Source organism: Ixodes scapularis, unplaced genomic scaffold (genome assembly GCF_016920785.2).
Source record: "Ixodes scapularis isolate PalLabHiFi unplaced genomic scaffold, ASM1692078v2 PGA_scaffold10__122_contigs__length_95168666, whole genome shotgun sequence".
Taxonomy (NCBI): Eukaryota; Metazoa; Arthropoda; class Arachnida; order Ixodida; family Ixodidae; genus Ixodes; species Ixodes scapularis.
The window spans coordinates 90575302-90862876 of record NW_024609836.1 but is presented as its reverse complement, the minus strand read 5'-3'; the positions used below and the strand labels follow the sequence as shown (position 1 = coordinate 90862876).

Sequence of the window (287575 nt, the reverse complement as noted above, 5' to 3'; positions counted from 1 at the left end):
CCAACTGAGTGTTTTAGAAACGTTGGTCAGTGCCTAAGAGGCAAACACGACCGGTCGTCCATCTCCTTAGGACTGGCCCTAGAGAAGCGCAGCGCCCAACCCAAAGGAACTGGCATCCGCCGAGACTGTGGTTGAGTATAGGCAGGGCTGTACCTTGCGAGGTAAACGTCAGAGGACAGCACGTTGCTGAGCTTATCGAAGGCAGCAGATTTCGTTGGGCCCAACGCCCGAATCGCGTCCTTTTTCTGAAGACTTTTGAGGGCTATGGTCGTCTGCGACAGGTCGGGCAGGAAACGACCCACGCCTTGTTCGAATCGGGGGCGATGCCGTTAGCAGGCGCGATGACGCCTAGGAACCGTACACTTGAGACACCCTAACTGCACTTCGTAGAGTCTAGGTGACGCCGGCTGGCCCGGGCCCGGCCCGTGCCCGGCAGAATTTTTAGACAGAAGCCTGACCCCGGCCCGAGCCTGACAAATGTTTTTAAGTATAAGCCTGAGTCCTGCTCTAGCCCGGCAGATTATAGGCATGAGCCTGAAAATGTTTGCAGGCTTTAACGTAAAAACCTTCTAAAAAATAAAGCGAGCCTCTTTGATTTAAATTTCTTTTAAGCATAAACCAAGGTTTTTTTTTTTTTTTTTCACTCGATAAAGATGTTGATTTAGACGATGCATTTTCGAGAATATGGGCGAAATATACACTTCATAGGTGATTTTAATGGGAAAAAAAGCGGACTCTCAGGCCGTGTCAGCCTGGCCACCCCTGCTATAGACTAACACACGGTTAACAAGTTACCTTAAGTGCCCTGGCAATAATCAAAGCGCGTAATTTTTTTTTTTTGTTTTTTGTTTTTTAGCTTGCGGCGGCGGTTTTTTTATTCTGACCCTTGGCGCGATTGCTAAATTCACACGTCGAGTCTGACGCGTTAAAACTGTGACGTATGGACTCACGAGAATTTCCTCGAAACTTTCTCATCTGCATCCGGAACGTCAAGCGTTTCGCAGCAAAGGATGCCAAGTATGCACAGTGTCAAGATACAGTTTGCTTGATCAATATCAGACGATAAACTTCGTGGGATTTTACCCACTGAGTTTACTGTATAGACCTGCCAAACCGGGGAAAGACCGCGAGCGTCAAAGAACTGGCGGAGGGTATCGAATTATTTCGAAAATGTTCCACCCACTAAAAGATATGTTATCCTAAGTTATCATGTATATTTATGTGCGATGCTTGCACTGGTCCCGACTGTTAATGAATTTGTACCGCGCCGCCAACTCGTACTGCCAACCTGTACCACGCCCGTTCGCTCCACTCTAAAGCACCGCTTCTCTGCTCATGGCTTACCGCCATGTTTGTTTCCTTTTATTTCTTTTTTGGCTTTGGCTCGATTACGTAATTGGCCCGAACTCAGGCTCCTCCCAACAATCACACCGCCTCTAATATGCGACGTCACAGAAATGTGGAGCGGCCGTTGGCCGAGTAGGCGTTCGTCCTTCGGGTGATCGACAGGCCTCGGTCAAGTTTCAGCGAAATCTCACTCCAAGAGCGAGGAATCCGCGCATTCTTTTTCGGATGCGCACGTCGTTTCAAGTCTCGTTCAAACCGCGCGTCTCTTACCCGCAACTTAGGCTCGCGACGCTAGACTCGCCAGAAAGATGCACCTTGTGAATAGACTTTAAGTCTACTTTTTCGCAACGACGTTCCGGCCGTTGATAGGGGTACTTCGGGGCTCTGAATTTTTTGGTAGATGTCCGTGTCTAGGGTCTAGCTACGCTCGAGCCAGCGGAAAGGGTTGTGGCGACGACGTCCACCGTGCGAAAGGCGCATCTACGCATATGTTTCGAAAAATAAAATTCGGGAGGTACGGGCAATCAGGCAGTACACCAGACCAAGCAGCACACCAACAGATTACAAAACAAAACAAAAATCTAAAACACAATGCCGCTTTGTGGCGCCCGAGAACTGCGACCACATCTGCAGGCAGCATCACAGATCATTCGCTCTTACTATGCAACCGGCCGCCATACGCGCGTAAAAACCGTTGAACAAAGACATTTTCATACGCGTGTAAAGCTTGTTTTAAATAATATTTAATGTTTCTTGACAGCTACTGACAGGAAACGAAGCTGTGAACTTTCATTATTGATGGCCCGTTTTTAGAACCGAGTTCTGTTTTATGACATGTGGCTCCAGAACTGTATTCATTTATTTCTTTCAGCACGAGCCGTTCCTCCCTTTCAAATGCAGCTGGAAACACCCTGCAATACAGGCGCACTACATGTACCACCCACAAGCACAGAAATGTGCCACCGTCGGTGCAGCGTGCACATGGACATCCTTTCGAAAATAAATGCATATCGTCAAAGCACATGTTTCCCAAAAGCGTTGGGTATATCATTCTGCGCATATTTTTGTGTCAAGACCAAACAATACACAGTTGGACAACACGCTCGAAAATACAAGAAAAAAACACGAAACGCAACCCTTTGATCCGGCAGTAGCCGGTGCCTCCGCATGGCCCGTCCGTCAGATTATTCGGGACGAAAACATTCGGAAAACAAAGGACCGACGCGGGCGGCCGTTAATTGGCAAGCGCTGGGGGTGTCAAACAGCTAAGGCTTTCGGAAGAGCGACAAAACGAAACCGCGACAGCATATAAACAAAAATATTTCTCGTTTCGTCGACCGCAGCCATTCTTTATCGTTGTCGATCAGCTTGTCCGGACACCGCTAACAAGCCCCGACGAAATATAAAGGAGAAGTTGGCGCGCTTCTATAAGTTTAGTTTCCCCAAGAGCGACGAAATAGGCTCTACGACGTTCTACCCAATCGAACGAGGTGACATGGGGACAGCTTTGGACGTCGCCGCTTTGCTCATCCTGGCATTCGCTAGCGGTACGTTTCCTGGATGGCTCACTTGAATCCCGCGGTCACGCTGAGAGTACACCCCACAAAAGACAATCTGCTCACACTGTCTGTCTCTTCCTTGAATGACTGTTACATATTGGTCATATATAAGAAAACTGCCTGCAGATGTGTTCGAAGTATACATATATGTATGAAGCAAACATGCTACAGCATCCTTGAGGCTTGTTCGCAGACAATTATGCCATCATATCTGCAGAGAAACTCCACGTCTTTTGTATGGTGTATGGGCAGTGTGACTATACGGCTTGAGAGAAAACTTTTTGGCTTGTGACTTCTTTTGAGTGTAGCCGCTGTGTAGCTAAGATAATCTTTGGATCGCAGAGGCGTGTCCCGCGTCCTATACAAACTTGAAAAGTCTTAAGTTTGGAATTTGTGCCGGGCTTGAGACCCTATACTTGCCCAAGCACCTAGATGATTACATCCGGACAATAGAGTGGCCAAAGGACAGAAGAAAACAGAAAATCAAAAAGGAAAGAAAATCGGTGTGTGATTGGCGTTCTATGTTGTTTTTCTTGCGCTCAGTAGGGAATTTTAGAATAGGGAAGCCCAACGCTTCGGGTTCCCCGAGCAGGCTGGGGCGTTGGACGCCGCATGGGCAGTGCGATGCCTGCTCGAGCGACTCAAAGCGTTGGGGCCCCCTATTCCAAATGGGTAAGCGAAACGGGGGCCTGTGATAGGGCTTCGGGTCCTCGATTCATCCTCGTACCCTCTTCAGTCCCAACATCAGAAAATCTGCGCGATTTGCGTAAACTTGTTTATTTGGCACTTGAGCACACAAAAAATCATTGGAAAAAATAGTTCTTTCAAACAAAGAAGGAAAGTTGTGAAACTTGGCTGTCCCCAATTGGGTCCTGCGGGACTGAGTGCGTATGAAAGGCAACAAAACAGTTTCGGTTCTAGAGGCAAAGAAATACGCCACACTTCAGGCATTCCACCCTGGATTTGCCCGCGCAACCTGGATTCCTACACCTCATATGTGGTCCAAGCCTTTGGTGCTCTGGGAAGTGTCCCGTCATGTCGTATCTGACATCATCTGGAGGAAGCGGAATGATTTTTCTCCTCTGCCGCCCAGTGTGTGTAGTCTCTTCTTCATTGTCCTCCTCTTCCGGCTCTCGCAGTCTCTTGGATCCCAGCATTTCTGCTTGAATGACTGAAATTGCAATGTTCATTTTGAAGTCATGAAGATCTAGTCTCTGCTGTTTTGGAACATCAGCCCGTTCACAGTCTCTCTTGTACTCGATCCAGCCGTTACAACAGGCCATGTCTAAAAAGTGGGCGAAGACGCGGACAGTCCATTTATTTGTTTGCCAAGAGATCCGATAGTAGGAGAGAAACCTGTCAATTAAATCAACCCCGCCCATATACCTGTTGTACCTTGCAAGAGCATCGGCTTGCTTCACTTTTATTTTCTTCTTTTCATGTTTCGGCCACCTCTCGCAACTTCCTTCGGGCTCTGTGCCAAATGCAGTGGGTAAGACCAAGACAGATTTGTTGTCTTTCCACTTCACAATGTACATTTTGACGTCATTTCGCACTTTATAAATTGTGACTCACCGCGCTGCATTGACCGGCCCTGCGGCATTGCCCCCGCAATGCCACGAGTACGGTTGACCATCACTGTGCCGGTCATAAAAACATAAAAACGCGCAGCTGGCCAAGTAGACAGCGCGCGCGTGGCAATATGTACAGACGACAGCGGCATGGGCAAAAAGCCAACACATGTTGGCTTGACTGGGCCCCACCCCCGTTTTCTTGACAGAGGCGGATCAGCAAATTGTAAGACAATGTAAACAAAATCGATAATTATATAGCAGGAATACGTTTAAAAAAAAACATGTAGACACTTGTAGCCGGGAAGTAGAACACTGATATTATGAGGCACAATACAAAAATATGTGAGCTACAGAAACATATTTTTGATGGCACGAGGTGTTATAGTATTTCTATGGTGAAGTTGTTGCTCCTTAGATTGTTCAATAATGATGGGAGGTGGTGTCTCAACATCTGCGTTCTATAGTTAGTTCTGCTGTGTGGTACCTTCGAGACATCCTCATTACGAGTAGAATAAAAATTTATACTTCGTGCTAGACCAGCGACCTTTTGAAATAAAGGATTGTTCAGTTTAATGCCAGCTGTGTAACTTAAAATTATTGTGTAGTCATACAGGTTGGTAACTGGAATGATATGCAGAGTCTTAAAAAGGGGCTGTGTATGAGAATCATATGGGGCATTGACGATACTCTTTTCGCGAAACGTTTCTGTATTTTGTAGATTTCTTAGTTACATTAAAAAATATATTTAAGTGATAGTTAAAGTTACTTCAGAAAAATGTATCCAGTTACAGTATCGCGATACTACCCAAGAGTAACTGCCCCCTCCCCTTCCACAGCACCCCCAAGCCAGTCTTGGATAGTATCGCGATGCCGTAACTCGTTACTTTTTTTGCTAATTTTTAACTGCAACTCGGGGGGCGGGGGGGGGGGGGGGGGGGGGGGGGGGGGAGAGAGGAGGGAGGGAGGGAAGGGGGAGGGGAGGAAGTCTGCTGAGATATGACGTTACGCGGGCGACGAAACGTTGAACAGATCTCTTTTCTTCACCCAACTTTTGCTGTCACTAAAAACTAAACTTCCGGCTAATGTATATCAATTTTTTCATTAAAAAAAGTTGACAATGGGAGGTTTAGGAACGCCGTGCCCCCCCCCCCCCCCCCCTCCTTAAATCCGCCCCTGAACCCAACCGAACGCTGACAAAACACTCCCTCATGTGCCCCGCTTAGCCTCCTTTGAGTGGCGTAGAAAATCCCGCAGGACGGAGTTGTTGTCTATACTTCGTTTCAGCTTAAAGCGCGAAACACATGTACGACGAAACCGTCCGATCCGACGTCCGACCGCGCAATACGACGGTCGGAGGCGAGGGTTTTCAACGCTCTCCGATGCTACGAACACCCTCTCCCCCCAAGGTCATTCCGGCAGTCCGCACGTCGGATCGGACGGTTTCGTCGTACATGTGTTTCGCGCTTAAAGGGGCACTCAAGTGGATTCTGCGATCGTCTATTTATTGTAATAACTCAATCTGCGGGCTCTAAGCATCCTAGAAATCCCAAAATTACATTCAAGGGCGGCCGATTTCCCTATTAAAAATCCAATCAAAGATCGCTGTTCTGCGCCTAGGCGCACGCCGTCAGGGGCGCTGTCGGACGGGAAGGCAGCAGGGAAGGGCGTGCGCCATCCAATCACGAGGGACGGCTTCCCGGCGGATTGATCCTTCGAACCGGCGGAGTGATCTTCCGAATGTGCGCGTATTTGATGGATTCTCGTTGGGACTCATTTTGTTTACTTCGGGTCTTGCGTCGTGCGGAGATGGACCTGCCAAATCTAACACCGTTGGAGGTGGAAATTCTTCGGCGGACGGCAGATATCAGCTCAATCTCCTACGACGCCACTCCTGCGCGACGCCGATGCCCCGAACGCGACGGACTCGGACGACAGTTCGCGATGCTCAATGTCGACACCGGAGGAAGACGACGAAACCGACGACGCAACCCAGCGGCTTGGGAACACCAACTGGTAGGTGATGAGCTGTTTATTATACCTCTCATATGTATAGCTGATGCTGGTTTTCTGTTTTAAGGTGCCAATGCAGTTGCTGCGTGCCGATGGAAACCGTCGCAGAGTGTGTCTGCTGCCGTGCCTACCCGGCCGCCGTTCGCAAGCAGCAGGGCCGGCAGAGCTGCGTGACAAGCCACCCGGATTTCGAGGGGCTGTGCCTCGATCCGGGTGTGCTACAGCTGGCCTGTAGCACACCCGGGAGTGATGTGCGTGGGCACATCACTCCCGCGTAACAAGGCGAGGAGAAAACGTAGTTCGCTCTTTTTCAAACAATAATAGCTGTATTACGTCACCTACAGCCAAAGATTTGACGTTGTTGTCAAAATATAATGTGCATGTGCCTAAAAAGAGCAATAATAATAACTTTAGCAATCTTTTCGCAGTTCGCTATTTCTATTGGTCGAATTCTATGGAGGTGGTGGAGACACGGGATGGACCCCGCAAGAGGATATAGTGCCTGTGTATTTCTATTGCTGTGAGTCTACTAGGGCGCCTTGCCATTTAGAACTGGTCATTTTTATTGACTGAAGCCCAACAAACTATAGACCTTTTCCACAAGGGCGCCGCCATCTTGAATTGTCGTCACTTCCAGTATGGGCGACGACAAAATAATAAAACGTTTCAACCTATAACTAGCAAAAAAAATAGAGGGGAGCCGAGACGAGAATGTGTGACGGTTAGGCTTATATCCTAAATGTCTTCTATTGGCCTGGCGACGGCAAAACAATGTTTTCGCCCATACTGGAAGTGACGACAATTCAAGATGGCGGCGCCCTTGTGGAAAAGGTCTATATGCTTCCAAAAACAAGCTTCTCCAAAAAGCACTTGAGTGCCCCTTTAAGTGCAGACGCAGCCGACGCTACGAGGGAATAGGGAGTTTTCGTAGATCGTTTTCGCCGTCCCGCAAGGGCCCTCCGCAACCCGCTACGATAGCGGGAACTCCACAGTCAAGGCTATCGGCGCGCAGGCGCAGTAGCAACTTCTTCGTTGCGGAACGCTTAGCGGAGGGGGCAGACCGGTCTACGAAAATTCCCTAATGAGACCAATCAAGCAAGCGTCAATAGCGTAAATCGCTAGGCCTTTTCTCTTTATGATAGAACACGCACAGAAACATGACGAACTCCGTGATGATTCGCTTTTGACGAATTGTCTGGTTGGTGCCATCAGCTCCTCGCGTCGTCTGCTTTGAGATGAAACGATGTATTAGAAGATGTTGGCTAGTTGCTTCCCATTTCCTCTCTTTCTTTTATTTTACAGCGGAGCTGTTATAGGCTGGTTTCCCCAGCATCGTGTCCGGTATCAAACAAATTGTTTTAAATTATGTTTTTGTCAAAGCGTTTTCGTGCCCTGTTACCTCCAACTTTACCGCAGCTCCAGTTTGTAACTTTTTGCCAATGTATCCTGTCATTATAGAATCTGAAGGGATTGCTAACGTAATCGAAAATCTTAAAACCTCTTCGGCAGCCGGCATCGACAATGTAACTGTTAAGTTTCTAAAGAACACTAAAACGTATTCAAGCATTATTCTATCTTATCTTTTTTCCCAGTCTCTCGAACAAGGAATATTACCCAGTGACTGGAAGGTGGGGAAGGTGATTCCAATTCATAAAGGCGGCGATAAACATAATCCTATTAATTTCCGCCCGATCTCTCTAACGAGCATCCCTTGCAAAATTCTTGAACACGTAATATATTCACATCTTGTTAATTTTCTTGACTCTAACTCTTTTTTCAACACAGCTCAACACGGTTTTCGAAAGTTTTATTCCTGTGATACCCAACTGCTAACATTAACTCATCATCTTCACCTCACTCTAGACCGGGGTTCTACGACTGACTGCATATTCCTGGATTTCTCAAAAGCTTTTGACAAGGTTTCTCACCAGCTACTTCTTCATAAACTTCAACCTTAATATAGATCCCAATGTCCTCACATGGATAAAATCATTCCTAACGAATCGCTTCCAATTTGTTCGAACTAATGACACTAATTCTTCGCCCTCACCTGTTAACTCCGGTGTCCCTCAGGGCTCCGTACTCGGACCACTCTTATTTCTTATTTATATCAATGACCTTCCTGTGCATGTTTCTTCCTCTATTAGTTTGTTCGCTGACGATTGTGTAATTTATAAAGAGATAGTTAACGACTCTGACATTTCCGCCCTTCAGGTTGATATTAACAACATCTGCAAATGGTGCAAGGAATCGCTCATGGAGCTTAACATCACTAAATGTACATCTATGAGAGTATCTCGTCATAACAACACTTGTCCTTCCTACTCTATTAACAATTCTACTTTAGTTTCTGTGTCCTCCTATAAATATCTCGGCATTCACATAACCAACGACCTCTCCTGGAATATCCACGTCCAATATGTCACTAACAACGCAAATAGGCTTTTGGGCTATCTCAAACGTAACTTTTCGCTTGCTCCTCTTTCGTTAAAACTTCTCCTCTATAAAACCCTAGTTCGTCCTAAACTGGAATATGCAGCTTCTATCTGGAGCCCCGGTATCACCCTTGCATCAGCTGTCGAATCTATTCAGAATCGTTCTGCCCGTTTCATACTCTCGAACTATCATCGTACAGCCAGTGTAACTTCCATGAAATCGTCCCTCTCCTTACCTGATCTCTCTCTCCGAAGAAAAATATCTCGTCTATGTTTATTTCACAAGATTTATTACTCTAACCCCGCTCTCCGTCAAGCATTGTTTTTAGAACCATCGTACATATCATCACGTGTAGACCATGACCTAAAGGTAGGGATTCCCCATTGTAGCACATCCACTTTTAATGCTTCTTTTCTACCCCAAACCTCCATTGGTTGGAATCGCCTTCCCGCACATATAGTCTCAATAACTAACACTGTTTATTTTAAAAATGCTATTACCAACTTTTTAACAGATGATGCGTAGCGCGTGTTTTTGCTGTGTGTGTGTGTGTGTTTTTTGTTTTTTTTCTATTTTTGCCTCGTTCAACTATGTTATTTTTATCTGTCGACCGCCCACTCCCCTCTGTAATGCCTTCGGGCCCTGAGAGAATAATAAATGAAAAAAAAATGAAATGAAAAAATGTCGACACAACACTCTGGTTGCCGCCGTCGCTCACAGATGGCGGTAGCTGTCCAGAAATTGTGTTTGCCGGTTGTCTGCTTTCCGCCGTCACTCATAGATCGCGGTAACCTCTGCAGCCATTCCACTGCGGCTTGCCGAATTGCGGCCGGCCATTACTTCTTTCCCACCACAGTACAGCTTCGCTGGTCTTCCTTCTTCACCATAATAAAAAGGCTGAAAGTTGTTTTTTTTTTTTCTGTCACGCTTTTTTTTTTGGGGGGGGAGGGGGGGGGGGGGGGATTCCCAGTGCAAGTGTTATTTCCGAGCATTATTTTCTTAATTTTTATGTGCTGTTTTTTTTTAAGAAATGTACTTGGCTAAAAAGCCTAGGGGAGATGCTAAATAAAATAAAGTGTGTCGCAAAAAAAAAATCACGCGACAAAATGCCCCGTAAAATGATGCGACTTAGCGTATCAAGGCGTCACTTTTCTCGAATACGTATTTTACTGGTACAATTAACATACTAAAAAAAAAAAAAAAAAAATTCAATTCTCTACTCCAAATATAACTAAAAAAAAATAATTCAAAAATGGAATTTTACAACGGTGGAGCGGCAACTGTTGGAAGGAGATCGGACTAAAGCCCCTTGATGTGTTTGCGTGGGTCTTTCAAGTAGCATCGAACGCGCCAGTGCACGAGGCCCGTGTTTCGAGCGGATCTTGAAAGTAAAAGGCGGCGCAGCACTGAAATGAGCGGCCCTTAGAAGCGAATGGCGGCGGTGCTTGTAAACAACAGTGGTTGGCGGTACTTGTAAAAAAAGAAGGGGCTTTAGATCGAACGTCGACCATGTTTGCCCAGCGTATTCAGAGGTAGAGCCACTGATCCCCGGAAGCCAAGCAGTGCCAGCAGGGTGGCAACAAATACTGGGTGGTGGCAGGGTGCCCGACTTCGCAAAGAACTCTCTTTCAAGCGCGGGTTTCGCTTTGTGTTTCCGATAGCCGCAGGAACGCAAGCTGAATTCAATTTTCTGCTCGCGTTTTCAGCACACCTGCGCTCACCCGCATTCCTGGCATTGGTGGCGCCATCTCTGAATAAGCTGGGCAAACATGGCCGTCGTTCGATCTCCCTCCGGCAGCTGCCGCTCCGCCATCGAAAATATCCGGGTTTTTTTTTTTAGTTCGATTGGTAGCAGAGAACTGAAATTTTAGTACGCATTTATAAATTTTAGGATGAACAAAAAAGTTAGTGATCGATACATGAAGTCTGATTTTTACGGACCATTTTAATGTGTAATTTTACGCATCCGAGGCATCTCATAGCGGGTTCGTTTCACGGCACTCGTGCCCACGCGTGCCCACTCGCAGCGTGGAACGGGTTCGTTTCGGCCGGCGCTCCACGAGTGGTTGCACTCTCCGAGTTCGTTTCAGCGCTGACACCCCACGCGTGCATGCACTCGCTGCACCGAGAAAATCGGGAGTGCGCCAAAATGCAATCCCGTCATGCCTCGCTCCGGCGGGGTCGGCGAGGAGCGGAAGCAGACGACGAGGGTTCGTCTGCTACGATGTGTCGCGGAACCGAACGGGAAAAAAAAAGTAGATTTTCTGATAGAAATCGCGTCCCGCGGGCAACGGAATCAAACGCGAGCTTGAATTGTGAGCGTCTGCTATTTCACGAAAGAAGCAATTGAGAACCCGTGATTTATTTGCAGGTTTTAAATCGCTCTGTTGCCGTTCAAACGCTGAAATATACCTGTGTGTAAAGAAATGCTCAGAACAAACGCAACAGCGGCCCCCGAGATGTCTATCACCATCCGTGTGCGGGTGAAAAATTTAACATTTGCCGATAAAACTCCCCCAGCAGAAACCTCTGACTTCCCAACAAGCATCAGAGAAAGCTAAAGATGGTGACTTTACCCGAGGATTGGGCAACATCATCATGTTTAACATTTACCTACGCAGCTAACTTGCCCCGTCGTATTTTGTTCGAGAAAGCTCCCGTTCTCGACGCCCTCACCAAGGCTAATACCTAATTCACCTATAATGACGATCCAAATCGAAAGTCCCAGTTTTGCTGGATATTCCAACAGGCTAGTTTTAAGCCGTAGCTTTTCGGTGGTTCACGCATAATACCATGCTCAAACGGATCAAGCTTCTGCTCGGACAGCATCATCAGTTTTCTTCAGTGTAAACGGTGTTTTGAAAGATCGCAACCAGCTGCTTTGTAGACAGCTGGTTGCGGAAATTTACGCCGTCTGTAACTATCTCTTCGGCAGCCGAGCTGCTTGAAGACATCGGAAGTATAAACTACAGGTTGCAGTTGCCAACGTTTGTAGATAAACGCTGGTAGCGACTGCAGTCTCGCATTACCACGCATCACTCGGAACAGAAAGGCGCTAGTTTCGGTTTGAAGTCGGTACCTTTTCTACAACATAGATGGCGGCAGCATCAGTCTTCTGCACTCGGTGCATTTGGCGAGTTCGTTTGAGTCCAGTTTTCCGTGCAACACTCTGTGAGTGCGATGCATTCTGGGAGAGAACTCGAACGGTGCCAGTGCGTGTGAAACGAACTCACTATCAAATATCGCACAAGAGAGCTACTGCGCATGCTCAGAACGCGTTCCACAGCTCACCACACAAAGATGGCAGCGCCCAGAACGCGACCATTCGAATGGTCCTAGAGATAGAAGCTAAGTGAGAGGACTAGTTGAGAGCGCGCGGGGATGTCAGAGCACCCAGCTCTGATTGGTATAACGAGTGGGCAGACGCAACCCACTGTTCGAACACTTTCGAAAGCCGAACGGCAGCGTCCGGCGTTTAGCGTCAGCTATAGTTCGTTTCACCTTATGGGCGAGCGAAGCCAACGCTACAAGTGCGAGCATGCTGCTTGTAACAGCGCCTGTGGTGCACGAGCGCACGTGCGAAGCCGTCACGCTCAGAGCCTTGGGCTCGCGCTTCTAGCTTTGACTTCGCTCGCACATGACGTGAAACGAAGTATAGAGCCACTAGATGAGCTGCGCTTAGAGTACCGGCACTCCGTTCCCCGACATTGTTGTGGGCGTCGTCATCTTGGTGCTTTTGCAGAGCAGACGCAACTGCCGATCGTCATGATTCAAAAGTGAAACTTTCTCAGCTTTAGATTCGGTGTTAAGAAGCTCATGTGATATTGCTTTGCTTTGTCGCGAACTGTTCAAACATTTGTGGAGGACGGAAAAGCGTTTAAGACACAATATGGCTAAGTATCGTTACTCCCAAGGGCAGCTTATTAAGTGGCACTATATAGTGTTAGCTAAGCAGCAAGGCCCACATAATGGCCACAGATGTGACGTCAGTGCAAGCTATGTCAAGAAGGATGACTTTTTTTTTCTTTCTTTTTTTCTGAGGATCCTAAATTATATTAGTGTTCCTAGATAAGCTACACTTTAATGTAACGACACTTCCCCATCTTCTGGCTTTAATCATGGTTGTCAATCATCTGAAGCTTTATCTGAGATCACAGAATACGCTTTTCCGTCCTACACAAATGTTTAAACAGTTCGCGACAGAGCAAAGCAATATTACCTGAGCTTCCTACAACCGAATCTAATGCTGAGAAAGTCGCACTTTTGAATCACGACGATCGGCACTTTTGTTCGCTTTGCACAAGCACCAAGATGGCAACGCCCACAACAATATCGGGGAACAGAGTGCCGATACTCTAAGTGTAGCTAGTTTAGTGGCTCTAATTTATACATCCGTGATTGGTTATGAACGGTTAAACACGACTAATATTTCATTGCGCGTTTTGCATCGAGCACAATATTAGATATATCATATACCTCTTTTTTTTTTCTCTTTTTTTTACAGGTGCGCGGTCGGATTGCCCGGAGTTGGATTGCGAGAAAGAGGGCCCTGGATGTTTCCCGGTTCGAGGCGACGATGAAGAATGTTCAAAATGCTCCTGCGATGGGAAGCCAGCGGGCCCCAGCGTGTTCGATCGAGTCGGGCGTGCCGTGGCTCCTGCGAAACCCCACGCGACAGCCAAGGACGATCCTGACTCTCGTAACAAAGAATGTCCAGCTTGCCCCGAAGGTTGCATCACCAGCATGTTCCAGGGAAAATGTACCGGATGCCTTTCGCCCGAAGACGCCGACGTGAAGTGCGAGTAGCTGTCAAAGTTTATCTGGAAGAGCGTCGCAGTTGGCTCAGATTACCCATGAGCCCAGAAGTGGTGCACTCCTAAGGGCTTTCATCTACGAGAGCGACAAGCACCGATGTTTGTCTTATGTCACCGACAACCTGAGAAACGCAGGGTTGTGGCGAGTCCCTGTCATCTTATGATCGCTCCTCAGCCAATAAGATCGCCGCATCAGCCGATAAGAACACCGAACAGCCAATCACCAAGTCAGAGACGTGATCTTAACGGGACACACCTTGCGTTTGTTTAGCTGTAACGGGGCATAGTAAAAAAAAAGATCAAAGTTGCTTCTTTTGTCATTCCCATTAATCTTTCGCTGTGCTGGATGTCCACGGACAAGTTATTTTAGCGGTAATTTTGTGAATTTGAAATGTAAAGCCTTTTGCTAACAATGTATATTTTGCGAGTAGTGTTTGGGCTTTTGGTGTTCGAGTGGGGTGATGCCCGATCAGTGGGTATTATGAATATGCAAATAAAATTCGGCAATTATTACCGCATACTAAACGACATAAGCACCGATTTGGAAAGGTAAGAAAAGAAAAACCGCCGATGAAGTGAGCAGCAAAATACTCATATTATGCTGCGTTTCAAAGCATAGCCTCTGATCTATATAGTGATCCATGTAAGGATAATTCGACCTTTTGGTGACGTAAAATCATTCATGATAATAACATTCCCTGGCCTTCCTCGGGTCTTTTGAAAGTTTATTACGAAAACATTTGTCAGTTTGAAGGTAACTGGAATGTCTAGTCTCCACAAACGTTTTTGTATAGCACATTCTTTACGTTTATTCTTCCGAGAAAGTCTGTCATTATTCACGGCTTTCGAATACATTCCTTAAGGATTAATTTACGGGGGAACTTACACCTAGAAATATCCTTAAACTGCATTAAAAAATTGTACGACTCACTTGGGCAATATGTTTTTTGTTTTTTTGTTTTTAAATATTGTTTCAATTTGCGTGGGCTACATTTTGTGTAAATTTCTGAAAACTTCCTGGTTTAATACTTCGAGCTAACACAAAGGAGGCTAATGCTTTTTCTTCTGCGGAATTAATTGTGACACACATAAAAATGGAACGATGATCACTAAGGTCATAACTTAGTATTTAAGACCTTACACGGCTTTCCTCGTAATTATTAATAAACAAATCAACGATGGTTTCTGAAATAATGTTTACCCTGGTCGGCTAATGGATCAAACCACGACAACCATACACGGCTAATAATTTTTTTTTATTTTTCTCTTCGAAGCAGTATCGCTTAACATGCTGATGTTAAAATCATAACCACAAATTATATTTAGTCAATGGTCGCGAGTTTGTTGATGTTCAAAGCGCACAATTATTCCAAAAATCCGTTTGTTTGTTTGTTTGTTTTTTTTTTTCTTTTTTTTTTGTCTAGAGAGGAGCCTTTGCAACCATGCTGCCTGGCTCGACTTCAACGCCGGAACATTTTCGTCGTTCACCCGTGAAACAAAGCTTCTTTCGTTTTCAGTTTGTGCAACACCGTCCACATATTACTGTGCCATTCATGTTCCTTCAGTTCTTGTTGTATTGTCCATTTGTTCCCGCTTTTTCAATTTGTTCCACGCGCATCGCTAGACTTTATAAGTCTTTATCATGCTGACGAAGATATTCCAACGATTCGTAGTACTTGTCTGACATGTTTCGAACTGAAACTTCAATGTTCTCTCTTCGATGGTCAACCGCTTGCTCAGTTTCCGGTTCATGCATATCGGCATGCTGGCCACATCGATTTCAGCGTTTTTCTTTGTTTCCGCGCTCCGACATTGCCCGCTCTGCATTTTGAAAGTGCTACACGTTACGCACTTCGAAGACGGAACTTTTTTCACTTTTTGACTCGTTATTAAGCTTCTTGACCGCGACATCATTGACTACACAAGAATCTCATCGACCACGTTCGAGTATGTCGACACGTGAGTCCCAAAAATCAATGCACCCCCGAAATCTGATTTGCCAATATCAGTGAGCTGAAGTCACTTTTGCCAAGGCATACAAACCAACGTGGAGGTAGGACGTCACGTTGCTGCGGCGGCGCTGCTGTCGGCCCTTGGTGCACGCGAAGCCGTTTTATTTGACGCGTTTCATCCGAAGACGAGTCTCCGTCGAACGTTGACGCGACGTGACCTCTATAGAGGTCACGCAGAAAATTCAGCACTACTGCATCGCCAGCTATAGGAGGCGATGAACCCGCAATACCAGCTAGAAGACAAGGCCTGCTCATGACGTCATCGACAGTAGATCCCCGACCCGCCACCAAGCGACAAACACGAGAATCTTCGCAAAGCGGCAGGCGCATCCCCCTTTGCTCCGCCGCGTGCTAACACCGTGTTTGTTCCGAGACGCTTCATGTTCCGAGACGCTGCATGACCCTGACGCAAGGCAGGCAGCGCTGCTTGTATCCAATCAATGATGACGTTTGGGGGCAAAAGGCCTTGTCTTCTAAGTGGTTTTGGTTTAAGCGTTGGGCTGATGTCCCTCGATCCGACCACATCTCTTGTGCGGATGCGCGATACACGTGACACGAGCGAATGCATGCTGCGACACCATTTGCTTCCAAAGGCTGCACCTTTCGGTGCAGTGCCGTTATTTGCTTCCGAGCTGCGTGTCGCTATATTTGTAAGACGAACGCAGCAAACCTAGGGGGTTCAGCCACCGCCGCTACTCACAGCAGCGCCACCAGGTTCATTACCTCTCACTGCGGCAGCTGTGATAACTCCGGGTTCTCTCTAACAAAAAATGTGCTTCTCAGCAGAGTTGGAACCGGAATCGAGAGGCCCCGCGGCAAAAGCTCCGAATGTGACCGCTAGGTGATTCCGACTTACGAAAAAAAGGGGTCTGAGTTGCGAGAAGTTTAGGGCGATGTGCACCGCCTTCGGACCAACGTCGTATCGAGCTTGACGTTTACTACTCTGTTTCACCATGCGTCCGAGCGTAGTCAAGGCTAGACCACACACAAGTGAACACACACAGACTAAAAACGAAAGATCACGGTGCCTGAACTCCGGCTGATTGGTTTCGTCAATGATAGCACGCACACGGTTAGATTATGAATGCTGCCTTGCTGGAGTTTTGTCGTGGCTTGACCGACCAGCTGGTAGCTGGGTAGCTTTCACTGCGCTCGGACTTAATTAAGGTAAAGAAAATTACGGAAAGGGGGGGGGGGAGAATATTGTACTGAATCGAGTATCCCAGTGTTATCCCTAAATTAAACAATGTCAAGAGAGTCCTTATATGGCGACTTCCTCTTCCAGAATAAAAGTTCGAAATGACGCAACACTATTTGCTTCCAACCATTCTTTGCCCCCCCCCCCTCAAATGTACACGCTTTTGAAGCGTACTTGAACTATACTTCGTTTCAGCTTCGGTCCAGACGCAGCCGATGCTACAAGCGCGAGCATGTGGCCCAGAACAGTGCTTGCACTGCACCAGCGCGCGTGCTTGGCAGGGATGCTGAAAGCCCGGAGCTCGCGCTTGTAGCTTTGGCGGCGTCTGGACCGAAGCTGAAACGAAGTATAGTCAGACTCTGGTGGACGCGGTGTCAATGTTGGGCTCATTGAATGGAAAGCGCCGAATGAACAAGGACGAAGAAGGGGACAGAGACGAAGCGCACTCACAACTGAAGGTTTATTGAAAACAACATTGACTATTAATACCGTCTATCAGGGTGTTGGCTCAAAAAGAAAAACTCTTTATCAGTTAAGTGCAGTGACGGCGCACTAATACACAGACTCACCCCTTGCTCTCTTATGCGGAATGCCTCGTGTATTTCTCGCGCTGTTTTGTTTTCGTATCTGCCCAGAACTGTTGTTTTTTCCAATTCCGGGCCACATGGGCACCTATCACAATGCACCGCAAGATTGCCCGACGGGGACTGTTTGACTGACCAGGCATGTTCTCTGGCCCTTTCATTTATGCAACGCCCCGTTTGGCCGACATACGATTTCCCGCAACTCAATGGTATGTTATACACCACTGACGTTGCATACTCCACGTATTGATTAGCGTGTTTCTTTTTACACACCTTACCCTCTCCCTTTTTGTTGTTTATTTTTGAACACTAGTGAGACAGCTTGTGCGGCGCTGAAAACACCACCGGCACTTCAAAATGAGCGGCCACTTTTTTTAGATTGTGCGATAGGTTATGAATATAAGGAATCACCGCCGGTCTTGTTAGTTGTCTGGAAGGAATATGATCGTCATCTTTTCTCTTCATCTTGGAAACAAGGTTATCCGCTACTTCCACCAAGAAGGGATCGGGGTACCCTCCGCGTTTTAGACGATTCACCTGCGTGAGGAAGCTTTCATCCGCGACATGGTGGCATGATTTTGCAAGGGAGGCTCTCATTAGGCACGATGCTGTTCCCCTTTTAACGAGTTTGGATTGCGCAGAATTGAAGGGCAGAACCCCTTTCTTAGTTCGCGGCTCATGTTTCCAACAAACATGGTCACCTTCGAAGTTGAGGCTCAAATCCAAAAACTGAAGCCTTCCCCTCGTCATAGTTTCATGGGTATGTATGTCACGGTATGTCGATGATTTCTTGGTGCTTGCCCCTAAGTCCGTTACTGTTACCATGGACTTAATCAGCGATGTGTTGGATTGTTTTAACTTGAATTCACACGGATTGACGTTCACCCATGAAACTATGACGAGGGGAAGGCTTCAGTTTTTGGATTTGAGCCTCAACTTCGAAGGTGAGCATGTTTGTTGGAAATATGAGCCGCGAACTAAGAAAGGGGTTCTGCCCTTCAATTCTGCGCAATCCAAACTCGTTAAAAGGGGAACAGCATCGTGCCTAATGAGAGCCTCCCTTGCACAACCACCATGTCGCGGATGAAAGCTTCCTCACGCAGGTGAATCGTCTAAAACGCGGAGGGTACCCCGATCGCTTCTTGGTGGAAGTAGCGGATAACCTTGTTTCTAAGATGAAGAGAAAAGATGACGATCATATTCCTTCCAGACAACTAACAAGACCGGCGGTGATTCCTTATATTCATAACCTATCGCACAATCTAAAAAAAGTGGCGGCTCATTTTGAAGTGCCGGTGGTGTTTTCAGCGCCGCACAAGCTGTCTCACTTGTGTTCAAAAATAAACAACAAAAAGGGAGAGGGTAAGGTGTGTCAAAAGAAACACGCTAATCAATACGTGGAGTGTGCAACGTCAGTGGTGTATAACATACCATTGAGTTGCGGGAAATCGTATGTCGGCCAAACGGGGCGTTGCATAAATGAAAGGGCCAGAGAACATGCCTGGTCAGTCAAACAGTCCCCGTCGGGCAATCTTGCGGTGCATTGTGATAGGTGCCCATGTGGCCCGGAATTGGAAAAAACAACAGTTCTGGGCAGATACGAAAACAAAACAGCGCGAGAAATACACGAGGCATTCCGCATAAGAGAGCAAGGGGTGAGTCTGTGTATTAGTGCGCCGTCACTGCACTTAACTGATAAAGAGTTTTTCTTTTTGAGCCAACACCCTGATAGACGGTATTAATAGTCAATGTTGTTTTCAATAAACCTTCAGTTGTGAGTGCGCTTCGTCTCTGTCCCCTTCTTCGTCCTTGTTCATTCGGCGCTTTCCATTCAATGATGTACCAACTAGCCCATTTATCTATTTTACTATTGGGCTCATCGCGAACAACACATGGTGAAAACCCCACGCTCTCCTTGTCACAACTCTATTGCAAGCGGAACCATTAGCACGCCAAGATTATTCTTTTTGAAACGTCTTGTTTATTTATTTATATGAAGATTTCAGGCGCCTTGTTCTTCCCAGAAGTGGGGCGCGGCACGTGTCTCCAGCACTTTCTGAACAATGAATGGCGCCACTTTTCCCAGGATAGAGGGGGGCTTTATTCACGCGCATGTGATCGCGCCTCGCAGTCTGCGCCGCGCGCTGATTGGCTCACTCGGGAGGGGGGCGTTACGGCTGCAAGACCATAGACTGGCCGAACTCTCCCAATATACGGCTCTGGCCTCGAGCGCCTCGAGGGTGCTCGAGTGATTCCACCAGTTCGTTTCTCTCGGACAACATATTTTCGTGCTTCCTCCTGTTTTCATGGATTGAAGCCAGGCCGCAATTTCTAGTTGTAAGTAAAATCATTCGAGAATCTATACTTCGTTTCTCTTCAAGCCCAGGCGCAGCCGACGCTACCAGCCGATGAGACTAATCAGGCATCGTGACCCGAAGCACCATCGTGGTGTTCGTCATGTGTTCTACCATCGCTGGCCGAACCCGTCATAAACGGAAAAGGTCTGGTGACTTATTGCGCTTTTGACGCCTTTTGATTGGTCCAATTACCTCGCAGCGCCGGCAAATCGGTAGATTATTCTTGAAATGGAATGCTCGTAGGTTACTTAGTATAATACACCAAGTTTCGCGGTTTTCAGAGCCCTAGTATTTGCAATAATCAATTTACGAATGCGGATCATTTTCGTCTCGACCAGGCAACACCGCTCAAGTCAGTCACACCATGGTGCCCATCAAACATGTGGTCATCATATTTAGTTGAACGCTCTCTTATTCAAGGCGCCGCCTTGCTCGCCCAATCTCGCCTCGTCACGGTACGATATCGCACGCTCTAACGATGCTCGGCCCTTGAACTTGGCCTCCGGCCCACCCTGATTGCATGTGCGCGATGTTACGAAGGGCCTTGGTCCAGGTCACGTTCCTTCCTCCGTCCCTCTTCTTACCCCACGGCGGGGGTGTGCAACACCTCCTAGAAACAAGGCCGTAGAGCTCTTCTCGTGACGTCGCAAAAGAAGGCCATCGGGGGCGAGCGTCGAAGCGAAGGCAACGCGCGTGGATCGACCGTCGTAACGCGCTTTTAGTCACATACGGGTGTCTTATTCGCTAACATGAAAGCTGCACATAGCAACGGGTCTAGAAAACATTTTATTGCACGGGCAAAACATTACACCGCTAAATAATCGATGAGAAATGGCACGAGGTATGCGTATAAGACGTCTAGAGAAAAATGGGATTGCTTTAAGTCAAAAACATTAAGTTACGCAACTATCGCTGTATATTTTATACAGAAATACGTACAGAAATTTAATACAGAAATGGCGAGACACGCAGTGATTGCATAGAGCAAAACAGATTACAGTTAAAAATCAGGTAAACGTAGTCAACGCGGATACGGCTCACAAGTGTTACTTACGATCATGTAAGCGTGCAGTCACTGAATTATTTCATTATACGCCAGCCAAATGGCAAAATTAATGTAAGTTCGACAGAATTATATTATGGGGTCGACAAGCCAGCTTGCGACAATCGTATAATCACTCAAGACCGCGAGCTGATTAAATGCCATATCATTTAATGAAAATATATTAACTTTTTCGTGCGGCAGCTAGAGGTACTCAGCTTACTATTTAGTCAACTAATTTGCTCCTCCCTATGGGCTCGAGCTGCCCTAGAACAAGATATAACTTATTTTGTATAAAATAGTATTGTTACCCTAATACAGTTAAGATTCTAGTATAAACGCAGTAAAGGCAATAAAATAACATTAGCATAAATAAACACGTAAGCACAAACCAACGCACTTTCAATAATTACACAAACTTGTTATTCACCTTCCACTAAAAACTAGAATATTACAGCGGATATTTACAAATGTCAACGCAATAGCACATGGATAACGGCGAAGAACAAGATTCCATTCTAACACGCAAATTAAAAAAAAAAAAAGAAAAATCGACCGCAGCGCTTTATTTGCATCCTACATGACAAAGAAAGCCCGTAAATAAGTTGTTTCTCACCTCTCGATCGTATCCATACGTCCCGCAGTATCCGCCACGAAAACATTTGAACACAAACTCCGGACTTGTTCCGCGAATCCACGTAAATGCCGTAGTATCAAGCCAAAAAAAAAAAAAAAAAACTACCTGAGACTGCGGTGACGGCAGAAAAACGACGGGAAGAAGGAAAGGGGCCTCAAAAGACCCATAAACGAGAGCAGTGGCAGCGAAACGATCGCTTCCTCGTGCGCGCTCCCTACGGCGATGACTAGATTTTTGTTTTTTTCGGTTCCCTTCCCTTCTGAAATGTTTCAGAGTTGCTTTTCAGACAGTCAGCAGCTCACACACAACGTAAATTTACCAGAATCGGAACCCGTATGAGGGAAGAAAATGTCGCATCGGAGCCGGTTCATTCGAAAAGTGTGGGGAACTGCAGGACTGCACGCAGCCCCGCGGTTACGGGGATAATTATAAATATAAATTTGGTACTTTCAACCTTGGTAACGCGCTGTATATTACGTTTATATTATATAAATACTATCGAAATACATATAAAGCTCGAGAGGACGCCACTAAAGCATGTTCTGGATAGGCGATATGAAGCCGGCAGCCAGGGTGGCTAAACTTGCATTTGCTGCGCGATTAAACACTAATTCGGCCTGACACTTCATTGGCCACAGACGACAGCAAACGTGGGGTAAATATCAGTTCAGATCGGGAGCCACTTCGCGCTGCCGTATACCTCCAAGCGGCCAAACCGCCAGTCAAACCTTCTCGCCGAAGGCCTTCGGAACGCCCGGAACCGGTCAGATCCTCGAGCCCGTATACGACCGCAGCGCCGCCGCGGAGTGCGGAACCTGCATTTGTTTCTTTTCTGATCTAGAACACTGAACAAGAACTACTTTTATAAATAATTGAAACAGTTTGCACCATTTATATTTTGTATTTCGACTAAAAAGAAGCTTTTAGCGGCTCTGACCAGTAGTAAGCCCAGGACCAAATACGTCGCATATTGCGCGCTTTCGGTACCGCGGGTTGCCCCCGTCGGTGGAGGAGGTTTCTGTGTCGTCCGGTTAATATGATGCACAGATATTTAGTTACTCTCTCCGTGCCCGCTGGCTTGCCCGAACCTCAAGAGATGTGGAACCGCAAAAAAAGGTAGGCGCTTAAATATTGCCGCGCGCAGGGTCACGGACTTCTAGAATTTTCTCGTTTATTCTTGCTCCGGACATAGCTTCTGTCGTTTATCCCTGCTTATGTTGTTCTAGAAAGTGCGTGTTCATTCTCGCCCCGAGCGCGCTACGCTCGAACCTTCTCCGCCGAATCTTCGAGATAGTGCCTCATTCTAGATAAGAGGCCACCCGCAACCTTGTCGAGTTAGTTTTCGCCTCAGCGTTCGACCGTGCTGCTTCGCCGCCTTCGACGCCCGCGACGCTCTGTTGTTATTTTTCTATTTCCTTTTATTTTTGGCACAAGTTCGCCACATTAAACGTTTATTTCTTTCTGTGTATTTCTTGTTTTTTTTGGTCACCACCCGTGACATTTTGGTGGAGGTGCTGGGTAACGCATGCCCCTGCCGCGTACCATCCGAGGGCCCGCAGTCCAAGTCCAACGCCTAGCCCACGAAGAACCAACGAAAGCACTTCCGAGATCCGGTTCAGTCGTCGCACCCAAGGCCTACACCTGGAATTCGGACCTCTGCCGCCCAAGACTAAGCAGCCAACGAGACCAACGATGGACAGCCAGTCGTCGCAGAACCCGTCCACCGCCAGCGTCGTCGTCCTGCCAGTCGCACCCCGGACTCCGACGCCTTTCCACGGGGAGATCCACGAAGACATCGAAGACTGGCTGCGACACTACGAACGTGTAGCCCGCCACAACGGATGGACGACTGAGCAGTGCCTCCACAACCTTTACTTCTCGCTTGAAGGCACTGCGAGGCACTGGTTTGAAAACGACGAAGCCTCCTTCCCCACATGGGAGTCCTGCGTCGCCGAACTTAAACGAACATTCATTAACCACCATCGTTGCCAGCGAGCAGAGGACCTGCTTCAAACAAGGGTGCAGGGCCCCAATGAAAGCCTGACCACCTTTGCAGAGGATGTTCTGCGTCTAAGTGCCCGAGCAGACCCGGAGGCCGCTGAGGAAAAGAAACTCCGAATCCTCATGCGAGGCGTCAAGGCAGAAATTTTTGGAGGCCTGGTTCGCAATCCCCCGACGACCGTCGATGCATTTGTGAGTGAAGCCACGAACATCGAGCGCGCACTGACGGCCCGAGCAAGCCACTACCACCGACTCGCCGGCGCGCCTACTTCTCCAACCGTCGCAGCTACCCTTCCGGACCTGAGCACCACCGGTGTCGACAGCCTTCGGGATATCGTCCGGGATATCGTCCGGGAAGAGCTCCGGAAGATTCTACCTGCTGCAGATCGCCCAGCCTCACTCTCACTCGCCGACGTCGTCCGAGAGGAAGTTCACCGAGCTTTCCATCCCGAGGTTGCCGTCACCGCAGCAGCACAGCAGGAGCCAGCCGTAAGCTACGCCGAAATGCTCCGCCGAGCACCATCAGCACCGCCTCCGTACATGGCCCCTCCCCGACGTGTGCTTCCAGAGCCGCAGCATTCCCGACGCCAGGAAGATCGGGCGCACGTTCGTCCAGAACAAGTTGCGCCAAGGAAGACCGACGTGTGGAGGACGGCTGATCGACGCCCGTTGTGCTACCACTGCGGGGAAGCCGACCATATCTACCGACGATGCCCCTACCGCCAGCTCGGCCTACGAGGGTTCGCGCCCAACGACCCTCGACCACGTCTTGGAGAGCGACCTCGGGACATCGAGGACTACCTCCGCCGCTCTTCAACTCCGGAGTCGTCTCCCCGCCGAGTATTCCGTTCGCCATCTCCCCGACGCTCGCCATCCCCCTTCCGCCGGTCTCGCCGAGACAGCCTGTCACCCATTGCGTCCCGTCGGGAAAACTAGGCGCGGCAATGCCGGGAGGTGGTGTTGCCGAAGACGAACGATGCCAAGATCCTCCAAGATCGTCGGAGCTCTCCCACTCTAACGCCGCAACGCCCCGAAATGACGTTTCTGTAACAGTGTCGAATAACCTCAACGTTATCATCGACGGCCACGACGCGACAGCACTCGTCGACACCGGAGCGGATTACTCCGTTTTGAGTGGGAGACTCTCTCGTCGCCTTCGGAAAGTTACGACGTCGTGGGATGGACCACAGATACGAACTGCCGGCGGACACCTCATCACGCCTGTCGGCAGGTGCACTGCTCGCGTTGAGATCCACGGTGAAACCTGCCCTGTCAAGTTCGTCGTTCTGCAAGACTGTTCGAGAGACGTCATTCTCGGAATGGACTTTTTGCGTGAATACGGCGCCATCATCGACCTTGGGGAGAACAAGCTGACGCTTCGGAAACCTGTTCCCTCGGCGGAAGATCCCAAAGCGACGTTAGCTGCAGTGCGAGTCCTTACCAGCCACGTAAACCTGCCGCCGCTGTCCAGTGTCTTTGTCCCCGTCGGGACCGACGAAGCCACCTGCGGGATAGCACTGTTGGAAGGAAGCGTCCAACTTCTCCTTGGACGAGGGATTGGTATTGCAAGAGGCGTAACCGAGCTCCAGGACGGGCGTACCGTAGCCCTTGTCACCAACTTCCGGCAAGAGTCGCAGCACCTTACAAAGGGTACAGCTGTGGGCTACGTCGAGGAAATTCAGGACTCGGCCGCCATCGCCGTGATCTCAGAAGACGCCTCTCCGACGCACCACAAGGGAACCACGCCGTCAAAGCTCGACATCGACCCATCCCTCCCAGGCCCACAACGACGACAGCTGAATGACGTTCTCGCTGAGTTCAGTGAGTGCTTCGCCACATCGTCAAGGCTACGCCAAACAGTGGTTGCGAAGCATCGAATTGTTACTGACGATGACGTGCCCCCTATTCATCAGTCGCCGTACCGAGTTTCGGTGAAGGAGAGGGAAACCATCCAGAAACAAGTTCAAGAAATGCTTGACGACGATATTATTCAGCCTTCAAGCAGTCCGTGGGCCTCTCCAGTCGTGCTGGTGAAGAAGACGGAACCCTTAGGTTCTGCGCGGACTACAGGCGGCTGAACGCTGTTACAAAAAAAGATGTCTATCCGCTTCCCCGCATAGATGACACCCTCGACCGTTTACGCCACACCCGGTACTTTTCGTCGATGGACTTGAAGAGTGGCTACTGGCAGATTGAGGTCGATGAACGGGACCGCGAGAAGACTGCCTTTGTCACGCCCGATGGACTTTACGAGTTCAAGGTGATGCCCTTCGGACTCTGTACGGCGCCGGCGACTTTCCAGCGGGTCATGGATACTGTACTAACGGGACTGAAGTGGCAGAGCTGCCTCGTTTACCTGGATGACGTCGTCGTTTTTTCGCACGACTTCGACGAGCACTTGAAACGGCTTAGGGCCGTGCTCCAAGCCATCAAGACCGCAGGGCGCACACTCAAGCCAACGAAGTGCCGCTTCGCCTACGCCGAACTTAAGTTCCTTGGTCATGTCGTTAGTAGCGAAGGAGTACGCCCTGACCCCGCGAAGACATCCGCCGTAGCCGAATTCCCTCGACCATCGGACAAGAAGGCCATCCGCAGATTCCTGGGGCTGTGCGCGTACTACAGGCGCTTCGTTCAAGATTTCGCAAAAATTTCGGCGCCCCTCACACATCTTACGAAAGACGCCGTGAAGTTTCACTGGGCAGAAGAACAAGAACGGGCGTTCGACGAACTGAAACAAAGACTTCAGACACCTCCGATCCTCGGACATTTCGACCAGCACGCCGAAACCGAAATTCACACGGACGCAAGTAACTCCGGACTTGGTGCGGTATTGGTACAGCTACAGGAAGGCACGGGGCGAGTTATTGCCTACGCAAGTCGGACACTGTCAAAAGCGGAGAAAAATTACTCCACGACGGAAAAAGAATGTCTCGCGGTTGTATGGGCGATCACAAAGTTTCGTCCGTACATATACGGGAACCCGTTCCGGGTGGTCACAGACCACCACTCGCTCTGTTGGCTTGCAAACCTCAAAGACCCTTCAGGACGCCTGGCTCGATGGAGTCTTCGACTGCAAGAATTTGACAGGACCGTAGTCTACAAGTCAGGACGGAAACATAGCGACGCCGACTGCTTGTCCAGAGCCCCCGTCGAAACGCCAGACTGTACCGACGTGGATGATGACGAGTGTTTCCTAGGTGCCGTGGACACCAACGACATGGCAGGACTTCAACGAGACGATCCGGAGCTCCGCGCCCTGATTGAGCATCTAGAAGGACGAGGAAGTACCGTTTCTCGTGTCTTTTCACGAGTCCTGCCGACCTTCGCTATTCGAAGAGGTGTACTTTATAAGAAAAATTTTGGAACCAGTAATTCGTCGTGGCTTCTGGTAGTCCCCACCAGCCTTCGAAAAGAGATTTTTCAAGCCTGCCACGACGACCCAACTTCAGGACACCTCGGTTACAGCCGAACACTAGCCCGAATACGTGAAAAATACTACTGGCCCAAGCTGCCGAAGACCGTCCATCTCTACACGCGATCGTGCCATGAGTGCCAGCGACGCAAGAAACCGCCGTCAAAGCCAGCAGGTCGCCTTCAGCCGATTCCCCCTCCAACCAAACCGTTCCAGCAAATTGGAATGGATTTGCTGGGCCCTTTTCCACCGTCGACCCTGGGAAACCGCTGGATAATCGTCGCGACAGATTATCTTACGCGTTACGCCGAGGCGAAAGCCCTTCCTTCGGGGACTGCTGTCGAAGTCGCGAAGTTCTTCATCGAGTCCATCGTCCTCCGGCACGGCGCCCCCGAAGTCCTGATCACAGACCGAGGGTCATCGTTCATGGCGCAGTTAACCCAGGAGATCGTTCGTCTAAGCCAGACGGACCACCGTCGGACAACTGCATACCATCCGCAGACAAACGGGTTGACGGAGCGGCTCAACAAGACCATCGCCGACATGATCTCCATGTACGTCGACGTGGAGCACAAGACATGGGACGAGGTATTGCCATACGTCACATTTGCCTACAATACGGCCGTACAAGAGACCACAAGAGTGACGCCCTTCCAGCTAGTGTATGGCCGGAAGGTGACGACTATGCTAGACTCTATGTTGCCGCACGATCCAGTCGACGACGGAAGCGATGACGCCCAGGTGGTTGCTCAACGGGCAGAAGAGGTCCGCCAACTGGCAAGACTACGAATTCAAGACCAGCAACATGTCGACGCCGGCCGATACAATCTTCGCCGGCGTGACGCCCACTATCAACCCGGAGACCGGGTATGGGTGTGGACACCAATACGGCGCTGCGGTCTCAGCGAGAAGCTTCTCAAGCGCTACTTTGGACCCTACAAGGTGCTTCGCCGTCTCGGGGACTTAAACTGCGAAGTCCTTCCCGACGGAACGCGCCCATCTGCAAGACGTCAGCCGCGACCCGAGGTGGTGCACGTCGTCCGGCTGAAGCCGTATTACGAACCATAAAACTTTTTACTCTTGTCGACGAGTGAACTGTGAACTGTGGCTCGCGATTCTGCTGTCGTTTTGTTTTGGATTCTTTTTTTTTTTTGTTTTTTTTTTTTTTTTGTTTTTTGTTTTTTGTTTTGTGCTGCTTTTAAAGGGGGGGATAATGCCGCGCGCAGGGTCACGGACTTCTAGAACTTTCTCGTTTATTCCTGCTCCGGACATAGCTTCTGTCGTTTATCCCTGCTTATGTTGTTCTAGAAAGTGCGTGTTCATTCTCGCCCCGAGCGCGCTACGCTCGAACCTTCTCCGCCGAATCTTCGAGATAGTGCCTCATTCTAGATAAGAGGCCACCCGCAACCTTGTCGAGTCAGTTTTCGCCTCAGCGTTCGACCTTGCTGCTTCGCCGCCTTCGACGCCCGCGACGCTCTGTTGTTATTTTTCTATTTCCTTTTATTTTTGGCACAAGTTCGCCACATTAAACGTTTATTTCTTTCTGTGTATTTCTTGTTTTATTTTGCTGACGTCCCGTGACAATATGATTGCTGGGCCCCTTTAACGATCACGATATTTTGTTTTAATATCAGCATGAATACCGTAAATGTCTTTCCAGAACGACCCTACACATCAAAACCGTGCACGATCTCTCCCAAACAATAAATAATCGTTGCCAAACGAATGCATATTTTTAGGTTTTGCAAGAGTATTCGATAAGGTGTCTTATCCTAATTTATTGCTTAAAATTAAAGCCCTGTTAAAGAACCCCGGAATTACAAACTGGTTTTGCTCGTATCTTTCTTCGAGAGCTCAATTCGTTCACTCGGGAGGTTGTGTGTCTAGACCCGCTCCAGTTGCTTCTGGAGTGCCACAAGGTATAGTGTGCTAGGACCGCTTCTATTTTTAATATTTATAGACATCACACGCTGCAGAATATCAGTTCCATGCAGTTAAGCTGTTTGCTGATGATTCTATTTTGTACAATAAAATCGAAACTGAACAAGATCAACTAAAACTGCAAAATGAACTCAAATTCAAACATTGGAGCGGCCAGTTGCAAATGGAGTTAGACCCTCGAAAATCGGTCGTTATGTCAATTAACAAAAAAAAACCATTTTCTAAAGTAAGTACTTTAGAAAGTAAGTACTTAGGAGTAACCTTCCCAAGCGACTTACGATGGAACGCCCACGCGGAAAAAGTATCCAGAAAGGCTAACCAGGCACTCTGGTACCTCGGAAGAAATCTTGCCAGCGCTTCGCCAGAAACAAAAACATTAGCTTACAAAACACTGGTTAGACCTGTTCTTGAGTACGCAAAAATAGCGTGGCATCCACACGCAGTAGCTAACTCGTCGAAACTTGATAAATTCCATCTGCTTGCTTCCAGGTTTCTCTCTAATAAATATAATCGTAGCCATTCTCCCACCGAACTCTGTAGATTTGCTGAACATCTTTCTCTTGAATTGAAAACAGAGTGTGACCGCCTGAAATTAATCTTTTTTTTAATTATTCACGGTCTAGTTAAGGCAGACAAAATAAATACATAGACGTACGCGTCAGTGAATGTTCGACACATCGTCATAGCATGCGCATCAGGGAATTTCTCAAAAATATTGTTTTAAACTTAGTTTCCTTCCAAGGGCGATAAAGGAATGGAAAAAACTCCCTAACTCCGCCGTCGATATGACAAATGTCTGTATTTTTGTTAAAAGTATAAAGAGTATAGTGCTTGACAATGTGGCATGACTTTGTGCTTTGAATTTATGTCTTTTGGTTTGTTATATTTCCGGGCGAATCACTTTTTTGAAGGGTCTGATCATGATTGTTCTTTTTCATCTTGTATGTATTACCATTTCCTGTAAAGACCCTGTAAAGGGCCCACCGAATAAATAAATAAATAAATATAACGTGACTCATATCGTAACTGCGAAAAGTGTCGATGCTTCCAACGAAGCGAGTGATGCCGTAGACATCACCTTCTAAAAATTGCGCGCTCGAAACGCGGAAGCCGACGTTATTTGATTAGCTCAGTTACGGAAATGCTCATAGACGCTGCTTGCACAAGCGGTTCCCCCCCCCCCCCCCCCCCCCTCACTCACCACGACTCACCTCCCGTCGCTCGACGCGCCGGACGGCTGCTTTGGCAACTGCAGTGTATTCTATGGGATACCTACGTTTCGAAGCGCAGCGTCTAGATGGCGCTCCACTGTACTCTATTGAACACACAGTTTCGAAACAAAAATCTAGATGGCGCTTCGAACGACGGGAGGCGAACTGGAGTGAGTGAGGGGGGTACCCCTTCCGCGGGAGTTACACAACTGAGGTAATCTTGTAACGTCGGTGGAAGCTGAAGTGCTGGACGCCGAGAGAGCCAGGTCTGCGAGGGAGTATAGGTGGTATTCACTGAGCCTGCAGGTTCAATTTTGCCAGGGAGCGCCACCGTCGATTCGCCATCTTCGAGGTCGCGGTTTGACTGGCTTGGCTACGCGGTCATACAATTTTATATCGTTGAAGGAGCTTTCGTTGAACAAGAAAGAAAGAGGTTTATCTCGGGGGCGGGCCGTTTTAGTTTTCTTGTTGCCGCCGAGTACCGCGTGTGTAAAGGCTGAACCGCATGTAAGCGAGCGATGAGACGAGACGAGCGACAGCCACGACTGAAGCGACGACGACCCGCTTCGCTGTCGCTCGGTCACTTGCGCGACGAGACAAGCCGCGTGAAAACGACGGGAGCAAGCGACCAAGGCGATCAGCGGCGTTTTATAGAAATCCAAAAACCGAGCGACAACCGACCGTGAGAAATCTCCGTCACTCGTCGCCGCTCGCTAAATCGCATACATGCGGTTCACGCCTCACTGTCGCTCGTCGCGTAGCTCTGTTTTGGGATTTTTAGAAAACTTAGTGCTCATCGCCTTGGTCGTTTGCTCCCGTCGCTTTCATGCGGTTTGCCTCGCGGCAGCGAAGCGGGTCACCGTCGCTTGTCTCGCCGCTCGCCAAATCGCTTACATGCGGTTTTTAAATCGCTAGGGCTAATGAAAAATGCGCCGCATCTTTCATAAGCTGCGCACTCTGTGAGCCGCACGGTATGTCTTTGCACAGGAACGAACACCGAAGGCAGGACGTATGTACGACACAGAGGCGATGGAGCAACGCGGTTACACGGCCGTAGTGCAGCAAATCCGCTAGAGAAAAACAATAAAGAAACTAGCAAAACAAAACAGAGTAATCACACCGTGCTACAAAATCACCAAAGTAGAAAAATCAGTTCTTGCAAGAGCTACCGCCGTGGGCACGGCGCGCGACACGGAGCGCTTCATGGAGCCGAGGGGGCAACGCGGCCGCGGTGAACGAGTCCGATAGCGACAAAAACGAACTAAAACACACAAAAAATACTGCTACGGCGCTTCAAAAACATCAAAGTATAAGAATAACCCCTAGTTTCGGTTAAAAAGGCTCTTTAAAGTTGTAAAATGCTGCTAAACCACGCTCAAAAGGTCCGGCCATACGACACCCGCGATAGAAAGAGACCTCGAAGATGGCGACCGTGGTGGGCGATGCCAGCGAACCTAGCGAGTGACGTCAAGTGAATGTCACCTATAGAAGGGGACGCCGCGCCGCCGCGCGTTGAGCGGATGACTTCACCGACCCAACAAACACGCCAACATGTTCGATGGGGTGGATCCGACGGTCCCGCATATAAATCGATCAATTCACGGAACTATCGCGCCATTTTCAAAATACATTCAGCAGGATTGTAGGAACACCTCGTGGATTTTGTGCCATTCAGTTAAACCACCGAGAGTCTTCGTCCTACGCACACGTCTTTGACAGAATCATGATCACTAAAATGTTTTCTCATTAAAACAAAACGAAGAAAATAATTTAGTTTTTTTACCCGCGTAATTAAACCCCTAATAGCGGGAAGCTGAACTCCCTGAGAATGTGACTGGTCGGAATATAACGCAAAAGTTTGAGAACATGAGGTTACCTAACTTGTTCAAAATATAAAAAAAGACCAAATATTTCTTTGGGCCGACGTCCACCTAAGCCGAATATAGTTAAAACAAGAAGAGGCATTGCGGGCGCATATGGCATTAGTGAAAAAATACTTTGCAGCAACAAAGACAATATTGATTTGTTTCTGACGGTAAATAAATCCTAGAGGGGCCCACAACGCCATTTCTTGTTTTGACAATATCAGGCTTAGGTGGGCATCGACTGGAAAAAAAAAAAAAAAAAAAAAATTGGTATTTTTTCATGTTTTGATTAAGGTAACGTAAGTTCTATCTTAACCGCTAGTGTCACAAACTAACACCACTTAAAGAACAAGGCCGCAGTGCTGACATTTTTGTGTCACCAGCGTAAGCCGATGCTGGACGCTGATTGGATACGAGTGATGCGTCGCCGCTGGGCTTCGAGTCGTGTTTAAACCGAACGTTTGACGCAATCGTCCTGTCCAATCTGTGACCAGCGTTGGCGCCTTACCACGGAATGCGAAAAGTACCAAGCGCACTCCTCTAGCGGAAGTTGCTCTGAAAAGTCATAAAATTTATCTTGATCATTCAGATCAAAGGTCGTTCAACCATGGCCTGCAGAGACATGTCATCTAAGAGCGCCAAGAACATCGTCCTCTACAGCATCGTGGTGATTGGGAACGCGGCTTGGTGCTCTGCTTTCAAGGATTGGTATTTCGGCATCGACAAGGTATTCACCAAACTATTCCCAGTAGGCAGAACACGTTATGATCACAACGAATACGCTTCTTGGAGATGTTGACTTTTTTATGTGTCTTTCTTTATCGACGCAGCAAGGTATGGTAAAATTATCGGAAACTAAGCAGATCGTATGAGTTTTTCCTGTTCTTCTTTTTTTGTCAGTACTGAGGATGCCACATGACTGGCGACACGTCTGTCTTTTTGTTAGCTTTTTTATGTTAACCCAGAGTAAGCAATATTTGAGTGCGTTGTTCACTCGGGCTCAGAACGAGCTCATACTTATTAACGATATATGTTCACACAGCCCCGTGTTCTTTCGTTATGTTACGAAAGTAAGGCCGACCCAGATGGGACGTATTCTCAACATATTTACGCGCGTTTCAGCCGGTGTAATCACGGTATTTGGCGGGCGCTTTTTGCACAGAATGAAAGAGGGGAAGATTGCCAAACCACACAACGGCGCTTTTCGTCGACGTCTCTTCGGCGTTTGGTGCAGTGTAGCCCGACTCGCGCTTTTCATGAAAGGAGGCAAAATGTAGATAGGATATGTCATTGCGTTCCGCCAAAGGACAGAAATATCTAAATGTTAATCAACCACGAAAGCCTAAGTTGCTAACGCCTGCCGCTACTGCACCTGCGCGCCGCGATGGCCTTGACTGCAGAGTTCCCGATCTCGTAGCGGGTTACGGAGGGCGTTGCAGGACCGAAGAAACGATCTACGAAATGTCCCTCAGTGACTTATTGTAACGGAAGAAAACGGTGCTGTTGTGCGCTGTCTGAACCTGCAGCCTAGGCATTCCACGACCAGCAATCCAGAGTGTGTAATGCACGTTTCATCATGGTCACCTGACGTCACAGTCTCGTGATATGACGTCGTGGTGTCGCATGACGTGACAGTATACCCGCAGGGGCTTTCGAGATACACATCCGTGATCCAGATGGACAGCCGGCTGCGGCGCAAGCCGTATATACTCTAGAGACGCTGGACGTCCATGTCTGGAACGTCCTCTTTGCTCTTGCAGGTCCCCGACTTCCGGATGATGGCCGTGAAGCCCGTGGCCACCATCAGCGACTCGGTGATATATACTTGCTCGGCGGCGGTGAACCGGGCCCGGTTGTCCATCAGTTTTCTCATCAACTTCAACGACCTGGCCAGCTTTTGCGGGCCCAAACCTCTGGGTACCACCTGCCAGTTCCGCCCGCACGTTGTCACGCGGAGAAACCTCATCCTACCGCCGCTCACCATCTACGAGGCGCAGGTCCGTCCGGTCCTCGGGTGCCGGGTGCTGACAACTTGGTGATACTCGGCGCTCAATAAACAAGGACAGTAACAATTAGTGGCATCGGAACAGCGGTGAACCCCCCCCCCCCCCCCTCCCCCGTTTAAGTGATGCAATGTAAACAACAGGAGGAAGAAAACAAGAAATTTTCCCCCTGTCGCCCGATCTCCCAAGTAATTCTGACGCCTCTGCAAGGACAGGTCACTAGACAAGACGAGCGATCGTTTTGTCTATACTGTCTATTTCTGACCTTGTTTATTTCTTTGTAGCGCGCTGTATGACCATTCCATTTAGCGCTCTCAGGGAGGCGCCATTTTGTTCGATCGGAGCGCCCTCTCCGCACACCCGGGAAGTTCAGCAGGTTCGGCGGGGTAAAACGAGAGAGAGGAAACGCGCCCGACTCCGCTAGCAGACGACAAACCGGGAGGTTGCCGTTCTCCATCTTTAGGCCGTACCGGCGGGCTGTACGGTACAGCCCGCCGGTAATGACAATGGCAGCCACAAGCGAGAGTTCGATATTCGGTACAGCCTGTACCGAATATCGAACTTTCGCTCGTGGCTGCCACTGTCAAGTGTTTTGCGTTTTTACAATATTCATATGGCTACTCCAAGATCATCCTATAGGGCTCTGTTGTTTTATTTCAGTAAATGATCAACTAGCGTATACTTGTTCCGTTACTTCACGAGCAGTGGAGTCAGCCGGCAGTACTACCCTCAACCGCTGTGTCTATTGCGTCGGGAAAGCACGTTTTTATTTATTATTCCAGACTTCCACTCATTGTTGCTAAAGACCTACACCAGTGCGAACTACAGCAACCGGATTTACTTCTCGCCAGAGAGACCGGCCACTCTGACAAACCTTTCCCAGTTATTTATTTATTTATTTTGCACACAGGTAACAGCACAATTGGACCCGGTTAGTCTTTTTATCGAGCACAGCATTACACAATAACTTGCATATGAAAATCTGCGCATCTGTGCTTTAAATTTCCAAGATGACGCGATTTTAAACCGAGTTTGAACGTCAGCCGGATGCTATAAGTACAGCCCACTTGGCGGAGCAGACGACGCACTGGGTAAGAGGGGGAGGGCATTGTTTCGCCCTCAGCTCTTCCTAGTGGAACGGTCCAACGGTCCCGCGCCGCCTCCCCCTTCCCCTCTTTTCCGCACACGTCAGTGCCAGAGGTGCTGGTGCCACCTCTCGCTTGCGCCAGCCTCGCCGCGTGTCATCACAACGAGCGCAGTCACAGACGAACGTGCACTGCGCATGCGCAGCCCTTGTCTGCGTTCACGCTTCTGCCGCTTGGGGCGGGTCGGAGATCCTGTAACGATGACGTCACGGGCGGGCCACTCGTCTCCTCTGATACTGTATGCCGCATTCGGTCTCTCTCGCAGCTGGAGTTCAACTCCCGGGAACAGATCAACGGCACGGTGTCGTGCTCCTTCGAGGACCCGGACGACCCGTTGGGCGTCCTGGCGCAGCTGTACGGCTTCTTCGACATCGACGTCCGCTCGACCAACATGAGTGCGAACGACTTCGGGAAACTGTGCGCGGTGCAGCAGGGATGCCGCCACGAAGCAATCCACTGCGAGGACTACAACCACATCACGTATGCCTCGAGCCAGCCTCGAGTAAATGTCCCCCATTTAAGAGACGAAACGAGCGAGGGAAAATGTTAACTTTGGTTTTGGCATAACCTTTCATCGGCCATTTTCTCGATACCTATTTTGAATTTAGAGATCAGCGTGCTGGGAAGAGTAAAGCCTGGGTATTTCGAGAATCTTTCTGCGCCGAGAAAACCATGCTCCGACTATTAATGCGACAGCATTACCGTTACTAGGGAGTTTTAGTAGACCGTGTTTCCCCCTCCGCTAGCCCTCCGCTACGAAGAAATCGCCACTGCGCCTGCGCGCCGATGGCCTTGGCTGTAGAGTTCCGGGTAGCGGAGGGGCTTAGCGGAGCGGGAAACACGGTCTACTAAAACTCGCTATTGTCCCACGGAGCGAAGCCGTCGTGGTCTGTGACCAGGCTGAAGCAGAAAAAGGCGCCCGATTCCCGTTCCCAATAAAACACAAAGAAAAGCGCAGCAACGCAGATGCCTCGTCCCGGAAGCCAGCGAGTGCGCTCAAGGTCAAAGGGGACGCGCCTCAGAAATAAAACACAAAGAAAAGCGCGGCAACGCAATGCTTCGTCAGGGAAGCCGTCATGCAGGCCGGCAGGGTTCGCCGCGCATGCGCAGTAAGGGAGCGTGATGCCGCCGCCGGAGCGCCGTGTGCGAAAGGAAGACGTTGCGTGCTGCTTGTAGGAATGCCCTGCCCGTGTAGGAAGTCTTTCCCATTCCTACACGTAAGGAGTCTTAAGTGTCCCTGCCAAATTTTAGTTGGTGAACGTAAAGCTAGCTTCCTTTGTCTTCACTCGCCGTTCGAACGCAGAACGCTGGACGCCGGCGTTTGGCAACGGAACGCGATAGCAATAGACAAAGGTGAAGCGCAAAACACGTGCCACGAGCATGTATTCCGCCGCCATTCGATTCTAAGGGCCGCTCATCTCCGTGCTGCGCCACCATTTGCTTCCAAGGTCCCGTTCACTGCCGCATATGCTGGCAAGACGAATACAAACACATAGAGGAGCTTTTTCTACAGACCACTTCAACAATCACCTTCTGAACGCTGTCACCTTTGTATATTGAGCTGATAGAACGAGCTTTGCGCATGCCGTTTGCAGAATATCATATAACTTGCCCCCCCCCCCCCCCCCCCCCCCCCCCGCCCCGTTCTTATCCACGCTCCGCGGCCAACGAGATTGTGACATAAGCCGATAAGAAATCCGAAGCTGAAAAGCGCCGAGAACGACATATGCCGCCATCTTGAATGTCTCCCAGTGTGGGCGAAAACAGTGCTTTGCCGACGACTGACGAAGATAATCCCCGGATAAGGGGGACAACAGGGTCAAAGGACAAACACAATTCTCCAAACGTTCGCATTCACTGCGTTATCATCGTTGTTTTGCCGTCGCCACGCCGATTGTAGGCACTCCGGGTATGCACCAGCCCAGTGTTTACAAAACAAGCCCGCTTTGCCCACACAGAGACCAAATCAAGGAGAAGTGAAGCGTTCGCACATGCGCAGTACGGACAGCAGCGTCACCGCAGTGCGTGACGTCAGTGAGTTGAGAAACCGTCACCCATTCTCGTTTTGCGTCACCTCTATTTTTTTTATTTTTTTATTGTCAGGTTGAAGCGTTTTGTGCTTTTCTTCGTCGCCCATACCGGATACGATGGCTTGGGACGAGAGTAAACAAACAGGGAGGAGGCCCTCTTGGCAATTTATGCCCCCGCGAACTTCCGGTCAAATGAGCAGACTAAGCATCCCCACCGTCACTGGTTTTTGTAACGTTCATGACATATTTTACGACGTTCTCCAGGTGGTTCGCTAAAGGACCAATGAGCGAGAGATTTAATGATTTTTTTTTTTTATTTCTCCCGTAAGACAACCATTCCCCTCTTATATGTTCAATGGCGCAACATAACAAAGGACCTTGCTAAATCCCCACCTTCGTGATTATCCCGAAATTTTGACACCAACAGGCTCGGAAGGCCATGCCGAAGCGGAGCAACCGGAAGTTTCTTGGGAGACAAGAGACCGCTTCTGTTTGTAAGCAGGCTGAAGGGTCTATATAGCGGGAGTATCAAGGAGTGGCCAGGCTTTTTAAATCGACCGCAAGATTCGGTTTCTTAACCTATCGTGCTACGACTTTGTGCAGCGTTGCCCACAGATGGTGCTTTTTTTTTTTTTTTTTGTAAAATTTGCAGAGAACGATTTTACATAAGGAAAACGCAAAGAAAGAAAAAGGCTTAGCTCCTACGGAAATGCGGCGAAGCCAAAGATCTTCAAACAATACGGCCCCGTTTCCCACGGCAGACAAGAGATGACGCAAGCGGTCGCGATGCCAGCTGCTCAAACAAACGAGCATACGACGCCGAAAGCAGGCGTCTTTGGCAGACGATCTTTTCGACTCAAAAGCGGCGCGAGCTTTTCTGATATCAGTTGCCAATGCATTATTTTATCATCCTTACTGATGAAACATATTGAATGGACATATAATCGATTAGAAAAATGGATTGTCACGATATTTTGACTTTTTCTTTTTGGGGTACCGTTGTCGTCTGCTTTGCAGTTCCTTGTTGTTACCGCGCCTGTTTTTGTTTCTGCGACTGTCGCCGCCTGCGGAACGCGCTCCACTTTTGAGTCGAAAAGATCGTCTGCTAAAGACGCCGGCTTTCGGCGCCGTATGCTCATCGCGGTTGGCGCAGTTGGCATAGCGACTGCTTGCGCCATCTCTTTTCTCCCGTGCGAAACGGCTCCGTATTGTTCGAAGACCTTTGGCTTCGCCGCATTTCCATATGAGCTAAGCCTTTGTCTTTCTTTACTTTTTGCTCAGGTAAGTTCGCTCCTTGCAAATTTTACAAAAAAAAATGCACCATCTTTGGGCAACGCTGCACATAGTCGTAGCGTGATAGGTTAAGAAACCGAATTTTGCGGTCGATTTAAAGAGCCTGGCCACTCCTTGATACACCCAGTATGATCGATTTGACCAATGTGGAGCGCGAGTTCGCCTGCTTCTTACGCGGTGACGTCAGAACGGCAAGCTCTGATTGGTTCCGACTTGAATGATAGTGGGTAGACGTCAAGGCAGCTGGCATTGAAATCTACCCACTATCCTTTCAATCAGAGCCAATCAAAGCATGGCGTTTTGATGTCAATGCAACCCCTGAGCAAGAAGCAGAAGAAGTTGCGCTCGGCATTGCAGAAAACCCCTACCTCAGATAATCTCCTTCCTCAGTGGTTGAACTGGTTAAAGGAAAGCAAATGGCTGGAGTTGGACACAGTGCTTCGCAGCTGCTTCCGAGAGAGAGAGAGAGAGAAGGCTTCCAAAGGGCATGACCTATTATGTTCTCGCTTTGTGATTGGTTGTCCGGCATTCTTATCGGCAAATACCGCAATCTGGTTGGCTGCGGTGTGATAATAACATCCTCTGGACTCGCCACGCCCGGCGTCACCCATTTTACTCCGTTCATCTGCACTATGGACAGCGCGCCTACAGCGCCAAAGTCCTTCCCTAGCCGTGGGGACAGACCGCTTCCGGGACAACGCATGCGCACTGCACCGTCCACACTTCCGCGCTGCGTCGAGGGAAACGGCGCTGCCGCCGAGATACCGGATTCGCAGAGACATTAGAGTCGGCTGTCTCCGCTCTCTTGAAGGCTGTCCACGACGATAGATGGCGGCAGTCACCCAGGGCTCCCAATTCGGGGGGAAACCTCGAGGCTTTCGCGCGTCCAGCAGCGTTCCTACCACGCAGAAGCTGCAGCCGCCAAGGCCACTGGGCATTTGAGGATCAAAATGAATCAAACGAAACAATCACACGGAGAAGAACGGTATAGGGTTGTCAGTGCTCGATCCCTTGGCGTATATAATTTTTTCAGAGGTTTTTACCCAGCGCGCTGACTTAACAGTAAAATGCATCCATTTGATATACGACACCTCTGCGGCAGCGCAGCTGTCCGGCGTGCCAGGAGGGCATGGGCTTCGACAGCTTCTACCACCTGTGCTACGATCCGCGGCAGATCGACCAGTCGTGCGTCTACAAGCACCAGTGCCAGCGGGCAGACCCGCGCTCGCTGTGCAAGCAACGCCGCTGCCAGTGCCGGCCCCGGCACTCGGACATGGGCGACGGCTGCAAGGCCATCATCGAGCTGGGCTACCTGTGCGGCGGGGGCACGCAGTGCAGGGACGAGATGGCGCTGTGCGTCGAGCACGCCTGCAAATGCCAGGCGGTGGGTATACTATGCGGAGGGCAAGTTCGTCTACTTCTTGCGCAGGGGGTAGCGGTGACGTCAGAACGCCGAGCCCTGATTGACTGATCGCGACCCCCTATCTGAGCGTCGTCTGCTCCCTTGCAACGTCGTCTGCTCGCAACGTCGTCTGCGTCTATCTTACCTTTCCTGCGACTTTCGAAAGTGCAGAGGCCAGATTCACGAAACGATCTTGCGCCAAAAATGTGCGTAAGACATAACTTAAGAACAAATTCGTATTCACGAAACAAAATTTTCGCAAGTTTTGCGCAGGTTACGACGAAATCCTACGACAGCTCCGAAGCTGCTTACGCACTTCTTGCGATCAAATCAGCATGGCTGACAGCGCCGCGGTCGCGACGACCCACGGACGTTTATTTTTCTACGTGCGCTTCTCACGCGTCCCGACTTCAAGCAGCAAGAACAAAGTAAAAAGTACTTGAAACAGACCACGACGAACAAGAACGCTGCATTCACAAACGCCCGGGAAAAGCTCCAACGGCCACGATTCCACCGAACGCGACCAAGCGAGCACGGCAGTTAGGCCTAGCAGCCACTCCGCGACTCAGCGAGTCATGCCCATGACCGGCTGGTGTGCTGAATGGAATATGCCCGCGCAACCCTTGTGAACCCTTCCCGTATTATACTTTGATCGCTGACCTCCGTTTTAGATTAAGAGGTCAATTTCTTTCTCTTGTTATCTCCTTGTTTCCCGAGGCACGGTGACTCTCGCCGGTGAAAAAGCGGCGAATCTCCGACAGACGCAGGAAAGGTAAAGCAGCCATCGCTTTGACTAGCAGACGTAAAGCAGACGACGTTAACTGCGCCAACTCGCCGACGCCGTTAAAGAATGAGGGGTCTCGCCGCACACGAAAGGAGGGAAAAAGTATTTGGGAGGAAGCTTGCGGACACTAACACGCTCACCCCCTCTCGGTTCTTAGCAAACAAACCTCAGCGCCTCGGGACACCTCGCCAGTGAGTCCTTTGACTTCTCTTCTTGATGCGCGTCTGCTAGTTGTTAGACAAAAACAACGTTCCGCTCGACTCGAGTTATTTCGTCTGCCCCCTCTGAAAGGCGAAGTCGAGCTCGCTCGTAAAGACCTGAACTTCCGAAAGTCGCAAAAAAGGTAAGACAGACGCAGACCATGTAGCGAGCAGATGACGTTGCAAAGGAGCAGATGACGCTGAGATAGGGGCCCGGTCACGATCAGCCAATCAGGGCTCGGCATTCTGACGTCACCGCTACTTCCTTTCTTATGCGCAGAAGACAAAAATGAGCCCGCTTGCGAGGCGTATAGGCTCATAACGCATGAGGCGATTCGGAGGACTTGGTGCATAGTCCGGCATTGCATATCCCTCACAGTCGAACTATAAGTTGATCAGGGAGCCAGACTTGATGATGAATACGCGAGGGAATGACAAACGTGCACGCTCAGTAAAAACATCGGCTAAAAGACAGCAGGCCCTGTCGCCGATCAACAACCAAGAACGAGTCTTTTGTTTCCCCAGCCAAGGATGAGGAGGAGCGCCTGTACATTCAAACTGCCGAAAAATATTAGGAAGGTCAAGAGGGTAACACGAGAGAGTGTCCACAAAACCGCTTTCAATCCCTGACTCCACCTGGCGCTCCACCTGGCAGAAAACTAGGTTGGAGGATTCTGAGAATGAAACAATTTGTGCATTCGGAAGGAGATAAAAAGAGGAAGAAAAAATAACGCGTTTGTACGAGCTTGGGAGCCAAAGTCAAAAAGGTACAGACGGGGCATTGTGAAAGCCGTTCCCTGCAGCTCAAAAAAGTCAGCAGGATCTAGCTTCCTTGGCGCAAGGAGCGTTCGCGCTCACTTGAAAACGTGCTCGCGCATTTTCATACCAGAACCCCTAAACCAGCGATTTCTGAAAATGGCCCATTGTGACCGTTTCAAGCGTTGGCGTCACAACCTTACGCTGACGAAACCACTCTAGCTTTAAACAAAAAGTGTAAAATGCCGACGACGTTACTAGCACTTTGCTAGCACCAAGCGTAACGTACCAGTCAAAAACAACTTAAAAAAAGCAGACAGGAGGACACGTAAAGGCGGGCGTCCTTGGGGTTATCCATTTGGTCTTTGTTGGCATTCGAAGATTCGGTTTGGCTCGTGCCTTGTTTCCCGTCCTGGGATCGGTCGCTCGCCTCCAAGTCTGCAATCGGTTCAGCTTTGCCCTGGAGTCTGACGATGCATAGTTCCGTAGATTGTTTCCGGCGACAAATATTTTCGCAAGTTAAAAAATGTATTTGAGATACCGAGTACAAGATAGTGAGAAATGTAGTTAAGATAGTGTAGTAAATACTCTATACGAAAAGTCTTTGCAAGCTACCGAAATACCACCAAAAGTATTCGAAATACAGTATCTTGAGTGTAGCATTTAAGATAGGCACAAGTCTAACTTAGTCCATCTTCTCCCCTTGTTTCAATAACGAGTGCTTGCAAAAAGTGCGATCACCATTGTACAAAAATGGACGCGTTTGACCACAGGCACAACATGGACATCGGTGTCCGACACGCTCCACTCCGAAGACACTGCGATGGTAGCTCTATAGGCGCGCCAATCACGTAGTTGGGGCCGAAGTTTATATGGAGCGCGCCCATTGGGCGATGACACCACGCTTTTATCGCCAAAGTCCAATCGACACGCTCCGCCAACTTTAATTCGGTTCCAACTTTCTTCTGGACGAGTCGAGAACCCCAGACTCGTAAAATCCCAGTTCCGCGCTCAAGAGACAGAGGGTGAAAAAACTCGGGTGGGCGATATTCGATTGTGCCATGGCCCCATTTCTGGTTCTCGGTCGCAGGGCTTCCAGCCGTCGAACGGCAGGTGCGTGCCCATGACGAGCATCGACGTGAAGGACGTCCTGGTGATGGCCACGTCCACCATGATCGTCTTCACGGCCTTGGCGTCCATGCTGTGCGTCCTGCTCAGGGAGCACCGACCCGACGACGAAGAGGGCAACCGGTCCCGCTACTCGCTCACGTCCATACGTTGACCGCGCCCCACCAGGACTCTCATATAGACCTGGTCAATTGCTAATCATTTCATTGTTCCACTAGCTCAGATGATGATACAGGGTGTCCCCCCCCCCCCCCCCCCCAAACCTTTATGTTTTTGTGTTGTTATTTTTTTCACCGGAAAAATAAACTATGTATCGCCTAATGCTCAATCTTCGCACAGAAGTAGCGCTAGGGGTCAGAACCAGATGGTAAAGTTTGAGAACCAACCTTTATCTCATTAAAAAGCTTTCAATTATGTTTTGAAATTTTCAAAGGGGAATTATTTGCACACTACACAAATGAAGCAAGTGTGGCTGTTGTTCTTTTATATATTATGTTGATATCGACCCTGATTCCCGCACTCCACAGTTAGGCCGTGCCACGCGAAATCTCTGGACGTATATCCCATTGTTCTTGATCATGCGGTTGAAATACCTGCTACAGAAGTATGAATTCCTCAGTCCGTTTGCATCGCCTGTCAATAAATATTTTTCTCCTTTCTTTGTGTTATGGAATCTATCATGAGCATGCATTACGATATATGCTCCTTTGCCAAAGATAGTGATCAACGTCTCAGTTTTCTCTTAAAAACACACACACACACACACGCACGCACGAGTCCATAAAATTATTTTTTCAACTTCTTCTTTAGCTTTAATCCTCAACTTTAAAGCGAAATTAGAAATCAGGTGGCCGTGACGGGCTTGGGCACCGGCTACGATGACTCTAGAGCCACTAAATGAGCTGCGCTTAGAGTATCGGCACTCCGTTCCCCGACATTGTTGTGGCCGCCGCCATTTTGGCTTGTATGCAGAGCAGATGCAACTGCCGACCGTCATGATTCAAAAGTGCGACTTCCTCAGCATAAGATTCAGTGTTAGGAAAATATTGTAATATTGCTTTGCTCTGTCGCGAAGTGTTTAAACATTTGTGGAAGGCAGAAAAGCGTTTCCTGTGATTTCAGATAAAGCTTCAGACAACTGGCAACCATGATTTTAAGACCCAATATGGCCAAGTGTCGTTACTCTGAAGCGTAGCTTATTTAGTGGCAATAGATTACTCCACGCTTCCACCGTGTATTTAAGGACACCATGGAACTTGTCAATCGCAAGTGATGATGAGCGCCTCCACGGCACTCATTGGCCGGCGGATTGATCGTTGACGAGCACATACGTCCGAGTGACGCAGTGCTCGTGTCCAATGGGTGAGCTGGGTTCGGCTAAAGTCCCTCGATGTGTTAGAGAAAAGTCGCTTGTTGAAGGCAGACTAAAGGTCGACGAACGCAACGCGCGCCGGCGCAGACCGACGTCCGTCGGTCACTACGCCACATTACGCCGCGCCGAGAAGCGCCCGAACGATGGTCAGTCCAGCGTAGACCAGCGCGGACCAGCGCGCCCCGACGAACTGCCCCACTTTGCGCATGCGCGTCTGTGTGGAAACCGCGTCGTCTCTACGAGTGAAGCCCCTTCGTGTTTCAAAAGTAGCGCAAGGTGCGTCGATGTACGAGGCACGTGCAAGGTGCAGTGCTTGGGAAGATCATGGCGGCACAGCGCAGCACTGAGCTGCATGGATTTAAGACGTCATGAATTTGCGAGGCACGTGCCTCGAGCATTTCTTCAACAATGAATGGCGCCACTTTTCCCAGAATGGAGAGCTTTAATGAGCGGCCCTCGGAAGTGAATGGCGGCGGAGCACCCGCTCGTGGCACGTGTGTTGCGCGTTTCCACAACAATGATTGGCGGTATTTGTAAAAATAAAAAAAAAATTAAAAAAAAACACTTTTATCAAGGGGTTTTAGGATCGGCTGACGTGTAGCTCCACTTGAACCGTCATCACCATTTCTCTGTCATCTAATACCATTGCATCATCATCATCATACGGGACGCCGCGGGCCGTTATGGTACGGGGTCAAATTTGGGGGTTTTACGCGCCAAACCTACGACGGGCATCTGGCACGCCCCAGCGGAGGACTGAGGATTAATTTGGACCACCTGGGGATCTTTTGACGTGCAACCGAAAGCTCGGTTACACACGGCGCCTTCTCCGCAATAAGCCTCCGTCATATTGCGGGCACCTCGGTCGGGATTCGAACCCGCCACCTGGGGATCCGTAGGCCGGCGCTCTCGCCTCGGAGCCACCGAGTTATGGTACGGGGGACCTGCCTTTCTGCTGTGCCGCGGCTCTCCTGAGCTAAGATTAATATCAATATCAAAGTCACCAAAACGGCAGCCGTTGTGACATCAACACGAGTCTGCCTCGCGTGCCAGCACGCATAGGTGTCTCGATGCTCGATGACGCGCTGACGCGCGTGACCTCGCACAAGGGCCACGCGAAGTCCGGCAGGCGGTCTTGAGAACACCGGCTGCAGAGGCGGTCGAAGCAAGCGCGGGCACCGCAGTCAGCAGGCCCTGGTTCCGGATCAAGAGCCCGGCCGACGTCCCTCGTTGAGGACACGCTGCGGGCGCCATGTCTGGTTCCGAGGGACGCTCCACTGACCGTGAGTCTCCGGCCGTCTGTCGGAATCGCTTTTCTACACTAGTAACTGAGTGCCCCTCTCCTGCAAAAAACGGGGGTGTTCGAACGCAAAACCCCACGTGATCGCGGGGAGAGAGGGAGTTCGCCACGTCATCTGTGGCACTCCCTATCTCACATCTCCTAAAGCACATCCCCAACAACTATAGGTGGTATTCACTGAGCCTGCAGGTTCGACTTTGCCAGGGAGCGCCACCGTCGATCCGCCATCTTCGAGGTCTCGGTTTGACTGGCTTGGGTACGCTACGCGGTCGTCCGCTGCTAGTGTGTGCTAATTTAATATCGTTGAAGCTTCGTTGAACAGAAGAGAGAAGAAAAGTTGGTCTCGGGGGCGGGCCGTTTTCCTTGTTGCCGCCGAGTACCGTGTGTAAAGGCTGAACCGCATGTAGGCAATTTGGTGAGCGACGGGACGAGACGAGCGACAGCGACGAGACAAGCGACGACGACCCGCTTCGCTGTCGCTCGGTCCCTTGCGCGACGTGGCAAACCGCATGAAAGCGACGGGAGCATGCGACCAAGGCGATAAGCGACCCTTTCTAGAAATCCAAAAACCGAGCGACGCGACGACCGATCGCGAGAAATCTTTGTCGCTCGTCGCCGACTCCCGTCGCTGTCGCCATCGCTCGCGAAATCGCTTACATGCGGTTCACCCTTCACTGTCACTCGTCGCGAAGCTCGGCTTTGGGATTTCTAGAAAACTTAGCGCTCATCGCCTTGGTCGTGTGCTCCCGTGGCTTTCATGCGGTTTGCCTCGTCGCGCGAGTGACCGAGCGGCAGCGAAGCGGGTCGTCGTCGCTTGTCTTCCCGCTCGCCAAATCGCTTACATGCGGTTTTTAAATCGCTTGGGCTAATGAAAAATGCGCCGCATTTTTCATAAGCTGCGCACTCTGTGAGCCGCACGGTATGTTTCTGCACAGGAACGAACACCGAAGGCACGACGTATGTACGACAGACAGAGCGGCGATGGAGCAACACGGTTACACGGCCGTAGTACAGAAAATCTGCTAGAGAAAAACAATAAAGAAACTAGCAAAACAAAACAAACAGTAATCACACCGTGCTACAAAAGCACCAAAGTAGAAAAATTAGTTCTTGCAACAGCTACCGCCGTCGGCACGGCGGGCGACACGGAGCGCTTCATGAAGCCGAGGGAGCTACGCGGCCGCGGTAAACGAGTCCGATAGCGACAAAAACGAACTAAAACACACAAAAAACACTCCCACGGCGATTCAAAAGCACCGAAGTATAAGAATAGCCCCTAGTTTCGATCAAAAAGACCCTTTAAAGTTGTAAAATACTGCTAAACCACGCTCAAAAGGTCCGGCCAGATGGCATTCGCGATAGCAAGAGACCTCGAAGATGGCGACCGTGGTGGGCGATGGCAGCGAACCTAGCGAGTGACGTCAAGTGAATGTCACCTATTATACCGCAAGCATAGCTTCTGAAGCAAATAACCTCAGAGCAGATCTCCTAAAGCACATCTTTCAGCATCGTAACAGCCGCCGCTGTCAATCGCAGCACACTTTGCGCGGCCGTTAGCAATTTTTTTTTTTTTTTTTTTCATTAGCAGCGAGGTTGTGCGAGCTGAGGATATCACCCGGACAGAATTCTCAGCAAGGAATTCCTTGGGACGCAGGAGAGAATCCCTCGACATTTTGCGTAAGATACATTATATGAAAGGCTGATCAAATCACAAGTTATCAACGTTCTGTCGGCGTGTCTGTGCTGCCTGGGTAAAAAGCAAAATCTCCTCTTTCCACGACCACGGGGGAGCTCCACCCTTTCTACTTTAGCAGAGTGAACGCTGAAGAGAAGGGGGGAAGAAGGGGGGGGGGGGGGGGGGGTCGAGTCCCTCCTCGCTTCCGTCTCGCCCTCCTCTCCCGCGGTCGCTCTGCTACGTTGAAAGGGATGGAGGGCTTTGTTGGGGACGTGCAACAGAGATATAACTTCGACCTTGCCCGTTTCCTGGTGTGTAGAGGCAGCGGCCCTGGTATAGCTGAGCTAGTGATGTTGGAAGATAATGATAGGTTTTGTAATGTATCCCGGGCGAAGCTCAAGCCACGACACCGAGGACCTCCTACACAACCTACAGGACCTTCATGTTCCACCCAGCCGATCATACGCACCAGCACTCGCGTGCGACGGCCGCCAGAAAGGTTCGGGTTCTCAGCCAAGTGAGGGGGAAGTGTCATGTATCCGCTGGTGGCCAAGAGATGGCGTCACCGGGCACACGCGCTTATCCCGCGTTTTTCAAGAGCACGGACCTGGGGCACGGGACGGGTGCTCGGGCATTGCAATTCCAGGCGCCATTAAAAGCACATCTGGACGCTCCTCGGTGTCGTGGCTTGAGCTTCGCCCGGGATACATTACAAGTTTCAAATCAAACAGGTCCAGCCCTGAATATTGGAAGGTCATATGGGGGGAAACAACTGATAGCTGGTTGGCTGCCGTAATAGCGCAGTGCTATTGCCAGTCTGCAGAGTTCACGTATGGAGCTTTCGCTACGTCGTGCTGTCGTGGACAGGGGATCCGGGTTTTGGAAAGCCGTCTTGGCCCATACGACCAATGCACTCCTCTACACCGTAACATCCATCCGACTTGAAGTTAACGTCATACTAAGTGGGTGCACTGGCTGGACGACAGCACGTCCAGTCAGCTAGCTGGTGCTGGTTCAATAGACCATTCGCAAAAATCCCAAAAGGCCACGCGCGAGAGGTTCCTTCTCTTGCTCCCTCTCCCGCCTTGTTATTAGGAAATGTTGGTTGGTTCAATACCTGTTGGCTCCTCATCTATCACGTTGCACTGAAGAGAGGGAGAAACCATGGTAACCCAGGCAACTGGTAGCGCAGTTACTCTCCTGCCGTCGCCCGGTCGCCTCGATCCGTCGTCTCCCAGTCGTTTCCCAGAATACCTTTCGCTGTCGGTGAAGGGCGCTGCGCGTTTTGCAAAACGTTTCAAATCGCAGAACACTGCAACCTGGAGGCCGGTTTAGACAAATCGGAATTTATACGAACTTTCTACCGTCGCTTTTCACGAAAGCTCCTACGCAGACAGCTCTTCAAAAAGAGCACGAGGCCCAATATTTCAACGGCGCAAAGAGGATCACTTGCTGTCACGTCATTTGCGTGTTTTTCTTCCCGTATTCTTTCATTGGCAATCGTGTCTTCTTTTTTTTTTTTTTTTTTTTTGCAACTGTATCTATAGTATCGAAGATATATACGAACTCATGATAATACATTTCAAAGAACTGCACCCAAAACACTTTTTTTTATTCGCAGATGGCGTTACACCTGTCCCACGGATATTTATCGATGCCAAAGCCACGCCGTCTGCTCCTCGAGTAGGCAACGAGAACGACGTCACGGTGCGGGACTCTGGTTCGTGGGTTGCTCCTGAGGGTCGCGAGCCGGGAGGGCCTGGGCCACAAGCCCAGGAAGACGATGCTCGTCGCCCGCAAGCACAAGCAGCCGACGACTCTCTTCGAAGGGGTAAACTATCGCGAACATTTCCTGTTTTCGCAAGACGAACCACACTTCTGCGCTTTAAGACAACCTAAGCAGATATATGCAATAGGCCGTTTCCAGAAGTGCATCCGGTAACAATGGCGGCCGCCGTATTTCGGGCTTCGTTTCTTGCTCGAAGCGTGTGATAGGAGCCGAGTTGCACCCAAGCAACCGTGCCCAAAAGATGGGGTTTTCGGTGCAGTCAGTAAGGAGCGTGCGCTTGGGAGATATGCGCTTTACAGCAGAACCAGACCAGACGTTTTCGTGTACTAAGCCAAACAAAGCACTTCCCCCAAAACGTAGTTCTCGCAAACTTAGCGACTGATCGCTAAGTCTGCGAGACCATTCCAATATTCACCGTCACCGCTCTGCCATCTCTGTCTATACCGTGGTCTAAAGAACGTGCTCTGAGCATGCCTGCACGGTGTCTGAAAAGTGAAAATTATAAATCCTGAGGCTGGGTCTGAAATCGGCCGGAAAAATCGGCGCATGCACTAGCGATCACCATTTTTTTATGAAAGGTGTATTCTACTGGTGTATTTAAATTTCAAGGCGTAGCTTCCTTGCTGTGAGAAACGAGACAAACAGATTCGCCAGTTCGCCAGGGCCAACGGCAGTTGTGGACGCAGACGACCCAATAAGCGACGGTTGTACCCTGTGGCGCCATCTCCCGATCGGCGCAGCGAACAGTCAGCGCACTCAAGCAGGGGACAGATGAGCGATGAAAACGGGCGCCGCGCGCAGTATCATAGCAACCGGTGCCTGCGTTCCTACGTCACCTCCGTGCGGCGTGGCATCGCTCGGATCTGGTCAATACAAATAAAGCCTTTTCGCGCTTAAAAAAAAAATATTTATTCCATCGGAACAAAAATGGCGCCTATGGAAAACCGTTATTTTATTCTTCGCGTAAAATATTCAAGCATCTCCAGTGCTCTTTATACCCGGAGTTACGTTGAAAAACCACCCCCAGCTCCGTCTGCAAGCGTTCCCGCCTTACCCCCTGCTTTTGTCCTCGCAGTGCGACCAGGCAGCGCATGCGCATTTGCGACAAATCTCCGCAGGAGGTGTCCGCCACTAAAATGTCATGCTTTTGAGTTGGGCCCTCTCAATCTAGGCGCTCTATGTCTACGCCTGCACCATGCGCAGACGCTCCAAGCGAATCTCATTTCTGCGCATGTGTAGTGTTTACATCTGGTGTAGGCAAACGTGGACTTGCTTCTAAACAGCGTGTTTGCTTAATATATAGTAAATTTGATGCGAGCGTTTAAATGTGGAGCAATAAAGTGTAAAAGATTGTTGCTATAGGCGCCCTTTGATCTCTAAGTTGACTGCGGAGTGGAAGCTCAGTACTGATTTGTCTAGTTCGACCTCGTCACCAAAGCTCAAATCTAACTTCAACGGCATGCTTGATTCCTAAACACTTTACAGCACCACTCACTCAAGACCCCCAGAGTCCGTTTTATTTTTTCCTTCACAATCACCTATTGCAGCCTAAGATTTAACGCTAACGAGACAAGTACAATCAACGTATGACGTGCGATTCGTCAGTGCAGAAAAGGTAATCCCAAACAACACCTTTCGTTTCTTTTTTGCTCTTCAGGTGATTCTGCAGCAGCCACCGCCCAAGCTACGGACGACGCGAGCGCGTGAGTGAACCTTCCCTGACACCGACATCTAAAAAAGTCAAGCGATAACAAAAAGAAAAAAAAAATCCGAAATTGTATTTTTTTCGGCCTACTTCAAATCAGCGGGAGGGAGGATATTTGCCAGACTGCTTGGGAATCCGCTAATATCGTCGGATTTCGCGAGTGTATATCAACTCTCTAAACGACTCTCAGATTGGAATTGGAGGAGAGCATTCGCTTCCGACACTGCCCTTTATCGGACTAATTTAATGAACGTGGGTGGGAGGATGTTGACAGACTGCTTGGCGCGCAAGTGTGAAGGCTCGTTTACACCGTTGCGACCGAGTAAGACCGAGAGAGACCAGACCGGCTTTTAAGCCTCTTGCGATCTCTTAGGACCAGCTCCGCTGCACCGCATCCGGTTCTAAGAAGTCGCAAAAGGCTTAAAAACCAGTCTGGTCTCTCTCGGTCTTACTCGGTCGCAAGAGTGTGAACGGCGCTTAAGCGAACCGTCTAACACGAATTTCTCCCCAGTTGCTGCATATTCAGTGTTGCCCGACTGGTAGAGATCCCGTCGAATTTACTGGCAACATTTTACAGGGAGCGCATTAAAGCGCAGGGGAGAGAGACAGAAGGTTTCCAACACTTACTGACCACACGGGAGGGGAGAAGAGTAGAGGGGGAAGAGGCACAGGAATATATTAGGCAGACAATCGAAGAGGCTTTCTCCCGGCTTGAGCAGAAGTGGACGGTGGATAGCACTGACAGCAGCAGTGTAGGGAGAAGCATAATTGCGTCACAATGGAGACGACTACAAAAGAATGGGACAAGGCAGAAAGTACGGTTCCAGCAGGTACAGCGGCAGGCCCAGACAACGTACCCATACAACTCATCAAGGCACAAAAAAAAAAAAAAAAGCAAATTGAAGTTACGGCATGCGATTAACCAAGTAATTATGGGAGGAGAGGCACCCAATGATTGGAAACGAAGTAAAATGAGACTAATATATAAAGGCAAAGGAAACAAAGACAGCATTAAGTCATTTCGCCCGATAACGGTAACTTCAGTTCAATACAGATTAGCTATGCAGATAGTAAAGCGTAGAATGAAACAATGGGCAGAAGATATGCAAATACTGGCTGAGCTCCGAAATGGATTCCGAAGAAATGAAAGACTGGAAGACAACTTATTCGTCACCACTCAATGTATAGAAATAGCACTGACGAACCAAACTCCTTTATGGTTAGCTCATTTGGACCTCAAGGGAGCGTATGATTATGTGAGCCAGGAAAAACTCTGGGGTCACCTGAAGGAGTATAATTTAGATACATATTTGGTTAGGTCTCTTCGGCAGGTGTACGCAGAAAATAAGGTAGTTATAACATAGGAAGCAGAAACTACACAACCCGCAGCAATAAAAGACTCAGGCAAAGCTGTTCCCTGTCACCTCTCCTATTCATGATATATATCAATGAAATGGAAAAGAAATTAAAGCAGAGCAACTTAGGTTTTGATGTGAGCCATATGGAAGCAGAGAGAAATGTAATGCAAGTAATACCAGTACTGATGTATGCGGATGACATAGTACTCATGGCACCAGGATACCTTACAGGAACTAGCTGGATTATGTGGAGAGGACGGGGACACTTTGGGCATGACTTTTAGTACCACACCGCCTGTTGATAGTTACCAAACTGCAGAGGGGAAGTAAATCGGATTAGAAGGTCGAAGGGAGGAGTCATGCTTTTAGTTTTTAGTTTCTAGACTAGATGGCGCAAGCTCCCACCCGATATAAAAAGTACAGTCGTTGGCATTCATTCATCCAGATTCAGTGTTGCGAGACAGGTAGACGATTCTGCCAAAATCAGAGAAATCCCCATCAGTAAGTGAAATGGAGTCTGGTTTGCGTTACGGCAGGCCCGAGCCGCAGTTCGGTGGGCCCGGCCCTTACCGGAAGTGCGTGCTGGGTGCCATTCTCGTCGGCCTGGTGATGCTGCTGGTGCTTCTCGTCGCCCTGGGCCTCATGTGGGCCGGTGTCCTGGACAAGCATCGCTCAACCGCCCAGCACTACAAGCTTCAATCGGGCAACACCACAGGCACGGCCGCACCGGCGCCTCTCCTAGATTCGCATAAATACACCAGACTGTTATATACAAAGAGTATCCAGCGCTCCATCCATTCCTCAATTTTCTTGTGGGCGCCGCCATTTTGATGCTTAGTGTACTACAATTCGCAAATCGCCATCTTTAATTATGAAACGTCCAAGATGGGGGAACTGCATCATTCTGCCCTTTCTACGCAACTTAAAGGGATACTACAACGAAATTTCGGCGCTCATTTATTGGTCTATATGTGTTCAAAAGAGCAGTATCACATGGAACATACCAATATCTTGTTAAAAAAGTCACGAAAAGGAATTTTAAAACGAATTAAACGATTAGCAAAGAGCACCTGGTGGATATCGCTAACGCCTCGTTTGTAATGCTCGTCTAGGAACCTTGGCAGCTAGTGACGGAAGTTGTTCCGCCTCCGGCCAGACAACCTCCGACGAGAGACGAGAGAAGGGGGGAAGGAGGAACTCCCCTCTTCCCGAGAATCCCTTTTGTGTGTCGCAGAAGTCGCTATTGTCCCCCTAGAAGATTATAAAAGATTAACCCGTCACTCCAAATTCGTACAAAAGCAGCCGCTTTGGTGGCTGGAACGACTAGGCCATTTTCTCGACGTCAGCCTCGCCGTAGCTTTGCTCGTTTTGAGGCGACCTACGTCACGATTGCGTTGGATGTCACGTGCTCTAAGCTGGGCCTTCTCCGAGGGCTTGCCAGAGTGGGCCGTTTATAACGAAAAATACAGCCACCAGGCTCAAAATACAAACGTGCGATTGTCATTTACGGATATTGTGGATCATAGTCAACCTATTTTGGACACGACGGGAATATTTCAAATTTTGTTGAAGTATCCCTTTAAAGGTGTTCACGATTTTATTGCCACTGCCAATAGTCCTTGTTTCTTCTATATATATTTTTTTTTTTACTTCATCAAAGTTGCAATATCTCGCCTTTTTTTTTCGTCGCCCATACCGGATGTGTGAACTAGGCGGCTGGGATCGAGAATAACTTACAAAAGGTCTATTCGCGACTCCAGCGACCTATAGGGGGCGCCACCACCAAACAAACATGGCGGCTGAGTCCAGGTCGCGGCGGCTCGGCCGGGCCGCCTGAACAGGTGGCGCGTTCAATTTAACAGATTTTCTTTTGTTTCATGCCCAATTTTATAGGTATTTGAACTGAGACGGTTAAGTGTAGCCGGCGCAGATAAACTTCCAAAGCATAGTTTTGTTTTGCCGGTGTTTTTCTGTTCTTTTCGTGTCAAACTTTCGTTTCGGAGATTTCGTTCAAAACCGAAACTATGGGCTCCGGAGAAACGGTAATATACTAATCAGTTTTGATCGTCTAAGGAAAGCTGCGATGACCATAGAATTGTTCCACAAAGAGTAACTTTTCAGCTAACTCGCATGCCTCGACCATGCGACTTATCTGTCCGCGGAATCGAGCTTTTGTGCGTATCCGCGTTTACGAAACAGCTCCAGTCGTCTGCTCGGCCATCAACACAGGCTGCAGGAAAATTACGAAAATTAAGCAACCACTTCTTGAGCCAAGGACCATGTTAACCCGCTGGCGCCCCACTAAGCAGCTGATACTCGTATTTCAATTCAGGTTTTAGTAGCAATCGAGAAGTCATTTTGACGAGCGGGTTATGTATTATATTATACGTACTATGGTCCCACTAAAGCGATATTAGTATATCCTTCGGGTTGAAATATGAGCTTAGTTGACTAGCTATTAGGTGAGCTGCTGAAAAAAAGTATATTTGACAGACGAAGACATACTACTTAAATTTAGCGAAATGGTTCTATAGCCGGCAGCACGGAGACAAACAGAAGAGAGTCTTCATTGAAGATCCACGCAGAACCTTTCTGCATTGAACTTTGCTTCGAATCCTGAACGGAGAAAATTGGTATCTTTTTTTTTTTTTTTTGTGGCCGGTCCACCTGATCAATGTAGACGTATATTGCTGCTGGCTTCGACGTCCTGGTAATATAAATATTGGAGGTGCGATAGGTCAAAATGTCGTGGCAGCATCTAACGTTGCGAGACTTGTCTCCCACCTTTTGAAAACGGACAATTTCCCTCATTCATCATTTGCAGCGAGCAAGTTTTCCTGAATCAAGTAATTGCGAAATCAGCCAAACTCCTTCAGTGTGGTGCAGAGGCTTTTTCGGCGAAAAGCAGCCAAAATGAATAGCCAACGCACCGACCGGCGTGGGTGGCTCAAACTTGAAGCTAACCGAACACAACCAAACTCAAGAAAAGCAGCTATCGAACCTTCCCATTCACTTGACTGAAACATTGATGTTCTCTCCAGTATCGGTTACCAAGCAGTCGTCACTTTGAATGTGATTCGAGACAGAACAAGAAATCAAAAAGTTTTTCCGTGATTCCTTTCCATCCAAGAAATCGAAAGCACGCGACCGTCTGCTGTGGAGTAAACGGGCTTTCAAACACGTAATAAAAGAAAACAATTTACTGAGGCTTCGCCACACTAATGATTACTCAGGCAAACTTAAGAAATATTCGTACCTTCGTCAAATTACATTGTTTGCCACCGCGCCGACAACACGGCTCCGCGAAAGCCGCCAGAGACGCGGAGGGGCGCGGAGCGACCTGGACCGGCTGGTTCCCGGTTTTCCCGCTTGGCGGCGTCCGTTTTGCTGGAGTCGCGAATACTGCGTCAGAAAGCTCAGGCGATATCGTTTCTCTCTGTCCCGGACTGTCTGCGCATTTCTGGAGGGTTTCCTGCGATTTTAGATGGAGCTTCAGATTACTGGCAACAATGATTTTAAGCACCAAAATGGCTCACGTGCCGCTACCCTGAAGCGTGGCATATTTAGTGGCTCCAAACGCTCACAGAACATCCTTTGGAATGATGACACATGATCAGGTCCCGGTTCTCCACTGCTGCGTGCGAACCGTACTGCCGCATGTGTTTACGCTACAAAATTAGTTTCGGAAATATTTTGATCGCACCTCGTACACATATGCTTGAAAAACGGCGCGCGCGTGTGCTTTTTTAGTTGAAGTGCACTCCAAGGTCGGGCAGAACCACTTTATAGCCTAATTCGCGTCTCATGCATCAAAACCTAACCGATGCACGCGGATGTATTGCCTAGGTTTTAGTCAATTCTGAACCGAACTGGTACGCTTCATTGGAACACCAAAATATCTTACCGTGTATACTGTGCAAAACAGTTTAATACCCGTGCCGCACGGGACACTCGAATGCCATTTACACCGAATGACATTTGAGCGGACGGCCAGTCAGCTCGCAAATTGTCGCGCGTGGAACGTGCTACGCGGCCTACGCCCAAAGTGTCGCGCGCTGATTGGCCGTCCGCTCAAATGCCATTCGTTGTAAATGGCATTCGAGCTGCCCGTGTGGCACGGGTATAAAACTACTGCCGTGCCGGTTCGCTCGTGATACGGGTGCTGAGAAAAATGTAGACGCTTGCATACTATTTGATTTTCATCCCCCCTCTCTCTGTCCCGCTTTGACAGAGTGACTGTACCACTGTCTTTCTTGTCTCTCCACAGGAGCCAACAATACCGACTTGGACATCAACGGTAACGGACCGTATGGCGAAAAAGGAGTCATCCGAAAGAAACCTTTCCCACACTAGCGCCCAGGGGCCAGCGGAATGCACAACCGCTCCGAGGGAATCTTTTATTGTTTTTACTGGGAAGCCGAACTGGCGTTCCATGAGAGAGTGCCACTAGAGATGTTTATATGCTCGCAAGTTTGACCGCATTGTATAGAAAGCACCAAACTATCTCGTGTATTAGGAAGTTGTGTACGATGTTTGTATTGTCCGGTATACGTATTATTGCCTACGATTCATGATCGTTGCCTTTTGAAGACCGATGCCTTTGTTTGCTAAATGTTACGTTTTTTTTCTCCCGGCGAGTAAGTACGCCGGTTTCTTGTCAATACGCGGATATGGTTTCGTTCTCCAGCCTGACGTGTCTTCGACTCTTGCAGATTCCTGCAATGGTAAGTAGGTTAAGCTCGTGAAGCTGATTGGCTTTCTTTCTTTTGTGGGACCTCATACATGACGGTAAATCATAATACTCGAAGTTGACCTGTCAACGAAAAGATATGTAAGCAACGATTACAAATAAAGTCGCCTCTTCATGAAATCCTCAGATTAATACCTTAAAGAAAAATGTATGGCAAATTGCTGGAAAATTGTGGTGCATACGTTAAACGTCCTAGCATCATGTGACATTAGGTCACGTGACGTCAATTTCTTCGCTAAATTTAGCCGAGCAACTGTATTGATATGTAGATCACGTGACGTTAATTTTCCCACTAAAGTTAGGGAAACTAAATTGCCGTATAGCTCACGTGACGTCACTTTCCCCGCTAAATTTAACGAGGAAACTGAATATGTATGTAGGTTACGGGACTTTAATCTTTTCTCTAAATTAAGCGGAGAAATTGACGTCATCCTCTGACCTGATGTCTTGTGACCTATAAACCAATTCAACTTCCCCGCTAAATTTAGCGGAGAAACTGAATTTGTGTGTAGGTCTGTGACGTCCCATAGTGCAACGCTGCGCGTTGCATTATGGGATGTCTCGGGCCACGGCTTCATGCAATGCGAACTCACGAAATCCGGAGCAACTAGCCAAAGAACGTTTCACGTTGCAAGAGAAAGTGTAGATCACTCGACTCGTCCAGTGGTGATACCAATCAGTACTCATGATCTTCAAACGGCATCAGACCCACGAAATATCAAAGGTCATCGCAGGTTCCTAGAAAAAGTGCCTGAGATAAAGGTCAAGCTGTTGAAAGATATAAGGTTTTTACCTTAACACAGATAACTGATTGACAAATAGAGCAGCTCGGAGCCGGCGACTACCTCTATAATCCGTTCACCCCTAAGCTGAGAGTATGGTAGAAGCTAGGGACTCCTTGAACTTTAGCGCTCTCTGGGCGGCACCATTTTGTTTGACCGCAGCTTCCTCTCCACACATCCGGGAAGTTCAGCGGGTTCGGCGGGCTAAAACGAGAGAGAGGGCACGCGCCCGACTCCGCTATAGTCAGTTACAGGTTAAAGGACCCATGAAACGAATTTTAGGCTGGAGTAAATCAATTTATATTGGGATTTTACTAATAGCACATCGTTCAGTGGGCCAAACGAACAAAGGTAGAAAGTCAGAAGCCTGACTTTCGCTACGAAAATTTGCAAAACATAGCGGACTATTTCGTACCTCCTTCCCTTCGTAAACTCTCCGCCTTTTCACTGTGATACATCCGCGGACCCCGCAGCGCGTCACCGGGCTACTAGCCACCATAACCGGGCCCCCGCAGCGCGTCACCAGAGCCCAAGCGCACGTCACACGACACCGGACCTCACTTAATCCCTTTACTCCTAGCTGACATTGCGGTCAGGGACGCCGGAAGTATATCGTGAGTGGGGGGGCTAAAGCCATGTTCCTTTTTGTCGTTTTTTGTATGATGTACTATTTTTTTTTTTTTTTTTCACTAAAAAGAATTAAAATATTACGATCTGAGTTTCGTTTGAGAGAAAACACTATCCTAGCGGGTTCGTTTTTGTTCCTTTCACTAGGTCCTGTGCGGTTTCTATTTTCTGCATGAGAAAACAATTTTCTTACGCAGTGCTCCTAATTGCTAAATACTGTATATCATCAAGAAGGTACTGTACATAATAAGTTTTCAGAGATCACTTCTTTATTGATGGTCTACAAATTCATATTATGGCAAGATGGTATTTTCTCTGTCTATATATACAGGGGCGCAAAAAAGGATTGCATGTAGGTAACGATAGGAAAGCGAGGAAACAAGCAGTGTGATTGAATTGACGCATTTACACAAACGGAACTCATGATGAGCTAAGAAGAACTGCGGAATCTCTTACCTTGAGAATCTCCGCTTCCTAGGCATGTACGCTTTGGGGCTGGTAGGAAGAAGCTGGTGATCTTCTTTGGATGGCCAGACATTGCATGTAATGCTGGAGTCGAAGAGACACTGACTGACGGTGACTGCATACGCCTCTGACGGGTTGCCGTTGGACCCTCCCGATGTCGTTGGGAGGGTAGGATCAGCCCCGATGATCTTGGAGCTTGGTGGCGGGCACGTTGTTGAATGATGCTCTGACTCGCTGCTTCTCGTAAACTTCAACGTTTATCTAAACGCATTCAACTTGGACGACCACCTCTCTGGTTCCGAGTCTAAGACGAACTCCGCTAATTTCATTTCTCGCTTTTCGCATCACAACTCTAACTTTCCCTCGCTCCTGAAGGAAGAGCCAATAATTTCAAACCTGAAGATCATCACGTGCTCTCGACCGGTCCAGTCGCCGGCAAGGACATCTTGAGACCTTCCTAAACGAAAACAACCGTCAAAGCTCGTCAAATATGACAGAAAGCGTCCGGTCCGAGGCGACAATCTGGCGCCACACATGTCTCGTCGCAGTATCCCCCACGCTACGACAACAGCAACACCAACAAAACTATAATCCCCGGGCTCTAGAGGCCCCCATACTAAGCCCCAGTTGGCCCCCGCGCGCCACTTCCCGGCCTTGCCACGGGCAGATCGGGTCCAGCTTGCTCTAAACCCTCGTAGCCGCCGTGCTGATGGACGACAAACATTGGACTAAAAAAAAAAAAAGAAAAGCGCGCTCCCGAAACTAATTGTTCTTGTCTAAAATCTCTACGTGCGACAAGACTGTGCCTTGCTGCTCCGTGGCTTGCACCTAACATGGACGCACGTGATGCCTTCGTGGCGAGCGCCTGGCTGGCGTTATATCCCCGAACTATTCTTATGAGGGCAAGGGGGCTGAGCCCCCCCATAAGAATACTTGGGGGGGCTCTGGCCCCCCCTGCCCCCCCTCTTCCGGCGTCCCTGATTGCGGTGGAAGCTACGCGCTTGCCGGACCAATCAGCCGTCTCCCTTTCATCACCTGGCCTCATTCTCTGCCGGTCGGTATGCGCGAGAGAGCATGATCACGTGGAAAATGTGTGGCTGGCCCAACGAGCACGTAGCTTCCACAGCACTGTCAGCTTCGGGGTGAACGGGGTGGGGAAAGCAACTAGTCGGAATTTTGAGCGACGGGCTAATCTTCTAGGGGGACAATGGCTGTATCCGGCTAGTCAAGTGAGATTCCGAGCAAGAGGGGACTCCCCCCTTTCCGACTTCTTGAACTGTTTGGTACAATGCGCGATTTATGAGTTGAGGAGGAAAGCGAAACAGGAAAAAGTTGGAAAAGCGTTTCATGACTCCTTTAAAGGGCCCATGAAACGATTTTTGGGATGGGATAAATCATTTTCGATTGGGGTTTTACTAATAGCACATCGTTCAGTGCGCCAAAAGAAAAAAGGTAGAAAGACAAAAGCCTGACTTTCAGTGCGAAAATTTGAAAACAGAGCGGACTATTTCGTACCTCCTCCCCTTCGCAACCTCTCTGCCTTTTCACGGTGATACATCCGCGGTCCCAAAAGCGCATCATCGGGTCCAAACTGACGTCACACGCAACCGGACCTCACTTATTCCCTTTACCCCTAAGCTGACATTGTGGTGGAAGCTACGCGCTTGCCGGACCAATCAGCCGCCTCCCTTTCATCACCAGACTTCATTCTCTGCAGCCACATTTGCCACGCCCACGTGGCAAGTGTGGCTGGCCCAACGAGCACGTAGCTTCAACAGCACTGTCAGCTTCGGAATGAACGGGGTGGGGAAAGCAACTTTTGTCTGAATTTTGAGCGACGGGCTAATCTTCTAGGGGGACAATGGATGTGTCCGGGATTACACCAACGAGAGTGCGAGCAAGAGGGGACTCCCCCTTTTCGTCTTCTTTAACTGTTTGGTGGAATGCGCGATTTATGAGTTGAGGAGGAAAGCTAAACAGGAAAAAGTTGGAAAAGCGTTTCATGACCCTTTAAGAAGGTAGCGGCAAATGCCCCTCAAAGGGAATCAGATATCCCTCCGCCACCTCCGCATCCAATAGCGTCCCACCGTTTCCGTGACGTCGCGGCCAACGCGCGAGGAGGGTCTTGCCTTTCTGTACATATTTGCTTTATCTTTCGACTTTGACTTAGCATTGTGGAAACCACGAGAGGGAGATTAGTGTTTTCCCCCTCCGACGGAAACAAATACGACTTTCGGGGATTAGCTTCCCCCCTCCGGTGGATACAAAGGCTGCTTTCAGGGGCTCGGTTCCCCCTCCAATGAATACAAAGGTCGCTTTCTGGAAAAGTGAGATCGGAGACAAGTTGGAATCCATTGAAGCGGAACAAGGGCGTTTCCAGTGAACTCTTCTTTCGACTGCGGAGAGATTTAAAACGGGCGCATCACCGCTTATGGGAGGAGCTTCTCCTACCTTCTTGACCTGTAACCGACTACACCTTTTCCGTCTAACCTCGACCAAGCGCGTAATGTGCGTAGCCTCGACTCGGCGACTCGGCGCACAGCGCGAATAGTTCTTCCGGTTCTAACACTTCCGGTATGCGGGAGCAGGCCTAGCCGGCTGGCAAGATGCTGAAGTGGTGCGCGTTAAATGGGTTTTGAAGCCCTTGACAGCGAAGTGAGTTGTAATAAGGTGGGTTAATACGTCGATGTATCATGTCCGCGCATATTTGGTCATCGGGCTGCCACTGCCCAGTCGTTGGCTGCAGCAGCAATTTCCGAAAACGGAAGATAGCGCGCGACAAATTGTGCACCGAACACAAGAAGTCGCAAAGCGAATGCGGCTGTAACGAATACACTTTGCATCGCTTCCCCGCTGATATCAGCGGGGAAGCGATGCAATATCAGCACATAAATTAAAGCAAATAGGCAGTATAGAAACGAACATCTACAAGTGCAGTAATAGGCCTCGACTAGTCAAATGTAGAACGAACTTTGCAGCTTGTGGTGCAAATGTAAGACCCTGGGTGTAATGATTGTTATTGGCTACTCAAGTTTTGTTTTTTATTCCGTTCATTCCTACGAGGATGTGCACTATAATTTTGTGTGTTGCTCGGTAGCGACGCCCGTTAAAATACGTTAATGGAAACAATACGAAAAGAAAGCGCAAAATCGTCGTCCCCCCCCCCCCCCCCCCCCCCCTTTTCAGCCGCATCTCCTGAATAGTTCCGACGCATCTGGGCGTCATACGAAGTAGAGATATCCCGGTAACTATACTCCGTTTCACCTTCAGTCCGAGCGCAGCGGATGCTAGGAACCATCCCAGCCAATCCAGCGTGGAGAGAGTGTCATGTGACCTTGAGGTCCCTGTGTCCCTCTGCCCAACCGGCAGGTCACGCGATTTTCTCCCGGAGCTGGATCGGCTGGGATAGCTCATGGAGTCCACTGCGCTCGGACTGAAGGTGGAACGGAGTATAGCGATCGTACCTCGACGGTGCACCATAACAATAAACCGTTCGGCCCGCGTCGCCAACTCCCATTGTGAGTATTTCTACGATTAAACGATGATACTTCTATGCCCAGGGTCGCCCTCGCTCGCGCATAGAAACCCTCCGTTAGTCATTCGCAGAAGGCTGTCATTCTTCACAGACAACAACACGCGAAGAGTAAACACTGCTAAACGTCCTCAGGAAAAGTGAACATGCCTCCGATTTCGATTACCGGCGACGCTGGCGACGAACCTCTCGGCGCTGTTGGCGCAACAACGGGCGCCATGAAGGCGAATAAACACGCCAGAACACAAGAATAATTCACACTTTCAATAACAAACAAATTAAGAACTCACTAAAGGGAAAACGACGAAGATACGATGCACGGGGTCAATGGGGACAACGCGGGAGCTAGGAACAACGCTGCTCTCCGCATACCAAAATGGGCGCACAACCGTACGCCAGACGGCGCGGCTGTCGCTGCAACACGCAAGATGGCTACGACTACGCGGAAAAGGTGTTGCCGTTCTCCATCTTTGGGCTGTATCGGCGGGCAGTACGGAACATCAAACTCGCGCTCGTGGCTGCCGTTGTGAAGTGGTTCGCGTTCTTAAAATAGTTGTGGCTACTCCCAAAATCAGCCTATCTCTGTTGTTCTATTTCGCTAAATGATCAACTAGCATATCTTTTTTCTGTTACTTAAATAGCAGTTGAGTCAGCCGGCAGTACTACACTCAACTACTGGGTGTATTGCGGCAGGAGAGCGCGTTTTATTTATTATTTCAGACGTCCACTCATGGTCACTAAAGGCCGACACCAGTATTAACTTTGTATAGTAAAAAAGGTACAGCAACCGGATTTACTTTTCGCCAAAGAAACCGGCCAATCTGACACAGTTTTCCCTATTCTTTTTTTTATTTGCATGCAGGTAACAGCGCAATTGGACCCTGTGAGTCGTTTTATCTAGCATAGTATTACACGACAACTGGCATAGCAAAATCTGCGCATCTCCGCTTGAAAGTTCCAAATTGACGCGATTTTAAACAGAGTTTGCACGCCAGCCGGACGCTAGCTACAGCCCACTCGGCGGAGCGGACGACCTGCGAGGTGAAAGGGGGAGTGCATTTTATTCTATTTTACCCTCTCTGCTATGACCCTAATGGACGTCTATCCTTCGGCACGTGGTCCCGCTCAAAGAAACGGTTGACTGGTCCGGCGAGTGCGTAGCTCCCATCCCACTCTCAGCTTACCATAGCAAGGAGACACACTATCGATGACCCTGATATATACCTTGCTCTCTGAATACCGCAGGTTTTTCAGCAATGGGTTGGAGCTCTGATCCATCCTGGCTTGCAGCCTATCCACCTGCAGGACACTGGAATCCCGCTTTTTTCTGCTTATAGAATAAACACTGTACATATTCTACTCTAGTCTTTACAGCAACCCGAAGAGTAATAGACATTTTCGTGATGATTATGTCTCCGCAAGTGCTTGTTCGCGCAGGCTGAAGTTTTCCTTGTTTGAAATGAGTCGTGAGGCGACAAACTTATTCTAAAACTCGAAGCGCCTCATCACGGCGTATATGCCACGTCATGCATTGTGGGAATCACTGGGAAGCAAAATCCGTACGCGCTCTGCTCCTGGCCCACAGGCTGCAGAATGCAACGAGCGCAGTGACGAATTTATGGAAGCATAGCGTATTGTGAGAGGCCATAATATGCGTCCTCGCAGGCACATATGTGGTCGAGGATCAGGCAGTTTTCGTAGATGTTCGCAAGAGCTTTGCGTTGCTGGTGAAGCTTGTGCAGTCACGTTGAGTGCGAATTGAACACGCGCCCGTAGGCTCGCTATTTGCAGTGCACGATCTACGACTAATTAAGTGCAGTAAACAAAAGTATTTTTCGCCCACAATGTGCGAAGAAATGAAGGCGATAGCTGTAGGTCGGTCGCGCAATGCAGGTGGAATAGTGCCGTCACATACCTGAGGACGGAGGTGCGACGTGGTTCATTCTCATGGCCGTCGTACACTGTTAGCGAAAATGTAATATTTCGCCCGTTTACACCCCATTTTCACTCGTTAGCATATTTTTACACGCTCTGCTAGTGATAAATCGTCAAAAAATTACTTGGGGTAGTAAAAATTGGTGTTTCGGTTTCGGTTTACACGACTAGGCGTGTAAGCAACACTGAAAACACCCCAGCCCAACACCCCAAAACGTCGAGCGCCATGTTGCTTCTGCCTTGAAGCGGTACGGCGGACGTAGCAGCCGAAGGTGAGTGTTTGATTTTTTTTATCAAGTTTGTATAGAATGTAGCACGTCTCAGATTTTTATTACATGACATTCAAGAACGTTAGATTTGCTTTGAGCAAGCCGGCTCAGGCGTTAAGCCCGATTCACACAACCGGCGTTTAGCCACCCCGTCGATTGGAAACGACTCGACTGCTCGCCGGTTCTTTTGCGCGAGCTTTCGCTCGGGCGCTGTGAACCCTATGAACTGTGGTGCTCAAAGCTAGCCAATTAGGCACGGCTAGCGTCCCGGTGGAAGCTGCAGAGAGCGGAAACCGAAGACACCGTCGCATAAGAGTGGCGAAGCCGCGATCCTGCGCTGATCGTTGTCCCGCCCCTCTCCGGCAATATCGACACTTCGCTGCTGGGTGTCTCGTATTTCGACGTTTTAGAGAAACTTGGCATTGGCAAGCGCGAGGAGTCTCTATATCGTTTTCTCCGTCGCCTGCGTGGAGGAAACACGGTGGCGATAGAAACATATGCTCATGCAGTCAGTCAACTTGGACAATCCCCCTGTTCCCTCAATCCTATCGCATTCTTTGACTGCGTTTGTGACAACAACGTTTCCCCAGTGTGAAAGCTTTCAGTCACAACGGGCTACAAACTGGGTTGTGCATTGCATGTAGCCCTGAGGGAATTCTTCGCCGGAGACACCAGCACATTAGTTTCATTGGTAAGGTGACCGGCCACTAACGTGTTTGGCAAATGAAGCTATCACGGGTAAGTAGAAATGCAAACAATGTTGAATGAATATTAAGGTGGTTGTAGCCAGAGCCTGCCAGTTGAAATCAACCTTTAACAATATAGTCTGCGGTAACTTCTTTTTGCACTTAGGATTGCAATTTTAAACACAAAGCCACTCCACATAGCTGTCGAAAATCGTGTAAACAACAGCAGTCATCGACCCCGGTTCGGATGAGCGAAGCCTTAGCTTGATGAAAAGAATGGCGATCTATACTTCTTGGTTGTTTCAATCACAACCTCGCACAGCTGAACAGACAAACAAATCAAGGAAATATATCCCGCGCTGGCTTGCAAATCACAGCACACAAGCAGGGTACATAGCAGAGCAGAAAACACTGGCAATGAGCACACGGAGGCATGCAGCTTCCTTTCTTTTTCCCTCGGCGAATGATTGGTTTGCTGCAGCATTCCGTAAGCACGTCGACATTCAAAAGTTGAGCCTGATCTGTCTTGCAGTGCCTTGCGGAACGGCAAGTATCGCCCACCATTCCACAAGGCACTGCAGGACTCGCAAATGTGTGAACAGTGCTTTGCAATAAAGGCCATGATCGGGCAGCAGGTGCCCATCTAAAGACATTTAATATTGATTGGCATTGAACTAACCTTTGGGCTTCATCACGTAGCAAGCATGGGTCAGGTATAATTCAAGAACATTTAATGTTCGACGAGTTTAATACGTTGTGGTGCTTTCCTATCTGTTTCGGTGTCACGGAGTGGAGTTCAAATTAATAAAAATAATTCAATGATCCACTCTGAGAATAAACGAGAAATGACGGGAAAAGAACAAGAGAGCTAAGTTCGACCATTGACTAGCGCTAGGTCCACGCCTGGTGTATAATCAGTAGAGAAAGATGATGACACAGGGAGGATAAGCAAACAAAAGATTAGATTTAATAAAGTGAAAAACTAAGCTGTACACGGCAATAGAGCACTCGACACAAACCACACTCCAGCTCAAAGCTATGGAGCCCTGCGAGCCAGAAACTAATACTAAAAAGACTCGACGCTCATAAAACCGGAATAAGCCAACAAAACAGTGACGAAAACCCGACACTAACAACGAGAGCAAACCGAGATGGAGCTCGAACGTTACCGCTACACACATGGGATAATCCCCCAAAACAGTCGCGACAGAAAGTAGCACTGTGTAAAAATCTTCGCAACATTCAACAATTCGTACTTCAGAGCCAGAGAATGCAGTAGACAAGTCCTAGAAAACCAGGCTTAGCTTTCCGGTAGGTGCCGAGTCCAGAGCAGTCCGTAGTCTGGAGTTGTCGGCCGAAGAACGGCGTCTCGAAGTCCAGCGGTCCAATTAGAGGCTTGATGAGGTCGACACCGCGCACCACACAGCCACACACGCTTCAGCACAACAAACTCAAACACTTGTCCAACAGGCAGGGCAGAAGCCAAAAATTACACGTTCCAAGACTCATCTGCAGGGAGTAACCGCGTTGAGTAGCGACCCGGCCAGCTCTGGGGTTGGACTACCTTCTTTGTTCCCGAACCCCCTTTTATAGGCTCGTCTACCGACCAACCTCCCGTTTCCCCGCCTTTCGGGTCAGTCAACTTTCAAGAAAAACAAAGCTACACAGCAACGACCCAAATGGCAAAACCTATTACATTTTTCAGACAACCAAACATATGTGCCCGTCCATTCCCCCGTACGAGTCCAAAAACATCAATTATCGCCGATACATAGAACACGACAGGCGGCAGAATGAGCAAAGCCGCCGCCTTCAAAAAGCGCGCTAGCCAGCGTAAACATCTTTGTATCTCGGCGGCGCCCCTGCATGTCAAATCGGCACCATACGCGAGCCAGCATACGCACCCCTCCGTCCGCGAGGTCAAAGCCACAAACTGTGACCTGGGATGATCTACGTCGCCCATTAACAAAAACCCATTCCGCAAACGAGCAAATTCGTTGGGGACTTAGAAAGGAACTACGACGGGACGAACAGAGATTAAAAGTGGCACCACACTCCCCCTTTTTGACCGTACCAACACTTAAAGTGGTCCAAAAAAAAGATCATAAAAGTATTTAAAAAAATGAAGAGAAGCCTGAATTTGTGACACCCGGTTTCTCCATCCTGTGTTTTTTTGGTGCTTTTTCTATTACGAAGAGAGACATTATTCCAGCCGTAGGCACCAGATGTAATTCCCGTCTGCGATCATGAGATTATAGGATCCTAACTGCCGACAGCTAAGTGTCAATTACATCCGGCTTGTGCATACAGTGCAACATCTTTTGCTATTCAGCCGATCATCACTTTACAGCCTGGGTATCTGTTCTTGTAAACGACAGTATTGCTACATGTTAAACGGCTCTAAAGTGATAGAGCAAACTCACATCTCATTATCTTTTAGCTGAATAAACTGTTTGTTTGGTTATGCTTGTTATCCAATTTTTGTTTTAAATTTAATTTTCTCATTTAAACACCTTATATTATAGAAAAAAAATCTTTTTATAGTACGGAGGTGTCCATATTAAGGAGACATGACTTTATCATCTTTGAAACTAGTTTGCCACAGCCAGTGTTATAATATGTATTGATTTTTTATGCAGTGCCTGCCTTTCCTTGCCCCTTGTGAGGACGACTGAGAGAGCGACTTTGCGCCACAACGACGGATGGCAAGTGTCCCAAGTGTCGTCACCTATAGTGGTCATGTGCTATGTGTTCGCAGCATTGTAAGCCGACCGTGGAGCACTTTCAAAAGGGAACTTTCGCCATGTGCACAGTATGGCCGTGTACAATAAGGGGCACGTACAGTCAGAAGAATTATGAGAGGGAACATGCGGGCGCGTGTCACTTGGTACAGGCAGAGCAGCCTAGCAAGTGTCATGCTTGTGCACTGAGGGGCCCTGGTATGAAGAGCCGAGGCAGAAGTTTCAGCGGCGGTGTCACCGCCCTGGCGGCTTGTCGCCGAAGCAGAAACGGGGTTAGCTAGCTTTGCTCGTGGCTGGCTTTGTGTAGTGTGTGTAGACCGGGAACGTAGGCTTATGAACTTCGGCAACAAGAATACTACACGGCTTTGGTGTTTTGGTACGAGCAACAAACGTGACACTATCTGCTACGACTAGCTACGACCACCCACCGCAGCGGTGAAGGCATCCAAGAAGCAGAACCTGTGTATTACGCCATTGCCGTAACCCAACAGTGCTCATTTGTCATGGAGGGCTTTCCGCCCAGAGACTTTGCTCGTCACTGAGCGTTATTTCCCCGTGTTTCTCTTTGTGTGCGCAGTGGCTGGACGGGCCTCATACAGCAGTTCTTCAGTCTCAAAGGTGACTAAAAGTTGAGGGTGGATGGACTTGCAGCAATCCCCTCGGTTGGTGCGTGTGACAGAACCTTTGTACGGCATCATCGGGAGGATGCTGTTGTGAGTTAGCAGGTTGTCCAATTGTATGTTCGTTATGCTAATATTTGAAAAAGCTTGTTTAAAAGGATGCTGGACCAAAATTTGGATTTCATAAAATAAGGCTGCGGAAGCTTTGAATGGGAGCTCTACAAACTCCGAAACATCACTCATACATTAATATCTCAAACGAATGGCCGTATTCTTGGAAAGGAAAGGGCACAATCAAACAAGAAATGTGACATCATACTTCTCCTGGTACACTTTAGAATGAGGGGAAGCGGCCTCGCTTCTCTCATTCCCGCTTCGGTTCACCTGCTTAAGGGGATGAAGCCTAGAGGAGAGGGAATGAGGATCGCGACATCACATGTCTCGTCAGCCTTGTTGAATCCCACATGTTTCCAAAAATACGGCCATCCGTTAGAAATAATGCTGTATGTGTGATGTTTTGGGGGTTTTGCAGCGTCCCGCCTACCGCCCCAGTGTTGTTTTGCAAGCTTCGAATTTCGGTTAAGCATACCTTTTAATATGAATAATTGTGTCATCAGAATGTTAGAACATGTCAGTTCTACACAGCTACTCTCAAACATTTTTGAGTGGTCTCGCCTGCCAGATTCAAAGGGGGGGGGCAACATGTACATGTTTTTATGTCTACAGTACAAATAGTTCCTATCATGCACTCTAAATAGCTGTCAATCGACAGTCTGGGTAAAAGAGTGAGCACAAACAAGTCCAACTACCAACAATGCTGTCCATGGCGAATCTTGGACACCATGTCTTACGTTATGTGGCCTCAGCGGTCTTTCTATAGTTCTTTTCATTGTTGCCGGTAGAGCAGCTACCGATAGGGGGGGTTGCGAGGACGTCAACTTTGAAATGCAGTTTCTTCACATAATGTTTGCACTTCGGGAAGTTTCTACAGATATACCTTGAAGTCGCTATTGTACGGATGAAACAACTTTGTAAGAGTGTCTATGAAAACTTGGGCAGGGTTCTCTTTAACGTGCCTGACTTACAACAAGGCTGTCCAACTTGAGAAATTTCACTGGTGGGAAGCTTATTTTCATATAAGAATGGTGTACTTCTTCACAGCGCTGTATGTATCCAACAGAAACTCCAGATGTGTTCAATAAAAGTAGCATTTGCTAATATTGTGTTTTCTGTGTATCTGATGCACTAGGTTGTGTTTGTTTTGAACGCTTGCTACGTTTAGGCTATAAAAAATAGTCTAAATTTTATGCCGACAAGCTTATTGAAAAAGAAGTGTTCGGTCTGAATAAAAGATTCCAGAAATTACACTAAAATAAATTGCTACTTGGGGTAGCAAAAATGGTGTTTTACAGTCGACTCTCATTATTTCAAACTCCAGGGCCCGTTTGCTCGAAGCGCTAACCGCGGCTGAAGTTAGCCGCAGTACCTAGGAGAGGGATTTTCAAATCACGTGACTGGCTCGGTAGGGATGCGGGGAAGCGTGGCGGTGCCCCGGTGAGTGAGCGCCGCACGCTTTGGAACTAATATGTCGTTGTAGCTGCAATACCGGGCGCGTTAGTCAGCAACGAATGGTGCAGGAGGCTTTCGCTTTGCCTTACCTCACTTCATCACAAAGCATGAGCAAGGCTCTTGCCGCATTTTTTAGATAGTCTTTCGACTCTGGCCATTCCTAAGCCTAAATGAATGTGGTAATTGTCGGCTTAGCAACATCTTTGGAAAGCGGATTGTCTTGACTCTATCGGTCGGGTATTGATTGCACACAAAAGCAAACAGCATCCCTATAGACCTTTTTCTAAATTACCCAAGCATCGAGAAGAACGCTGGAAGTATAATTCTGCGGTCCGCGCGCACTGGCCTTCCTCTTATAAAAGATTCGAAGTAAATAATCATAATAAATATTTGACCAACGCACGTGCAAGACAAAATTTGTTTTAGACTTTTTGCTTTAGAACAGTTACTACAGACGCCAGCACGTGCAACGCGTGTAACTACACTTGTAGCATGCACCTCGGTGCTTGGGAAATTTAGAGAAAGGTCTAATATGGTCTATTGGGACGCTGTCTGCTTTTGTGTGCTAGTAATACCCGGCCGATTGAGTCAAGGCAATCCACTTTCCAAAGACATTGCCATGCTAACATTTATCGCGTTCATTTAGGCTTAGGAATGGCCAGAATCGAAAGACTATCTAAAAAATGTGGCGAGGTCATATGCTCATGCTTTGCGATTTAAATGAGGTAAGGCAAAGCGAAAGCCTCTGGCACCATTCATTGCTGACTAACGCGCCCAATATTGCAGCTACAACGACATATTAGTTTCAAAGCGAGCGGCGCTCACTCACCGGGGCACCGCCATGTTTCCCTGCACTCCTGCCGAGCCAGTCACGTGATTTCAAAATCCCTCTCTTAGGTACTGCGGTTAACTTTAGCCGCGGTTAGCGCTTGAGCAAACGGGCCCTGGAAGCCACACACTTTAGTTTGAAATATCAGAAGATTGAATTATCAAAATTCATCTAAATATTGTCACGAATAAAAACATACTTCTTTATTAAACTTAAAATCGGTGTGTAATGCGCCGAACTTCTGCTGAGAAACATAAATTAACAAAGACTTTTGATGGTGTCGAAAGGACAACTGCCTCAAGCAGCCAAGCGAAGGTACTTTTGTAAGCGCGTGGGTATCTAGAAGTTTCTGAGCTCGAACAAAAAAAATTTAGAGTCGTCTCATCATTCCAGTCACGCAAACAAAAGGAAGAAGGACATGCGCTGGCGAGGTCAGCGGCATGTGAGTCGATCACGCTGCTGACTCGGCTATTTGCACGTGGCATTACTCCCCTCTTGTGAAAGACTCATAGTCTTTATGCAACACAAAATTAAATTAACAGCTTAAACAAGACTAGGTCAAAATACAGAGTCTCGTAAATAGCAGATTTTCACAGTCCTACCGAGCATACCTAGTTCAGTTGAGTCGGAAGACGTGAATCGCCTACGGGTCGCAGAGGGCAGCGTGACAATGTTGATGTGCCATTGGCCAACGACTTACAACTTGGGTCTCATGTAGCGAATAACCTTGAGGTCGAAGCACCACTTTAACAGTTCCTTGCTGCGACGATGAATTGGTGTTTAGATTCACAGTGGGTAGCCAGGCTGAAACTGGGCGTCGTGGTGACAAAGATTGTAGCAGTCATCGTCAGGAAGTTGTGGCTTGCATCAAAATGCGACCAAGCTGGCAAACTTCCTCCGTTCGTTGAGTGACATACCAGGCGTCGTCGTCCTGTTCGTCTTCGTGACAGATACCACACTTTCCATAGGTATTGTCATCGGGTTCATCATCAAGGTCGCCGTCAAGTTTGTAGTCGTGGTTGTCGTTAAAGGGCAACTCCGGACCATACTTTCAATTTTGGGATTATGACTGTTTTTAGTGCAGTCAGCGTCCCTGAATTGCAAGGTGTAATTTTTTCCTCGTTATTGTGCATAGTTTTAAAGATATGGACGCCTCAAAGTTTTGTTTGGAGCACGGCCAACAAAACCGAAACTAGCCGCTCGAGGCCCTGGTGGCCCTGGCAGCACTAGAAATCAGCCGCTATGTGAACATGACGTCAGGATCGTTCTCGTTCAACGAGTACGCAGGTTCATCAGCAGCTACTTCTGTTGCGCTAGCCGTCTAAAGGTAGGAGGTAAGCTGATTTTATTTTAATTCTGTATATGTGGTAGTTATCCAGCAGATGTAGGAAGAGTTAGTGCGTATACCCAAAAGCTAGTGACTGGAAAACCCGTAAACTCGTACAGTGCCGTACTCGGCGGCCGCTGCCGCCGTGCGTGTGCCATGCCGTACTTGTCGCTAGTATACCCAAAAGGTAGCAACTGGAAAACGAGTGAACTCGTTCAGTACCGTACTCAGCGGCTGTCGCCGTGTGTGCAGTCTTCCGTACTCTGTCGCTAGGCCTAAATTGTCATCGGGGCTCCGTGGATGGAGCGGCGTTGCTCTACGACGCGCTGCCAGTGAAGTACAGTACTGGGGGCCCTCTCGCTTTCGCGCTGCGGGTCAGTAACAGACACGAAGCTTTGAGGCTTTCCGGCACGGGCTGCTGCGTTAAGGCTGTACATGTCTGTTTTTGCATTCTTTTTTCCTTGGGCGCGTAAAAGCCAAAGTCCACTCGTCGAACAGCGTTTACCCACACCTTCTTCAATTTCTGGTACGTTGGAAACTTGTGAAAAAGCACCTCCGGGTTGTGCAGCGGGTTGTTTGAGCAGCCCACAGCACTACAAGTTCTACTCGGCATCCTTCGAGGAACAGCTGGGCAGTCTTGGGCGCTACGAGTTGCTCGCTAAAACCAGTCTTTGAGTCCTTACAAGCAAATAAACAAAAGGCTATACCGAAGCTACACGGGCTACAGATAAAAGCAATGGCTAAACATGACAATCACAAGTCCAAGTAGCGGTGGTAGCGGCTCAAAGAAGCGCACTCCGCGTAACGCTTGGAGGAAAAAAAGAACGATACTGACGTCACGGCCCAATCTTGCTTTAGTGACCGGCAACCCGCTAGCCGACCGCTAAGGTGCAGCGGCTCGTGGCGGGTCACATTTTTATTATCGGCATTAGTTGAGAATGCGGCATCCCACGGACGTAATATTTTGGCTGGGGTCGTATTTTGTGTCACTACAGCGATACCAGTAATTTCTTTAATTTCGAGTTTTGGCCGGAGTTGCCCTTTAAAGTCATCGTCCGGATTGTCCTTGGATAACTGTCAAAGCCGTAGTCGGGATCGTCTTCCATGAAATTGTTTGAGTCTTCGCCTGGGTCATCATCAGTGTCGTCATCAGTCTCGTCACCACGGTTGAAGACTGTTTGTCATCGAGGCCGTTGTCAGGTTGGTTGTTGACATTGTAGCCGGGTTTGGTCTTTGGAGTTGTCGTCCGTTTCATCATCAGCGTAGAAGTCGTCATGATGTTTTCATCTAAGTGTGGTGGCCAGGGGCTTTGTCAAGTTCATTGTCCGGGTCGCTTCCGAGGCCATAGTTGAGGTCGTCGTTGGTGTCAGAGTTGGAGTCGTCCTCGGATGATTTCAAGGACGTCGCCTTTACGATCGTCGTCTTCAGAGTTATCGTGTTCACAGATGGTACGCTTTATGGGCATAGACTGCGTTACCCTGCACATCCACCAATATGTCATGAACAAAAACAAACTTGATTAATAAAACTTCAGATCAATGTTAAATGCAGCGAACTTGTGCCGAGAAACATAAAGTAACAAAGACCGCACATACTTTGACAGCGACAAAAGGACGACTGACTCGAGCAGCCATGCGAAGCTCTTTTTGTAAGCCCGTAGGTATCTAGAAGGTTCCAAGCTCGAACAAACAAGATTCTCGAGTCATCTCAAACATTCTAGGCGTGCAAACAAACAAAAGATTCCCCATTCCACCCAACTCCATTGCAGAGAATTGGAATTTTCTAATACTAATTCCATTCCTTTGAACTCCTGGAAAGGAAAAACTGGGCCCATTCCCACTCCTGGAATGGCTGAACTGCTGCATTCCATACCTCTCAATCACTCCCAATTGTGAAAATGGCACTTGACAGCTAGTACTAAGTTACCGGAAAATAACGTCGGCGTAAAGCTGGCGTTGTGAAATGCGTAGACAACTGCAAAATTCAAAACCCTACCCGCAATCATTGATTTTACTAAGTTGAGCTTTGGTCGCACATAGCACTAGTGGCAATTGGTATGGGGGCACTGCAGATATTGATCGCACCACCAGGTGTAAAAGCCTCGTAACAGAGAGGAAAACTAAGTCGCCCATCTTTTCCACAAAAGAACCGTATATGTCCTCCACTTTTACGAGATACATAATAAGTGAGGAGTCACGTGTATTAACAAAGTGCGGGCGGTGTGACATTGTCCCTGCCTGGTGGCCTGCAACTGGTGCTGTAATCACACATGGTCCCAACAGCCTTATGGTTGCATCTCGCAGCACCAGGAACGACACTTTGGCTGTGTTCCAAATCTTACCCAAATAGATTCGAGTTACTCCGGTGGGTCGTGTCACGTGACAACACAGATTGAAAAGTGCTGGGCACGGGTAGTTTTTGGAACGCTGAGGTACAAAACCCTTACCCTGAATTAAGATCGAGTAAATTGCCCTTGTCAGCCTACAACTCTACAGTTTGGGTTGCTTCACTGGGGTTGCCACTTTCATCCTCGAAGGAACATAAGCAGTCAGATAACCAAACCGTCAGCTACCTAAGTGCAATAATGCCGTTTCGAAAGCCCCTTTGACGGCATCTAAGCAGCTCGCATTAGAACAAAGCCTATTCCATTCCTACTCTATTCTGGGCAAAATGTAACTACTAATTTCATTCCCATTCCATTCCAGTGCTGCCACCATTTTATTTGCATTCGATTCCAGGGTTGTGGAAGTGCGGAATCGTTCCAACCCTGGAGTGGCAACTCCTCAACACTGGTGATAGTCACCAAGGCACCCAGTTCAGTGTGAATGCTGTCCTCACAGCCCATCCAAAGCTGTTATTATTGTAACAAACTCCAGTACGACGAAGTAGTTGAATTCGGAAGCCTGTTGTGCAGATTTGTACCTTGCATTGTTTCCGGTATTTTTTATTTCTTTTGTATTTTATAATGGACAACAACCGTTGTAATCTCGGTATTGTTGCCGAACCTGAAGGTTTTATCATCGGTGCACTTTTAAATAAATACATATATGCCACAGCCGCAGCTCAGCGATGAGCACTTACACTGCGACTTAGGTGTTTCGTAAGTATTCATTTTGATTGCGCGATAATGATGTTTGTCTTCTGTTAGAATTAAAAAAACCAGAACAATATTCAACATGATGGATAATTTTGGACACCCGCGGCATGTGTGATCTGAGCATTTGTTCTTTTCATCTGAAGTGCGTCTCTTGCTTACTACCTATAGAGTATACGATGTTGTGGACGGAAAAGATGCTGCGACCGACTCCGAGCAATAAAAACATTCTGTTTATTCTCATGTCGTTGAGCTCGTGGTGACGAGTATGAGTAGCACTGTCATCTTTGGCGATGCCAAGGCTGAACCGATAGACTGCCGCAGAGCTATCGCCCTCAGCTCTGCATTGTGAGGAATGGCACGATTTTGTTGAAGTGATTGCGGCTCCAGAGAGGTGTCGTTGCTGTTGACGTGTACCGCAAGCAGGATGACATATTAGAGAGCAGGAAAGAGAGCGTTTGGAAGCCGTGCATGGTAGTTGATGCCGAGGTCAGGAAATGAGGCAGCAGACGGGGGAAATTGACCCTGTCGTGCTTTCAGTCCGGCTCGATCAGTTTGGAGTGTACAGCCTCGGACTGAAAGGGGGATGCCGGCCGACTGCGGGGCCAATGCAACATCCCCTAAGATGAGGAACCGAACTGAGAGCGAATGCCTGACATGGCAACGATGAGGAGACCCTGGTCGGCTAGCAACATGCCTTGTGAACAGTGTGAAGATGTCAATGAATATTCACTTGCCAAGCCGGTGGGGCAAGCAAGGTGGTCGCAGCCCATTGCTGGGAGATGCCGGTGCTAGATGCGACAGAGCAGAGGTAGTTGTGGAGGCGCTGCAGATGTGGAGGCTGAGAAAGTTGAATATGTGCCTACTGCTTTTTCGTCCGAAAAGGCAGAGCCATTGCCGTGCCCTTGGCCACGAAGAACATTCCCCTGGATAGCAGGTGCTCGGAGTCAATCATCATGTCCAGGTCACCAATCTGTAGCACTTTCGATCTTGAGGACGGAAGAGACGGTGCAACAGACTCTGAGTTTAACTGTGAAAACATTCTCTTTATTCTCGTACCGTCAAGCTCGTTCCGACGAGTAGCTTGCTTTTATACACTGCAGTCATTAGCATTATAGTTGATCTAAGTATTTTGCAACACTATTAATACGGCAGATTGGGCCAGTTGGTACGGCATAATTACGAACCAGCGCACAGGTAGACCAGTTACTCAAGATCCAAATACACAAAAATATACACTCGCACAGCGCTGATGTGAGTTTTTTGTGTTTGGATTTTTGGTAACTGTCTACCTGTGCGCTGGTTCGTAATATTGCAACACTGCCGTCTTTAGGCGGTGTGGAGGCTGAACCGATGGACCGCCAGAGGCCCATATCTGTATCTGTTTCATATACTGAATGCCTTTTTGCACGGCTCTGTGTTTACTTTTGTCTTCCAGATTTTTACTGCTCACTTGTTTTTTTAATTTTATTTAGAGGATACTACTGGCCATTGAAGGCCCAGGTAGCAGTGGGGTACAACATATGCATTCACACACCTACAACAACAAACAAATAACACGACATTAAGAGGAACAACTAACCAGCAAATATACAGGATATATATATTTAAAAGGGGGGGGGGGGGGGGGGGGCGGCACAGCATGCATCAAGCAGCATGTAATTCAATCATTTGTAATAATAGATGTGAAATTTAAAACTCATATTTAAGATTGAACATTATCAAACAAATGTGAATTTAATTAAGCTATAAATTTTATATAGACTGTTACTTTTTATACAATTTTGTCTAGATTTGTCAGGATACAATCTGCAAGTACGCATAAAGTAACTGGAGTGTTGAAAGAAGCAAATTAGAGATTGCAAAACCTACTTCTCAATAGATATTTTTTTCCCAAAGTATTTACGCGAAAGTGCAGCTGAAATAAGGCTCCTTTTTCAGTTTTTTTTATTTGAAACGCCTTAAAAATACATTGTTTTCTAAGGTTTTTTTATTATTATTATGCTTGGAAAATTAAGTTACCGATTGTGTTCAGTTTATTCTAAACTATTTATATGAAATTCCAGAGTGCTTTTGTGCATAACAGTGGCTAGATAAGGTTTTTATAATTTCTGATAAAACAAACTGACTAGTTTCTCTTTAGTGACCGTTTCGCCAAGGTGACAGCAGAACAAGTAACGGATCCCGACGTCAAACTGCAGGAATTTGAGATATATGTTTTCTTAGCGAATGCACGCCACTGTTGTGACATATTTGAATATCCTTATCGCTTGCTTGGGCTCAGCGGGTAATGCAGGTCGGCACTAGCGTGAGTATAAAGGCTGAACTGCATAAAGCGATTTAGCGAGCGACGGCGACAGCGACGAGTCAGCGACGTATTACGAAGATTTCTTACTATCGCTCGTCGCGTCACTCGGTTTTTGGATTTCTAGAAAACATCGTTCCGCTTTCATGCGGCTTGCGTCGTCGCGCGAGTGATCGAGCGTGAGCGAAGCGGGTCGCCGTCGCTGTTCTCGTCGCTCGCAAAATCGTTTACATTCGGTTTATACTTCACGCTGTCAATAATATCGACTCGAGCGCGCATAATTTCATTTCCACGGGAGCGGGTGTAAATCAAACCCTAAGCCAAGACGGGGGCTGCAGCCAGCAGCTTTGAGAGCGTCATACAATGGATTATAGTTTGACAGAAGCAAGCACACACTTCGCTAGCGCATTACAGCCTTGAGCGCTCGAACTTCCGAAAACGAAACCAGATTTTGCTACCATTTTGGCTAGCTCGAAACATTTTTTTTTAAATATGGGGTGTCTTTTAGCTATAATCTAGACTAAGAGAAATGTGTACCTTCCCAAATTATATTTATGTCGCCGTACTATATAAGTAATAATTGTGTAGTATCGTTACGTTCATATAAAATACGGGGGGTGTCACCGGACCTTCGTCTGAAACAAAAAGTCTGCTATATATACCGAGCGGGTTCTGATTACAACAGAGTAGTCCTTCATTTTTGTAGTTTTCCGCATACTCACTAGGTGGCGCAAGCAGCCGCCCAATTTTATTTTAGCTTTGTTTGTACGTAGTCCATTTATGTGTGAGGAACCACACCACATAGCTACAGTCTAGTAGAAAAGTAACCGCGTGTTTAAATGGCGCATAGCGCCGGCGTTCAGTTCGTCTTCGTTCGCTGGCCGTTTCGGTAGCCGATTCGTACCCGGAAAGCCGCAAAATTTGCGTACACACGAGATATGAGTGGATACGTCGAAACGTCGCGTACAACTTTGCTCGCGGTAAAGAGGTGAGCGGGACGTCGGTAACGCCGGTCGGGTAGGGTCGGGTCGGGTCGGGTCGGTGTCGGAGCTATTCGTCGTCGCTCGCGGCAAACGGGCTTTTTCAATAAAGTTCATGTCTGTGGTCGCGAAAAGATAACTGCTGTGGAAATTACCTGGCGTCGGTGACAATGCAACCGGCTTGAGGCCTCGGCGATCGGCTGAACCGCCACGCGAACGAGACCTGCTCGATGGGGGAGCACGCTGCTGGATGCAGTCGATGGTCGCTCCCACTGTCGCGTAATCGCCGTAATGGATACGGCGTCCGCGCTTGGGGGTGAATGCTTGCGGTAGTTCAGCACGTATGGACGATTACGAACGAACACGTGCAAACTACGCTTTCGCTGCGGCGAAAAGCCATGTAAAGCGCTGGGCCTCGCTCGTCGAACCCGTCTTGCGTCAAACGGCCGCCATTGTAAAAAAACACCCCCAGACGTGTGATCGCAGAACGAAGTACACGTTCAAAGATGTTCATTTTACACGAGACCTCGGGTGCAAACGAAATACACCGAGCCTCGCGTGTAAAACGAACACCATTTGGGGAGTCCGCCCTGGGACAACGGTTTACTCGTCCAGGGGTGTACTTTTTCGCTGTGTGTGTAGTTGGTGTCGTGGATTCCACCGACGACTGCCACCAGTAATCTGTAAAGTAAGTGGGTGAGCGCGGTGGAAGTTTTTAAAACCATCCAAAACATTTCGCGTAGCAACTGCATACTGCGAAAGTGGAATTTCGCAGAACGCGAGTAATGTTTGAAAACAAGTCTTTCAAGCAGACGACACAATAGAATTGTAAGCAGTGAGAGAGTGCAGGCGAGCTGGTAATCAATCGTCATCTTGTAAACCCTGTGATGGGGAACGATAAAAAAACGGACGAACACAACAAAATCTCAAACGCAGCTGAAGTTTTATTGATAGAAGCATACCAATAAATAGACTTTTACACAAAAGGAAAAGAGAAAGGGCAACAAAAACTCAAAAGCAAAAACAAGACGGCCACCGCGTTCACCCCAGACGGCCTAAGCCACTCCCCGGCTCCAACAAACCCCGGAAAGGGCGCCGACCACTCGTTTTGCCTGGATGTGAAACCGTCACGGTTTGATTTGTGCTCGAATGTGCATGCTATTAGTACCAAAATTCCTACGCCAGAGGATAGAACGACTTTTGTAAATCATTCCTTGAGCAAGCTGAGCGTTCTGGTAGATTCGTCCTTCCCGGTTGAGCAAAGAAATTTCAGGAGAGTGTCGGCTTTGAAAAGGGAGTTGAAAGATAACTCTTTTACCCTGCTCCAGACTGACAAGAGTGGCTTGTTTGCAGTGCTCTCGGATGGTAATTTTAATGAGAAAGCTTTGGTGGCTGTTTCCGAGTTATTTGTAAAGAGTGATGAAAATGTTGCGGTTCTAAAACGGGATGTGTGTAAGATTTTGGCAGAGGAGGACATCACGGCTACGCTAAACAGAGTGAGGGGCGCTTCACGCTCTTCTTTTGGTTTAAAGTTTTTAGTAAAAGATCATAAAGTAGATTTCCCCTTCCGTGTGGTAATTAACGAAAATGGTTCTTGGCAGAAGTCGCTTGCGGTTTTCCTTCAGGGATGTTTGGGCCATGTCACTCTGGAGGGCAGTATTGCCCTTAGGAACTCGGAAGAATTAATCGAGGGCATTTCTCCCCTGCATCGCAGCTCGTGCACGTTGATGTCCCTGGACATCAAAGATTTGTATTATTCTTTAGATAGCGTGTTGTTGCTGGAAAGGGTTAGGGAGCTTTTAGAAAATAATTTGGTCTCTTTTCAGGCCAAAGCGGGTATTTCTGTAGATGCGGTACTGGAGCTTCTGACGTGCTATCTGAGGGCAACTGTGCTTAACTTTAATTGTGACAGTTATATACAGCGGAAAGGTGTATGCATCGGTTCGGCGGTGGCTCCCGTGTTGACTGAGTTTTATCTTAACACTCTTGACAAGAAAATAACAGATTTTATTGGCTGTTTGGATGGAGAAAGGTTTCTGGTTCGGAGGTTTATTGATGATATCTTGGTTTGTGCTCCGAATCAGCTTTTTGCTACTCAGATCCATGATTTTATTTTGACCGCTGCACCGGAATTAAAATTCACCTCTGAATCAGCGAAAGATGGGAAGTTACAGTTTTTGGACTTGCAACTATTTAATAAAGGGGGGCTTTGTTGGTCTTATGGTAGGGAAACCGTAAAGAAGGTTCTTTCTAGATGGAGTGCTCATTCTAAACTGGTAAAAGGGGGGGTGGTGAGATCATTGATTGGCAGTGCACTAAAAAAATCTTGTTCTCACTGTGTTGGTAACGCTTTCGACGTACAAACCCAACGTCTACTGTCAGCGGGTTATAGTTTCGATTTTATCGTTTCTAGTGCACGTAGACTGCTTGTACGCGCGTCGGTGACCGCTGAGAGGGTTCAAGGTAGAGCTTTTGCTGTAATTCCTTATTTTCATGGTTTTTCTCATAGCCTAAAGGCCTTGGGTGCGAAGTTTAACGTTAATGTAGTTTTTAGGACGGACTTCCGTTTAGACAGGCTTACTCCGTTTTCCTTCAGACGTGAGCGATGTTGCGGGAAAAAACACAGAGATCCCTCAGTCTCCTGTGTCACAGAGGTAGTCTACAAGATCCCCTTTGACTGTGGATTGTGTTACGTTGGTCAGACGGGCCGTTGTTTGAATGACCGACTTGGGGAGCATAAAAGGTGTGTAAAAAATTTGGCGCAGAATTCTGAATCGGTTAATCATGTTAGTTCTTGTAATTTTTGTTCCCCTCTTTGGGAAAAGACTTCTGTGTTGTGTAACGAAAAAGAATTGTTCAGAAGGCTAATTAAGGAGACTTTATGCATTCGCGAGCGGGGGAATTGTGTCAGCCAGCCGTCCTTGGTGATCACTGATCGAATGAAAGAGTTTTTGCTTGTTTGAAGGGAGCTTTGTAAACCTTGAAAAAGGCGGGGGGGGGGGGGGGGGGGGGGGGGGGCGCGTTTGCTTCGAGTGAGAAATTTGGGGATTAGGCTTTAGCGGTTTGGAGGTCACCATGTGTGGTGACCGTGGGGTTGTTGTTGTTCGAGTGGTCGGCGCCCTTTCCGGGGTTTGTTGGAGCCGGGGAGTGGCTCTTAGGCCGTCTGGGGTGAACGCGGTGGCCGTCTTGTTTTTGCTTTTGAGTTTTTGTTGCCCTTTCTCTTTTCCTTTTGTGTAAAAGTCTATTTATTGGTATGCTTCTATCAATAAAACTTCAGCTGCGTTTGAGATTTTGTTGTGTTCGTCCGTTTTTTTATCGTTCCCCATCTCAGGGTTTACAAGATGACACAATAGACCGATCTCATCAAGCGTGCAGAAAGACTACAGCTCCCACGATGCATATCGGCAGCGGTGGCGTACTCAAACTAGCTGGTGAGATCGGTCTATTCTTCTCGTCACGAATCGTCGTGTCGTCTGCTTCAAGCAGACGACATGATTCGAGCGCGTATGCCTTCGTCGCGCAATTTTTGGCGGGACAGGGCTGCCCTCTTCGATTGCCATCGCTCGCATCGCTCGGCACGGTGGACGGAGTACGGAGTCCCGACTGGTCCCGACTTCCCACTCCTCACGGGAAGAGGAGTGAGAAAAAAAGCCCCCTGCAATGTTTCGAGCGCGCACTCGTTCGTGTAATCACTACTGCGTGGTGCACGTAACGGCCCAAGGTTAGCGGTTGTACTGCAATGGCTCAATTTCTCATCAACCGCTAAGAGACAGGTTACCCGTTGAGGTGTAACTCGGCCGGGAGTCTGAACACTGTCACCATCGGGCCTCTGGTGTAACTACCTCGGCTCCGAGGGACGCAACATTTCAACTGTGCCGGTACGCCGTTGAAGACGACGAAGGAAATCAAGCGCGTACGCTTGCACGACGCAGTCAAGACACACACCTAGACGACTCATTAAAAAAAAACAAAGGAGAAACAAAACAAAAAATAAAGTGCGCTGCTTTTTGTTGGCTGTTGAGCGCTGATGCATGCTCTATCGGCCTCCTATCGGCATCCCGACGGTGCCCAGACGCGAACATGGCGTGACCGCGTGACTCTCGGGGGGGAAAGGGTTAGTGCGTTGCGTTGAAGTCGACGTTTCAGGCAATGTGAGCCCCCGGCCGTAAGCTCTGACGTAGTTTGACGTCATCCCTCTGAGCGTTCCGGCTTTATATTCTTGGAGGTGTTGCCTATGGTGGAGCCGTGGTGGAGCCCGTTAGCAGAGGGAACTTAGTAGAGCGAATTAGGGGCGAACCCTGGAAAGGGAGGCGAATGGGGAGGAGGAAACCATCCTAATCCGCTCATTTGCATTAGACGGCGCGCGTACTGCGCCAATTCCTCCACTGGCTATTTAAACGTCTCGCCGCACCGACAAAAAAAAAATCTTTTGCTCTACAAATGTTTAGAGAACAAGCTACGACAGAAATTGAGCAAACACATGCATCGACCGAGCGACTTGCGGCGCGCCCTTCGCCACCGCCGGTGAATGCCCGACAACCGCGACTTTCGTGGCAATACGTGACGCCCCCCACCACTCCCAAATATCAAGGAGGTTAGAAGTACTAGGAGGGGGCACGTTGCAATATTGGTGAAGCCTAGTCATAAAAAGTTTAAACGATGTTGTGGCCAACGTGACCGCAGGTGCGCGTGACATGTCACGTGCGAGATGGATTGTTGATTGTAGGAGGACTCCTTGCAGGCTTGCGCGTGCTCCGTCCGGTAGGTTTTATCAGATCGAAGGCTAGACGAAGGCTAGCTACGGTCACGTGATGTGGTGAGAGTAAGAAGGAAAATGAGAACGAGGCGAGGCGTCAAGGGAGCATGGCTTGTGGAGGCTACGCGGCTGACGTCATGCCCTCTCCTACCCTTCTATTCTCCATGCCCAATAGACTACTTCCATAAAGCCCTGCATGCAACACGGCGCGCGTTGCACTCTGGGAACTAGTTGGCCAGGGAGAAGGGCGGCATGGTTTCGGTTTCGATCGACACGTCGACAAGAAACTATACACAGAGCGTGGACTATTACGGCCGTTATCTCATGTTTTCTGGTCCCGAGAGCGTCATTTGTGGTCTCTAAACTAACCTAAATGGCCAGACCTCGAAGCTTTAGCACAAGCCTGAGACGTATAGCTTGTCTTAACGTTGTATTTTTGTACTTGAGCCTTCCTGTTAGCGTTCCAATCGAGGTATGGTGGACGAGCCAGTGCTGGGAATCTCGACGCTGCGAAGCTCGGGGATCTTGATTGTTTACGAATCAACAAGCTGTAGCAACCAATAAGTATGCATACATCGAGCTTGCGCCTTTACATTAGTGTTGTTGATCAGGAAGTTTGTTTGTTTCGTGCGTCTATTGACGAAATATTACTTCTTGCAATTACTGTTTTTCTTAATATGCTTGAGTATGCGAGGTAAAACTCGAAGGCGCCATTGAAAAGCTCAATTTTAACACACTTCTTATCGCTTATCTGTACCGGCCCGCAGCACTGCACGGAGTGAAGTCCCCGCCCGCTTGCATTCCACTAATATTGAACATCGAGTATGCGCATAAAGTTCTCCTGCAATCATATTGGCAAATTCGCACGTACAAGCCGCTTTAAGAAGGCAAAAGTCGAGACCTTGTGTGAAGAATGTCGCACCGTGCGCCGCAAGTGCGCCGGACGGGCACGAACCCCTATGCGGTGCGCAAAACGAACGAATTCAAAGCGCGTTTGACGGTTGCTAATGGCCTTAATATTTGTTATGTGTTTGCTTTCTTCCTGCCTGAGTATGCCGTGATAATTTCAGTCAAACCGTTAAGGCACAGATTTTGGGCGTAAGTAAAAGCTCGTCCAAAAAGGCTTAGCGAGGAGTAGGGGACGCTTGTTAGGGCCTCCGTCGCAGCTAGCCGATCTCAGCGTTTGCGAAATGTTAATCTTTTATCAGCATAAAATTTGAGTGGGAGATATATGATGACACGGAGGAAGACATCATAGTAACTTTTGTGCAGTGGTGAGGTCGAATTTATTGCGTTTAAAAGTTCATGCGTAAACGCTGAACGCAACTTTGATGCCCTGTGAGGATGCGGCTTGCTTTTCGCCCAATGAACTAACAAGAAGCGGCCGTTGGGCAAACAAAATACGTGTAAGGCCCAGATTAACAAATTTCAGTTTTAGTTCACTGGTACTATACTTCGTTTCAGCTTCCGTCCGAGCGCAGCCAAAGCTACGTGTGGCCGGAGCCAATCACACGCCGGCAGTAGGTCACGCGATCTCGCCTGCACTTTTGTATCACTCCGCTGCGCCGCCGGTCGGCCGCGCCGTCCGCGCTCGCCGAGTATTTCGTCTGCTACGGGTGTATCAACGATATCGTCTGCTACAGGTTTAAAAAGTGCCCTTTCACTTTCTGAAACTTAGCCACAGTTGATGTCAGTACGTAGGCTGGCCGCTGGCATCTGTGTCCGAGCTTTCCACTTGTTCGGCATAGTTTCGAGTTGTAAGTACACGTTGCAATTTCCCCGATGACCCGGCCGTTGATGTTTCCTTGTATTGTTTGGATATACCAGGGCTCGAGGCGCAGTCCTTTCCACCAGCTTCTCGGCGTTCAATGTGATCGGCAGGTAAAGGGGTGCCCTGATTTCGCCGCGTATCTGAATTGCAGTGGCCTGGACGCTTTGCTTGTTTGCAATGCATTCGCGGTACGACGCGTCCGGATCGAGTCTCCTGCCGAATTTGAAAGTAGACATTCATCACGACCTCTCGCGCCTGACGCCCAAACGTGCCTTTGCTAAAGGGCGTTTTGAAGCGACTCGGTGAGGAAAGCAGCGAAGAACATGATTCGGCGATTACGGGAACGAAATCACACAGAAAAACCGAGCGCTGCAGCCGTGTTGCCAGCGGATATACATGTTTTCGCCAAACCACATGCATTTACATATATTAATAGAAACATAAACTTGAGAGATTTGATTCCTTTAGTTTCAAATCATTCTCAGCAGTACACATCTGGAAGATTGTGCAGTTTCTATGCACAAAGCAGTTATTTTAAAAGAAATTACTTTTGTGAACTACTTTGTGGTGCGTAGGAATGCTCTTCTCGAAGTTGCGAACCGTCCCTCAGCCTTTGGCTGCGCTCGGACGGAAGCTGAAACGAAGTATAGACGGGATTATTGAAATTGAGCTCAAACATGCACTCGTGGGGTGAGGTGACTAAGCCACGACTTACTGCGTTTGCATACGCACGCACAATATGCGGTGTTTCGGGAACCAAGGAAAGTGCCCCGGTCTTTAGAGAGTTTTAGTAGATCGTTCCCATGACTCCGATAACGATATCCCGATACTCCGCCACCGCCTCCCTTGCGCATGCATAGTATCGTTATCGGGGCTATCGGAGGTATCGGAACGATCTACTAAAACTCTCTTTTGTTTTGTATCGCTCGAGCGTGAAAAGTCAAATAATCTAAAACGCAAGCAGCGCGTTCGGTCGCGAAGTGATAGCATGAGATGCAGCTGCTCCGTCGAAACCGAAACTGAGTGGCCAACTAGTTCCCAGAGTGCACTGCGTGATATTTCGCCGCGATGGGGCGCGTCGGTTTTGGAAGAAGTCCATTTGGACGAATGGATGGATGGGTGCTAACAGCTGTACCCTTCATAACGGGCGGTAGCTTGCGCAACCTAGCCTAGAAATTAAGAACCAAAAGTATGATTTCTTCTCCCTCTGCAATCTGAGAAAGGCTTTGTTTTTTGTTCCGTAGCTCAAAAGGAGGATAGAGGGGAAGGGTGTGGTCGGTCCAAGGCCATCGCAAAGGAGGTCCTTTGTCCCATTCTGACCGGATTAGGAAGGGAAAGACGGGGTTAGAGAACGCCTCATTTCGCCACCAGATTCTACTTCGGATAAACATTTGGCTCCGTTCTTCGGCTATTTCGCGTTCCGAGATTTTTCGTGCGATACGATTTCCAGATTGCATGTAAATTGTTGACATCGTCATTAAAAAAAAAAAAAAAAAAAACGAAGTATGCCACACATTTCTTTTATGGAGTTGTGTCATACTGTTGCGAAATAATCTACCACAAGTCGAAATGGCGTTGCGTGCTTTGAAGAATAAAGGTACTCACTTTAAAAAATGTCTCATCTTTTTGTGCGAAAAAAAAAAAAAAAAACACGAAATTAACCAGTTCGCGGTACAATCAGCAGCCATTTAAAGTGCCAAGTTTTTTTGTTTTTTTTAGAGCATAGGATTTTGTTTTATTTCAACGGTCACCCTGATTTCCAAATCTGTGTACGATTTCTAAATGTCACGGAAGCAGAACTATATGTTCTACTGCCGAAATGCAAAAAAAAAAAAAAAGAAAAGAATCAATAACCACAAGTTTAAGTAGTGATGCGTCTTATATATACGTACTGCTCAGAGTGTATAGTTCTATTGTCACAAACGGAGAGCGCCGGTGGTGCAAGCCGCGATTGGAAACCTCGGTTTAGAGGCACCCAGCCAGAACTTATTCCTCGATCAAGATCTCCTATCTTTTTCTAGTCCCGATACCCCCCTTCCCATTCCTTTCCTGAAATAAAATATGTTTTCAACAACAACAACAAAGCTATGCTTTAAAAAAGAAAAGAAAAAGGAACACAGTTAACAATAACTTCCATAATTACGTGAGAGGTTGCAGTTCCACTCGGCCGGACTCGACGCAAGTGTGTGAATCACCCTTTAATGATAATAATAATTTAATGATAATTTTATTTGCACTTCCAAAGGCGCAGGTGGTGGTGTGCGGGGCTGAACAGATAGGTGAGAACCTTTACGCGGATAAAAGTTCGACGCTAATCAACCCCTTCTCTTAATAAAATGCGAAAAAGTGCTCTTGATAGCACTGCCGCTATAAAATAAGAAGGACCACTTTACGTAATCATTTAATTTGAGGTGAGCTTTTCTCCTGACCCGCACAAAAGACTTTTCTCCGCTGAGCTTTTCTCCTGAACCGCACAAAAGTGGGTGAGCTCTTCTCCGGGATTCAAGTTCATGTAGTCAGATTTGCAATAAATTACTGCTTTATTCTCTCTGCTCGTGCATGCACATGTCTGAAGATATGCTTGTTCTGCACTCAAAACATCACCCGCACGCTCGAAATCTTTAAAAATAAAAAAAAGCCCCCTCCCCCCCCCCCCCCCCCCACACACACACACAAAAAAAGGTGCCTAATAAAAGTTGTTTGTCACAAAAGAAAATCAGATTTTTTTTGTGACGAACGGTTTATATATATATATATATATATATATTATTTAATATTATAATTTTTTTGTGACAAACAGTTTTTATTGGGCACATTTTTTTTGGCTTTTCCCTATTTTCAAAGATTTCGAGCGTATGTATATATATATATATATATATATATATATATATATATATATATATATATATATATATATATATGCAGTTTGCATAGCCCACATACTTTATTCTTCACGTTTTGAATGTTCTTAACTGCTCACCCCAGTGCTTGCGAAGCTTGAACCCACTCTACGTTCCTTTCCATTGTTATTTTACTTATGATTCGTCGCCCGTGTTTACACACCTCCCGTGGAACGCAGGTTTGTGCCTGAAATATAGCAAAGTTAAACGTCTCTTCTACCGACGCTATACCGATGACATCCACGGATTCGGTCCGCTGCAAGCGATCAATTCTTTCCTTCGACAACTGGAAAACTCCCATGCCTCTCTGAAATTTACCTCTTTCCAGTCGAAAATTTCAGTCGGGATCTCAACTGGTCTCAGCTGAAACTAGCTGGTCCCAACCGGGAATCAGCTGGGACCAATAAGGGTTCAGCTGGGACCAGCTGAGGGGTCAGCTGGCTTGCACCATTCCCAATTGGGGGTCAACGGGTTTACCATGCCCACTTGGGGAACGAGGAGTAAACTGCAACTTCCCAAAATAAAGAAAAAAAAAGACTTTTTATAAGGAGTTTTAGTTGCACACATGTATATATAGCCTTAATCAGAAGCTTTTTTTTTCGCTAGAGATGCGACCTTTCAACAGCTGTCTGCAGTTGTTGGTACAAGTTCTGTTCCCGTGATAGAAGAGGCAACGGTTGCCGCAAGTGTAGTGCACCTGTGGCCAGAGAATCATGCTTGCGGGATTCAACGTCATGTGGTACACATTGCGCATGAAACATGTCGCACTTTGTAGAAGTACCGTGAACAAATTGCACTATGTGCAGTGTGCACTCCACAGCGCGCACTTGCCTGCAAAGAAGCAAAAGAAACGTCCAAATAATTCCAATATCTGCCACGAAGGTTGCTTCAAGTGGTACATAACTCGAACCAATGGTGAACTTACAACCCAGCAGTGTAAAGGGTTCTGGGTTACTGGTTTCCTTGTTTAGGCCGAACCACCGAAAAGAATTCTGCCTTGTAGAAAACTGCTTCCCAGTATCCTCACTCCTTCTTTCCCAAAGCGAGCAGGTTTAATTGCCTTTAGTTTTTGTTGCATAGTACATGAGCTACTTCCTGTGTTGTGATTTAAAATGAAGAAACGTAACGTTTGCTCTCATGTTGCTTATTCCTCACATTTCGGTGACATGTAACAGAATGTAATGGGGCTAGTACTTTGACACAGGTATCTAGTCAGTTATCACTAAGGGTATGTGGTACTTTTCAAACACCCTAAAGTAGACATTTGTCTCACATGAAACTTTCATTAGGTTTATTATCTACATGGAAGCTTCTTTATTTTACATGAATACAATTGATGCAATAATGTAACCTCCCTCCCCTTCACAAACTAACCAAGAATGTCCTCATTGAAAGATGCTAGGCTCCAAAAGACACCGGCAGCCCTCAGTGCTTCTCAAGCAAAGAGGCAAGGAGGTCGTTAAGTTCCGAAGTCACCTTCCTTGGATCGTCCACAAGCCCGGCCGCCACCATCGCGTTCCCAAACACCTGCCTAGCCAACTTCTTAGCCAAAGCTGGATCCGAACTCCTCAGCGTCTTTAGCTTGGCCATGATCGGGTGGTCCGGATTGATTTCCAGCGTCGGCTCAAGCAAACGGTAACGTTCCTCTTCCGAGAAGGACTGCAGCGACGTCTTGACAAAGTGCCTCGCCGCCGCCATCTCCTCCACGGACACGAGGCACGGATGACTCTGGAGCCTCTGCGTCACCTTGACCTTGTGGACCATCGGAGCGAGCTCGCTCCGGAGCCACTCCGACAGCGCCTTGACGTCCTCGGACTCCTCGGAGGCGGCCTCTGCATCCCTCCGCATTTCCTTCTCGACGGACGTGATGTTCCGACGGTTGAACTGCCGCAGCTGTACCAAGACCAGTTCGTCGTATGGCTCGGTGCAGAAGAGGACCTCGACGTCGCGGGACCGGACAGCCTCGAAGTAGGGCGAGCTCTCGGCGAGTTGGCGGCTAGGAGCCGCCAGGTAGTAGATGTCCCGCTGACCTTCCCTCATCCCTGCGCAGTACTGCGCCAGCGTGACCGTCTCCCCCGCCGGACGCGCTGAAGACTCGAACCGCAGAAGCTGCGCAATCTCCTCCTTCTCGGCCTGCTCGTGGGATGCCAGGATGCCCTCCTTGAGGAAGACTCCGTAGTCGCGGTAGAAGCGGGCGTAACTCTCGGGCTCCTTTTCGGCGCTCTTCGACAGGTGCTTGACGAGCCGGCTCGTGATGACCGACCGGATCTTGCGGATGAGCGCGCTGTCCTGGAGGAGCTCGCGGCTCAGGTTGAGGGGGATGTCCTCGCTCTCGACAACGCCCTTGACGAAGCGCAGCCACTTGGGGAGAATTTCGGCGCGGGGCTTGATGAGGACACGGCGTGAGTAGAGGGCCACGCCGGCCACCTCTGACTCGCGGCTCATCTCGAAGAGCCCCGGCTTGCCCTCGGGGATGTAGAGGAGGCAGCGGATGCCCAGCGGTACATCCGTACGGAAGTGGAGAGTGAAGCGGGGGACGTCGTATGCGCCCGAGAGGTAGCGGTAAAACTCGTCGTGCTGCTGCGCCGTTACCTCCTTTGGGTCCGACAGCCACAGGGCCTGCAAGTGCGAGGGGTCGTGAACTATTGGCCAGAAGTTGGTCGCAGATGAGTGACCCTACCTAGCCACCTTTCCTTTTTGCATACATTTACTAAGTTTGAGGGAATGGACACATGGTGTGCAGTATGCCGAAATTAGAAGGAAACAGAGGAAGAGAAAATAAAGGACAGTGCAAAAGACCTGGGGGGAGTGCCAGGACTTGTTGAAAGTACAAAGGACAGAAAGGATTACAATCCCAAGAGGATAAGGAACTGATGGAAAAAGTCTAGGGAAGTGCGAAATAACCCAAAAAATTGATGTGTTAGACTAGACTTAATGGCAGACGAAATTCGGGCTAAACTTGGCAGGAGTGTGTACTATGATTCCGGGTTAAGTTTTCTGCTCACTACAAAGCACGAAGCCACAGCCATCCTTCCAACCACACATCTTTTCGTCACTGAGCAGAGCGCAGCCCGCAAAACATTAGTGGGGCAAAAAGCCTTACTGTGTGGAACATTCGGAGGCCAAAAACCTAAACAGCAACAAGGTGTTGGTAATGCAGCAACCTAATCTTACCTGGAGCGTGTTGGCTCGGCGTCCGTTCAAGAAGACCGGACTGCCTACGAAGTTGCTGTACTTCTGGACCACCTTGGACACAGCCTCCTCGTCAGCAAAGTCGGCACAGTCGGGCTTCAAGTGCAGCACAATCTTGGTGCCGTGCTCCACCCCCTCCGCCTCGGACACCTCATACACTCCGGACCCGTCCGAGGACCAGCGCACCGCCCGGGCATCCGGCAGTCGCGACCGCGTGAACACCTCCACCCGGTCGGCGACCATGAAGCAGGAGTAGAAGCCGACACCGAACTGGCCGATGATGCTGGACGCCGGCGTGTCGCCAGCCTCGGTCAGCTTGCGCAGAAACTCCTTGGACCCCGAGCGCGCAATGGTGCCCAGGCTCTCGACGACTTCGTCGTGCGTCATGCCTATGCCAGTGTCCTGCGTGCGCGCGGGCAGAACCCGTATTTTGGGGCTCCTTCTCCAGATGCATTGCATGTTCCAGACGGTATTTCAGCTTTGTACAGAGAGCGTTGTCCTCTTTGCATGTTACCAGGTGAAGTGAAAAGAAGAGTTGGAGAGAAAGAGGCATGCCCACTGAGCTTGGATGAGTTATTCTGCAGATTTGACTATTTAAGAATGTCCCCAAATTGGCTTCAGTGCAAAAATGAAGAGCATTCAAACGAGGCATTCCCCAACACTATTCGTACAGATACCCATTTCCTTTTGAACACGTAGTTCATTCATTCTTTCCACCTCAAAATTTTGTGATAAGGAGCGCCCGGCACAAGGGTACACCTGCCCTCGTATCCTGCTGTCGGCTGTGTCTTGCAACGCTCATGCGTTGCGAGACTGAAACAACTGAATAAACCAAATTCAAGTTCCTCCTAGACTATCAACAACAACAGCCAACCCTTCCTTTATGAAAAGGGGTCTAGAGGGGAAGACATGGCAACTTACCACCTGCAATGTAAATAGAAGTTTCCTCAGAAGTTATACTACATTCTCATTTCGTAGACACAAGTTCTTCACCTTCAAACAACAACAATAGTGTTATCTGGAAGGCACAGCTTGAACACAGCCTGAAGAACCGCGGACCAACCAAAAGTCCGCAACGAGCAAAGACTGCGACCTACCTGGATGGTAAACGTGTTGGCCAACTTGTCGGTGGCGATGTGGATCTCCAGCGGCGAAGCGGCGGCATCGGGCGCCTCGTGCTCGAGCTGGGCGCTCAGCCTCAGGTAGCGCAGCTTCTCCAGCGCGTCGCTGGCGTTCGAGACGAGTTCACGGACGAACACCTCTTTCTCGGAGTACAGCGACTTCGCCACGATGTCGAGCAGCATCCGCGTCTCGGCCTGGAACTCTCGCTTCTCGCTCGGACCGCTGCCCTTCTCCGTGTTCTTGATGATGTTGTGGAGCTCGTCCTTGGAGTCCGGTTCGGACTGCGGCGTCGAGTAGGGCCTCCAGAGGCCGGCGGGACGGAACAGCACGCTTGTCGGCTTCCATTGGGTCAGGGTGCGGCGGGAGTCACCGACTACGAGTGTCGGGGAGCGCTGGGGAACGGTCCACAGCGGCCTGCTGCAGCCGCCGTAGCGCGAGCACAGGGAGAGCAAGCGCGAGCTGACGAGCTTGGAGGCCATGCTGGTTCAGACCCGATTGCTCGCCGGTTGGTGGTACGCCGGAACGACTGACTTGCCTCGGCGAGCGTTGCCGCGTTCCAGAGACGGTAGTTAGCGCGGAAAGTTCGCAAAGGTCCTTTTTCTAGTCTGATCGAAAGAAATAAGGAAGTACTACCACCTTTCGGACGAAAACGGGACGCGATTCACGCAAAAAACAGACCTCACGAACACGGCGTGCAGACGTGCACGTGAGTTTGGATTGAATTGGATTGGATTTGACTAAGCTTTTAAAAAGGCTTTGATAACGTCTTTTACAGGAACAATAAAGATTAGAAGTAACCACACTCCTTTAATCTTCCGCAAATATCTTTCAGCAGGTAGATATAAAATTACGTGGAATAAAAACACTTTATTCCTATAAAACGAAAAATAAAAGACCTGTTTGATGCGGATTCGGCGGGCTCGGGCAGGGCTTGGGAGGATTGAGAAACGCTTTGTAATGAGAAGGCAGCTTGCGCCACCTAGCCATCTCCGTGATCAATCTCGTGAACGCTTCTATGGTCGTCTAGAGTTATTTAGTGACTCTATGGTCGTCCCATTCGTGCACGGGGGGTCCACTGATCTCTATGTCTATTTGTCATAGAGATCAGTGGGGGGGTCTAATCTCAAAAAGAAAAGGAGGCGGCGTGTCTCCGCGGGGAGGCGCTCTCAACCTAGGTATCGAATTTGCCGTTTCAGTGGCTTCAGCGAGGGAGTAGAGTCCAAGAAAAAGTTGTTACGTCGAGCTGCTACAGCTTCTACTTAATTATTTTTGTCTCTTATGGTAGAACGGTGAACAGCTGCTGTGGGGATGTGGATTGACAAGTTGTGATGCTTATTTATTTTATATATTTATCTGGACATGTTGCTGGCTAGCGCTACAAGCGCGGCTTTTGATATATTTTCCTGTATTCTGTGGCGCGTATAAATCTCCAGAAAAAAAAAATAGCTCCTTTCATAAAAAAAAAGAAAAAGAAAAAATTAAATACATTTCAATAAAAAAGGTATCATGCTGCACTTTTTTTCTTCTTTTTATCTCCACACGTTGTTTTACGCAGCTTTTTGAGCCTGAGCACGAGTTTTTACGGTACATTTTAGAGTCGCTAGGCTCGCTCTAAAATGTACCGTAAAAATCGACGCCTGCACGTTGCAATCCAAACTTTTCGTCAAAAATATATTTAGCCTCCCTAGCCCCACCACTCGACTTGGCTGTCTGCGTCGCCGCCCGCCTTAGACCTTGAAAAATTTCTTAACTCGTTTTTTTTTTTTTTTTGTTGTTGTTGTTTTTTTACCGGACGGGAGCTACGTTTTTTTAATTTTACAAGAAAACCAGACCTGGTGAATTACACCTGTGACGAAAAGTTTAGATTTTTACATGCAGGCGTCGATTTTTACGGTTCATTTTAGATCCAGCCTGGTGACTTGGGACCAGTGGCGTCACAAAGGGGAGGGGGGGGGGGGGGGGGGGGGGGGCGAGTCGCGGAGTACCATTGCTCCGGGTGCCACTGAACCCATTGATGCCACTGATTGGGACACCACCCTTTATATAGAGCAGTCCGTGTTGTCCTCTTTTATGTTTTTATTATTTATTATTACGCAATTACGCAAAAAAATATAGCATCTGTTGTTTCTTTTTCGGGAATATATATATATATATATATATATATAATTTTTCTGTACGAAGCTAAATCCTCTCTGGAGTTTTATTTGCGCCACAAGAGATGACCACGAGACAAAACAATCTTGGATTGTAATCGAAAAGTTTGTACGGCCATCCCTGGTCAACATGGACATGACTATGACAGACAGGCTAGCGTATCGAAAGAAGCTGCTCGAGGCCACTGCATCGCAAAGTAGTTCGCGTCTAATCTAAACATTCAAGGCTTGGAATCTGTAAATAAACCAGGCTGGAAGTTAGAATACCGAATAAAGCAGGTTGGAACAAGGTTCGAATTTATAAATAAACCAGAAGTATTTTTTCTTGAGATCCCATTGTCTGTTTGCGTATCAATTAAGTTAGATCACAAGCTGCATAACGGGATACGGTGGTCTACGCTGCATGTGCCCAAAAAGAGTCATTTACAACATAACGCCTCACCCTTTGAATCCGTGCCTACAATTATCAAGAAGTTTAAAAAAAAAATATGGCGAAATCATTGCGAGGTGGTCGTATCTCACCACTATAATTCTTTCCCCTAAAGCTTGGGTGACATTGCTTATACATTATACAAAAGACAGTCTGCAAACAGATTCCAACGCGAGTCACCACGAGGTATGAGCTTCGAATGTCGCATGGCATTCAAACCATGAATATCGTGGTGACTGATACCTGCACTGCGACCCCGTCTTAAAAGTACTTCTAGTAGAAGCAAGCACCGCAATATGACCCGCAAAAATATTTTAAAAAAAAAGGACAACATTGACTGCACTGTATAGTATATTAAACTTTGTGTTCAGGCTCAAAAAGCTACGTCAAATAACGCGTGAAAAAATAAAAAAAGTGCAGCGTGGTTATTTTATTTAGGGAAATCCAGCTTTTTTGTGTACTGAGCTAAAAGTTTTTTCTGGAGTTTTATACGCGCTACAGATTCCAGTCAGATATATCAAAAGGCGCGCTTGCAGCGCTAGCCGCCACATGCCCGGATGAATATCTCAAATTGAATAAGCATCACAACTTGTCTATCTACTTCCCCAGAGCAGCTGTCCACCGTTCTACCACAATACACTACAATCTGTAAAAAAAAAAGCTGTGGTAACTCGACTTAACAAGTCTTTTTCTTAGACCCTCGTCCGTTTTCGACATGCCATAATAAAGCATCAATTGTATAAGCATGTAACGAAAATTAGTGATATGGTTAAGTTGGTTCTTGCCTGCACGAAAAGCCTGGACTGCTGTGTTTGTACTGCTACAAATACAGCAAAGTCAAAAAAGTCAAATTGGACGTTTAGTGTTTACAGCGTAAGGTCGGTCTGCTTGGATGGGGCGACACTGGTTTACACTGTAGATGAGCAATTTTGCCAGTGCATGCAGTACGACTGCTAACCTAGGTGTTTTTTTTTTTTTTTTTTAACGTATACGTGCTCACGCAGTAGTGATAAACGACCGCACGCCGGTATACGATGCTCATCCAGATGGAAATAGGCAGGGGTGGGGCTCGAACCTATACTTCGTTTCAGCTTCGGTCCAGACGCAGCCAAAGCTACAAGCGCGAGCTCCGGTGTAGGACGCCGATCTCACTACCCCTCCGCTCCGACTACGGTAGTGGTTTTGGCGTACGCCAAAATCAATACCGTAGTCATTTCGGCGTACGCCATAGTCAATACCGTAGTCTTTTTCGCATACCCCAAACACACTACCCTTACGCCAAATTCAATACCTTGAATAACGTCGGCTGAGCAGGAGTTGAGCTCCGCATTTCGCTAAAACTGGCGGAAGTAACTTTCTGCAGCATAACGGCATAACACCCTGATTGTTTGTTGTTGTTTGTATGAGCGGCGGAACGCGCGCGGCAGGCGTTAATTAATTGTGATTAGCGTTGATACGGCTGACGGCGCGCAGAGCTGAAAGGCACAAGCAAGGAAGCTTGGAGTGATTCTGTGTCGATGTGATTTGACATCGCTTCTTTCTGGTTCTTCGATCATGGTGCAAATGCAGGTGCCCGACTCCCGAGCGATTCGAAGGCAAGAGTGGTAGCCTGTCCGCTGGTCTTTCAATCGCATGCACTGTCGTCATTTTGGGCACAGCGGAAGAAAATAAGACGTTCGCTATTTTAAGTAGCGTGCGATCGGCCTGTCTAGGTTCTGGCGACACCGTTTCAGGCTGTAGATGAGAAAATTTAGCCACTACAGTACGACTGCTAGCCTGAGGTCTGTGCCCCACAACAGATCGAAACGGGTAGGGGTGGGGATCCCTGGCAGGGGGACCTTTCGCCGTACGAGCTGCGGTGCGCCAACACACTCGACCTCCGATACCCCCTTGGGTCACAGCGCTTGCTGAAAGAAGTTCGGATCGCGCAGATTTTGCAGTGCGTACGAGACGCGCAACAGCTACGTACTACGTCCTAGATGCCCAAACTGAGGCTCGCTACTTGTGCGCGGCTGTCGTGATCTGCAGCTGGGAACAGTATGCTCGCCATGAAAACGTTGCAGTGAGAAGTACGGAAAAGTAATACTATGTCACTGAACATATGGAAATAAAACTGATTAGGAATGCCGATCAGATGGGTGGGAATGTTATATAATGTGCTCAAGTTATGTGTGGCGTCACGTCGGCACAGGAATTCAAACTGGTTGCCCCCACCCCCGCTCCTAAATTCTTCCAATGCTGCTGGCAGCTTTTATATATATACATATATATATATATATATATATATATATATATATATATATATTTATTTATTTATTGTAACTTTAAAGGCCCCAACAGGAGCATTACATAAGGAGTGTGTGTGTGTGTGGGGGGGGGGGGGGGGGGGGGGAAGTACATGAAAAATACAAAAAATCAACACATGAACAGACAGGTGGCTGACACCTACAGTGCTGGTAAGTAATATAAACAGTGAGAACAATTGTGTGTGAAATAAAACTGGTACATAAATACACTAGCAAAAAGAGTAATCGAAGCATTGCGGAACAAGACGGGGTCACCTATGGCCAGGCACAACCAGGGTAATCACCGACTCACACCAAGCATACCGGAGCTTCCAGTCGAGCTTGGTGTCCTGAAAAGCGCTGCAGGTGCTCAAAAACAAAAGACCCCCAAAGGAGCCCATAGAATTTGAATGGGTACCTGCCCCCTCCGTGGTAGAGGGCAACAAACTTCCTCACCAGCAGGCCCGTGCACTGACTTACCGGGCCACAGCCGTGGAAGAGGTGCAGGACCAACCCATGGTCACCTAATAGGAAATACTAGTCGCATTCTACTGCAAAGAAAGGCGAAGACTGCCAGCCCCGCATCCTAAGTTAACGCTGGAGGAACTGGTAGCGTATAGGAAAATTCAGTTCGGGTCCTTACCCCACCCCCTTTTACTCAGTCGCATATGTTCCCCACTCAATACAGTGGGAACTGCCCAGTGTGCCAAGAGATAGGAGCCCTCCGCCACAACATACGTGAGTGTAAATTCAATCAAGACCACCCACCACCCACACCCTTTCCCCTGTAAAGCGATGGGAGAACTTGCTGTCCAGCCCCGCCCTGGAGGATCAGCTTCAATTGGTCAACAGGGGCCAGGCAGATAAGGCAGCATATAGGATCTCGTGAAAAGGGAAGCCCTTTCTTCCGGCACAGACCACCGTGCTGAAATGCTCAGAATAAAAGTTTATTCTCTCTCTCTCTTTGGTTGAAGTAGTTTGCAATCCGAGATACGTGACATGGGTGATTTAGTCGAGACGATGCTCTTCAAGGAGGAAGTACGAGTGAGTTATGAAGCATTGGATTATAATGGAAAACTTTATGAAATGGGGTTAAGCATGATATATCTTGTGGCGCGACTTATACAGCGGGCATTTCAGTGCAGAGACACTAGTTCTTCGGTAATGGTCATTAAGAATCGACCTGGCCGTGCGATTTTGAACTGACTCAAGATGGTTAATGGGATAAATTTGATGAGCATTCCGAATTGCTGCTGCATACTCCAACTTTGGTCCAACGTAAGTCTCGTATGCCATTTTCCGGAGATGAGATGGTGGCGCCTTCAGATTTCTTTTGATGTACCCAAGAGTGCGCAAAGCCTCTGCTGAGTCTGTTTCAATGTGGTTATTCCAGGTTAAGCCATTAGGTAGTGTTGCACCAAAATATTTATAGATGGAGGCAGGCAGAGATGATTAGTCCAGAGCCAATGGAATACGAAAAATATGATGTTACATGTTTCCAAGTAAAGCGAAGTAATTTACATTTTGACATGTTTAATGACATTAGCCATTTGGAGCACCAGGCATGAATCGGGTCAAGGTCACTCGGAAGATTCAAATGGTCATCAGACAAAGTAATTTTGCAATATAGGACACATTCGTAAGCGAAGAGACAGACTACAATTGATAAGTCGTTAATAAAAATAAGAAACAGTAGTGGACCTAGTAATGCCCCCTGTGGAACCCCAGATATAACGTTAGTAATATCTGACATATAGTTGTTAGCCACAGTGAACTGAGTGGAGAAAAGAGAAAGTCACGAATCCAAGAAAGGACCAAAGGGTCGATACCCAGGATAGAAAGTTTTGAAATTAGATGACGATGGGCAACTCTTTCGAATGCCTTCGAGAAGTCAAGGAATACGGCATCGGTTTGGCCCTGCGAGTCAAGGTTAGTGATTAACTTGTGTTTGAGTTCAAAGAGTTGCGTCTCGCATGAAAAACCTCTACGAAATCCATGTTGATGATTGTAAAAAATATGATTGGCTTCTAAATATGATATGAGATGGTAGTTTGAGTCCAGCACACAATCACCGCTTTTAAAGACCGGAATGACCTTCCCCAGCTTCCAGTCCAATGGTATACTCCGTTCCACCTTCAGTCCGACTGGACGTCGGGGAAAAAATCGCGTGACCTTTCGGTTGGCCAGAGCGACGCAGGGAGCTCAAGGTCACATGACACTCTCTCAACGCTGAATTGGCTGGGATAGCTCCTAGCGTTTGCTGCGCTCGGACTGAAGGTGAAACGGAGTATAGGCAATCCTGCTGTGATGACTAAGAAAATATGAATCTGAGGAATTCACAGATATTACTTTGGTGTTGCTAAGAACTTTGGGGCTAATATTGTCTGGACCAGAAGATGATGAGAGTTTTAACCCTTCTATAAGTCAAAACATTCTGGAAGCAGAAATGTTAGTGTCAATGGGGGCCATGGGCTCAAAACCAGAGCAAGGCAAACTTGGTATATGCTCAATGCTTTCGTTTGATAGTATGGAAGAGAAATACTTATTTAAAACGGTAGTGCAATGTGGCTCACACAACGTTTACATTTTCATTCTTTAGTCGGATAGAGTCAGTATTATCTCTGGGTGAAAATACCTTCCAGAACTTCTGGGGGTTACTTAGCAGAATTCTTGCAGGTCCAAGGAAAATAACTTCTTTTTCGTCAACTTTACGCTCTGTACAAGATTTGAGACATGAAAAATAATCGTCCCAGACTTTGTTATTATTTACTCTTTTAGCTCTTTTATACATGCGCTTCTTTTTGTTATTTATAATGATCGTAAAGTTTTATTGTACCAGGGGTTATGCCCGTCGCTGTTTACAATAACATTCGGAACAAATTAACTGCTGAGTTAGATTATTAAGTTTGTTCTTAAATAGTAACCAGTTTTCTTCCACCGATCTTGAACAAAGGTTTTCGACATACGACTGATAGAACGATGACACGTTCCAATTTATGGTGACGTAGTGATCACCTTTGTTATAGCTCACGAATTGTTTGAACAGTTGGGCTCAGCATCGGCACAGGGATAAATAACTCGATGATCAAGATGCCGTGGTCACTTAAGCCAGCAACACAGTTGACAGTTTTTATTATTTCTGGTGTGCTTGTAAGGGTACGGTCAGGAATATTGTCGCCACAGGTGGGTTGTTAAACAACTGGGGTGTGGTTAAAATTCAAACATGAAAAACTCTCGCGCAGCATTCGAGCTGCTCGTGGTAAGATGAACCCAGTCAATGTTTGGAAAATTTAAGTCGTCAAAGATAGCAAAGTCTCCTTTTGGGTAAAGACTCTAAATGTCGAGCAGTATGGTGTGCAAAGTGTCGCAGTGCTCAGAACCATTGTTCGGTGCCCGATAATACGATGGGCAGGAGATCAAACTATAAGGGGTACTTTATTTGAACTTGTCCCCACAGCCCGGTGTTTACTACCAGAGCATAACAAAGAAATTGAACCTAGTCATCAGTCGTGGGCACGTTAACAGCAGAAAGTAACAGTGTTACAGTTACAGTTACCTAGGGGGGAAAAGTAACACTGTTACAGTGACAGTCACCGGCTTCAAAAAGTAAAATGTTACAGTTACTGCAAAAAGAGTAACGCCGTTACTTTCTCGTCACAGTACAAAAATTGGACTTAAGAAATCACAAACCAAAACAATATTATTTTATTTGTTACACTCTACAGTAAGAAGAAAGGTAAACTGAGAAATTAGAAAAATTTAAACCCAAAGGGTGTTTCTTTTTTTGTGTGATTCGCCATTTCAGCATTTTGATGTGCATAATTTATTTGCAATAATTGCAATGCTTTTGATGAGCGACATCGAAGATGACGCTCCAAAGGCCGCTTTTTATACGACCAAAGTGCTGGTAAGAGCGAAGCACTGGTATCCAGACCGGGCATGACAAGCAGTCTTGGGCAGTAACTAGCTACTAGTAATGCGTTACTGGTAACTAGTTACTTTTTGGTAACGAGTTATTCTTTACTGCTGGTAACTTGTAACTGTAAGACTGTTTCTTTTGTATTGGGTAACTGTAACTGTAACTCCACGCATTAAACAAACAAAAAATTGTCTGGTTTAGCACACGACTGAGAATCGAGTCAGCACGAAACCGGGAGATAAAGGAAGCAGCACCCACAGTGGTAGGGGCGGCGAACAATGTCCGTTTCACTGACTTTGTCTCACTCTTCTCATGTGGGGACCATCTGCAGGTGTCGGTGCTCGTGCAATATGTCTCCGAGTGTTCCGACTGGGCTGTGTCTGCACCCCCCTCTCTCTTCGCCTTTGTAGGATGTGCGCTGTCATTTTTACACCCAGTGGGTCACCGTCTCCTCTTCCCTATTAGTTTTCAAAAAAGCCGTCCCCACATTGTGCAGAAAGCCGGCGCTTGTTTCACTTATTTGTTCTCTTCAGAGCTGCTCGACTAAACACGAAGGCAGGTTCAAATGAAATTGCCTTTTTCGTTGATAACCTCAAGAAACACCTCAATGGTTGGACACTTTGTTGTGGAACCACACATGGCTTTTTGGACAGAGACCCCACAGTGGTCGTCGTACATTCTCGTTGAGCACCAGAAGGCCTCACTTTGTCTCCTTTCCTCTATATTCTTTCGAAACTGTTTGACCCGCTACGTTCAGGCCTGCTTCCGAGTATATCCCGTGAGGTAATTATGCGATCATCCGTGTCCTCAGTCGTTTCGGAGTCAAAAATAAACAAAAACATTAACTGATGTGGGCCAATGACAATTTTGAAAAACAGTTTATTAAGTTATAGTCATATGCAAATAGTGGATTTTGAGTTCGAAGCGAAAAATTTTGGCCAAATATTTTCAATTTGAATATTGAAAAGTTTTCCCATGCCTTTCACTGCATTATATGCTTAGACGAAAACCCAGCTAAAATCGTGAAGGTTGTTCTACTTGTTCATTTATAAGGTAAGTTTAACTATCAAATATTTATGAACTGTGACCTCAGAAGGTCTGATGTCATGAAATGGCAGGTAAACGACGGATCTGATATAAAACGAATCTTATAGAGACAGCAAATCATACCCAATTGAGTGAATTTACAAATCTTGCCATATAAAATATTCTTTCTTTAATCTCGAGTTAAAAAGTGAAAGACGTTTACAACTCCCTATAATGCCGAATTAGAGCGCAGCACTTGAGGAGGAGGAGGGAAGTAGTGAGGGGAAGGTATACCCCTCCTCCCCCCTCAACTCCTTATCCTCCTCCTCCCCTCATTCTTGGATCTCCTCTGGGGGGGGGTGGGGTGGGGGGGGGGTTCATGTGACCTCAGGGGGGGGGGGTCTCGGAGGGGGTCACGTGACCTCGGGAAGGGGGGGGGGGTCAGGTGACCTGGGGGGGGGGGGGGGGTCACATGCAGCCCTAGTGGTTAGTCCATGCTAAGGTGTGAGGAAATCTAACATGCTGAGCTTGTATCCATTTAGCCAAAAAACCAATTACTTTTATCTAATTGGAGACGTTTGGCTAACAGCTAGGAGGGAGAGAGAGACAAATTTTATTTACAATGATGCTTCGTCCGCATTATCTGCATCTCATTAGCGGTCAAAAAGATGCTGGTAGTGAGGGCGGCAGCATGGTCCCTGCGACGTTGAGAATGCGTGACACTAATTGGGGCCATAGTGTCAGTTGTGCTTCCCGGCCGGTGGGGTGATCCAGCTCTTCCAGCTGACAGATGTGGAAGGCATGAGGAGGAAGGGGGTGAGGTATTATGAAGATGATTGTGCACGGGTACAGATCGGTAAGGGTAGGCATGCACTAGTTATTAGGCACATATTCCAAAAGCGCCGCAAAGCAATATTTAGTTGACATTTAAGCCATTGCACGGTGCAGGCACATAGCCAGGATTTTGTTTCGGGTGGCGCCCGCCCATGACTAAATTCTGTATAAGGGGGAGGGGTGAGAGGTGGTCCCAGCAAAATGGAAGATTTCGGGGGGAGCCTGGGCACCATGGGTCTCTCTCCTGGCTACGTGCCACGGTGTATACATGAGTAAATCCTAGTGCTGCAGGGGGGAGGGGGTATTATTGTGTTGTGAGACTTGAAAAGTTTAAATTTGGTATACAAATCACTCCTTTTTATTATTCCGTGTACACTGTGAAAACATTTCCTTGCCATTTGCATACTGTTTGGTATACACATCTAATACATTTGGTTAGAATATTTCTTAGTATAGTAGATCCCCAGCTAAAACTCCCATTGATCCAATTGGAATTTTAACTGGTTTTAACCAGAATCGATTGGTTTTAGTGGGTTCCAATCAGCACATTGGCCAATGGGTCTCATCAATTGGAATTTAATAATTCGGAGGCATCCGGTTTAGAGAAGCTCGTTTTAGCGAACGCCGTTTTACCGACCCCGGTTTATCGAATCCCTTGAGAACCCAGTTTAGAGAAGATGGCGATGAGCTTCCCCTTAGCAAATTCGGCTGCCATTTGGCACGGATAAATTGGTTGTCTGAAAACCCAGCTGGTACCAATTTTAAATTCCAATTGGAATCTAATGGGAATTGGGATGTCATATGCAAATTAACCTTCAGCACCAGCATCTTCTTTGCCAAGCATATTTTGTCCCTTCATCAGGGAAAGCAACCTACTGGTGCGATAGTTTTGTTTAACCGTGTCTTTCATCTATTCTAGGTTCGGGGCGGCCGAAGTGAAAACAACCTGGGTCCGGACATTTCGTTGAACGCCGTTTCATCGAACGCCGTTTCATCGAAGCCGTTTCATCGAACACCGTTTCATTGAACGCCGTTTCATCGAACACCGTTTCATCGAAGCCGTTTCATTGAACGCCCTTTCATCGAACGCCGTTAAAGCCTGTAATATTTTTGTAATTTATTTTAATTTTTATACACAACGTCATCTAATTCTCCCTTTTTTAAATCACAGGGTGCAGTGACGAGATAAGTTCCATCGTAAACATATCCTGCTTCGAGAAGAAAGCCTCCATAAAACAATGACCCCACTCCATGTCACATAAAACAATTAAAAATGAGACAAAAAAAAACAACAACAGTGTTGTAAATAAAACTCGTCGCCAAAAATGTAAATGCGGACACCCGTGAAATAAAAAGGAACGCAGGGCCGAGGCGGCCTGCTAAAAAGGGATGCAGTCTCACATGCCGAAGAGAGGCGATGCGGCGGGCGCCGGCGGGACCCAAGGGCGGGAACGCCCGGAGGAAGGAGGACACGTCTACTAGCTTCGGGGTCCAACAACGTACTCCTTATTTAGAAGGGAAACAATCCGGGGGCATGGGCCCGATGGGTGTATACTAGCGCCGCCTGGCCACGAGTATCGGTGTGGCGGTTAGTGGCGCCATCTAGTTAGTGTGGCGAGAAATATTAAAATGGAAAAATTTAAATACTACAAACAGAAAGCACGATGTGCTTTCTGGGAAGCGGGTAGTGTTTTATTGTCTGACAGCGTGTACGTGTAACCTTGGGTTATGTGAGGATCCGAAAGGGTTCTTGTCTTCTTTGGTGACAGAGTACAACCAGGGCTTTACTATTGTCTGGTGCGGGTTGGCCTTCCTAAGAAGGGTTCTTGTCTTCGGTGACAGAGTACAACCAGGGCTTTACTATTGTCTGGTGCAGGTTGGCCTTCCTGAGAAAGCGCCCTGAATATCATAGGCCAAAGGGCCGGTGATAAAGTTAACAGTGAAGGGGAGGTGATTCCAGTCCAGGTGTAGCCTGGAACAATGTTAACTGAAACTTTGTGCAGCTTTTGTCTCTGTATAGTTTGAAAACTAAAAAAAAAAAAAAAAAGCAGAAACGTTCAATTTGAGCATAAAGCTGATAATCAGAGTATCGTTATGTTTTATTTTGTGTGCTCTCCTGGCAGAGTATCGTTATGTTATAAGCATGCTGCCCTGGCAGTTAAATGATTTCCGTGAATAAACCTTCAACTATAAACGTAAATGTGCAAACGAGCTGGTGTGAATTGCACATTACTGAAACCCCCAGACTGCCGGTAAAAAAATGACACAGAAACCTAAAAGTGTTTTAAGTGTCGGTCCTTTACCTCCAGTGCCATGTTTTCTGTCGTGTACACGAGTAAAACTTTTCAGTAAGTCGCATACCCATTTGTTTTTATTTCTTTTTATACCAATGGTTTTTATTTCTAGTAGTTTGACTCCACCTTAAACACAGTTTCACAAGTGACTACTTTAGTCTTAACAAATGTAAGGTAAACCCTCTATAAAGCACTGTTCTGCCCCAAAAATCGACACAGAGAAATTCGATGAAACGGCCCTTGGCGATTCGATGAAACGGCGTTCGATGAAATGGCGTTCGATGAAATGTCCATTCATTCTATGAAACGGCGTTCGATGAAATGTCCGTTACCGAAAACAACCGCATCTCCACGTGGTGAATGATGTTGATTGGGGCGAAGCTCTGGTGGTGCTTGTCTGCGTAGACGCTGAGCCGCAGCATGCCGAGCCTTTCGTTAGTCTTCATCCATGTCACGCTGCGGTCAAATGCTCAAATGATATAACCGATATAACCACGTTCCATACCACACATTCTCTTTCTGACACAGATGAAAACGAACGAAAGGCTCGGCATGCTGCGGCTCAGCGTCTACGCAGACAAGCACCACCAGAGCTTCGCCCCATCAACATCATTCACCACGTGGAGATGCGGTTGTTTTTTGCCCTACACGAGCACGGGAGCATGTGCTCACGTGCTCGTGAGCACGAGCACCCCACGCCGGACATCGGATGGACATACGGACATGGCTAGCCCCTAAGGAGCTTCGCCCCCCAAAAAAAGAAAAAGTGCGCTGTCCCACAAGCCCGCTGGCGGGACAGCGACCTTGGTCCGAAAAGCGTTATCTGTCCCCGCCTAAATGGAGACATCTGGTCACTTTATTGAAGGCTAAACACAAAACAGCGCAAAACAACGAGGACTAGCTCCACAGGACTAGTGCAGCGTTCGTCCTGTGGTGTTTGTTCCTTTCCTTAGTCCTCTTTGTTTTGCGCTGTTGTACCTACATGACGTTTAACCAATCATAAACCTGAAATTTTTTGATCTACTGTAGTTGCCCTTGCAACTGCTTGAGCTCCTGTACCATCTGCTCAGCCTGTGAGTTGCCGGTGATGAGGTGCGCTGCTGACTCAGATGATATTCATGCAATAAATCATGGTAACCTAAAGCAGCTCCGTTGCCCAAACAAACCTTTATTAACACTTCAATTGTGTCTAACAAAGACCATAAATCCTTGATTACTACGCTCGACGACATGCTGCTATCCCAGCCTTTAGGTGTATAACAACCTGAAATGCTTTTCATTGCTGAACCAGTAAAGCCTATGCGAATTTCATTCCAGGATGTTGGCCATTCTCACTTTCAGTGTTTTTAGCTTGGCTTTCTGGTTGTTTGGCATTGAGTATGGGATCCAGACATAATGGTCCTGGACCTTATGATCCCAGACAATATGGTCCCGGACAAAATGGTTCCCAAGTGCCGCACAAAATGGTCCCATGTTGTTTTCACTGCATTTTTCTTTTTTTTTCCTTGCTTTTCACAGGTTTGTAGATTGCATGTATTTATTTTTGGTAAACACTTGTGACATGAGCCATTGGTTATTTTAAAGTTACTTTTTAATTGCTTGGTCTTCACAGGTTTATGTTATTAAATGTATTCGCAAAATACTTATATTGCGAGCCGTTTGTCAATCTAGAGTTTATATTTTTCACGCATAATTTTCGCCATTTGTTCTACTTTTCGTGTGTTCAACTTGAGTTTCAACCAGTCTACCGAGAAATGCAACAGCAACTTCAAACAATCTGCATACAGTACAAACAATTGAGCCGTATCATGAAAGGCGTGGGCCAAGTGCCGTTTCAAGATCGTAGACCTTTTGGACTGGATTGGGCTTTTATGGCGCAAGGGCTGCTGAGGCCAAACAGCATCAAAGAAGGGTAGACCTTTTGTGGGAACGTAATAAAACATGTCATGTGTTCAAAAGCATGTTTATTATTTTCCATTCATATTTTCTAACATTGCATCAAAACATGCGGTATCTGCACGGTAGATTGCCTTTATTCCCCCTATGACAAATCGACATGTGACGAATAGACCGTTAAAAGTAATCGCTGCAGATATCAGTGACATTTTAGACAGTGCGTCAAATGTGTCGGAAATTTTACTCGGGACCATTTTGTCCAGGTTTGCACTTGGGACCATATTGTTTGGGATCATATTGTCCAGGATGATATTGTCCGGGACCATTTTGTCTGGGACCATATTGTCCGGGACCATTTTGCCCGGGACCATATTGTCTGGGACCATATTGTCCGGGACCATTTTGCCCGGGACCATATTGTCTGACCCCATTTGTCCTACACCCATATATGATATATTTTCCCCAATTCCTGGCCTTTAGATATATAGCTTCTGGCACAGGTTTTCATGGCGATGATTCTGAGGTATACGGAGTGCACCAGAGTCAGCGACCCAGACCGTGGATTCATTGGTATCACAACACATGATCCCTGCATTAAACAACATCATGTCACCAACACACTGATCTCACCAGCTATTGTGCACATGCTTGGTGACGCCATAACTGCTCACAGGGGACAGACGGCCGTGCACAAGACAGGTGGTGTCGTTTCGTGTACTGCACGCACAGGCCCACAGCGGGGTTATCGCGCGTGCAGGGGACTGCAGTTCTCAGAATGAATAGCGGCAGCAGCAGCGTAACAAAACTCTTGAATAGGTCAAAAATATCCTCTCTGGGGCCTCCGACATTTCTACTCTGAACTGCTTCAGACACGTGCGAAAGGGTGAAATTCTATGTGGTCTTTTCTGCCAGCTTCTGGAACATAATTAGAGTCTCCTGCAGGTCAAGAATAGCAAGAGATTTCTCTGTCCCTCTCTCTCGACATTGGCGGAGCGAACACTGGAGAGAAGCAAACAACCTATCATGACAAGTAGAGGTGGTTTCCTCTTCTCCACTCTCGTGCTATTCTTGACCTGCAACAGACTATAGCGCCCTTGTCAACGCTTGCAACATGAGCAGGACTGTGGGAGGGTTGGGCTCATCCTTGCCCGCAGGAAAGGCAGTCTGCTCAAAATGTCTGCGTTCAGATTCTTCAACGCACAGCTACAGGCAACACTGAATTTGCCTGCTGGCACCTGTCAGCATCATGGATCGTCTTGATCAGCTCGAGGCAAGGATGCCGAAAACCTCGTCCTCGAAGTTTTCGTGCAGCATGGACTCTGACAAACACTGTTTCAAGAGTCCGCAAAGAAAAAAAGGTCCAAAGCACCTAGGAAGACGGTTCCTGTTCAAGCTGAGTCAGCCGCAGACACTGCAGTCGCTGACCAACGTGACTGTCAGCTCGGTTTCTCGGCTGTGCACGGACATCATCGCCTGGTTTCACCAGATAGATTTCAGGTTCCAGACGTTTAAAGTTGCACCAGGTGAGGCCATCCCATTGATTGTATCCAAGCTACCATCTAAGGACTCCATGTAGATTATGTACCACCTCAAGACCGGCCAAGCTAACAATGTAGGAGCAAATGAAGAAAGCTTTCCGTCGTCGTTACAACCTGGACAACGAAGCTGAGGCAAAACAAAAGATGTTCAGCACAAGTCAGCACTCGGGAGAGTCCTGCACCGACTCCGCCTTCCATTTACTGGAGCTCATCTACGAGTGCAGCTACCCAGAGACGAAGGTGGAGAAATGCAAGGTTATCCACACTCTTCCACAAAGCACGAAAGCATGCTTCGACAGGCGCTTCGCTTCGTTGAATGAGTTGCTGGACTCTTTCCTTTGCTTTGACCAGGTTGTCTTCAGCCAACCAAAGACACCGGTTTTGGCTCACGCTGCAGAGCGAGTGCAAGCTGCGCAGGGACAAAGAAAGCGCACTCCGTCCTGCTCTTGAAGCAGGGCCGGCCACCGCCTCATCGGAACGCTGACGACAGAAATCGTCGCCAGCATCCTTCTGCAACAGAGAAGCAAAAGAAGCAGATGCGTCGCTTCGGCATGTGTCAAAAACTTCGCGGGACTTTCAATGTTCTTCGTCCCAATACCCTGAAGTTTGTCCGCTCCGTCTCATTTGTAAGAGACGTGGCCACTTTGTCACGTGATGCCGGCAAGAGCTAACCCAAGAATTTCTGGAATGGCAACGGCACTTTGAGTCTGTTGCATTGTTGACGGAGAAAAGTGAAAACCTGATGCCCCTACCGCCTGGAAGGTGTCATTAGTAGTTTGTTACATCACCTCTGGTGCTGCAGTGGGCATCAAGACAATTAAGCTCAGCAATGCTGACACTGACCCCATTTTCCGTTGATCAAGCCTTTTTTTGTCAGGGGACTTCTGTCTCAGAACCTTGGAAAGTTGTCAACCCTCAGCACCAACGTTGGTGTCACATTTGACAGCGGTACGCAGCTCGGAAGTTGACCTCCAGACAAATCAAGCTCGCTCAAGAAAAGCAAGAAAGCGACTTTGACAGTGGCACATGTACGTTCTTTTTAAGGACTAGCTCGTGTTGTAGAAGAGCCCACTCACCAGAGTCAAGGCAACACTATGATTTACTGGCCCTCGCCAAATCGTGAGCCGGCTCTCTCCCGTGAACTACGAGCTTGAAATCGTGGACGGTACTGGCCGCAATGTAGTGCATGTGGAGAAACTTAAGCCGGTCGTCAAATTTGTGCAGCCTCTACCTGTGGACTGAACTTTGTAAACTTTATAAGTTTTTTTTCTCATTTATCACGTCGTATGTATATCATTATTTAATCATGAGCATATTGCTCAATGCAGTATTTGTTTAATGTTCGTTGCATGGCAGCGTGATATCAGGTCGACACTTAAAACCCTTGGCACGTGACGAGCTGCAAGAGACATCGCTCTGAAGCGGCTCGTGCGAGCGCTCATGATCGAAATAAAAGAAGTAGTTTTGGCATGGTAGTTGATGACATTGACATGTCTTTCCTGAGCATGGTGCCCATTTATCTTGATGACCGATCCAGATCGTCACAACAGCATTACCCAGGCAGAATTCCATGATGGGTTTTCCTGCTAGGACTGTCTCCTTGCAGAGCTGAAAAATTGCCGCGGCAGCCGAAATTTTTAAGAGCATCCTTTTCACTCTGTGACGTCCTTTGATGGTGATTATGGTGAGCATATCTGCTGTCTCCACTGTCACACACAGCTAGTGGAATGCCTTGTGGCTGGGGCCTCTGCCGTGGTCTGCGTGGGGGTGGGTTGGGGCACAGCGAGTTTTCTTATCTTCCCCTCTGATTATTCATTGTTTCCATACGTGTATATGTGTTATCTTGTACTTACGACTACAGCTTGTTTATGTTTATACCTACTCAGCGGCGGGCTAGCAGGCGCACATGCGTAAGGGTATTAACCTTTCTGTCTAGCCTCGCACGCCGCTGAGTGGGCAAACTTTCTCGTGCAAATAAAAATTATTATTATTATTATTATTAGTGAGGTCCACTGTTGAAAAAATAGTGCCTCCAAGCACGCTCACCACAAAATTTGTTACAGCCCGCATCAGATTTACCGCCAGTTTTTCAACAGTGTTCAGTGTTGTGTCGGCTCGATTATGCCTTAGCTTTGGAGCATCGGGAGTTCTGCCTCCACTGCGGTACACATTGCAAATGGAACAGGGCTAGCCTTCAAAAAATGCAGTGCTGCATCTTTTTTCAGATCCAGGTTCACCGAGAGTTCTTTATGCCTGCTCATCCCTGGGTCAAGAACTTCCTCATGTGTCAGCAACGCGTCATCTAGGGTCTTGCAGTAGAGTGCGACTAGTATTTCCTTTTAGGTCACCATGGGTTGGTCCTGCACCTCTTCCATGGCTGTGGCCCGGTAAGTCAGCGCGCAGGCCTGCTGGTGAGCAAGTTTGTTGCCCTCTACCACGGAGTGGGCAGGTACCCATTTAAATTCTATGGGCTCCTTTGGGGGTCTTTTGTTTTTGAGCACCTGCAGCGCTTTTCAGGGCACCGAGCCCGACTGGAAGCTCCGGTATGCTTGGTGTGAGTCGGTGATTACCCTGGTTCTGCCCGGCAATAGGTAACCCCGTCTTGTTCCGCAATGCTTCGATTACTCTTTTAGCAAGTGTATATATGTACCAGTTTTATTTCACACACACTTGTTCTCACTGTTTATATTACTCACCAGCCCTGTAGGTATCAGCCACCTGTCTGTTCATATGTTGATCTTGTATTTTTCATGTACTCCTCCTCCTCCTCCTCCTCCCTCCCTCCCTCCCCCCCCCCCCCCCCCCCCCCCCCCCGCTCCTTATGTAATGCCCCTGTTGGGACCTTTGAAATTACAATAATAATAATAATAATAAAAAAAAAAAAAAAAAACTGCCAGTAACATTGGAAGAATTTAGGAGCGGGGGTGGGGCCAACAAGTTTGAATTCCTGTGCCGATGCAACTTCACACATAACTTGAGCACATTATATAACATTCCCACCCATCTAATCGGCATTCCTAATAAGTTTTATTTCCATATGCTCAGTGACAATGTAAGCCAGTTTTAGATACTATACTTTTATAGTATTACTTTTCCGTACTTCTCAATGCAACGTTTTCATGGCGAGCATACTGCTTCCCAGATCACGAGAGCCGCGCACAAGTAGCGAGCCTCAGCTTGGGCATCTAGGACATAGTACGTAGCTGTTGTGCGTCTCGTACGCACTGCAAAATCTGCGTAAAACGATCCAAACTTCTTTCAGCAAGCGCTGTGACCCAAGGGGGTATCGGAGGTCGAGTGTGTTAGCGCACCGCAGGTCGTACGGCGAAAGGTCCCGCTGCCAGGGATCCCCACCCCTACCCGTTTCGATCTGTTGTGAGGCGCAGACCCCAGGCTAGCAGTCGTACTGTAGTGGCTGAATTTTCTCATCTACAGCCTGAAACGGTGTCGCCAAAACCTAGACAGGCCGATCGCACGCTATTTAAAATAGTGAGCGTCTTATTTTCTTCCGCTGTGCCCAAAATGACGACAGTGCATGCGATTGAAAGACCAGCGGATAGGCGGGCTACCACTCTTCGAATCGTTCGGGAGTCGGGCACCTGCATTTGCACCATGATCGAAGAACCAGAAAGAAGCGATGTCAAATCACAACGACACAGAATCACTCCAAGCTTCCTTGCTTGTGGCCTTTAGCTTTGTGCGCCGTCAGCCGTATCAACGCTAATCAAAATTAACAACGCCTGCCGCGCGCGTTCCGCTGCTCATACTATGGTGGCTGGCTCATACGAACAACAACAAACAATCAGGGTACTTTGCTGCAGAAAGTTGCTTCCGCCAGTTTTAGCGAAATGCGGAGCTCAACTCCTGCTCAGCCGACGTTATTCAAGGTATTGAATTTGGCGTAAGGGTAGTGTGTTTGGGGTATGCGAAAAAGACTACGGTATTGGCTATGGCGTACGCCGAAACGACTACGGTATTGATTTTGGCGTACGCCATAACCACTACCGTAGTCGAAGCGGAGGGGTAGTGAGATCGGCGTCCTACACCGGGCTTTCAGCATCCCTGCCAAGCACGCGCGCTCGTGCAGTGCAAGCACTGCTCTGGGCCACATGCTCGCGCTTGTAGCATCGGCTGCGTCTGGACCGAAGCTGAAACGAAGTATAGGATCCCTGGGTTCTGCAGAGCGAGCTTTCGCTCCACGTGCGTCGAGCTGGGTGTGCGCTTTAGCCCACTGAATTAACTTAATTAAAGATATATATATATTCTCATAAGAAACTGTTAGTGTTGCGAGTTATTTGAAGCAAAAACGTGACATTTTTAAGCATGACGACGGTTCGAACAGTCAAGCAGACGAATACCATCGATGGTAGCAGACGGCAGAGATTGGCTTGCTATTTGCGTAATTTAATAACCTTCTCAGCAATTGCTGACGACTGCAAATTCTTAGTATTACATCGAAACCTCATAAAAGTTTCTTTAGAAGACACTTCACACTATAAAGCTTCAAAAAGTTTATTTTTATTCGTACCTTCCATGGACTTGCGTGTGTTGCCTCGTGTTAAGCAATGGCCGCCGGTGGAGCCACCGTCGGGCTCCCGAGCCACGATCCAGCCTACTATACACTCCGTGCGGGAACTATAGGGGGCGCTTTGAAAAACGCGCGCAGCGCCGCTAGCGGAGGAGCTGGCGTTCGACTGTGTGGCGCGTTCAGCAGCCTGCGGCGCCTTTTCGCATGCCAAGCTGTGTCGCCGGAAGCGCGCACGGACGAAACTTTTGCTTTTTGAGCCGATAAGTCGAGGGTGACGTTGCATGAGTACTGGGGTAGACCTAAGAAGGGCATCTAGCTGTTCTCCACTTCTTATATATTGAGTTTGAGTCGTTATTAGGGGTAATTTCTCTAGTTGCGGCCGAAAAAGGAGTTGGAGCAATTTTCCGAAAAACAAGACGGCCGCCACCTGATTGCTCTGGGTGGGAAATTTATTTCGCTCGTCGCTGTAAACCTAGGACTGCTGGAACGATGATATTTGGAGGCGAGTGAGATGTTCACTAAGTTTGTGCACAAAGAGTGCCAAGTTTCTTTAAGACAGCAGGTGTGAAAGTTAGGTTTCTAATGAATAAAGAAATAAAGCTGTACGGGATATCCAATATTCGACCCAAAATGTTGTGTTATAGCGGGCTGTGTAAAGCGCAGATTTGGGCACACAGGTGCTTGGTCTTGACAGTAACATGACACAGTACTTATTATACAAAAAAAAAAAAAGGTGGCATAGGGAAACCAGGTGAAAATTTGGTTTGAGCGGCGTAACTCAATGGGAACCGGTTTTGACCATGAAAAGGCTGTCAAGAGAATACCACTGGTCGGGGGAGGTGGAGACTTTAGAGGTAGGAAGGGACTAGGGTGGACTGTACTTCCAATTGAAACAACTTTACGAAAGGTGGTTCCAAAGCCGAGAAAACAAAGTTGTCGGCCAAAACACGGTTTGCTGTTGTGTAATAACCTGTTGTGCGAGGTGCTGATTTTCGGCGCACGGGTACTTTGACATGACCGTCACTTGGCACAACACTTATTATAACAAAAAGAGTTGGCATAGCGAAACCAGGTGTAAGTTTAGTTTGGGCGGCGTAACTAAATGGGAACTGGCTTTGACCGTCAAAGGCTGTCAGATAATACCACTCATCGTGGGAGGTGCACATTTTACAGGTAGGTAGGGACCAGTGGGGTAATTCCAGTTCGAACCACTTTGCAATAGGTGGCTCTAAAGCCGAGAAAAAAAAAATGTTGTCTACAGAACTCTTGGTGTCAGCGTTTCCACATCCGAAAGGAGGCTGATCAAGAAAGAAAGCACACCACATAAACTTCCATACTCAAACGTCGATTCTCCAGTGATTCCGAGTTTTATTGTTGTTTTCTTTAGATTTATATTTGTCACTTTTTTACCGTTCGAATCTTTCTTCATAAAGTACAGATTGCGTGCCATACTTGTCCGGAATAATCATCGACACGTACGATGGGGACGAAACTTCATTGGAGGGCATTCCTCCAACGAGATTGGCACTGCATACCCGCGAGTGTGGGATGGCGTTTCAGTTCGTCCCATCGGCGCCAACAGATGTAGGCGTTACTGGTACGAAAACAAACGCAAGGCGCAAAGCGGCAGTGTAGCTAGAATATGTCAGCCGTGCCGACACAGTGGCAGACATGATCGGGAGACCAAATTTCTCGTGTCGTACGGCACGGCTCCATCGTTGTCGCTTTTCCACAAAACATCGGCGAGGTGAAAAACTGTGAAACTTTGTCTCCACGAGATACGACGCATAACTATTGAAGCACTTAATGACGCAGCACAGGCAGCAAGCACTTCATGCTGTGAACCCAGCGCAACCGCACCACTGCGACTTGAATGCGTACCAACGTACGCGGCCTTGCCTTTTTGTTTTTTGCCTTTTTGCAGAAAGAAAGAAAGACGCAAGCAACGCGCTAAACAACGTGCCAATGTATACGTGCATGAAATAGCGCAAATTTGAATATCACATCGGTAGGGCACGCGTACATCGCAGGCAGGCAACTATTACCAGATTTTAATATGGCTCAGTTTTTATTCAAGGCGGTGTGTCATTCTATTTGCCCTTCTTGCGTCCCGTTAACCGCACCGTCGACGCGATGATCAGCAAATGCGCAGCGGCGGTTGGTTTTTTCGTCCCATTGAATGCCGCTAATGTGTGTCTCCTCTCTGACTTTGAAGACTACCTTGTGTCCTTGTGCTTCGAGCACTTCCTTAATTTTCTGCCAAAGAAATAGAAAAAGCATAGAAGAAGAAAGATTACAAATGTAAAAATGACACACACCCAAATGAACCCAATCAGTGCCAGGTTCAGACTCATGACCCTTAAGTGATGCTGAACCGAAAAAATCAGCTACTGAAAGCGTGGCTCTATAGAATGCACATTACTTTCGTGAGTCTCTGGCAAACAGAGCAATTTTTGCACACACTAAACCAGCTTGTCTCAGGGCCAACGCCCCAGGTGTGTTAAACACCTTTAAGATGCTGGTGAATGTCCGAAAAATTGGGTGCAGCCTCAGGGGATCTTAACTGCAGAGAGATACTTTTTCAAGTAGCACGTTTACTGACGGTAAGTAAAAATACAGTAAAACTACACAGAAACAGCAAATACAGTCAACGTAATGGATCACGCACAATGGAGGAATCACGAGTCTGCAAAGACTGCTCCACTGCCTTAGATATTCGACAATTCAAAGATACTCATTCGCAGGGGCAGCTGCCTCCGCAATTACGAAGATCACGCACGTTTTTTTTCTTGTACATATTTTGCTTAATGCATATGTGATATCTAAGGTCAAGGAATGTATCTCAAAGTAAAATGCATTCGTAGAAGTAAGAATTACTCTATATTGCCGCTAAGACAATCTCGACTAAAGTAAATATCAGTGCGGGGAACCTCTCTCAAGAATTATGTTTTTCTCACTTCAAGTGGGTACTCTTTCACACCCTTTTTGAACCCTTATAAAGTGAAGGGTGATCGACGCAACAGCACTCTGTCTTGCAATTGATAAGGGTGTATTCGGTCGAAATAAGGGTGTAGTCATGAGGTAAGCGTCGGGAACAGTATTTAGCATAACATTTCTCAGTGTGAGAATTTAATTAATCTCACACCAGCGCCTATGTTAGCACTATACACCCAACATTACTTTTCGTCGGTAAATGAAAATAACACCAATAATTTGCTATGATAGGCTGGCGAATCAGCCGATAAAGGCAAATGGAACATTCTAATCAGTGCGAGAATCGTGCGCAGGCCAGTCGGATGACTTGTCTGTCCTCTACAACTAAAAAGAAAAGAAAAAAGAAAGACCAGAAAACAATATTTGGAACAGTCTATTTTCGCAAAACCATAATGCAAAACGAGGCAGCATGTTTTCGTTTTTCTTCTTCTTCTCACTGTTGTGTTGTTCAAATAAAGGTCATTTGCTTGGTCACTAAGCCTGACACCAGTCTCAAGTCTTATCAGGGACTAGATAAGACATCAGCTGGTGTAAACCCCTGTCTCAGAACTTACCAGAGACTGATGTAAGACTTCAGCTTGCGATAGACCCTATCTCACGTCTTATCAGAGACTGTTGTAAGACCTGAGATGGTGTAAGACCTTGGTCTCACGTCTAGTCAAATACTAGTGTAACACCTGCCACCACTCTCAAGGCAAGACATCGGCTTGTGTAAGCCCCTGTCTCAGATTTTACGAGACTGCGCTGAGGCCTGAGCTGGTGTAAGACCCTGTCTCAGCTCTTATCAGAGACTGGGGTAAGACCTCAGCTGGTGTAAGACCCCAGTCTCGCGTCTTGTCAGAGTCTATATCGGTAAGACCTGACACCCTGTCTCAACCCTAATCAGGGACTAAGAAAGACATCAACTGGTGAGTCCCTGTCTCAGGTCTCACCAGTGACACCTAAAGCCGGGGTCACACTGCTCATACATCCTACAAAAGACAGTCTTCAAGCACGAGTCACCGCAGTATCCGTGGTTCGAATGCCGCATGCAAAGTTTTCTCCTTGAACTCATTGCCATGCGGCATGCGGTGACTCGCCTTCAAATCTGTATGCAGACGGTCGTTTGTACGATGTGTAAACTGTATGACTCTGGCTTTAAGACCTGAGCTGCTGAGTGAGACCCCCGTCTCGGGTTTTACACCAGCTCGCCTGCATGCACGTTGACTGGTTTTTCGTACATACCGAGCCTGACACAGTCAACCCCTAAATTCTGCCCTCAATCGCCCAGGGATACTTACCGGACTCTGTTTAGCAGTGTCCTGAAAGAATAAATTACATGTGAATTTGACAAGAGCGAAGATCCTGAACTTAGCTAACGAGCGGTGGTGTCGTACCTTCTCTGGTTCGACCTCCACCTCGTAGGGAACGAGCTTCGGGTGGAAGCGAACGGAGTTCACCTCGGAGGCCAGAAACTTGGCTCCGAGGATATTTTTATCGCCGGTGAGGCTGATCTGAGGCACAGAGGGTGAAAGAGAAATGGCGGGAGAAAACGAAATCGAGAAATTGGTTTGATAGCTTTCGTTCATATTCATATATTTGTTAAAAAAAGTTTTTCCCTTTAAACAACAAATATAAAAACTTGGGGGACGCTTAAACACGATAGTGTTACGGGCCCCGTTCTGAAAGCCTTCTCATATAAACCCGCATCGGTTCCTAACCAGTGCACGCGTGTGTGCATGGTCTAGTCGCTAGCGTTACGCGTCAAGTGACGTAATGTGTTGAACCTATCGGCCCTCTAAATTTAGCGGAAAAATTTCCGCTAAATTTGGCGGGTTAATTAGGTTATGATGTCGCAATCACGTGTGGCGTCACACGTGGCTGCGAACGTAGCATTATGGGAATTTTCGGTCCTACCGACGCTAGATTTTCTGCGGCACAAGCTTTTAAACGCTATCGCGTTAAAAAATAACGCCGAAGACTTTTAAGTGGACGCTGAGATCAGTTTCAAGTCCCACCTCTGACGTCATATGGCAGCAGTGGCGCTGCTTGCGGCAGGCACGGCACATGCGCAGAGGAGTCGCCTCTCGCAAAGCTTAGGCCTTTTTTGTTCACTCTCGTATCCAGCCACGTAGTAGTGAACAAATCCGATATCCGAGATTAAACAAAGCAAACCATATACAACCTCAAACAAGTGAAAAAATACTGAAAAGGAAAAACAAGAATAATAGACAGTCACGATTAAAACGTGAGCTTCTTCCTGTGGCGTGGCGAGAGTAAAACAGTGTTTTCCCGCATACCTGAAGTTCCGCGGTTCAAGATGGCGGCGCCCGCGTACCACACGTGCCGGTGTGGGCAAAGCGTGAATATTCGGAAACAGTGCATTGGTATTATGTACCCGCCCCCGCACTGCAATTAAGGGCACCAGACATCTGATGCCGGGTGTATAATAGATTTGTCTGTAATGCAAAGTTTGATTTCTGTTTTCCAGGGTCATGTGCTATTTATTATGTTCATTCCTTTCCGAATATCTTTTTTTCCCAGGTGAACGAAAACCGCACGCAAATTAATGCTATCATGGGCATCTGGTTAACTGGTAAAGGCGAGAGTGTTGTGATTATGAATGCTTAAAAAAAAAGAATAGTAATAGCAGCCACTCAACTAACAGAAGCATCCAAACCGAACCTTCTGCCGAAAATCTAAGAAAAACAGTATGACGCCACAACCAAGCTTAAACCCGCTTTGCGTTCTTGTAGTTGAAGAGGAAAAAAGTCCTAAATGTGTGTTGTTGTTCTTTTCACAAAAACAAGCGCGTTAAAAACAAATATAGCCATGTCAAGCCTTATCAAGGTAAAGTTCTTATTCAAAACGTTCACAAGCAAAAGTAAAAAAAAAAAAAAAAAGCGTTCCATGGTTCTCTTTGGAACTTCATTATCACAATCGCTTCTTTGCACTCATCGTCAGTCCTTTTTTCTTTTCCACAAATCCCATTGCAGACTATCAGGCTTGGGTGACAAACTTCTAACCTTCCTGTCAGCAAACCCAATCAATCAATAAGTCATTCATTTAGTTATTCAATCAATACATTGATATATCAGTCTTTCAACCAATCAATCAATCAGTTTTCCGAGTGTCACATAAGCGGGCTTCAAATAATATAATGCACAGGCGTGAACTTAAAGCAGTTTGCCAAGAAAGGTATATACACACTCACGGCAGAGAGCAAGGCCGAGATTGCTGCTGACCCTCCTCCCCCTCCAATGGCCGTGATGGCTCTGCCCTTGTTTGTAACTATGGACGGCGCCATGGACGACATGGGCATCTTGCCCGGAAGAGGCAGGTTCGCAGCCGAAGGTTCCAGGCGCAGGGCGTTCTTGGTGCCTTTCACCGAGAAGGCGTGCATCGCGTTGTTGAGCAGCAGACCCTTGTCCACCATCACCATGCTGCCGAACCTGCCGAGGGGACAACACGAAAGAAAATCCTACGTAGGCCGCTGGGTCTCGAGATACATTAGTGAGTCTTGACGTTAAGAGGGAGCGCTCCTCCAAGCCCCATAGAGAATACACGCGATTTTCTGCCATTTTACGAAAATTCTCATTTAATAACCGTTACTCCGATTTTTTCAAACTTTTTTGCTATAAAAAGAATGATTCTTCGTCCAACTATCCCTCAGAGCGTATTTTTCATAAAAACATCTGTTATATTTTATATTAAATCGTGAAATCGGTCGGAATCGGCTGTTTTGACATGTTTACGTTAGAACGCGTTTCTAAAAACCTGTGAATTTTGAACTACAAATGTGTCTTGTGGGATATCTGCGGAATTTAACACGGAATTCAATTATCTTAAAATTATAGCTGTAAGTACATCCGTTCTCTAACTACATCGAAAAAACTGAACCAAGGTGTTGTGGCTTGTTTTCCTCGTTTGGACGGTCAAGACTAGTTCGACGAGCGCCGCGTGAGGGCGCCACCATTTCGCCACGCACACTGCTCTGATTTTGTATTACTCCGCGCGCATGCGCTCTTCAGTAACGCGCTTGTGGTGGTCCAGGGACGGCAAGACCCGTCCAGACAGAGTGGTTTTGTTTCTTGGGGTGAGGTGTCAGGCGGATAGCTGTGCGTGTTTTCATAACTAGAAAGGCCGTTCTCGCGGCTATGGGTCCAAGGAGGTATAAATATGGCAAGCGAAAGGTCTCGAAGTCGCAAATAGTTTGCACGTAAGCGACCCTCTGCTGAAACTACGGATGGTGAGGTTTCAGGTGAGATTGAGTCATTGTGTCGTAGCGCTGCGAGAACTAATTGACTCGGGGTGTTGAAGATGCCGCTTGGGAAGCCATGCAACAGGCCGGAGTGGAAGAAGCGAGGCGCGCGAAGGAATCTTCGCGCGCCTCGCTTAGTTTAGTGAGAGAATATTGTTTTCTTTTTTGCTGGTAAGTTGTTGTTGTTGTTGTTTTCCACTGATATAAATGCCAGATTCCGTCCACAATAGGAGTTCTTGTTTTGACGATATTAGGCTTAGCTGGACGTCGGCTCATAAAGACATTTCGTCTTTCTCCCTTACCTTTTTGATCAAGATGAGGTCATGTTCTCCAACTTTCGCGTTCTATCCCAACAGCTAGCGTCATACTCTCACGAAATTTAACCTTTTTTGCGGTACGTATAGTTAATGTGTGACGCGGGCCGAAAAGCGCGGTTCTATTTTCTCATAGACGTACGAGAAAAACAAAAACGATGATAGTTTGCTTACGTTAACTGTGTAGCGATCCGTACACCAAAAAGACCACTTACTGTCTGTTGATGGTTGAGGTAACGACCAGCACGTCGCCGTCTGGGGCCCACACGCTCAAGGTGGCGGCGTCGCCGTCTTCCATGAAGGAGTGCCGCAACCCATACTCCGAGGCGCTTTTGAGCGGGCCCGTATCAGATATCAGCTTTTGAATGGTTTTCGCGTGGTCCGCGCTGGTTAGGTTTTTTAGAACCTACACGTTTTGTCAAAGATAACAGAACGCACCAATGAGCTCGCACTTCAAAAAATCAAAAACGAAAAAGAACAATAGGGATTCTGCCTTCTCTGAAATGTGAACAAAAGCAAGTTTAACATTGCCCGTACGGTGTAATCTACCGAGCCTCAATATAGCGAGATATTGCCATAGCGAAATCCTCGCTATTGCGAAGTCATCGCTATTGCGAAACCCTCGCTATAGCGAAACCTCGCTATATCGAAATAACTCGCTATAACAAAATCGGCTGCTCCTCGAAAAAAACAAAAACAACCTTCGCTGCCTTAGTATCTTAGCTGTCTTTGCCACCATAGCCTCTTGGTCTTAGGTCGATAGTCGCATGAGAGCTGGCCCAGCGTTCACAATCGCAAAAGAAACATTTTTTCCCTTAAAATTTGTAAGTTACGCGAACGTATCGCGTGACTATATGCGGCCCGCGCGTCGCTGTTTCCCTCCCTAAGGTCACGTGACATCCAGACGGCAATGGATTGGCTCCGATGGCTCATATAGAGTCCGCTGCGGTGTAATGTGAAACAGCAGATCATTTGTTTCATCATATCTCGAACAAAGCTCGCAGCAGTTATCTAACATAAACCATACCAGATGTCCAAACATGGAGCAGACAACAGGGGACCCCGCGGGTACTGTCACTTATGAAATTATGAAGAACTGGAATCGCTCTCGAGGAGTTCGAGCTTCGGCGAACTCACCTTGTCCATAGCAGGGGTATCACCAAGCTCAGGGAGCTGTGCCAAAGCGTGCTTCAACGCTTCTACTAAACTGCAACAGAAAAAAAAAATAATAACGCACGATTATATTGCTTTCAATGGCCGATTTCTTTTCTTTTTTTACGATGGATGAATATGCCGAAACACGTTAAAGCACACGAAATCGGCACCGTTTTGACGCCAGTTCAATGCTCGAATCATTGTGTGCAAGAAGGGAGGTCTGTTAACTTCCGTTGCACGCGCTGTAAATCTGCCATATCACGTTATCCCATTGAGAAAACCATCTAATAAAACTCACACTCATAAGCTCCTGGGCGTTTGCTTCCCCATCGATGTACTCCGAACACCATTCATCGATATTAATTTAATCAGTACAACCAATGAGAAAATGGAAAGACGATAGATAAAGCCAAACCATCTTAGTGAAAATATCGAGGACACCTAAGCACTTTTTATGAGTTGAGAATGCCAAAGCAGGAATGTCGTTCTTACACTCCCTTAGTTGGTGTGTGGCGTAATGGCGTGAACGGCCACCTTTCGGCACTGCCGAGGTAGTGGCCGACGGTCGAGCGCGCGCTCTCGTGAAGTGGCCACGCCGCGCTGAGCTCGGCCGTACAACCCCTGCGGAGTTTGCCCGGGCGGGCTCTGGGGCCAGGCCCGCAACGCCGCGCATCGCCGGGCCGCTGCGTGCAGTGCGCCGCCATGGAGAGGGCTTTCCTGATAGCGGTTTTTGGAACTACTCTGCACGACAGCCAATGGGAGCCTCGTTCCTTGATGACGCGCCCAGCGAATGAAAGCCTATCCATCAGAAATCGGCTTCACTTCGCTCTTTTTGGAGAGGTGAATTTAGCCGCCGTTTTGCGTGGCTTTTTGCGCGGCTTCACAGCTGGGGAGGCTTCAGATCACGGCTTCAGCTGGCTCCATTGGGACGGGAATTTAGCTGCCGTTCGGCGCGGCTTAAAAGCTGATGAGGTCGGCTCGCTCCGTGGGACAGTTCATGCTTTTGCATTAAAATGGCATTCACTCCTTTTCTGACAGAAATGGAATACCCATTGGAGCATAATACCGATTGTGCTCTCAGTGGTTTGTAGTCACTCGGAACTTAAGATGCAGCATGGCAGTTATGATCTTCTCGCTTCGTGATTCGGTTATCGGCATTTTTATCGGCCAACATAGCAATCTCATTGGCTGAATTATCATTAGATGCTCCAGAAACCAAAATTTGCGTGAAATGAAGCGTCTGCGCATGCTCAGTTCCGACAGCAGCGCCACCACAGCGGAGTCGACGTCAGAGCCGCGTGTTAGTCTATATATATATATATATATATAGCGCTGGGAAGGTGTAGGTATGCGGGACCTTCATGAGTGTGTGAAATGCTCGTTGGAAGAACAGATGCCTACCGATGGCAGGTAACGTTGCGAGGGTCCTTCGGATCGTATCCCTTAATAATTTGCAAAGCTCGAGCAACAATGGCGCCGCTGCCGGGTGGCGGCGCGGTGTGAAGTTGCAGGTCTCCGCCGCCAAGGGGCGCCGTCAGCGATGGTTTCCATTCTGCCTTGTAGCTCTTCAGATCGTCCGCGTTTATGACTGTTGGAAAAGCCAGTAAAGGTATGTCTGTATAGACGACACGACTCTGCCAACTATACTACACAAGTGTAGAACTCGGAAATTAACTATACAGAAAAGTGTCTTCCGATAGAGTTCTTTTTCCGCATCGCATGTATGCATAGGTATACTTATAAAATCGTCCTTTGGAGCATACAAAAGATTGTAAAACAGAAAAAAAAAAAAACGCGTGTAACGGTTTTCTAACGGCAAAGGTGAGAACACTCGGCCAGCACTGCGATCCGATGGAGCCACAATCAGGCGGCACCAAAAGTGCATCGTCACGGCGTTCGCTTTCTTTGCGGGATTTGCAATAATCGGCTACCCGCTAAACCCCATCACGAGCAGAAAATACGCGGAAACGCGGCGCATTCAACGCGTGTGATTGGCTAAGTGGTAGCAGACGCGCAGAAGCGATGGGCATCGATGCACTTTTGGTTTGGCGGCTTGGTGGTTAGGTGACAAGTGGCGCCATCTCGTCGCAGCAACACACACCATGAACTTCTAGCGCCATCTGGAGTACTGATGGCACACTACCGGAAGTATATCCACCAACACAAACTGTTTACAAAAATAAGCCCGCCTTTGCCCACGCCGGCTGTGGGCACGTGCGCCTGCGCAGAAACCAGAATTGCGCCGAGTGAAGCGCATGCGCAGTGCCGACAGCAGGCAGCGCTTCCTCTCTGGCGTGCACGTCAGAGCCGTCAGAGGGTTGAGTCGGTCCAGAGCCGTTTATTTTGAGAGAGTTTGGCCAATGGGCGGAGCTTGTTGCCCGCTAGAACCAGCGGATTTCGCGAAAACACAAAATGGCGTTACTTCTTTGTTTTGTTTATTCCTGAGATATCGCATAGAGTTCCTATGAGTCAGAGCCAGAAAATGGCGGACGGAAGTAGTCATCCCAAGGGCTGTCAGACTACGCTGCTGTGGTTGCCAGGCAAGCTCTGAGTCGGTCCCTATCACTGATCTCTATGTCTATTTCCTGGATCGCGTTTGACCAGCTCCTCCTATGGAGCGGAATGCGGTCACTGGCGGCCATCTTTAGGTAGAGTTATCCCTAGTAAAAAAAATCATTTGTATGAGAAATTTCTTGTGTCCAATAAACACATATGAATCATACAAGATATATAAGAACATACAAGAACATATAAGAATTATATGAGAACTATATAAGAATTATATAAGATATATAAGAACCCCATAAGAAACTTATAAGAAAGTTCCCACTAGTTTCTCATATGGTGCTTGTGTGTTCTCATATATCTTATATAGTTCTTATATGGTTCTTATACGGTTCTTATATGTTCTTATATATCGTGTATGATTCATATGTGTTTATTGGACACAAGAAATTTCTCATACAAATGAGAATTTTCAGTAGGGATATCATCTCTAGCCATCATAGTAATATGGCGGACAGCGCAATGGCGGCAGGCTGCCATAAAAATAGCCATAGATCTAGTACACTGTACCGTGGGTGACATTTCGTGCTTGATTGAAGTTGTTCGACGAAGCAGATTCTTGAAACCCGGCGTGAACGGTAGCCTCATCTTTGAGGACCCGACAAAAGTTCTACGAAAGCGCAGCACCGGGGGAAAGCAGCGCAGCTCGCATCAAAAGCAGACTCCGTACCGTCGTCTGCTTTCGATGCTTCTTTCGATGCGACTTTCGATACGTGCTGTGCTGCTTTTCTTCCGGTGCTGCGATTTCGTGAAACTTTTACCAGGTCCTCAAAAACCGAACTGCTGTTCACGCCGGGTTTCAAAAACATGTTTCGTCAAATAATTTTAATCAAGCACGCAATATCACCCACGCTATTTTGATCGCAGCCTGCCAACCCACCTGCCAAAACGCTATCTGCCATGGATGGATGATAGCGGCTGCAGCAGCTTACATTGGCTAGAGGTGATATAACTCTACCTAAAGATGGCCGCCAGTGACCGCATTCGCGGAGCGGGCAAACGCGATCCAGCAATTGTCATAGAGATCAGTGGTCCCTATAGACCTTTGTCCGGAAGTGCTCTTTTTAGCCTCCACCACAAGGAGCAAAAGCGAACAATAATCTCGAACCCAGACGCTCACGGGGAGGGGGGGCTGCGTCGGCCTGCGCCGCCGCTTCCCGTTGAAGGCTTCTTCGCTGGTGTGCCGACTGCCATTTCGCCGGCATCGGTCCTGTCTACCGCGGTATGTGAGTATAGTGCCCGTAATGTGAGAGCCGTGTGTCCATACGCCACTTTGCCGCTGTTGGTTTTCATCTAGCCGAGCCAGAAAACATCTCGCGACGAGTTGACCGCGCCGCGAGTGACGAAGAAGAAGCAAACATGGCGACGGTTTGTGCGATTGCTTTGGTGGCTCCGGTGTTGAGTGTCTTCAACGTCCTCGTGAGAAGGTTCCCCTGCCCTTCGAAGTTATTGCAAGCACCACGAAAGATGTGGAATCATCGTCTCAACTACAAATAAGCAGGCCTTCACGAGCAACAACGGCGCCGAGCAGGCGCTCGGCACAGTTGTGTCAGGCTCACGCAGCCAGCGGCACAGTTGTGTTGGTTGTGTCGTCAGATGTTCAACAACGCCGAGGTATTTTCATTTATCATTTGGAATGGCTTCAAGAGTGGGAAATTAATCTATTTCGCGGATTTTTAACGCCGAGGCGAGTGCCCTCCGGTGCAGTGCCGTCGTCGTGCAAAGTGCAGAGAAAACCGGGTGGCGATGGCGGCGGTGCTCTTTGATCTTGCGCCGTCGGGTTCATGAAGTCCGGAGTAAACGTACGTACGTGCGTCTGCTGGATCGGTGTTTTGGACTTCCTCAAAACTCTTCTCACGCGCATTCTCCTTGTGAAGCTTAGTAGCTCATTACACCTCATCGTCGACTGCGCTCATTTGACTACGACGGACGAGCCTGCGTGATGTGAATTTCACTGCCTAAGATCCTCTGCGTGCTGTAACGAGGGCTAATAAAATATCACCGCGAACTTCTGAACAAACGAGTCGAAGTTTCGTCTGCTATCATGACTGATCGCCTGTCACAATATTAATCAGTAGCGTTCCTAGACTCCGCCCCCACAGGCACCGTGCTTCGTTGCCCGACAGTAAGTGTCTCCTGGTACCTCGTAGAATTCCAGCTCCCACTTCAAGTAAGTACCATCCTTTAGAACTGGCAATTAATAGTTTCGAACCCAGACGCTTGCAGTGTGTGTTTGCGTGTGTGTGTGTGGGGGGACGCGTGCTCACATACTCGGAGCCCTCGTTTACGCCGCTTCGCAGCGGCAGACAAGGCGCCACATCACAAAAGAAAGCTAATCCGAGCTGTCTATGTAACTAGACCCATTCGCTAGTCATTCGATGAAACGTCGTCGTCTCGTTTTCATTCGCTAAAACGGCGTTCGATCAAGTGAACGCCTCCCACTTATTTCGGCTCGGCAGAGCCGCGCTGCCGCAGAAAGGCAAGCAGATCGCGAAAATCGGTCTCAAACGTGCCACGAATGTAATGTCGTATACAAGAAGCCAACAATCAAGCATTTGAAAGCTACAAGAAAGCGGTAGCGAAATATTTACTACGCAATGAACCCGGACTGAAACGCGGATGTCAAGGGTCAGCAGACACCGAGAACATCTAAGACAAAAAAGGTTTTCCCTTATTTTCCTTGATCGAGATGGGTTCTCGAATGTTCACGACATCTTGCCTGTTGAAGAACGGGCCGCAGAGGCTTCTGGTGAAGACATCTTTCACGATGTGTCGGTGCATTCGGACAGCCTGCCGCATCCAGCTACCCAAAGCAACGCCGCCAACGCAGCCCCCCCCCCCTCCCTGCCTGCCAGTTCTTTCCGCGTGGTGGCGCGAGCGTAGATAAACATGACCTCGTAGACCTCGTAGACATAGACCTCGTACTGAGTTGCGGTGAGCGGACGTGTTTCCTGGTTCTCCTCGAGCATCCGAAGCTAAGTGCCAGTTTTTCTTCTTTTCTCTCTCTTTTTTTGAGAGTTGATTGGAAGCGACTATGCGGTAGCAGTATTAGGTTTGAACAGCAGCAGTTAACGTTAGTTTCGCAAAGTAGGCTCTGTTTGAATTTTTGGCGGGAAGGGACGGTTTGTTCCCGGTCTAGACATGGGTCTAGATTTGGGTCGGCATGACAAGGGTGGGGACGAGTTGGTGCAGTGCGAGGGGTGTGGGATGTGGTGTTACCTGGAGGAGACGGGTTTCGGGAGCCTGGAGGTGGCGGCGGAGGTGAGTTTCGAGTGTCGGCTTTGTGTGAAGCTTCAGCAGGTAACTGGGGAATGGGAGGGTAGAGTTCGGGAGATTGAGGCCCAGCTTAGGGCAGAAGGAGAGAAGCGGGTGGGTCTCGAGGCCCAGGTAGAGGAGCTGACTAGGCAGCTTAATCATGAGAGGGAGCAGCGGGTCGGCCTCGAGAAGCAGGCGGAAGAGCTGGGGGAAGTATGGAAGGCGGGTTTAGAGGAGCGTAAGAGGGAGTGTGACAGTAGGGTAGAGCGCCTGGAAGGGGTAATTCGAGCGAGTGAGAGTAGCGAGGGAAGAAAGGAGGAAGTGTCAGTTCTAGCGGGACGAACCACCAGTCTGCAGGCTGGGGTCCCTGGTGGTCGGGAGTCCGGCCTGTTGGCAGGCGGGCTCGACGACGCTGGAGAGCTGATTGAACCTCAGCTCAATGGCGCCTTCGAGCAGCAGGCGTCGGGCAGTCAGGTGACAGGAGATAAGTCGCAGGACAAAGGCGCGCAGGCACCAGGGGGATCTAGGGTACTGGTAGTGGGGAGCTCTAACGTAGCACGGGTTAGGAGGGGTGTACATAACAGGGTGAAGGGAGACCAGAGGGTAACCGTAGAGGTCCAGCCAGGGAAGTGTATGGTGGATGCTATGACCGCAGCACGTGAGGGGGTGTGGGATAACCGGGAGGGAAGGAACCTAGTAATAGTTCATGCGGGGCTTAATGATGTGCTGAAGGGTAGGAGCCAGAACCTCGGAAAGCAGCTAAACGTGGGAATACGTAAGCTGAGGGACGTGTCTGAGAATGTGCATGTGGTTGTGTGCACCATTCCAGAAGTTCGGGGGCAGTCCGGGTTAACGGAGAGGAGGGTTGTCGAAGCCAACGGAGTAATTAAGGGTATGAGTCGACAGCTTCGGTACGACGTAATGGAAGTAAACAGAGAGGTGTACGAGGCTGGCTCCCGCCCTTTTGCAGATGGCATTCACTACAGTGAGGCCACGGGTTACAGGGTGGGGGATAGGATGGGCCGCACGGTGACTGCTTTTTTGGGGGGACCGAGGGCCCTGGGAGCACTGAAGTAATTGAAAACCCAACGAAGTCAGGAGAGGCACCCAGGGTTAAAAAGAGGAGAAAACGTAAGAACAGGTATAAAAAAAACAGCACAATCAGGCATTGGATATATTAACATGCAGGGTGGTAGAAATAGGTTAAAATGGGAAGAGGTAGAGGAGCAACTAAGAAAGGAGGATTTAATGGCGTATGGGTTTGTGGAAACACATCTCAGAGACATGGAGCAGCCACCTTGCAACCCTGACTATGTGTGGGAAGAATGCAACAGAATGGAGGGAACGAGGAAGGGACGTGGAATTGGAGCATTTATTAAGAAGAATATGAACTTTCAAAGGATCAGAAAGGAGTGCGCCGAACATTTGTGGCTGAAAGGAAAAGTCGCTGGGGAATCAACAGTCCTTGGAGTGGTTTACTTATGGACAGGGACAGGTGCTAAAGAGGAAAACAGAAAAATGATTGATTGCATATCAAGAGACATTAGTGAACTAGGGGAAGGCTCCGAAATAATTATTATGGGAGACATGACAGCCCATATTGAGTGTCTGGATGGGTATACGGACTCAACTGGAAGCATATTACTAGAACTGGTGGAAAAACATGACTTAGTTTTATGTAATACCAGTCAGAAGTGTGACGGGCACATAACTTGGGAAACTGGCAATCTACATTCAACTATAGATTACGTACTCATGTCACACAAAATATATGGTAAGTTACAAGTAATGAAAATAGATGAAGAAGGTTCCAAAAGTCTTGGTAGTGATCACAAACGTATTAAGCTGAATTTTGCCAGAGAAGTAAATGCTGAAACTAGACAACATAATTCAAAGCAAACTTTCTGCAGCGACAAAGAGTTGGAAATTTGGAAATAGTTGTTGAAAGAATAGAGGCAGCAGTTTCAGGGCAACGGCATACAGATTGGACCTATGAGAGCCTAACTAGGCTTTTTGCTCTAGAACTAGACAAAGTTAAGAGTAAACGAAAGGGGAAGCAAGGACATAGACCAAAAAGCTGGTGGGACAAAGAAGTGAAGCAAGCGATACAAAAACGTCAGGAAGCCTCTAGAGAACACAGGTATTCCAAGCGTAGTGGGGAGTCCGAAACGGAAGTAAAAAGAAAATGGGACAATTTTATAACATGTCGCCGAGAGGCATCCAGTTTGATCAATGCGAAAATTCAGAGAAAGGGTGAGGAATGGATGAGTAATGTAAGTAAGAAAGATAGAAACGCTGCCAAGAAGTTTTGGGAGCACTTGAACTCACTCGGTGAAACAACGCAAGCTAGACAGAGGTTCATACTCTCGCATCAGGGAGATCAATTAGAGGGAGATGATGCGATACAATATATAGGAGCAGTGATGGAGGAGAAATTTCGGGAACGGTTACATGTGGAAGATAGGAGAACCGAAGGAAGTAGCAGTCCACTTTGTGACATCGCGGATTTTGGACAAAGAGAATGGGAAAAGGCGGAATGAAGAGTCCCTAGTGGCACGTCGACAGGCACAGATGGTATCCCTATCAAGCTGGTGAAGAATTTGGGTCCTAAATCTAAGGCAAAACTAAGGGAGGTAGTGAGTACCATGATAACAAAAGGAAATATTCCAGATGAATGGAGGCTTAGTAGGATGAGTATGATATATAAGGGAAAGGGAGATAAGTCTGATATTAGGAATTATCGTCCTATAACTGTGACACCGGTTATTTACAGGTTGGTAATGCAGATTATAAAGAACAGACTGGAGGAATGGGTAGATTGCGAGGGCATACTGGGTGAATTACAGAACGGGTTTTGAAAACAAAGAAGGTTGGAGGACAATTTATTTTCTCTAACACAGTGTATAGAAATAGCGCAAAAAGAAAACAGACAGCTCTGGCTGGCATTTCTGGATATCAAGGGTGCCTAGGACAATGTGAACCAAAGAAACCTGTGGGACATAATGGAGAACTTAAACCTAGATGAACGACTAACAGCACTATTAAGGAACATTTACAAAGATAACAAGGTGATTATAACATGGGAAGGAAAGGCGACAGGGAAAATAGAGGTAAGACGAGGCCTTAGGCAGGGGTGCCCGTTATCGCCTTTGCTGTTTATGTTGTATCTGAGAGGATTGGAGGATAGACTAGAGAAGAGTGGGCTTGGGTTCAACCTTTCTTACAGTAAGCTAGGCCAAAAAATTCAGCAATCCTTACCGGGATTGATGTATGCGGATGATATTGTACTAATGGCTAACAACAGGACAGAGTTGCAGGAATTAATGAGCATCTGTGGTAGGGAAGGAGAGGAATTAGGTTTAGAATTCAGTAGCGAAAAATCGGCAGTCATGATTTTTAACGAGGATGAAGTTGAGAGCCTGAAGATACAGAATATTACAGTTGAGAGAGCTAGTAAATACAAGTATCTAGGAGTATGGATATGTGATGGTGCAGAATATCTCAGAGACCATGAAAAGTATATAATAGGTAAGGGCAACAGAAATGCAGCTGTAATAAAAAATAGAGCACTTTGGAATTACAACAGGTATGAGGTGGTGAGAGAGATTTGGAAAGGGGTCATGGTGCCTGGCTTGACTTTTGGAAACGCAGTGCTATGCATGAAATCCGAAGTGCATGCGAGACTAGAAATAAAACAGCGCGGAGTAGGTAGACTGGCTTTGGGGGCACATTGCAAAACGCCAAACCAGGGAGTACAAGGAGACATGGGATGGGCATCATTTGAGAGCAGGGAAGCGGTGAGCAAGGTAGAATTTGAGGATAGGTTGAGGCAAATGGACGGGGAGCAATGGGCACGAAAGGTTTTCAGCTATTTATACATGAGGAGTGTAGACACAAAGTGGAGACAGCGCACTAGGAAATTAAGAGGAAAGTTTTTGGGCTATAGCGAAGATACGGAAGAGCAAGTCTCAGTTAAGAAGAAAGTTAAGGCCACAGAAAGAGATTGGTGGCTAGAGGGAATGCAGACAAAGACGGCTCTGGAAAGCTATAGATTAAACAAAAGAGTTATTGCCAAAGAAAGCATTTATGACAATTCTAGGGGAAGCTCATTGCTGTTTGAGGCAAGAACGGGTGTTTTGCGAACCAGAACATATAGAGTGAAGTACCAGGAAATTGATACAGTGTGCACTGCTTGTGGAGAGGAGGACGAGACGGCTGAGCACTTGATACTCTACTGTAAAGGGCTTCACCCTATGCCTACCGAAGACAACATAGATTTAATAAAGTCATTGGGTTTTAGAGACAGCGAAGGGAGAGTGGATTTCAAGACTGTAGAGATTACCAAGCAAAGATTAAGTGAATGGTGGCAGAAATCGAGAGAAAACTAGGTATTTTCTTATCCACTGATGGCAAGGGGGTTTCATAGCCTCACTTTCTTTGCACTGCGGAGTGAATATAGATTTCACATTTAAATATTCTAAGCTTAAATGGTAAAACAAAATGGCTAGGTGGCGTAAGCTACCGCCCGATCCAAAGGGCTCAGCCGTATTCATCCATCCATCCATCCATCCATGGCGGCGCCCTGGAATTGGCGCGGACACTGGTCTATAGACGGACTGGCTCACACACATTTGCGTTCGAGGTATGTTCGGGTGCACCGTGCTGGCTTAGGACCGCTTACGACGAGAACACGAAAAGGTATACACACTGGCGCCATCTAAGTTCTAAGCGATTGTCGTGGAACGTACATTACGATCCACGGACATCCATTTTTTTACCAACTTTTTACGCGTCGTGATTTTACCGTAGACTCAAAAAAATTTCGATAGTGTTATAAGTATAGGATCCTGCGTTTTCGGAGTTTACGGCTCGCGAAATTCGGAGAGTATAATTTTCGGAGTTTATTTTGTTTTTGCCGAAAATTCCGAGTTCATCGAAGTTTGTTTATGATAGATTCCCGATTATTTAATATTGCTATTGCTGTTGTTGTTGCTTTTTTTATATATTTGCATCAAGTACAACATGCAGGATACTGGAAGCTGGTCGAAAAAGCTGTCACAGGGCCAGCTTCACAAAGCCACAGGCCCCCTCATTGGCATCTTTGCAGTACAAACAAAAAATCAATATAACATACAACTAAAGCAAGGGTGCAGGCGAGCTGGTTCAATACTGACATGGTAACCCTGGAGTCGGGAAAAAAAAGGGACGTAGGACACAAAAGGTTTGACAGCAAAGAACCTACGTACGGCCAAGCGACGCAGACACGAAAGGTTTGACAACAAAGCACCTCAGAACGAGGACACATGTTAGAAGTATGTTAGACACATCTTAGACATGTTAGACACATGTTAGAAGTATGTCTGGTGATACTTCTTGTCGTCGTTCTGAGGTTCTTTGTTGTCAAACCTTTCGTGTCTGCGCCACTCGGCCGTACGTAGGTTTTTGTTGTCAAACCTTTTGTGTCTGCGTCGCTTGGTCGTAGGTTTAGTTAAGGACGTGACAGTGAAATAAAATTTTCGCTGTGTTTGGAGTTTTGTGTCTGTCCTACGTCCCTTCTTTTCCCCGGCTCCAGGATTACCATGTCAATACCATAAAGTTTACAGCATTAACAGAAAAAAAGCAAAAATAAAGATAATAAAGAGAAGCAACAATGGACAGAGTCAAGTTACGTCACAACCACGCAAGTGAACGATATCTAAAAAAATATTAACAAGCAAAAAAAAAAATAAAAACAAGATCGCGTACATGCACAACTCTCAAGGTTATATTAATATTACATAGGGCATTTTTTACATAAGAAATGTCGACTTGGGGCTGGAATAACAGCGCAATGCTTTAAACGTGATATCTAAAAGCTCGACATTTAATCTATTTAGTAATCTTGGTAGTTTGTTCTTCAACGTATCTTGCCCGTACATTGTTCTATGAGTGCTAACTTTCCAAGGCTCACATGGCGCGTTGTGTTGGCTGTAGTGCCCTAGGTTTCAAAATTCGATATAAAAATAAATATTCTACGAACAGTTCATAAGAAATCGCCCGAGTCCAACGATATTTTTTTATTTTTTTTTCAATTATAGATTGGGGCATTGCGCCCTTGCCATTGATAATACCAACTGTTCGGCGACAAAACTTATCAACAAGTGTTACTTTAATAAACGCCGATACTTTAAAATCACTAAAACCCTCGATGCAGACTCTGCAAAGCTGCTTTTTGTCTTATCTTATTCCGCGCCTAAGAATCCCAGCCTGAAAAGTAGGACAGTGACTTTTGTCGTGACCCAACATTACGATTACCCTTTGTCCTGAACAAAACTTGACGAAAGCCTAACGGTGATCAACATTTTGTCAATAGTCTGAGATTGGGAAGAAAGGTGAAGAGGTCTTTCCGCAAAACCACTGACCCTGCTTATCTGTAGAATAACGTGTTTTTTTTTTTTTTTTTTTCTTGTTTGTTTTTTCTTGTTGTTGTTTTTCGCCATCGTAACATCGGTCTTCGAATAAATCTGATCTGAGAATAATTTTTACCGGCGAGTGTTTTTCAGATTTTATCGGATTTATCCGAAAACATGGAACTCTGTAGTTATAAGCGACCATTTCTCACAGATAGTGAGTCTAGGGGGCTTTAGCAGACGTACGGTTCCGGTAACTCCCATAACGACACCAGATAACCCTCCGACACCTTTACGCATGCTTCGTTTGGGAGGTTTCAGAACGACCTACAAAAAAAATATTCATGGAATGACCACTAACCGTCCGGGCCGACTTTCGCAACAATGGCCTTGGCGAGGTTTCCTGTGTAGAAGTAGTCCGTGCCTTGTTTCGCAAGCTCTATCAAAATGGCGGCGAGTCCTTCTTGAAGAAGCTTTTCGCCTTCCTTAAACACCCGGTTGAATTCCTTCCGCCAGAAAACCTCCCTGAAACGAGCAAGTCAACGTGAAAGGGTCACCCTTTCTCGATGGCAGTACCGGCCTCAGGGGTGGGCGACCTGGGAAATCACGCAGGTCGCAGCGTCGCGTCAACCTAGTAATCTGTTTAGCTTTTTTTTTTTTTTGACACAGCTTTTTAGTATGTTGGGCCACTACTCTAATGTTTAGTAACAACGTGATGTCGTACCTATAATCGTTTTCACCTCAGGGGCCGTAGTAAAAAAAAAAAAAAAAAAAGGACGGCTCCTCGCGAAGGATTACTAAATTCGCTCTTTAAGTAGATAATTGGGATATATGGTAGGTGCTTTTTATATTAGACATATGTTACCTTATCAAGACATATACGTTTCGAACGCTAAAAGCCTCGCTTCTTCCCCTGACTACCAAATACTGTAAGATGTACTTTGCGCAGCGTAAAAAAATCAATGCGCAAAACATTTTTTTTACGTGAAAACGAATATAGCAGATATGGGTGCATAAAAAGGGAAAGGGGGGGAGGGGGACGCCACTGTTTGAGTTTGCCCAGGGCGGCCGCTTGGTGGTGAAAGACCGGCCCTGCTCAATGACATTGAGACAACACGACGAGGAACATAAGCTGCCCAATAGAAACTGGCATTGTATGTTCGGTTAATAATCGCAACATCTACCCAGATGGGGTGACGAACCTCCTGACGTAATGTCAACTCGACGCCGAAACAATTATTGTGCGTATAGAAAGTCGCGTCTGTAAATAAGATATTACGTAGAACTGCAGGGGGAAAAAAACACGCACTCCTTTTCTTTCCTTTTTATTTTTTTTTTACACCTTTAAACAAAATTTTAGCTAGTATTTTACTGTCTAAATGTCAACTATGTCGGGGCAACGCATCTTTTTTATTGTTCGAAAATACACCGAGAGTTTGTTTGAAACGAATGAAAGGATTAGTATCATGACTACACCTGATGCATCTTCCCAAACTATACTTAACCCACAAAAAAAACAAAAAAAAAACATTTTTTTACGTGAAAAAGAATATAGCAGATATGGGTGCATAAAAAGGGAAAGGGGGGGGGACGCCACTGTTTGAGTTTGCCCAGGGCGGCCGCTTGGTGGTGAAAGACCGGCCCTGCTCAATGACATTGAGACAACAGGACGAGGAACATAAGCTGCCCAATAGAAACTGGCATTGTATGTTCGGTTAATAATCGCAACATCTACCCAGATGACGTGACGAACCTCCTGACGTAATGTCAACTCGACGCCGAAACAATTATTGTGCGTATAGAAAGTCGCGTCTGTAAATCAGATATTACGTAGAACTGCAGGGGGAAAAAAACACGCACTCCTTTTCTTTCTTTTTTTTTTTTTTACACCTTTAAACGAAATTTTAGCTAGTATTTTACTGTCTAAATGTCAACTATGTCGGGGCAACGCATCTTTTTTATTGTTCGAAAATACACCGAGAGTTTGCTTGAAACGAATGAAAGGATTTGTATCATGACTACACCTGATGCATCTTCCCAAACTATACTTAACCCACAAAAAAAAAAAAAAAAAACATTTTTTTACGTGAAAAAGAATATAGCAGATATGGGTGCATAAAAAGAGAAAGGGGGGGGGACGCCACTGTTTGAGTTTGCCCAGGGCGGCCGCTTGGTGGTGAAAGACCGGCCCTGCTCAATGACAATGAGACAACAGGACGAGGAACATAAGCTGCCCAATAGAAACTGGCATTGTATGTTCTTTAATAATCGCAACATCTACCCAGATGACGTGACGAACCTCCTGACGTAATGTCAACTCGACGCCGAAACAATTATTGTGCGTATAGAAAGTCGCGTCTGTAAATCAGATATTACGTAGAACTGCAGGGGGAAAAAACACGCACTCCTTTTCTTTCCTTTTTATTTTTTTTTTTACCCCTTTAAACGAAATTTTAGCTAGTATTTTACTGTCTAAATGTCAACTATGTCGGGGCAACGCATCTTTTTTATTGTTCGAAAATACACCGAGAGTTTGCTTGAAACGAATGAAAGGATTTGTATCATGACTACACCTGATGCATCTTCCCAAACTATACTTAACCCACAAAAAAAAAAAAAAAACATTTTTTTACGTGGAAAAGAATATAGCAGGTATGGGTGCATAAAAAGAGAAAGGGGGGGGGACGCCACTGTTTGAGTTTGCCCAGGGCGGCCGCTTGGTGGTGAAAGACCGGCCCTGCTCAATGACAATGAGACAACAGGACGAGGAACATAAGCTGCCCAATAGAAACTGGCATTGTATGTTCTTTAATAATCGCAACATCTACCCAGATGACGTGACGAACCTCCTGACGTAATGTCAACTCGACGCCGAAACAATTATTGTGCGTATAGAAAGTCGCGTCTGTAAATCAGATATTACGTAGAACTGCAGGGGGGGAAAAACACGCACTCCTTTTCTTTCCTTTTTTTTTTTTTTACCCCTTTAAACGAAATTTTAGCTAGTATTTTACTGTCTAAATGTCAACTATGTCGGGGCAACGCATCTTTTTTATCGTTCGAAAATACACCGAGAGTTTGCTTGAAACGAATGAAAGGATTAGTATCATGACTACACCTGATGCATCTTCCCAAACTATACTTAACCCACAAAAAAAAAAAAAAAAAAAAAAAAACATTTTTTTTACGTGAAAACGAATATAGCAGATATGGGTGCATAAAAAGGGAAAGGGGGGGGGACGCCACTGTTTGAGTTTGCCCAGGGCGGCCGCTTGGTGGTGAAAGACCGGCCCTGCTCAATGACAATGAGACAACAGGACGAGGAACATAAGCTGCCCAATAGAAACTGGCATTGTATGTTCTTTAATAATCGCAACATCTACCCAGATGACGTGACGAACCTCCTGACGTAATGTCAACTCGACGCCGAAACAATTATTGTGCGTATAGAAAGTCGCGTCTGTAAATCAGATATTACGTAGAACTGCAGGGGGGGAAAAACACGCACTCCTTTTCTTTCCTTTTTTTTTTTTTTTACCCCTTTAAACGAAATTTTAGCTAGTATTTTACTGTCTAAATGTCAACTATGTCGGGGCAACGCATCTTTTTTATCGTTCGAAAATACACCGAGAGTTTGCTTGAAACGAATGAAAGGATTAGTATCATGACTACACCTGATGCATCTTCCCAAACTATACTTAACCCACAAAAAAAAAAAAAAAAAAAAAAAACATTTTTTTTACGTGAAAACGAATATAGCAGATATGGGTGCATAAAAAGGGAAAGGGGGGGGGACGCCACTGTTTGAGTTTGCCCAGGGCGGCCGCTTGGTGGTGAAAGACCGGCCCTGCTCAATGACAATGAGACAACAGGACGAGGAACATAAGCTGCCCAATAGAAACTGGCATTGTATGTTCTTTAATAATCGCAACATCTACCCAGATGACGTGACGAACCTCCTGACGTAATGTCAACTCGACGCCGAAACAATTATTGTGCGTATAGAAAGTCGCGTCTGTAAATCAGATATTACGTAGAACTGCAGGGGGGGAAAAACACGCACTCCTTTTCTTTCCTTTTTTTTTTTTTTACCCCTTTAAACGAAATTTTAGCTAGTATTTTACTGTCTAAATGTCAACTATGTCGGGGCAACGCATCTTTTTTATCGTTCGAAAATACACCGAGAGTTTGCTTGAAACGAATGAAAGGATTAGTATCATGACTACACCTGATGCATCTTCCCAAACTATACTTAACCCACAAAAAAAAAAAAAAAAAAAAAAAAACATTTTTTTTACGTGAAAACGAATATAGCAGATATGGGTGCATAAAAAGGGAAAGGGGGGGGGACGCCACTGTTTGAGTTTGCCCAGGGCGGCCGCTTGGTGGTGAAAGACCGGCCCTGCTCAATGACAATGAGACAACAGGACGAGGAACATAAGCTGCCCAATAGAAACTGGCATTGTATGTTCGGTTAATAATCGCAACATCTACCCAGATGACGTGACGAACCTCCTGACGTAATGTCAACTCGACGCCGAAACAATTATTGTGCGTATAGAAAGTCGCGTCTGTAAATCAGATATTACGTAGAACTGCAGGGGGAAAAAACACGCACTCCTTTTCTTTCCTTTTTATTTTTTTTTTTACCCCTTTAAACGAAATTTTAGCTAGTATTTTACTGTCTAAATGTCAACTATGTCGGGGCAACGCATCTTTTTTATTGTTCGAAAATACACCGAGAGTTTGCTTGAAACGAATGAAAGGATTTGTATCATGACTACACCTGATGCATCTTCCCAAACTATACTTAACCCACAAAAAAAAAAAAAAAACATTTTTTTACGTGGAAAAGAATATAGCAGGTATGGGTGCATAAAAAGAGAAAGGGGGGGGGACGCCACTGTTTGAGTTTGCCCAGGGCGGCCGCTTGGTGGTGAAAGACCGGCCCTGCTCAATGACAATGAGACAACAGGACGAGGAACATAAGCTGCCCAATAGAAACTGGCATTGTATGTTCTTTAATAATCGCAACATCTACCCAGATGACGTGACGAACCTCCTGACGTAATGTCAACTCGACGCCGAAACAATTATTGTGCGTATAGAAAGTCGCGTCTGTAAATCAGATATTACGTAGAACTGCAGGGGGGGAAAAACACGCACTCCTTTTCTTTCCTTTTTTTTTTTTTTACCCCTTTAAACGAAATTTTAGCTAGTATTTTACTGTCTAAATGTCAACTATGTCGGGGCAACGCATCTTTTTTATCGTTCGAAAATACACCGAGAGTTTGCTTGAAACGAATGAAAGGATTAGTATCATGACTACACCTGATGCATCTTCCCAAACTATACTTAACCCACAAAAAAAAAAAAAAAAAAAAAAAAACATTTTTTTTACGTGAAAACGAATATAGCAGATATGGGTGCATAAAAAGGGAAAGGGGGGGGGACGCCACTGTTTGAGTTTGCCCAGGGCGGCCGCTTGGTGGTGAAAGACCGGCCCTGCTCAATGACAATGAGACAACAGGACGAGGAACATAAGCTGCCCAATAGAAACTGGCATTGTATGTTCGGTTAATAATCGCAACATCTACCCAGATGACGTGACGAACCTCCTGACGTAATGTCAACTCGACGCCGAAACAATTATTGTGCGTATAGAAAGTCGCGTCTGTAAATCAGATATTACGTAGAACTGCAGGGGGAAAAAACACGCACTCCTTTTCTTTCCTTTTTATTTTTTTTTTTTTTACACCTTTAAACGAAATTTTAGCTAGTATTTTACTGTCTAAATGTCAACTATGTCGGGGCAACGCATCTTTTTTATTGTTCGAAAATACACCGAGAGTTTGTTTGAAACGAATGAAAGGATTAGTATCATGACTACACCTGATGCATCTTCCCAAACTATACTTAACCCACAAAAAAAAAAACAAAAAAAAAACATTTTTTTACGTGAAAAAGAATATAGCAGGTATGGGTGCATAAAAAGGGAAAGGGGGGGGGGGGACGCCACTGTTTGAGTTTGCCCAGGGCGGCCGCTTGGTGGTGAAAGCCCGGCCCTGCTCAATGACAATGAGACAACAGGACGAGGAACATAAGCTGCCCAATAGAAACTGGCATTGTATGTTCGGTTAATAATCGCAACATCTACCCAGATGACGTGACGAACCTCCTGACGTAATGTCAACTCGACGCCGAAACAATTATTGTGCGTATAGAAAGTCGCGTCTGTAAATCAGATATTACGTAGAACTGCAGGGGGAAAAAACACGCACTCCTTTTCTTTCCTTTTTATTTTTTTTTTTTTTACACCTTTAAACGAAATTTTAGCTAGTATTTTACTGTCTAAATGTCAACTATGTCGGGGCAACGCATCTTTTTTATTGTTCGAAAATACACCGAGAGTTTGTTTGAAACGAATGAAAGGATTAGTATCATGACTACACCTGATGCATCTTCCCAAACTATACTTAACCCACAAAAAAAAAAACAAAAAAAAAACATTTTTTTACGTGAAAAAGAATATAGCAGGTATGGGTGCATAAAAAGGGAAAGGGGGGGGGGGGACGCCACTGTTTGAGTTTGCCCAGGGCGGCCGCTTGGTGGTGAAAGCCCGGCCCTGCTCAATGACAATGAGACAACAGGACGAGGAACATAAGCTGCCCAATAGAAACTGGCATTGTATGTTCGGTTAATAATCGCAACATCTACCCAGATGACGTGACGAACCTCCTGACGTAATGTCAACTCGACGCCGAAACAATTATTGTGCGTATAGAAAGTCGCGTCTGTAAATCAGATATTACGTAGAACTGCAGGGGGAAAAAACACGCACTCCTTTTCTTTCCTTTTTATTTTTTTTTTTTTTACACCTTTAAACGAAATTTTAGCTAGTATTTTACTGTCTAAATGTCAACTATGTCGGGGCAACGCATCTTTTTTATTGTTCGAAAATACACCGAGAGTTTGTTTGAAACGAATGAAAGGATTAGTATCATGACTACACCTGATGCATCTTCCCAAACTATACTTAACCCACAAAAAAAAAAACAAAAAAAAAACATTTTTTTACGTGAAAAAGAATATAGCAGGTATGGGTGCATAAAAAGAGAAAGGGGGGGGGACGCCACTGTTTGAGTTTGCCCAGGGCGGCCGCTTGGTGGTGAAAGACCGGCCCTGCTCAATGACAATGAGACAACAGGACGAGGAACATAAGCTGCCCAATAGAAACTGGCATTGTATGTTCGGTTAATAATCGCAACATCTACCCAGATGACGTGACGAACCTCCTGACGTAATGTCAACTCGACGCCGAAACAATTATTGTGCGTATAGAAAGTCGCGTCTGTAAATCAGATATTACGTAGAACTGCAGGGGGAAAAAACACGCACTCCTTTTCTTTCCTTTTTATTTTTTTTTTTTTTACACCTTTAAACGAAATTTTAGCTAGTATTTTACTGTCTAAATGTCAACTATGTCGGGGCAACGCATCTTTTTTATTGTTCGAAAATACACCGAGAGTTTGTTTGAAACGAATGAAAGGATTAGTATCATGACTACACCTGATGCATCTTCCCAAACTATACTTAACCCACAAAAAAAAAAACAAAAAAAAAACATTTTTTTACGTGAAAAAGAATATAGCAGGTATGGGTGCATAAAAAGAGAAAGGGGGGGGGACGCCACTGTTTGAGTTTGCCCAGGGCGGCCGCTTGGTGGTGAAAGACCGGCCCTGCTCAATGACAATGAGACAACAGGACGAGGAACATAAGCTGCCCAATAGAAACTGGCATTGTATGTTCGGTTAATAATCGCAACATCTACCCAGATGACGTGACGAACCTCCTGACGTAATGTCAACTCGACGCCGAAACAATTATTGTGCGTATAGAAAGTCGCGTCTGTAAATCAGATATTACGTAGAACTGCAGGGGGAAAAAACACGCACTCCTTTTCTTTCCTTTTTATTTTTTTTTTTTTTACACCTTTAAACGAAATTTTAGCTAGTATTTTACTGTCTAAATGTCAACTATGTCGGGGCAACGCATCTTTTTTATTGTTCGAAAATACACCGAGAGTTTGCTTGAAACGAATGAAAGGATTAGTATCATGACTACACCTGATGCATCTTCCCAAACTATACTTAACCCACAAAAAAAAAAACAAAAAAAAAACATTTTTTTACGTGAAAAAGAATATAGCAGGTATGGGTGCATAAAAAGGGAAAGGGGGGGGGGGGACGCCACTGTTTGAGTTTGCCCAGGGCGGCCGCTTGGTGGTGAAAGCCCGGCCCTGCTCAATGACAATGAGACAACAGGACGAGGAACATAAGCTGCCCTATAGAAACTGGCATTGTATGTTCGGTTAATAATCGCAACATCTACCCAGATGACGTGACGAACCTCCTGACGTAATGTCAACTCGACGCCGAAACAATTATTGTGCGTATAGAAAGTCGCGTCTGTAAATCAGATATTACGTAGAACTGCAGGGGGAAAAAACACGCACTCCTTTTCTTTCCTTTTTTTTTTTTTTTTACACCTTTAAACGAAATTTTAGCTAGTATTTTACTGTCTAAATGTCAACTATGTCGGGGCAACGCACCTTTTTTATTGTTCGAAAATACACCGAGAGTTTGTTTGAAACGAATGAAAGGATTAGTATCATGACTACACCTGATGCATCTTCCCAAGCTATACTTAACCCACAAAAAAAAAAAAAAAAAAAAAAAACATTTTTTTTACGTGAAAAAGAATATAGCAGGTATGGGTGCATAAAAAGGGAAGGGGGGGGGGGGGACGCCACTGTTTGAGTTTGCCCAGGGCGGCCGCTTGATGGTGAAAGCCCGGCCCTGCTCAATGACAATGAGACAACAGGACGAGGAACATAAGCTGCCCTATAGAAACTGGCATTGTATGTTCGGTTAATAATCGCAACATCTACCCAGATGACGTGACGAACCTCCTGACGTAATGTCAACTCGACGCCGAAACAATTATTGTGCGTATAGAAAGTCGCGTCTGTAAATCAGATATTACGTAGAACTGCAGGGGGAAAAAACACGCACTCCTTTTCTTTCCTTTTTATTTTTTTTTTTTTACACCTTTAAACGAAATTTTAGCTAGTATTTTACTGTCTAAATGTCAACTATGTCGGGGCAACGCACCTTTTTTATTGTTCGAAAATACACCGAGAGTTTGTTTGAAACGAATGAAAGGATTAGTATCATGACTACACCTGATGCATCTTCCCAAACTATACTTAACCCACAAAAAAAAAAAAAAAAAAAAAAACATTTTTTTTACGTGAAAAAGAATATAGCAGGTATGGGTGCATAAAAAGGGAAAGGGGGGGGGGGACGCCACTGTTTGAGTTTGCCCAGGGCGGCCGCTTGATGGTGAAAGCCCGGCCCTGCTCAATGACAATGAGACAACAGGACGAGGAACATAAGCTGCCCTATAGAAACTGGCATTGTATGTTCGGTTAATAATCGCAACATCTACCCAGATGACGTGACGAACCTCCTGACGTAATGTCAACTCGACGCCGAAACAATTATTGTGCGTATAGAAAGTCGCGTCTGTAAATCAGATATTACGTAGAACTGCAGGGGGAAAAAACACGCACTCCTTTTCTTTCCTTTTTTTTTTTTTTTTACACCTTTAAACGAAATTTTAGCTAGTATTTTACTGTCTAAATGTCAACTATGTCGGGGCAACGCACCTTTTTTATTGTTCGAAAATACACCGAGAGTTTGTTTGAAACGAATGAAAGGATTAGTATCATGACTACACCTGATGCATCTTCCCAAGCTATACTTAACCCACAAAAAAAAAAAAAAAAAAAAAAAACATTTTTTTTACGTGAAAAAGAATATAGCAGGTATGGGTGCATAAAAAGGGAAAGGGGGGGGGGGGACGCCACTGTTTGAGTTTGCCCAGGGCGGCCGCTTGATGGTGAAAGACCGGTCCTGCTCAATGACATTGAGACAACAGGACGAGGAACATAAGCTGCCCTATAGAAACTGGCATTGTATGTTCGGTTAATAATCGCAACATCTACCCAGATGACGTGACGAACCTCCTGACGTAATGTCAACTCGACGCCGAAACAATTATTGTGCGTATAGAAAGTCGCGTCTGTAAATCAGATATTACGTAGAACTGCAGGGGGAAAAAACACGCACTCCTTTTCTTTCCTTTTTATTTTTTTTTTTTTACACCTTTAAACGAAATTTTAGCTAGTATTTTACTGTCTAAATGTCAACTATGTCGGGGCAACGCACCTTTTTTATTGTTCGAAAATACACCGAGAGTTTGTTTGAAACGAATGAAAGGATTAGTATCATGACTACACCTGATGCATCTTCCCAAACTATACTTAACCCACAAAAAAAAAAAAAAAAAAAAAACATTTTTTTTACGTGAAAAAGAATATAGCAGGTATGGGTGCATAAAAAGGGAAAGGGGGGGGGGGACGCCACTGTTTGAGTTTGCCCAGGGCGGCCGCTTGATGGTGAAAGCCCGGCCCTGCTCAATGACAATGAGACAACAGGACGAGGAACATAAGCTGCCCTATAGAAACTGGCATTGTATGTTCGGTTAATAATCGCAACATCTACCCAGATGACGTGACGAACCTCCTGACGTAATGTCAACTCGACGCCGAAACAATTATTGTGCGTATAGAAAGTCGCGTCTGTAAATCAGATATTACGTAGAACTGCAGGGGGAAAAAACACGCACTCCTTTTCTTTCCTTTTTTTTTTTTTTTTACACCTTTAAACGAAATTTTAGCTAGTATTTTACTGTCTAAATGTCAACTATGTCGGGGCAACGCACCTTTTTTATTGTTCGAAAATACACCGAGAGTTTGTTTGAAACGAATGAAAGGATTAGTATCATGACTACACCTGATGCATCTTCCCAAGCTATACTTAACCCACAAAAAAAAAAAAAAAAAAAAAAACATTTTTTTTACGTGAAAAAGAATATAGCAGGTATGGGTGCATAAAAAGGGAAGGGGGGGGGGGGGACGCCACTGTTTGAGTTTGCCCAGGGCGGCCGCTTGATGGTGAAAGACCGGTCCTGCTCAATGACATTGAGACAACAGGACGAGGAACATAAGCTGCCCTATAGAAACTGGCATTGTATGTTCGGTTAATAATCGCAACATCTACCCAGATGACGTGACGAACCTCCTGACGTAATGTCAACTCGACGCCGAAACAATTATTGTGCGTATAGAAAGTCGCGTCTGTAAATCAGATATTACGTAGAACTGCAGGGGGAAAAAACACGCACTCCTTTTCTTTCCTTTTTATTTTTTTTTTTTTACACCTTTAAACGAAATTTTAGCTAGTATTTTACTGTCTAAATGTCAACTATGTCGGGGCAACGCACCTTTTTTATTGTTCGAAAATACACCGAGAGTTTGTTTGAAACGAATGAAAGGATTAGTATCATGACTACACCTGATGCATCTTCCCAAGCTATACTTAACCCACAAAAAAAAAAAAAAAAAAAAAAAACATTTTTTTTACGTGAAAAAGAATATAGCAGGTATGGGTGCATAAAAAGGGAAGGGGGGGGGGGGGACGCCACTGTTTGAGTTTGCCCAGGGCGGCCGCTTGATGGTGAAAGACCGGTCCTGCTCAATGACATTGAGACAACAGGACGAGGAACATAAGCTGCCCTATAGAAACTGGCATTGTATGTTCGGTTAATAATCGCAACATCTACCCAGATGACGTGACGAACCTCCTGACGTAATGTCAACTCGACGCCGAAACAATTATTGTGCGTATAGAAAGTCGCGTCTGTAAATCAGATATTACGTAGAACTGCAGGGGGAAAAAACACGCACTCCTTTTCTTTCCTTTTTATTTTTTTTTTTTTACACCTTTAAACGAAATTTTAGCTAGTATTTTACTGTCTAAATGTCAACTATGTCGGGGCAACGCACCTTTTTTATTGTTCGAAAATACACCGAGAGTTTGTTTGAAACGAATGAAAGGATTAGTATCATGACTACACCTGATGCATCTTCCCAAGCTATACTTAACCCACAAAAAAAAAAAAAAAAAAAAAAACATTTTTTTTACGTGAAAAAGAATATAGCAGGTATGGGTGCATAAAAAGGGAAGGGGGGGGGGGGGGACGCCACTGTTTGAGTTTGCCCAGGGCGGCCGCTTGATGGTGAAAGACCGGTCCTGCTCAATGACATTGAGACAACAGGACGAGGAACATAAGCTGCCCTATAGAAACTGGCATTGTATGTTCGGTTAATAATCGCAACATCTACCCAGATGACGTGACGAACCTCCTGACGTAATGTCAACTCGACGCCGAAACAATTATTGTGCGTATAGAAAGTCGCGTCTGTAAATCAGATATTACGTAGAACTGCAGGGGGAAAAAACACGCACTCCTTTTCTTTCCTTTTTATTTTTTTTTTTTTACACCTTTAAACGAAATTTTAGCTAGTATTTTACTGTCTAAATGTCAACTATGTCGGGGCAACGCATCTTTTTTATTGTTCGAAAATACACCGAGAGTTTGTTTGAAACGAATGAAAGGATTAGTATCATGACTACACCTGATGCATCTTCCCAAACTATACTTAACCCACAAAAAAAAACAAAAAAAAAAACATTTTTTTTACGTGAAAAAGAATATAGCAGATATGGGTGCATAAAAAGGGAAAGGGGGGGGGGGGGGGGGACGCCACTGTTTGAGTTTGCCCAGGGCGGCCGCTTGGTGGTGAAAGACCGGCCCTGCTCAATGACATTGAGACAACAGGACGAGGAACATAAGCTGCCCAATAGAAACTGGCATTGTATGTTCGGTTAATAATCGCAACATCTACCCAGATGACGTGACGAACCTCCTGACGTAATGTCAACTCGACGCCGAAACAATTATTGTGCGTATAGAAAGTCGCGTCTGTAAATAAGATATTACGTAGAACTGCAGGGGGGAAAAAACACGCACTCCTTTTCTTTCCTTTTTTTTTTTTTTTTTACACCTTTAAACGAAATTTTAGCTAGTATTTTACTGTCTAAATGTCAACTATGTCGGGGCAACGCATCTTTTTTATTGTTCGAAAATACACCGAGAGTTTGTTTGAAACGAATGAAAGGATTAGTATCATGACTACACCTGATGCATCTTCCCAAACTATACTTAACCCACAAAAAAAAAAAAAAAAAAAAAAAAACATTTTTTTTACGTGAAAAAGAATATAGCAGATATGGGTGCATAAAAAGGGAAAGGGGGGGGGGACGCCACTGTTTGAGTTTGCCCAGGGCGGCCGCTTGGTGGCGAAAGACCGGCCCTGCTCAATGACATTGAGACAACACGACGAGGAACATAAGCTGCCCAATAGAAACTGGCATTGCATGTTCGGTTAATAATCGCAACATCTACCCAGATGACGTGACGAACCTCCTGACGTAATGTCAACTCGACGCCGAAACAATTATTGTGCGTATAGAAAGTCGCGTCTGTAAATAAGATATTACGTAGAACTGCAGGGGGAAAAAAACACGCACTCCTTTTCTTTCCTTTTTCTTTTTTTTACACCTTTAAACGAAATTTTAGCTAGTATTTTACTGTCTAAATGTCAACTATGTCGGGGCAACGCATCTTTTTTATTGTTCGAAAATACACCGAGAGTTTGTTTGAAACGAATGAAAGGATTAGTATCATGACTACACCACCAGTATAAAAGGCTCTGGACTACACCTGATGCATCTTCCCAAGCTATACTTAACCCACAAAAAAAAACAAAAAAACAGCGTTGCACTGCGGAATTACGGCGCCGAGCTCTGGATCGCGCGTAGCCTGTCAAACTTGGTCGAACCGGATTTCCATTATCTCCCGGAGAGGTGTCGACTCCAAGCGCAGCTCATCTAGTAGCTCTAGGTGTTGTCATGCCTCAGAGAGGCTTGAAGACAGCGACCGCATCCTCAGATCAAGCTCTTACCTATGGTCTGCTAAGAACGGCGATCGTGATGGTGTGGAATGCACGTTGCAGAAGCACTGTGGATTTCTTCACCAAGCTTCGCGATTTCGTTCAAGCCCCAGTTGTCTCTACATTTGCGCTGTATAGTTCCGTGAGTGGCGCTGGGGCGGGAGGCATTCGACGTCATCATAACTACATCGGCCTCCCAACTACCAGGTGGTATTGAGAAATCGTTTTATTCATTTTAAACTTAGTTTTTTGTGCGTTTACGAGCGGAAGACTAGTGTTTCTAAGGTACTGAAACAACGTACACTGTAAAAAATGACCGTGAAATAAACAGTCACCTGACCGTGAACGTCACGGGGCGCCCACCGTAAAAAAAAAACACGGTATGTGTTTTTTTTTTACGGTGGGAGGGCCTTGCGGACGGCGAAAACGATCTACGAAAAGTCACTTTTCGTAGATCGTTTTCGCCGTCCCGCAAGGCCCTCCGCAATCCGCTACGATAGCGGGAACTCCACAGTCAAGGCTATCGGCGCGCAGGCGCAGAGTTTTCGTAGACCGCGCTGCCCCCTCCGCTAAGCGTTCCGCAACGAAGAAGTCGCTACTGCGCCTGCGCGCCGATAGCGGGGCAGCGCGGTCTACGAAAACTCCCTGAGTTTTCGTAGACCGCGCTGCCCCCTCCGCTAAGCGTTCCGCAACGAAGAAGTCGCTACTGCGCCTGCGCGCCGATAGCCTCGACTGTGGAGCTCCCGCTATTGTAGCGCGTTGCGGAGGGCCTTGCGGGACGCCGAAAACGATCTACGAAAACGATCTACGGCGACGGGAGGAAAGAAGTGGAACGAGAGAAGGCACGGCGACGGAAGGAAAGAAGCGGACGCCCCAAGCGAGGCGCGCTACACACTCCGCACCACGCTCCAGACACACGCACGGCACGCACGTGATGTGTTGGGGGCCTTCTGCGCCTGCGTCCCTGCGTCGTCGGGCTGCTCTCCAGTTCGCGGCTCGCGCCTTGACTGCCTTGACCCTCGCCCACAGCCCTCGCCATCGCGCTGCCTTGCTTTCGCACCTTCGCCACCTTCGCCGCCTTGTCTGCTTTCGCGCCGTTAGCGCCGTTCCCCCCGTCGGGTCGCCATCTTTTGTTTCCCGAAGGAAGAAAACAAAGCGAGGAAAGTTAGCGGTAGGGAGCACGACCGTGGCTACCAAGACGGCTGACGGCGCAGTACCCGAGGCATTTGGCGGGCCCGATAGTAAACGAACATAACGTGAGTATCATTTTGAATATGAATGTGGCAAGCTCGATCTGATTCTGAGAAAATTAATGGCCGTTGCCGGCAAGATCGAGAATGAGCCGACACCGACAAACCGGCAGCACGTGCGTTGACGGAGTGCATCGCTGGCCGGCTGTCGATCGTCGTTCGCGCTCCTTTTCGGGAAGGGAGCACAAGCGATTGAGAGCCAGCCAAAGATAGCTTCAGATTAATACTGCACATTCTCGCGATTTGTCGGTCTTAGCTCTTTTCTCGCTTTAGTGAGGCGACGGCTTGAACAACCATGTTTGTTTGCCGTGTTTGTTCAAAGGGGTCAACCACGTTGGTCGAATATGTGCGTCATTATGACAGCCACGAGTTCGGAGCGCGGCAGATTCCATCTATGCACGCAACTTGTTGTTTGCAGTTCACTACTTATGTAGGGCTCAGATGTCACATCTTACGGTTTCATAAAGGTCAACTGCGCGCGAGTGGACCTCGGCTCGATTTAACGGGTGACGCATTCACGCTCCAAAAGAACAAGCAATACTAAAGCAATTGCACCCTACCAGTACAGAAATGATGTATTTAAATACTCTTCCTTTAGTCGGACTATTATTGAGTGGAACACCCTGCCTGAGCAAGTTGTCAATTGTTGTAGTCCTCAAAAAAAAAAAAAAAATTGGGTTGTGTTTATGTTTATACAGCCTAGAACTTGGTCTGCCTCACAGGGGCGACGAGTCTCCCAGCTGTAGATGAGAATTGTAGTCCTCAATTATTTGAAGCACAGCTGAATGAATTGTTTGGTTAAATTTTTCATGTGGAAATGTTTATTTTTTGAGCATGCGTGGGTTGCTGCAACCTACCTGCGCTCGCCTCACACGGTCAGTGCATGATTGAGTTATTTCTGTGTGTTGTTTTTTCCCCTCCTGTGTAGAACGACAGGGCCACAGTATTTCAAACGAATAAATAAATAAATTTCCAAATAAAAGCCAAAAGAAGTATGTCAAATCCTAGAACAATAAAAACCTAAAAACACTGATATCTAAATATAAAGCAGGTCTCAGAGTTTAAATCAAATACAAATCATTTGATGTGTTTCACATGTCTGTCAGACAATTCATAAAATCTACAATGGCTACCTATAGCTAGGGTTCCGCGTTTTCGGTTTCTATTTTTTTCAAAATTCGGCGTACTTTTTTCGGTGTTTATTTTAAAATTCAATTTTCGGTTTTTTTCGGCGTATATTTATGCCCTCAAAATTTTATCGGCGTTTTTCTGTGAATATACAATAAACACCAACGGTCACCGGATCAGATGATTCTTGTAGCTCTGATATTTTTGATCATTCAAAGAATAACGGCACAGATACATTGAAAAAGAAATGGACACTTTATTTGGCGAATCTGTGCAACTGTAAAAGAAACAAGAAGAAAACAGAAGTACAGACAAGTAAGATATAAAGCCTATTTCCAAAAAAAAAATTGGAACTTTACCGTCTGTACGTCACGATTACGTGATCTTATTATAGTACACACACATGTACATTCAAAAGTTCTCCTCGTTGATCCGCACTCTTTCTTCCCTGTTAATATAACCCTGAGCTTCGAGAATGCCCTCACAACGCTAACACTGGACACTGGCAGTCTGAGGATATGAAGAGCTGCCTGAGCCAAAATTGGCCCATCAACCAATTGTGACCACCAAAAGAGACACGGTGCGACGTATTGTAGCACAAGATAACATACAGAGCTTGAATCAAGTCAGTCTTCTTTACAACGAGTTAAAAAACACGCTTGTATATGGGGAGTCGGGGGTAATTCAGACTTCACGTTCGGATCGATGATGCGGCACATTCAAACCAAAACGTCGTGATGGCATCCGTGTATCCCATAAATTCGGGCACATTTCGATAGACACTGTCGTTTAATTTTTTCGCCACAGCTCTGCGGTACGACTGGAAGGTCAAAGTGAGCTTTTCCGGTTAAAACTGAATTTTAGAAAATGAATGCCACGTATTTTTATCGGTTTCAATCGAAAATGCCGAGCCTAAAAACTGACCTTTTTCGGTTGAAACCGAATTTCCGAAAATAGATTCGGCGTACTTTTATCGGTTTTTATCGGTTTAAACCGAAAACGCCGAACCCTACCTATAGCCCATAGCGACAACACACATTTCCGAAGTTGCTAGAAGTCACAAATCATTTGATTTCTTTGCAGCCAATAGAAGTATGTGCTAGATGTAACGATACAGCGTGTATCCATGCAAATGCGGTGGTCCTGTGCAACTGGGGAGAGAGAGGGTCTTCGAGGTTCCTGTTCAGTTTTGGTGGCACATGTCTCCTCTCCACTAACCAGGGAACATTTGCCTAGGTGCCTTCACGGCCCATCCTCTCCCTTTCTGGAGTAGAATTCTGACTGGCCTACACTCAAACAAGCTCACTCATAGTGGAGGGAAGGCAAATTGAGCCAAGGATCTCATCTCCTGTCGGCAACAAGTAATGTTAGAAGTGTTTGAAATGTGGGGGGGAGACTGGCAGTGAGGGTGGGAGGGACGAAGCTGGGCCCCTTCCCTTTTCCCTTTTTGTTTTTACAATTAATTGAAATGTCCACGATCTGGAGGTGCAGCCCAGCCCCATTGTTTCAATGCCTTGTCAGCAACTCTACTTATCTGAATGTTTACTATTTTCTCATTTTTTAAACTTTTGTAGGGGATGATCTGTGGACTGTTCACGAGTACGCACTCAGCATTGATGGCAGGCTCATGGTTCAGAAGATACCAGACGTCCCTACGGCATAGGCTGCGCACTCTTTGCGAGTCACTATTGCTTTAACATCTGCTACGCTGAAGGCCTGTCATCGACCCTTGAGTTCCTTCAGAGGTAATTTCCTGTTCTGTGATTTTGGTATATGTATGTGGATGCCTAGTAGGACTCCATACTTTTTATCTATATCATTTCCAGGCTTATTGTTCCTATTGAAATAAAGCAAACACCTTGCACATTTAGTGTCATAAAAGACATGGACCCACAGTTGGTACCAAGGCCGTACCCAGAAAGAAATTTCGGGGAAGGGGGGGTTTCGGGGACAACGGCAGCCATTTTGAAAATGTCTATTGTCCTATTTTCGCCTATGAATCATGTACATCGGTGGCATATAATGGAGAGTTATAGCAAACCGGAGAACCGGTCCCGGTTTGGTACCCAGTAACCGACCGGCGCCACTGCACGTGCGCAGAGGTGGAGATTAAAATCGGATGGCTGCAAGTGCACCGACCATGTACCAGCACTGTACCGGGGCTGGTCCTCCGCTTTGCTAAAAAGGTAATAAAAGGATACTTTCAAATCGCTTGTAACCTTAAGAAAAAAAACTGTCGGGAATTTAATTCCTGGTAATGGAAAGGAATAGAAGTTGGTGCATAACTTTTGCCGATTCACCTGGACGACCCTGTGTTTTATGAGAAGTCGCTAGTTGCCTTCGCCATGCCGCTACCACCAAGCCTAGAGGACCTCCGACCTACCACCGACTGCCAGCGAAATAATTTTTCACGTTCAGAGCAATCGCTCTCGTGAAGTTTTAAACCCCAGTTGCAATTCGTATCCATTCTATTCATACTTAGGTTGAGGGCACAAACAAGAAATCTGCGCATATCTTGAGTGCTTTGCGGGGTTTGGTACATCAGGGCCGTACCCAGAAAAAAAATGTCGGGGGGGGGGGGGGGGTCAGAACACCCTAACCCCCCCCCCCCTTAGTTACGGCCCTGGTTGGTACCTTCCTTCTCATTTGTTAAATAGAAGAGCACATATCTCGCTGATTCGAGAGCTGTTCCAATTGTTTCCGCCAGCTCCAAACAACTATAGCTCCCACATCCTGCACCAATGCTGTACTTTTTATTGAAATTGCACCCGAGCAGAGTCCACAGATCGAGTGCATGCGTTTCGCCGCAAGGCACTGCACATGCAAGATGGAGGCAGGTGAATAAAAACCCTTATCTGCTCTCGCAGTCAATCAAACAGCTTCAATTGCATGTATGCATAGGCCAGTGGTCTTGGTGTTTCATCTTTCAGCTGGACTGGATTGTAATAACAAAGCTCAGAAATCAATTTTAGGGAAACATTTAAGCACAAAGCTAACACTGCCTCAACCTGGCTTGTAAAGGTGAAATAAACAAGAAAATAAAAAAAATAGAGCTTATCTTTCAAACTGATTTGCCCCTTCTGACCATTACATGTCATTTTATTGTGCCCATATACAACGAAACAACTCCAGCAATATTGCATATTTTGATATGCTCCCGCTTCTCACTGTAACGTTTTTGTATACAAGCTTAGTGTTTGGTCCCACCTGTTATAACTTGTGGGTCCTCAGGTTAGGAGAGCTGCAATAGGGAGGCATGAAGAGATGCATGCGGCTCACAAGCCGCAGTTTGGCCCCTCCTGATATTCTCTTTACTAAATATTTGACTTTCTTCTAGTCTCTCCCTTCGGTCATGTATACATATGTGACACATATGACCAAATTGACTAACTTTTCAGGTTACCAACTTGGATGGAATGTTTCTTTTATGGCACTGATGCTTATTGCAGAGGTTTCCTGAGCATGAACCCTGACCGTGGCACCAGAGCCAAGCGCTCCAAGTCAGAAGTGAGCAAGAAAGTACTTAACCTGGTCAAGAAAATAGCAGAGCTGGAGTGGAATGTGTGAGGCTGTAAGTATGATTCACTACAGTGTTCACTTAATAAATGGGAAGTGGACATGAGACTCATTTTGAAGAGAAGCAGAAGAAGGTGAAACAATTCAATGAGCGTCAGAGTCCACTGTCACTAGAGAGGAAGGATAATTCTCAGAGATAGATAGATGCAGGGATACATTTACCACTAACGAAGGGTATCTGAAGGTTTTGTAACAGACCACTGTCTTAGAAACTACAAGCCTTACTCACTGGTATAGTGTGTTTGTCTGCCAGTGATGGATTTACAAAAAAAATGTCTTCACTTTGTTTTTTGCAAAAAAAGAAAAATTGAATTCGGCGCTTGATTAGTACTTCTCGTGAGTCGGCACCTTTATCAAATTATCTCTGCTGGATAGCAAAACAATGATATCACACAGCTTATTTTAGAGCAAAATTTCCGGCTGTAGACGGGTACCTTAAAAGGTTAGTTCGTGAAATATTGAAAGCAATTTTGCAGCTGTTACCCGTCTGGGAGGGGATGTGATGAGGTAGTTTACAATAATGGTTCTTCATTGATTCTGGCGAATGAGTGTATAATTTATGAAACGTTGGGGTAAAGTTGCATGAATTCTTTAATGCTGTGAAAAGGGGATGTCAGGTTTCAACAAATAATGTGTTTTGCCAGTCGAGTTTCATGGCAAAGGCCAGTGACTTACACTCTGGACAGACTGACATGTCACACTGACAGATGCAAATAGTGAATAAATGGTGGTCACTTAGCCATGATCCATGGCATCTAGTCGCCATTGTTCCAAAATAATTTGATGGCCTAGTTAATAAACATATAACACCAAACTAGTGAAAAGACTCCTTAATTTTTAATTTTATTTTTATTTTTATTAGTTTATCACCTAAGACTTTTTCTTATTATTTTTTATTATCTTTTTGTGATATATTTTTTTGTGATTTTACTTTTTTCTTTATTGTATTTTTTTTCTCTTCCTGTTATATTAGCGTCAATGTTGTCTTTGTCTTCCTCTTTCCTCTCATAAAATGTCAGTTGTAAGTAGTGCTCTGTCCTGTCTCATTCTTTCTGTGTTCGTCTTTTGCGCTGATTTTGTGCATAATTGTTCGCAGAGTCCCACCCAGCTTGTCACCATTCTGGGAATAATGGGATCACATAACCATCATTTGTGTGTGGTCACCTGTCCATACTGCAAATAGCGAATCGTTCATAGTCAGACGGTCACATAACCACACACAGCATGCATCTGAATGAGCCCAACACATTCTGACCTTTCATAGCTTTTGTGAGCATCATCAAGCTTGCCTAAATTTTTTCTTACATTGTTGTCATACTGCTCATGCCTACATTTCAGCACACATTACTTCAGCGCATTATTATAGAAAGCAGTGAATAAGACCCTGCTTCATGGCTGGACCATCAGAGTGGGCTTGAGCAAATAATCAAAATTTATTGCTGCTCTGGGCAATATACTATTCAATTTTACTTTTGTAAAATTGATACTGTGCTTTCCAGTTTGGGAATTTTCGGCATTATGTGTGGTCTGTCCAATCTAGTTAGCCGCCACCGTTGGGCGCACTCTTAACCATACACTTGTGCACCACAAAGAGGTGGTACCCACAGGTTTCACACTGATTCTGCATATCTCGTCTCGCTGTAGCAGAGGCTCATGCTTGGGAAGGAAAGTTGTCATTTAAACATATGGTCCACATGTCTTTGAATAGACAGGGAAGTTGAGAAATGATAATCTGAAAATTCTAAGTTGGTGAAGATTTCAAAAACCAAGTTGTTTGCTAGTGCAGGGTCTCCTAAAAAGTTCACGCACTGAAGCGCCGTTCACACTCTTGCAACCGAGTACGACCGAGAGAGACGAGACCGGTTTTTAATCCTTTTGCGACTTCTTAGGACCAGCTCCGCAGCAGCGCGAACGGTCCTAAGAAGTCGCAAGAGGATTAAAAACCGGTCTGGTCTCTCTCGGTCGTACTCGGTCGCAAGAGTGTGAACGGGCCTTAACATGGCCCACAAATTTGAACATGTATATTGTTTAGTGCATGGATTAAATGATGGAGATGTTAGTATTGTTGATCACAGTGTGGACATATCAAGTAGTAATATTTCTTGAACGGATATATTACTAGTTAAATTTACATGTTAGAATAAACATAAAAATCTTTGTTAAATGCAATTGTTGTGAATAACTATATTACAGAATTTTTGTCCCTAAACTTGACACTAGTGGTAACACAGGGGTGGGAAAGGAAAGCAGGCATTGTCTTCTAGTTTTGACAGGCAAACAGATGTATCTTAATGTAGTATTCACAACAGAATGAATAGGAAGTGTGCTTTCGAAATCCAAAACTTCCTTTTGTTGCTTGAAAATATATTTTTGGCTGGCCCAGAAGGTGCTCCGAAATTACTCTGACCGTTTACATCACATCAGCACTAGCTTGGAGTTACTTTCCTTAATTTTTTCAGTCTGTGGTTTTCTACTCATTCTGTTCTGTTTGAATATGTCTGTTGAAGGTCGGTCATCCTATGTGGGAACGAGGCATGCAACATGGAGCTCGAGCTCATTCAACACAAGGTCTTGGCACCAGGAAGATTTCAGCAGCCATAAGCAATGGCACTTGGGTCTAAATTTGGTGAGTATGATAATGATCGAGCACCCAGCTGCTTGTGTGAAAAAACAAATGGGGGGACACTTATGCTCGGCCTTAATGTATGACACGATAGCGGGAGGGCAGAGGGTGGAGGAGGAGAGGGGAGGTGGGGGTAAGGGCAGGGAGGGCAGCAGTGGGGAGGGGGAATCCTATGATCCCTTGCATGCACAAGGGATCGTGGCGCAAAACATCGAGGGGTTTTCTCGACATGCCGACGCTGGACGCTGGTTCTTTTGCTGCATTAACACTATTGGGTTGAAACATAACTTACCTAGAACTCAAGCATAGCTTTACTACGCTGCCTATAATTACATGAAAAAATGTCTATGTGATGCTAGAAATGAGACATGATTAGCATGCAGTCATATATTTTAAGAGAAATGATGCCATTGCTGTGCATCATTTCATGCATCTTATAGTGCATCTTATACATGGCAAATATAGGTCGATAAAATGAGAAGCATGTAAGTGGCAGCTGCATCACAAGCTGTCCATGTTTATTTTGGATATCATCTCAAATTGAAGTGCTGAGCACACTGCTTTAACCATTTGTTTATCTGAAGTGACACTAGGCACAGTGCACAGAGATTCTACACAGCTAAGCCTGACGTTCGCAGCTCGCCCTGATGCAACCGGCCACGACTATTCATATCTCTTATGGTGTGAACATGTCAGAGAAAGATTAATGGTGCCTTTTCATTAGTGCACGGTGGCAAGAGAATTGCAGTCTCTGGGGGTGGGGAAAGACTAGTTCTACGTTAGTGCCAACAACAGTCAACCAGCTTAACTAGATGAAGAGGAGGAGTAAATTTCTATGTGTGCTGCTTAATTAGTGTCAACCCCTGATTTTGAAAACAAACTCACTCAGCTCTTAAGTTGACAAATGTCTGTCTAGTAAGTGAATAGTAGGCTTTCCCATAAAATAGCTGTATTTTTGTGCAGCATTCTCTGCCAAACTTTGTGCATATCCTCTCATTCATTTGCCCAGGTATATAGGGGCTGTGCTGGGATACTGATATGGTATTCCAGAAAACCAGAATACATGTACTACATGGCTAATATATAGCTACTGAGATATAATGAAGTTTGACTTGATTAGGAGAAGGTAAGCTAGAGGGGGGGGGGGGGGGGTTCAGTTGTCACATAAAGCTTCTTTCAAACATTGTAAGCAATATCAGCATCATTAGTTTCTTTGCACAGTGAATAAAGCGTGGCTAACATTATACAACATATCTGTTAAACTGCTTCTATTTTGGCACATTTATATATGTTATATTGATGACTGGTTTCTTTCTTTTCCAGATCAGAGGGTATATGGACCTGGGTCCTCATCATCCAAGTAAATAAATGTTCTGTTTTTATTTCTATCCTACACATAATTTATGCTGTGTTCTGGCTTAATTGCTTTTGCATGTACATACACAACGATTGCATTGCAGACATGAAGACCACGCTACAATTACAATAAACAGCATGCCACATATATTACAGGCACAAAATGGCTAACCTAAGGAGACTTCATGGCCCATTGTTTGATTCATTGTCTGTTGACCAGTAGTAGGAAGTAAATCGAAGCAGCAAAACATGTGCGGTGAAATGCCAAGCATGTCGCACAATGCGGTGGGAAGATGATAGAATTCGACAATGCTTACTTATGTCGAATTTCGCATACTTTCTGACGTGTTGTACGAAGTGCTAGCGCTTCATTGTGCCAGCATTTTGCACCTTCAATTTACTTCTTACGATGGCCAACTGGCAGTGAATTAAACGGTCAACATTTTTACGGTGACCATTAAATTAGCAGTCAGTTGACCGGCAAATAAACTGCCACCATGCCGTGATCTTAGCGGCAGTCAGTAAATCTCGTTTACGGTCTGTTCAGCATCGCCCCGTAAAATTAACGGTATCTTTTTTTACTGCGACCGTTTAATTTACTGGGAGATTACGGTCAGGCAGTAAATTTGAATTTACGGTCTGCCGTATAAATTACGAGAAGTTGCTGGCAGCCAGAATGCCAGTCAACTTACCGTAATTTTGACGGCCCATTTTTTACAATAGTTTCTGGCTAAACCAAGAAACACGAGCTAAATTTCTTCTCGTATCCCATTGATTCAGTCGTAAGCAGGTCTCTGGAGTCGGCCTTTCGGCCGCACTGAACCCACCTCATGTCGGGTCTGTCCTGGATCATCTGCGACGCCTCGCTCAGAGCACGTCCCAAGACGGAACTGACAGGGAACCCGCTGAGAGCCAAGTCAATGGCCGGGTCGAAGAGTTCCTTCCACTGCAGTTTTCCCGCCAGCTTCGTGTGTAGCTCGCTGTACCCGGACACTGCCCCTGGAACCGCCACGGCGCCTGCGCCTAAAAACGCCATATTCTCGCACATTTTTGTCCCCCACGGTTCAGATGGCCGATTCACGTTGAACTTACCCAGCCCGTCTGTTGGAATGACATATGGTATATTTGAGGGGGCCATTTCTCGAGAAATTAAGACACCTGACTTCTTCCCCGATCTGAAATTTTACAGAAATCCGTTTGATTATGGCCTCTTATTCGTCATAAAACATGCCAGCGTAACCCGCCAAAAATAAGCTGTAGTGCCCTCATATTGCCCTATATTACAACACCTGACGTCACGTTTTCAATGCTGCCCGAAGAGCCTCTGGGCCCATCAAACCAAATTTAAAACATAAAAAAAAGAAAAAAAAAAGTTTTGTGTGTTGGGTTATTGGTTTAGATGTGACTTTTAATGTGCTCAACCAATTTCGACGCAAATCAGTGATTATGACTATTTTGCCGGAGCTCCCCTTTAAGCGCATGGCATGGCTCGTTGTGTACGACATGCTTGCTCCATGATTGGTTCTTCGTCGTGGTTATCGGCTAAAGCCTCAACCTGATTGTCTGCGGGGCGGTGGGAACTTGCTCGAGATTTGCCATGCCCTGCCTTTCCTAAGCTGTCAGCGACTGTCGTCTGCTTCGATCTTGCGGGGACGTCAAAATGACTTCGACCTCTGATTGGCTTTGACTGAAAGGAAAGTGGGTAGACCTCGATCCTAGATACCTGGAGGTCTACCCACAATTGCTTTTCAATCAGCCAATAAGAGCTCGGCATTCCGACATCATCGCAACCCCTGTGCAAGAAGCAGACGAATTTTCGCTCCGTATATTTGTATCCCGTGACACGAAAGATGCCTTACTGGTTGTAATGCACGGCCAAGAATCCCCCGCCGATGCCCATGACGTGAGGCCACACGACGCCCATGCATAGCAGGCTGGCGACCGCGACGTCGGCGATGTTTCCTCCCAGGCTGATGATTTTTCTGGAAAACCGGATAGATGCCTCTGCGCATGCGTACACCCTCTCCCGCGACCTTGCTTCACGTTGTCGCCATTTTCGGAGGGTATACACCGCCCCGCGCACGGCCAACCGTCCTTCTTGACGATTCTATTTTCCGGCGTCGGTAATATGGGGTATAAAAAGCAGCAATGAAAACTGACACACAACTGCACGGTGCCGCACTGCTTTCTGACGGGCTGAGGGATGCTGGGTCGCCTTTCATTTGCTAGTCGAAGAGGGCAAGGGTACGGCAGGGGAGGATTTATGGATCAGCCCTAGTGGGGGGGGGGGGGGGGGGGGGAGAGGGAGAGGGAGATGAGAGATGACATTCCGGGATAAACGTTCCCCATTTCTATTTTGTTGACCTAATATCTGCTGTCACCCGGGAACGTAACCATTTCTACAAAAAAAAAACAAAAAAAACTGGTGCATGTAAATTTTTAGTTAAAAAAAGTTGCTTGGCGGGGTTTAGGGGAAGCGTGACACGAAGTATAAGGAGTTGGTACTTCTTAATGCGCTCGTCTCTTTCGATCACCAGGTGGAGCACACCGAGAAATCTGGAGCGTCGACTTTCTCGCAAAGCACTTGGCAGAGCCGATCGCTGCAATAGACCCGTTTCAAAAGTCCATCGGGCAACACTGGTGCTCGCCATTTCTTGGGAACAAAGCGCGTGATTCGATCCGAGTCCTCGTCGAACGCTGACGTCACACTCGTGTCCAATACATGAGAGTACGTGACTCGATCGAACAGTGGCGGGTAGGCGATGTCGCGGACTTTTGAAAAGGGTTCATTTATGGTAGGAGCTCGGCAAATGACAGGGCTGAAAGTAGGTTTAGGCCCGAAAAACAGCCTGTGCTGTGGCACTGAGTACGGTGAAACGTCGTGCATTTAGATTTGTTTGGTCAGTACACACGACGGAATGTCTGAACTATTTATACCCCTGATTTTGAGAATATCCCAGTTAGGAGCCGTGCATTTCCTCCAAGACATCTCATTGTATGACACAAAAAAAAATATTCCACATACAAACAAACAGATCTTCCTACAAGAGCTGTGGCCCGTGAGTTGCGGACATGCGCAGGAACCCGTTTCCGAAATGCGCCAAAGCATCTGCGCGCGCGATGGACTAAGTATTGATGGGCAGAGCCGTAAATGTAGAGAGTTTGGCCATTCGTTGGGAAGTATAGGAGACGAATGAGGAGGCGCCATTGGCCAAAGCGGGCTGGGCGTGTTCCAGGGCGTCTTCAGAAATTCGAATGTGACCAACCAGAAGCCGGAAATAATACCCTGGCGGTGGTCGCAAGAAACAAACCTGATAACTGCATTGGAGTAACTCTCAATGGCTGAAAATATGGTACACGTGATGTTTCAATCACGTTAATCCAAAATGATGGTGGAAGGGTGCGACTAGCGAAACGATCGACATGATCCGTACGCCAAGCGCCCAGGGCCGGGAATTTGCCGTCCGAACGGTCACACTCTATCCGCGCAAAACAGAGTTGCGCGGCGCATTCGTTTCTTACATCTTTCTGCATGATCATAATCAAAACAACACGTGCACCCTATTTTCAACCACAAAGAGTTACTACACTTCACTCTTATGCGTTTATTAAAACCATATACGAACATAGACTTTTGATCAGAACTGTTTGCCGCTACCACCGCTAGGGGATTCTTTTCGGCTTCTGGTTGGTCAAGAGAGCACGCCAAGCCCTCTTTCCGACTCTGCCGTACGCCCTGACTCTGCCCGCACCTCCCATTGACCAAACTCTCTCAATACACGGCTCTGTTGATGGGTATACAGCGGCTAAACTCTTTGAATTGGGCAGTGGCTCGCGCCACCTAGTGTCCTTCGAATTGGGCGTTGTTTCAAGTCGTTCGCGCGAAGCGATAAACATGAGTTGACGTGAACGAAAAGTTGAAAACAGGCATCGAAGAGCAGGAAAAATCTTCTACATTAAATTTGTAGAAAAACAACTACAGAAAGAAGAAACAAACAGAAAAAGATAAAAAAAAGTGCGGCTGCCCACCTGGCCACCGGACTGCACTCTTTGGCGTCGACAGCAACGGCCCATTGGTTGTAACACTCGAAATTGGACTGTGGACGTTTCGCCAGTATGAATGCAGCCGTAATCAGCATCAACCCAAGTATCCCGATGAGGCTGCAGCAGACGGTACAGCACACAGCTAGCTTGTCGTCACCCATGGCAAGATATGTGAGGCCTGAAACAAGGTAATGGGGGGGATGACATATACAGCGAAGTGCAGACAGCCTAGAAATGTGGTGAGATGCTGCACTGCCTGAGTAGGACTACCTTAGAGTCTAACGAATAGTGGCAAGATTGGGAACTGTATATACAATGACTGGAAGAAGCTAGGGTTCGATGGAAACCACCTTGTACCGTTGAACGACAAAAAGAAGATCTAAATATCGGACAAAGGGAGAAAAGCGGGCTTCACTTGCTCAACCGTGCCTGGCTTTCCTTCTTTTCTTCTTTTTCTTCAACCTTTACGTCGCTTTCAGTTCTGATAAAAATATCGACGCAAAAACTCGGGGAGGAAAAGAATTCTTCCGCGTGAATGCAGGTTGCCGGGAAAAGTGGGAGACTTAAAGGGACACTGACACCCCCCAAAACTTTTTTTTCATTTTTTGCCAGGGGCTTTATTATGGTGTCGGAGGACTACCCAATTAATATTTTGCAACAGAGTAGCGTATTTTTTTAATAAAGCCGAAAGACGCAACTGCTCGAAACCGAAACCGAAACCCGACGGAGGTCGGAGAAGTGGAGAGAAGAGAGTGAGTGGCGGAAGTCACGTGGCTACACCCGACCGTGCGTTTTTTTTTTTTTGTTTGTTTTTTCTCCTCCCCGTAGCAGACGACACGACATGCGGCGTGCGATGCGGCGTGCGGGAACTGCTCGCCGGGCGATTCTTTTGCAGTTATGTTTGTTCCGCTCGTTGTTCTGTACTCCAAGATGAGTTGTTTTGTACATTGAGGAGTCGGAGATGAGTAGTGAGTGCCCGTGGTGAATTTCCATGACCGGCTCCGAAAAGAATACACCCAAGATGTTGCGTGAAGAGCTGGCTCACATGTCCTGCGTCCGAAAAAAAAGTGGCATTGTGCTACAGAGTTTCCGAAAGATCAACGGGATCGGGACCATTGGCTGGCTGCAGTTCCTGTAGAACATATACGGGCACCTCGGAAAGCGGACGCTACCTGATTTATATGCTCCTTGCAGTTTGTGGAAAGTGATTACATTGAGTTCGCAGGTGTCAAAAAGGAAATCCCATACCATTTAATTCAGCAAAGTATCGTCCGCAACATTTGTTTGTTATTTTTTGTTTGTTTCTTCAGTGATGATTGTAAAAAAAGAAAAAAAGGTATGTAAACATTGGGAAATGTTTGAAAAAAAAAAAAAGTTTCACGGGGGATCGAACTCTGTCCTACCGCGTGTGAACCGGACGTCTTTCCCACCGAGCTACTGGGGGATCTCTTTCCTCTGGGACCTCTTTCCTTTGTAATAATTCAGCCGGTAAACTGTAAGTTGGAAAGTTTGCTGTCGATTTTTCTCTAGCAAAAGCACTCCTGAGTCGAAGTCGGGAAGCACCACGCTTTGGGGACATTCGCACCTAGTAAAGAAATCGTACGCGTGCATATTCAACTCGAAGTAGACACGTCGTGCTTGACGTTTGCGCGAGCGATGTCTTCAGCCACGAGAAGGGAGCGACGGCTCGGCGACGACTTCGTGCAAATCGGCTTGGTGGCCGGGCGTGTCGTACGGGATGAATACAAATTCTTTTGATCTGTCCCAAATTTCTCTTTTAAAGGCAGACAAAATTCGCCGGTACCGCGAACGACAGTTCTGAAATAGAGGTCCCACGCCCGTCGTCCGCTGCCATCGCCATCCCCGCGAGTCCCACGATACGCGAAACGACGAACGCACAGAATGCTTCCGGTTGTCTGTGGAACTTTTTTTTTTCAATCAACGTATTTACAGCTTTTTAGAAGCCACAAAAAATGGGTTTCATATTTTTTTCTATTTTTAATATTGAGTGTGTGCCTTCAGTGACCCACGACTTTGATTAAATTTGGTGGTCGCATCGATACCTTAGAAAACGGCCCGTGACCTCGAAAAAGAGAGTGAGCGAGACTCGAACCGGCTAGTTCTTGATCGGCTGTTTTCGGGCGGAAAGAAACCGAATTTCGAGCCGCAAATTCTGTTCTGGGTAGTTGAGCTCTCATATGACACGTACAACTAAAAACCTCAGCGAGCATAAATACCCTGTCAGTGTCCCTTTAATCACTGGACATCGAAACAATAAATTTTACTCTCTGAATTATTATTTTAATTATATGTGTATACAATGTATTTTATATATTTTTCTTTTCCTTCAGCGTCATAGTTGACCCCGTAAGTGTGACGTCACCGCTCCAAACAAACCGTTGCTAGGGGCTTTGTAGCTCCGAAAGAACGATTGGTCAAAAATCAGACGTGGAACTGAAACTTCCAAAGATAATAAATAAAGGAAGCCTAGATTTCACACGTAGGACGGCAGAAGTTTGCCGAGAATCGGCTGTTTCTGAAATATTTGCGACGGCAACTTCTGGCCCTCGGGACGCCTTGAAATGCGCCTGTTGCAGACAGGTTGCAGACGACAAACGCATGACGAACGCACACGGAGTATGCCGTCTGCAAGATTCCATAAACCCCTGCATGCAACATGGCGCGCGTTGCACACTGGGAACTAGTTGGCCAGGCAGGAGAGTGGCATGGTTTCGGTTTCGATCGACACGTCGACAAGAGATTATACACAGAGCGTGGACTATAAACCTCCGTTATCTCATGTTTTCTGTTCCCGAGAGCGTCATTTGAACAAAAAGTAAGGGCGCAAACGAACTGGTGTACATTGCACATGGTTGAAAAAAACCCCGAGACTGCGGGTAAACGACACAACACTAAAAAGTCTCTAACACAGCTGAAATTTTTATTTTCCAAACTTGGTTATATGCCCCGCCCCGCCTATATAACCAAGTTTGGAAAATAAAAATTTCAGCTGTGTTAGAGACTTTTTAGTGTTGTGTCGTTTACCCGCAGTCTCGGGGTTTTTTTCAACCAGCGTCATTTGTTGTCTCTAAACTAACCTAAATGGCCAGACCTCGAAGCTTTAAAACAAGTTATACGTCTCGGGCTCGAAGCCCGAGACGTATAACTTGTTTTAACGCATGCTTGTTGTATTTTTGTACTTCAGCCTCTCTGTTAGTGTTTCGAGGTATGGTGGACGAGCCAGTGCTGAAAATCTTGACGCTGCGAAGCTCGGGGATCTTGCTTGTGTACGAATCAACAAGCTGTACCAAGCAATAAGTATGCATACATCGAGCTCGCGCCTTTACATTAGCGTTGTTGATCAGGAAGTATGTTTGTTTCGTGTGTCCATAGACGAAATATACCTTTTTGTAATTACTGTTTTTTTTTTCTTTTTAATACGCCTGAGTACGCAAGGTAAAACTCGGAGTCGCCATTGAAAAGCTGCATTTGAACACACTTCTCATCTCTTATCTGTACTGCCCCGCAGCACTGCACGAAGTCAAGTCCCCACCCACTTGGATTCCACTAATATTCAACATCGCTTATGCGCATAAAGTTATCCTGCAATTATACAGACACATTCGCTCATACAAACCGTCTTAAGAAAGCAAAAGTTGAGCACTTGTGTGAAGAACGTCGCACCGTTCGCCGGAAGTGCGAACGAAATTATTCAAAGCGCATATGACGGTTGTTAATGGCCATAATATTTGTTATCTGTTTGCTTTCTTCCTGACTGTAGTATGCTGAGATAATTTCAGACACACTGTTAAGGCACAGATCTTGGGCGTCAGTAAAAGCTCGTCCAAAAAGGCTTAGCGAGGAGTAGAGGACGCTTGTTAAGGGTTTCCGTCGTCGCTAGCAGGCCTCAGTGTTTGCGAAAACTTAGTCTTCTATCAGCATAAAATTTGAGTGTGAAATATGTGATGACATTAGGAAGACATCATAGTAACTTTTGTGCAGTAGTGAGGTCGAATTTATTGCGTTTTCTTAAAAGTTCTTGCGCCAACGCTGGGCTCAACTTTAAAACACCTGTGACGATGCGGCTTGCTTTTCGCCCACTGCGGTAACAAGAAGCAGACGTTTGGCAAACAAAATACGTGTAGGGCTCAAGGTGACCAAATTTCAGTTGTAGTTCACTGGTACTAGACGGGATTACTGACATTGAGCTCAAAGATGCACTCGTGGGGTGAGGTGACCAAGCCACGTCTTACTACGTTTGCATAGGCACGCACAATATCCGGTGTTTCGGGAACCAAGGAAAGTGCCCCAGTCTTCGTTTTGTATCGCTCGAAAATGAGTGTATTATACATTCGTAAAAAATCAGATAATCCAAAACGCAAGCAGCGTGTTCGGTCGCGGCGTGATAGCATGAGATGAAGCTGCTCAATGGAAAACGAAACTGAGTGGCCAACTAGTTCCCAGAGTGCACTGCGTGGTATTTCGTCGTGATGGGGCGCGTCGGTTTTGGAAGAAGTCTATTATACGATTTCGATTTTGTATTTCTTTGGAAAATGGCAGGCCTGACTGTATTTCCGTGCGATACGGGGTACTGTCTGACGCATGGAGATCTGCTAAAAACACAGCGAGAAAAGACTGCTTAAAATATAATAAGGGTCAACGTTTTTTGTGTTTTTTTTTGTTCTGCGTTTTCTTTGCTTATTTTTTTAATGAATACATATTTTCGGTTTTTATCGGCGAATAAATGTACAGCTAAACGTGACTTCCGCCACTCACTTTCTCCTCTCCACTTCTCCGACCTCCGTGTGGAGGTTTCAGTTTCGGTTCCCAGCAGTTGCGTTTTTTGGCGTTATTAAAAATATAGTTGACTCTGTAGCAGAATATTAATTAGGTAGTCTTCGGACACCATGATGAATCGCCTGAAAAAAAAATGAAAACATTTTTGGGGGGACGCTTGAACAGCACGAGAACTTGATAGCTGGTGTCCAATGACCGCCCACCAGCTACAACGAAAAGTTGTCCCCACCCTAAATAATATTCTTGAGCTAGCGCCACCTGAGCCCCTAGCGTCGTTTAGAAAGACTACGTCGACTACGTCTTCCGTTTATCAAACGAGGAAGTGACAGGGCAGTGACGTTGTAGGCGGGTATCTGTCGGCTATCGTTTTATCGTTCTATCGTAGGCGGTACGTTTTGTTGTCGAAGCGCCGAAGGCCGGCGCGAAGGCAAGTGAGAATCAGAGCGATATCGGCCTGCATTGTTTTACGACCTGCGATACTTGCATCCCCTTCCCCATCTTTCAGTTCGCGCAAAGCCAAAGCGTCGCCGCACTGTCCGTTCACGGTAAGTCGATCGGCTTGTTTCATTTATCGCCGCTTTAAAAGAAGTATTTCCCGGAAGCATCGATAACCGCAAACATCTGGGCGTGCTGCTGCCACTTTAGGCTTACTTTTATTTCATGCCTGCGGGTCAATTTAGTCGAGCACTTCCTGACAGCCGTTGTACCAAACGTAGCGGACGTAATCTGCGTTTTATTTTATTTCGAAAATATATCTTTTCATGCGGTGTAAACATTACGTTTTCGTTTATGACCGATGACTCACGAGCGTGACACGGATTATGCCAAGCGCACTCCCGTTCAGGTTGATTTGTCATCGCGAAATTAATTCGTTGTAGCTGCGCTGCGACTGCGTGATGGTTCACGGAGTCCGCGAGACCACGTCGACAATTTTTTTTAATTTTTATTTTGTTATGGAGGTCTCGGCGGACTCGTTGAAACGTAAAAAAGAGAACCGGTACCCGTTATCGAGTGCTCTGCGAGTCGTTACGCGAGCAGGGCATTGCAATCAACGCGACCGGCGATTACTTCTCATTTCTCGCTTCAGCCCTCTTTTCTGCCTAAAACGTGAAACGGGGCTGCGAGCTGGCCGTCGTTTTTAGGTCAGGATGGGATTTTTGTACTGCAGTTTGCTTTCAAGTTGACAGATCAAGAGCTTTAGTCGCCAAGGACGCGTTTTGCAACGTGACTGGAAAAATATTTGACTTAACGGTAGCACTTCAAAGTTCACAGTTGGTATTCATATTCGTATGTCACCGGAAGGTAAAAAGAGAAATGTGGCTGCCCTCTTTAAGTTGAGCATGACCTTGGACCTGTTGTTAAACGGCAAAGAACGGAGGGTGCTGGTTTTTCAGCATACAGAAGCATTATATAGGCAGAAAGCAAAGAAAAAGGCATTCATTCTCTTAAATCGTGAGCCACATGACGACGTTGCCACAATCTGAGCTGTCAAACATGGTATGTTCCACTTCCCTTCGAAGGTAAATTCTGAAATGGCCTGTTCTTGCGTGTTGTACTATGGTGCCTTGAACACCTATCTGACTGGTGTGTTTACCACATCTTCATCTTTTGTCACTTGATTTCCGCCTTCATACCTGCGTCATTCTTTTGCCTGCTCCGATATTGGCAGACACCTTGTTCTGCTAGGGGTCGCTCTCTGGCTTGACAGTTCACGGAAGGTTGAGCGGCCACGAGTTCAAATGCTGGAACAGCCATAACACTTGCGTTTGCTTGTCTTTTTTTTTTTCCTCAACTTTTGCACTTGATGGGCAGGGTTCCTGCATTTGACGGCGGGGCGTGCCAGCTACTGCGAAATCGGCTGTTGCCGCTTTGGGCGGTACATGACACTAAACACACCGGTCGAAGAATCGTTGCAGACGCTGTAGGGGCATTGCAGCCACCTGCAGGTTGTCTGCGCGAAAAAGGCTACGCTTCGTCTCGCTGTAACTTGGCAGACGGCGAAGGCCACGGTTTCAGCGAGCCAATCGGCGCGTCGGAGGGAAACACATGACCATACTCCATCTCGCTAGTTGCTTGCAGTGCCGTCGAAGCCACGGGCGGGAGAGAAAAGCCGCTTTTGTATGAACCTGTGAGTGACTGGCTAATCTCGCAAAGGAGAGAAAAAGCAATGTCTGGGATATAGAAAGGAGAGTTCCTCCTTTGCCTCTTCTCCGACTGCTCGGGTTGCGCTCTCGCCGCAGCAACTTTGGTACGGGCTGTCACGTGCTTTGCCTCCGTTGCTCTGACTGCCTCAAAGGGGCCGTAGCGTTGGTTCTTGGCCGAGTTACGGCGAACCGGAGTATGGACCGTGTGGCGGCGTCTACCTCCCAGTTCCGATGAGCGTGAGCCCCTTGAGCCAGCTGGAGGTGCGCTGCGTGCTGCACTGGTTCTCCCTGTGGGGTCCGCCCGAGAAAGAAGCCTTCCTGTCCACGCTGCTGGCACGGGTGGCGCCCTCCAGGGACCCGCAAGGCAAGCCCCTCCTTGCCTGCCCCCTCCGGTGCAGCATGCAGCGTGCACGCTTAGGTCATAAGGGAGACGTGACTTAGACATACCCCACAGTTGAGAAACAAATACTTGCTACTAGAAATCTGGCTTTTTACCAGACAAAAATAGCCATTCGAGAACCAATTGTTCGAGGGTTTGCCCACTTTTTTTTCACTTCAGTTGCGTTTTTATAACAATGCAAAACTGAATATTTTAGAACTAAGCTGTCTGTGGTGTATCTTCATTAGTAAAAGTACTAGCATCCATGAAACACTTTTTGTGAATTCCGGTATGCCAAAAAAAAAAAAAAAAAGCATTAAAGAAACTGGGAGCACAATCTTGGGCTCTTGGAGAGTGCAAACCCTCAAGTGACTTTCCGGAGTCTCACATCACGGTCCTTTGTGATGCTTTCTTTGTGAAAAATTTAGTTCTCCTCTTGGGATGTAGGGGGGGGGGGGAAGAGAGAGAGAGAGGAGGGGGGGGTGGAAGAGGGAGGAGAGGAGTTTATAGCTCGTAACTTTGGTTTGCTGACTATCAGAACAGGTGTTTCGCATATGTGATGGGTTTATGACTTCCGGCATTTATTTCTTGTATGATTCAGCATCCCTCAGTGTATCAGTGGCATAGCCAGGGTAGAAGCTTATAAGGCTTCAGCCCCCCTCCCCCTTCCTCGTGAAATCCAACAAACCCTATAATACACACATGCATACCCCTCAACCACAAAAAAAAAAAAAAAAAAAAAAATTGTGAACATTTTAGGCATCTTGTTACCCTGAAAAAAATTCCTGCTGTGCCACTGGTCTGTTTCATCTGTTTCACTTCAGCACATTGAGTGAACCGGCATTGTGTGAATCGGCAAACGGAGATTTTTAGAATTGCCGTAAACACGAAAAATATATCTTGATTGCCCATGCATGAGAAACATAAACATTCCTGGTGTTCACATTCCCTTCAGTACTGGAGTGCTACTTTTTAAGATGTCAGATCAAGATTCACCAAATCTTCTGGGTTTTTATTTTCTGATACGGTCGAACAATTATTTGGTATGCATTCAGTGGTGTTTTCTTTTTTGCTAAATACTAGAAACCGGTAGGGAATTTTTTAAGACATAAACAGCAATCGACTAGCAAACAAAATATAAGGGTGCAAGCAAGACATTGTACTTCACCAGATCTTGTTTTCTATGTGTTTTCCTTTAGTGTCTGCAATCTGTGAATTCTGGTCACTATTAAAGTTTAGTTTTCGCTTACAAAACCAAGTTAATGTAAAAAAAAAAAATTGGTGACCTTAGTTGCTTTTTTTACTCTGTTTTTTTTTTGCCCAAGGTGAAAAATCCTGTGTATGCGAGGTCATTGTGGTTCGCATGGGAAAGCCTACTTGGCAGATCTATCGGGAGGAGGGTTATCTCTTTGCGGTGTATCAGAAGTTTATTCAGGCTCCTAGCAACAAGAATGACTGTCGCTAGGTGCCCGAGTCCTAGCTCCTAGCAACAGTCCCTGCTGTTGCTAGGAGCTGGGTTGTGTAGAGCTAGAAGCCTATGTGGGGCACAGGTTCGTTTGCTTCTTGCACAGGTGTATGCGGGGCACAGGTTCGTTTGCTTCTTGCACAGGTGTTGCGCTGATGTCAGAACGCTAAACTTGTATTAACTGGTAAAAAAAAATAGTGGGTAGTCTTTAAGGCATCTAGCACTGAGGTCTGTCCACTATCCTTTCAATCAGAGCACGGCATCATTTGGACATCATCGCAACTTGTGCTCAAGAAGCAGACGACTTGCTCTCCACATAGCTAGAGTTGGTCCGGGGCAACCAGTCGCTGGGCTGTGGACGCACGAGCTATGCCCTCTGCATTGGGTGGTAACTTAGGCCACCTGGCGAAGGGGCGGCCACGTAGTGACCCCGCTGTCTCTACGCTCCGATGCAGGAGACCTCTCCCTCGAGCTGAGCCTGCTGTCGCTTCAGGGGTCCCTGTCCAGCCCGGGCAGTCCCCAGGTGCTGCGCTGCCAGCTGTCACTGTTTGAGGTGTACTTCTCGTCGTGGGACGCCGAGGGACAGCGCACTTTCGTGCGGCTGCTGGCCCAGAAGGACCCGAGCTTCGTGCGGCGCTTCCTGATTTCCCTCGAGCAGCGAGAGCCACTGCTGGCCGCTACGCTGGCGCCCCTCTGAGACGGCGCAGACGAGAACCGTACACGCGGCCGAGGTGGGTGGGGGTGCGTCAAGCCGTCTCCTTCTGCAAGGCAGGGCTGCACTTGGAGAGAGTTTGGTCAGTGGGAGCAGCGAGGGCATGGTCACAGCAGCTACGGCGCTGCCACTAGAGCTTGCTCGTGGTCGTAGTGTGAACTGAATGTAATCTTGGCCTTTCATTATTTGCACCTGCAACCGGATTGAGGAAACGTGGAGTCGGACGTTACAAAACTGCACAAAAGAGGATGCCTTAAGCTGACTCGTTTCGGAGGTTGGCAGCCTCAAGCTGTAGTCCGTCCCCTCGTTGAATGTACGCCCACGAATCTCCTTTTCTCGGTCATCGAGGGTTTTCACCTTTGACTCCTGCGACATTTGAACTAAGTAAACTAACGTAATTACCGATTTTTGCACACTGCCAAAGCTTTTAGTTGGCCAGAAGACATTCCTGTTGAAGGCGGCCACTCTCCATCTGACCAATGGACCTTTTTCACATACCGACGGCACCAGGCGGTGGCTGCACAAACTAAAAATCGAGGAAGTGACCTACCTGCGCTACCAATCGATAATGGGAGCTACGCTACCAGTTTCTTCACTCTCTGAGCAGCAGCGCCTGCCCAACGCGACTTTAAAGAGGAGCATCTGTGGCGTCCACCAAAACGTTGTGTTTTCCTTTCCGTCGGCATTCTTTTTTTGTGTAACACAATTATATATATGCTGCAGTTACGTGTTCTACTCACTGATATACAGCCTCCTTCCGAATTTCCTTGATTTTTCGTTCCGACTTCCGCCGCTTGGCATCAGGCGCTCGCGCGTGCGCAGAACGCTTCTCGGAAAAGGTCCATTTCTTTCCTTCCTTCCTTTTCATGTCAGTCACCCGAGTTAGCGTGCAAACCCACTCTCGGTATACGGCTGTGCTGTGAGCCATCCAACTTTAGAGAAGCTTCTATCATATTCATGTCATTGTCACCATAGCCTGTTGCAGGTTAAGCATAGCAAGACAAGCCCCTTCCACAAAGCTTTCTGCTTACCACAATTGCTAGTTTTCTCCTCTCCACTTGCCTTCTCTCCGTCATTTGCTCTGCTAAAGCAGAAGGGGTGGAGGTGTTTGTGGGAAGAGCTTGTCCCGCTATTCTGAAGCTGCAACGCACTAGATTAATCGCCAGACTATCTTTCGTACTACTCTGCCTCAAAACGTCCGAGTTCAAAGATGGCGTTATTGTATCATCGTCCAGCCCAATTCGGACATACAGCGCAGCACTAAATCGCCACTAGAAACGGCGCTGACTTGAAAGTAACTCGGCACTGATGCCGCGCTGTACGACCCCGGAGTGCGAGTTTCGTCTGCTCCTGGCGCAGGGATTGCGGAGACGTCAGAACATCGAGCTCTAATTGACTCTGATCGCAGAATAGCGGGTAGACCTCGATACAAACTGCCTTGAGGTGTACCCACTATCCGTCCAATCGGAGCTCGGCATTCCGACGTCACCTCCACCCCTGCACAAAAAGCAGACGAAATCGCGCTCTGCATAGTGCAAAGTCAGTGCTGCATGAGCAAGATCGGCGCTATTTTCAGAACTGACTAATAGCGCCGGTGGCACTGTGCTGTATATGTAAACAGCTCTTCATCGTCACCAATGTAGGGAGTTTTCAGTTGCGACGTGACCGTTGTCGCTGCAGATGCTGAGCCAGAAGGGACCCGCGTGCAGTGCGGCGGAGCAGGCCGCCTACCTCGTGAGCTGGTTTGGCGAGTACAGCGAGCTCCAGCGCGACGACTTCCTGCGCGTCCTGGCGCGCAAGTACGTCCACAACGCGGGCCTCTCGGGGCTGCTGGACGAGCTCTCTCTGGGGCAGCAGAGGGCGCCCTCACTCTTCCAGTGCCGCATGACCCTCTTCGAGGAGTGGTTCCAGGGCTGGAGCGACGAGGACAAGGCTGCCTTCCTGGAGCGCCTGCGTGCCATGGACCCAGAGTTCGTGGAGCGCATAGCGGACGCGTCGTTGTCTGCTCCCTCGAACGGCGTCGCTTACGAGAACCACCACGCGTCGGTCGTGAGGGTCAACGGCGACATTTTAGGGGATGAGGAAGAAGAAGAAGAGGAGGAAGAAGTTGAAGAAGAGAAGGAGGTTCCGCTTCGCGAGGATGCGCGTGAGCTGGAAGAGAAGGAGGAAGGATCGTTCGAGGATTCTGAAGAGGACAAGCTGAACGGAGTGGTCGCCGAAGAGGTCGGGAACGGCGAGGAGCTCGTGCTTTGATGACGTGTCTGTCGATCCACGAGGACGCGCGGCCGAGGTTGAGCGAACACTTCGTCGATCTGTGAAAGTGAAAGGGACGCCGTTATGCGAGTGGAGACTCTTGCCGGGATGTGTGCTGGCGGACTTTTTCTCTCCTATCCTATGTTGAAGCGTTCAGTTTTGAGTATTATTGATTGGGGCGAGTTGTGGCAAAAGAGCTGGTGTATCAAGGCGGGTAGATCCACGAAAAAAAGCCTTTAAAAAAACAAGCTCTTTAGTTACTGATGGGGTGAGAATGGCGGGGAGGTCTTTCAAGCTTCGATGGCACTCTGCCGTCTCGTAAGTTACAAGTGTGCATGCACCTGTCAGACCACGATGGAAGGCAGCAAGCGTGTGCCAAAGGCCAGGTATCCAACAGAGACGCCTCGCCATCGTCGTGCCGTCAGTGGCTCTGGTGGTTAACCTGGGGCTACCTCTATCTTTTGACGTTTGTTTGGTCCACCGTTACCCCTCTACTCGCAAATACTAGCTTACAGAGTTGGGACTTTCAAAAGTTGATAGCCGTTATTCATGGACACTTGCTAGCGATGGTTTCGAGACTCCCAACACAATGCCCGTGAGAGCAAGAACGGAGGCGACATTCTTTGGCCGAAGAACGGCAAGCGCGACTTTGTCGTCTGCTTTTCATTCCACGAGCGGAGGCGTCAATCCGAGGCAGCCAGCAACCTTCGACAAATTTCGAGGTACACATGCTAGTCCCGACAAGGGGTATCATTCTTCGAGCCATGTGGTGCGCGTCTCCCAGGGAAGTGAGCTAGGTAAAAGGTGTTGTCTCAGGGGTGGAACAAACTATGGACCTGTCGAGAGCAGCTGGTTTGAGGGCCTCTAAAAGTCCCAGAGGATCTTTTATTCTGTAGCGGTGAGCTCGAGCAAGGCGCGTCATTTCGATGCCCCCTTTTGCTGGGCGTACGAAGCACGGGAGCTGGCTTCCAGCATGGGCTCGGGTCCTCGTCTTGCCATTTCTAGACAGACTTCTCTGTCGTGGTAGTAGTTGCCCTTTCCATTACGGATTTGAAATTCTTTTATTTCAGTAAGCAGAGTGCTTGCTTGGCCGAATGTCTTGGAATCTTTGCCGTGACATTTGCACCGCCGCTTCGATCATTCCTTTGCTAAGACATCGCAGAAGGTTTTTTTTGTCTGCACTCTTGCATTTTTCAACAGCATTACGTTTTGCGGTTTTTTGACCACTGGGCTCGCTTTCTGTATTTGCCCAAGTTTTTCAAGGGGAACTTGCGGACAGTATTATACCCTGTTTGGCACATTTCACAGGAAGAATTGGTGACAATTAACCGCCTACTGATTATAAGAGTAACTGCAAACATTGCACTTGCGAAGTGGTTACTCCCATGTTTAAGCATGTTTAATCATGAAATACCAACTAGCCCAAACTTCTACTTTAGTCTGCACCACAGTGGCAACAGCTGAGAGGGAATGGACCTCCAAACGGCTGCTGACCTTTACAAAAGGTTGTGCATATTAGTTGTGCCCGAGCGATCCTATTCTTACGTGAAAATTTCAAAATGGCAGCCTTTCAAAACATGTTTGTACACGACGGGAAACTTTCAGTTGAGTGACTAACCTCCACGGGTTTTTTGTGAAGGCTGTTGCCTGCAATACTGTCATTGTTCCCGGGCGTGCATGCCCGGCGAGACATTGACACATCATTGAGCATTCTTTCATGAGCATTCCAAGCTTGGCAGTTCAGTAACATTATCGGGGAAGGAGGGGCTTTTGTTTGCTTGCATCAATGAAGTTGCGTGCTTGCTATTCTTGCAGTCTGCTTTTTTGCAGCCTCTATTTCTGATCAAAATGATGCGTTGCACTTCTGTGTTATTGCCTATGGCCAAGCTTAAAAAGATTAATATTTTCTTTCTGAAAATTTATGGAAGTGATTGTATTTACCGTATCACTGTCATGGAGCCGCATCAGCATGTGGTGGCCTGTTTGTGTGGCGGTCATTTTATATGGTGTTCATTAAGTTTTTGACAGCACAGCCTAGAAAGAAAAATGCTTCCAGTGGCGTAGTTGGCTACAAGAGGGACTGTACCACCGTGCTGCTAAGCAGGCAACGAATATAACGGGCAGCTATGGTATTTCTGCAAAGATTATGAGTATTCCACTCGGAACTGGGGGCTGACATCAGTATTGTAAGTGGACTTTCTTTTAGCCCAAGCATCTCAAGGAAGCCACGAGCAGCTTTGCTAATACTTTACCATTTTAGCATTTTATAAAGAACACAATGAGTGCACGGTTAACTTGGCACCTTGGGGTAGCCTTAAGTTGTGGCAAGATCTTTTTTTTTTTTTTTTTTCGTATGGTTGACATTTGCATGTTTGCCATTTTTGCTGCTCACTTTTACTCTGGAGTACAAACCTATTCCTGAGCGGAACTTTTTTGCATGTGAGTGTATGGTGTTCGTCTAATGGCAATATCTGCCTCAATAATGGTACTATTGGTATGATTGTCAGTTTTATTCTGAAATAAAAGGTATCCTGTACGACTTTTATTTTGTTTCAGCCCCTCCTACTACACTGCCCCAATACTCGCAAGCTGGCGGCTTTTATTAGATGGCTTGTTGCATTTGTTAGTAGTACATACTTAGTTGTTGCCCAAGGAAAAGTCTGCGTATTGCAAGTCTGACTGCTGTATATTCGGTATGGGTATCGACTTGGTTCAAGAGTTGAAACTTTTTATATTGATATATTATTTCAGCACAGGAAAGCCGCGGCGCCACAGAAAGGCCTTTCTAAAGGCACACCAGTTCATTGCCCTGTTTCCAGGGTTGAACTAGCTGAAACTGGACAAGATGCTTGGCAGCTGTATGGCTGTATTTTGATCTATCGATCGTTTTTAGTTGTCCATTTTTAACGGCGTGGTGCAAACAAAGGGGTCTGTAACTAAATTAGATTATGCCTAACTAATTTCTGAAAACTTTTTTTTTATTAGTTTATTTAATTGTGTTAAGAATCGCTGAACCACGCTGAAAGCGCAAAGCCGAAACCATTCTGAAACCTATCAAGGTTCAGTTTAGGTGAAGGCGTTGTGTTTGCAAGCTGGCGTTGTGTTTTATTTTCTTAATTAAGGTATTACATTCGTGTGATATAACGTGGGCGAAACAGTTAAAACAAAGATGCATAAAAAACATTGAACTGAAATATAGAGCCGGGGTGGCCGCCGTGTTTAGCACCGTTCCTTGAAAAACCGGTATCGTTCAACAACATTGGCGCATGGCCGGCTTATTTTTCTCATTTTTTTTTTTCTTCTCGTTTTGTGTGCTTGACATTAACGTGTCTGTGCGTGGTTCGGAGTTTTGACTGTATATCTCAAAGTTCTAGCGGCATGAAGATTTGATACATCGTGTCCCTTCCGTACAATGGTGTACGGAACTGAATAACTTCGCCGCACTGTCAACGCGTCAGCAATGGCCACCACAGATCAAATGAGTAAGTTAGGAGCAAGGAACAAAGTGACCCCAAAAATAGGCTTCCTTTGCTTGGGGCACACACCGTTGAACGGCGTATTAAGAGCAACGTGGTGTCCCATTCCCTACCTTTGCACAGTTCTGAATTCTGAACTGCGATCAGGCGTCTGAATTCGCGTCTCATGCTCGCGAGCTTTAGAGATCGTCGACGACGTCAGCGCATGACGACAAATTGAAACTCGATCTGTCTTTTAAATCAGCGAGGATGTTGAAAGCTGCACAAACCGTTTCAGTCATGCAGATGCGAGTCTTGTGGTGCGTTGAAACATACGTGTTCACTGTTCCACCGAAATCGCTACGTGTGTTAGCTAACGCGCTGAAAAACTTCACGTGTCCTGTTGCACTTCTCACAAGCTTTTTTTTTCTTTTTTGTTTTTTTGTTTGTTGTTAGTACCTCGACCCGTGCTACAGCAAAACCGCTCTGTTGCTGTTGTGTACAACGTCTTCTGACCATCCAAGTGGATCACTAGATATTCTAAAGTTCGTAGCGCTGTACTGTTTCAGTTATTACTCGTAAGACTTCAAACATCAACTCGCTCTCGTATCAAAAATATAAAATAAAAATGTAAAAAAAATCTTAGCAAGGTAACAGCAGGTAAAAACAGGTCGATCATCAGTCATTTTCTCATGGGACCATAGTTCGTGTCAATCTATGTGCGAGCAAAGCCAAAACTACAAGCATTAGTATGTTGCCCTAGACAGTGCTTGCACTGAAGCGGCGCGCATGCTCGGCAAGAATGCTAAAAGCCCAAAGCTCACTCTTGTAGTTCCTGCTACATTTTCGCTTAAAGTTAAAGGGAGTGCACATGTTTGCAAGTACGACCTCAAAGCGCCACCATCTTGCCCAGTGGGGTGCGCTTTAGCGCGTCATAATCCAATTACGACGACTTAGCAAGGCATAATAATCGGATTATGACGTGCCTAAGTGCACCCCAATTGGGCAAGATGGCGGCTCCCTTAGGCCATACTCGCAAACTTGTAATCACTAGCTCATCTTTACAAACAAACCCAAACACCCCCAGCAGCCGCGTCCGGTACCGCGCTTGCGTGATTGAGTGTGGGCAAGAAGTGCTGTGTCCTACGTGAGCAAACCATTGGAATGTCACGTCAGCGTCAGTGTGTCTCTCAGCACTTTTTCACATTCAAATTGTTGATTCTATGTCTTCCTAGCAATGTCTTACCACTTTAGTGGTAAGACATTCCGCGTGGACGCCGCAGTATGTACGCTAAAACCTGATTCGCATGATAAGATTTCGCTCGCAATTTTCAGTCGCGACGCCGCTCGGGCTGCAAAAGCGTGAACCGTAGCCGAGATGGTTGACGTCGATACTGAAAATCGCGAGCAGAATCGGACCAAGTGAATTAGGCATGACAAGTTGGTGATGGCCACTGGTAACAATGATCAACATCTCCTTGTATCTACTGTTTACACGGAGTTTATGCTTAACCCAAACAACCTTTAAACTTACAATATTTTGAGACCTGCACTTACTTATCGCTATTCCCCGGTTAATGTTTGGTCCACAGACCGCTAGATTTGAACGAGCATACGACAACAAAGAGGCAAGTTCGAAAGAGCAGAGGACAGTTTGAACGATCAGGCGACTGTTTGTACTTGAAGACGCTCTAAACATCATGGGTGGTCCGGGCAACTTGGCGTTTTTTCCGCATTCATGTTGGAACAAAACAAATAAATCTGACTACCAGAAGTATCCGTGAAACCAACCAAAAGTGCAACCAGATGCCGCATGCATTCCTCTGTTGTTTTGGAAGAAAGCAGACAAAAACCTGCCCCCTCATCAAATTGCCGCAACTGGGACTGTACCAAAAGAGTCAGGAAACGTTTGAAGGTCAGTTTTCATGTGTTCTCTGCCTGCTCGGTTCGTCCAAAAACATGGATATTGGTCATGAAAAAGAAAAAGCAGACGCTTTCGGACCATGATTGCTTGTGCGGGAAGCACTTTGGGTGGAATTCACGAATACGTGTGGTCTTCAGATTTATTTTTGTTCCAACGTGAACGTGGGGAAAACCGCCAAGTTGTATGGACCACCTGCGGACTATGTTCAGTGCATCATCAGGTTCAAACGGCTGCCTGCTCATTTGAGCTGTCATCTGCTCGCTCAAACAGTGGCCCGTAGACCAAACATTGACCCTGTAATTGCTATAAGAAGTAGGTGCAGGCCTCAAAAGACGTGTAACTTGGAAGGTTTGGTTGGGGTAAGTAGGCTCGGTGTAAACAGAAGATATGGGATGTTGATCATCATTACCAGTGGCCAACACTGACTTGTTACGCCTGATTCACTTGGTCTGATCCTGTTTGCGATTTTCAGTATCGACGTCAACATCTCAGGTACGGTTCACGCTTTTGCAGAATAACGAGCAGAACCTCATCATGCGAATCAGGCTTCAGCGTGCATTCTGCAGCGTCCACGCGGAATGAATCGCCGCATGTCACATCATTCACGCTAAGTTTTGTGGTGTGACGAGCCTCGTTCATTTCGCTGAGGCCGCCAAAGTAATCAGACGTTTTCAGGAAGATGTAAAATCAACAACTGCAACACGAAAAAGAGCACGGGGACTCACACCGACGCCAACAACATTGTATTCCAATGGTTTGTTTATGGACGACGGCGAGCTTCTTGTCCAATTTCCATAGTGCATGCGCGGCGCCGGCGGCGTCTGCTAGTGGCGCTCCGGTTGTTTGTAAACATGAGTTGGTCTATAAGCAATTTTTGGAAATTTTGATTGAGAAGATGGGGCCTATTTTTGGTAGCAGATGTCATTCGTCTCCTTGTATTTGCGGGAGCTGTCAACCGCCATTTCCTATTTGAAAATTTTTGAAAATTGCCTGGAACTTTTGAGCGAATTATGGTAAGCTCCGAAACTTAGGCACCTGCTTGCAACCACTAGTTTGGACAAAAACTGAGTGTTGGACGACAGATGTTTATTTTTGTGAGCAGGAAAACATGTTTCACTTTTTTCCCATACACCCAGTATAACAATAACAATTAACCAATCAAACAAATCTTTAAAAAAAATGACAAAAAAAATTGCTTGAGGTGGTACTTTTTTTTTTCTGAGTAAGCGAAAATATGCTTTGTTCTGAAGAGGATTCTCTGTGACCAACGAACCTTCTGTTGAACGTTCCCCAGCAGATTCCCACTTTCCGACATCTTGTATTTTAGTTTCGACTTAGGCTTGGCTTGGCTTGTGAGGCATCTCTCTGGAACAATGTGTGACGACGCTTGGCAATGGTGCCTCCACCAGGCACGTCCCAGTGGGTGCAGTTCTTCACGGGGTCGGGCCTCCCCTCGGACGTGTGCGTTCGCTACGCGGTCATCTTCTCCGAGAACCGCATCCAACGCGGCATGCTGCTGGACCTCACCAAGGAGTACCTGTTCGACATGGGCATCCACGCCATGGGGGACGTCATCGCCATCCTCAAGCACGCCAAACACGTGCACACACAGGTGACCCTGCCAGTTCTTTTTACCTTCTCCCGGCGATTCTGGGCAAAGGCGTACATACTGTCGCAGACAATAGGAGCTGAAAGAGTCCTTTGTACTTCTTTGGCGTTCCTGCTAGTTGAGGTCCCGTATTTCGGACCGTTCGACAAATTGAGAGATAGTAGAGCTCGTGGGGACCGCAGATGCAAAAAAGGGCCGGGTGTTTCGGCGCGTTATGTCCGTGAAGGTACTTGAGGAGAAGACTCCCGGTTGTGCCCGAATGAAGCCGTTTTTTGAGGCACTTGTGTACCAGTCTGGAGGCTACACAGTGGCAGTTGACTTATTGCTAAGAGGTTTAGCTTCTCAAGTCCTGCCAGGAGCTGTTTTCTTTTTTTTAGGGCATAGGGTTTCTAACTTGGTTCTTGGAACACGGAGACTCCCTTGTGTACCCTCAAAAGGTTCTTTGAGCTTCTGCTTTCCTTGGTCGTCCCTGCACGTATGAAAGCGTTTTTCGACTTTAGGCACTATTTTACGAGGTCTGAGCCACTCATCAATGTATTACTCTGCGTCAGACACCCTCTATTATGTGCATTATTGCTTAGGATGTACATAGATTTATTTATGTACTGCTCTATTACATCAATGCCTGGACCCAAAGGGGTTCTTTGGGAGTTAGATTGTCTTGGATTGTCTTGGAGAAAGGTTGGCTGCCACTTGGAGGCACTTTAAGAGGTTTGCTTTTCCTAATTCTTCATACCAGCTTCCGGTGCCTCTGTGTTTTGAGGGTACATATTGCTTGTCTGGTGTCACCGAACCAGTGCCTCAGAAATGGTGTTGATGATGATGATGATGATGATGTCCCTCCATGTCTTGTGTGCTTCTTAACTCAGTTGCCTTGTTTCTGCCATCTCAGGAGGCTCAAGAGAAGGTGATGAACAGTGCATCCACTGCCACTAAGTTGGGTGAGTGGCAAAGCCTTCCACATTTGCATGTTCTTAAGCCACTAAAGTATTTGCTATTGCTTATTAGTATTATTCAATATGATTATTAGTATTATTTTGAAATAAAAACAAGCGTGACAAGGTTAGCAAAAATGCCACTTTTACAACATTCAGAAAAAAAAAAAATATTAATTCAACTCTAATTCATAATTTTTGTAAAAAGTTGTTAAACTTTTACAGTGTACTGGCACGTTATTTCCACTGGGTTTGTGGAAAGCCTCTCTCTGATACAAAGCCACAAAGTCAAGACGTTGCTTGGTGGACCCCAAAATGTGTGGGACTCACGGTGGCAGCTCCTGTGAGCCCGGTTGTGGTCTCCCGCGTTTCGTTGCAGCAGTGGGCATCCCCAGCCGGTACACCCGGAAAGTGCTGGACAAGCCACAGGTCCCCACCGCAAGGGTCAGCTTCCAGGACCCCCGGGACCAGACAGGTGGGGTCCTTCTCTAGGCCGCGACCGGTCTGTGAAGTCTCTTTGTTGCCCAGTTCTGCCGGTGCAACAGGCACTAAGCCCCACTCTGGCTGCTCCAGCAACCTTTTGCACTATAGTCCGTTTCACTTTAAGCTCAAGTGTAGCGGAAGCCACAAGAACGAGCTATGGACTGTCAGCGTCCCTGCCGAGAATGCGTGCTCGTGCAGTGCAAGCATTGTTTGGTGGGACACGCTCGTGCCACTAGGTTCGGCTGCGCTCGCACATAAAGTGGGACAAGCTATGGTATTGCCTGTTTGCAGATACATTCATTTGTCGTCTGCTACTGTCGCTTGTACGTAAATGAAAAGGCTGCAATTGAGGCGTCTTCAATATGTTTAGCGAGCAGCGTTGCTTGGAAATGTGATTGACTTATTAGGGCTTTGCACCAGTTAGCTCGAGCGAGGAAATCGTTTTATGATCCCTTTAAGCCCTGTTCCTCAGTGGACTGCAGCACTAAATCAACACTAGGTACAGCACTGATTCAGTGCTGACTTGAACGTAACCTAATGCGGTATCACTGTTGTATTGCTAATGGAGCATAAAGTCTGCTGCATCTGTAAAGTCAGTACTGTTTCCAGCACTGACCAATAGCGTCGAGGTAGCGTCGTGGTGTATGCATCAACAGGCCTGCAAGGCCTCTTCACAGATACGCCAAGGTGCTAAAGACACAGGGCTGAGTTTGGGCGATGCCAGGGGTGTATCAGCGCTCCTCTGCATATGACTTTGCCTTTTCCTGCATGCACACGCAATGCAGTGCTACCCCGGTGCTGAGTCAGCAGTGCTCGCTGACTGTAGCGCTGATTCAGCGCTAATGTTTTATGATATCAGCGCTGAAATGCATGTGTGAACCGGCCTTTATTGTCGTCTGCTTCCTTGTCCGGCACTGCGCGCTTGCAGACGACTCCGGGGGCGCCGTGGTGCGTCCGGTGGCCAAGCGCCGCTCGGTGGAGGAACCTGTCGCCAGCGTTGCCAAGCAGCAGAGGGGTGCCGGGTGGGGGGTGGCGGCACCTCCGCGGGAACCACCTTGGACGCCGCGGGTGGCGGCGTCCAGGGTGGCCCCCGTGGTGGCTCCGGCGCCCGTGGCGCCCCCCACGGAGGGCCCCACCCTCAAGGTACACTTGCCGTCGGGGCCAAGGGCCCAGCAGCTGCTCGAGAAGGCACAGGGTGGGTTTTGTCTGTTTTCATTATCGCCTTTATTTATTATTGTGTTTTAGGAGTAGTGTATTTGAGTGTTTGAGGGTTGTTTCTGTAATCTTTAGGGTTGTTTCGGTAATACCCGTGTCAGACGGGCAACTAAAAGGACCTTTACACCAAAGGACCCTTAATATAAATGTCATTTAGGCAGTGCCACACGGCAACTCAAATGGAATTCAGCGTAAAGGTCTTTTTCGTGAGCCTGAGTTCCTGCAACTTTTTTACGGCTGCTAAAGGCGTACTCTCGTCAGCGGCTGTCTACACTAGAGAAGCGAATTGCAATAAGATATCGTACCGTTATCTAAAATCAATGCCTTTGCATTTTCCTTATTGAAAAAGAGCATGTTTCAGATATATTCTGTACAAACCTTGCTCTACTAATAGTTTTTTGTACCCACGGCCACAGCTATCTAGTAGACCTCGTCATCGCCTGCTCGCGTCGTCCGCTTCAGCACTTTGGTTTTCCTCCTCTCTATTTTCCTTACAACCATAGTTATCTAGCTTTTATTTCTCTAGTTTATATTTTATCATCCTTTAATAGTGTATTACTATCCGTACCTATATAATTACTGTTTTTTTGTACATATATATTTCTGCATCTCACTCCCGCGTCGTGTGATATGCCGAACGACGGCGGAACGTCCACGAGTGAGAAGGGGTCGCCGCACTTCCATTGGAGCGTTGAGGCGACCTGGGCGCTGATACGACTTTGGGAGGATCAGTTAGAGGACCCCCGACACGTATGATGAACCTCAAGCGCGAGCACGACGCCGAATTGAACAGGGCAAAAGCGTAGCAGAAGCTCGGAAAGGAGTAGGAGCACTGAGCAATATTAGGAATAAGTGGGTAGGAGACGCCCAGAGTTGCCGCTAATTGCCAAAAAAACCACTTTGCTTGGGCTTAAAGGGGGCTTCGTTGTAATAACTTGACTGAAGTCGTCATTTTGTCATTTTTAATATGTTGTTTGCTTAGCAAAAACTTCAAAAATTATTTATATTGCCAAAATAATATATTTCTGGGGTGAACATGATTTATGCGTCTGAACCGAGCTACGAGACTTCAATCGCTGTAAACATTGTCTAAATGGCATTTACTTGCGCTGTCTGGCACGGCACAACGTAAAGGTCATTTGAAAATCCTAAAGGCTTTTGGTGTAAAGGTCCTTTTAAATGCCCGTCTGACAGAGGTATAGCTCTGCAGAACGTTAAGGCCATTTGAAAATCCTAAAGGCTTTTGGCATAAAGGTCCTTTTAAATGCCCGTCTGACGAGGTATAACTCTTAGAGCTGTGTCTGTAGCCTTTAGGGTCACTTATGTAGCCCTTAGGGTCATTTCTGTAACCTTTTGGGTTTTTTTTTGTAGCCTTTCAGGTTGTTTCCTTAGCCTGTAATGTTTGTGGCCTTTGGTTAGAGATGCTTTCAACGTGCGTCGTGTGGGTATGACCATCATTGACGTTCCTGTTTCCCACCAGCCCCGAGTCACTAAAGTGGATATAACGAACCGTGACATATCTTCCGTTGGGGATAACAAGACATGCATAGAAATGAGGCAATCAAATCAAAAAGAACCAAACTGAAAGTCAGTTATGGATGTGTCCAGTACAGCTGTCGAAAAGCGTGCCAGCCAGGTTGCGCGAAAATGTGTACAAATACGAGTTGAGCAATTGGGCCACTTCCGAGTTATGCCAGCTTTTCCAGTTCTTTCTACTTTTCGGGCGGTTGTCTCCTCGCCGTCTTGCGCTGTCTGGCGTTTGCCACTTCAGAGGCGACATTAAGGATGTTAACACTGCCTCGAACGCACTCTAGGAAGCTTGAGACCAATGCCCTTCTCTGTTTACGATCTTTCTCCACAGCGTCCTTGGGCGTCGCCACCGGAAAGCGTTCGGTGTTTGCCCGTCTGGGAGACAGCGCCGTGAGCAGCACCACCGACCTCGCACCCTCGAAGGTAGGGTTCCCTCTAACGGCCACCGCTTCGTCGCGTTTTTCACGGGGCACCCTTCCTGGGACCGGGACTAGGAGTTGCGGCTTGCGCAGTCCCCTAGTCTAGTTGCAGTTGGGGCCGTTAACTACCGTCGGACAAACGACGGTTGAAACAGCCTGTGTAACGAGTTTAATTTTGGAGAAAGTTGAGTCTTACAGTGGGGCAAGATGATGGAAAAGTTGTGACACCGATAAGGCTTTTAAAGTGCCTACGCGCAAAAGTACAAAAGTATATATTTTTATATTGGTTTTATTATAGCTAGTTCTGCTATATCAGGACTTCTTCTCTACTATAGAATACCGTGCATCCGCCCATTCCACACTAAGCGCTCATTCCCAGATCCGTAAGGTCTGAGGAAATTTGCAGAGTACATTGATATGTAAAATTGATGACCGGAGAAGCGCCCATCCCCTATTTTTTCGTGATTATCTCTAAATCTTGAGTGGACGCTTACCTGGTATTTTACGGTAGTACATAAACTTGGGTGCTTTGTCAAAGGCCCGTCCATGCGCTAGCGTCTACATGGAAGCGAGTCATCTAAGAGGTGACTCTGCAACTCCGTTCCACTGGAGCGAAGGTTTTGTAATACTTGGGATATCAAATGGATGTACGTTCTGAGACACGGTCTGAGAAACGTGAGTGTGGGAACTGGCCTTGGGGCTTGACGAGCGTGTCTCTCGGACGTCGTGCAGGCGGTTGCCACGGGCAGCTCGGTGTTCGGGCGCCTGGGGCCCAGCACAGAGGAGGTCCGGTCGACGAGCCTCGGCAGGAAGGGCCTGCCCCCGGCCTTCCACGGCGTGTTGGCACTGGCCGCCGAGGCGGCGGCACGGTCGCCGCCACCCAGTGCCGGCAGGGTCATCAAGCTCACCGGAGGTGAGTGGCCCGCTGCCTCCCTGTCCCTATATTGGAAGCCCTCTTAACCCTTTGGGGACATGTGAGTTTTCCACTTGTAGGCCCCCTCTGGTCAGAATGAATATAAGCAAAAAAAGAATAGAGTCAACGAGTGACTCCAGATTTAACTCTTTAATATACGACGATCATTATGTTCAGTTTGAAATGACTCTGCATTGTCCAGAATGTTTTCATTTGAATTGTTGAATTATATTATCGGTATTTGCGTAATGTACATACTGGCATTTGCTTTGCAAATGCCGGGTTTTACAGTGGAAACCATATTCGTTTCTCTGCCTTTTAACTTTCCTGTCACTGCAAACTGCACAGTCTCCCGACCGCGCCGTTTGTTAAACGTGGAGAAAGTAAAGGCTGCCATATTAAACGCCCAAAAGCGTGCGCAAAATGCCCTCTGTGCATGTAGCAAAAAAAAAAAAAGTGTTTTTTACGGCATTTGTTGAAGGCACAAAAGCTAAGTATGCGTACCAGTTTACATACCCGATAAGAGATGGCGCAAGTTGAAATTGTCGGGAGGCACCCGACGCTTGACTGCAAAAGAGAGATGGGCCCATTGGGGCAGCCCGGTGCTTGTCCGGAACAGGAGTATTTATTTGTTGGGAGATACCCGACAGACGACCCCAAAGAGTTAAAGGGAAAGCGATTGCTTTTCCTAGAAACCCTGCACGGCCCTTGCTTGATCATGTATATGTATTGACAGAAAATGTGTTTCATGGGTCGTTCTATACGAGAAGACTCTCATGAACGAGCGTCATAGTGATCGTCATAGGGATTGTCGCAGCAAACGTCACGAACAAGTGATGCGCACACGCCAACTGTGGCAAAGTCCACTCCCGCCCTTCCCCCCCCCCCCCCCCCTTCCCCCCCGGTAATCCGCCACTGTTCCGAAAAATCCACAAGATCACGGGGAGAGCTCTCCCCTCTCCTTCCCCGCCCCGCACCTCCAGCTGTTGCCATTGCAAAATACTCACGTGGTCACGCTGTGGCGACAGGCTCCCTCAAAACGTTGTACAGCACACTGGCTGAAGGCAAGTCTCCTTCAACGTGCCTTTCCACAGCGTAGCACCTACCGCTGTCCATCGCAGCAATTTTGCAGTTGTGTAATTATTCATTTTAAAGGCACAGTTTCAACTAGAAACTTGCTGGGCACCATTGAAAACTACTAAATGTACTCCCGTTACAATGACGTAAGGCACACGCAGCGTTTTATGGCGTTCCACAAAAATGCTTATTTTGGATGCGTTGGAAACCGTAAAGGATGGTCACGCATGATTCACTTTCTATGGAAGCTTCGAGGCTTGTTCACACACTTGTGACTGCTTACGATTGAACGCCTCACAAGCCCTTGTGGTCTCTTACGACAAGAGAACACACTGGCATTGTTTATTGGGTAGCCGTGGAACACCCGCAATTCCCGCACATTTCCAATTTTGTTTCCACATCAGTCTTTCTTCATTAGCTCGAAAAACCTTTGATGAAATTACGAATTACCATTTCTTTTAGATGGTCTGTACATTTGCTCTTGCAAATGCTGCAAAACCTTCGCTCTGGCGAAATGCAGTTCCAGAGTCACCTCGTAGATGGCGCCACCGTGCCTAACGTCTTCCCTTGTTGCGAAGCGTTGTGAGAACTCGGTCTTAAGTGAATGCAAGTGTGTGAACGAGCCTTCAAGCTGCCATATACGGCGGCTCTAGCTTCTGCGGGTTCCCGAGTAATGAGGGGTCTCCCACTTTGCCCACAGGACCTGACAGCCGCCCGGCGTCCAGGCGGCAGGTGATAGCGCCGTCGCCCGCTGCGACGCGCGGCCAGAGGCTTCAGTCGGCCGTGGGCTGTCCCGGGGGCCTGATGCTCCGCAAGTCGCTCTCGGACGCGGCCTCGGACTCCAGGATGGGGCCACGCTTCTCCTCGACTCCGGGTGAAACAGCACCTCGTACCCGTTGAGCCCGTATAAAAAATCTAGAGGGAGGGGTCTTCCTTGTTCGCGCACACTTCGACCGCCTTGTAACGGCGGAGCATAGATGCAGACGTCATTGGTTTTGGCAGACATAGTTGGTGTCCCTATGTGGAGCTCAAGTTTTGTCTGCGTCTTGAGCAAGGGTTGCAGTGATGTTGGAACGCGGAGCTCCGATTGGCTCTGTTGGAAGAATAGTGGGTAAACCTCAGTGCTAGCTGCCTTGAGATCTACCCACTGTCCTTCAATCAGAGCCAATCAGAGATCGACATTCTGACGTGAAAGCAACCCCTGTGCAAGAAGCACACCAACTTGCGCTCTGCATTGACTGGTAGGCTAATAACGAGTAAGCATCAGTGCTTTCAAAGAATACAAATTGTCCACAACTTCGGATGTGTTTCATAACACCAGTTTACCATATTTAGCTGGAAGAAGTTTCTGAACTTAGCTTAATCCGTATCCCTATTGACTCTTAGTTTAGGTAATAATGAGTGAACATCTGTGCTTTCAGAGAAGACAAATTGCCCCCACCTTTGGATGTGCCTTATAACACCAGTTTACGATATTTAACTAGAGAAAGTTTCCGAGTGTAGATAATATTTACAACTGCTTTTTTTTTTTCTTTATTTGACTATTTTCAATAATCTGCGAGTTGCAGATTTGCGACAGTAGCTGCCGTTGCTTGCGAGCACGGATCACTGGCGTTGACAAGGCGCACCGCCGGACTCGACCAACGCAGGTTCCGCACAGGCCGCCGGGGTCCGTTACCGCATCGGACCGCAAACGAGGTCCGCAAGAACCGGCGTGGCGCCGGTCAGGACCGTGGCAAGGCCCACAATGGTGGCAACCACCCGACAGACCGCCAGACTGGTGCCGACTTCGGCCCGGGCGGCGCTGGGTCGCTCCGGCATCAGCGGAAGCGCCGCCGCCCCACGCAACGTCTTTAAGCGTCTCGGAAACGGAGCCGGCGCATTCTAGGTCGTTCATTCGCTCATCTTTCTTGCGTTGTTGTCGTCGAGTCTTTTTTTTTTTTTTTTTTCTTTTGTCGTTCTCACGTTATTTGTGCTTTTCTCGAAAAGAGTGGGGCGCTCGTCTTCTCTGGTGCGCCTCAAGAAGCGCTCGTAATCCGTCGTCGTACCGGCTGAATGGGGAAGGTTAAAAAAAAAAAAAAACCTGTACAGAGAAGACAAAAGAGGAGGCAAAACGTGCAGAGCTGCGTTTTTCCTTCTTTCCTGAACCTCTAATCTCGGGGGTCTTTGCAACAATAAAAAAAAATGTCTGGGGTACTTCTTCTTTCTGGCTTAATTTAGCTGCTTTTTCACTGTTCATTTTTTTTTTTTTTTTTTTTTTTGAGGTTGGCTTAATTTCTAGACGAAACTCTGTTCAGGGTGATCAGTACTATTTCAAAAGACTTTTAATCGGTTATGCTTTTACTGCAAAATTGGTTTTCTTTGCTCGATTTCATCGTCGTAAGCAGCAGATGCCTGAACTTTCACAGCTTACGTTTCTGTCAACTCTCATTGTTATCAGAAAAGTTGACTTGTGTACCTCTTTTTTGAAACATAAATTTCTGGGTCCCATTGATTGGGTTTAGCCAATTAGGGTTTCACGCTTGGTAAAACTTAATTTCCTTCACTTGCACTTACTCGTAAATTTATACACATTTACCGTCGGGCAACCATGGTACATCTTAACTCCCTACCTGAAAACACTACCACTATGTTGGTGTGTTTTAACAGGGTAATTGGTATGGTAATGAAATTGTGAGAGTCCGTTGCTTCCTACATACCTGTCAGTTTCTGATATCTGTAACCAGCATCATTTTATGTATTCTTATTTCCCTTCAGTGAAAGAGTATTCGTGGCGACAAATTTTTTTATTTGCGTGTTCGGAGGGATGATTGACTACAACAACACTAAGACCAGTGAGTGGAACTTGATGGTCTTCTTCGTGTCTTGAAGGCATCGCTCGAGTATGACATCCTTCAAGAAAGAGGCGCCCCGCTTGACGGAAGCTCTGTCAAACCGCTTCTCATCACGTCTTAGATGTTCATCCATTCTTTGTTTGTTGTCATTTTACGCTCATCTTTGTAATAAAAGCAACGCTCGGAAACTTACTTTGAGCCCAATTTTTTCTGTCCTCCAGTCGAAAGAAAGAGAGCTAGTTTCCTTTTATACAGCTTCAATTACAGGAGGGACGCTTGTCGTTTGTAAATTGTAATGCACTCGTGCACTCATTTGTCAGGCATTTATAAACTGCTATTGAGAATACATCCGAGAATCTTTTGGAAATGCTTCATTCAAAAGGAATATTTCATCCTCGTGTTTCCTGGACCATGTCATTACTTGCTGCTCAATTTATTTTCATAGATCACCGTTTTCATAATGGATACAAATAAAGTTTTGGGCCGTTTCGCAAAAAAAAAAAAAAGAACACTGCAAAGCCCATTGTCAAAAAAAGTGCAAATCCGAAAAAAAATTTCTGATGGTGTCTACATTGTAAAGTACTGTACCTTGCACCATTTTATCATGTGGGTCGTTTTAACCATTTTTGTTGGACGCATTCCGCTCCATAGTTTTCCTTCTATCCACCCATCTCTTAGATTCGTTCACAGTTTCAAAATTATTTCGTCAAATGACCGGATTGCAGGCGCAAGGTTGGCGGCGATGCGAGAGCGTGCATGATATTCTTATCATGCATGTTTTCGCATCGCCGGCCTTGCGCTTGATGCACGAGTGCTAACTTTAGCGCACCCCGGTGCTCCCCAAGTGCTTCGAGTCGTCCTAAAATTGACTGATTTAGGAATTTTTAACGATGCTCGGCAAGTTTTACAATTTGGAACCATATGTGTATTCTCACTAATTAAAAATCAGTCAGTTTTAGATAATTATTTTGCTACTTACTATTTTTTTTAATTTTATTTTTTGCAATCTTTGATGTTTGTAATTGTGGCTAACAATTTGTTGCTGAAAAGAAACAATTACCCGGCTCTGATGTCACGTCGTTGCGCTGCTGTAGGCCCGACGAAGGCGCAAATGATCCACACAAATCTGCTTTCTGCGCACGCGCTCTGCCCATAGCGTCGGCAGACGTCATTTGTCTGTAGACGGAGTGTTGGTCTATACGGGGGCTTTGAGTATCGCTGGTTGCTCTTGGACTGGGGTTCTAATTAAAATCCCGGAGCAGCGTCTGCTTCAGGGGAAGTAGCGCGACGCACAGGGCTGACAGCGTGACGAGGATTGCGGGGGTCGTGCTGAAGCCGCTGCCACCGTAGCCGTCGATCTTGGGTCGGGTGCAGTTGTAGCGGGTGTTCTCTAGCATGTGAAGTTCGTACAGGGCCTTCTTGGCCACACTGGCTGAGGAAGGACAGTTTGAGCCTGCCGCCAGTTCGCACTTGAGCTTCTCCTCTCTGTCCCTGTTGAGGAAAAACACGGTTACTTCCTGCGCTGCACACTGTTACGCTGCCCAGTTCTCCACAAACACTGCCCGTGCTTAAATTCAGCGAGCTTACGTCCCGTTACAGATTCAGAGGACGGTGCTCACATGGCACGGTTATGTCAGGTGAAGCCACGACGTTGCACGACGCCATGACATCACATGCCGCTAAGTTCCCGCTAAATTTGGCGGCGAAATGTTCTGAATTCGTGCGCTTCTTTTTTATGCGGTCTGTTCTGTAAGAGGAGAGAGCATGCACATTTTTCTGTGTGGGAGCGCTGCACCCCGACTGACCTATCCTTTCTGTTCACACATGTGGCACTTCCAGCCAACTATCTGGCAGTGCCACATTGCAATGATAGGTGCTGTCGTGCTCACGCCTCACCGGAGAGGCCGTAAGTCAGCAAGCGCGTATTTACTCCGGCCCATGGGCATACCATCTGGGGGGGGGGGGGGGGGGGGCAAGGGGGGTGCTTGCTTTCCCCCAGTTCTCAGAGTGGAGGGGCAAGGCATGTGTTTTGCCCCCCCCCCCCCCCCCCCCCTCCCCCCCTAAAACAGCCGCCACTGGGCAGGGCAAACACTGGCCGGCGGTGCCCAGGGAATACCAAGGGTATCGCCTCCCGGCCCTGGGGCGGGGGGGGGGGGGGGGGCTGGGGCTGGTTTGCTCTTTCACTCAAAAACAAGTTGGTACGCCACTGGTACTCTGGCCGTACCTTGACAGGCATGCAGTCCCTTGACGGGCATCGACTGATTGCGAGCCCGCCATAGGTATACTTTCATCTCAAGTTTTCTCATGCTTGAGGGTTGTCGCGATGTCGGTTATTGCTGTTTGTCGTTCACGTGGGACTGTAGTTCATAAGAAAACAAACTCATCACCTGCAGAAATGGACGTGCACGTCCGCTTCAGAGACGAACGTCAGATTAGGTCTTGGAATCTCGGACATGCATTTCTCCAAGGCTTCCAGGTCCAGGCACTTGTTCCACTCTTCGACGCCTGCCAAACAAAGACAATTTTTTTCACCTGCGCTTTGGAAAAGCAAAGATGTACACATCGGGACACTGTTAGCGCGAACACGACATCGGTGCATTTTCGCATTTTACTTCTAAATGATATTAGCGAGCACGAAATTTTATCGTTTACATTATATAACTAAATGAGCTATTTCCGTAGCAATACTAACTTGGATGACATCCCTTGGTTTCAAAATGAAAAACAAGACAAACCGGCGATCGCTTGTTCGCGCTAACAGTGTCGCGCTCTGTAGCTCTGCACGGCAACAGTGCGGATTCAGGGTGGATATGTTTTGACTCTTGGTGGCCCACTATAGTTCCTTTCGCCTGAAGTCCAGACGTAGCCAACGCTACAAACTGATGGGACCAATCAGACAGCATCAAAAGTGCACCATCACGGTTTTGTCATATTTCTGTAGTGTTCCATCATCGCTGAACCAGTCACAGGAAAGGGCCTAGTGACTTGCACTTTTGATGCTGCTCGATTAGCCTCGTTAACTCGTAGTGTCGGCCGCGTCTGCACTCAAAGTGGCTCTAAACTGCTTTTATACTTCGTTTCAGCGTCGGTCCGAGCGCGGCCGATGCTGTGAGTCGAAGGGCCAATCCAACAGCCCAAAAAGAGCAGCGTCATGGCGTGCTCTCTGCGCTTGATAGGACTAGCCTGCGGATGAGCACGCACAGAGAGACGGCGGATACAGGCTGGTCCTATCAACTACAGAGAGCACGCCATGACGGTGTGCCTCTTTCGCTGTTTGATTCGCCCTTCGGCTCATAACATCGGCCGCGCTCGGACCGAAGCTGAAACGAAGTATAGATCCTCGTTTTATCGTCGTAACTTAATCTACAAGCTCTACTCCTCCCAAAAAATATTAAAATTACATTCATGTGCGGTTGATTTGAATCGGCGATGTGTGAATGTAATTTTGGGCTTCTTAGGATGCTTAGAGCTCGTACATTGAGTTACGACCATAGAACGAGGATCTCAAAAAGCACCTTAGTGCCCCTTTAAAGGACACGTGCAAAGGAAAAAAACTTTTTTTTTTTTAAACGGCTTAGATGGAAAAAGGACGCCATAAAACGATTTTACAACGAAGGAAAAAAATTTTTAGAGCTATATTTACGGCGCAAACCGAATTTGTAGTTGGCGCCCGAGGGCACCGCGGAAAAGTGGTCCGTATTTATCACGTGACTGCTCCTTATTTATCACGTGGTGCTTGCGTTCTTTCGGAAGCTTCCTATGGCCTCTAAAAGTAACTTATTCATCTTTGTTTGAAGTATAACAAAAAACTAAGACGAATAAGTAACTTTTAGAGCCCAAAGGAAACTCCTGAAAAAGCGCAAGCAGACGTGATAGACCTGTGCGCCGGTCAGACGACGGCGGCGGCGCCCCGAAGCAGACGAACTTGTGCGGCGGCGGCGACGGCGGCGTGGAGAAACGCGTTGAAGCGGCGTTCGCACAACGCTCAGCGTGCGGCGGCGACGCAGCGCGGCGGCGCGCGGGCCTACCACGTGACCAGCGGCGGCTCCCGCGAGCGCCGACTACAAATTCGTATAGCGCCGTAAATATAGCTCTAAAAATTTTTTTTCTTCGCTGTAAAATCGTTTTATCACATACTTTTTCCATCTAAGCTGTCTAAAAAAAAATGTTTTTTTCCTTTGCATGTGTCCGTTAAGCTGAACAAGGTATACATGGTATACATGGGGGCCTTACGGCTGGGCACATACCTTCTGGAGCATATATTTCACACCGCCAAATTTGTATATTTTTGCAAAGGACAAGTAGGAATGGCCGCCAGCATGGCGTGGTGACGTCACGCCCAAGCCATGCATAGTTAACACTTTAGTTAACACTGGTTCAGGAGTTGAAAGGGGAGCTCAGGCGAAATATTGATAGTCACTGATCTGAACTAGTAACCATTTTCTCTTTAATCGTGAAGTTATTGACTTTTTTTTTTTTAAATTTTGGTCTGTGTATTAAACAAACTCTACTAGCACAGTGGTGGAATTGCTGCGGCATTTGCACCAAACTGCACCAGTACAAAGACCCTGCTACATGCTGGTCCAAAAGCTGTATTTGTGCACAATTTTCGCCTTGTCTGCGCCAAAAGGGAGCTGGACTCAGAAAGGAAACAGTGTCTGACGCGTGGCATTCTCGGCGGTGGCACTGAAAATTAAGACAGTTGTTTTTTCGGATGCCTAAGTACTATGTGCGAAAAGTAGGGCTGCGCGAATATTCGAGTTATCAAACGCTAGTTTTTAATTATACGCGATTTGATATTAACTTCAAAATTAACCGCAATATTCATATTTTTCAAAGTGTTGATCACGGCGGGTTAGCCCCCTTGAGTGCGCTTCTCCTCAAGCATCGATGCACTGCGGAGAAGCAATACCCGCGGAGCTGACACCGCAATCTCGCAACTCGCTTTGCCGCAGCGCACCCGCGCACTTGAGCGCAAAACACACCTCCAAGCGTAAGAGAATTATACATGGAAGCTAATAACACTTTAGAAAAGCAAGCTAACTAACCTATAGCAAATTGGTTCCCAATGTAGCAAAAACAAACTACATAATTTTTGCCGCGAAAAACAAACATTTTAAACACACTTCAGCTTTCGTTTGCAAGTATGAACCTTATACCCGTGCCGCACGGGCAACTCGGATGCAATTGACAACGAATTACATTTGAACGATCAGTCGTGCACAAGTCACCTAGATGTGTCCTTTGTCCCCCTTATTAAACCCTTCTCCAGGGTTTATTATGGTTATATCTGACGTTGGTTTTGGCATCATTTTCAATTTCCGATTTTAACTATTCCAGGACAGAGGCCGTTGATTCCGAAAATATATAGTTAGTTGGGTAGTTCGAAAAATCGCCGGAGTTAAATGTGTACCGAGATTTCGTGATTTACACACCGGCGAAACAGGTGCACATGTGTTCGCACCGCCACCGCATGTCGTCGGTAGAAGCTTGGCGGTTTTGAAAAACAATTTTCCTGCCATGAAATATGCACGAGGAACAATATCATTGTGAGAGATCTATGGAGATAGGCCGGATTGTAAAGTCTATTCCAAATACGCTATACGGCGCTGGATACGCTCATATTGGTGAGGAACTCCTTCAGTGCGTTGATGCTCCATCACGACCTTGGCACGGCAGAATTAGAACGACCCTTTTCAAACTTAAAAGAGGTAGAAAAAACCTAAATAATAATTTCCATTGTAAAAAAAAAAAAAGAAATTGGTTAGTTAATTACTTTGCAAGGTTTTGGTTGTCTGCATGTCAATATATGTTTGTATCCTGCTAGCAGGCAGGGAGGGCAACGGCGCGGCTTTCCCAGGATTTAGCGACTTTAGTCATACATACCAAGATACAGCCACTGAAAACTCAAGAAACACGGGGTGTTCCGAGTTTTAAGCACCTTATTATCTATCCAGGGCCATTAAGGTTGCCACATGCAGATAGGAAGACCGAACAGCACACCGCAAGAAATTTGTTTAATAAAAAGAAAACAAAAAAGGAAAAGAAACACTCACTTGCTGGAAGCTCTTCGTTGCAAATAGAATCGGGGATTGATCGAAAGCCATCCTCGATGGTACCTAGAATTTTTTTTCTCTCTTCGGGGCATTGCTCGATCTGCAAGTTCCTTGTGCAAGTAGGCGCGGATTTCGCGGCTCTGTAAACATTGTGCAAAAAACAGAAAGCCCACACACGGTGAAGGGATAAAATAAAAAAGGATAGGGGTTTGGCGACCTTTCATGATCGTATTATTTCGGTTTCTTAAGGCATGCAATTGATATCCTTCTCCTCGCGGACTATTGATGAGTATGGACAATACGGGAATTCTTTCTCCTAATCACTCACTATCAGTGCGGCTGTCTCTCTGTTCAGTTATCGACATTACGGCCCTTTGTGCTGGACATTAGACAGCAAGAAAACCTGAGGCCGTCAGTTCGTTGCTTTCGTCCTCGATGGCCCCGCAAGTGACGAGGAAGATAGCTTTCGCTCAAGTGGACGTGTGTGGAGCAAGCTTGACCTTGATGGCACAAGCATCCACTCCTTGCTGTTTCAATCACAACAGATGAATAAGTGACTTACACCCTATTTATTACACGGGCACCCTTAACCGCAGTTAAGTGTGACCAAGGTCGGACTTTACTGCGGGTGCCCGACGGGTATGGTAAATCACAGTCACGCCTAAGTACAGTCAGCAGTTAGTGCCAACTGTACCCTCAGTACACGGGTTAACCGCAGCTAATTCTGCCCTAGATCACACTTATTTCTGGTTAAGGATGCTACGGAGGTTTTTAGGAACCACAATCGTGACGGCCCCGATATGACAAAAAAAAAAAAAAAGGAATTCACGTTCACTTTTGTTTTCGATGGAAGAACAGAAATGATAAAAACAGTACAGACTATTAAAATAGAAGGAATTTACATTAGCATTGAACTGTGTTAGCCGCAGCGCCACATGTCGGGGAACCAACTAGGTATAGTTCTGAACAGGAGGGAAATATTAATGAAGTCCAAGTTCGAACTCTTCAACAGGTGCGAACTATCGAAGGGAAATTATTTTTTACAGTCAAAATTTGCTCCTGCATTTTGTAGACTAAGTGCGGACTATGATATGGTAAATGCGGTAGTGTGTATTTATTTACCTTATTATAAATCTACTTGCTCTGATGACTTCGCCCCTAAATCGGTTTATTTTTCTGAAGTAGGGTGAAAAAATCATTATTTATTCTTAATATTATGTAAATCATACTTTTTTTAATTTAAATCAGATTTATCTTATTTAGAACAGATCTATACGATTTGATTTACATCAGATCAATTTGATTTAAATCACTGTGGCTAGAAAATAGTAATTATTTATTTCTTGATGTATTTTTAAGCATGGTAGATTGACTGGACCGGGCAGAGATCCTACTCCAAAAATATTCCAGAATAAAAATACTAAGATACATCGAAGGCCAAAATACATCTGCTGAGCTACATCGACCTTTTACGTAACGGGATGTACTTAAAGGCCTGTTCACACTCTTGCGACCTCTTACAACTGGGTTCCTTAAAACCTCTTACAGCGAGAGGATACACTGGCGCCATCTATTGGGTAGCAGTGTAAACTTGGTGGTCCGGCATATTTTCCACTTCTCTCGAGCATTACGCTTTCTTTCTTGGCTCGAAAAACTTTTGTCAAGGTTATAAACGAGCCTTTCTTGTCGGTATTACGCACATCTGACCTCGGAAATACCACAAAACCTACGCTCTTGTAAAATGCAGTTCCAGGGTCACCGCAAAGATGGCGCCAGTGTGCCAGTGTGCCAGTGTGTTCTCTCGTCCTAAGAAAGTTTAAGAGGTTTTAACAAATCTCGGTCTTTCTCGGTCGTACTCGGTTGCAAGAGTGTGAACGGGTTTTAAGATACTTCCGGAAGAATGTCAAAGTATTTCAGAATACAGATACATACAAAAAATATGCGGAGGGTGAAGTTTGTGGCGAATGCCAAATAGTGCCTGTATTCCTCCTTTTATGTCAGCCTTTGTTCAACGCTACCGCCCTAAATGCTGCTAAAAAAAATAAAAAAATTGCCGCTTCTAGTGTTAGGTAGGTATTAAAGATCAACGTCCGCTTGTCATGCCTGACAAGAGGCGTATGCCTGAAATTAACAATTTTTCCATAACCATTTCGAAGCCTGCGCGTCACGTGACATGACGTCACGTCCCGGAGGCCTGCACGGGCGCTGATTGGGTGCGAGTGCGCGTCAGCGTTCGCCGTGGGGCTCGTTTCCTATCAGAGTCCCACGCGAAGGTTGACTAGGCACTCGCGTTCAATCAGCGCCCGTGCAGGCCTCCAGGACGTGACGTCATGTCACGTGACGCGCAGGCCTGAAAGCTGTCTAGGAGGTGATGGCTTTGGTCGCACGAGGGAGGGGCCTTCGGATCGTCATCTTCGATTTTTCGTATCAACAACAAACAAGAAAATTCGGTCTGTTGCCCACACAGCTGAGCCGTGCCACTAGAGGCGTGGCTGTTCAATCTCTTCTCTTCCCCAATAAAAGACAGTAATCTAGTGTTTTCACGGGAGCGGCATTGAGACGAGGTAACACATTATGCGAGCTTAAATTCGATAAAGGAGGACTCGAGCCCAACAAGGAAAAAAGTGCACTTACTTGCAATGTTTAGAGAGAGTTTCTGCATCGCTCGGAAGAAGGGGCAATCGCGCAGCTGCACCGCTCATGACCATCCAGTAGCAATGGTCGAACAGGTCACCCTCGCAAGCGTACTCTTCGAAGCAGAACAAATCATCTTGTTCAGTTTTCACATATAGCATTATCCACCGCCCGCTTCAAAAAACACTGACACCCCCAATTTTTTTTAGGCGATTTATTATGGTGTTAGAGGACTAACCAATTAATATTTTGCTACAGCGTAACACATATTTTTAATAAAGTAAAAAAAAAGAAAAAAAACGTAACTGCCCGTAACCGAAACCGGACTGGGGAGGAAGAAGTAGTATAGATGAGAGAGTTGCCGGAAGTCACGTGACTACACCAACCACATTTTTTTCCTTCGTTATTTTGGTTGTGTGAAGCAGACGAAAAACACGCTTTGTCGCACTTCGTACCAAAAAAAAAAAAAAAAAACACGAGGAAGTCAAGCACTTTGTGCTTGGTGTTTGTGCCTTTTTCAGCGTCCAAGCGGTATCTTCGCCAGGAGAGGGGGAAGGGGTGACGACTGGGTGACGTCTTTGTCAGGGTTGCCAGGTTGGGCTATTAATAGCCAAATTGGGCTACTTAGTATTGCAGTTGGCGTCGAAATTTGGCGATTGGCTATGTGGCTATTTTTGGGCTACTTCAAATCCTAATGCGGCACTTTATTATTTTTTTTTTTTAACTGCAGACGGACAAAAGACAAAGCGACAGTCTACTCTCTGCGGATTCTGCTTTCGAGGTTTGCGTGGGCGTGACGCCGGATGCTGTTAGCTCCACTTAGCTACGGTGACCTAGATTCAGCTTAGAAGGCATCGCTTTTGAATTCTTTGTGGCTTGTCCTATGCTCTCAAGTTTGTACAAAGAAGGTCTGCCCTCTTATTCCTCATGGCGTGTTTTGAGACATCCAGCGGAATTGGAGGTCGTCCGATAAACCGTGCGGTACCCAAGGGGGTACCATATATAACAAAAAAGGCTTTTCCGCAAAACATGAAAGTTTCTTAAAGCAACCATAACAAAGACAGCAATGAATAGTTTGAACAAGAAAAAGTTCGAAGTTCTAACCCAGATCTTGCTCAGTCAATGCTAAATAGGTGTTCATGCTATAAAAGCTCTCGGAAACGGCCGTAACTCGTCACTTAGGTGTTGCGTTTTCGTCGCAAGAGTCTGCCGTGGTCACCAGCACGGGAAAGGGGGCGAAATATCCGCGCTCCTACTGAAAGGTATGGGAAGGAGATGCGGACGACGCAAAAGAGCACGAAGTGCTCTTTTGAAACTTTTCACAAAGCATTTGTCTCATTTGCGCTCCTACCGAAAGGAATTGGAAAGAGATCCGGACGAAGCAAAAGAGCAGTACTCTTTTGAAACTTTTCACAACGCACTTGTGCCTTTTATATACAGACATCGATGATCTCAAAAATGAAGTCAGAGTACAGGCTCCTTCAGTCAAATGTGAGAAATCTTGTTGATGTCTGTGTGATGACATTTTTAAAGAATGTAAAATATGCAACTAACAGCGCCGGAGCAGCCATGTTTCCGTTGCGGTCAGAGCTGCACCATCGCGCTCCTGACAGTGATTATGTCAAATCCCGCCGTAGAGAGGGTGTTTAGTCACGCGTCTCTCACAAAATCGGACCTAAGAAACAGGGTGTTCTTTTAAACTCTTGAAAACACCCTTCATGTGAAGTTTGCATTTCTTGGAAAGGACAAGTGTTGTAAAGACTCCAACTTTAGTGGAGGAATTTTTTGCCCGTTTTAATACGCGAGTCATGTATGTGGAGATTCAGCCGAGCAAAAGCGATTAATGAGTGTGTTATAGCTATGTGATTGTGTGGAAGGAAGTGTTTCCAAATTCTGCTATTTTTTTCTGTGTTGTTTCAAATAAAACGTTTTTAACACATTTTAAAGATGTCGTAGTTCTTGCCAGCGGCACCTAAACCCTAGATGTGCAGACGCAGTGCGTTCGCCTTGAGCAAGAAGTATGCGAGTGTACAATATTTTGGGCTCCACAAATATCTTGAATTTGGCTACTTTTGGGCTATATAAATATCTTGCATTTGGCTACTGTTGGGCTACACCGTCCGGCGTTTGGCGGTTCGAGCAAGAATCTACCTGGCAACCCTGGTCTTTGTGCAATGGTGGTCGGGCGTGTCGTACAGAATAAATCCTAATGGCTTCGATCGGTAAACGATTTCTCTCTCGAAGCTAGACAGATTCGCCGGTAGCGCGAACAACATTTCTGAAGTAGAGGTCCCACGCCCGTCATCCACCACCATCGCTTAGTCCACTTCGACCAGCTATCCTGCCCGCGACTCCCGCAATGCACAAAGGGCGTCCGGTTCTCTGTGCAACTTATTTTTTCAATCAACGTATCTGCAGTTTTTTAGAAGCCACAAAAAATGGGTACCATACTTGTTTTTTCTATTTTCATATTGAGTGTGTGCCTAAAGGCCTAAACCGTACAGAATGGCACGTGACCACGGAAAAGAGGGCAACCTCCACTCAAACCGGCCAGTTCTCGATCAACAGTTTTCAGGCGGAAAGAAAACGAATTTCGAGCCGTTCTCTGGCTCGATTGTCCGCGGAAGCTTTGGCAGCCACAGCCAAGGGTTGGGAACGCCGCGACAACGGCGAAAGTCACATTCTCTCGGGCTCCTTTCCTACGAGTTTTGCCTTCAACCGCCAGGATCGTCACGTTCGACAGCGTGAGGCTCCAGCTTCTGTGACGTCATTTCTACCGACTCTTTAACACCTCCTAACTACACTGTGCTCCTCCGCCTCCTTTTCCCAGTCTCCCCTTCTTGCCCTTCGCGACTCTCTCCACGTGATCCACGTGGCTCCCTCTCTTGACGTTCCTGCACCGCTGCGTCGTCGGGTGTTCTGGCGCTCGGTTCGTGGCCGTTGCCCTCTCCTCACTCTACTTAGGGACCACTTTCAATGCGCGGGGCGAAATAGGGCGCTAAAGCATACCAGTCAGACACGCGTTCCAGCACAGAAGTTTGCGTAAGAGTCTGCGACATCACGCGATACGATGTCTGACTTACCGGCAGGCCTCCGACACGTTTTCACGTCCATGAGTAAGTTGATGTAGTTTTCCACGGCCTTCCTGGCCCTCTCCACTTTCTCGGGACAACCGGCACCCGCCTTCAGTGCGCACTGGAAGCCCAGCGACTCGTTTCTGCAGGAATGGGAACACTCATGTTGCGCAAGCCTTCGATAAGCCCTCCGTCGGGTGTACACGGCTCGTATACCGTGGCCCCTACGACGCATACTCCATAGCTACGACATTTCACTTTATCCTCGGAGTCTTTCAAGCTCCGTTCGTTCGAAACCCCCGTAAATTGCAGTGATTGGCACTCCCAAGAACTTTGCAGGAGAGCAGACGCGTGCCTTATAGGGTTCGCATTCCTCGCTTCGTGATTCGTTGTTTGTCGTCCTTGTCAGCTAATGTCTCAATCTCGCTGGCTGTGTAGCGCTAATCAGACGCGTGGGACCCGCCCTGCGTTTCTTGAGATCTCATTGGTGATAGGGCTTATTCAACGGCGCTCATCTCTGCGTTTGTGATTGCTGAGCGCTGTGCTGACGGGGGGTTTCCACTGTACTTCGTCAACGTGCATTCCACACCGTCAAAACTGTCGGTCTTGGCAGTCTGTAAGGGTGGCATGCACAGTGAACAGTGCACTCAAATATAGTGTCAGGTGAATACTCCCTAAGCGGCAAGTTGGTCTGCTCCTTGAGCACGTCGTGCGTTTGTTTAACCTCCAAATGCGCCCAGGCGGATTTGTTAACCCTCCTCTTCCCTGAGTCAATAACTATACTTGGTTTCAGGTTAGGTCCAAGCGTGGCCGTTGTTATGAGCCGAAGGTCCAATCAAAGAACGCAAAAACTGCCACGTCATGGCGTTCTCTGCACTTAATAGGACGACCCAGCGAAGGAGCATGCGCTGAAAGACGGCGAACACCGCTGGTCCTATCAACTGCAGAGAGAGAGAGAGAGAAGCGTTGTGATAGAGGTTGGGGGGGAAAGGAGAAAGCCAATAGTGTATGCGCACTGGGCGCTTTGTAACTGCAGAGAGCACACCATGACGGTTCACCTTTTTCGCCGTTAGATTGGCCCTTCGGCTCATAACATCGGCCGCGCTCGGACCTAAGGTGAAACAAAGTATAACGACGTGGGCTCGACTGCCTCGTCATTGTGAGTTTCCTGTGCGTTTTCTATTTTTGCCCTTGGATCTGCGTGTACAGTCGTGTGCGATATGAAGGTGAACGCCGGGCCGTCGACCGCTCCGTGCTATCAGCGCCATGACGCGGCTGCCGTGGCAGCCACGTCATAGCGCTGATAGCACGGAGCGGTCGACAATCCGGAGTTCACCTTCATATTGCTGGCGGATGTACAGTCTCCGGCGATATGAAAGACCCACTGGGAGCGCGTGGCCGAGGCGGTGGCTGGCGGGGGCGCTGCGAGCGCTCCGGGCAGTTCCATTCTGCTTCGAGGGGAGGACGCTCACTCGGGACTCGGCACAAACTAATATGCGCGTTTCGCTTTATCGGAGCCCGAGTGAGCGTCCTCCCCTCGAAGCAGAATAGAAGTGCCCGGAGCGCTCGCAGCGCCCCCGCCAGCCACCGCCTCGGCCACGCGCTCCCAGTGGGTCTTTCATATTGCCGGAGAGTGTACAGTCGACTAATTTTTTCATATCAGGCGAGCGTCGACCGCCGGAACGGCCAGCACTGTGCCGCGGAGAAATGCATTGCATTTCTCCGCGGCACAGCCTTGCATTGCGATGTGCCAAAATCTCGATCGCCGTGTAAGTTCTATGCGTGTGGAAAAAAATGGGGTGGCTTAGCTCGGCTATGCGGATATACGCAGCGTGAGCTGCGTATATGATCACAAAATGAGAGGCGCTATCAAGCGGCTCCGGTGCAGCGTGAGACTTGGCTACTGCGGAACGGAGGCGGACAGCTGGGCACGCGGCGGCGCCAGTGCGTCTGCCGCGGCTATGACGTCACTCCTCTGGAATGTGCAGACCGGCGAGGTGCGCGCGGTGGCGGCGAAGCGCGCAGCGGCGGCGGCTCCGGCACGCCAGCTGTGCGCCATGTGACGTCACTGCTCCTCGCGCATGCGCAGACCGGCGAGGCGCGCGCGGCGGCGGCTCCGGCGCGCTAGCTGTGCGCCGTGTGACGTCACTGCTCCTCGCGCTTGCGCAGCACGGAGCACGGCTCATTATGCGAGCCACGCGAAACTGCTCAACCTCGGCCAGTGTAGCTCACGCTACAAAATAAACCTCGAAGCCCGTGTCTGCTTAGACATACATTCAAAGATGGGTACCTGCATAGGTGATCTCCTGCCACGTCCAGAGCGCCGTCTTGTTCCAGCTTCCTCAGCCGCTCCGCGACGTTCTTCTTGCATTCAGCGAAGACCTTCGCATCGAAACAGTCTTGCCAGAGGTTCAGGTCTGCGAGTCACACAAACACGCGTGAGAAAGAAGTGTTAAAGCGACAAAACAAGCGCGTTTGTTCGCAGCTGTTGTAAACACTTCGCGTGCGCAAGAACCACTGTTTCGCTTGCGCATAAGACAGTGTCACCAGCCACGGTGGTGATTAGAGAACGAGGATACAGACTCCTCTTACCGTCCTCTAGTTCGCTGCCGCACAAAGAATCCCGGGCTAACCGCAAGCCCCTTATACGTTTCTTCAGATCTTCGTTGTTGTCAGCGGTACATCCTTCGAGAAACGTTTCCACTCGCTGGGTGACGTTTTTCAGGGCGCTGCGAACGCAACCGTGGGAAGGAACTTAAGTGAAAGTCGTTTCATTTGCGTACAACTGATTTTTCAGATGCGGTGAACTACCTCGACTGAGACACACCAACAAACCCTTTTAAAGCCTGCAGTGATAACGGTTTTAGGTGCTACAAGGGCGCAATCAAACGCAAGGAGCTGGTGCTTCTAGCCTTGGAGCCGTGGTCGCACTGCATGCCCATACATTGTATACAAAAGACCGTCTGCCAACTCCGTTCGAGGCGTGCGTTTTCCTCATATGACGCTCCCGTCATGTTTTGCGGGCATGCTCGAAGCAGATATGTATACGAAGCAATCGTGCATGGAGCGTGCTTGATGCCTGCCCTATATTTAGTGCCTTTCTATATACGATGTGTGAGCACTACGGCTTTAGACTTTCAATGTGCTCACTTGCGGCGCCTCTGTGAAGATTTTCGAAGGGGTTATGCTTCGTCGTCCTTACGACCCGAAGTTAACACAGAAGGAAAACTGCATACTCACTCGCAATCCCCTTGCAGTATGTAAGGGGTGTTCAGTGTTCCCGTTACCCTGAACCTTAGATTCCCAACGACGGACGAGTAAAGGTTGTAGAATTCTTGAAACTTGCACTCCGGTTGAACGCCAGCGCCTAAGAGTGCAGAATGAATAAATAAAAACTATGTTCAGGAAGCATTTCGTGTTTGTTTTAATTGTTTTTTTTTGTTTACATACTGCCAACCTTTCTGTCAAACAGGAGATAACAAACATTTGAAATAAACAAGAACACGTTCAAGCACTCATAGGGGTCATCACACTTGTAAATGGGCTGCGTGGTCAGCACTGGAGGCATGCATATTTTAAGTAGAGTACCTCTCGTGTAATTTTACATCGAACGACTTCATATAGGTTTAAGCTGATGGTCTCACTAGAAAAAGCGTCCATTCTCTATTGTTTCGCAAAAAGAAATAAAAAAAAAGAATTTGACGACATTGTTTTGGGAACAATATCGGGGAACTGTTCTAAAAAAAAAAAGGTTCGCGAATTCACGTTCCTGCAGAACGTACACAAGAAAAGAAAACAGTCAACCACGTCGCACAATAGAACGATACTAAAAATTGACAACTAATTACACAATAATATCATTAAAAAAATTTATATGTGTACAGGGATAATGAGAGGGTGAAAGGCATGTTACAATTAAAACACCAAGTGCTGGATAACAAGACCAGGGGAACTAGGGCGATCCTCGGACTCGACCTGGAAAGCGCTTTCGACAAGGTCGTTCACTCGGCGATTCTGCGACAAATTTCACAACGAAACCTCGGCTTGCGCACTTACAACTACGTGAGAGACTTCCTGACGGACAGACGCGCCGTACTAGTGGCAAAAGATCTCCAGCTGGAAGAGCAAACGTTGGGCAGCGCCGGCACCCCGCAGGGCTCGGTCATCTCGCCCACACTCTTCAACCTGGTCATGATCGGGGTGGCAGAGAAGCTACAAGACATCGAAGACGTCCGGCACACCATATACGCTGACGACATCACTCTCTGGGTGCACAGAGGCAGCGACGGTCATATTGAGTCGACGCTGCAGTCAGCAATTGACGCAATAGAGGCCCATCTTCAAGGCACGGGCCTGCGGTGCTCGCCCAAGAAGTCAGAACTCCTGCTCTACCGCCCCGCACAACGGGGCAAACTTAAAGCCCGAAAAAACTGTGAGGAAATCAGTCTACGCACGAGCGATGGCACGACCATCCCGACAGTCCCCAGAATCAGAGTCCTCGGCATGATAATCGAAGCCACGGGTCACAACGGCGGAACCATCACCAGACTAGTACACAAGACGACCAACGCCACGAGACTCCTCAAGAGAATCACCAACAGAAGGAGCGGAATGAGGGAGGAGAACCTCACGCGACTCATCCACTCGTTCGTCGTCTGCCATATCGCTTACGTTGCGGCCTTTCACAACTGGTACAGGAAAGAAGAAGACAAGATCAACGTCCTCATACGCAGGGTATACAAGATCGCCTTGGGCCTGCCGGAATCCACAAGCACAGACCGCCTGCTCCAGCTGGGCATCCACAACACGCTGAACGAAATCGCAGAGGCACAGCGCACCTCGCAACTGGAGAGGTTGTCCGGCACGAACGCTGGGCGCCGCATCCTCGAGAACCTCGGCATCGGATACCACACACAGCAGGGCCACAAAGTCACCATCCCAGTCGCGATCCGGGAGACAATAAGAGTCGATCCGATCCCCAGAAACGTTCACCCGGAGTACAACCGAGGCAGAAGAGAGGCCCGAGCCAAGGCTCTCCTCAATGCCCACGGCAACAATGTGGGTACGCGATTCGTGGACGCCGCCGAGTACGAGAGAGGCTCCCGATTTGCCGTGACGGTTGTCGATTCAGACGGGGAAACGAAGATATCGGCAAGCGTGACATGCGAACGCGCCGAAGAAGCGGAGGAAATAGCAGTCGCCCTCGCCCTTACGGACCCGGCGTCCAAAACAGTCCTCTGTGACTCGAGACAAGTAATCAGGAACTTCGCCAAAGGACGGATATCGCCACGAGCAGCCCGAATCATAAGCCAACGCCAAGTCCACCGAGGACCAGAACCCCCAACCCGACTCCTGTGGTTCCCCGCACACGTGGGGGAAGTCTCCGAGGAGCATCGTAACGGCAACGAGACGGCACACGCCAGGGCGCGCGAGCTAACAAACCGCACCGGCGACGGTCGTCCGTGGTACAGCAGCAAGGACCGTATGACGAGCTACAACGAAATCACCAAGGCCTTCCGCCTGGCCCGACGGACACTCCCTCCGCCCAGCGACAAGCTGGACAGGGCACAGGCGGTCGCATTCAGACAACTGCAGACGCGCACGTATCCTAACCCGGCACAGTTACACAGAATGTTTCCCGAAATATACACGACGAACACGTGTAAGGTCTGCCGCAAAGAGGTAGCCACGTTAACCCACATGCTCTGGGACTGCACCAAAGACCCGCACGCTGCTAACTCCGGAACCCTCCCGCCGCGGCTGTCCGCTGCCCTGTGCAGCCCCAGCCTCGACGATCAACTCTGGGCCGTCCAGCAGGCCTGTGAGGCGGTGAAGCGGCAGGACTTCGACGCCCCTAGACGGGCGAAGAAGGCCAGCGGCAACGCCCCCAAGCGGGTGACTTAGGCCCGATCAGCGAAAGCTCTGCGGGCATTCAATAAAGTTTTTACCAACCAACCAAATCATTAGCCCTGTGCGAATCAAACTTTTTTTTTGTCTAGTCGTATTTTTAGTTTTGTTATTAGCTGGGATGTTTCTACTATTCACCGTGATTCGTTGTCTCGTGTTCTGCACAAAAGTGGATCCCCCACCAGTCCTTTTCTCAGAACGTCGAAGTCGAGGGCGCAAGCACTGCCGTTCATCTATCATTCTCGTAGTTTAAAGGGACACTGACACCCCCCCAAAAAAAAAATTTATTTTTTGCCAGGCGCTTCATTATGGTGTCGGAGGACTACCCAATTAATATTTTGCAGCAGAGTAGCGTATTTTTTTAATAAAGCCAAAAGACGCAACTCCTCGAAACCGAAACCGAAACCCGACGGAGGTCGGAGAAGTGGAGAGAAGAGAGTGAGTGGCGGAAGTCACGTGGCTACACCCTACCGTGCGTTTTTTTTTTTTGTTTTTTTTTCTCCTCTTCGGTAGCAGACGACAGGACATGCGGCGTGCGATGGGGCGTGCGGGAACTGCTCGCCGTGCGATTTTTTTTGCAGTTATGTTTGTTCCGCTCGTTGTTCTGTACTCCAAAATGAGTTGTTTTGTACATTGAGGAGTTGGACATGAGTAGTAAGTGCCCGTGGTGAATTTCCATGATCGGCTCCGAAAAGAATACACCCAAGATGTTGCGTGAAGAGCTGGCTCACATTTCCTGAATCCGAAAAAAAGTGGCATTGTGCGACAGAGTTTCCGAAAGATCAACGGGATCGGAACCAACGGCTGGCTGTAATTCCTTTAGAACATATACGGGCACCTCGGAAAGCGGACGTTACCTGATTTATATGCTCCTTGCATTTTGTGGAAAGTGATTACATTGAGCTCGCAGGTGTCAAAACGGAAATCCCATACCATTTAAATCAGCGAAGTATCGTCCACAACATTAGTTTGTTATTTTTTTGTTTGTTTCTTCAGTGATGATTGTAAAAATATATATATATATATGTAAACATCGAAAAATGTTTGAAGAAAAAAAAATTAAGTTCCACGGGGGATCGAACCCGGTGCTACCGCGTGTAAACCGGACGTCTTTCCCACTTTGCTACTGGCGCATCGCTTTTCTGGAGGATCTCTTTCCCTAGTAACAATTCAGCCGGTAAACTGTAAGTTGGAAGGTTTGCTTTCGATTTTTCTCTAGCAAAAGCACTCCTGGGTCGAAGTCGGGAAGCACCACGCTTTGGGGACATTCGCACCTAGTAAAGAAATCGTACGCGTGCATATTGAACTCGAAGTAGACACGTCGTGCTTGACGTTTGCGCGAGCGATGTCTTCAGCCACGAGAAGGCATCAACGGCTCGGCGACGTCTTCGTGCAAATCGGCTTGGTGGCCGGGCGTGTCGTACGGGATGAATACCAATTCTTTTGATCACTCCCAAATTTCTCTTTTAACGGTAGACAGAATTCGCCGGTACCGCGAACGACAGTTCTGAAATAGAGGTCCCACGCCCGTCGTCCGCTGCCATCGCCGTCCCCGCGAGTCCCACGATACGCGAAATGACGAACGCACAGAATGCTTCCGGTTGTCTGTGGAACTTTTTTTTTCAATCAACGTATTTACAGCTTTTTAGAAGCCACAAAAAATGGGTTTCATATTTTTTTCTATTTTTAATAATGAGTGTGTGCCTTCAGTGACCCACGACTTTGATTAAATTTGGTGGTCGCATCGATACCTTAGAAAACGGCCCGTGACCGCGAAAAAGAGAGTGAGCGAGATTCGAACCGGCCAATTCTTGATCGGTGGTTTTCGGGCGGAAAGAAACCGAATTTCGAGCCGCAAATTCTGTTCTGGGTAGTTGAGCTCTCATATGTCACCTACAACTAAAAACCTCGGCGAGCATAAATACCCTGTCAGTGTCCCTTTAAGTGCGTATATCTTTGCTTCGCTTTGTCAGCGAGTTCATTTCTGCCTCATGAGTCACATTTTAGAGATATATGATATGCACCCATGTCAAGAAAGCCATAACTCAAAGGGCAGAGTTTTCCATTCTATCCATTTGAGAAACTGGATATTTCCAACATGCATCCCGTATACGGCACTAGCGCATTAGAATATCAAGACGCACCCAGCACTTGTAAGCAGTTAGGCCAACATCACTATTAGCACGCCGAAGTTGCCTTCTCAGAAACAATCGCCTCTTGCGAGGCTTTGCACGGACCTAGTCGGCATTATTCTTCCAACGTATCCTACAAGAAACCGCAAAAGCTACGCACGCGTCAACAGCCCAGTGGCCCAGTGACTCGCCACTTTTTTGTGTGTGACGTCACACCGCTGCGGTGGTGCTGCTGTCGGCACGGCACATGCGCAGACGTTTCGCTAGAGTGAATCGGATCTAACCTTTAGGTCTAATGACAGCGTCGCACAGAAAGGTAGGAATGACAACTTAAGAAGCCCAGGACGTAGTGAGATATTATGCTGATTCGTCTTGATTCATAAGTTGTTCCTCGGGGCTCTGGCCGGAAAATGAGAGAATCTCACCACCTGCGGAGCGACAGAAAAATGTTCGGGAATTTGCTACACCCTGAGCTCCTCAAGCTGTCAGCGAGTATAGCGATAACCGCTCACGATTCCCACTCAGAAACGTGCGCGTTTGTATTTTCTTCTTCTTTTACTTTGGTAATGAAAAGTATGATTTTCGTTTTCTGAAGAAATTACCTAATTCCTACCGGATGTAATCTAAATTTAACGACCTAGCTTAGAACTCGTTGCCCCCATATATGGGGTTAGGATGACCAATCAAAACTTACCTTGCTTGACAAAGAGAACGAAGAAAAGAAGAGATGCCGTCGCCCAGGACGAGGTTAGCAGGGCCATTTTCAGTCGTCGTAATTTCGACCCCTCCCCTTACGGCACGAAGTAGTTAGTATCTGGGTCTCAGTTGCCGTACCTCTCCGTTCGTATGGTCGCCGATAAGCGCGATACGGGCCGGATTCCGCGCACGGAATCAGTCCACGCTGCGTGCCGATAAGAGCGAGCGAACACACCCGGTCCAAGTTCCACCGGGGCCCGGCACACAACGCCACAACTCAGAAAACACGCGCGCGTTCTTCTCAAACGCACGCGGTTACCGCCCCAAAGCTAGTGTGCCTCGATTTGAGAGTGTCTTGGAACTGCTCGCTCGAGATTTGAGGGTCACAACACCAGCTGCGAGGGAGAGGCAAACGCACCTGTCGTCTGCGGGCTTCGTCTCTTCACATCCGCCATCCATTCGACAACGCACTAGTGGTGCAAAACTATCGATAGTTCTTTCGATAGTCGACTCTCGAAAAACTGTCGATAGTACTCTCGATAGTCGACTCTCGAAAAACTATCGATAGTGCTATCGATAGTCGCCTATCGAAAAACTATCGATAAAATTATCGATAGTCGACTATCAAAAAACTATCGATAGTACTATCAAAAGTCGACTATCGAAAAATTATCGATAGCACTAGCTATAGTCGCCTACCGAAAAACTATCGAGAGTCGACTCTCGTAAACCTATCGACAGTGCGGTCGACGGATTACTATCGATAGTTTTGGGACACTAGTAGTTTGCGTCGCTCCCTCTTCTCTTTTTCTCGCTTTATTTTTTATTTTTTATTTTTTTTTTTCAAAATAGGACACCAACTAGCCCAAGCACTCATCCCAACTTTGGATCAGCTTTCAGTGATGACGAAGACGGGAGTTTGGTCGAAGAGGAGGAAGGGAGGCGAGCGGCGGTTCGGTAACTGTGTGCGGTCTAGTAATGCAAAACTATCGATAGTATCGATAGTCGCCAGAAATCTGACTATCGATCGTAAAAAAAAACGACAACATTATCGATAGTCGACTATCGAAAAACTATCGATAGTACTATCAAAAGTCGACTATCGAAGAACTATCGATAGTACCATCGATAGTCGCAAGAAATCTGACTATCGACAGTAAAAAAAACTATCGATAAAACTATCGATAGTCGGCTATCAAAAAACTATCGATAGTCCCCTATCGAAAAACTATCGATAGTCGACTATAGAAAAACTATCGATAGTCCCCTATCGAAAAACTATCGATAGTCGACTATCGAAAAACTATCGATAGTCCCCTATCGAAAAACTATCGATAGTCGACTATCGAAAAACTATCGATAGTCGGCTATCGAAAAACTGTCGATAGTCCCCTATCGAAAAACTATCGATAGTCGACTATCGAAAAACTATCGATAGTTGACTATCGGAAAACTATCGATAGTACTATATCGATAGTCTACTATCGATAGTTCTGCGACGCTATCGATAGTTTTGGAAAAACTATCGACAGTAAATTTATCTATGGTTTTGCATCACTATATACAACGCACCTATGCATGCACACACGAGCACGACCTGCGCGGGAGACGCGTCAGCCATTAAATTGCAAACGCACGCTCAATTAATAGAGTTGCTCCCTCTGTTAAATGTAGGCTCTCTACCGCCACCGCTATCCAACGTTGATCCACGCGTCCGGGAATCGATCGCCGGAAGTGAGGTACAGGAAGTGAGCGAGCAGGAAGGCCGAATGAAAGCAAGGCCACGGAGGTTTCGCGAGGGCCGAAGGCGCGGAGTCGTGTCCGCGGCAGTGACCTCGTTCGGAGGCGCGTACGACTAGGAGAGGAAACGTTTGCACATCGCACTTGTTCGTTTTACTAGGGTGGAGGAGGCCAGTTTTACGGCCGTTGCGAAAGAGTATCACGTGATCTGCTGAAGTATGGAACGCATGAACGGTGAAGGTAGGCGCCTCGCGGCAGTCGCCGGTTGCCGCTAGGCGCGCCACAGGCGCACATCGCGGCTTTATATGTATTTATATGGTTATCCATCAGATCCGAACGACGCGGCGCCGCGCGGAAGTCACATAGGGACGCCAGCACCGGTTGGGGTACTGGCTCGCGCAGCCGCGCGGCACCCGTTTTCATAGCCCATAAAGCTGGCTGGCGTCTGCTTCGAGAGCGGGGTAGATTCGGAATGTTCGACATCGATATTTTTGCGTATCCGCAATATATACCCTTTTCGAACGTCTATCAGGTGACGTTCGCGGCCACCATTTGTTTGGCACGAAGCGTGTGATTAGATACGAGTTGTTGCCCATTGCCCATCGCTGACGCATCGCTCGTGTCCATGGGCGTACCAACCCGGGGGGGGGGGGCAAGAGAGACGCCTGCCCCCCCCCCCCCCCCCCCCCCCCGCCAAGTCTTGTAGAGGGACAATAGCGACTTCTGGGTCACACACAAGGGATTCTCGGGAAGAGGGGAGTTCCTCCTTCCCCTCTTCTCTCGTGGTGGCCGTAGGGGAGACAGTTACCACCTATCAAGGTTCCTAGACACGTATTACAAACGAGGCGTTAGCGACATCCACCAGGTGCTCTTTGCTAATCGTTTAATTCGTTTTAAAATTCCTTTTCGTGACTAAGTTATTGGTGTGTTCGATGTGACACTGCTCCTTTAACACATATAGACCAAAAAAATAAGCGCCGAAATTTTGTTGTAATATCCCTTTAATGAAGGAGAAAGCGAACATAAAAATCAAAGTAAAAACAAAAATTTGACGGCTGTCGGTGCGTTTGTTCCGCGGTGGTGAAATCTGGAGGCACCAAGAGCCGAAGCCGTGACGAGCGCGACACTGCGGCGTCGGTCTGCCGGGAGGGCTGTAGCCGAAAGCCGACGCTGCAAGATTTTTTTTTGTGTGCGCGTGTTTTAGAAAGAGCAAGTCGCCTGTTGTATTTTTGCCTGTCTTTTTTCTTTTAATGTTTTAATCAACTTTCGACCGGCCCCCGCTGTCTTTCTCCCCTTCAACTCAGTCGTTCGAGCAAGTCGTTCGGGCGTGCGGTGTGGTAAGTAATTTTGTAATTGCCACATTACTTTTTTCGGAAGTAATTTGTAATGTAACTTCGTTACAAAATATCGGTAACGGATTACTTTAATTACTCGCTACTTTTTAAAAATATGAGCATAATAGAGTAACTTGAGCAATACGAGAAGAACATTTAGCAGCATAGAGAGAGCAAGTTCAACAAAGGAGAAAACTTTAGGAGGGGGAAAATAGCCGAAAAGAAAACACGATTCTTTGTATGACCGGTAACTAGAACCACTAGAAAAACGGGCAAGGCCTGTACAAATATACGAAAGAGAAAGACGAAGTAAGACAGCGCCGGGTAGGCTCTCCGTCGCCTTCCAGCGTGTTTTTCTTCTTCTCCCGGGCAGTAGAAAGCTCTTCGTGATTATTTGTTTTTGTCTTTTACACCGTTTCACCCTTTCCAACTTTTTCGACGTCTCCCGCCACCTGCACAGGCATGAAACGCGTGTCCGTACCCCCTCGATTCGTGGGTTCACAACTTGCGTAACAGACGATGTAGCCTCGCTCGAGGGGCTCGAATTCTCCTTGTCTTTGATGTGCGCTACTGTATTCTAGCACGCTCTTGAGGCACGGCTGAAAAGTACCCGGCGCGAAGCTGAGAGCATCGTTTTCGAGGGTACGCACGATACTATTGGCACTATTGGTTTACTTGTCTGGGCTTGGTGGTCGAGTCCACTCCTCACTTTACAGTCAACTGTCAACATAAAAGGGGGGGAAGTCATCTAGGCCGTGTTCCAGACTTTACTCGGTCTTACTCCAGGGCAAGAGTTTTGTGCCTTGGCGCTCCAAAAACTACCCGCGTCCAGCGTTCTTCAATCTGTGTTGTCACGCGACACTACGCGCCGGAGTAACTCGGGTCCATTTGGGTAAGATTTGGAACACAGCCTTAAAGGGACCATGAAATGACTTTTTTACTTTTTCCACATAACTTTTACAATAAACCGTCAATGTTCACTGAATGCCGAACAGGCATCCGTTTTCGTCTCGGTTTATTAACTTCTACACAAAAAATTAATGAAATATCGACTTTTTCTTGACCGCAAAACAAGCCGTGACGTACGCTGCTTCCGGAACCGGAAGTTCTCTCTGCAGTAGGAGATGGGAGCGTTAGCGAGTTGGGGTGCGCCGGTGGGTTTTACTGCGCCGATGTCACCGACGTATTTTCTGAATCGGCGCCTCTCATCGCCGCATCGCAGCTGAACGAAATTCAATGAGATACGTTGCGCTACAGCGACAGCATGGGACTAGTCCCATACGCCGGTATGCCTGTTGGGAAGTGCAGATGGGAACAATTTGCCGCGGCGTTTTTCGCGGTCTCGGAGATGCAGGAGCGAGCCGACGTTAAAAAAGATACGTTTGAACTGTCAGCAAGAGCCACGTAAATACCTGTTCACACTCGGAGCGGACGCGCGCGTTTGATGAAGTGCTGTATTCGCGCTGTTGGTAAGCGCTTCGGGACCGATCTTTTACAATTGCAACTCGATACTGACGCGACACTCGGCAAAGAAAGGTTGGACCGGTATTGCACGTATACCTCCCACGAACTGTTACAGCTCGACAGTGACGTGCAGTCTGTCAGAATAAAAATGGCATACCAATAACAAAGTGTACATACCGTGCTACGAAGGTAATCCATACAGCGTTTATTTCAGCTCTATATCACACAAAACAAGGAGAGGATCGACGAGGGTCCCTTTTCGACGAGTGTTCGTCAACACTGCCTCGGAAAACAAGGGGAAGAGATTGACCTCACCTCTTAACCTAAAATTGAGGTCAGCGATCAAACTATAATACGGAAGGGTCCACAAGGGTAGCGCGGGCATATTCCATTCAGTACGCCAGCCGGTCGTAGGCAGACGGTCTTGCGACGAAGCAACGCTGCGCCGAGTCGGAGTGCCTGCTAGGCCTATATTCTGAGAGTTTCGTCGGAGCGGGATTCGCGGCTGTTGTCGCTCTTCTCGGGTGTTTGTGGATCCAGCGTTCTTGTTCGTCGTGGTTTGTTTTAAGTACATTTCTTTCTTGCTGCTTGAAGTCGGCACGCGCGAGATGAACACGTAGAAAAATAAACGTTCAGTCAGTCAGAGTTTCGAGAGGAAGGAAACCAAAGGAAATAACCGTTCTCAACTTGGCCCTGCCCTACTGCGCACGCGCAGTAGTTGCTTCGTTTACCACACGATAGATGGCGCTTGGCTCTCAGCATTATCAAATTTGGCAATTTTCGCCACACATCTCTAATTATGCTACAAAATATGGATCTGAATATTATTTAACAAAACTTTTAGGAAACATTCGCCGGCTATTTATTGTTTACGATCGCGGTGCTGGTGAGGTTAGAGCACTATATAGCTCCTACGGAGCAGAGTAGCGCAATCCTTTGAACCCCGTGTTTTGCCGACAACATGGCCGACAGAGCGGCTCGGCGCGAGTCACGTGGTGCTCAGGGTTCCAGGAAGCGGCCCGCCCTATGGGAGAATACATGGAGATCGACACAACACGGCTGATTAAAAAATGAACGGCGAGTTCACACTTTTCAAAACTAGTCTGTCGTGAAGTTAGCAAAGCACTAAACCATTTATCAAAGTTTTAATAATATCGGATGCGTGTGCAAATTTTGAGAAGGCAATTTCCAAGGCGATGGCGTTTGAAGCAGACGATTTTTGCTCGCAGCGGAGATGGGCTTTTCGGGTTGGCCGGAGCGGGTCACGTGAATGGTGTGACGTCGCCGTGTCGTCCGCTGCATGATGCCGCTCAGGCAATTTTTTTAAAAAAGTCACGTCCTTGCGGGGCACAAAACTTAGCACAAATTATTCTAAAATGTTCCATTGTTATGTCAAAAATAATTGCCATTCCGTACAACCCCACAATACTGAAGAAACAACGATTTTCTCACGTTCTCCATGCATTTCTGACCACAGTTGGAACCTCCGGGCGTTCGCCGCTAGTCGCCGAGAGGCGGCGTTCTAGATTGCGCTACTCTGCTCCGAAGGAGCTATATAGTGCTCTAGGTGAGGTAAGCTCTTACCCAATAGGCGATGTGGATTCGGCTGACGTGCACCGATTCTGCGTATGCATCGTAGTGAAAAGGCAGAGCTTTCGAAGGAAAGAAGTCGCAAAAGAGTCCAGTTTTCTTTTAAAAGTTCTATAGCAAATAATTTTTTTTGGCTCCCTAGTCTTGAGTTTTTGTGTTCCTTTTCACACCTTTTACGACGTGCGGTGGATGAAATTCGATTTTAAAATCATTTCATGGTCCCTTTAAGGAGTGCTGAAAGAGAGAGAGAGAGAGAGCATAGAAAAGTGGCGCGATCTTCTCTTTCTTTTTGTGAGGCCGATGGCCGCCGCTTCTCCCGCTCTCAATGCCCTTCCCTCCCCTAGCCTCCACGAATATTGGTATGAAAGTGAGAACCGATGAACGATCGATAACCCTTTACCGCTACCTTTTCTCTGTCTGGTCGAGTTTTCGCTCATGAACTGTCCGTCGTCTACATGGCCCTCATTTAATGAGACGTTCGAATTCAGAGCATTCAGGAGAACGGAAACCTAGAGTTTCAGTGCATACCTTGCTTGTGAAAAAACCCACACATTTTCATCAGCAAGAACAAACAACAAACTCTAATCTGCGGAAACACATCAAGATCAAGCTTAGCTGGGACACTTGCATTGTGCATTGGCTATACACTGTAACGTTAGAACAAAGTTTTTCTTTTGCTTGTGAATAACAGGCGAAACACCCGAGTCAAAAGGGAGCTTTCGTAGATCGCTTCTTTAGCTCCGAATCTTCGTAGCGGAGGTAGACGCTGCTACTGAGCATGCGCACCGCTAGCTTTGTCTGCAGAATTCCAGCGATCATTTCCGGAGGCCATAAGCTAGCGGGATGGCGGTGTGGTTTCAGCTTTCGGTGGCTTGTGAGCTTACAGGTGAACGGAGTCCACCTACACTCTTTCTTTTTAATACAATATCTTATTCTTACAAGGACTACCATAATACGGGCGTATAAGAAATGAAAAATAGTGTTGCAGAACATTTTTTTTTAAATATCAAAATTGTTTTTATTGTTTTCTGGATAAGTGCACGGAAAAAGTAGCGTGAAAGTAATTTGTAACGTAACGAGTAAAATAGTCCGTTACTTTTCAGCGAAAGTAATCGGTAACGGTAATCCATTACATTTAAGGCTCGGTAATTTGTAATTGTAATCCATTACATTTTTCAAGTAACGAGCACAAGTCTGGGGCATAGTTGGCCGTTTCAACCTTGATGATCTGTGGAGAGCATCTACAGTGCGTAACAATGTCGCCACACTCTGCCAGGCTAGACTCCTGTCTAAACAGCTGATGACTAATTTGATGTTGTGGGTATCTTGCGAGTACGGTGCGTGCTATTGTCACAGTGTCAGTGTGCGTGCTCTCTGATGAATTTCACATGTTAGTGATGTACCTTGGTACTGCTTCCAAGCGCCTGTATAACCACGTAATTTTCATAGAACGGTGTTTGCGTAAAACATTCAAGATTACAAAACGAAATTAAGCATAGATATCCTTTTGCTGTTTTTTGTTTCCGCAGCACAGCTTCTGATGACCTACTTTATTTTTATGAAGATGACGCAGCGTTAAACTCAACTTTTCTTCTTGTGGACATTTGTTTCAAGATCCGCTTTGCACTGGTTCGCGCTTGGTGGAACCGGTAACTGAACCGTTATTTCAAAAGAGTCCATGAACCAGAACCGAACTGGAATAATGACCGATTCGACTCCCTGCTTTTAACCCAGGCGATCTTCTACTGTTATCATGGAACACAAATAAAAAAATTGGATAGAATGTACAGCAAAAGTAAAAGTTTACTTTTTAAGGCAGGTTCCATAAAATGTTGGTACAGTACGTACCTTGTGCTGGCGCCCTAATACAGAGGACACTTTGTCAGCGGTTTTTTGTTCTTGCCGCAGTGCATGAAGATTCGAGCCAGGTATACGCGGCGTCGCTTCTAACAGCGCACCAGCGGTGCTGTTGCGAAGTATTCGAAGCAGAGAGCAAGATAGCTTCTTGTGCCACGCACGAACTAGATATTTTTAAGGGCTCATCAAACAGACAACATGCTAATTTGTGGATATACACGGCAGTGTTGTACGGAACGGCATTTCTGGAACGCGTTCCTTTTAGGAGGAACTAAGGAACGTCGCTGTTCCATTTTGCATCGGTGGAACTGGAACGGGAACTCGTTACATTTTTACTGAAACGGAAGAAGAAACAGCGTTCCTTTTTTTTAGTGGGGTAATGTTTATTTTGTTTCTTAAGTGGAAAATTTTAAAAGTATAAAAGCAACATCTTTACGAAGAGCAGGATCTCCTTAACTTTTTGGTTACGCGGATGATGAGATTATCATCGCGATCTGACACTGCTAGCTTTGCGCCTGCTTCACGAGTGGTGTCACTTTGTTGCGCCCCCGAGTTTCCCACGAGCTTCGAGTCGTTCTAAAAAGAGTTGATTTAGTGGTTTTCGATTTAGTGCTTTTCACTAATTAAAAAGTTGATTAAAATTTTTAATTAATCAGCCGACTTATCGCAAAGATTGGCCACCCACATAATGTCCCCCTGGCCGTATAACTCACTCGCAAAAACCGCATAAAGTAACTTTCACGTCTTTTTTTTTAAACAAATCTGTAAAGCTTAAAAAAAAACCTGTAAATATATATATATATATATATATATATATATATATATATATATATATATATATATATATATGTATATATATACTTCTTTCATATATATGGCTGTCAATGGCCCTTGTTTCACGTTTAGGAATTAGAGCAATGAAATAGAGGGGGTCAGTCATGGCCGGGAGTGAGAATGAAGCCTGCTTTAGAGCCTTCGGTTAATTCCATTCCCTTCAACTCCTGGGAATGCAATAGACCCTTTCCGGAATTTAGTCTGGCCACTTTGGTCACCATCATCATCTGAAAAATGGCATATGACCCATACTAATGGCGGCCTTCTGTTTACTGATGAAGGAAGAATTTGAAGATGCTCCTAAGCAGATGATTCGAGGCCTATACATTCTAGACGGTAGCGCGACGTCAATCAAGAATTGAATGCAAGAGCTGCGTAAGCGTGCATTTCTAACTCGGTCCCAGTCCATCTGTTAGTAGCACACACTCAGCTTCAAAGCACCTTGGTGTATAGAACTTTATCAATGCGTCTCTGTGGGTTTGCGCTTCATTCTGACGGGCTGCATCTCTTTTGCCATCGACACTGAAAGATATTGAAAAAGAACTGTACAGTGAACTGCACATTCTCGTCTACCGTTTAGTTGCGAAAGTGACGGTGCCCCATAAAATACTGCAGACCACAGGTTCATTGCCGCCATTAGACCGGTAAAAGTTAAACTGCCATTTGAGTCACCAGAGTGCACTAAATTTCGGAAAGGGTCTCTTGTCCGAAGGCTTTAATTCCCCGGAATGGAACTGGAATTGCATTGGGAGGGGGAGGGGGGGACGCATTTCGCAACACTGATTTGTATTCACGTACCATCTGCTGATGATCAACACGTTACTTGCACTTCCTGTAATAAACTTGGGGGCGGGGCATTTTCGATTTTTTTTTTCTTTCTAGTCTTTTGGAAAAGTAACGTGAGATTAACACAGTTAGTTTAAAAGTAACTACAAAAAATACATTTCTTGTTGCGGTAATTACAGCGGTAACTTGACCACTTTTACCTGAAAATAAACTGACCATAACAAATATTTTTTTAAGGTATTTTCCCCAAGACAGCTTTTGCAGGGGTCCTGGAACAAGTGGGCTTCAGCCAGAACGAAGAAATCTCTTACGATGCGGACAAGCTATAAACAAGGACGGACGTAAATAAATAAAGGTTCACCCGCAGGAATGACGCGTAATTAAAGCAAACAGAAGAAGCCTAGTCTGTGCACAAAATGACCCACTTTTATTGGACGTTTTCCGCTAAATCATTATACACGCTTATATCCCACACATCTCTTTCTGACTAGTTTTCACTTTCAAAACCAATTCCGTCAAATGACCGGATCGGAGGTGCAAGGCCGGTGCCGGTGCGATGCCGCGGATGTTATCGTTCGCGCTTTCGGATCGCCGGCCTTGCGCTTGGGGAGCGCACTTGGGGGGCGCACCCCCCGCGCGCTCCCCAAGTGCTTCGTTTTCTGGTTTCTGCGCGCGCGCTCTGCCCGTGGTGTGAGCAAACGTTGACTTTTAGTTTGTAGAGGCAGTGTAGGTCTATACGGAGGCTTTGAGCATCGCTGTTGTCTTTCGGAACCGGGGTTCTAATTCAAATCCCGGAGCAGAGTCTGCTTCAGGGGAAGCAACGCGACGCACAGGGCTGACAGCGTGAGGAGGACGGCGGGGGTCGTGCTGAAGCCGCTGCCACCGTAGCCGTCGGTCTTTGCTGACTGCGTGACGAGGATCGCGGGGGTTGCGCTGAAGCCGCCGCCGCCGTAGCCGTCGATCTTGGGCCGGGGGCACCTTTGCAAGTCGAGCTCGATCGCGCGAAGACCGTACAGGGCCTTCTCGGCCACGCTTGCAGAGGCAGGGCAGTTTGAGCCTGCCGCCAGTTCGCACTTGAGCGTCTCTCCTCTTATCCTGTTGAGGAAAAACATGGTTACTTGCCGCGATGCGCACCATTACGCTGCACAGTTCTGCACAAACACCGCCCGTGCTTAAATTCAGCGGTCTTCATCCCGTTGCAAATCAGCGGACGGTTCTCGTGCCTTAGTGGGACGTCACGTGAGGCCATGACGTCGCATGACGCCATGGCATCACGTGACGCTATGTTCCCGCGAAATTTGGCAAGGGAATGTACTGAATTCGCGCGTTCTTTTTTTTTTTATGCGGTCTGTTTTGTAATAGGAGAAAGCATGCGCATTTTTTGCGTGCGGGCGCAGCGACCCGACGGTTCTTAAAGGATGGCATAAAATGATTTCACACTGACAAAAATATTTTTAGAGCTATATTTACAGCGAAACGAATTTTTAGCTGGAGCTCGCGGAAAAAATGGCTACTATAGTCACGTGGTAGAGCGGTGCGCCGCCAAGTTTCGCCGCATGAGCGACAAAAAACGGGCGTCGTGCGGCAGTTTGCATGCCAACTTGCGCGGACGCTGCAGGTACGTGGCGGCTTTGCATAGGTCCACGTCATAGCGTCCTGGGCTGTTGCTATGGGAATCACCGCGCGGCGCCCGTTTTGTCGCTCATCTGTTCCCTGCTTAACTTACGGCGGCGGTGAAGCGTGGTGGCGCACATCTCTACCACGGGACTAGTAGCCATTTTTTCCGAGGGCTCCCGCGGGCTCCAACTACAAATTCGTTTCCCGCCGTAAATACTTTCTGTTGCAAATCTTTTTGACAACCTTTTTTTTCCATTTAGGCTGTTGAAAAACCACGAGTCATTCCACTCTGTGAAGTTGGATGACCAGCGAAGTTGTTTTGCACACGACACAGACCCGCCCCGAGGAGCCGGAGGAAACTAGACACGCGCGACGGGAACGCCACCCCGGGAGAGTGGAAGGAAAGGAAACTAGGCACGGAAGCGCTTGGAACGACGACCAACAGAGGGCGGTGCGAGCGTAGACATGGCCGACGAGGGACGCACAGCGCTAAATCTTTGAGAAACCTTTATTAGCTGCCTGAAAGTATTAGCGGCGAGATGTTTCGGTGGCGCCCTCGTTCGGTTACCTTTCGTGACGTCATTACCTTGTGAACAACAAGTTCGATGGTGTTTGCAATAGGCATTCTGGAAGCCTGAAATCATAGCGCTCTCAAAGCAACCCTGCCAACACCGTCGAAATTGAAGTTCTTACATTCCTCTTATTTCCGTCGATGAGACATCCTTTGCTGACGTCATAGTCAGCACTCGGCCAATTGCGGTGGGCCGACCACAGCGACGCTTTCGATCGCTCACGTCGCCAATAGGGAGTATTCACTGGCGGCCTTAGCTGTGTGCGCGAATGCTGAGCGCGTGCTGATGGCGAGCTTCCACAGTTCTTTTGCAACGTGCATTCCGCACCATCGAGAGTGCCGGTCTTAGCAGCCTATTGATGTGAGCTCGTTCTGAGCATGCGCTCTAAACAGCACCCACAAATATGGCGGCCAGTGAATACTCCCTATACTGAAAAGACCTATTGCTAAATTACCCGACCATCAAGGAGAATGCGGGAAATGGTGTTCCACGTGCCGCACGTGCCGCCGTCTGCAGCAGTAACTGTTCTAAAGCTAAAGCCTAAAACAGATGGCATCTTGCACGCGCGTTCATGAACGATTCATTTTAGTTACTTCGAATCTTTTATACGGGGAAGGCGTGCACGTGCGGCGGCGCGAGAGCGGAGTTTTTTGGTCACGCAGACAAAAATCCACGGAACCCATAAGCAGCTTCGCTGTATATATGTATATATATAATATATATATATATATATATATATTTTTTTTTTTATTCAATAAATTCAATAATCACCTTCTCCCCTCCTCGTCGACAATATTACTTTAGCTGCACTTGCTAATATTCAGTCATATATATATATATATAGGGTGTTTTCTTTTTATTCTTACAAATTTGTTAAAAAAAACGTGAAAGCTACACTAATGCGGTTTGTGCAGGTGGGCTATACGGCCAGGTGGACATTATCTGGGTGACTAATCTTTGGGACAAGTCGGCTAATTAATTAAAATTCGTTAATTAATTTCATAATTAGTGAAAATAGACATATGGTTCCAATTAGAAACTTGCTGAGCGTCATCGAAAACCACTAAATCAGTCATTTTTAGAAAGACTTTGAGCACGTGAGAAGCGCAGTAGTGCGCTGAAGTTACCACTCGTGGAGCAGGTACAAGGCTAACGGTTGCGGTATGGCGCCCACGCAATTTTTCCGTCTCTTATCTAGCCCCAGCCTTGTACCTGCTCCATGTGTGGTAACTTCAGCGCACTACTGCGCTTCTCACCCGCCGAAAGTCTTTCTAAAAATTACTGATTTAGGGGTTTTCGATGACGCTCAGCAAGCTTCTAATTAGAACCATATGTCTATTTTCACTAATTATAAAATTAATTAACGAATTTTAATTAATTAGCCGACTTGTCCCAAAGATTAGCCACCCACATATATTGTCCGCGTGGCCGTATAGCCCACCTGCACAAACCGCACTGGTGTAGCTTTCACGGTTTTTTAATCAAATGTGTAAGAATAAAAAAAAATAAAAAAAAACGATATATATATATATATATATATATATATATATATATATATATATATTCTTTTTTACTGGTTCGCAGGGCTTAGTGGTTTTCTGTTTTGTCCCGTATGACAACTCGGCATCGGGGAAGTTTTCTGGTGTCTCTTTACATCAGCTACTCATCGATGAATCATAAGCACCAGGTAAAAAAAAAAAAGAAAAAAGAGGACACCAAGGGAGCACCTTGTTGGGAACTACTGTGTGTATTGGGCACTTTAAACTGGGGGAACATGTTGCGGGATACCGCATAAGGAAGCTAGTCCTTGGAGCCGCACTCACAGTGTTCGATGTAAGTCCGTAAGTCCGAAAAGACGCGTTTTGAAGCAGTTGGCATTTGCTCCGAAAAGCAGAAAACGAAAGGCAGATGTGTTGGCTCTTCACGACGACTGCAAGCAGACCGAGCAAGGTGAGCTGAACGGTGGCGAATGCATAGCCACGGCCACTCGATCCCCCGGAGTCCTAATCGAGTGGCCGTGGCATAGCCATAGAAAGTTGTCCTCGTATACGGCCGCGCTACTGTGCAGCTCGCGACCGCCCCCCACGTGCAACTTCCAGCCAACTATTTCAGTGCCGCATTACAACCACAGGCGCTGTCATGCCTCCCCAGAGAGGCTGATAAGACAGCGAGCGCATATCCAGTCCGGCCGTGCTTTGACAGACATGCAGTCGCTTACTTCACGAGCACCGACTGACTGCCAGCCCGCCCAACGTATACATCTTCGCTTGCAAGCTTTCGCATGATTGAGCTTGGTCGCGGTGTCGGTTGTTGCTGTTTGTCGTTCACGTGGGACTATAGCTCACGAGGAAGTGAACAGATCACCTGCAGTAATCAGCGTGCCTCTCCGCTTCGGTGTCGGAGTTCGGGTTAGGTGCCGGAATCTTTAACGTGCAGTTCTCCAGTGTCTTCCGGTCCAGGCACTTGTTCCACACTTCGACGCCTGCCAAACAAAGACGGGAGGGGACAAATGGTTTATCACCTGCGCTTCGGAAAATCAAAGGTGTACGCAAGCAGCGCGGATTCAGGGCGGATGTTTTGTGACTTGTTGCAGACGCTGCAAATGCTGGTGGGACCAATCAGACAAAGTTCGTCATGTTTCTGCGCGTTCTATTATCGCTGAATCAATCATGAACAGAAAAAGCCTAGTGATTTGCGCTTTTGAAGTTGCTTGATCGGTTCCATTAGCTCGTAGCCTCGGCTGCGCCTAGACCTTAGCTGAAGTTGTACTGATGTCACATGGGCGGTTATTGTGATGGCTCTGCTTCTGAGCACGTACCTTGTGGACACTGATCTCCGCTATAAGGGGCTGGATGGCGCATTGAGCAGACACGTTTGAAGCCACCGGAAGTAAGTGCCTTGTCCCGGAAGTGAGCGCTTGACAGGCTTTTCAACTCTTCCAAATGTTGATTCAAACAGCGTTCAGGGCGCTTTTTTTTCTTTTCTTCTTGTCATCCTAAGAGAGCCTGCTTGTTGCGGAGTTACAGCGCATGCAGACCCGAGAAGTCTCCTGGGAAGCCATTCTATGTGAATTGTTTTGAGATTCTAGTGTATCAAGTGTGCGTATGTCCCAGGTTCACATGCCGTATTCTCGGGCTTTAATCCAGAACGAGAGTATTAAAAACCCAGTCAAAGGCACAAAAAAGCATGGACCAAAATATCGACTGAATGCACTAGGAATAGCAGAAGACGACGGACTTCCGGGACAAGCATCGAACTTCCAGTGGCTTCATTTGCGAGGCTCGGAGAGCAGCTACTGGATCAGTAGCTCTGGATCAGTGGATCTGCTGGATCAGTGTTTCTGGAGCATATCTTTCACACCACCGAATATTCATCCCCCCCACTCCCCCTTGAAGCAACGGTGGCGGCACGCAACTTGTGGGACGGTGGCCCCTGTTGAATTTTCCTCCAACCAACATGCATAGAATATACAGGGATAGGCCATGATATATTTGGCTATGGCGGACGGGGCGTCAACTAAGGTTGGCGGACGGGGCGTAACTTTGACAGTAATGCTTGTCTCTCACACACACACACGCACACGCACACGCACACGCACACACACACACACACACACGCGCGCGCGCGCGCGCACGCACGCACACACGCACGCACGCACGCACGCACGCACGCACGCACGCACGCACGCGCGCGCGCGCGCACACACACACACACACACGCACACACACACACACACACACACAGCTGAATTAGGAGGTTTTTTCTTTTTTCTCGATATCGTGAGTAGTTCTCTAACTACCATGGCTCAAAGTTTGGTTTCGGGCGTCTACGGGAAAACCGAAACCAAGCAAGAGAGGTATATGGCAACACTGCGACGACAACGTCACGTCGGTTCTGCGGTACGCGATACGACACGCAGCTGACCTTGCCAAGCTATCATTTTCAAATGGACGCCATATTTGAGCACGCCGTTCAGTGCGCTTGTTCAGAATGCGCTCACACCTGCGTACCGAGATTTTGTGTTCCCCACACCGGAGAAACAATAGTGCACATCTTCGCGCCGCTACCACATGCGGCGTCGGTGCTCGGCGGCATCGAAAAATAATGTTCTTTTCAAGATGTAGACGCACGAAGAAGAATACCATTGCAAGGATAAGCCGGATTCTTAAGTTGATTCCATATACGGCGCCGAAGACGCTTATATCGGCGAGGAACGCTTTCAGTACGTTGAGGCCCCGTCGCGATCTTGGTGAAGCCGGTTAAAGCCGATACACACGACGGACCAAATCGCGATTTTCGTCCGCGGGCCGTGTACCACGTGACCGGCACGTCACCGATTCTTGCGATCCGCGCCTCGTCCGCGGACGCGCGGACTGATAAAGCCGAGCGCATTTTCACTCGCGGAATTTTGGCTGGGGATTGACTTGAAAAACGTTTGATCTGGCAAGTTCAACGGTACAATGTTTTGTTTTTGTTTCGTTACTTGTTATCGGAAGGTTACAACAAAAATGGCCCATCGTTGTGTTCTGTGCGCTCGCTGCTTCATTTTGTCGCGCGATTCTTGGTTCCACGCGTGAAAGGTATTGCAGACATTTTGCCCGGCTGACGCGACGCTGCAGGTTCCGGTACTCCTCCGGGTGCGTGTCAAGAAACTCCTGTCAAAACTCGTCTAGCACGCCGCGATAATTCTTGCACGTCCAATCAGCCTTTCACCGAGCAAGACCTGTCTGCGGTGTACCTGAGTGATGTGCACGAGCGCGTAGTGCGTGAAGGTATGTCTAAACGCCTATGAGGTGCCTCAATGTCCCTCTGTTTAGGGTGATGCCCCCCTTTGTAGTACCCGATGCCAACAGCACGCGCCCACGGAGAAATACAAAGAAATCGACAAAAACAAAATTTCGCCATACGACAGTCAGCCAACGTTACTGGAGCTTGCGCCAGTAACGTTGCAGTCAGCGCCACAAACGCGTACGGGGACACGCTCTTCCACGCGCTTCTGAAGAAAAAAGAGAAATAATCATCTGGGACAAAATGGCCAGGCGTCTCCACCGTAAACAAAGCGCACATGAAGGCACCCTACAAACGTCCCTCCGCGAGCCCAGAACTTCGTCGCTTCTACACCGAAGCCTTCTCGAGCAGGACCAGGGTGTAAGATAGACAGGTGGGGAAACGAGAGCCAAATGAGCGACCGTATTGTGTCCCCCTTGGTTTTCTCTTTTTCTGTGGCGCCATCTATGTGGAGCACCGCGAACTCTCACTCCGGGTGGGCGAACGGTGGCGACCGGCTAAATTGACGAAGAAGCTTTCTCGTGGATTTTCAATGGAGGACTGTCGTGCTCACGGTTTATTTTGCGCACTCTCCCATAAAGTTCCATGCAAATTCGATTCCAATTTTTTTCTTTTCGCCGCAGCGCCATCTGTCGCAAATCGGGGGTACCCGCAAGCAGACGAGTACACAATCCGGTCACGGCACTGCGGTAGGTTTCTATGGGCCGTTTCCCCACCTGTCTATCTTACACCCTGAGCAGGACGATGCCTGTGCCACTGCAGGAAAGTGGTTAGCTGGGCTAGTTGGGTAATTTTTCCGTTCATTGCAGCAGATTTCCGTGGACGTCTGTTCTACATGACATTAAGATTTTGGCTCGGCACCGCAATATATCCAGCAGAGAGCTGCATGAGGCGTTTGAAATCCAGGAGAAGGGTGCAGATTTTATAATTTATAATACACTATTGAACAAAGAGTATGAATATATTAGGACAAACAGTGCATCGACACGGTGACGAATGACATGTTGTGGGCCTATATTATGGATGTTTTTTTCCGAATAAGCAACAGTTGCGAATGCGCCTTGTGTTCGTTCACTTCTTCGTCCCCTTCGTAAACCAAGGCACTGTCATGTCTTGCTTTAGTAAGGCTTGTGGCGCTTCGCGCGAAGTCTATCACGGTGTTTTGTCTCGATCTGAGCGTAACAGCGGCGTGCAATTCTTTATCGCAGTAGCAGACGTCTATTTCTTTCTTGGACAACGGTGCGATGTTGGAGTTTTACGGCACTGCGGGGTGGCGAACAGGTTCGGTCCGTCCTCGCTTGCGTCTGCTCGTCGTCTCCCTCGTGAGGATGCGCTTGGGAGACGGACGAACCGCGGACATGTTGTCACGTGATATATCCGACCGCGGATCAGTCCATCGTGTGGATCGGCTATTACCAACAACCCTTCCTAAGCTTCGAAAATCTGTAAGGACCGAAATGGGGATTGCCATGGCGACATATAGTAATCAGCAAATCGCCTTGCGAGGTTTCGGTTGTCTGTATGTTGGTATATGTTTGCGTCCTGCTAGGAGGCAGGGAGGGCAACGGCGCTGCTTTCCCAGGATCCAGCGACCTTAGTCGCACCAAGGTACAGTCACTGGCCACTTAAGAGACACAGGGTACGCCAAGCCTGGATAATCTTCCACAGAGAATGAGTTTGTCGCTTGCAGATAAAAAGGCCGAACAAGAACTCACAAAAAAAATTGTTGAATAAAATAAAAAAAAAGTGAAAGCCGTTTAAAACTTTCTGTAACGCCGAATTAGAGCGCAGCTCTTGAGGAGGAGGAGGGAAGGGTACTGGGGGGGGGGGTCATGTGACCCCCCCCCTCCCTGAGGTCACCGAAGGTACCCGAGGTCCTCCCGAAGGAGCCCCGAGGTCCTCCCGAGGTCCCCCCGAGGTGCTCCCCAGGTTGACGAAAATAATCCCTGGAGAAGGGGAACAAGAGGGACAAAGGAAAAGCACAAATCTCCAAACACAGCTAGGTGACTGGTGCGCGACCGAAAAACTCCGCCTGGTCCGGGTATCGAACCCGGGACCTCTCCATTACAGGTGGAGCGCTCTACCAACTGAGCTAACCAGGGTTTAGATGTCCTCCCGAGGCCCTCCCGAAGGAACCCGAAATCCTTCGGGAGGACCTCCAATTCCTTCGGGAAACTTTACCCAAAATGCACCGCGCAGTTACGTCGACGGCGAAGCCGACGCCGCTCAAGCCGAAAACGGGTGCCTAAGAGCTGCGCTCTAAAAAACAAGACAAAAAACAACTTACCTGCTGGAAGTTGTTCGCTGCAAAGGGAATCAGGGAGTGACCGAAAGCCATCCTTGAGGGCATAAAGAAATTTCTTTTTTTCTTCGGGGCATCGCTCGATCTGCACGTTCCTTGTGCAAGTGGGCACGGATTTCGCGGCTCTGAAAACATTATACAAAAAAACACGAGAGCGGCTCTGCAAGGAACTTTTACTTCTGGAATTATTAGTTGGCAGTTCCTTTGTTTGTTTACCTGGGCGCAATATTTTTCAAGAAGAAATAATTCTCCTGGATATTGGAGTGAAATCTTGACGGCATCAATGAATTACCGCAATTTGAATAAAATACTACCCACAGTGAAGGGATAAAAGAAAACAATATGGGGCAGGCGACCTTTCGGGACGCCCGCCCCATAGGAGTTACACGAGGTGTGTAGACAGGATGCGAAGACGGTGCACTTGGTACGGGAGAGACATTTGGCGTGGTCAGGTTTGTCGAGCCAGCTTCTATATGCCGCAGGGAGACGAAGAAACGTGTTGTCTGTTTCGAAATTTACCCGGCGGCTTAGTATTTCGGACTGCGTTGGTAGGCATTTACTCTCACGCATGATGTTTTTATGAAGCTCGGGAATAACGCTTTGTGACTGCACATTTCAATGTCACGGTCATAACGTCCGATAATTGTTGGATTGATCCTTGGCATGAAGTCAATAAAACATCTCCGTGCACTTTCGAACGAAAGCGCCAAGTCTCTTTTGAAAACTGGGCGCGTCTCATGCAAGCGATGAGCGCTGGCCTCTTCTGTTCAATTTGGGCTTCTTCGGACCCCTGAACGCCTTCGTTGAGCCGTTCGGTATGTTGTCTTCAGGACTGACACGCTGTGCGCGCGTCTCCAATTGTCTGAGCGGAGTAGGGGACGTTGCACATGAATTTTAAATGAATGTTTATACATTCGGCATAATTATTTATTAAAATGATTTCGATATCTTTTTTTTTTATTTCATCATGATGGGGTGGAAAAGAAAAGCAAACACGGCATTGCTAGTGTTGTGAACGTACCTTTTGCGTCAATGTTTTCTTCGACATTATTAGTTTAATAGTAATATAATGGTATCACAAGAACGTATGCGCCACTTTGATTTGTTTTATTTTAAAATTTTTAGTCTGACTACTTCAATTTACGTTAAGGGCTAAATAGTGCGTTTTAAAGCGAAGTGCGGCCAGTCGTTCTCCGTTCGGTGCCAATGGTGGCCCAGCAACTATGTGCTATGTGTGTCGCTCGATGGGCTTTAGCATGCATGTGTTTCGGTTTGGATACACAAATATCGCCGCGTATCGCCAGGTGGTGCGCCATGCTGAGCGCCGAGTGGCTCCCAGTTTCACCGCTCAAGTGTCCGTTGCTTTAAAGGGACACTGAACCGTAATTTCGAGCTCACAAAAGAAGGCTGGACGGATAAGCGGGACGCTGCAAAACATAAAAACATCACAGATGCAGCAATATTTCTAACGGATCGCCGTAGTTTTGGAAAAGGAGTGGCCTACTCAACATGGCCGACGAGGCCGACGAGACAAGTCACGTCACGATTCTCATTTCTTCTCCTCCTCGCTACGTCTCGTCAAGCTGGTGAACCGAAGCGAGGAGGAGAGAAGCGAGGCCGCTTCTCTTCATTCTCAAATGTTCCAGGAAGAAAAACACGTCATAGCTCTCGCCTGATCGCGCCCTTCTTTTCCAAAAGGATGAAAATCCGTTTGACATTTCGATGAACATAGTTACAGTTGCGCACAAAAGGACAGGGACAAAAAAAAAAAAAAAGAAGAGGAACACGTAGACGACTACGTGTTCCTTTTCCTTGTCTCTGTCCTTTTGTGCGCAACTGTAACTGTGTTCAATTTATAACAACTCGCCCAACTGTCTACATTATTACAGATGTCGACTTATGAGTGATGGTTTGACTTCCGTAGCGTCCCGTTCAACGCTTCCGCGGCCTTATTTTGCGAAATTCAAATTTCGCTTCAGAATCCCTTTAAACGACATGAGCGACCGCCGGCTCGTCTGCGCACTTATACCCGTGCCACACGGGCAATTCGAATGCCATTTACAACGAATGACATTTGTGTGATTGGCGAATCAGCTCGCGATCTTTCGCGCGTGGAATGCGCCACGCCCGGAGTGTCGCGCGCTGATTGGCCGTCCGCTCAAATGTCAGTCGTTGTAAATGGCATTCGAGTTGCCCGTGTGGCACGGGTACAATGCCATTTATAAGGAGTGACATTTGCGTGATCGGCGAATCAGCTCGCGATCTTTCGCGCGTGGAATGCGCCACGCCCGGAGTGTCGCGCGCTGATTGGCCGTCCGCTCAAATGTCAGTCGTTGTAAATGGCATTCGAGTTGCCCGTGTGGCACGGGTACAATGCCATTTATAAGGAGTGACATTTGCGTGATCGGCGAATCAGCTCGCGATCTTTCGCGCGTGGAATGCGCCACGCCCGGAGTGTCGCGCGCTGATTGGCCGTCCGCTCAAATGTCAGTCGTTGTAAATGGCATTCGAGTTGCCCGTGTGGCACGGGTACAATGCCATTTATAAGGAGTGACATTTGCGTGATCGGCGAATCAGCTCGCGATCTTTCGCGCGTGGAATGCGCCACGCCCGGAGTGTCGCGCGCTGATTGGCCGTCCGCTCAAATGTCAGTCGTTGTAAATGGCATTCGAGTTGCCCGTGTGGCACGGGTACAATGCCATTTATAAGGAGTGACATTTGCGTGATCGGCGAATCAGCTCGCGATCTTTCGCGCGTGGAATGCGCCACGCCCGGAGTGTCGCGCGCTGATTGGCCGTCCGCTCAAATGTCAGTCGTTGTAAATGGCATTCGAGTTGCCCGTGTGGCACGGGTACAATGCCATTTATAAGGAGTGACATTTGCGTGATCGGCGAATCAGCTCGCGATCTTTCGCGCGTGGAATGCGCCACGCCCGGAGTGTCGCGCGCTGATTGGCCGTCCGCTCAAATGTCAGTCGTTGTAAATGGCATTCGAGTTGCCCGTGTGGCACGGGTACAATGCCATTTATAAGGAGTGACATTTGCGTGATCGGCGAATCAGCTCGCGATCTTTCGCGCGTGGAATGCGCCACGCCCGGAGTGTCGCGCGCTGATTGGCCGTCCGCTCAAATGTCAGTCGTTGTAAATGGCATTCGAGTTGCCCGTGTGGCACGGGTACAATGCCATTTATAAGGAGTGACATTTGCGTGATCGGCGAATCAGCTCGCGATCTTTCGCGCGTGGAATGCGCCACGCCCGGAGTGTCGCGCGCTGATTGGCCGTCCGCTCAAATGTCAGTCGTTGTAAATGGCATTCGAGTTGCCCGTGTGGCACGGGTACAATGCCATTTATAAGGAGTGACATTTGCGTGATCGGCGAATCAGCTCGCGATCTTTCGCGCGTGGAATGCGCCACGCCCGGAGTGTCGCGCGCTGATTGGCCGTCCGCTCAAATGTCAGTCGTTGTAAATGGCATTCGAGTTGCCCGTGTGGCACGGGTACAATGCCATTTATAAGGAGTGACATTTGCGTGATCGGCGAATCAGCTCGCGATCTTTCGCGCGTGGAATGCGCCACGCCCGGAGTGTCGCGCGCTGATTGGCCGTCCGCTCAAATGTCAGTCGTTGTAAATGGCATTCGAGTTGCCCGTGTGGCACGGGTACAATGCCATTTATAAGGAGTGACATTTGCGTGATCGGCGAATCAGCTCGCGATCTTTCGCGCGTGGAATGCGCCACGCCCGGAGTGTCGCGCGCTGATTGGCCGTCCGCTCAAATGTCAGTCGTTGTAAATGGCATTCGAGTTGCCCGTGTGGCACGGGTACAATGCCATTTATAAGGAGTGACATTTGCGTGATCGGCGAATCAGCTCGCGATCTTTCGCGCGTGGAATACGCCACGCCCGGAGTGTCGCGCGCTGATTGGCCGTCCGCTCAAATGTCAGTCGTTGTAAATGGCATTCGAGTTGCCCGTGTGGCACGGGTACAATGCCATTTATAAGGAGTGACATTTGCGTGATCGGCGAATCAGCTCGCGATCTTTCGCGCGTGGAATGCGCCACGCCCGGAGTGTCGCGCGCTGATTGGCCGTCCGCTCAAATGTCAGTCGTTGTAAATGGCATTCGAGTTGCCCGTGTGGCACGGGTACAATGCCATTTATAAGGAGTGACATTTGCGTGATCGGCGAATCAGCTCGCGATCTTTCGCGCGTGGAATGCGCCACGCCCGGAGTGTCGCGCGCTGATTGGCCGTCCGCTCAAATGTCAGTCGTTGTAAATGGCATTCGAGTTGCCCGTGTGGCACGGGTACAATGCCATTTATAAGGAGTCACATTTGTGTGATCGGCGAATCAGCTCGCGATCTTTCGCGCGTGGAATGCGCCACGCCCGGAGTGTCGCGCGCTGATTGGCCGTCCGCTCAAATGTCAGTCGTTGTAAATGGCATTCGAGTTGCCCGTGTGGCACGGGTACAATGCCATTTATAAGGAGTGACATTTGCGTGATCGGCGAATCAGCTCGCGATCTTTCGCGCGTGGAATGCGCCACGCCCGGAGTGTCGCGCGCTGATTGGCCGTCCGCTCAAATGTCAGTCGTTGTAAATGGCATTCGAGTTGCCCGTGTGGCACGGGTACAATGCCATTTATAAGGAGTCACATTTGTGTGATCGGCGAATCAGCTCGCGATCTTTCGCGCGTGGAATGCGCCACGCCCGGAGTGTCGCGCGCTGATTGGCCGTCCGCTCAAATGTCAGTCGTTGTAAATGGCATTCGAGTTGCCCGTGTGGCACGGGTACAATGCCATTTATAAGGAGTGACATTTGCGTGATCGGCGAATCAGCTCGCGATCTTTCGCGCGTGGAATGCGCCACGCCCGGAGTGTCGCGCGCTGATTGGCCGTCCGCTCAAATGTCAGTCGTTGTAAATGGCATTCGAGTTGCCCGTGTGGCACGGGTACAATGCCATTTATAAGGAGTCACATTTGTGTGATCGGCGAATCAGCTCGCGATCTTTCGCGCGTGGAATGCGCCACGCCCGGAGTGTCGCGCGCTGATTGGCCGTCCGCTCAAATGTCAGTCGTTGTAAATGGCATTCGAGTTGCCCGTGTGGCACGGGTACAATGCCATTTATAAGGAGTGACATTTGCGTGATCGGCGAATCAGCTCGCGATCTTTCGCGCGTGGAATGCGCCACGCCCGGAGTGTCGCGCGCTGATTGGCCGTCCGCTCAAATGTCAGTCGTTGTAAATGGCATTCGAGTTGCCCGTGTGGCACGGGTACAATGCCATTTATAAGGAGTCACATTTGTGTGATCGGCGAATCAGCTCGCGATCTTTCGCGCGTGGAATGCGCCACGCCCGGAGTGTCGCGCGCTGATTGGCCGTCCGCTCAAATGTCAGTCGTTGTAAATGGCATTCGAGTTGCCCGTGTGGCACGGGTACAATGCCATTTATAAGGAGTGACATTTGCGTGATCGGCGAATCAGCTCGCGATCTTTCGCGCGTGGAATGCGCCACGCCCGGAGTGTCGCGCGCTGATTGGCCGTCCGCTCAAATGTCAGTCGTTGTAAATGGCATTCGAGTTGCCCGTGTGGCACGGGTACAATGCCATTTATAAGGAGTGACATTTGCGTGATCGGCGAATCAGCTCGCGATCTTTCGCGCGTGGAATGCGCCACGCCCGGAGTGTCGCGCGCTGATTGGCCGTCCGCTCAAATGTCATTTGTTGTAAATGGCATTCGAGTAGCCCGTGTGGCACGGGTACAATGCCATTTATAAGGAGTCACATTTGTGTGATCGGCGAATCAGCTCGCGATCTTTCGCGCGTGGAATGCGCCACGCCCGGAGTGTCGCGCGCTGATTGGCCGTCCGCTCAAATGTCAGTCGTTGTAAATGGCATTCGAGTTGACCGTGTGGCACGGGTACAATGCCATTTATAAGGAGTGACATTTGCGTGATCGGCGAATCAGCTCGCGATCTTTCGCGCGTGGAATGCGCCACGCCCGGAGTGTCGCGCGCTGATTGGCCGTCCGCTCAAATGTCATTTGTTGTAAATGGCATTCGAGTAGCCCGTGTGGCACGGGTACAATGCCATTTATAAGGAGTCACATTTGTGTGATCGGCGAATCAGCTCGCGATCTTTCGCGCGTGGAATGCGCCACGCCCGGAGTGTCGCGCGCTGATTGGCCGTCCGCTCAAATGTCAGTCGTTGTAAATGGCATTCGAGTTGCCCGTGTGGCACGGGTACAATGCCATTTATAAGGAGTGACATTTGCGTGATCGGCGAATCAGCTCGCGATCTTTCGCGCGTGGAATGCGCCACGCCCGGAGTGTCGCGCGCTGATTGGCCGTCCGCTCAAATGTCAGTCGTTGTAAATGGCATTCGAGTTGCCCGTGTGGCACGGGTACAATGCCATTTATAAGGAGTGACATTTGCGTGATCGGCGAATCAGCTCGCGATCTTTCGCGCGTGGAATGCGCCACGCCCGGAGTGTCGCGCGCTGATTGGCCGTCCGCTCAAATGTCAGTCGTTGTAAATGGCATTCGAGTTGCCCGTGTGGCACGGGTACAATGCCATTTATAAGGAGTGACATTTGCGTGATCGGCGAATCAGCTCGCGATCTTTCGCGCGTGGAATGCGCCACGCCCGGAGTGTCGCGCGCTGATTGGCCGTCCGCTCAAATGTCAGTCGTTGTAAATGGCATTCGAGTTGCCCGTGTGGCACGGGTACAATGCCATTTATAAGGAGTCACATTTGTGTGATTGGCGAATCAGCTCGCGATCTTTCGCGCGTGGAATGCGCCACGCCCGGAGTGTCGCGCGCTGATTGGCCGTCCGCTCAAATGTCAGTCGTTGTAAATGGCATTCGAGTTGCCCGTGTGGCACGGGTACAATGCCATTTATAAGGAGTGACATTTGCGTGATCGGCGAATCAGCTCGCGATCTTTCGCGCGTGGAATGCGCCACGCCCGGAGTGTCGCGCGCTGATTGGCCGTCCGCTCAAATGTCAGTCGTTGTAAATGGCATTCGAGTTGCCCGTGTGGCACGGGTACAATGCCATTTATAAGGAGTGACATTTGCGTGATCGGCGAATCAGCTCGCGATCTTTCGCGCGTGGAATGCGCCACGCCCGGAGTGTCGCGCGCTGATTGGCCGTCCGCTCAAATGTCAGTCGTTGTAAATGGCATTCGAGTTGCCCGTGTGGCACGGGTACAATGCCATTTATAAGGAGTGACATTTGCGTGATCGGCGAATCAGCTCGCGATCTTTCGCGCGTGGAATGCGCCACGCCCGGAGTGTCGCGCGCTGATTGGCCGTCCGCTCAAATGTCAGTCGTTGTAAATGGCATTCGAGTTGCCCGTGTGGCACGGGTACAATGCCATTTATAAGGAGTGACATTTGCGTGATCGGCGAATCAGCTCGCGATCTTTCGCGCGTGGAATGCGCCACGCCCGGAGTGTCGCGCGCTGATTGGCCGTCCGCTCAAATGTCAGTCGTTGTAAATGGCATTCGAGTTGCCCGTGTGGCACGGGTATTTGTCTTCTCGCAAACCGTGTCGGGAGCCGGGGGGGTGGGGGGGGGGGCGATTATTGTTTCTTGAGAACACTGGTTGTATTCTCCCCTTCAAATTCATTCTACAATCGCCCCCCCCCCCCCCCCCCCCGGGCCCTTAAAAAAAAAAAGAGGAAAAGTTTATTTCTTCCTTTTTTCGATCACTGCTCTGCTTTTTTCCTTTTCCCAGTGCAACAAATATTCCTCTCGACCCCACTCCGCCCGTCACCGGTGCGCTTACCAGCGTCGTCCAAAACACAACCGCACACTTTCGAGCCAAAACCAACTACGAAAATTGTTCAGAGATAATATACTAGTAAGGGTGGAGGTGAGCTGTATTAATTGTTGTATTAAAAGAAACATTTTAAGTTTTTGGCGGTTCCAGATGCCGTTATCCATGTCGGATTGGATCGCCCGCCGGAATCTGTCTTCTCCTGCAAGCGCTGGCAGGATTAGAACGGCGGGGCGCCGGTTTTTCGTTGTCCCGCCCCCAGCGCGAACTTCCCGCCTTCGTCGGCGTCTCGTGAGCCTGGAACGTCCACACGCAACCCAAGCACTACGGAAGGCATCGAGTGTGTACTGGAGTCACGACTCACAAGGCAGTGAAAAAAAGACACCCTGCCGCTCTCATCTCCACAATATGGTCTCATCAAGAGACCATAATCTGAAGTTCTTCAAGCGAGCGACACTGAGACGAGGCCACACATTATGCACGCTTACATTCGGCAGGGCAGGAATCGAGCTCTACGTGACGCGTTGCACAGGGTAGGAAGTGCACTTACCTGCATCCTTCGGCGAGCTTATCTGCACCGCTCGGGAACATGGGCAATGGCCAACCTCCAGGGTACGCGACACTCAAGTAGCAATTGCGGAACAGGTCTTCCTCGCAAGCGTACTCTTCAAAGCAGAACAAATCACAAATGTTCCGTTTTCAATGACAACGTCACGTGACCCTTGCACCAATTCAGTTTCCCCGCTAAATTTAGCGGAATAGTTGACCTCACTTGACCAATGTACCAATTCATTTTCCCCGCTACATTTGGCGAGTAAACACATGACGACCTTAAAATCATTTATTCATCAACAACGTATCGACGCTACATCAAGGCTACGTCATTTCAATGTTAGATTACCGTATGACGCACGATCTGCGCAGTGTCAATCGATCGTCATCGTCATATCGTCGAATAAGCAGCACAGCTGCGGCTGTCTAAATGCATCGCGTCGTGTGATCGTCGCGCAGTTTTCTCCCATAACTTTTGCTCCAAACCGCCAGGATCGCCACGTCCGACAGCATGAGACTCCAGCTTCTGTAACGTTATCTCTACTGACTTTACAACTTTACCGCACACCTTTAAGGCCCGTTTACACACTTGCAACCGAGTACGACCGAGAGAGACAAGACCTGTTGAAACCTCTTAAAATTTCTTAGGACGAGAGAACACACTGGCAGGCTGGCGTCATCTATGCGGTGACCTTGGAACTGCATTTGACAAGAGCGAAGTTTTTGCGGTAGTCCGAAGCCAAATGTGCCTATGAGCCTTTCCACTCTCGTGAGGAAGGAAGACCAGCGGAGCTGTCCTTGACACACTGTGTGCTTCTTCTTCGTCGTCGTCTGTTTTTCGCGCTGTTTCCTACGATGAATTCCCACCAACGCGCCCAACTCTCCATTCTTCTATTATAGCTGGAAAGGTTGCCGCCATCTACGAGCGACGTCGGGAACCGTACTGATTGTGTGTTTGCCGCCGTCGCTTATAGATGGCGGTAGCTGTCCAAGTAGGTTTGTGTCGACATACACGGACATGATCCTGGGGAACCTAGCCCTTAACAGCTCCGCTTTAAAAGGATAATGAGTGAAATAATAGAAAATATGCCGGACCGCCAGGTTTACACTGCTACCCAAAATATGGCGCCAGTGTGTCCTCTCGTCGTAACAGATATTAAGAGGTTCCAAGGCACTCGGATCTAAGAGGTCGCAAGTGTGTGAACAGGCCTTTATTCAACTTCTTAACTCACGAACTGCTCCCACCCCCTGACCCACACTGTCCTCCTCCTCCCGCGTTTCGCGGTCACCCCTTCGATCCCTTCGCAACTCCTCCCACGTGGAGGAGTTGCGAACTCTCTTGACGTTCTTGCATCGACGGGTGTTGTGGCGCTCGGACAAGCGTTCCAGGAACAGAACTTCGCGTGAAAATCTGCGACATCGTACGATACGATGTTTGACTTACCGGTAGGTCTCCGACACCTTGACGTGTCCATGAGAGCGTTGATGTAGTTTTCCACGGCCTTCCTGGCCCTTTCCGCTTTCTTGGGGCAACCTGCACCTGCCTGCAGTGCGCACTGGAAGCTCAGCGACAAGTTTCTGCGGGAACGGGAAAACTCATGTTGTGAAAGCCTTCGCTAAGCACTCGGTCGGTTGGTGTACATGCACGTACCGTTGGCTTCTGCGGCGCGTACTCTATAGGGTGTTTGCACATGACGTCAATCCGCCCTTGTGTTGTTAGTTTGTTTTTCCAAACAAATTGACAAATTTAAAGGATTGCATCGCAACCGGTTGAAAAGATGTCAGCGTGGTAATACATAAGCTTTTGTGCTCTACGCATTTGAGGGGTCATGTAAATCCTTGGAATGCTCGAGTTTGGCACACGCCATACAGCTTACAACAACAAAATGTTGGATGGAATTACGTCACTGAAACACCCTATAGCTGCGACATTCAAATGTACTCTCAGTGTCTTACAAACTGCGATGGTAGTATACAAGACACTCATTGCTGCGACACTCCCGTAGGTTGCAGGAATTGGTTCTCCCAAAATACTCTGCGAGAGGGCAGACGCTCCAGATTTCTTAGAGCGCATATGCGCAGGGTAAGTCGTCTGCTTCTTGCGCAGGAGTTGCGGTGACGTCAGAACGACGCCGAGCTCTGATTGGCTCCGATTGAAAGGATATATGGGCAGACCTCAATGCTAGATGTAGAAGACAAGGCCGTAGTGACAAGGCCGTAGTGCTGCCATGCTAGATGTAGAAGACAAGGCCGTAGTGCCGCCTAGAAGACAAGGCCGTAGTGCTGACATTTTTGCGCCACCAGCGAAGCCTCAACGCTGGGCACAGATTGGTAACAAATGCTGCGTCAGCGCTCTGCTTCGAGTTAAGTTGGAGCCGAACGTTTACGAAATCGTCGTGTCCAATCTGTGACCATCTTTGACCTTCGCTGATGATGACATCTCTATCACCACCACGGCTTCGTTATCTAGGAGGTGTTGGGTCTACCAACTATTGTTTTTTTTTCAATCAGCCAATAAGGGCTTGGCGTTCAGACATCATCGCAACCACTGTACCAAAAGCAGGCGAACTTTCGGTTAGCTTCAGAATCGAAACCAACATTGTCGTCTGCCATGAGTGCCTTGGCTCCATGCTGGAGGCACTTAGCGTCTTATAGCGGCAGCAGTAGTGCCGGAAAGCCCTGGCGTATGCCTCGCTCGTGTTTGAGGCTAAAGCAAATTGGGGGCGAGTTGCCGATGGAACACATGTCAGAACAAGCGTGACTTGGGTTTATTAACATCCTCGATCGGCACTTCAATGCGCGCGCGGAGTGCCGTCGTACGGCACGTGGACGCCTCGTGAGAGTACCGTCGGACGGCGAAAGATGCGTGGTCTGCTAATCGTTTCCGGTGACTGACGAGAAATTTAGTGCTGCTACGTACACGTGAAATCACTGGGTGATATTGTGCAAAACTTGTCAGCACCCATACGGGTCCTCCAACTTTTTGACTGGCTCACAGACGAAGACTGGAGCTGCCACAGAAGTAATTTCGTCTGCTTTACTTGTCCCAGTCAATCGCAGAGAGGTTCCTCACCTAGCACGAGGTGCAGTCCACAAACCTTTAGTTAGGTCGAACTTTTTCTGTCCAGATTGTGCCGGCGTATCCGTAGGAACCATTTATGACGTCGGCGAGCCGATTGCTCGAGCGTCGCCTTGTGCTGGTTCTAACTTCCTAATAATTGCAGGAATTCTAAATAAAAATAGAAAAACACACAATACTCCCGGCCGCAGCTCCACTTTTTCGCCGTCTTTTACGGCTAGAACATTTAAATATGGAGCAACTGACTCGAGTGAACGATCACTCGAGTGATCGGACAAACTACAGCGCGAACACGGCCCCAAAGCACGCAAAACATAGAATAAGAGCGACAAATGCCTCTATCATGGATTCCGGCGGGTTCCGGCGAGATTTTTGAAGCGATATAGAGAGCCTTGCATCGTGGTCTCGTGCAAAAACCACACACTCATCGAGATAAGAGAGGCAGCGCCCGACGTCTAACGTTCACGTTCCTAGTGCTTCGGGATTCGTCGTTTTTCGTTCTTGTCGGCCAGTGCCTCAATCGCATTGGCCGTGGAGCGTTAATCAGATGCGACCCGCCCCGCGTTGAGGTGTCCGTGATTACAGCGAGTATTCACCGGCGCCAATCTCTGAGTCTGTGGTTGCTGATTGCGGTACTGACGTGGAGTTTCAGTAACTAGTTTGGCAACGTACATTCCGCACCATCAAAACTGCGGCTCTTGACAGCCTGTGTTTGCCAGGTCCACCGTGGCCAGGTCGCATGCGCGGTGAACGGCGCACTCAACTATGGCGTCCAGTGTGTACTCCATACTCCGTTCAATGTGAGACTAGAAGCTTCGCCTTCAGCGCAAGCTTTCTGCCCTTGCTAACACAAGTGTGAACGCACAGGCACCCGCAACCAAAGCACATACGGAGGTCAGCGAGCTCGCGCCGAAGGCGGAGCTTGTCTCAGCTTAAAGGCCCGTTCACACAGATGCGTCTGGCTACAACGGACTGAGACAGGACCGGTCTTTACGCCTCTTGTGACGTCTCACGACCGGTAGCAAGAGCCTCAAAAACGGGTCTTGTCTCATTCGGTCCTACTCGGTTGCAAGTGTGTGAACGGGTCTTAAAGGCCGATGGCCAGTTCGCGCTTTCCACTTTTGCCCCGCTTACTCGTCTCCACCCTTCTACCCTGTCCACCGTCGCCTGTTTACTTCTGCCCCTTGGTGAGAAGGATCTTCTGCCTTGCAGAATCTGGAGTCTGGTCGGTCGACCCTTAAGGATGAACGGAGTATATACGTCGAGCAAGTTCGCCTGCTCCTTGCGTATCTCGTGAGTTCGTTTACCCTCCGAATCCACCCAGGTGATTTTGTCCCCCCCTCCTCCTTTCCGCTACCTGAGCCAATCATTGCGTCATTGCGCGTTCTATAGACATTTTCCACAGGGGTGCCGCCATCTTAAATATTCGTCACTTCGAGTATGGCCGACGACAAAATAGTAGAACGTTTCAACCTGTAACCAGTAAAAAAATAGAGGGGAGCCAAAACGAGAATGTGTGACGTTTAGGCTTATATCCTAAATGTCTTCTATTGGCCTGGCAACGGCAAAGTTGTGTTTTCGCCCATACTGGAAGTGACGACAATTCAAGATGGCGGCGCCCTTGTGGAAAAGATCTATAGTCCGTTCTCTTTTAGAGCGCAGCTCTTAGTCGCCCGTTTCCGGCTTGAGCGGCGTCGCCGTCGGCGTCGGCGTAACCGCGCGGTGCATTATGGGAAATGTCCCATAATGCACCGCGCGAGCCCCCCCCCCCTCCCCGGGGTCACGTGACCCCCGGGGGGCTCGCGTCATCATCACGGATGACGTCATCAGTGACGTCACTGATGTCACCGGCATCCGCATCGTCATCGTCATCATCACTGATGACGTCACCGACATCCGCATCGTCATCATCACTGATGACGTCACCGACATCCGCATCGTCATCGTCGTCATTGATGACGTCACTGATGACGTCATCAGTGACGTCACTAATGACGTCATCGGTATCCGCATCGTCATCGTCACTGATGACGTCATCAGTGACGTCACAGATGACATCATCGGCATTGTCATCGTCACGTGACCCCCCCAAGTTCACGTGACCCCCCCCCAGTACCCTTCCCTCCTCCTCCTTAAGAGCTGCGCTCTAATTCGGCGTTACAGGGAGTTGTAAACGGCATTCACTTTTTTCGTCCGTTGATCGGCGTCTCTCTCCTCGCGTCGCGAAGCACAAGAAACTTGCTCGCCATGTAAGCTCTTTTATGCGTGCCGAAAAATGAACCCCAAAACCCGCGTTTGTTTAGACACACATTCAAAGATGGGTACCTGCACATGTAATCTCCTGTAACGTCCAGAGCGCCGTCTTGTTCCAGCTTCCTCAGCCGCTCCTCGACGTTCTTCTTGCATTCAGCGAAGACCTTTGCATCGAAACAGTCTTGCCAGAGGTTCAGGTCTACGAGTCACAAGCACAAACAGGCAGGAGAAACAACAGTTTAAAAAGCAAGTGCGTTTGTTCACAGCTGCATGCCGGGAACACTGCGCGTGAGCAAGAACCGGTGTTTGCCAGCGTCTAACTCCGCTCATGGTGGTGATTAAGAACAAAAATGCCGATTTCTCTTACCTTCCTCTAGTTCGCTGCCGCACAAAGATTCCTGGGTTAACTGCAAGCCCTTTATGCGTTTCTTCAGATCTTCGTCTTTGTCAGCGCTACATCCTTCGAGCAACGTTTCCACTCGCTGGTTAACGTTTTTCAGGTCGCTGGGAACGCAATCGTGCGATGGACATTAAGCGGTATATTCGTTTTATTTGCGTAGAACTGATTTTCGGTTCTACGCAAATGACGCACTTTGTACTAAAATTATTTTCAGATGCGATAAACTACTTCGGCTGATATACACTATAACGATCCCTTAATCCGGGGTCAGACTGCTCACACATCATACAAAGGACAGTCTGCAAACACGTGTCACACCAATATCCGTGGTTCGAATGCCGCGTGCCAAGTGTTCTCCTCGAACTCTTTGCCGTGCCGCATTCGAAGCGCGGATCTCGCGATGACTCGCGTTCGAATCTGTACGCAGACTGCCTTTTGTGTAATGTATAAGCAGTGTTACCGAGGTCACACTGCTTATGCATCATACAAAAGACAGTCTGCAAGAGTCGAACGTGAATCACCGTGAGATCCGTGCTTCGGATGCCTCATCGCAATAAGTTCAAGAAGAAACTTGGATATTGACGTGACTCATGTTTGCAGACTGGCTTTTCTATGATGTGTGAGATGTGGGACTATGTCTAGAGACATTGAATGCGATCACTTGTGACGCCTCTGTGAAGGTTTTTGAGGGGGATACATATGCTTCAACGTCCTTGCAACCGGAAGGTAAAACAAAAAGAAAACTGTGTACTTACTCGCAATCTTGTTGCAGTATGTAAGGAGTGTTCAGTTGTCCCGTTACCCTGAACTTTAGAGAGGAGATGACCGGCGAGGAGAGCTCGTGGAATTCTTGAAACTCGCACTCTGGTTGAACGCAAGCGCCTAAGAGTGCACAGTGATAAACGCCATGTTAAAGTAGCACTTGGTTTTTTTTTTTTTTTAATTGCTTTGTTTTGTTTATAACACTAGATAACGAGTCCATTCTAATATTGTTTTTAAACAGAAAAAGAGGTGTTTGACGACCATGTTTTTGAAACAATATCGGGGAATTGTCCACTCAAAAAAATTCGAAAGTTCAGGCGAAATGAAAAGAAAACAACAAAAACGGTCAGTCACGGCAAGCAATAGAACGATGCTACAAAATAACAAAACTGATTGCACAATGAGATCTGAAGAAAAAAAAAAAAGTTATAAGTCCACAGGAATAACGAGAGGGTGAAAAGTCATGCTCATTATTCTTGTGCGAATCAAACTTTTTTTTTCGTCTAGTCATATTTCGAGTTTTGTTATTAACTGGGATAATTCTACTATTCACCGTGACTCGTTGTCTCGTGTTCTCCAGAGAGGTGGACCCCTCACCAGTCCTTTTCTCAGAGTGTGCCCTAGCGTTGCGCGTTTTCACAGAACGTCGAAGTGGAGGGCGCGAGCACTCTCGTTCATCTCTCATTCTCGTACAATTGCTAACCATTTTAAAAGCGTAAATCTTTTGTTTGCTTTTTCAATGAGTTCATTTCTGCCTCACGCGTCGCATTGGAGAGAGATTATAGGCGCCCGTACCCAGAAAATTATAAATCAGAGGGCAGAGCTTTTCATTCTTCCCATTTGAGAAACTGCATATTTATTTCCAACCATGCATCACGTATACGGCACTCGCGCATTAGAATATCAAGACGCACCCAGCACTTGTAAGCAGATAGACAAACATCACTCTTAGCACGCCGAAGTTGGCTTCTCAGAAACAATCACTTCTTGCGAAGCTTTGCACACACCTAGTCCGCATTGTGCTTGCAACGTAACGTACAAGAAAATGTAACAGATACGCACGCGTCCACAGCCCAGTGACTCGACACTTTTTTTTTTGTGACGTCACACCGCTGCGGTGGCGCTGCTGTCGGCACGGCACATGCGCGTATGTTTCGCTAGAGCGAATGGAGTCTGACCTTGTGGTCGGACGACAGCGTCGCAGAGAAAGGTTGGAATGACAACTTGGGAAGCCCAGGACGTAGTGAGATATTATGCTGATTCGTCTTGATTCATAAGTTGTTCCTCGGGGCTCTGGCCGGAAAATGAGGGAACCTGCCGGAGCGACAGAGGAATGTTCGGGAATTTGCTACACCCTGTGCTCCTCAAGCTGTCAGCGAGTATAGCGGTATCCGCCACAACGCCCACTCAGAAAGGTGCGCGTTTTTTTCTTTTTTTATTTTCGTAATAAAAATTGAGATTTTTGTTTTCTGAAGAAATTACCTAATTCCTACGGGGTGCACTTGAAATGTAGCGACGTAATTTAGAACTCATTGCCCTCCATTTCTGGGTCAGGATGACCAATCAAAACTCACCTTGCTTGACCAAAAACACGAAGAGAAGAAGAGACGCCGACGCCCGGGACGAGGTTAGAGGGACCATTTTTAGTCGTCGCAATTTCGACCCGTCCCTTTACGGCACGATGTAGTATCTGCGTCTCCGTCACCGTACCTCTGCGTTTGTATGGACGCAGATAAGCACGATACGGGCTTTCGCATGGAATCACTCCACGCCGCGTGCCGATAAGAGCGAGCGAACACACCTGGTCCAAGTTCCACCGGCGCCCGGCCCCCAACGGCAAAACTCATAAGACACGTGCGTTCTTCTCAAATCCACGCGATTACCTCACCGAAGCTAGTGTGCCTTGATTTGAGAGTGTTCTGGAAATGCTCAATCGGGGGTCACACCACGAGCAGCGAGGAAGAGGCGAGCGCACCTGTCGTCTGCGAGCTTCGTCTTTTCACACCCGCCATCCACTCGACAACGCACCCATGCGCACACGATCGCAACCTGCGCGGGGTAGGCGGCCGCCATTAAATTGCAAACGCGCTTTCACTGATGGAGTTGCTCCCTCTGTTACATGTAGGCTGTCTACCGCCGCCGCCATTCCTCCCGGGATCGATTCCCGGAAGTGAGGTACCGGAAGTGAGCGAGCAAGGAAGGGAGCTGAAGGCCCAGAGTAGTGGCCGCGGCAGTGACCTCGAGCGGCGTTCGGAGGCGTGTACGGGTAGGAGAGGAAACGTTTGCATGTCGCACTTTTTTGTTTTACTAGGGTGGAGGAGGCAAGTTTTACGGCCGTTACGAAAGAGTGCCCCGTGATCTGCTAAAGCTGGCTGGCGTCTGCTTCGAAAGCGGTGTTGATTCGGAGTGTTCAGCACCGAAGCAATAGACCGTTTTCGAAAGTCTATCAGACGACATTGTCCGCCGCCATTTCTTTGGCACGAAGCCTGTGACTGGATACGAGTTACTGCCGATCTCTGACGCATCGCTCGTGTCGAATACTTGCTCAGATTACGTGCCCAAACAAAGGTGAATTCGGATAATGGGCGCGGCAGCTACCAGGGCGCGCGCACGTTTCAAAATGGCCTATTTTGCAGTCCTTTACGTGCAGGCGAATGGAGGGAGGCAACATTTCCGTGTGACCTTTTTCTCGATGGACTACCCATGAATTCAGTTCTTGTTCAATAAAAAATTTCGGTCGCGTTTCGCAAGACCGCTTGTGTGTGGAAGAGCCCACGTGAACTCGCTTACACGCATGTCCAGACACGCGCATCCGTCGTGCTCCTCCGCGTACAATATATGAACTGAAGCACCCGATACGTGCATTTCTGTGCCTCTAATCCCCACGTGTTCTGTCCTTTGCCAATGTGTCAAATAGTCTGTAGTATATGAAACCGCAACGTCGCATTCTATTCCGAGTTCAGACCAGAATTCTCTGAGAAGCCGGCAGGTATGTCACATAAGTATGAACGACTCTTCAGCTCATATTGTCCGCGATAGCACACAAACATACACACACATACACACGCACACACACACACACACGCACACACACACTCCAAGACCAAGGCAGATACTCGACGAGACACGACTACACAAATACAAGCACGCAGGCGCACATCGACACGTGCACAGGGAGGCATCTATGGGATGAAAGCGCTAAAAAGCGGCAGATAAGTCAAAGGACGACAGAACACCACAGAACGCTTCGCCCTTTAAATTGTCCGTCGTCTTTTTAGCGCTTTTTAACCGATGCGATGATTCACCAACTATCCCAACTGCATAACCTTCTACGAGGACATCTCGGTTTCGCGGGTCAGATCTCTAAAAAAAAATCCTTTCGATAAAACAGTCACTAAATAAAAGTACTCCTGAGAGATACGCCACCTCAGTTATCTCGTTACTTAATATCTCTACTGGTGCGGCCGTCCCGTCCCAAGCTTGATCTGCGAAAATGCAGGAAACGCTTTTCCGCACCCCGGAAACGTTAAAAGTGTCCGCGCCCGGAGCAAAACCTCCGTCGCCCCAGCTTCCTTACACTGCTAATGAAGCTCAGCAAATCCCGTTTTCTAATCGTACAACGGTCACCCATCGCGCCTCAAACCGTCCGCATCTGAGGCGTGTTTCTTCGTTGTATGACCGGTAGCATTTTTTTTTAAATTTTCCTACAAAATCTGTCTGCCGACATCTTGAAAGCATTCGTATGAACGGAGCAAACGCGCTCCGCGTACACGCTTGACCACGTGCATGCAGACCCACTTCTGCGAACAGCGAACAGCGTGTCCTTCTGTTTAATGTACGGGAAATGTAACTGCGGCTTAAATAAATAAATAAATAAAAAAAAACTGACAGGTTGCACGAAGAGACGGAGCTCGATTCTTTTCTGTTTCCTGTCCCAGCCCTCCCCAAAAATAAAATGAGGAAGCCCACTGGGGAGCATCACCGCATCGCCGTCGATGAAGCGGTTGCGCGGTTCGGAAATAGCCAACCCTCCTCGCCAGTTGCTGTTGTTGAAAATGTCTTTTAATAACGCAGAGAAGGAAAATGAAGACCAGGTCAGCCGTCCGTGCTGTTCTGTTGGGTATTTCGCCAACGGTGTTGGCTCCCAAGCTGGTGGAGTATAGACGCTTTACAGCATCTGTGCATGGGCGCCGCCATAACTGACCTTCAGTTTTTGTTCCCTCTTATTCCGTTCGCTTCACTTCATCATTACCACAGCAGGACAGGTTATTGCCATTTTAGATGCTACTGTGTTCTTGTGCCCAGCATAGGCCCTTGTGAAGACCCGTCAACGCCCGCTTCAGTGGCTCGGCATTTCGGTAAGACAAGGGAAGGGCGGCTATGGCGGCTCAATCTGGCGCGTGTGTAAAGCGTCTATACCGCAAAGAGGGGCCACGCTTTCCGACACCTCGTCGACGTTTACGAATCGACGGCTCGCGAGCCATGCGCCACGCGTGTTCGCGTGAGGGTTCAGAAAGACTGCGAAGTACAACCCGGCCCGTATAAGAAAGCCGGAAACGGCATCTGCCAGACGTTCTTTGTTGGCGCAAACTATAAACTCTCAGAAGCTCCCCTTGAGTCACATCGTATACTGAGGACGAGGTGTTCACTGTCTGCATGACTGGAAAACTGTCTACTAACGCGCGCCTCAATCAAGGATGCACTCTAGGAAAAAGTCATTCTCTCTCTCTTCTCACGGAAACAACCAATCACGACGAACAACGGGACTCGAGCGAATGACGTAGCTGGGAGGATACAATTAGACCAAGAAGTGCAATGTGAGAGATGCCAATCGTTAAAAAAAATCAGATTAGCCAATAAGGGACTTGAGTGACATTGTGGTCCAATAACAAAAGAAGCTGAACGCCATTTTTTTTCTTTTACGCTAAAATCTGCGTAGTTATTGGAGGATAATGCCGATCGCTCTTCCCATTAGTTGCATTGATTCGAGGAACCACACTAATTGCTGGTTCGAGCGCATAATGACGTGGTAATATATATATATATATATATATATATATATAAAACGGGCATGGTGGCGGGAGGCCGAAGGCGTGGGTATAAAACTGAGAAGAAAAAAACCCTTAGTGAAAAACAGCAACAACGGACGATTTAATCTTCGACGTTTCGCCCGGAGTTCGGCCTTCGTCAGGAAGATATATATATATATATATATATATATATATATATATATATATATATATATATATATATATATATATATATATATATATTTGGGTCGGAGTTAATCTTTCTTCCGGGGTTCACATTGTCATAACGACTGATTTGCAGGAATTTGTTTATTCGGCACCAATAGATCAAAACTAAACAGTATCGCGGTACAGATGTACTGCGAAAGTATCTTTGAGATACCTTCGAGTATCTGGATGTCTGTATCGAGGTACATTTAAAAAGTGTACCTGTATCTCTGTAGTGAATTACATTTAGGATGTATCCATTGTATCGGAACACTCTTCCAGTCTTCGGCGTCTGGTTCCATTCGTCGACTGTTTACGATAAACTGGAAACAGCTTTTTGGAGCGAGTAAGTCCTAGAATGTTTATTATGAACGCGTCGAATACAGGAAAACATGGCTGCCTGGTGCAGGGCGAAGGGTCACAAAAACTGAGGAAAGAGTTGAAAATTAACTAAAGACAAATGGGGCTCAAGAAGAGGTCACTCTCAATTAGCTATCAGGATAAGCTCCTCCAATAAATCCCTCCCCTATTTCCAGACTAAAAGAGTGAACGCTGCAAAGGTGGCGAGTGCAAGAGTACAAAACCGCCAATCACAAACAGCAGAGAGCTTGTATGGCTTGTGTGAGGAATTCATTTTTTCTCCCATGTTGCAGCAGTTTCAGCGCAGATAGTGCAGGCGGGTCCGTGTCCTTGGTTCGCACCCTGGATGACTCATAAGCACTCAAGAGGGCGGATTAATGTTTCCGCCATTCGAGGTGCTATCTATGATTAGAGAAAGACTTCGACCTAAGAGGAGGTACGTCAACCTGCACAAACAGATGAACTATCCATTATCGATTGCAATCGTCACGAACTGCCCCCCTGGCACGAAACACCGTTCGGGAAAAATATTCATCTCGGAATGTATCTGTATCAGTAGTCCGGGATACTTTCTTGCCGTTTTTGCAGAAGTATATCAGGGATATCCTGTTTCATAAAATAATTTTTTTTTTGTATCTGTAATATGGTGTATATGTATCACAGGAATTGTATTTCCGAATGATTTTGAAGTATATCTCGCGAGCCCTGCAATAGACATATCTAATTATGTATATCTAAGCTTATAACGTATATTAGAGTATTAACAAACAGCATTGAGCTATGCGCGGTCAAACGTTTTTTTTAAAGGTATTAACTATAACAAGGTTAATTATTGATCTGGTGAACATTTCTACATCAAACGTGTATACAATTCAGTAAATTGTTCTAAGTGTCTGTCTTCTCGGGTCGCATTTTTACGCCATGATGATCACAAAAAAAGTACTTATAAGCAGTTAATACGAAAGTCATTGAATGTGTCCGCACAAACGTAAAGAAAATACGTTTTAAGACTTTTGCACGCTTAGCTCGCGAAAAAAAAAAAAAAATTCCAACCTCAAATAAAAAAAAAAAAACAAATAAAAAAAAACTGGAGCGTCTTTTTGCCGAAAAACATTTGCGAGAGGCAATCGCTGTTTAAACAATAACATGTTTAAATAAAAAAAAAAAAAAAAAAAACTCGGAGGACGCTTTGCTTTGAAGAGTTGAAACGCGAGAGAGGGTTATCGGGGGGGGGGGGGGAGGGGGGGGGGCATTTTTTCTGAAGCAGGTGGTTCCCTTTCGACCCTTTCCCATCTAAACCTTCCCGTTTGGACCTTCCCACTCCCGTCATCACGTCACGCGTCACTGACATGACTCGCGACATCATGTCAGTGACGCGTGACGTCGCACCTGACAGCGGTAAAATTTTCTGCTAAAGTTTCCGCTAAATTTAGCGGAAAGATTTTCCCCCCAGTTCAGCGGGTCGATACGGTCGTGACGTCACAGCCACGTGTGACGTCATACGCGCGATGTGGCTACGCGCGTTGCATTATGGGATTTTTTGGTACCACCGACGCCGACGACAGATTTTCTGCGACACGAGCGCCTGAACGCTATCGAGTTAAAACCGCCTGCGCTGTGGTACCGAGCATCACGTTTCAGCATGTTTAATGCCGCAACGCTTACCTCTTTTTTTTTCTGGGAGGGGGGGGGGGGGGGGCGGAGGTGGGGTGTAAACATATTTTAAGCGTCTTCATCCGCCTAGAGACCTCTGCGATTGCAGCGATTATCTCTGCTAAGTGCCTTCCAGAAGATGCGGACGCTCCAGATTCTTAAGGGCGGGATATCGGAGCCAATTCATATTGCGTCATCAATCAATTAAAAAAACAACGTAGAAGGAATTACAAAGCAAGAAACGTGAACCTAATGATCAGATGCGCCCCGCGTTTCTTAAGCTGACTATAATAGAAAGAAAAAAAAAATAAAACCAACGTCAAAATTGTAGAAATGAAGAAATAAAAGGAGGAGTTACGAGTATCAACGTGTTTGCCATTGAGCGGACCGTCGTTTCCGCCGCATTCGCGCTTCAAAATGTCAAGGTCGCCGAGCGGCTGCAACGTTATTCCGTCACAATGACGGAAGAACGTTTATCAACGTTTACACTCGGATCCTGACGTGTCGCGTACATCCGTCAGGGGAAGCCGGCGTCGCACGGTGCAGGGAGAGGTATATATGTTTGTCCATCGTTGGCACATTTGAATCATGGGCATTGGAATCTCTGGCTTTGCCTTCTATGTAACATAGCCAATGAGAAGGCGGCATTCGAAGACGCCGCCTTTTCTGTGTACACCCAATACACTCTAAAAAATGCCCGTGCGTCATCTTTCCCACACAACACTCGGAGAGCCAATCAGCGCAACTTACGGAGGCAGCTCAGCGAATGACATGTCCGAAACATATGTTTAGACGAAAAAAGCAGTCTGAGTTGCGACATTAAGCAATGCAAGTCTGACGTTTTGCATTGCTTAATGTGACAACTCAGTCTGCGTTTTTTGGTCTAAACATATGTTTCGGCATCGTCATTCGCTCAGCTGACTCAGTAAGTTGCGGTGATTGGCTCTCCGAGTGTTGTGCGGGGAAAGTAGACGCACGGGCATTTTTTAGAGTGTAGATCTCAGAAGTACTGTTTTGTAAAATGTTGGAAGGCTGTTTTTGTACTACGACGAGGATATCGACAGCGTTGCGATAAAGGTATAGAAGCCATTCAGGGTGCATTTTTACGGTAGCGGCGATGCGGATATCATCCATTCGAGTGCCCGAATTTACAGGCATTGCCGATGCCTGGAACGCGTCTACGACTGGTGTAATTAGCGTCCTCTCCAGCCTCGAGACTGGTCTCGAAGTGTCAACACAGGTCGTCACAAAAACCGCGATCGTCAAGCCGCCAGACGTCGAAATCCTGCGCTAGAGCTCCTGGCAAAAAGTGGGAACGAACGCGAGTGACGCTGTCTTCGCGGAGTCCCAGACCGAAGCTTCCCTGGACTGCAAAGGTGTATGTAGAGGCTCGAAGCAGACTAGACGTCTGCCATATTAATCACCGCGTGTCGCTACGGTCCCGCGATCAAATCAAATCAGTTCATTTTTCCACAATCAATACATTCGTGACAAAAACGCTGGGGGAAAAAAAAAATGAGGAAAAAGCTGCAGGATTGCAGCTTGGTTAGTTCCAGCGCCCCCATCGCTTATTCCAGCCAATCGGAGTGACGCACCAGGCGCGAAGGAGCCCTTTTTTACGGCGTTGACACTATTGAAATGGCCACCAATTTTGAGAGGTATAGCACGTGAACGAATTGCGTTATACTTGTTGAACGAGATGACGCCCACAAAACTTAGCGGACGACTGTCAGGTGACCAGGCAATGTAATGATCGCGGTCATGTGACGCTAGTGACGTCACTTCCCGGTTTTTTTTTTCCCTCTCGGTCTCGTTTTTGCGTCGGTCTTTTCCATCGCAGCCCTTCCTAGAACGCACTCTGGGATAATGAAAAATAATGAAATCTAAATTTGGATCAAAACAATGGGAGTACCGTGTTTCACGAATAGTATTAATTTATTCCGGTTTATTTATTTTATTTGTTTATTTTAAAGGTAGATTACCATAGGGGGAATAGATTCCACATACATGACACAGCAAAGACAGTGGTCGGAGCAAAGCTTTCCGATTTCTTCACCGCAACCGATGCACGCCCACAAGATCTAGCGAAGTGAAGACCACGGGTCGTTTGGTACGATAAATTTTAATTCGGCATTGCAGCGTTAAAACGTTTGAATCCTTGCCTCCATGAATGTATGCAAAGGCATGACAACGACAAAATAGATAGAGGAGACTTAGAACAAAATGAAACTTAACCAAGAAGAAAGAAAATAGTATTGCTCCTCTGCCCGCACCACAAAGGTATAGCAGATGAAACGCTCACTTTTGATTGGTCCAGTCCGCACGTCTCTTCGACCAACCGTTCAAAGGGACCCCGACAGGGTATTTATGCTCGCCAAGGTTTTCATTTGTACGTAACATATAAGAGCCCAACTGCCCAGAACACAATTTGCGGCTCGACATTTGTTTTCTTTCCGCCCGGAAACCGCCGATCGAGTACTTGCCGGTTTGTGTCGCGCTCACTCTCTTCTCCGCGGTCACGTGCCGTTTTCTATGGTTTAGACACGACCACCAACTATAATCAAAGTCGTGGGTCATCGAAGGCACACGCACAATAATGAAAATAGGAAATAAATACGATACTTAAGCCACAACTTCGAAAAACAACAAGCATATTCAAAGAAAAAAAAGTTGCACAGCCACGTGATTTTTGGAAACCGTCTTCCCTTCTCTGTACCTTCTTCCTCCTCCGTGCAGTTTCGGTTTCGGTTTCGAGCAGTTGCACTTTTTGTTTTACTTTAACAAAATTATACGTGACGCTGTAGCAAAATATTGATTGGGTAGCCTTCGGACACCATAGTAGATCGTCTAAGAAAAACACTGTCTGCAGACCGGTTTGAAGCATCCATACATGCATGCATGAAGCAGACACGATTCAAAGGTGCTTGAGGTGCGCCCGCAGATGATTCTTTTGTCATATCTGCAGCGAATACCCTGTCTTTTGAATGATGTATTTGTATAGAGCGGTGCGGCTCTGGAGATCACTGATATGCTCAGAGCCTTTGTCGATTAGGTATCCTGGAAATGTTTATTTCTTATAAAGAGCCAGCCAATGACGCAAGCAGGGTTCCCAAGACGACGAACATCTCCGGTCTTGAGGCGAGTCCCAAGTTGCCGCCGCCAGGTCTCGGACAGTCTTCGATGTACAGCCGGGTAGAGCCGTAGTTTCGCATTGCCTCAATGGCTAGACTGGTTGACGGGGGGCAGCCTGTTGCCGCCGACAGCACGCAGTCCATCTCGTTCCATAACATCCTGTCGAAAACCATTAAGAAAAAGGAGTGGTCAGGCAAGACTCACTTTAAGTGGAACCTCTGGGGCTGGTTCACACACTTGCGACTGTCGTGAAACCTCTTGGGAGCTTTTACGACAAGAGAACACAGAGGCGCGATTTACCGGCTAGCTGTGGAACATTTGGCATTTCTGTCCACTTCCTATTTCTGTTTCGCGCATCATCCTTTCTTTTTCGCCTCGAAAAACTTTTTTGAAAATGTTATAAAAAAAAAACATTTCTCGTTGATGCCTGTGTTGTATATTCAATAACGTGGCTCTTCATTCTCACAGATGTTGATGACACCGTGTCTCGAATGCTCATAAAGAAAGAATACATGTGCACGGGACGAGACTAACAGTGGAAGGATTTCTGGAGCACAAACGAGCACGTACCACATGACACCAAGCGTCGTACCGCGTTCCACGCGGTGGCGTGTGTTTCTAGAACACATCCGATTGAATACATTTCGTTTCTTGTGCATTAATAAGACAGGTAGAAAACCCCAGTAAGCCAAGGTAGAGTGGGGAAGAGGTTAGCACACCCGACCGGACATTGGGAGGCCCAGAGTTCAAATCCTGGCTCCGCCGTTATTTGGCTTTCGGCGGGTTCCTGAAAACTTTGATTCTTTGATTCATTGGATTAAGTACGGTTCATTCATTGACATATGTTCGTTTATATCCTCCTCGGAGACCACGTGCAATGGTGTGAAGTGCCCGTGTTGTATATATATGTATATATATATACAACACGGGCACTTCACACCATCGTGCGTGGTCTCTCTCCCTCCCCCTCTCTCTCTCTCTCTCTCTCTATATATATATATATATATTCTTACGATGAAGAAGACGACGCTGCGGCAGTGGTGTGCACTACTATCGCGCGCTAGGCCCACGCGCTAGGCCCGGCCGCCATTAAATGATTCGGCTTCATCATGTGAACATCCTTGTCTTCTCCTGCCGGCCCCGCATCTCCGTAACAATATATATATATATATATATATATATATATATATATATATATATATATATATATATATATATATATATCGATAATAGCTTGGGGTTTGCAATATTTGAAGCAAGCCGCCTGCATAAAACTCTTTCGAATTCAGCGTTGTCGACGGTGCATATAAATTCACTTTTAGTGGGCTATGCCGAGATCTACAAGGCAGATCTGTTGAAACAGATTAAGATCTGTTAAGACTGGGTCATGAAGTAGCGCCTTGCGTGAGACTTCATTCAAACTTGTCGAGGTACTCCGCCTGCGGCTTTTAATTTTATTTCGCCGATTTTATGGAAGGCGAATGTCAGGCTTAATTTGACCGGCCGGTCATTTATATCATATTCCCGCGTGCGGGGCCGAGAGGGAATGCACGTGACTTCCACGCAGGCGTCTGGGGATCAATGGCCGGTGTTACAGGTAGCGTTTGCCATTTATTCATTTTCAAGAGGAGTCGTGTTTACCCTTAAGCCTGGTTCAGGCAGTTGCGTTTGACTGCGTTGCGGCAGCGAGAAACCAGGACATCCCTGCTGCTTATATCGCGTGCCAAGATGATTCCTTGAATTGGATTCCATGCTTCATTCGAAGCACACATGTGCCGGTGGCTCGCTTTCGGTTCTTGACGCAACGCAGTCAAACGCACTCAAACGCAAGTGTCTGAACCGGCCTTTATACCGAGTGGAATAGATAGATGGCCAACATGACCACGCCGAGTCAGTCTCCGCAGGGTTGGATGCTCGAACATTCTAGGCCGAATATTCAAGATACAGCTTATATTAGACAAGGAGACTGCATGGCCTTGCCGAAACAGTCTTGCTGAAGCCAGCTGTCACTCCGCTACATCGACGCTTGCTTCTGTTACCTCGATTCTCGTTCTTTCTTTTGTTTCTGGCAGGAGTTCGCCGATTAGTGCTTTATTTTCAGTTTGCGCTGAGCGTTTTCCATCAGCCACAAATGGCCATAAAAATATTTGATTTCCTAGAGCCAATACTTTAAAGGCTGTTAATTGATACTTCAGGAGAAGTTATAATGAAATTAATTTCTTGCTCTGCCTAGATCGAACTATCGAAATATTTCTCGAGTACTTATTTTTTTTATATATATATATATATAAAACAGGGCGTGAAAATATTTCTTGTTTTTAATTCTCCGGATCATTATACGATAGTTTCTTTAGTCTGCGGAGTTTACTAAAAGTTGGGTGTCCACGATCACCAAACAGTGAGTATTAAACTTATACGAGTTCCCCTGTTCTTTTCGATTCAGCACATGGCTAATCAAGCTTTCGACCTGCCTCTTCACACTCATGTATTCATCTCTTTACTAGTTAAATAAAAACTACTACCATCGGGTACGGCCGTAGACGACGGTAATATTCTCTGTGTATCAGTTGAGTCGTTTCACTACCTGGATGCATGAAATGCATCTAGGCGGTGAAACGATGCATCGAAGGCCTTCGTAAAAATAGCCCGTCATTTAGGCTCAAAACCGCTTTGTAGTCCTGAAAGTGGATCAGTGCCACTGTTTCAATGGTTGCGAGCTGCAAAGGACACATTTTTATTAAGAACTTTAAGCAAAAACGACGTAAAGCAGCAACACAGCCTCGTCCGCGTTGAAACCGAAACCAGCCAGCTTAAGGCGGATGGTTTCGATCCCGCAATGGGGTCATCAAGCTTAGCGAAGGCAAGACAGAAATAAATAGTCCCCTTTCATCCTCGCAATTTCACCGTGACAAAGAAGCTTCTAAATCAGTGGTGGTCTGTGCGAGTATACTTGGGCCAGACTAGGACCAGTACGCCTCTGCAACGGTCACGAACATTGCAGACCGATATCGCTTCGTGGCCTTTTTAAGCAGTAAATATGAGCGTCGGAGGGAACTTTCCAGTGTGTGAAAAGCGACGGAAAACATGCAGGAGTACAACGCATCCTCCAAGGCGCAGAGGGGACAGGGAAGCGACGAGTTGAACCAACCTGTAGTTTGTTTCACTTTACAATGGGCCTCAGTGGACACTAGAAGCCACCGGAGTGAATCCTGAGCTCGGAATGTGCACCTGGTGTCCTTCCGGCTGGGCGGCGCGACGCGGGCAGCGACAGTCACGAGACAAGCTACGCGAACTATGAATTAGCTCGTGTAGCTCGTAGCGGACATCGCGGTGCACTGCACGACAAGGCGGAGTATAAAGGCGGGCGCATCACGTGGTTCCAAGATGGCGGCACCCATGCGAAATTGGGTCCAATGCCGCGGCACCTTTGATTCTAATAAAATGAGTGAACGAGAGTGATCCATCACCGGCATTCGGCGTCCTTTCTGGACAATTTTCCGCTGCCTTCGAGCTCCTTGATTCGGTGATCCGAGGCGTCCAGGCACAGCTCAAAAGCCTCCTCATTGAGACATTCGCTCCATTCAAGTAAGCCTGAAAAAAAAAAAAAAAAAAGAGAAAATGCACGTGATTTTTAAAGGTCGAGTGCAAAAAGTTTATTATTGAAAGAAGGGTATAGGTTGTGCTTTGTTATATTGTTTTCTTGGCACGGCTGAGAGAAAACGCGCGCTCTTTTCCCGTAATACTGTAAATTCGCTACGTAACCGAAAAAGAAAAGAAAAACTATCTCTCGATTTGCAGTTGCATGTGGCAGTCATAAGAACCACGGTGTCGTATCATGGGGGTACGCTGAATCTAAATTATTATTTTAGAGCGCAGCTCTTAGGCGCCCGTTTCCGCGGTTCGCGGCGTCGCCGTCGCTGTCAGCGTAACCACCCCGCTCAGTTTAGCGGGAAATTGGATTGGTGTTGAGGTCACGTGACGCTAATTTCAATGCTAAATTTAGGGGTGAAACTTAACCCGTTAAATTTAGTGAGGAAATTTTCCCCCTAAATTTACGGGTAAGAGGAGGGGAGGAGGAGAGAATGAGGGAGGAAGAGGGGCATACACTCTCCTCCTTTCCGAGAGCTGCGCTCTAGTTTCGCATTACAGAAATTTGTAAACGTCTTTAATTTTCTTTCGTATTTCTCTCCACTCGGAGAGGGAAAGGAGAGGAAAAAAAAGCAATTCAGTGTCGATTCGCAAACCTCTTTCTTTGCAAACCTCTTTGCAAACGATTCCAATGCGTTGCGTCTCACTGGATCCGTCTGGTTACACCCAGAATCGCGCGCATCGGAACTGTCCACAAGTTTAGAACCCCGCGGATCCGAACTGGAACCGCTCCAATCTGACATTTTTGTATTGGCAAAGATGCACTCGTGAGGTGAGGTGACTAAGCCACGTCTTACTAGGCTTGCATACGCACGCATAATATCCGGTGTTTCGGGAACCAAGGAAAGTGCTTCGGCCTTCTTTTTGTATCGCTCGAGAATGAGTGTATGGTACATTCGCGAAAAGTCAGGTAATCGAAAACGCAAGCAGCGCATTCGGTCACGGCGTGGTGGCATGAAATAAAGCTGCTCAAACAAAACCGAAACTGAGCGGCCGACTAGTTCCCAGAGTGCACTGCGTGGTATTTCGCCGCGATGGGGCGCTTCGATATTGGGAGAAGTCTATTGCAAGCAGAGGATTTTCGTGTCTCCTACCGGTGGAACCGCGGAGTGATGAGCCACTGACAAATGCGCGCTGCGCGCGTACACTACTGTCTCTCACGTTTTCCTATAACTTTCTTTTACAACGCCTACATACACACGCGCGGAGTGATATCACAAATGCTACAACCCGGACTACGTTCAAACCCAGCAAGCGCCAGCTCGAGAGCCGACGACCGGGCACATCATTCCCTGGCAAACAAAACACGAAAACAAGAAACCAAGAGTGGGTTGCTTTTGAGATGGTTATATACCAGTATTATGTGACCTCTTCGCGAAAAATTAATTTTTTTTTACTTTTCCTATTTGCTTTTATCACCTAGAAAGCCAGACACATTTTGTAATAGGAGCGTCTGCAATCTCGACGAAATGTCGCGGTTTTCATTGTTCAGATCTCGTCCTGGTTGTTGGAACAACGCTCCTCCCTCTGTGTGTGCGATCTTTGATTGCTTTTTTTAACAGGGAAATCGATCGCGCATAGTTATGATTAATGGATTTCTAGGATGTTTAGAGCCGGCAGAGTGAGGTGTTGCTATATTTAAGCAATCTCAGAAACTTCCTCGGGGCACCTTTAAAAGATAGTTCCAATAAAATATTACCAATGTAATGGCAGCTTGAGTAGTTCCTTGAGTTTTATGCCAATATTGAATTCACTTTCCCAGTGGTAGCAAACACTTCGTACGCTATGCTAAATCTTCTTATTTCACTTTTCTGTTAATAGGGTAAACTTATAATTTTCCTGTCATTCTAATCGGAAAACGAAAAAAAAGTTTTTTACTGGCTTTATTCCGGCTACATCAAAATAAAATTATGGCAAGAGTATACTCAAGAACGGTCGACACGAGAGTGGAACGAGGTCTGCACTAACGCGGCCAACTTTGAAATGTATCCTGTGCGAAAGGTGTCTGTAGTTGCACTAGTTGTATAAGCTTAAACCAACCACCTTGCGAGAAAAAAAAAGTATTCAGGTGAGCTTTTCTTCGGCTCTGTCAAAACTTAAGAGACAGTTGAGTTTTTCTCCGCACCCGCCAAAAAGTAGATGAGCTTTTCTCCGAATTTCAACTCAGCCGGTTCACGGCCTTCGCTTTTATCAGTTACACAATGAGTAGACTAATAAAGAATGACACTCACTCTTGAACAGATTTGGGTCGCAGAGCGAAGTACGTGTCTTGTCGAAGCCTTCCTCGAGGATGCGAATGCGACCTTTCACTTCATCCGTGCACCCGATAGTTACCAGGCCTTCTGTGCAGGCCGACACATTCTTTGCCCACCTGCAAACATCATCGGGAGATCACTGGAACGCACACTACGGGCTCTTTGAAGTCCCCAAGTGCGAGAGCGCCATCACTGGTGTGCACTTGAGCAGTTGAAGCGGTGAGAAGTGTTATTGTTATCATGACCCATTGAATCCGCAGCTTCAGTAGTACGATATGATAGAAGCGCCAAAGAACAGGGACAAAGCGAAGAAGGTGGCAACACGGAGCGCACTCGCAACTGAAAGGTTATTAGAAAACACAAGAAAACCACGTCACTTCCAGTCCACACCTCTCTCTCTCTCTCTCAAAAGTAGCAAACAAAAATAACAGACATCGTTCAAAATCCATGTTGTGCCGAGAAAAGTGTTGATCCGTGTCCAGTACCGTTGGAAAGTAATATGTTTTCGTTTTTGTTCCGTGTGGTGTAGTGTTACGGCCAGAAAAGTCTGGCGCCAACACCAGGTTTGCCAGGTACGTTCTAGCTCAAACCGCCAAATGCCAAAAGGTGTAGCCCAAAAGTAGCCAATTGCAAGATATTCATATAGCCCATAAGTAGGCATATTTGAAATATCTACAGAGCCCAAAAAAATCGTGCGCTCGAATGTACGAGCTCAAGGTAAAGGAACGGCGTCCGCATATCTAGGGTAACAAGCAGTTTGCAAGATCTACACATCTCTAAATGTACTACAAACTTTAATTTCAAACACAAACAAGTACCTAAATTTCTCACACGCGTTTTTACAGTAACATGGTTATGAAGCACTCGCTCGTGCTCGGCTGACGAGCTTCATTCATGATTTCCGTGGTAAAACGGACAAAACATTCTTCAGTGGGGTGGATGTCCTTACATCACTCGTTCTTTCCAAAGAAAGCAAACTTTACATAGGGGATGTTTTGAAGAAACCGAAGGGACATTTTGTTCCTTAGGTCTATGTGAGGGACACGTGACTGAATACTCTCTCCACGGCGGCTTTCGACTTGTGCTGTGTCAGGAGCGCAATGGCAAGCTCGGATAGCAACGGAAACATGGCTGCTCCTGCGCTTCTTAACTTGGCCTTGTTCAGATTATTCATTGCTCTACATCGGTTGTGTTTTGTTATGGCTCATTCTGCTTTAAGAACCGTCTATGTTTCGCAAAACAACGTTCTTTGTTATATCCAATACATCACGCGTTATCGGACGGCATGAAATTTCGCTGGATGTCTTGAGCTGCCTTTAGTGTCCTTTCTCTTTGGAAGAGGTGCCTCTTGTACGAGGATGGTGGAAAACTCGGGGAGATAACAGACGGTGTAAGAAGGAGAAAGAACTTGGGAGCATAAGATAAGCAACAATAATTACAAAATCGATGTCTTCGGAGCTGAATCTAAGACGGTAGCTGATTGGAGCTATAATATTATCGGGCGACGTTCACGCATCTTCACACAAAAAAATCTCTGAAAGCGGGAATCCTGAAACGGTGGACTCTTGCTTTGTGCCCATGCTGAAATGAATTTTGTACATTTACTCTAATTAAGCAAACAACAACAACAAAAAATAGCCGCGTTACAATTTGAAATATCCCAAAAATATCCACATAGCCAACTGCCTTATTTCGACGCCAAATGCATTACAAAATAGCCCAATGTGGCTATTAATAGCCAAACCTGGCAACTTTGCGCCAACACTACTACAATAACAATAATCCTAAGGGACTACTTTGTGTCGCGGACGATGCTGTTGCTGTGGTGGTAACCAGGCCTCGGTGGCCTCGACTATGGGGTGTTGTCACGTGCCCAGGTCCGACGCTCTTATTGGGTCGACGGGGCAGCAGCCAAGCTATCGTGAAACGGAGGGTATTGCTTGGGAGGAGTGACAGGGATACCTACCCGCAGTTTTGAGCGACAGATCCAGCTGAGAAACGATCGCTCCACAGATGTATCTTGTACATCGCATCCTTATAGCAATTATACACTTTGCCAGAGTCACATCTTTCACCTTCGCAGGCACCTAAAACAAAAACATTGAAATAGTATTAAAAGAAAAAAAGGTCACATTATAGATATGCCGAAAAAGAAAGCAAAAGGAAAAAAAAAAAAAAAAAAACGATGAGAGGCGTTGTAGATTCTCGGGTTCTGGCAACACCACGTACAATAATCAAAGCCTGTGTACTCGAATTCCGGCGTCATCTCAACGGGACCCAGCAAAGAGATTGGAGTGCTCCGTGAGCGATCGGCCGGACGTCGCGTCCAATCAGCGCGTCGAAAGACACTCGGCACCGGGCTCGGGTCCAATTGCTGAGTTGGCGCCAACCGTCTCCGATGACGTTCATGATGGAAGAGGAAGATGATCCCAAATGGTCAGTTTTCACCGAATATTTTTTTTTGTGTGTGCTTATTTTCCAACCGGCGCTCTTGTCTTCAGCCATGCTGTGGCTGTGCGTACCTGCTCAGAGCTCGCGAGACGCCCAAGAGTTGTCGAAAGATGAGAAGGTCCCCAATATGGAGAGGCGGGTGCCAGTGATGAACACGTTCCTCCGTGACAGGAACCTTTTTGTGTGGTTGTGTTATTGTCTCGTGATCAAACCAGACGCGTAAAGTGTGCCGTGACGTTGCGGTTTTAGTCCGCCTTTGCGGAGGGATTCCACAGCTGCCAAAAACCCTTTTTGGCAGCTGTGGAATCCCTCTGCAAAGGCGGACTAAAACCGCAACGTCACGGCACACTTTACGCGTCTTTCTTTCGAAGGGGGTCTATAGCCCAACACACCGCCGGCAGACGAGCCCGCGTTTTGCCCAGAAAAGGTGTGGGCACTGGGCGCGCGCAGAAAATAGATTCGCGTGAGAAAAAGCGTTTGCGCATGCGCAGAACCGACAGCGGCGCCACTGCACTGGCTTGACCTCAGCAGAGAGTTGTGTTGGTGTGTGGCCTCCGAGATTGTTGGTGCACAAACCTCTCTTCTGGCCCTATAGAAATGCTGGGCTGCCCAGCAAAAGGAGCGCATAGGACTGCTTCTCCAGAGCTCCGCTAGGTGGGGCGAGTTTACGGACAGGAATTAAGTGAATGGTGGCAGAAATTGAGAGAAAACTAGGTATTTTCTTATTCACAAGGGGGTTTCATAACCTTACTTTCTTTGCACTGCGGAGTGAATATAGATTTCACATTTAAATACTCAAAGCTTAAATGGTAAAACAAAATGGCTAGGTGGCATAAGCTACCGCCCGGTCCAAAGGGCTCAGCCGTATTCATCCATCCATCCATCCAACTCTAGCCGCACGAACATTACGAAGGTGAAATGTGTGCACGCGCCAAAAAAACACCATAAAAGTTTTTTTTTTTTTTTTTTTTTTATAATTTAGGTCATGAGCATCTGAACTGGAGTTTATAGCGCTGGCGCGCCCTAGCTTGACAGGCTTTTGTTTCAGTTTCTAGTAAGCCGGCCCTGGTCATCTGCATCAAGGTCATCCGCAGCAAGCAACGAGTATAATTCCAGCAAACGAACGAATTTTCACTGTCCACCCCAAAAACATACTACCCCCCGCGTGTCAGCAGGCCCAAGCTACCCAAGCAAGCCAGCCAGCAGGCCTAACGAGGAAAGAAAGCAGCAAGTAGTCGACACGAAAATCTTCTCATACACGACACACTTTGACAAATGTCTGCTTTCTCAGCTCACAAAGAAGCATGTAATATACATAAATTGTGATTAACATGCTCTTTCATACGCAAAATCCGTCTCGTCTCGTCATAATCAGCGATTTCGAAAAACAAAAATCCTGTAATTTCAACTTTTAAACATGTATAGTCCGCGAACTATATATAGCCCGGAAATTACGGTAGGTTGTCAGACAAAGCCCAGAGATGTATCAGTTGACTGCCACGAAGGCTTTGTTTATGATATTCCGATGACATGTGGTTTTTCGTATATAGGGAAACCAAAAGGTGTGTGATTGATTGGTTGAGTGAGCGCAAGAGCGCAGTGAAAAGCAATGAGCCTAACTCCGAACTAGCTAAACATCGTGAGGAGTGTGGAAATTGTGTGGCTGAGTGGGATGGTACAACCGTGTTGTGTTATTCAAAGAAAACGATTGCACGAAAAGAGTCCTCAGTGAGACAATAAGGATAGCTTTTGTTGGAAACTTTATAAGCCAGCCTTCAATGACAATCGATGGTGTAACAAAGAAGCCTTTTTGCAATTGTAATCTGCAAAATTTTTTTTTTTTATTTCTTGAAAGCGTTTTGATTGTGTTGTCGGAAATTGTAAGTGACCTTGGCCTTTGTGTAAATTTGGACTAGCGGAAATGTGGGCGTTAATTTACTGAGGGTGTGGTCTTTTTGTTTCCAGTGAACTCTATGACCACCTTTTGTAGTCGTGTGTGAAGTCTATCGAACCTTTTGACCGTGTGCAATTGCAGGGCGGTGTGGAGATTACGGGTATAAAATAATTGTCCTGAACAAAATTTAGTAGCTGTGTTTGAGACGTCTTGGGTTTGTCCCTTTTTTGTAGCCTCCATTTTAGGTTTTAAAAATGCTTAGGAAGATGGCGGCTAGATTAAATAGCCTAGATTGTAGAGAGGGTCCATCGCAGACCATACGGACGTTTGCAATGGACCTTTTTCAAGTAACGAGTGCCCTCTGGGGAGTTAATTGTCTGCGAACTACAATAGAAGAGCTGCCCAACATGCCTCCGCCCGTCAAAACACATTGGCATCGTGCCATTGTATCGATTTATTGTGCTTTTTATACCCCTTACTACCGATACTAAAAAATTAAGCTTCACAATAGACTATATACGCGCGAAGATAGATGCTGACAATGTTGCTGTCGCCATTTTCGCAGGGCACCGCGTCCCGGTGTCCTGCAAAAATGGAGACAGCGGGAGTGTACGCATGCGCAGAAGCTTACTGGAAGAAAGGTCCATTTAATGGCGGACACCTCCGGCGGAGATCAGTCGCATGTACGCATGCGCAGCCTTTTTGCGTGGCGAGAAGGAAAGCAGGCGGAAAGGCGGAGACATTTGCAGACGATCAACGCTTTAGGCTCCTCCTCGCAACTCGTATTCCAAACGCGGCCCATAAATCACCTGACACTGAATAAGCGGTTGGACACTCTCTGAAATACATGCCCTCTACCACCAAGGTTTATTATGTGACACCCCTGCACTCCCTCTACAAGCCCTTTCTGTCCAATTGAGAGAGGAGGTTTGCCAGGTTGGGGTGCCATCTTTCATGGTGAAAGGTGTTGAAAGGCCGTTTGACTCCTTTCGACACCTTTTTTCTCTTAGAGTGCATAGTTTGATCTGCTCGCCGTATTCTCGCGGGTTCAAGGCACCTTTCGTAGCGTCCTCAATGCACTTCAACGCGTGCACGCGTGCACGGCGTCTGATATTCCCCAGGAGAGCCATGGCAGCGCGTAGTAGGCGATTATAGGGAGTATTAACTGGACGCCATATTTAAGTGGGCTGCTTAATGCCCAGTCTCAGAACGAGTTCATATTTATTCACGAATTCAACTATGTTACGTCACGGCGCGGTGGTGGCGCGTCGAGCACACTTCCGGTCTGGGGCTGTGGGTGGAAATCACCATTCGTGACGTGCATTCCTGATTTTTTGAAAGAAACAAGACAAAAGCCTGCCTCCTCGTCAAAACGCCGCGACTGGGGTTGTACCAAAAAAGTCGAGAAAGGTTTGAAGGTAAGTTTTCACGTGCTCGGTTCGTCCGAGAACGTGATATCTGCCGTGAGAAAGTAAAACCAGACGCCGTCGGACCACGATTGCTTGGGCGGGAAGCACTTTCGGTTGAATTCATGGATACATGTGGTCATCAGACTTTTTTGTGTTGCACTTTCGGTTGAATTTACGGATACTTGTGGTCATCAGACTTTTTTGTGTTGTTCCAACATGAACGCGGGAAAACCATCAAGTTGTACGAACCACCTGCGGAATACGTTTAATGCGTCTTCAAGTTCCAACGGCCGTCTGATCGTTTGAACTGTCGTCCGCTCTTTCAGACGACACCGGCCCGTAGGTCGAACGTTGGCCCGGTGATCGCGATAAAAATTAAGTGCAGGTCTCAAAAGCCTTGGAAGTTTGAAGGTGAGTTGGGGTAAGCAGGCTCGGTATAAACAGTATATATAATATGTTCATTATTGTTACCAGTGGCCATCACCGACTTGTTATGCCTGATTCGCTTGAGCCGATTCTGCTTGCGATTTTCAGTATCGACGTCAACATCTCAGCTACGTTCACGCTTTTGCAGCCCGAGCGACGTCACGACTGAAATTTGCGAGCGGAATTTCATTGTGTGAATCAGGCTTTAGCGTCCGTTTTGCGGCGTCCACGCAGAAGGGATCGTCGCATGTCAAATCATTCACGCGAAGGTTTGCGGTCTAACGAGCCTCGTTAATTTCGCTGAGGCCGCTCAATATAGTCAGATGTCGCCGGGAAGATGTACAATCAACAATTCCATCGCAAAAAAAAGAGCACGGGGACTCACCCCAACGCCGACAACGTCGCATTCCAATAGTTTGTTTATGGGTATCCGCAGGCTTCTTGCCCACACTTCATCGCGCATGCGCGACGCCCGTGGCATCCAGTAGGGGCGCTCCGATTTGTTGGTAAACATGAGTTGGTCTATACCAGGTGTGGCCAGGCTAACCCGGCCTAAGAGCCGCAGACAAAACCACGAAACTTCCAAGAACCGGGGGGGGGGGGGGGGGGGGGGGGGGCTTTTGTCTAGCTCTAGAACAATGAATAAAACCCGAACTTCTCTTACTCCATTCGAGTGAAAAGCAGTCCAACTGTGCGTAAGGTAGCAGTAGCACAAGAGTACCAAACCGCAACCTGTCTTTTGATTTAAAACGCGTTCTATTTCTCTTTTTCAGGAAGTGCGGGGGGGGGGGGAGGGGGGGGGGGCTGGGGGGGGGGGGGGGGGAGCCGCGAGCTGCAGCTTGGCCATTCCTGGTCTATGCGCTGCCAATACGGGCAGTGAGGGGCGTTGCGAGAGGTCTGTGGAAACTATCTTCAGCACGTGGTCAGGAGCCGCTGACTCGGCTATGGTCGCCGGTGAATACTTCCTATCGGAATGGTCTGATACACTGTGTCCCTTACCATCCCGGTGGCATGACTTCTCACCTGATTGGGAAGAAATGTATTCAGACACTTACCTCGCTGAAACACGAGAGCCGAGAGGAGTACAATGGCAGCAACAATTTTCCCAGCGGGGTGTTCCATTTCCGCGCTCTGGAGGAGTCAGCCGAGCGCGACTACGCAGTTCGCAGTCTGTCGCTGGCTCCGTACACCCAAGCGATAACGAAAGTTGCGCAAAGCCTTCTCGAACAAGCCCGAAAATTAAAGCGCCACCTTGACTTCGCAGGTATGTGTTATCGAAAGAACAGAAAAGAGGAGGGGGGGGGGGGGGGGGGAGCAATTCGATAATACACAGAGCGGCCACATTGAGATAATGGAAGCCATCTAAAGCGGCAAGCTCTAATTGGGCCGCTATGATCAAGGACCTCAGTCCGAAAAATGCTCCTACAGATTTCGTTTAATATCAATGTTTTTTTTTGTTTGTTTTTTTTTCATCTAGGTGACGTTTCCGCACTATCTTCTGTTGCTTAGGGGATGTTGGCAGCGCTCCTTCGGGGAACATGGAGTGAATGGTATCCCACATCTCATGAAATTGAGCCCGGTGCGATCATCGCCTGCGTTACCTCTGACGCATGTAATCTCTAGGCTGCGGCATGCCGCTCGTGCACTCTTTACGAACCCATCCAGCTAGATTTGAAGGGGGTGGGGGGCACGGTTGTCCTGAACTTTGACTTCAGTGCAAAGCTTACGTCTGTGGGCATCTTGCGGAGCACTGCAAACGATGTGGGTGTGAACCAGGGTTGGGCAGTATCGCGATAGTATTTCAGAAATACATTTCGTATCTGTATTTCTGTATCGCTATACATTTTTTCATCAGTATCTGTATTCCTGTATCAAAATACATTTGGAATCTTTCTTTGTATCGCGATACAATCAGGATGAAATGTATTTCGTTACATTTCTTAAAAAATATTCCCCCCCTCCACACAAAAAAAAAAAAAAGTCCGAGCGCTTTTTTTTAGAGCGCAGCTCTTAGGGGCCCGTTTCCGGCTAGAGCGGCGTCGGCGTCCGTCACCATCGCCGTCGGCGTAACCGCGAGGTCACGTGACCCCCAGTCCCCCAAGGTCACGTGACCTCCTAAGTCACGTGATCCCCCAGGTCACGTGACCCCCTGAGGTCACACGACCCCCGAGGTCACGTGACCCCACCCCGCGGTCACGTGCCCCCTGAGGTCACGTGAGCCCCCTGACGTCACAGGAACCTCCTGAGGTCACGTGACTTCCCTTGAGGTCACGTGACCCCCCTGACGTCAAACGACCCCCCCCCCCCCCCCCTGAGCTCACGTGACCTCAAGGAGTCACCTATCCCTCAGTACCCTTCCACCCTCCTCCTCAAGAGCTGCGCTCTAATCCTGCGTTACAGAGAATTGTAAACGGCTTTCTTTTTCTTTTTTTTACTTCTGAGGGCGCCAGGGTCAAGGAGATGCTGCGGCATTGTTACTATGCTGACCAAGGTTCCTTCTGATTCTCCATACTATTTTTCTATGCGTCCTCTTCTCTCTTCTGAAAAGTGTTGCGAACTCAAACCAGGTGGCGTGCCAGGAATGGAGTCAGAACATCGTCTGCCGCAGGTCCTTATGTAGTACTAAAGGGTCGTTCCTTGGGTGAATAAATGATGTCTGCCCAGCGGTGTCTTGCGGGGCCAATCGTTTGATGAGCCTTGTTCGGTGGATGATCAGAAGAGTGCGACAGATACGGGAGGACTTCGTCTGAACCGTTTATTTAGACGTTACGAGCTATTGTACACAGTATGTACGAAGCAAAGGAAATTCGCCGTCCTCCCAATTAGTCCAAGTCCAAGCCATAAAGGGCCTCTCTTTCCCCAGTCACGGTCTTTTGAAGGCGCTGACTCCCTCACTCTCGGGCGAGGATCAACCTATTCGTTAACTTACCAACGGACTACAGCCGACAGCTCCGTAACTTCGTCCGTGCATCTCGTTGCAGACACAGCGGCGCCTCTCCGGAACCCCCAGGTTGAAACCCAAGGAGCCCCGTAGAATGCGTAAGACTCCAGATTCAAAAGAAAAACAACATCCCTTCCCGAGGTGTCATCCCGATGGGGAAACGCAGAAAGACGGTTTCCAAGGGGGTCCTCGTCGGCGGAAAGGCCCACATGGTCCCTCGTCAGAAAAACAAAACTACACAAAATGACCGGGCAGGGAGCAGCATACACGCCACCAGACAAGACGACCGTCACCCGGCCAATCGAGAAACCAGCCGTCTTTCCCAGAACCTTTACAGTAGGGAGGTAGGAATTTCTTGAGTCATTGTTTGCTGGCATCCAATGCCCGTTGCTAAGCATCTCTCTTGCTTTAGCGTACACAGTACAACCAGCCGGCAAAGCTGAGTCATAGTCCGTGGCAGCACGAGCCTGGTGGTGGTTGACTCATGCAGTGAAGTTCAAAACATATTCGAATGCGTCTGCGGCTGCGCCCGTAATATTGCACGGCTCAAGGGTACGTCGCCAGCCGACGTGACCGTGACCCGCTACTATGGTGATCCGAAACCCAAGAAGGAGGCCAGACGTGGCCTCTCTGTGCCGACCCAGATTTCGTACACCTGCGACTCGTCTCGAGCGCGTTGTTTCTTGGAGAGCTCGCACCTGTGGCGAGAGTATCAGGTCGCAATCCACGAGGTCTTTGTTTTGACGATGCTAGGCGAAACTTGAGGACTGCTATCCATGCGTCGGTGGCGGAGGGTTGGCAGGAAGGACCTTCACTAGAGGAATGCCACCACGTCGTTTTTTCAACCCTAACAGAAGATAAGACATGTGTTTCATGATGCTTCAGGTGGTCCACTATTCTAAAAAAAAAATCAAAATGACACTGCCTGCACGATCTTCAACGAGGTAACCTACAAAGAAAGTACGTATTGTTCTTTCATACAGCAGCGTGGTCAAGTTTCATGTTCATTGCCAAACCTACAGATAAAGAATACCAGTTCATTTCACCGCGGCATCATGCGATCAATGTTGACAGGGGCGTCCTTATTGAACAGGGTGACGTTTTGATGAAAAGTCAAATTTGTGGGTTTTACGTGCCAAACCAACAACGGGCATCTGGCACGCCCCAGCAGAGGACTGGGGATTAATTTGGACCACTATTGACGTGAAACCGAAAGCTCGGTTACACGGCGCCTCCTCCGCAATAAGCCTCCGTCAGATTGCGAACACCTCGGCCGGGATTCGAACCCGCCACATGGGGATCCGTAGGCCGGCGCTCTCGCCTCAAAGCCTTTTTTTTTTTTTCTTTTTTGCTCTCGACTTGGAGCCACCGAGGCGGCTGTGACGTTTTGATGAGATTTAGCGTGACATAGAATTTATTTAGAAGTCGAAGTCTTTCCGCATCCCTCGTCAGAAAGACATGTAGGATGTCAGAAGGGACCGCGGTCAGCCTTTGATGGTTTTTTGTTCGTTTTTTTGAATTTATTGAAGATTTTGCGTCGTCCAAAACCACTACCTTCAAGGTAAAGTGCCAAGCCTACGGGAAAGTAATTTTGGGATCAAAAACTTCCACTTCAAACTTCAAGCTTCATCTTAGTTGGCGTCTCAAACAAATTTCAAAGAATGTATTCCAATATCAGTATTTCAGTATTTGTATTTCTGCCCTCCTAAAATGTATTCCTGTATTTGTATTTCCAAATACATTTTGCCTCTATTTAAGATGTATTTCCGATACGTATCACGATACATTTTTACAGATATTAGTATCAGTATTTTAGCTACTATGTTAATGCATCCCAGTATTTGTATTTGCAAGTACATTTTTGAGTATTTCTGCCCAATCCTGGTGTGAACCATGCAATGTTCGAGCGCACAAGGTTTCTTAAGAGAGAGAATGAGAAGATGGAAAGGGAAATAATCGAAGCTTCCTCTATAAATAAAAAAGCGGCAGAAAAATTCGTAAGCGTGCCATCGCTTTATCTACTGAACAAAGAAGTTGCGCCTCTTGATAACTGCGTGTGATGAGTGATAGGAACCTTTATCTTTTTGCTTGGGGGTGTCTGTACACCTTTCAAAGAAACACTCGACCTATGGGGCAATAAACCGTTTTCGAGTCCAGCCACTGGGTTTGAGGCTAGACGCTCTCCGGCGTCCCCGCTAACCCTAACCAAGTGGACTGGGATTTCGATAGGCCCAGCCTGCGTAGGCAAAGTTTTTTTTTTTTTCATGGCGTGTGCAATTTCTCAAGGACAGCGAGAAAAACATTGTACCACATTAAAAAAAGAAAAAATAAATAACAAGAAAAGATTGTGAATAAATTATTTTCGTTAGCTACGCGCGCGACAGAACGAAATGAACTGGAATGTTAGTTTTCGTTTTACAGCGGAGCTGTTAAGGGCTAGTTTCCCCAGGATCGTGTCGCCCGCAAGAGAATGTTAACACAAAACTCTGGTTGCCGCCGTCGCTGATAGATGGCGGTAGCTGTCCAGGTTGTTGTGTTTGCTGGTTGTCCGCTTGTCGCCGTCGCTCATAGATGGCGCAATCTTTCGAGCCTTTTCACCCAGGATTGCCGACTTGCGGCCGGCCATTACTTTCCATTGTACTGCTCCGCTGGTCTTCCTTCTTCACATAACAGTGCAGCCAATCCGATTGGCTGCACTGTCAAACACGAAAAGAAATTCATTTCATGCAAAGAGAAGAAAGTTTACTCCATCCCCTTAAGCTGCGGCCATCAATACATAGGACAGACCGGCAGATGCACCAATCACAGACTCCGCGAACATCACAACGAAGTTTCTAAGGCCTCTCCAGATTCTTATCATCCCATAGTCATACATGCCCGTTCTTGTTTGCGTTGTCATCCCCTCTTTGATGACACAAAAATCCTGGGGGTGGGGGGGTGGGGGGGGGGGGGGGGCATGACAGCAGATTCGGCAGGGAAATCATAGAATCATTCGCCATGACCACAGCAAAACACAACGTGTCAAACCCTTCCCTCCTGCTGACGAAAACTGAGGTTGAATTTTTAAAATCCAAGATAACCCTACCACCCTGACTTGCACTTCGCGTTTCTTATCTTTCCTTCTCTCCCCCTTCTCTCCTCTACTCCTACTGGATATAGTCGGCTGCTCGCTGTTGAAAGTTTACTCGTCTGTTGCTAGCTGAAAGATGTGGTTGTGTTGTCCCTGTTTTAATTGTTTATTCTTTCTTCATCCATGACGTGATGCCTCAGAGTGCCTACCGACCATTTCTCAGACTTTCTAGTTCCTTTTCATTATCTTTCTCTTTATCTTCTTTTCTTTAATGGCATGTCTATTTTATAGACGCTCGTTAAAAAGGGCAATTGCCGCCAGAAATACATACATACATACATACTTTCAAGAGGGGCCAGAAAACGTCGAATACAAAACCGCAGAAATATAGGTAGAGAATCGCGTTGAGAGGGTTTCCACATTTTTAGGATTGGCAGAAACTTTCTAGCTGAAAGGGGGCGCGAGAGTCGCGTCAGCCGCATCAGTATGAGCAACATGGCGGTGGCCTAGGAGCATTTTTTTTTTGGAGGGGGGGGGGGGGGAGGTGCGACGACGTTTGGTGTTACTTTAAATCAGTTGGAAGTTGGTGCTAGTCCGTGTCGTAGGTGTGTCTGTTTTCGTCCTGTTTCAGTTGGCGCCTGTTAACCTTTTAATCGATATGTACCAGCAAGCCCAAACCAAGGTTATCTGACCCCAGGACGTTCCACGCAGCCACGGAGCACGGTCTCACCGACGCGTCTCTCCTGGAGGACCGCACGCTCTCCTCCATCCCCACTCACATTCTGACTGACTCCCGGACGGCCTGTCGGCACTTTCATTACTATCCGCGACTCCAACTAACTATAGGTGGCGCCACTCATTTTCCAAGATGGCGGGTTTAGTGAGGGTCAGAGATGCGTGCCGCTGTTGAGCCCGTCTAGTGTGCTGGCTTCACTGAGCGACATAAATTATTTCTGGTAATACAAGGAAGCTAATGGTTTATGAGCACAGGTTACCCCTTTAACCTGAAAACAAGAACGGTGTTTAGCGTATTTTTTACGGAAGGATGCGCGTTTTAATTCTGGAGCGAAACCGAAACTTACCTCTATTTTGGATTTAATTTCTCGATATAGGCCTTAATTTCGAATTATTTCACGACTCAAGATGTGTCTCACATCGTAATTATTTACTTAGAAAAGTTGTTCGCGGAAACTTTATTTTGTGACATATTGTTCGATCCAGGGTGATATTTGTGGTTGCTGAAAAATCAGTGCTGATATCTGTGCGTTCTCGCAGCCTTTCTCTCGCTCAGATAATTGCCATGGGAAATAATGACAATTATTCCAGCACAAGAATAAGGAAATAATTCTAATTTTTATTATATGTCCACGAAACGTATAAACTAATAAGCGCTGCTCTCACTGCAACAACCCAAAGACGGAATCCGAGTCAGACAGCTGAAGTGTGTGTGTGTATGTTTATAGCACCGCGTGACGTGTAGGACTTCATATTACATCCATTGTTTGACTGTTTGTCTGTCTTGATAACTATGTCAGAGTTTTTCATATGCTAAAAAGAAAACAGAATTATACCTTTCTGGAAAGACTATTATTGTTAAATAGCGTATTCTCGTGATCTTGGCGTTAATTTGAGGCATACTTTGCCGCGATTTGTATTAATAATAATAATATTAAAAGTCACATATTTGAATAAGTAATTCTTCAAGTTCTAATATAATTTGTTGCTTATGATCTAATTTTAAACGCGCGAAGAAATATGACAATAAAAACTGTGCTAATTATCATCACTGGTTTCAGTTGCTGCATTTTAATTACCAATAAAAAAATAGTCTAAAATCAATGAAAACATTTTAGCGAATGTGAGAAATCCATGTAAAATTACATTAATTGTGAATAAAGTATATTGTGCTCAAAGTCGCGACTTTTGACAACCGGCGAAACGCCCAAAGTCGCCGCCAATAACCTTCCAAACCAAATGCCCCCTCCCCCCCCCCCCCAAAAAAAAAGCATTTTTTTTAATTATTAGTTTTTTCATAACATTTATTTACTTTTGTATTTGCTCGCCGTTGTTTTGCCAATCTCAACCTTTCCAGTTCGAAGGAACGCCTACCTGCTTGCACGTATGGTCACTGCAGCACGTTTCGTTGGCGTTGGAAGCCGGTGAAACAGTTGTGAGTTTTAATATTGTGTATACGAGCGAACTCAAGCCCTGTGTGTTTGCGTTAGCTTTACGTGTTCTACACTGCGCGTGCGCGGAGCCCGAAACTGCGGTCTTGGATGGCGCATGGCGATGGGGCGCACGCACAACGTGGGGCACGGAACTCTAACGCAAACGCATAGCGCTTGCGTTTGCTTCTATGCGCAATACTAAAACTCTCCAGTAAGGTACAATCCCATACCGGCTGCAGCACTACGTTGGGACAGTGGAGAGTTTTGTTTACATTCGGAAACGACATTTCGCGAGCCATGATCGCGAGCAGTTCCGCCATGCCCGCTGAGCAGGAGAGTCGGGGGACCCCCACTAGAGCGCTTCCCGTTTCCGCCGCGGGAGGGCGAGCGTCGAGCTGGAGACGCGAATAGATTCCTCCCCTGCGTCCATATATCTCACTCCTTCCGGTCCTTCACATCCCTCACTTCCCAATTGGTCGGGATGTCTGGACATGCAGGCGTCCTCGATAATACTACTACTACTACTAATAATAATACATTTATTTCGTATATCTTCAATAGAGAATGAAGCAACGGGCCTGTCGAATCCAGTGGAGGCTTGAGGGACAGAATTCCCAACAAGTCAAATGAATCAAAATGCCAAAGTCATAGGAACAGATAGGAAGCAAAAAGATATGACAGCAATATATCAGTCACATAATGAGTCAAAATAACAGTGGACAAATTAGAAAAAAAACAACACGAGGAACAGTAATGAACATAACTGTTCAGCAGAATTTCACTAAGAAATTGTTCAGCAGTTTTTTTTAAATTTTATTTTAGCAGTAGCTTTAAAAATAGAAATCAGGGAGTTTACTAAATATATATGGCACATAGTAGAAACGAACTTGCTTACCATATGTCGTATAACACCGGGGATAGGGGGGGGGGGGGGGGTTATGACACCGATCTGAGCTACGCAAATCTCTTCTAGACGCAAGAGGATCCTTCAAATCGTTACGCTAAACATGAGAGATCACAACAAATTGAAGATGGAGTGAATGAAAGTTCGGTAACTGTAAAGCCTCGAAGATGACTGCACCAAATAGAAGATTGAAATGATACCCAACGCTCTTTAACAAACTTTTAAGAATTCTGTCTATTTTAGTTTTCCAAGCTTCTGTGCAGTTACCATATGTGATACCATATCTGAGTATACTATAAGCAAAAAAATGTGCAGTTGATTATCTTACGGCAAATGGCATAAATATCTTAGTGTTATAAAGTAAGTAGCTGGCGCATCCAAGCTTTCCAGATACATACGATAAATGCGTTTTTTTTTTTTATTTTAGATCTGAAAAAAAAAAAATATGTCTGAGTGCTTTACGGTCTCAACGTATTTTAGGGGAGCACACCTACAATCTTGTCAAATGGATCTGTGCAAAACAAGAGATTCGTCCAAATTCACTTGCTTTAACGGATTCCTCAAGCAAACAAGTCTAGTTTTAGATGCGTATAACAGTGATAAAATTTTCATAGAACCAATCCATTGCTGGCGTGGTATCGTGTTGCAGCACGCGTACAGCTTGGTGGTAATTCACGTGACTAGAATTAAGTAAGGTATCATTCGCATACTGGTAAAATTTTGCAACTAGTAAGCTTGGTTGAGATGTAAGTAACACAAAGATTACATAACAAAGGTGATAAAATCGATCCCTGTGGCACACCAGCTTTTAACACAACCCGATCACTTCCAAAGTTTGCCATAGATACAACTTGAGTACCGCCGAGCTCACCCTGGGGGGAGGGGGGAGGGTTAAAATTAATGCCATTGGACTCCCCCCCCCCCCCCAATAAAATCCCGGCTACGCCACTGCGGAGATCACATTGTTGCTGTTCGCAGGACTCAAGTTTGAGGTGGCGTCCTTTCTCCATGTAAAAGCTAAAAAAAAAAAAGAGAGTCCCCTACTTTTTTAATTGTTCGCATTCTGCAAAACTGCGGATTCGTCTGCCTCTTCCCCTGACGAACACGCAAAAAGCGCAGCATCAGCGGTAAGCGAAATTCGAACTTGTGTTTCAAATATAAACACCGCAGTGCAAAGAATTCCGAGAATATTGCATTGTAAATATTGAATAAAACATTTCATAAATGAGCTTTTCCCCGCGTTTGTCGGTTTTGCGGCGAGCATTTCGCCGGTGAGCTTCTTTCCGGTGAGATTTTCTCCGCTGCCTATCAGTAACAGCCGACCAAGGGCTCATCGCAGCCAAGACAGTGCAATTGAAGAACACTACGATAAAATATGTGCGGCCTTCCCAGCCGCACACAGTGTGTGTTGGTTGGGGTCGAACAAACAATCTTCAGCTCGAGACTTTCACAACTTCCAAATAGCGACGTGTGACATCATAAAACAAATTATCGCGAAAGACAAAGAGCAAGAAAGGAGAGAACAGGACAGAGGACAGAATTTAACAAAAAGAAACTCCGATAAACCCCGAATCCCCAGCGAAAAATAAACTCCGAAAAACACTCTCCGAATTTCAAGAGAAATAAACTTGGAAACGCGGAATCCTAGTCATAGCCCAAAAATAGTTGTTCAGGTTGGAGTCAGTCGCGCCTGTTCCTTTGCCTTGGCGCTAGCATGAAAAAATTAACCTCTTCCCAAGACGAGCCCCTAAACAAAGTCATCTTGAATTCTGTCCAATTGTCAAGATATGACTGTCGTTGGCTGTCACCGTGTTATTTTCAAATAACGCTGCATCGTGTGGTACGAACAATATATTGTTCGAATGTTAACACTCGCTAAATTGTACGTCCATGTCCTGTTATTTGTAAGCGTGAAAAATTCATGCCTTTCGGCTATCTTCTGTTGTAAATTCTTTTCCACAAGTAAGCGCTTTGTCGTTTGACACGCGGCTAATCGAGCGGCGCCGTCAAAACTTAACGTAAAAAAAAAGAAAGCGACAACTAACATTCCAGTTGCATTCGTTTTGTCGCGCGTACCCAACAAAAATAAATCAGTTTTTTTTTTTTTTTATGTGGGACAATACTTTTTTAAAGTCCTCGGGAAAATACATACACCACATGAAACAAAAATATAGTGGGAAAGGACGAGAGTTTAGCCGCCAGCAGTGTTTGAAACTGCGCCTATCGATATCACAGTCCACTCGGTTAGGGTTAGGAGGGACGCCGCTGAGAGCCTAGTCTCAAACCGGGCTCGAAAACGGTTTATTGCCCCATGGGTCGAGTGTTTCTTGGAAAGGTGTACAGACACCCCCATGCAACAGGATAAAGGCTCCTATCACTCATCGCACGCAGCTATCAAGAAACGGAACTTCTTTGTTCAGGAGATAAAGGGATGGCACGCTAACGGATTTGTCTGCCGCTTTTTCGATAAACTGAAGCTTCGAATATTTACCTTTTCATCCTCTCATCCTATCTCTTACGAAACCTTGTGCGCTCTAACATTGGTTTACACCCACGTCGTTTGCAATGCTCCGCAAGATGGCCACCCTTGTAACCTTTTAACTGAGATCAATGTTCACGACACTGTACCCTGCCTTCACGCGAATCCTGAGGGCTGGGTTCGTAAAGAGTGCACCAACGGAATCGCAGCCTACAAATTACACGCGTCAGAGGTACCGCGAGGAATGGTCGCGCCGGACCCAATTTGATGAGATGTGGGGTATCACACACTGCATGTTCCCCGAAGGAACGCAGCCAACATCCCCTACGCAAGAGAATATAGTGCGGAAACGTCACCTAGATGAATAAAAAAAACAGAGATATCAAATGCGGACAAACGGACAAAAGCTCACCCATTTTTTCACAGACCCGTACAAAAGCTCACCGGGAGAAAATTAAGTGTTGGTCTTAACACGAGGGTGGACAACTTAGGTGCATGGATGCGACACTAAATTGCTACGATAAATTAAATCTGACAGGCGCATGGTTTGGTGATTAAAGTGGAAACAACTATATTTATCGATTGGTAAGAAGCGAATGCAGCTCCCTACTACCTCTAGCTGTCTTGGTAGATCTGGGTGTACTGTGAACCCCTCGTCAATAATTTGCATACGATTCTGTAGGCGCAGAGTGGTTTTTCGCACCCGCCTCAATGGGGCTCACCTCCCCGGGTTTGTTTTAATAACGTGGCAACGAGCGCCTGATCTTACTGTAGGCATTCAATCAGCTTATGGGTGTGGCCGACGAGATTCTGGAACCCGGCATCCCACCCTTTGCATTTGCAGGTGTTTTTTGTCCGGTCTTTATCTTGAATAGTGGCGTCATACATATTCCACCGCTCTGGGGGAAACTCCGGTCGCCGTCGGCGCACAGTCAGGCAAAGAGATAATTTCGCTCTGGGTGCCGCCGCAGATGGAGCACGGAAGGAGTCGCTGACATACGTGCAGTCAAGTAGTACAGCAGGTCGACGATGTCACCGGTAGACCTTTCCCTGGTGTAGGTTAGTCCTTCGGACAGAAGCTGTGATGGAAGGAACGCCAGCCTAAACAAAAATTCCACACAGCTTTCTGAAGTGATCATATGTCTGGTAATTGTCCAAAAGACCAAACTCCCGTTCCTTCAAAAATTTTTTTTTAATTCGCAACTCAATGGTTTGTATAATACAGTATTGCTTAAGCTTCCCTTTCACATAGCCCTGAGATAACCCATGAATTCAAATAGATTTACGACTCACAGTTATGAAAACAATTAAATTTTCTTAGTCATTCACTTCAAATATTACCTTGGTCCCCCCCAAAACCCATGGATTAGTAATGAAGCGATATTCTGCCTGACCTTTATTTTTTTATTTTTATTTATACAACTGGTCTTTGTTCAGGACCGTTGTGCCCGTTTAGCGTGACATAAGCACAATAAAAAAGGGAGGCCACCGAAGGGTGATTTCGCTACTTCGGTCACACTTCGGGTTAAAAACTTCGATTCACGAAGTTTCTTCGGCGTTGCACAAGGGTGCTACGGCATACCTCGAGTCAAGCAAGCCTTGGTCTTATCAGCTCCACTCAATCTTGTTGACCGACATTTTGTTTTCCCAAATCTTTGCTTATCCGCCTGTTGTGGCTTATCTGTCGACACCTTTGCATGGGATGGGGTACCATGTTCTCCTAAAAATGGTGCAATGTCCATCGCGTCCGCACTTTATCCCAACCCGTGTTTCGTCCTAATAGGCAAAAAGAAAAGAAAAAAAATAGGTCAGCTTTCGTCCCGGTCTTTGATAAAACGGGTGAGCTTTTGTCCGGTTACCGCACCATGGTTCTGTGATTGCGCTTCTGTACGCTTTGCTTCCGATCAGGAAGGAGGAAACCTACCGGTGGTAAGCTTCATTGTGCACGTGTCAACGGTTACCGCGTCTCTTTAGGCTTAGTAACGACCAGAATCGGGGACAACTTTTAAGATAGGGCGAGCCCGGCGCTTATTCTTTGTGACTTGAGCGAGATAAATCAAAGCGAAAGCCGGTTGCACCATTCATTGGCAATGAAATTGGCTAATACTCCAGCGACATGACGAATTCGCTCCGAAGCGAGCGGAAAGGGCGCCGCCATGTTTGTCGACGCAACCCGGCCCGAAGTAAATAGGGGCCTCTCGCTATTTCTCGAATTTTGCGTTGGGGGCGAGCGCCAACTCAAAACCCGAAACCGGGAGTTTGGGTTCGGCGCATGCGCAGTGGTGAGTCCCTATTTTTTTGGGGCACCCAAACTTTGGGGTCTTCTATTTTAAAACTCTCTAGTGTTCGTACTGATTGAGGCCTTTTGTAACTGCGTTAAAAGTATACATTAAAAAAAAAAAAAAAAGATAATGAAAACGTGTTTACCTATGCGATTTTTTTTATGCGTTAGAATTAGAACGCTTGTTTTCACAAAACCCGGTGGTGTCTTTCCTTTGCTAGCACCGGGAAGAGAAGCAAAAATAAATGGAAGGAGCGTGACGCGTGCGACGCTCCCATTTTTCTGAACCGATGACGTGAACACGCGTCAACCTCTCCCTCTCAGCCGGCGCTGACAAACTGACCGACACCGCCGGGCTATCGTCAAAACGAACGTCTAATGGAATAAAACTATAGTCGCTAACCTGGACGTAACGGCGTTCGCTTGGTTAACAAAATTCTATTACGTATTGCTAGGATACCGTAAGGAAAACCGCTTTGGGTTTTAGTGTTTCTGACCCCAGGGCCCAGAGTAAGAAAAATTTCAAGCTTGCAAAACGTTTCACACACGCACACACAAAAAAGAAAAAGCATGTTTTTTTTTTATTCAGAAATGTAGTCAGCATTCTATTTTCTGCTGACGCAATAGTCGTAGTGGTTGAGGGTGGTACTGCCGCTGATGCCGTTGCTATTGAAGTAACTGAATGAACGTACGCTCAGCTGATTGCTTACCTTGTGGGCAACCCGAGGATCCAGAGCGTTGGACCAAGTTGTCCGCATGCTAAATCGTCTGAAGTAATTTCCACCCCGAGGGGTGCCAAGAGCAATGGATCAATTAATAAAGCTTATTGCGGGGATGGGTTGCAGTATTCCCGGGTGGAGGCCCTAGACCGGTACCCCCGGGTGCGGCCCCCTAGGTGGCGGCTACCGCCTTGGCGCTGTCCACCAGCCTTTGCTGGCAGGTGCACTTGTCATCGATCAGACGCTCCTCCCAGGAAATGGGGGAGGGGTTGAGAAGAGGCGAGGAGCAGGGAACTGCCTGGTATTGATAGACAATCTGGAGAAGGGTGAGACGGTTGCCGCAGTGCGGGCCCTCAGGCGGACAGCGGGTACGGCTGCGACACGTAAGAGTAGAAGAAGGACGTCGGGAATGTGTTGGTTTGGAATGGACGCCATAGGACGCCCTGTCTGCGAGTAAGGGGGGGGGGCTGAAGAGGACAGTAATGTTGTCGAGCGACGCGTAGCTCAGCACGGTGAGTTGAATTTGAGGAAGGGGCTGGTCAGATGGTGGCAGAGTCTTCCCCAGGTACCCGGTGTGAGAGTTCTCGGGAGGACGGTAATGGGTGCGCATGAGCGCACCCATTACCGAGGACGGCTGCGTGTCCAGACATCCCGACCAATTGGGAAGTGAGGGATGTGAAGGACCGGAAGGAGTGAGATAGGGACGCAGTGGAGGAATGTAGGGTACAGTAAGTAGTTCCGACAGGCCGTTCGGGAGTCAGTCAGAATGTGAGTGGGGATGGAGGACAGAGTGGAGGGAGAAAGGATTGCCATAGCGACCACACGCTCCCCCAGGAGAGACACGTCGGTGAGATTATGCTCCGTGGCTGCGCGCTACGTCCCGAGGTCACATAACCTTACTTTGGGCTTGTGGGTACATATCGATTAAAAGGCGCGAACTGAAACAGGACGAAAACAGACACACCTACGACACGCAGAAGCGCCAACTTCAAACTGATTTAATGTAACACCAAAGATCGTCACACCTTTTAAAAAAAAACGCGTCTAGGCCGCCGCCATGTTGCTGATGCGGCTGGTGCGACTCTCGCGCCCCGTTTTCTAGAAAGAAAGATAATAAAGGCAATTTATCGTGCAGATACAGCATGTTTCGATGTAATGTTAGAAAATAACAGTGAAAATAAGCATGCTTTGAACACATGACTCGTTTGATTGTGTTCGAAAAAATGTCTACGATCTTGACGCGGCGCTTGCTGTGGGAATGTGTTAATACGGCCCACGCCCTTCAGAGGGTCATTCATAATACAGCTCCCTTGACCGTACTGTGTGCAGATTGTTCGAAGTCGCTGGTGTATTCCTCGGTAGGCTGGTTCAAACTCAAATTGAACGCACTAAAAGAAGAAGGATTGGTGAAAATTATGCGCAAAAATGATTAACTCTAGATTGACAAGCGGCTCGTAACATAAGTATTTTGCGAAACACAATTAATAACAAAAACCTGCGAAAACCAAGTGATAAAAAAGTAACTTAAAAAATGACCAACGACTCATGTCATAAGTGTTTAGCAAAAATAAATACACGCAGTTCACAAACCTGTCAAAAGCATAAAAAAAAAAGAGAACTGCCGCGAAAATTACTTGGGACCATTTTGTCCGGCCTAGCACTCGGGACCATTTTGTCCGGAACCATATTGTCCGGGAACATAATGTCCGGGACCATATTGTCCGGATCCCGAGAAATAAGGCTGGTAAGTGCCTGTCATTCAAGCGATTCTGCTCATCAGGGGAAGGACGTCAAACAGCCCTCGACGCGATTTTGCGAACAATGACAAATGTTCTCCCTTTTGCCAGAGATAATCCGCGTAGAGTTCTTCTCAGTCCTAGCCAATAATAGTTGTTCGGGTTGGAGTCAGTCGCGCCTGTTCCTTTGCCTTGGTGCTGGTGGGAAAAAATTAAGCTCTCCTCAAAACGTGTCTCAAAACGAAGTCCTGTTGGATTCCTTTCGATCGTCAAGATATGACTGTCGTCGACTGTGAATGTGTTATTTGAGATTGTTCTCAAATAAAGTCTTCTCAGATAACGCTGCATCGTGTGGTACGTACAATATATTGTTCGAATGTTAACGCTTGATAAATTGTATGTCCGTGTTCTGTCCATCGGTAAAAGCGTTATTTATAAACGTGAAAAATTCATGCCTTTCGGCTATCTTCTGTTGTAAATTATTTTGCACAAGTAAGCGCATTGTTGTTTAAGGCGCCGCCGAAACTTAACGTAAAAAAAAACAACTAACATTCCAGTTGCGTTCTTTCTGTCGCGCGCGTACCCAACAAAAATAGTTTACAGATCTATTTTTGATTTTTTGTCTATTTTGTTATTTTAATGTGGTACAATGCTTTCTCAATGTTCTCGAGAAACAACATACACCATGAAACAAGAAATACAGCGGGGAAAAAACGAGAATTAGGCGCCAGCAGTGTTTGAAACTGCGGTTACGCAGGCTGCGCCTATCGAAATCACAGTCCACTCGGTTAGGGTTAGGAGGGACGCCGGTGAGAGCCTAGTCTCAAACCCAGTGGCCGGGCTCTAAAACTGTTTGTTGCCCCATGGGTCGAGTGTTTCTTGGAAAGGTGTACAGACACCCCCATGCAAGAAGACAAATGTTCCTATCACTCATCGCACGCAGCTATCAAGAAACGGAACTTCTTTGTTCACTAGATAGGGGAATGGCACGCTAACGGATTTGTCTGCCGCTTTTTCGATAAACTGAAGCTTCGATTATTTCCCTTTCCATCTTCTCATTCTCTCTCTTACGAAACCTTCTGCGCTCTAACACTGGATCACACCCACATCGTTTGCGGTGCTCCGCAAGATGGCCACCCTTGTAACCTTTTAACTGAGGTCAATGTTCACGACACTGTACCCTGCCTTCACGCGAATCCTGCGGGCTGGGTTCGTAAAGAGTGCACCAACGGCATCGCAGCCTGCAGATTACATGCGTCAGAAGGTTAACGCGAGCGATGGTCGCACCGCGCCCAATTCGATGAGATGTGGGCTACCACACACTGCATGTTCCTCGATGGAGCGCGACCAACATCCCCCAAGCCAACAGAATATACACCTTTCCAAGAAACACTCGACCCCAGGGGCAGCAAACCGCTTTCGAGCCCAGTCACTGGGTTTGAGGCTAGATTCTCACTGGCGTCCCTGCTAACCCTAATCGAGTGGACTGTGATTTCGATAAGCCCAGTTTCAAACACTGCTGGCGACTAAATGCTCGTCGTTTCCCGCTGTATTTTGTGTTTCATGGTGTATGTATTTTCCCGACGACGTGAAAAAAACATTGTACCAAACTAAAAAAAAAAAAAAATTCTTGGGTACGCACGTGGCAGAACGAATGCGAATGGAATGTCATTTGTTGTGTGTTTTTTTACGATAAGTTTCAACGGCGCCGCTCGGTTAGCCGTGCATCAAACGACAAAGCGCTTAACTGTCGGAAATATTTGACAAAGATAGCCAAAAGGCATGCATTTTTCACGCTTACAAATAATGTGTTTAACGATGGACAGGACCCGGACATACAATTTAGCAAGTGCAAAATTCGAACACTACATTGTGCGTACCACACGGTTTAGCGTTATCTGAAAATAATTCATTTGAGAAAGATCTCAAATAACACAGTCCCAGTCGAGGACAGTCACATTTTGACGATCGGACGGAGTCCAAGATGACTTCGTTTTGGGGCACGTTTTGGGGAGAGCTTCCTTTTTTCACAACAGCACACGGCAAAAGAACGGGCGCGACTGACTCCAACCCGAACACGTATTTTTGACTGTGACTGAGAAGGACTCTACGCGGATTATCTCTGGGAGGGAAGAGAACATTTGTCATTGTTCGCAAAATCTCGTCGAGGGCCGTTCGACGTCCTTCCTCTTCTTTGTTTCCCGTGAATGACCAGCAGAAACGCTTTAATGGCCAGACACTTACCAGCCCTAGTTCTCACAGTGGAAGATAACACAGACAGAATACGCAGCATGCATCAGAAAAATTATGTGGAAAGTTTCAAGAGGGGTCAGAAAACATCGAATCCAAAACCGCAAAAAACATAGGTAGAGGATCGCGCTGAGAGGGTTTTCACATCCAAGAGAGTGGCAGAAAATTTCTAGCTGATAGAGGGCGCGCGAGTCGCATTGGCCACATCAGCATCAGCAACATGGCGTCGGCCTAGCAGCGTTTTTTGGAAAAGTGTATAGTGCGCAAACGTAACCTAGGTGAATAAAAAGAAAGACATAGATATCAAACGAAATCTGTAGGTGCAATTTTCGGACAGAGGCTCTTGATCATAGCGTGATGCAATATACTCGTGCCCAATTAGAGCTTGCCACTTTAGATGGGTTCGTTATCTCAATGTGGCTGCTCCTTGGCCGCTCTGTGTACTATCGAATCACTCCCCCCCTTTCCCCTTTTTTGTTCTTTCGATAACCCATACCTGCGAAGTCAAGGTATCGTTCTGATTTTCTGGTTTGTTCGAGAAGGTCTTGCGCAACTTTCGTTGTCGCTCGGGTATAAAGTCAGCGCCAGACTGCGACCTGCACCAGCCGCGTTCCGCTGACTCCTCCAGAACGCAGAAATGGAACACTCCGCTGGGAAAATTGTTGCTGCCATTGTACTCCTCTCGGCTCTCGTCATTCAGCGAGGTAAGTATCTGAATATATTCTTCCGAGTGAGGTGACAAGTCATGCCGCCGGGATGGTAAGAGACACACTGTATCAGACCATTCCGATGAGAAGTATTCACTGGTGACTTTAGCCCAGTCAGCGACTCCTGACCACGTGCTGACCGTGCGACCTTCCGCAGACCTCTCGCAACGTCCATTGCACATTACCAACATTGCTGGTATTTGCAGCGTATAAACATGAACTCGTTCTGAGCCTGAGCGTTAAGCAGCCCAATTAAGTATGGCGTTCATTTAATACTCTCTATAACCGCCTACTGCGCTGTGGCACGGCTTTCCTGTGGAATATCAGACGCACTGCATGCGTGCCCGCGTTGAACTGCCTTGAATCCGCGAAAATATGGCAAGGAGATCAAACTATACACTCTAAGAACTATACGGACAATACAGGATTGTTGTTTCTCAATATCGCGGATTATGACAAGACGAGACGAATTTTTCGAATGAAAGAGTATGTTAATGATCATTTATGTATGTTATGTGCTTCTTTGTGAGCTAAGAAAGCAGATATTTGTCGAGGTGTGTTGTCTATGAGGAGATGTTTGTGTCGACTAAGCACCAGGTGGCGTGCTGTGCACCGTGGGCGAACTTTAGTCCGGAAAATACGGTAGTTGTGTTGACAAAAAGGGCGTCAGCTTGTCTAACCTAAAGTGAGCCGTGAAAAGCTCTTTTACACCGAACCACCCCACGATAGACATCAAGCTGTGGGAAACACCATGACAAAACGGAACACATACTGCCCTGTCACTCTGATGTGTCCTTTTCCTGTGAACCCTATGACCATTTTTTGCAGTCGGGTATGAAATCGAGCGAACCTTTTAGCCGTGTACAATTGGAGGGCGGTGTGGAGATGACGGGCATAAAAGAAGTGACCTGAATAAAATTCAGCACCCGTGTTTGTCCCTTCTCTGTAGCCTCCGTCTTGGGTTTTAAAAACGTTTAACTTCAATCAGCTCGCCTGCCTTAGTACGTTATTTGCGATCTTGCTGGTTTGCTTCCTCGTCGACCCTACTCGCTCGCTTGCTTGGGTAGCTTGGGCCTGCTGGCACGCAGGGAGTAGTGTGTTTAATGGGTGGACAGTGAAAATGCGTTCGTTTCCGGGAATTATACTCTTTGCTTGCTCCAGATGGCCTTGTTGCAGATGACCAGGGCTGGCTTGCAAGAATCTGTAACAAAAGCCTGACAAGCCAGGGCGCGCCAGCGCTTTAGACGCAAGTTCAGATGCCACACCGCTCGTGCCCTAGTTTTGGCAAAAATATATATATATATTTTTTTATACGCTGTTTTTTGCCGCGTGGGCATATTTCATCTCGTGATTTTGGTGTGGTTAGGGTTCCTGTCCGTAAACTCGCTCCATGTTGCGGAACTTTTGAGAAGCTGTCCTATACGCTCCTTTTGCTGGACAGCCCAGCATTTGTATGGGGCCGGAGGAGAGCTTTGCGCGCCAAGAATCTCGGAGTCCATGCACCAACAGAACTCTCTACTGAGGCCACGTCAGCGCGGTGGCGCT

The 287575-nt window shown here is 47.4% G+C and overlaps 10 protein-coding genes and 1 long non-coding RNA gene across 16 annotated transcripts in view; 6 read left to right on the top strand and 5 right to left on the bottom strand.

Moving 5' to 3' along the window:
• Positions 1 to 13330: 13330 nt before the first annotated feature.
• LOC121046733 lies at positions 13331 to 14529 on the top strand. Its single transcript, XM_040501288.1, has 2 exons — positions 13331 to 13337; positions 13431 to 14529. Exons 1-2 carry the CDS (start codon positions 13331 to 13333, stop codon positions 13730 to 13732), a joined length of 309 nt encoding a protein of 102 aa, XP_040357222.1. The 3' UTR covers positions 13733 to 14529.
• Positions 14530 to 33769: 19240 nt separating this feature from the next.
• LOC115316762 lies at positions 33770 to 42982 on the top strand. Of its 2 annotated transcripts, none has more exons than XM_029976230.2 (4): positions 33770 to 33997; positions 35414 to 35628; positions 39579 to 39855; positions 42704 to 42982. In XM_029976230.2, exons 1-4 carry the CDS (start codon positions 33776 to 33778, stop codon positions 42893 to 42895), a joined length of 906 nt encoding a protein of 301 aa, XP_029832090.2. In that variant the 5' UTR covers positions 33770 to 33775; the 3' UTR covers positions 42896 to 42982. The 2 variants fall into 2 exon arrangements, with proteins under 2 accessions (XP_029832090.2, XP_029832088.2); XM_029976228.2 differs by having other exon boundaries at positions 33770 to 34021.
• Positions 42983 to 89145: 46163 nt separating this feature from the next.
• Positions 89146 to 92926, bottom strand: LOC8033318 (heat shock protein 75 kDa, mitochondrial). Its single transcript, XM_029976220.4, has 3 exons — positions 92168 to 92926; positions 91053 to 91472; positions 89146 to 90497 (listed from the first exon to the last, which is right to left on the bottom strand). Exons 1-3 carry the CDS (start codon positions 92669 to 92671, stop codon positions 89304 to 89306), a joined length of 2118 nt encoding a protein of 705 aa, XP_029832080.3. The 5' UTR covers positions 92672 to 92926; the 3' UTR covers positions 89146 to 89303.
• A 22218-nt stretch (positions 92927 to 115144) lies between these two features.
• On the bottom strand, positions 115145 to 121038 carry LOC115316789 (scoloptoxin SSD20). Of its 2 annotated transcripts, XM_042288728.1 has the most exons (5): positions 120859 to 121038; positions 119283 to 119520; positions 117466 to 117582; positions 117370 to 117390; positions 115145 to 115351 (listed from the first exon to the last, which is right to left on the bottom strand). In XM_042288728.1, the coding sequence occupies exons 1-5, from the start codon at positions 120939 to 120941 to the stop codon at positions 115181 to 115183; spliced, it is 630 nt and encodes a 209-aa protein (XP_042144662.1). In that variant the 5' UTR covers positions 120942 to 121038; the 3' UTR covers positions 115145 to 115180. The 2 variants fall into 2 exon arrangements, with proteins under 2 accessions (XP_042144662.1, XP_042144663.1); XM_042288729.1 differs by lacking the exon at positions 117370 to 117390.
• Positions 121039 to 121729: 691 nt separating this feature from the next.
• LOC121834814 (glutathione hydrolase 1 proenzyme-like) lies at positions 121730 to 162137 on the bottom strand. Its single transcript, XM_042288627.1, has 7 exons — positions 161951 to 162137; positions 159781 to 159903; positions 159014 to 159096; positions 158749 to 158944; positions 134369 to 134532; positions 123200 to 123386; positions 121730 to 121850 (listed from the first exon to the last, which is right to left on the bottom strand). Exons 1-7 carry the CDS (start codon positions 162124 to 162126, stop codon positions 121730 to 121732), a joined length of 1050 nt encoding a protein of 349 aa, XP_042144561.1. The 5' UTR covers positions 162127 to 162137.
• On the top strand, positions 151941 to 157960 carry LOC121834839. Its single transcript, XR_006077347.1, has 4 exons — positions 151941 to 152111; positions 153816 to 153937; positions 156450 to 156568; positions 157889 to 157960. It is a non-coding gene; the product is annotated as an uncharacterized LOC121834839 (long non-coding RNA).
• A 9067-nt stretch (positions 162138 to 171204) lies between the features above and the next one.
• Positions 171205 to 176254, top strand: LOC115316759. The gene is made up of 2 exons (XM_029976218.4): positions 171205 to 171481; positions 173143 to 176254. Exon 2 carries the CDS (start codon positions 173143 to 173145, stop codon positions 173713 to 173715), a length of 573 nt encoding a protein of 190 aa, XP_029832078.2. The 5' UTR covers positions 171205 to 171481; the 3' UTR covers positions 173716 to 176254.
• Positions 176255 to 176960: 706 nt separating this feature from the next.
• LOC115316758 (uncharacterized protein C19orf47 homolog) lies at positions 176961 to 190298 on the top strand. The gene is made up of 9 exons (XM_029976214.4): positions 176961 to 177197; positions 180504 to 180706; positions 181596 to 181644; positions 182018 to 182113; positions 183050 to 183316; positions 185198 to 185289; positions 186018 to 186198; positions 187976 to 188149; positions 188925 to 190298. The coding sequence occupies exons 1-9, from the start codon at positions 177176 to 177178 to the stop codon at positions 189161 to 189163; spliced, it is 1323 nt and encodes a 440-aa protein (XP_029832074.3). The 5' UTR covers positions 176961 to 177175; the 3' UTR covers positions 189164 to 190298.
• On the bottom strand, positions 190043 to 246545 carry LOC8036283. Of its 4 annotated transcripts, none has more exons than XM_042288726.1 (9): positions 245885 to 246005; positions 244304 to 244430; positions 243516 to 243652; positions 204164 to 204290; positions 201883 to 202016; positions 198800 to 198914; positions 196166 to 196305; positions 192497 to 192641; positions 190043 to 191600 (listed from the first exon to the last, which is right to left on the bottom strand). In XM_042288726.1, exons 1-9 carry the CDS (start codon positions 245949 to 245951, stop codon positions 191351 to 191353), a joined length of 1242 nt encoding a protein of 413 aa, XP_042144660.1. In that variant the 5' UTR covers positions 245952 to 246005; the 3' UTR covers positions 190043 to 191350. The 4 variants fall into 4 exon arrangements, with proteins under 4 accessions (XP_042144660.1, XP_042144661.1, XP_029832077.3 ...); XM_042288727.1 differs by lacking the exon at positions 243516 to 243652 and adding an exon at positions 204466 to 204602 and having other exon boundaries at positions 192497 to 192614; positions 245885 to 246003; XM_042288725.1 differs by lacking the exons at positions 190043 to 191600; positions 192497 to 192641; positions 196166 to 196305; ... (1 more) ...; positions 201883 to 202016; positions 204164 to 204290 and adding exons at positions 220617 to 221308; positions 224767 to 224884; positions 229478 to 229617; ... (1 more) ...; positions 239261 to 239394; positions 243221 to 243347 and having other exon boundaries at positions 245885 to 246545.
• An 8063-nt stretch (positions 246546 to 254608) lies between these two features.
• Positions 254609 to 267971, bottom strand: LOC120840701. Its single transcript, XM_040211320.2, has 5 exons — positions 267831 to 267971; positions 262562 to 262682; positions 260572 to 260711; positions 258160 to 258283; positions 254609 to 254851 (listed from the first exon to the last, which is right to left on the bottom strand). Exons 1-5 carry the CDS (start codon positions 267895 to 267897, stop codon positions 254635 to 254637), a joined length of 669 nt encoding a protein of 222 aa, XP_040067254.2. The 5' UTR covers positions 267898 to 267971; the 3' UTR covers positions 254609 to 254634.
• Positions 267972 to 285913: 17942 nt separating this feature from the next.
• LOC115316796 overlaps positions 285914 to 287575 on the top strand; it is a 7833-nt gene continuing 6171 nt past the window's right edge. The window contains exon 1 of the mRNA XM_029976291.3: positions 285914 to 286027. Coding sequence (XP_029832151.3) covers positions 285961 to 286027 — 67 coding nt within the window. The 5' untranslated portion in view covers positions 285914 to 285960. The remainder of the gene's footprint in view (positions 286028 to 287575) is intronic.

Bases quoted from the DNA above. Each gene is read 5' to 3' on its own strand.
- LOC115316789 (XM_042288728.1), bottom strand. From the start codon at position 120,941: ATGGAAGACGGCGACGCCGCCACCTTGAGCGTGTGGGCCCCAGACGGC. The intron at 119,521-120,858 runs GTAAGTGGTCTT...TCCCCTCGGCAG, and splicing joins ACCTCAACCATCAACAGACA to GTTCGGCAGCATGGTGATGG. The intron at 117,391-117,465 runs GTACGACACCAC...TTATTCTTTCAG, and splicing joins TGGAGGTCGAACCAGAGAAG to GACACTGCTAAACAGAGTCC.
- LOC8036283 (XM_042288725.1), bottom strand. From the start codon at position 245,951: ATGGTCCCTCTAACCTCGTCCCGGGCGTCGGCGTCTCTTCTTCTCTTC. The intron at 224,885-229,477 runs GTAAGTTGTTTT...TTTGTTTGGCAG, and splicing joins CAGCGAACAACTTCCAGCAG to GCGTCGAAGTGTGGAACAAG. The intron at 221,309-224,766 runs GTGATCTGTTCA...TTTCCTCAACAG, and splicing joins AGGCACGCTGATTACTGCAG to GATAAGAGGAGAGACGCTCA.
- LOC120840701 (XM_040211320.2), bottom strand. From the start codon at position 267,897: ATGGAACACCCCGCTGGGAAAATTGTTGCTGCCATTGTACTCCTCTCG. The intron at 262,683-267,830 runs GTAAGTGTCTGA...TTTTTGTTTTAG, and splicing joins GGCTCTCGTGTTTCAGCGAG to GTGCCTGCGAAGGTGAAAGA. The intron at 260,712-262,561 runs GTAGGTATCCCT...TGATGTTTGCAG, and splicing joins TCTGTCGCTCAAAACTGCGG to GTGGGCAAAGAATGTGTCGG.
- LOC115316758 (XM_029976214.4), top strand. From the start codon at position 177,176: ATGGCCACCACAGATCAAATGA. The intron at 182,114-183,049 runs GTGGGGTCCTTC...GCGCGCTTGCAG, and splicing joins GGACCCCCGGGACCAGACAG to ACGACTCCGGGGGCGCCGTG. The intron at 183,317-185,197 runs GTGGGTTTTGTC...CTTTCTCCACAG, and splicing joins GCTGCTCGAGAAGGCACAGG to CGTCCTTGGGCGTCGCCACC.
- LOC8033318 (XM_029976220.4), bottom strand. From the start codon at position 92,671: ATGGCCTCCAAGCTCGTCAGCTCGCGCTTGCTCTCCCTGTGCTCGCGC. The intron at 91,473-92,167 runs GTAGGTCGCAGT...GCGCGCACGCAG, and splicing joins CCAACACGTTTACCATCCAG to GACACTGGCATAGGCATGAC. The intron at 90,498-91,052 runs GTAAGATTAGGT...TCGCACTTGCAG, and splicing joins GCCGAGCCAACACGCTCCAG to GCCCTGTGGCTGTCGGACCC.
- LOC115316762 (XM_029976228.2), top strand. From the start codon at position 33,776: ATGATGGCCGTGAAGCCCGTGGCCACCATCAGCGACTCGGTGATATAT. The intron at 35,629-39,578 runs GTATGCCTCGAG...GCGGCAGCGCAG, and splicing joins GAGGACTACAACCACATCAC to CTGTCCGGCGTGCCAGGAGG. The intron at 39,856-42,703 runs GTGGGTATACTA...TCTCGGTCGCAG, and splicing joins ACGCCTGCAAATGCCAGGCG to GGCTTCCAGCCGTCGAACGG.
- LOC115316759 (XM_029976218.4), top strand. From the start codon at position 173,143: ATGCTGAGCCAGAAGGGACCCGCGTGCAGTGCGGCGGAGCAGGCCGCC.
- LOC121834814 (XM_042288627.1), bottom strand. From the start codon at position 162,126: ATGGGTGACGACAAGCTAGCTGTGTGCTGTACCGTCTGCTGCAGCCTC. The intron at 159,904-161,950 runs GTGGGCAGCCGC...CCGGTTTTCCAG, and splicing joins GAGTGCAGTCCGGTGGCCAG to AAAAATCATCAGCCTGGGAG. The intron at 134,533-158,748 runs GTGGGTTCAGTG...TGCTCGTTTCAG, and splicing joins CAGGACAGACCCGACATGAG to GGAGGTTTTCTGGCGGAAGG.